Raw genomic sequence first — 208,894 nt, forward strand, 5'->3', positions numbered from 1 at the left:
AGACCGCACACAAAGGTGTTAAGCCATCTTCAAAGGAAGATATATCTACACCTAAGTGCCTTGACCCATCTCCTGAAGGAGAGCAATACTTCGCTACCGCATTAGAGAATGAATTAAGGGAATGCAACCAGCTAAGGTTGGAACATTTAAATGACGAAGAAAAGGAGAAACTAAAGAAAGTTCTCTATGAATTTAAGGACGTGCAGTATAAAGAAGGTGACATTTTGACCTTCACTAGTACTATAAAGCACGAAATAAAAACCCATCACGAAGATCCTGTATATCGTCGACCATATAAATATGCTCAAATACACGATCAAGAAGTGACACAACAAATCAAAGATATGATTAGACAGGGAATCATTCGTAAGTCGAACTCTCCCTATTGTGCACCCATCGCTATGATACCAAAGAAAATAGATGCTACAGGAAAGCAGAAATATCGTATGGTAGTAGATTATAGAAGTCTAAACGAGGTGACAATAAAGGATAAATTTCCTACACCCAGAATGGACGAAATACTAGATAAACTAGGTAGGTGCCAATATTTCACAACAATCGATTTAGCTAAGGGATTCCATCAAATTCCTATGGAACCTAGCTCAATCCCAAAAACAGCTTTCTCCACGAAGCATGGTCATTACGAGTTCACTCGTATGCCCTTTGGGCTAACCACTGCCCCCGCTACCTTCCAAAGATGTATGAACAATCTGCTAGAAGAGTTAATCTTCAAAGATTGCCTCGTATACTTAGCCGACATCATTATATTTTCCACTTCATTGGAAGAACACCTGTTGTCACTAAGGAGAGTATTTGGAAAGTTGAGGGACGCCAACTTAAAGCTACAAATGGATAAGTGTGAATTCCTGAAGAAAGAAACGGAATTCCTAGGCCATGTAGTAACAACTAACGGCATAGTTCCTAATCCAAAGAAAATATCTGCCATAATAAACTTCCCAATACCCAATACAACCACAAAAATAAAATCATTCATAGGTTTATGTGGATTCTATAGGAAATTCATTCCCAACTTCGCTAATATAGCAAAACCTATGACACTCAAATTAAAGAAACGAGCAGTCATAGACCCAACAGAGGAAAAATACGTCGAGGCCTTCGAAAAATTGAAAGTACTTATCACCTCAGACCCCATCCTCGCATTCCCAGATTTCAACAAAATGTTCACGGTAACAGCCGATGCAAGTAACATTGCATTAGGAGCAGTGTTGTCGCAAGACCACAAACCAATCTGCTATGCAATAAAACCTTAAACGAACACGAAATCAATTATTCAGCAATAGAAAAGGAATTACTAGCTATAGTTTGGGCAACTAAGTATTTCAGATCATACCTGTTTGGTAGAACGTTTGAGATATTAAGTGATCACAAACCCTTGATTTGGTTGAATAACCTCAAGGAACCAAATATGAAGCTACAACGATGGAAGATCAAATTAAATGAATTTGACTTCAAAATAAAATATTTACCCGGAAAGCCGATGCGCTATCAAGAGTAAAGATTAACGAAAACCTACTCGGGGAAACCATTTTTTTTTTTTTTTTTTTTTTTTAAATTTTATTTTATTAGAAATCAGCTTTACTTAAACTATGATCTAATATTAGTGATATTTACATTGGCTTACTACATATTATAAGAGTTTAATGATTAGGTTTATATATACATTTTAATGATGTGTTATTCAGCAAATTTTTCTATTTTTTATGTTCAATGGGTGGAGACGTTTGAGTCTGCGTGGGATTTGGGGGTGCAGTAATCCTCTAGCTGTTTCATTTGGATGGTTAATGAGCCTATCGTTGTATCGACTGCTATGATGGTTTATTTGATCTCCAATTTTTGGGATGAGGAGATCTCTTTCCAGCATTGTGGTCCGAACAAACCACGGGGCACCTGTCATCGCCCTTAGAGCCTTCGCTTGCATGACTCTGATTTTATTCAGATGCGTCTTCGCTGCACATCCCCAGACTTGAATGGCATATGTCCATATAGGGGTTATAGTTGCCTTGTACAATATGACTTTATTGCGTAGGGGAAGCTTACTTTTTGAGTTCATGAGCCAGTGCAACTTTTTGAGTTTGTTTTGACATTTGATGACTGTAGCTCTGATATGCGGTCCCCAAGTTAGGCTTTTATCGAAGTGGACACCGAGGTAGCAGTGACTGCTCTTGCGCGGAATTATATTTCCGTTGAAGGTTAGGTCTGGTGGGTGCTTGCTTCTTAGAGTAAAACTTACGTTAACTGACTTTGTTTCGTTAATTGTGATGTTCCATTTTTTTGCCCATTTTTCCACGGATTCAAGGTAGATTTGAAGTTGTACAGCAACGGCTCTGTAGCAGGTGGATGACGAAAGAATAGCAGTATCGTCAGCGTAAGTGGCGACCAGGAAGTTGCTTGGGTTGACGTGCGGTAGCGCCATGTCGCGTGTAAACAATGTGTCCAGGATTGGCCCAAGGATGCTGCCTTGTGGAACTCCAGCTCTGATAATTTTTATGTCTGAAATAGCGTCCTTGATTGTGACAATAAACGGGTAGAATCTTTAATTTATATAAAAGTCCCTTGTGCCAGACTTTGTCGAAAGCTTGTTTCACGTCGAGAAACACCCCTGAGCAGTATTGCTTAGTTTCATAAGCGTTGAGGATGTGTTGAGCCACTCTGTGTACTTGTTCCGGAGTCCCGTGCTGTCTTCTGAAACCGAGTTGGTGCTGTGGAATAGCTTCCTTGACGCAGCTTTCAGCCAACATTCTGCTCAAGAATATTCTTTCGAATATCTTGGAGAAAACTGGCAGTAGGCTTATTGGTCTGTATGACTCTAGGGCTGACGTTGGTTTACCTGGCTTTAGTATCATCACAATCATTGCACACTTCCATTGGGTGGGGAAGTGGCCGATGCGAAGGATGGCGTTGTAGAGTGCAACTAGAAACATAACTCCCTTGCGTGGAAGCAGTTTTGCGATGCGGGCATCTATTAAATCGTGCCCAGGAGCTTTGTTGTTCACAAGAGCTTTTATTTCCGCTTGGACTTCAGAAGGTGAAACTGGCTTGGTTGGTATCGACATCTGTAGGGGCGCTTCTAAGTACCAGGAGAGTGCTCGCGTGTGATCTTGAGGTGCTACATCGGCTGGAGTGAATCTGGTCTCTAAATTTCTAGCGAACGCTTCTGCTTTTTCTAAGTCAGACTTCACCCAGGTACCGTTGTCGTTTCTTAATGGAAAGCTGCACAGTGGCTGCCTCTTGATGCCACGGGTGAGTTTCCAGAGATTGACCTGGCTACTTTCGGTTGTATCGGCTCTTTTTAGCATTTCGTCGAAGTGTTTGCTGCTTTTCTCAGCGAGGGCCTTTTTTAAGTTTCTGCCCGCTCTGTGCATCTGAGCTTTAGTGTCTGGATCGTGAGTTCTTATGAAAGCTTTCCTTAGTCTTCTCTTGATACGCACAAGGTTTTCGATGTGAGGGTCAGGTGATGCAGCAGGTCGGGTCGAGCGCTCCTCGGACGTGGGTGGTTCTGCGGAGAGAGCTGCTTCCTGGATGAGGCTATTAAGCGAGCGTACAGCCGCGTCAATGTCTTCTGGAGACTCGAATCTCTCGTTAAGTCGGATGTGATCTTCCAAATGGGTTTGAAAAATCTCGATGTTTGCTCGACTGTGCAGGAGCTTCTGTTTAGTGGGGTAGTTGACAGGGGATAAGTGCATTTCTATGAGAAGCGGTAGGTGATCGGAGGGAAGGTCGAAGTTCGCTTGTATGTGCAGGAATCTATGGGGAACGCCTTTGTAGATAGCGAAATCCAAGGCACTAGGCGATCTGTTGGAGTCGTATGGGTAGTGGGTTGCAGAGCCAGTGGCAAGAATGTTGGCTCCACTTGAGACTATATAGTCGTGGATTTCGCGACCTCTAGGGCAGGAGCGAGGGTTTCCCCACCATTGGTGCTTCGCATTCCAGTCCCCAGCTGCAATGTATTTTGGCCCAAAACTAGATAATAAAGAGCGGAACTGAGAACTTGTCCATAAGGTAGCAGGAGGACAGTAGATAGCCGAGATAGTTGTTTCTCCTAGAGAGGTGCTTAGCACCATGTTAGCGGCTTGAATTTGGACATCTGTAATGGGGTTGATTGGGAAGTGCTTGAGGCTGCTGCGGATGAGGATAGCAGATCCTCCTCTGAAACTATCGGAGGGATGATTTGCAGTGTAGAGATCGTATCCTATTAGTTTGAATGTTGTTCTGCTGCAGAAGTGCGTTTCCGAGAGAAGCATTATGTCGATTTGATTCGATGCAATGAAGTTTTTGAGTTCTAGGCTTTTGTTGGCTATGCCCGACGCATTCCAAATACCTATACGGTAAGGCATTTTGAGAGGCTAGTGGCTGAGAGAATGTTGAGGATCTGCTCTTGCATTTTCATAAGCCTGTTTTGCATTAGCATGAATTGGTCTAGCTTATCTGCAAGATTCATTAGCTTGTTCTCAAGAGGCGTGTTGTGAGGTGATTCTGGTTGGGTACGAGTACGGGATGGGTTCCGGTTTCCTGGTTCTCTTGCTATACTCCTTGATCGGTGCTGGGCTCCTCTAGCGACTTCAGCATAGGATATATGTTTTTCCTGACTTTTTGGCTGGGAAATGGACATATCGTTGCGTGGCATGTCCCTCTGTCTGCTGCTTCTCGAGAGCGAGCGAGAGTTTTTCTGGGTGCGCCCGGAAGTATTCTTTCCCCTAGGTTGCGCCTGATGAGTGTTTTCCCAATTTACCTGTGGTGGTTGTGGGTACAATTTCAATAGAAGCTGTTGGTAGACCCTACAACCTCTATAATTGGCAGTGTGGGAGCCAAGACAGTTGGCACACTTGGGCTCGACGTCTTGTGGCTTTGAGCATTTAACACAAACAAATTTTTTGTTGCAATATCTTTTGGTGTGTTCGTATTCTTGAAAACGGTGACACTGTGATATCTCCTGTTTGCGTTGTGGCTGCTCAACAGGTATCTTTTGTCTGCAGAGGTCTGATACTTTGAAAATCTCTTTATTATTTTCATTTGGCTCTAAGTCCACGAAAAATAAGCTGAGCTGCTTCTTGGTCGCTCTGTTAAGAGGATTGTGGATGAATCGGGCTAGATGCCCCTTGGCCATGAGATCTTGCTTAATATAATCAGTTGGGGTGGAGTGGTGAAGATTTTTGATTACTACTCTATATGACCGTTCTTCTTTCAACTGGTAGCTATGACAGAGAACGCCTTTAGCCATCAACGCGGAGGCGATTTTGCGGTAAGTGGTTGAGTCGTTGCATAGGAGTCTAATTTGTCCTCCAGTGCTTGTTTTTATACGGTAATTTTCGGGGCTTGCCAACGTATCCAGCATTGACCAGAACATTGCGATGTCGTTTACCCCGGGTATGATGATTGGAGGAGGCAGAGGGTTGCGTTTGGTTATAGGGGATTCATTACACTCCTTGTGAGGGCTGAGGTCAATATCTTCGGTACCGTCGGCAGTTGGGTCGTCAGTGTCCGCGAGTGGCGCATAGTAGTTTGCGAAAGAAGGGTTTCGACTACTTGGGAGACTGCTTTCAGTTGAGTGAAGTTTCCTTTTTGGAGGAGGGAGAGCTCCTCTGTCCTGCCAAGAAACATGAGGGTCGTCAGTTGGCTGTGTGGCATGGTAGTGGGGAATGTTATTGGGACCATCCGTAGCACGTTGGTCGTTAACTTGCTTTTGCGTAGAATTAAGTATTGTCAGTTCTGAAGTGAGCTGGGCTTTAAGAGCTGAGGCAGTAGCAGAACTCATTGGATCAGCAGTTGACGGTTTGTTAATGCTACGAGAGACTTTAGTAAGGGACTTAGATGAACGTAGTTCCATTTTTAAGTCAGGTAGATTTGGGCGTTTAACCCAGACGAAGTTGAGGTCTAGTCTGTAGGCGCGTGCACTGACCGTAGGTCGCGCCCGCTTTGGGGGCCCACGAGCGACGGGGCCCACACGAGTACCGCGCGCTAAGGAACCCGAGCGGCGCTTAGTCCCACTGGTACCGCGCGCTTAGATTCACGAGCGGCACTTAGTTTCACGAGTACCGCGCGCTTAAACGTTTTCACACAAGTAAGTTGTTTGTTGTTGCCACTGTAGTGGGCTTGTCCGTTTTTATTGCTTTTGCAAAGTCTTTCACAGCGATGTTGGAACGCGTCCGTATTCAACGAGAGCATGATCGAGACTCGGGGAAACCATTAATAGTGATTGTGCAACGGTCCATAGCGCGCAAGAAGATAATACAAATTATATTCCACTTACAGAGAGACCAATCAATTACTATAATAGGCAAACAGAACTGATTAAAGGAAATGAAGATAAGGTAGAAACATCCCACTATTTCCACAAGATACTGATAAAAATCGCATATACCGAAATGACAGAATCATTAGCAAAAGATATAATAAAGGAATATGTGTGTACCAAAAAGAGTGCACTATATTTCCATAACGAAGTAGACTTCCCACTGTTCCAAAGGGCATTCCTGGAGATAATCAGTCCAAATCACTTCACTAAACTGATTAAATCCAGTACCAAACTCATAAATATTCCCAACTACTCCGAATTCAAAGAACAAATATTGAATAATCATAAAGAGCTACTTCACCCAGGTATCGAAAAGACCACTAATTGGTTTAAAGGAAATTTCTACTACCCCGATTATCAAAAGTTAATCCAAAATATTATCAATGAATGTCCTACGTGCAACGTTGCTAAAACTGAGCATCGTAACACCAATCTAACCTTCGAAATCACCCCTGAAATACAAAATATCAGAGAAAAGTATGTCATGGATTTCTATTTGGTAGGCAATCAACAATTCCTATCATGCATTGATGTATATTCTAAATTCGCTACCCTTGTAGAAGTTAAGAGTCGCGACTGGTTAGAAACCAAGAGAGCCATCATAAAAGTCTTTAACGAAATGGGCAAGCCACAGGGAATTAAAGCCGACAAAGATTCAGCCTTTATGTGCGCAGCATTGCAAGCATGGTTGAATGCGGAAAATGTGAAAATCGTAATCACCACCAGTAAAAACGGAGTTTCTGATGTAGAACGACTACATAAAACGATCAATGAAAAATTAAGAATCATTTCAAGTGAGGATAACATAGAAAACAAGCTCACAAAATTCGAGTTAATTCTATACACTTATAACCATAAAACGGTTCATAATACTACAAAAAGATCCCCAGCTGATATCTTCCTGTACGCCTGACTACCAGATTATAACACTCAACTGAATAAAGTTAGGAAGATCAATCATTTGAATAACGATAGAATCGACTTTGAAGTAGACACACGCTTCAAGAATGCACCCCTAGTTAAAACAAAAACAACCAACCCGTTCAAAAGAACAGGGGAAATTAGGCAGGTAGACGAAAAGCACTTTGAAGAGAAAAATAGAGGGAGGAAAATCACCCACTATAAAACGAAATTCAAAAGAAAGAAAAAATCTAATAAAAGTAAATACGATAATTGCAGAGTACCCGAAGAGAGTACTGGGAATCCGGAGCTACAACATGATTAAGATTATAATCTTTCTAATGTTCACCGTCCTACAGTCTTCCGGACAAAATATAGAGATAGATCCCATCAACTCAAGGAATGGATATCTCATATTCAAAACAAATACCATTAACATACCCATTAATTATGAATACCATTATCTAACAATTAATATAACAAGAACAGATGAAACATATCAGAGTTTACTAGAACAGGCAACCCAATTTAATAACGAAATCCAAGTTCAATATTTAGTCGAGAAATTGCAACGTGAATTCAACGGCATCAAAATAGCCAAAAGAAACAAAAGAGGCCTTATAAATGCAGTAGGCACAGTATATAAATATCTATTTGCAACATTAGATCAAGATGATAAAGTCGAATTAGAAGGGAAAATAAACAATCTGACTAGCCACAGTGTTCAAGCTAACGAATTAAACTTAGTAATCCAAGCAGTAAATTCTGGCATAGAAGTTGTCAATAAATTAAGCAAGGATAATGATAGAAATAAGCAACTAGAGATATTAATATTTAACCTTCAACATTTTACAGAGTACATAGAGGATATTGAATTAGGCATGCAGCTAACAAGATTAGGGATCTTTAATCCAAAATTATTGAGGCAGGATTACCTGAAACACATCGATTCAGAGAAATTATTAAATATCAAAACATCTACCTGGTTGAAAACAGACACTAACGAAATACTAATAATTTCCAACATCCCACGAGAGATCAGAAATATTCCTATACTTAAAATTGTCCCATATCCAGATGAAGATAATAACATCCTCACTGACCTAACGCAAAACAATTATTACGTTCTAGAAAACGAGGTATATGAAAAAGAATCAAAACGAAAAATAAATGACGAATGTATTTCAGGAATAGTCAAACAAGTAGAAACAAAATGTCCATACACCAAAGCACACCAAAACTTTCAAATAAGTTTCATAGAACCCAACATATTGTTAACTTGGAAATTACCAAAAACCATATTAAACCAAGATTGCCTAAACCAAGAAATAAAGTAGAAGGTAACGCATTAATAAAAATTGCAGTGTACAGTTAAACGAATTCTTAATATCCAACTCCATACCAGAATTTGCACAAAGCATCTACATCAACAATAACGTAACAAAAATTAAACCATTGTCTTATTTGCAAACCAAAGAAATCGTAATAGAAAATACGCGATTAAATAATGTATTACATGTAAGCTTAATACTACTATTTGTCATAATCATAATAGGATTAAGCTACAAATTGTTTAATCTAAGTAAAAGCAATAAGCCTAAAACCGACCCGCACATAGAAACACCTTCAGACGAAGACGAGGAATCCCCAGCAGGCACAGTTTTAGACGCACCCGAACTATATCCAAGGATAATCGCCTGAGGACAGGCTTAAATCTAACAATGGGGGAGTGACATATCTATAGTCCATGCTCCGCATACCCTTGTCTATGTCTATTACCCTGCACCCACAATACTATAAACAATACGACACCCTCAGCTTCGAACCCTCATAAACAATCTCACGCTCGAAATGGACCACGCGCAGCCGATTGCAGGCAATGTAAACAAACACCCTAAACTGGAAGTTGAACATAAAACAAAAGATGCCGCCCTAGAATCCAGCCGCACTAGAATCCAGCCGCACCAGAATCACGCCACTCTTCAGAGATCAATTACGAATCGATTCTCAAGAATCACACCATCCTAGCTGACCAATCAGAGGCCCTATTCTCAGCCACCCCCAAGTAATGCAACACCGATCATACGCAGCGGAAGCCTTTCATCAAAAGCCGCCTTTCCCACATATCGATCGAGTCACGTACTCCATCTCCGAAGCCGAAGTCGAAGCCAACGCCTCCGAATCCAAATCCGAATCCCAAACCGAGCATCATAATATAAATAGTCTGCATCTAAGAAGCCAACTCAGTTCTGTTCAAGACAAACGTCAATCGCGACACCGTCGGGGAATTCAACCAAAGTTATTTCCGTTCAAGACTTCAGACCTCAGTCATCGTCGGGGAAATAACTAATCAATGTACGCTAAAGTTTAAGTGAAGAATAAAACCTTTTTTAAAACGTAAACTGAAGTGTCGCATATTTAATTATATATATAAAAAAAAGAAAAAAAAGAAATAATCAACATACAAGATATCAAAAAACAAAAGGATTAAAAAAAAAAAAAAAAAAAATAGATAACATAATTATATTACGTTATTTCTCTAAAAAGGGAGGTGTAGTATGTTGTATGCCAAATAAGCATATGCTCACCGTATTGTAGTGTATACAATATGTTAAGTGGTCATATGCCCAAAGTTAATGTAGAGTATCACGCTCATAAACATAAAGACATTTTGTCGCAATGTTTACGTAACATAGCCACACTCAAGAGCCGTAATACGATCAGTCCCTTATATGTGGACTGGCCTGCAGCGTGAGAACTGCAGTGTCGGCAATATATTCCAAGTGGACAAATGATCATTCCAATGTATGTATATGCCTTGTGCATATATGTACATACATTCTTACAAACATAAATATACACATACATATGGCATGCTACATGATCCCGTTCTGCCGCTGCCCTTAGCGACAGAACTCAACCAAGAACATTATGTACTTTAGGCTAAATAAGTTTATGAAGAATAAATTGAATTCATTCCGAATACAACCCAAAGAAAGAACAGAAGTGTTTTCGCTGTTTCTATTCGATTACGATTCCATTTCTACACTAGCGGCCAGCAATACTAAACACACACACGCAAAGTACGTGAGAATGCATGTGCACCCATACACTAAAACATGCTGGTGGCAAAACAGAACCAGACCTGAGAGAGTTCAAAAAATCTGAAAAAGCATACAATCACATATTTTTGTCGAAACATATTGCGTGTGTAATAACACATGCAAAGATGTTCTCTCTGCGCTCTCTCTCTCATGATGACGTCACTCTGGGGTACTGAACGCGCTAGCCAGTGTGTGACGCTTTCGTTGTATGAACTGGCACATCTATATACTGTATGGTTAGTGGCCATACCGTGTAAAATATACCGTCTTAACGCCACAAATATACCGTAGTCACACTAATGCAGTATACAAAATAGTGGTTTAGAACACTCCCCCACCGAATAAACTGTTTCCAGTCATTCTGACATTTTCAAAGCGCTAAAATGGCAAACGTGCGCTGTTTGCAGAAACTATTTCGTTTACAGAAGCTCCTGCTGCCCCTTCGTAAGTAATCCGTTCCTAGCCGCACGCCTGTTATCACATCCAAAGCAACATTTCGCGCCATTCAATTCGCAGTTCTCGGCCATTACGAAAGAGAAGCGGTGAACAGCTGTTTACGATCGAGTAGTGTGAGGGGGCGAATGTCGAATGCCAATGCCGCCGGGTCATAGTTTTTTAGAGATTTGTGTAGTAAAATTTGTCAATATTCCTCTAAAAAAATCGTGTGAACTTTGTGAAAATTAAACGTGGACATGGAGCCGGCTATCGAGGCAAATGCCGCGGCAGCTAACCTGCTGAGGCTTATCAAGCAGCTTCTGCTGGAGAAGGCATACGACGGCGTCAGAATGCTCTTCCAGAGCCCGAACGAGGCGTCCAGGAACATACAGCACATGCCGCTCATTGCCATGGACATATACAACGATATTTGCGTGGTCAACCTGGTGGACGAGGTTAATGGTCGGGAGCCGGAACTCTTCGATTGCGCCAACGAGCTGCTGAAACTGCTCGCCGAGCACGCGCCGGTGCAGGAGATTATGATGGATCTAATGGAGAAGATCGAGGAGAGCAGAAGCCACGCGGTCTTCGCGGCATACATGCGCGCTTTGCAGGTAATCCTTGTGCGCCAGGGCCAGGACAAGCCTCAGGCGGTGATGTGGTGTCTGCAGAGCGTGTTCACGCGCCTGAAGGATCTGCCGCTGCCGGAATATCTGAGCGAGGGCTACAACGAGGCTGCGGGCCGCCTCGTGGAGCAGGAAAAGCAGGTGGAGGATCTACTGGCCCACTACATCACCGTCGGCCTGTTCGAGGCTCCGGGCGGCGACCCCTTCTATCTGCTGGCCCTGGTGGAGAAGCGCGCCCGCTGGGAGCGCAAACTGAACGCCGCAAAAGATGACTGGCCAGAACGTGTTCCTCATCGAGGATATGATGCCCCTGCATGCCCTGGCCATGTACTACCACGCACTCTTCATGCGCGACTTGTTGCCGTTAACAACACCCAAGATTTATTCGCCGCTCTTCCTGTTCGAGTCGAGCCTCTATCTGGTGATTGAGCTGCTCCGGCAGCCGGAGCCACCGCTGCAGCACTGCGGCCTGCGCCTCTTCGAGCACATGCTGATCAACCGCGGCGGCGCATCGGTGCCCCATTCCTCGCTACAGCTGGACGTCCATAAGCGATTCTGCGATGAGCTCTGCAAGATTGTCGGCTACTCGCCGCAGTTGGGATTGCGTCAGCTGGGACTGCACGTGCTCCGGCATTACATACTAGCGTTCGATGACCAGAGAAAGTGCCTGATCCTTAAGAACCTGCTGGAGACGCTACAGCACGACGGCCTGATGGGCTACCTAAGTGCCATGTTCAAGGACCTAGTGGACAAGGCCCTGATGGCCCACATAAGGAGCGGCGTCGCGATGCCATCCGAATTCCGCGGCAAGCATTTCAGGGAAATGCTGATGCTGTGCGTCTGCGTGCTGCCTAACGACGTTAAGTCGGATTTGCTGCTGCACGCCGATCGGATCTGCAACGCCATCAACATCTTGCGGTACTTTGCCTTGAGCGACAGGGGCAACGTCACCGGATTCTGTGACATTCTGCCAGAGATCGAAAAGCGTCTGCTGGTGCCCCTGGGCACGGCCCTGGACTTCTCGATGGCCCACTACAAGGCGTACAAGGAGCGCGTGGAGAACGGCCAAAGTGCCTCGGACGACGCCCTCATGAAGAAGCAGCTGCAAATGCTGGCCGTAAACATCACCAACAGCGGCATTGCCGACGAAGGACAGCTCGACGTGCTAACAAGCTCCATCACCAGCCTGGAATGGCTCCTGTCGATTTATGTGCGCGCCAACGAGGTAATCGAGCAGACCGCCCACCAGCGCAAACTCCTCCGCCGACCCCGGCCCCAGCCCCAGAACCCGTTTAGGCTCTTAGCTTTATACATTTGTGTCCATAACGAAAGCGAAATGATAGCGTAAAGTAATTGTATGTGTAAACAGATTAGAAACCGAAACTGAAACGAACAAGCGAACTGTGTGGTGTGTTGGGGGATCTCCGGGGCGATAATTGGCCGGCAAATGGCAAATGGAGCTACTGAGTGTGCTAATCAATTGGCCACAGAGGCTGGCTCTGTCTCTGCCCGTCCTGTCCATGACTTTAATTCGGGGCTCATGCCTGCCTGTGTGTGGCTTCTTCTATTTTCAGATGCACAAACCTGTCACCTGGCCTCCCTGCACAGACAGCTGCCCCTGGCGCCTGCATCTCTGGCGCGCGGCTATGCCAAAGATGCCACGGACAAGACTACCGCCAGCACCAGCTTGGCGCAGCAAAAGCCACACAAAATGAGGCCGGTAGTGGGGGAGCAGGAGGAGCAGGGGGCAAGCACCATGAGTCTGCCGAGCAGACCGCTAAGCAGGCCAAGGTGGATGCCATACGCGACAAGATACTCGATGCGGCCCTGGAGCATGTGCCACAGCACGGCTGGAAAAGGCAGGCCATTGTCCTCGGGGCCGAGCAGTGCGGCTACCCCAGCGTGGTCCATGGCATGTTCCCGGAAGGTGGCTTTGCCCTCGTCTCCCACTTCAACGGCAGGTGCAACGCGCAGCTGGTGCAGAGCTTGAAGGAGAAGACGAGCAAGGGCCAGCAGGAGGTCGAGAATCCGCTCGACTTCCTGGTGCAGGCGGTGCGTCAGCGTATGGAGAAGATTGCCCCGTACAAGGCTCAATGGCCGCAGGCGATGTCACTGATAGCACAACCGCAGCACGCGTCGACAGCGCTGGCCCAGGTGCTCACCCTGGTGGACGACATCTGCTACTACTCGGGCGATCGATCCGTGGACGTGAGTTGGCGCGAGTAATCGTGATCCCAAGAGATTTGATTGACTGATTATCCTTGCAGTTTGGCTGGTACACGCGGAGCATTGGCTTGGCGACCATCATGAAGATGACCGAACTGTACTTGCTGCAGGACACCTCCGCTGGCAACGTCCAGACGTGGGAGTTCCTCAAGAACCGCATGGACGAGGCCGTTCAGCTGCAAATGGCACTCTCCCAGACCGAGGGCATGACGCACACGTTTCAACGTTCCTTCAACTCGGCCTTCATAACGGTGACGAACCCGCCGACCTCCGCGATCTCCGACGCTCACTCACTCTTCAACTTCATTCTCCTCCACACAGGCACGGAATATACTCGGCCTGGGATTTAAGCGAAATTAGGCCCGAGACCTGTTGCCTCACGCAGTCCAAATAAGGAATGGGAATCCTTTGGCAGCCATGGATCCTCTCCCATTCAACGATCTACACTTATATTATACCTTAACTCTACATGTTTATAAGTACATATACGTACGTCTTTCTTTCTACAATCCTGATGTTTAGCTGGAGTCGGAGGTCCTCTGTGGGTTCTTTCTGGTGTGATGATTATATAGATATTAAATGAATTATGAGAATTTTGTTGGGGCGTATGGGTGGGGAAAACTATAGAACTAGATATCTAGTTGCTTGCTTCACTATAGCATTGTCTTTGTACACCTTTTTGTGCATTAAAAACGACTGTTCCCAGAATGTCACGAGAATTTTCAAAGGGGTATGTAATATTTGATCTAGGACTATACATCTGCTTTATGTTAAGCTCGTTTCAAAGGCAGATCAACGTTCGACCACAAGTTTATTTCAAATTTGAGCTAAATTATGATGGGACAACCACAAAACTGTACAAACTGCATTTCTACAGGAGGCAGCCGATGGCAACAGCAGCTACCACAAAACGTAGCAAAAGTTTGGGGCAGCCGCCATCGCCAGCAGGCGCCTCTCTTGATTACTCTACGCTTCTTCGGTGGGTGGTCTTGTTGCTGCGACTTTCGTGAACTTGGGTCAGACGAGCTTTGCCGAACGGCAGAATAAAGTCTTCCGACGGAGCCTTCATGGTTTCCAAATATTCGTTGAAGATCTTAAGGAGCTCGTTGTGGCTTGGGTTTTACTACCATGGTCCTGGTCTCCGGGTCTGCTGTTTTATATGCCGAGCAAATTGGGGGATTTGCCATCTTTTCTGCAGTAACTTTCAATGGAGAACGAGTCGGGTTCTGGGCTTTTGAGCCCGCTACGCCAGCGTACAGGTCTGAGATACCCCTTATCATGTTGGAGCGCTTTCTATCCACCGTCCACTTGCCGAAAACAACGAACAGATCCAGATAGAGCAGCGTCGTGAGCATATCCTTTATGAACGTCGAGTCGCTGTCTCTAAACATGACACGAAGCAGCTTCAGAAGCTCGTCCTGCTTCCCCAGCAGGCCCACCAGGTCGCCCTTGTCCTGGCCGTTTCTGAACCACTTATACTGGCGGTTCAGCAGCTGCATTTGGGACACATAGTCCTGCATCATCCGCATCAGCTTCCCGACAGCCTCCGGAGCCATTGGAATGGAGATATACCCCAGATCGTTGAACAGAGAGAAGTTGGAGAAAAGGGCGTCCGGGTAGCCACTTATCGGAACCTTGTACGCCCGACGCCTTCGAACGATCTGCAAGACACCGGCGTAGTTGGCGTGAAGCAGGCGCAGCAGCATGTAGTGGATGGCCTGCGTTGAGCGATGCATCTTCTCGGCCATCGTGGCGATCAGCTTGCGGTTCAGCTCCAGCCATTTCTCGGGCATCGTATCCCACTGGTTTGGGTATGGCCTGTTCTTGTCCGGCAGTAGATGGTCACGGCAGATGATCCTCCGCTGCAGCGAACAACTCCTGGTGATTTCCCGTACCGGACAGTTCGGACAGGCGTAGGGAATCGACGGACAGGGGCTCTCTTGCTGGCTGCAGAAGTTGCACATCGTGAAGGATCTTGATATTAGAATTAAGCAGAGGTCTGAAGGGGTTTTTGTACTGATATTTTTAAAATTTTGATAGCATTCACGAGCTGAACGAGCAATGTCCAAAGTGGCCCAAACAATTATATCTACACACCATTGAAGAATCGAATCAAAAGTTTTGGGAATGATTAGAATTGATTTAGCTGCGAGGAGCACTTGCCCGCAAAGCTGATGACAGAAATGGCACAGCAATGATTGGAGCCTCAGGTTCTCTTGAATCTGATTTCAATGTTTATTTCAAATAAGAGGTAATCTACTCGTAGCTGCTTCTCAGCGTTGCCTGCATTTGATTCATATCATATCATATTGCACATTAAATTTTCGTACTTAATGAACTTCATTTCGTCTGATGTTATCCCACTAGTTCAAAGGCTCCAAGTAAGTCTCTTCATCCTTGGGCAGCTCCTGCTCCTGCACCCCTTTGCTACTGTGCAGGATGCCACATGCCTCTGGCTCGGGCTGTGTTTCTGCCTTTGACTTGGACTTGGCTTCTGCTTGCTTCTGCAGGCGAAGCGGCATTTCGTTGGTGGCCAGAATCATCCCGCCCAGACGCTCTTTGAGACCAGTGAATGTGGGTCTGTGGGAGGGTATCGAGCTCCAGCAGCTCTTCATCAGACCGAACCTAGAGAAGTGGACAAAAGCCAGTTGGCAGTGGAGATTCAATAGAGTTTAGTCAGACATACATTTCGTGTGTGCAGCCCTCCGGCCGCTTCATGCGGTGGCCCTGGCGCAGCATCTGGAGCAGGTCGCCGGGCGATACAGATGGATAGGGCATTCCGCCGAGGGTCATAATCTCATAGAGCATCACACCAAAGGACCAACTGAAAGAAGTAAGGAATCAGCGGAAAAGTAAACGATCTGCTGTTAAAGGCTGCTTACACATCGCTCTGACTGGTGTACACCTGATGGGTGAGTGACTCCAGGGCCAGCCACTTGATGGGCAACTTTCCGCTGACTCCGCTCTTGCGATAGACGTTCTCGTGGTAAACATCGCGACTGAGCCTGCAAGAGAGAGGGCCTAGGACTTCGAGAAGGGAACACTACGCCTCAAGGACACTCACCCAAAGTCGGCTATCTTGATGCTACGGTCAACACAACACAGGGAGATCAACACATTGCGTGCTGCCAGGTCGCGGTGGACCACTTTGTTCTGCGCCAGGAACTCCTGAAATGCAAGAGATAGGATATTTTGAGCGCCACTTGATCACCAATAGAAATCTGTTCTAATCCCTCACCATGCCGACGGCGACCTGCTGGGCGATATCCAACAAATCCGCGTACTTGAGTGGCGCTCGTTGGGGACTTAGCTTAGGGTCTGCTCGCGAATCAAAGTATTCCTTGTTTTCGAAGGTTCGCTTAGTCTCTGTCCCTTCCCCTTTCTCTGGATCGACTTGCTGGATCTTCGACTCTTCCGAAAGTGGTGGCAGGGTCATGCTACTTCCAATGTTTTCAATGTCATCGAGTCCGTAGGACTTGTTGTCTGCTGCATTGGTGAATCTTGCGAGAGAGTAGGTCTCCACGCGGTTGCTGGTGCGCGTCTGATCTGCGTCGGACTCCTCCTCCACTGTTGACAGCATGGAACAGTTGAGCCCACGATGCCCACGATGTTGGGATGCTTGCCCACCGCCTTAAGCATCTGGATCTCACACTTGAACGCATACACATCCTCCTCGTTGGGCTCATCTGTCAGGAAGATAGGCACATCATTTCTCGGCTGGAAAGGAGCTCAGGGCAGCACCCTTTCTCACCTTTCAGCAGCTTGACGGCCACCTGTCGCTTCTTGTACACGCCGCGACGCACCAGGCCAAAGGCACCCTCGCCCAGCACATCCAGCAGGAGCACGGTATGCGGCTCCACCTCCAGGTCATCAACAAAGTCAAAGCTCTCGTTGGCCGAGAGAGTGACCAACAGTCCGATACTGTCTATCAGTGAGAGATGGAAGTTGTTCTGATTGGCCTTCTCCTTCGACTCCATGTCCATGGCCTGGGCGTCCTGACGATTGCGCTTGCAGAACGTCAGTGAGCACAGAATGATGATGCAGAAGACGGGGACAATGACAAATACCATGAGCTTGATCAGATTTCCCTCTATCAAAATGAAGTTATCCCATCAGTTATACGATTGCGACTTGACCTGAATACTCCTCACCCTTCAGCCACTCGTCGCGAGGCGCCTTGTCCAGCAACACTCCAGAGGCATTCCTGCCGCCCGCCGTATGGGCCACCAAGTGCACCTCAAAGCTGGATCCCAGCACCTTAATCATGGGAATGAAGCAGTAGCTCGCATTCCCGTCCAAAGTGAAGTTCGCCTCTTGGCTTTCCAGGTGCAGGTCGAGGATGTGAAGTGTGTAGTAATCGGGCAGGTGGCTGGGCCGCTGCCAGCTGACTTTCAGTGCCAGTGTGTTATCTAAATACTGCTCCTGTGTCACGGATAGATTTGACGGTTGGTTGGTGCTGTCGGAGGATAGGATAAGTGGGATATAATAACCGACTTCTTAGGATTGGTATGCTTACCGCAGAGCGTGTAGTTGAAGTGATGCCAGTCCAGACAATTTGGAGCCTGCACCACCAACCACTTCAGGTCGCTCTCCAGCATGTTTAAGTAGTTCACTGTCCGCACGCCCACCATGTACTGCTCCCCGAACTTCAGGCTGTCGATGGTGTGTCTGTACAGTCGACGCGGCTGTGGATGGCAGGTTATGGTGATTATGGGGCCATAGGCATATGATTCGCCTACAATCCTGCTACTTGCATCGCGAAACTCCAATTGCATAGGGTGATCCATTGTCACGCTTTCTGTTGAATAATACACCAGATCGAAGAAACAGTTGCGGTCTGGAGAAGCAAACAATTGTGACGCGGCGGATGAGACAATAAAAAGCACCCACCTGCAGAGGGCTGCCACTCTATCTCGGCGGCAATATGTTTCCCATCTTCCTGGGGCTGTACAAATCCAAGCAGCTTCACGGCACCCATCTTGCTGGGCTGATAGCCACGCCTCAGGGTGCCAAATGTTTTTTCGTTGGCTATCACGGAGTAGCTGCCATCGCTGTGCACAGCCAGAGCGGTAATGTTGTGCTCAGTGTAGGCTTCCAGTGAGTGCAGGACCAGGAAGTTGTCATCTGAGCATTCGTTGAGCAAAGAACGCTAATACGTCTTCCACTCACCAGAAAGAGCTTTGACTCCACAATGTCCTCACTGACAGCATTCACTTTGATGGTGTACGTGGCGTTTGGTGTCTGGCCCAGCTCCAACCTGCTGTGCTGCACTCAATCTATGCGGAAGGCCAGCATCGACTCTGTGCGACATACCATCTTCAGCTGGTAGTTCTCCTGGATTCTGCGCACCGTTGCGGGTGCATAGTCGCTGGCCTCGTTCTCCCTGCAGATCTTGAAGCACTCAAGAAAGTTCTGCAAAAAGACATCCAGGTCGTTGAATAGATTAGCGTTTCAGTAATCCCCTGGGGCAGCTCACTTTTGTTTCTTCCAGACAGCGCTGGGTGCAGGCGGACACCGTGAGGAGCGTCTTGTCCTCTGAGATCTGGCTCATCAGCAGCAGTTCTCCTCGGTTGCTGCCAATCGTCAGCCAAAAGAGAAACACGTATTTGACATAGAAAATCATCATTTTGTTATTCCTGTTCGATTTCTTCAGTTCTTTTTGTACAATGTATACGTATATGTATGCAAAATATACAATTTTTTTCTTCGAGCTGCTTAATGGGCTTTCTTTCCGTGCAGTTCACGCAACGGTTATTGCACTTTTTATTATGCACTTTGGCACATCAATCCATTGCCGTGCGGCCCTTCAGTTAATGCTGGATTACTCTGCCCAATCTATAATTGATAAAGGAATTAATTATTGGCGAAATCTCAACCGCCGCACACCGATTATCCAGCTAGAGTGAAGTCGCGAGAGTGAGACGGCAGTGAAGCAGCGGGAGCAGCGAAAACGAATGATAAAGGCGGTGGATAGCAGAATGGAATACATTTTATTCTATTTTGTTTTGTGCTGCTTCGATGTCTGTCCCATGCATTTAAAATGAAATGCAAAATTCGAACGTTTCTCTTCGATGACGGGGGATTGGGCAACTGATCGACGCCATAGAGCAACGGAATATGTACACCCGCACACCCAAATCAGCGGAGAAGCAGATAGATGGAATGTGCCAGGAATCTCTGCTCTTGATTGCATACATTACCTTTTACTATTTCATGTTATGTTATTTTTTCGTTCCGGCAGTGTTTCTATGGCCTATGACCAGTATATCAGACTTCAATTATAGAACAGTGGGATTTCAGAGGAACCTCTTTTATGTTTTATTTATAAAATTACAGTTCTTTGGGACGGCGAATATCTGTTAATTCGAACTGTTTTCGAAAAAGTCGATAAATGATTTTTCGAACTACATTTTTATGATATCGATTCCTAGGCAAATGCAGCTCAGTGAACGCAGGAGTGCCGCCTAAATTTAAAATACCTACATCCATTAAAAAACACACTTTGCCTGAAAATGTATCTGCAGGCATTGGATATTTGAATTGGCAAATAGGAATAGCAAAATGTTTTACATACATTCACTGGTGTTTCGCTCTTTATTAATATATTTTAGTTATAAAAGTATATCAAATTACGTTCCCTAATCCACTTGTAGCATCTTAACTATGTATATTAAAGTAGTTCCCATCAAAATCTATCCTGAACATGATTCAATAATCTCAATCGACGCCACATAATTTGATTTCAACAAACCCAAGTGCCCAATAAATGGGCTCCTCTCAAAGTTCCGCCGGTCCGGCGTTTGCAGACCATGATCACGGCACTCTTCACCATGTCGTTCTTCGTGCTCTTGTTTTCTACTTACTTGTTTGTTGTCGGTTCACTGGTGAGATAATCCTTCATATACATAGCTCTCTTTGGGTCAGTATTGTATATATGTAGATCTATCCTCTAGATCTATGCTGGACTCATTCTGCGCAGCTTGATACTGATCTACTTGGTCTATATGTATTTGGACCACAAGAGAACCCACTCCATCATTGACAGCAATGGGCAAGTCCATAATCCTAACGGATAAACAGTACATATTCCTAATACTAATACTCCATAGATGGATGCTAAACCGAACCAATACCCTGTATCGGAGCTATCGCAACTACTTTCCCGTGGAACTAGTGAAGACAGCAGAGCCAGCTGCCTCACGGCATACTGGGGTAAGAGCGCTTGACAGGGACAATCTTATCTATAAATATTTTAAAATCGATTCGCTACTGATTTCCCGCAATAGAACTGGAATCGGGATCAACATGGGAGTGGAAATCTCCAAGTGGCTGGAACTGTTCCCCCAGATTTGGCCCAAGGTTGGCACTTTAGATCAGCACTTCCTTGTGCCATTTATGCGGGAGGTGCTGCGCGCCTGGGGGCTCGTGTCGGTGTCGAAAGAGGCCCTGATCCATATGTTAACTAAGTCGAATGACCCAAAGCATGCGGACAATCGCGATGGCTTCACATCCAATGCGTTGGCCATACTTGTGGGTGGCGCTCTAGAGGCCATGGACTCGCATCCTGGCCAATATATACTGACCCTGAAGAGCCGCAAGGGAATCGTCAAAATGGCCATAAGAACAGGGTAAGTGTATAAAGGAAGTAGCACATTGTTTAAATACGACAGTAACCTTGTTCCTGATGCAGTTCATCGATTGTGACCTCATTTTCCTTTGGGGAGGTGGACATATTCGATCAGTTGGCTAATCCGACGGACTCCCTACTCCGTCGCGTACAGTCTGTGGTGAAGAAACTGACGGGCGTTGCCCCGCTGATTCCAGTCGGTCGCGGTTTCTTCAATTATACCTTCGGCTTCCTTCCCCAGCGCCGTCACATCGTTCAAGTCGGTGAGTATCTGTAAAATGTATACAAGAATAAGATTTTTAAGGCCTAAACCATGATCTGAATCCTCCAGTCGGCGCCCCCATCGATGTGGTAAAGAGTGATCAACCGGATGCCGCCTATGTGGACAAGGTGCATGGCCAGGTCATGGAGGCTCTGGAAAAGATATTCGATCAGTACATTAAACTGGAAACATCAATAGATTTTTATACCCGATACTCAAAATGAGTATTGGGGTATATTAGATTTGTGGTAAAAGTGGATGTGGGTAACGTCCAGAAGGAATCGTTTCCGACCCCATAAAGTATATATATTCTTGATCAGCATCAATAGCCGAGTCGATTGAGCCCTGTCTGTGTGTCCGTCCGTCCGTCTGTCCGTCTGTCCGTCCCCTTCAGCGCCTAGTGCTCAAAGACTATAAGAGCTAGAGCAACGATGTTTTGGATCCAGACTTCTGTGATATGTCACTGCTACAAAAATATTTCAAAACTTCGCCCCGCCCACTTACGCCCCCACAAAGGACGAAAATCTGTGGCATCCACAATTTTAAAGATATGAGAAAACCAAAAACGTAGAATTGTAGAGAATGACCATATCTTTAAGACTGCGGAATCTGAATTGTATTATTATTATAGCCAGCATCAAGAAAACAATTTCAAGTTTTCTCGCCCTGTCTCTCTCTAACACACACGTAGCATAGGCGGCTTTGCTTAGAGTAAAACATTAGCGCCTAGATCTCAGAGACTACAAAAGCTAGAGCAACCAAATTTGGTATCCACACTCCTAATATATCGGACCGAGACGAGTTTGTTTCAAAATTTCGCCACACCCCCCTTCCGCCCCCGCAAAGGACGAAAATCTGGGGATATTCAAAAATCTCAGAGACTTTTAAGGCTAGAGTAACAAAATTTGGTATCCGCACTCCTGTTAGATCTTACTATAAAACGTGTATCTCAAAATTTCGCCCCACCCCCTTCCGCCCACACAAAGGACGAAAATCTGTTGCATCCACAATATTGCACATTCGAGAAAACTAAAAACGCAGAATCATAGATAATGACCATATCTATCAGATTGCTGTATCTGGATCAGATCAGATCATTTTTATAGCCAATAGGAACAAATCAATTTGCAGTGGCTACGCAGCGCCCGACGTCACGCTCAGACTGATTTTCTGTCTCTCTCTCACGCACTCTTTGTCGTGTCGTTTAATATTAGCGGCGTCTGCCGGAGGAGAGCCATACTGACTTAGTATCGGGTATAACCGTAGAGTTGCGGTCTCCGCAGCAACTCACAACGTTCCCCCTCGTTATACCCGATACTCAAAATGAGTATTGGGGTATATTAGATTTGTGGTAAAAGTGGATGTGTGTAACGTCCAAAAGGAATCGTTTCCGACCCCATAAAGTATATATATTCTTGATCAGCATCAACAGCCGAGTCGATTGAGCCATGTCTGTCTGTCCGTCTGTCCGTCCGTCCGTCTGTCCGTCTGTCCGTCCCTTCAGCGCCTAGTGCTCAAAGACTATAAGAGCGAGAGCAACGATGTTTTGGATCCAGACCTCTGTGATATGTCACTGCTACAAAAATATTTCAAAACTTCGCCCCGCCCACTTCCGCCCCCACAAAGGACGAAAATCTGTGGCATCCACAATTTCGACGATACGAGAAAACTAAAAACGCAGAATCGTAGAAGATGACTATATCTTTTAGAGTGCAAAATCTCAACCAGATCGTATTATTATTATAGCCAGAATCAAGAAAACAATTTAATTTTTTCTCGCCCTGTCTCTCTCTAACACACACGTAGCATAGCCGGCTTTGCTTAGAGTAAAACATTAGCGCCTAGATCTCAGAGACTATAAAAGCTAGAGCAACCAAATTTGGTATCCACACTCCTAATATATCGGACCGAGACGAGTTTGTTTCAAAATTTCGCCACACCCCCTTCCGCCCCCGCAAAGGATGAAAATCTGGGGATATTCACAAATCTCAGAGACTATTAAGGGTAGAGTAACCAAATTTGGTATCCGCACTCCTGTTAGATCTCACTATAAAACGTATATCTCAAAATTTCGCCCCACCCCCTTCCGCCTCCACAAAAGACGAAAATCTGTTGCATCCACAATATTGAGGATACGAGAAAACTAAAAACGCAGAATCATAGATAATGATCATATATATCAGATTGCTGAATCTGGATCAGATCAGATCATTTTTATAGCCAAAAGGAACAAATCAATTTGCACTGGCTACGCAGCGCCCGACGTCAGGCTCAGACTGATTTTCTGTCTCTCTCGCACGCACTCCTTGTCGTGTCGTTTAATATTAGCGGCGGCTGCCGGAGGAGAGCCATACTGACTTAGTATCGGGTATAACTGTAGAGTTGCGGTCTCCGCAGCAACTCACAACGTTCCCCCTCGTTTTCTTTGAAATAATGTGATCTTCAATCTACTTTAAAAGCATTTATTACGAGTATAAATACATACCTACCTACATATGTATATATATTTACTTATTCTTGAACTAACTATACCTATCGAAAGTCAACAATTATTATGTTAGCTATATCTCGGCTGGATTTTGACATGGCTCTGGCATACCTACATGTGTTTTGTAGCCTATAGCGCAAATTCTGTATAGTATACTAGTATAGTATACAGTATATAAATGACTCGCATATCGTGCACTACATTCAGCATTTGGCAGTTGTGCGCCAGCGTTTTCGGTTCTGTTTGTTCGTCGAATGCGAGAAAATTCTTGGCACGAGGTCAATAAATGAGCGAATCGTTGGCATAATTAACGTAGAACATGAATGACCGTGATTGAATTATACAAACTTTTCCACGTGCCAAACTCTCAGTCAATTTTCTTTTATGTGGCGCCCCCGTGAAATTGCAAACTGGAAAACAGGTTGTAATTACAGCACCACTTTTATATAAAGCGTGAGTACATATGTTACATGTGTATATCCAAAACTCGTAACATACATTTGACAGAATGCATGAAACTGAAGACGTGGAGTGGGATGAATACTAATCTAAAGGTCGAGAGGGGGAGAATGATAAAGACGAAAACGGACATGCCCATATCGAACCCATATCGAAATCGCAATCGCCCCGTACTCTTATCGGGGGGCCACTTTGAACCCCAAACATATAATTTGCCAGACGATGATTAAAATGCAGCCACTTCGAAACGACGCCTTTCACGTTAATAGATCGTATGCATTGATTGGTATACCAAATGGTAGGGAAGGGGTTCTTTAAAGGGTTGGATACACCAATGATGGCAAAAATCTTAGCTTAGTTAATGGGATTTAGAAAGAAGGACAGACCGAGACGAGTACCCGAGTAAGTGCTAACAAGTTTTTAATCTATTATTAACTTGTTAACAGCTGGGGGCGCCGAATTCGACCGCCCCCTGATAAGGATAAGTTCGAGTGTGTACATATTGTCCAATTGAAATCGTTTGTCGCCACTGAACTCTCATTCAGTCGCTGGAGTGCCGTTGAAAAGGCTTATTGTGTTGATTGTGGTCGGTCCGATCCGTAGCGAAAAATATGAAAATTGAATGGGCTCCTCTCAAAGTCCCGCCGCGCAGGCGTCTGCAGACCCTAGTCACGCTTCTGATCACGTTTACGTGCTTCATTCTGTCAATAACTGCCATTCCGATTATTGTGGCTTCGCTGGTAAGGCAAAAGATGTTTTTTTTCTTTGTCATAGCTATCATTGTCACTCCATTCAGATCTATGGTGGTCTGATTCTGCGCAGCTTGATACTCGTCTACTTGGTCTACATACTCTATGATCACAAGCGAAACAACTCCGTAATAGATGGAAATGGGTAAGTGTCGTCCACAACAGCCGTTTAAGATACAATAATCCCATTGAAAATCTCCCTTAGCTGGCTGTTGAACCGCTCTAATCGCCTGTATCGGCACTATCGCAACTACTTTCCCGTGGAACTGGTGAAAACAGCCGAGCTGCCACCAAACAAAAACTATATCTTGGCTAGCTTTCCGCACGGCATACTCGGGTAAGAATGTCGACAGATTGCCGCCCAAGAGGCCATGGACTCACATCCAGGGCAATACATTGTGACCCTAAAGAACCGCAAGGGATTCGTCAAAATGGCTATACGAACGGGGTGAGTAAATGTAGGAAGTGCATGCTTAAATATGGAACTATGTTACCTCCATTTTAATGCAGATCACCGATCGTTCCGACGTTTTCCTTTGGGGAGGTGGACATATTCGATCAGGTGCCCAATCCCCCGAATTCCCTGGTCCGTCGAGTGCAGACTGCGGTGAAACAGCTTACGGGCATATCACCTCTGATTCCAGTGGGTCGTGGAATCTTCAACTATTCCTTTGGCTTCCTGCCAAATAGATGTCGCATTGTACAAGTTGGTGAGTATCATGTGGGAGTATATTGTAGGGGAATGCTTGAACTAATGTATTGAATTTACGCAGTGGGCGCCCCCATCAATGTGGTGAAAAGTGATCAGCCTGATGCCGCCTATGTGGACAAGGTGCATGGCCAGGTCATGGAGGCTCTGGAAAAGATGTTCGAAAAGTACAAGAAGAAATATATTCTGAACTCAAAGAACACCAGGCTGGTCATCAATTAAACGGGAAAATGTTCTATAAGTATGTCGACGAAATGTGATCTTAGTTCCACTTGCATTTAATATAAACCTAAATTCGTTATTGTTCTTTAATTCGAAATGAAAGGTGGGCGCGAAGTAAATCGAAGAGCTGCCATTCCTGGGTGATAGGGAGAACTTAACTGGCGGTGAAGGATAGATTTTATGATGGCAGGTTGATTCGGTAGTTTAATGAGGGTTAATTTGGAAAAAACACCGGCAGTTTAAGTAAAACGGAGGGCAAAGCAAAAACACGTCTGGTCACTGCAAAAGGTCAAAATAAGCTACGAATAAGTTCCTCTAATCGCACAAAAATATCACCGACAAATATATTATCAGCACATCGCAGCATATATCGATGTATTGTATCAATTCATCCCATCCCTAATTGGTGGTTGCATTATTTACGGTATACTGTTCCATATATTTTGACATCGAAATTGAGTTGAAAGTATACTTATTTATCATTAATCTTTTACATTTGCATTCATATCTTGGTCACTCATTCACTTTCAAACAATTTCTCTTTGCCGCGCCCTACTCGTATTCAGTTGATAGTATCGATGGCCGAACTTGAATCGTTTACGGTTCTCTTTGAACCGGTAGGCAACAATTCCAATTCCATGCACAATGTTGCGGGCAACATTAATTTTTAAACAGTGTTTTAGTCAAAATACAATACATGCGAGTACTTAAAAGTAGTTAATCTTGTAGGAAATTTATTAATCTATAGGATAAAATTATGTGGGCAGGGCTGAAGGTTTTAGTTAGCCAGCATTACTCAACAGAATATCAAAATTGAGCAATTTCCCTTACGTGTTATTTGTTTCACCTATTTCGCTAAAACCTTTTTTTTTAGACAAAACCCATTAAAAGCAAGTATTTAAAATAAACCAGTCAAGTAGAAAATTGATTCATTAATCGTATAAAATTATGTGAGCATGGCTGAGAGATTTATCTAGCTCGTAATATTTGTCGGAATATCAAAAACGAGGATTATGTAAAATAGAACTTGAATTCGCCACTAGATAGTTTTGAATAGAATGATTCAAAAAATCGATGGTTTGAAATCCGAAATCCTTATTTTGTACATCGGGGATGGTGGCAAGGCTGAGCGATCTTAAAATATCAAAAGCCCTATTTTTATTTCTCTTGCGAAAAAAAACAGACCTGCCTGCCAACATGTGAACATTGATCTACTTATGCGATCGTGCTACTTTCAAAAGCCCTAACTTCAAATCATTCTTGGCTCAAGCAGTCTTGCACCGCTAAATTTAAGCAGTGGGCATAGGTGTAGGTGTCGTTGAAGAATGTGACATGCCTTAACCATTGTCGAACTCGCATTGTCAGTTACAATAACACCCAGAACCTTTCGCAATGAGTTGGCTATGTTTTCGAATGAATAAAGGGATCTTCAAGTTTTTCGGTTGACACCACTGCACTTTTCAAAACCAAAGTAGAGATGGGGAAGCGACCGATAAGAACTCAATAGTATGAATAGTAGCAAAACCATCGATAGTAGCAACTAGCACCAAAACATCGATACTATCGATAGTGCCATCGATAGTTTGACACCTATAATTTGTTGCTGGCAAATTGAATGTGCTTATAAAAAAAATAGTAATATTTAACAGAATTGTGTGTGTGTCGGACAATCGGCGAATAGCACTTGTGCCCCCTAGCGCAGTTGACAAAATAGCTGTCACCCAATTCCCAATATCAAGTTACCCATCACATCATCTTGGATATGTACATATGTACATAGCCTACGAAGGGCAGAGCAGAAGAAAATTCGTGGCCAACAAGAGTGGTGTCAATCGCTGTAATTTTGTGAAAATTCGGAGACCGTCTCGGTGATATCGTAATAACAAAAGGCAATAAATAGAAAGAAAAATCTGATTGAAAACCAGAGCCAGCGCTACTGCTGCTGCGAGCGAGCGAGTGAGTGTGTGAGCGAGTGAGAAAGATATGTATTGCATTTGCATTTCGTTGTGTGTGTCCGTTGTCGTCTCTTTCGACTCTGTTCGGTAAAAGCCGGCCTTTCCACCGAAACCACTTTGTGCGTGAAAATCGGAAAGGAAAAGAAAGGAGAAAAATTAAATAATAATACATAACATCGATGGAAAGAGTCTGCGCTGATAAAGCACTGTGCCTGACTCCCCGAAACCCCAAAAGAGAGCAGAAGCAGCAAACGCCTAAACACTTCTTTGCCTCGGTCCGATCGGAAATTTAATTTTATTGGTAAGTATAAGAAGAGAGCGCCTCACCGCTCAGCGCCGCGCCGCTCTGCTCCGCGCAGTCGGACGGATGGGATGGCGAGTCGGAGCAGCCAGCGCCAGCAAATCAATACTTTAAGGGGCTGCCATTCCGTTTCATTAGTTTTTCTTTCCCATTCGTTGGCAGTACTAGCCCCCGCCTTGTCCGCCAGCAACACCGCCCCCGCTTCCGCCCAGCTATAAAAGCGCTGCTGAGTGTTTGTGAGTGTATGTGTGTGTGTGCTCTGTAACAACGAGTACAATTTTCTGCACATACGAAAAAAAGAAAGACCGAATAAAGAAAGAAATTCACATTAATTTATGTACAAGTGTCTCCCTCCGTGTCCATCTCTGTGTACGTGTACGTGTGCGTGAGTGTGAGCGGTGCGAGTGTTTTGCGTTAATTTTTAAAAAACAGTTGTTTGGCAGAAAGGGAATTTTCGGTGCTTGTATTTTTAGACCACAAGCTCCCGTACTTAAATTATTTATAACCCACTCGAACGTTTCCACGCAATGATTTACGCGATAAACGCTTACGAAGCATAAGTGTTCCCAAAACGAAACCCATTGGGGAAATGTAAGTTTACATATGCACATATCTACTATATCTACAGACGTTTCTATATACTTGCTTACGTATGTACGTCAGATATATATATACATGTATGTACCAATTTACAGCTGCGCCGAAAAAAATAGCACCAGGGGACTAATGTTTCTATATTGACGGATTTAGCTTAAACAATGGTTCTAATGAACGTTGTTAAGACTAATATGTAAACTTTAAGGTATAATTTATCGTATCCCAGAGCACTGGTATAATTTGCAAACTCCAAATGAAAATATTTGAAAAGAGAAGAATTTTATCAGAAATTTTGGCACCAACAAAAATAGCACCAATTTAAAAAGAAATCAAAAAACTATAAAATACAAGGAAACTTTCAAAATTTTTTTGTAAAATATGGTTCTTTAGTTGTATTTAAAGGTTGGCGTTTTGTTGTAAAGCCTTTGGCAGCAACAACAGCAGCTCAACATATTGGCATTAAAGCTCACCTAATTTTCGCATCTTTTCCTTGGGATATTGATCCACGAATCATGCAGGATACCCCAAAGATCTTTATTGCTCTTTGGTTCCGCACTAGCAACATATTTTTTAATCTGACCCAAAATATTAGCAATGGGGCTCAAGTCTGGAGACTGAACAGGCCAATCCATTGCACTAAGAGAATTGTGCTCGAACCACTTTCGAGCTCTCTTTCTAGATCGTTTTGCGTCATTTTCCTGCTGGAAAATATTGACATAGACAAGTTGATCCATAATGGGGTTGTGCCATGTATTGGGTCACCTGCCTAGTACGAAAATCATGCCCATACGATTTTTCTTGCTTTTCTATGTCAAATTAATTTACATGTGAGTCAGGGGGTTGTATTCTGCATTCGGTAGTCGTTTCACACAAGAACAAGACCCTTTTACACCAAAAAATAAATTTTGCCTTTAGTCGGACCACAGGATGTTTCTCCATTTTCTTTGGCCCAAATTTAGAGCTCTTTTGCATACCAAAATTTTTTTGCCCTATGCCTTCCCGTGAGAAGTGGAATTTTCCTCGGACTACGAGTACCAATTTTACATTCTTGTAAACAAGATCTAACTTTCCTGGTACTTGCCGATTTTGTAAGATCCTTGCTTTAGCTCTGTGGCCGACTTAAATGGGTCCACCTTGCTCTCACGAACCAGTAGTTTTACCAGAAATGGGAATATCGCGGCCTTTCTTCCACGTGTTTCTTGTTGGAAACATATTTCAAAGCATTGCTAATCATTTCTTTTGAACAACCGACAATTTGCCCCACCTTAGCACAGGTCCTGCCTTCTGAAATGAAAGTTATGATCCTTTGGCTTTTTTCTTCACTTTAGTGCTTTCCAAGACCCATAACTACTTAAATTTTGTAACTTTCTTGTCACAATCACCTAAAGCCACCGATTTTTAATTCAGTCAAGAACTTAAAATATCAAGAAGCTCAGAAAAGTATAAGCTTTTACATAAAACAGTTACTGGTGCTATTTTTGTTGGTGCTCCATTTCGCTCCTCTTTCGCAAAATTGCCTAATGTGATAAGAACCGTTAGAATTGAGAGAGTAAGTACACTTCTCTCAGAGAAGAGACACATAAAGCTACATGATATTATAGTAAAGTCCAGTAAATGTTGGACAGTAGTCTTGTTTTGAAGGAATAAAGACGGTCGTCCCTACTGGTGCTATTTTTTTCGGCGCCACTGTATATAGGGTGGGCGTGTGACGACCCGACCCGACCCGACCCCGTCCTGCTTATCCCACAACCATTGTTCCGGCTATTGAAAAAAACCCGAATTGATGGGATAAATAATTGATTGACCCTTAAATTCTCCGTATTCAGATACGGGGGCGTGGCCAGGAAAAAAAACACAGCTGTTGCGATTGTAAATCCATTTACTTATCCAAAAAAAAAACAAGTACCATTTCCAAAAAGAAGAGACGAAAAGTCTGCAAAGAACAAGGAAAACCAGTTTTGAGCCAAGTTTATCAAAGTTAACATATGAATACAAGTGTAAACCATCGAAAAAAGTTATTAATATTAAGATTAAACAATAGTTTAATGTAAATAAGGAAAGTAATTGAGTGCCATCTTTGAAACAATTTTGTGTAAGTTCCTTAGATTTTAATTCATCTTTAAGCGAGGTAACAAGCAAGGTAACAAGATAATATCTAAGATTAAAGATCCACCATTGAGGATAAGTTCATTGAAAGCAGGAAATGAGCGGCGATGTTGAGGGGATTGTGGTGCGACTTTTGGCCAGCCTGGTGCTCCACGGTGATGCCACGTTCATGGTACCCCGAATGGGTCCGGTATCGAGAGATTCTGGGAACGGAAACGGATATCGCCGAGTGTCGTAAACCAATCGACGGAGTCGCCATCGCTTCTGTCTGGTGGTGTACATCCTGGCCAAGATTCACCGGCAGCAGGTGAACGGCGGCCCCCGTTCGGGGGCTCTACTACTGCGATCCCCAGCTGATACGGACGCAGCGGCACATTGCCGCAGCCAGACTGGACGTCTGTCATATGCTGAACACGTCGCCTACTCGCTTGGGGGTGCTCTCCGCCTCCAAGTGTCTAATGGCAGGTGAGTCGTGGTAGCTAGGCGATACGCTCTGCTCATGCTGATCTTTTCTTGATCTCTTGCAGGCGACATACGTATGCTCATGACCAACGGAGATGTCTTGGACTGCAGCGTATATAGCGGGGCTACCACAGACACCGAGAAGGTGGAACGCATTGTCACCCAGGCGGACTTTGCGCTGGTCGTCGAAAAGGAGTCTGTCTTCGAGAGCCTGCTGGCACGCGATCTGTTCGGCACCTTCGGTCGCCGCTGCATCCTGGTGACCGGCAAGGGCTACCCGGACTGCAGCACGCGGCGCATCGTTCACCGGCTATCCACAGAGTGCCACTTGCCGGCCTACATACTCGTCGACGCCGATCAGTTCGGCATTGAGATAATGCTCGTCTATCGCCTCGGGTCGCAGTCCATGAGCTTCACATCGGGAGACCTCGCCACGCCTACGCTACGGTGGATTGGCCTCCACCCCTCCGAGATAACGGCCCTATCCAGCGGTGCGGCTGCCCTTGGCAGTGGGGATAACAAGAAAATCGATGACATACTCGCCCGCGACTACATTGGCCCTGGAGTGCGACAGGAGCTGCGTTCGCTGCAGCAGATTCAGCAGAAGGCCGAAATCGAGAGTGTCATTGACTACCTGTCCACCGACTACATTCCGAACAAAATAAATCGGAATTTATTTCTATAGACTCCTCGAGAGACCTCTCTGGAAAACTCAAAATCCAAAATGAACAGTGTTTCAGTAAAATGCATTGAAAATGTATACCAATATTCTTTAAAATTGTTAGAGGTCTGAAAGGCAATGAATAACTACATTCAAACCATACGATTATGAATATTGTTATTAATTTCTTCATATATCTATGACTTCAATTACTGAACTTGTAGCTGTATGTACTACTGATTTATTAGTTCAATTCAATATTAATTTTTGTAAAAACAAATCTGGCTGACTTCCAAAGCATAAATTCAAAATTGGCACAAACTTAAACGAAAACTCAATGGTAACTCTGTAAATATCAATAACCAACAGAAATTTCCAATACTTAGTAAATGAATAATTCATTTTCAATAACAAAAACACTGTAAAATAGTTTTAAAGAGTAATTTCTTTATAAAGATAATCATAACGAGGGGGAACGTTGTGAGTTGCTGCGGAGACCGCAACTCTACATTTATACCCGATACTTAGTCAGTATGGCTCTCCTCCGGCAGACGCCGCTAATATTAAACGACACGACAAAGAGTGCGTGCGAGAGAGACAGAAAATCAGTCTGAGCGTGACGTCGCCGCTGCGTGGCCACTGCAAATTGATTTCCTGCTTTTGCGGAGACCGCAAATCTACATTTATACCCGATACTTAGTCAGTATGGCTCTCCTCCGGCAGACGCCGCTAATATTAAACGACACGACAAAGAGTGCGTGCGAGAGAGACAGAAAATCAGTCTGAGCGTGACGTCGACACTGCGTGGCCACTGCAAATTGATTTCCTGCTTTTGGCTACAAAAATGATCCGATCTCTTCCAGATTCAGCAATCTGATAGATATGGTCATTATCTATGATTCTGCGTTTTTAGTTTTCTCGAAAGTGCAATATTGTGGATGCAACAGATTTTTGTCCTTTGGGGTGGCGGAAGGGGGTGGGGCGAAATTTTGACATATACGTTTTATAGTGAGATCTAACAAAAGTGCGGATACCAAATTTGGTTACTCTAGCCTTAATAGTCTCTGAGATTTGTGGATGCCCCAGATTTTCGTCCTTTGCGGGGGCGGAAGGGGGGGTGGCGAAATTTGGACACGAAACGGTCAAGGTCCGATATCACAGGAGTGTGGATACCAAATTTGGTTGCTCTGGCTCTTATTGGTTCTGAGATCCTTGAACTCATATTTTGCAATTGGCAAAACCGACCATGAAACCTGTGTGTTAGAGAGAGACAGAGCGAGAAAGAATGAAATTGTTTTCTTGATTCTGGCTATAATAATTATACGATCTGGTTGAGATTTTACATTCTAGAACATATAGTCATCCTCTACGATTCTGCGATACTCATTTTGAGTATCGGGTATAAAAATGGCATTACTGAACGAGAAGTGGATTTTGATGTTGATTATTGAATGCAAAATTGGCAAAACTGTAACAAGAGAATATCTATATTTCGGTAGACATATAATTTTTAGTTGGCTATTTTTTATACCCGATACTCAAAATGAGTATTGGGGTATATTAGAGTTGTGGTAAAAGTGGATGTGTGTAACGTCCAGAAGGAATCGTTTCCATAAAGTATATATATTCTTGATCAGCATCAATAGCCGAGTCGATTGAGCCCTGTCTGTCTGTCCGTCCGTCCGTCTGTCCGTCTGTCCGTCTGTCCGTCCCCTTCAGCGCCTAGTGCTCAAAGACTATAAGAGCTAGAGCAACGATGTTTTGGATCCAGACTTCTGTGATATGTCACTGCTTCAAAAATATTTCAAAACTTCGCCCCGCCCACTTCCGCCCCCACAAAGGACGAAAATCTGTGGCATCCACAATTTTAAAGATATGAGAAAACCAAAAACGTAGAATTGTAGAGAATGACCATATCTTTAAGACTGCGGAATCTGAATTGTATCGTATTATTATTATAGCCAGCATCAAGAAAACAATTTAATTTTTTCTCGCCCTGTCTCTCTCTAACACACACGTAGAATAGGCGGCTTTGCTTAGAGTAAAACATTAGCGCCTAGATCTCAGAGACTACAAAAGCTAGAGCAACCAAATTTGGTATCCACACTCCTAATATATCGGACCGAGACGAGTTTGTTTCAAAATTTCGCCACACCCCCTTCCGCCCCCGCAAAGGACGAAAATCTGGGGATATTCAAAAATCTCAGAGACTATTAAGGCTAGAGTAACCAAATTTGGTATCCGCACTCCTGTTAGATCTTACTATAAAACGTGTATCTCAAAGTTTCGCCCCACCCCTTCCGCCCACACAAAGGACGAAAGTCTGTTGCATCCACAATATTGCACTTTCGAGAAAACTAAAAACGCAGAATCATAGATAATGACCATATCTATCAGATTGCTGAATCTGGATCAGTTCAGATCATTTTTATAGCCAATAGGAACAAATCAATTTGCAGTGGCTACGCAGCGCCCGACGTCACGCTCAGACTGATTTTCTGTCTCTCTCGCACGCACTCTTTGTCGTGTCGTTTAATATTAGCGGCGTCTGCCAGAGGAGAGCCATACTGACTTAGTATCGGGTATAACCGTAGAGTTGCAGTGTCCGCAGCAACTCACAACGTTCCCCCTCGTTGATTAATGAAATACAGACGAAATCTTATTTAATGAATACCATAATTTTCATATTTAAAAAACTAATTACTACATTTTGTTATAATTAAGTATCTAAACATAACAACGATTGTTGAAATACAATATCGAGTGTCCTAAATGGACTATTCCGACTGATGCACTTGCTCGATAAATACATTGAATGGCACGTTAAAATGTCTCCTAATTCCACAGTGGCCAAGGAAAACGTAAATTGTGTGTAGAATTAGGCTAAATATAATATGTAAGGGATTCAAGTGCATATAAATGTATAGTCCGAGATAAAATTGGTTAATAGGTATTCATTTCGATAGAGATAGAATAGAACATGGATTGTTATTCACTTCATTTGCTTCTAGCTCTTGCTTAAGCCGGTTGTGTTTTTCTTGCTCCCGCATTCTCCGCCCTTTGCCTTAATATCATCATCTCTTTAATTTGATTCTACTTTGTGTTAACCACCAGTGTTTTGTTTGTAAACAAGTGTTTAATATAAATTCAATATTGCAACGTAACGCATCGGACTCGTGCAGGCAATTTGTTATTGTTTTTTTGCCCAGTCTGCTTTTCGTTATCGCTTCTTTGGTGTGCACTGTTCTCGCGCATTAGCGTTTGCATCGCCCACACTCTCTCGTGAGCATAAGCGGGCTGTTCGCATTGTTGCTCTCACTCTCTCTGGATTGCCCATACTCTCCCTCTCTGTGGACTTTTCTTTTGTGTCTCTGCTTTGGTGAGTTTACTTCTCGTTTTCTGCACTTCGTTGGATCATCTGCTTTGAATTATTGCCGCTGCAGCTGATTGTCTGGCTCGCTCTGCTGTCTGCTCTCCTACTTTACCTGCGATCTCACTCCGTTCTTTTTTTATTCGTGCACAGTGATTCTACTACTGTCTATAATGGCAATTGTTTGCAGTGCAAAAAAATGTGAATTCGGTGGTGTTATCATTGGTGATTCATTTCTTAGCTGCTGGCTGTGCGACAATTTTGCCCACATAAAATGTGCTGGTGGTGGAAATTTTGGCCGGCTGAATGATCTGATCTCGAAACGCATGGGCCTGTCTTGGTCATGTCTGGCTTGTCGGGAGATTGAGGCCGAAATGCGCACATTTATGAGACAGACTCGAACTGGGTTTCTGGATGTCCGGAAACAATTTGTGGCTCTCAACGAGAAATTTCTTGCCCTTGAATCACAGTTTCTTGGGCTCAAACTCTTGAGCGAATCGCCTAGACGGAAAATTCCGCATAATGATACCAATCTCTTGCAACCTAATCCGATTGGTACGCCTGCCTCCCACCTTCATCCATCGGAAGCATTTCCGTGTAGTCATGCCACGCCGTTGTCCGTAAATCCGCCAACGGTGGCTCCGGAGTTCTTTACACCGAGCAATGTGCTTCCTTCGAGCACCCAACTTCCCAACAGCATCAATCCCATCCCTGCAGTTTCTGTGGCCGTCACTTCTGACGCGGTGAGTGCTCCTATTGCGGGTGTGCGGTTGCTGACGACGTCTTGCCAATTCCTGCTCCAATTCCTGCTCCAATTCCTGCTCCAATTCCTACTCCAATTCCCACTCCAATTCCTGCTACAGCCATTGCTGCCAATTCCTCTGCCCTTGGACCGAGATCTCTTTTAGGAGTGGCTCCACCATCTCGATCTCGCTCGGGACTTCAACTTAGAGCAGTGGTCCCTCGGAAAGCAATATTTGTTTCTCGTCTTATTCCTGAGGATACAACGGAGGATGTTAAACAACATCTTTCCTCTAAACTTAACACTTCGCCTGTTGATATAGTTGTGACTAAATTTACATTTAAAAATAAGCGCAACATATCATCCTTTAAAATTCTTCTCCCTGATTCTTTACTATCCAGTTCTCTAGAACCGTCAATTTGGCCTGAGCATACAATTGTGCATGAGTTCCTTCTCAAAGATTCGAACTCGAATCCAAGAATTACCGAACATGCTCCGAAAAACTGATGTACTATTTTTCCATGCACTATCAGAACGTTCGCAGTTTGCTGGGAAAATTGCGTCAAATTCATACTAATAGCGCTTCCTTTGATTTCGATGCCATCGCGTTTACCGAAACCTGGCTTAACTCCTCTGTCAATGATCATGAAATTTTCATTGATAGTTACACTATTTATAGAATGGACCGCCCATCTTTTGCAGGCGGGGTTCTGATTGCAGTTAAATCTGTTTTCTCATCTGAGTTATTCCCATTCAATAACATTCATGGAATTGAATTTGTTGCAGTCAAAGTTCGTGTTGGCTCCGAATTTTTCTATTTAACCTGCTCTTACATTCCTCCCAGGTCTGATGCTGAGCTTTACTTACACCACCTCTCAGCAATTAATACTGTTGTTTCAGCATTAGGGTGCAATGATCGAATTAATGTCATGGGGGACTTTAACCTCCCATTTCTTTCTTGGCTGCCTTGTGATGACGCTAACCTGTTGTTTCCCAATTGCCATAATGACTTTATCAATGGGCTAACGGATATTTCCCTTGTCCAAATTAATGCCGTTAAAAACATTAGGGACAGACTTCTTGACCTCGTTTTTGTTAACGATGGTTCTCTTGCTACGGTATCTAGAGCAAGCCCAATATCTCTCCCTGAAGATCCTTACCATCCAACTTTGTTGATATCACTGGAGTGTTCACAATCTGGAGGTGCTGACAGTTCCATGGCTCCTTGTCACATAAAGTGTTTTCGCAAAACAAACTTGATCGATTTAGATCTACATCTCTCGCGTGTTGATTGGTCGTTTCTTTATTCATTACCGAACATAGATGCAACTGTTAACTCGTTTTATAGTTCTATTTACTCCGCCCTTAATACGTTTGTGCCAGATATCACTGTACCTGTATCGTCCAAGCCTCCCTGGTTCTCCAAGTATTTGACATACTTAAAAAATAATAAATCCCGGCTCTATAAAAAGTACCAGAAGTCCGGCTCCACGTTGGCCTTAGCTCTATACTCCTCCGCTCGCTCTCTGTTCCTTTCCGTCAATAGTCAGTGTTATAATCATTACCTTTCACAATGTAGTAGTAACTTTCGTAGTGATCCTAAAAAATTCGATTCGTTCGTTAACTCTAAGCGCAAGTCAAACGTTTTTCCTCCATCCCTTCATTACCAGAACAAAACAGAAGCTTCTGCTGTTGGTATTGCAAATTTATTCGCTAACTTTTTCCAAACAACGTACTCGTCTCATATTTACAACGCATCCACCCGTATCTGTACCAGCTACCTCAAGCTAACAGCATTTTTCTGCCCTTTTTCGAGGAAAGCGTTGTTCTGGAAGGTTTGTCATCTATGGACATATCGTTTTCTGCGGGTCCAGATAAGGTACCAAGTTGCATCTTAAAACACTGTGCCCAGTCCCTTTGCAAACCCTTGACCTTTCTCTTCAACCTCTCCTTGGAACAGTCTTGTCTCCCAGTAATTTGGAATGAGTCCTACATCATTCCGCTTCACAAAAAAGGTTCAAGATCAAACATTGAAAACTATCGTGGTATCGCAAAGCTTTCCGCCATCCCGAAGCTTCTTGAGTTCCTGGTCACCCGGCAACTGCAACATCTTTGTTGCAGCTTGATATCTCCGTCGCAACACGGTTTTTTCAGACATCGTTCAACATCGACTAACCTTCTTGAGTTTTCTAACCTAATCCACCGTGGTTTTCAAATTGGTTTGCAGACGGATGTAGTTTTTACGGACTTCAGCAAGGCATTCGATTCTGTGAACCATGCTCTGCTTATTAACAAGCTCTCTTTATTAGGGTTCCCAACGAATCTTCTAGATTGGATTTTGTCCTATCTCTCTAACCGTACTCAACGTGTTTTGTTTTCTAACGTGTTGTCAAATACTGTTAATGTTACTTCAGGTGTGCCACAGGGAAGTCATCTGGGCCCGCTTCTGTTTATTTTATTTGTGAATGACCTTCCTCAAGTTATAACATACTCTACTACACTAATGTATGCTGATGATGTCAAAATCTGTCTTTCTTACTCTGATTGGTATTTGCACACACGCCTTCAACTTGATCTAAGTGAACTACTATTGTGGTGTTCAACTAATCTTCTTTTTCTGAACCTTTATCGGGTATAAAAATGGCATTACTGAACGAGAAGTGGATTTTGATGTTGATTATTGAATGCAAAATTGGCAAAGCTGTAACAAGAGAATATCTATATTTCGGTAGACATATAATTTTTAGTTGGCTATTTTTTATACCCGATACTCAAAATGAGTATTGGGTATATTAGATTTGTGGTAAAAGTGGATGTGTGTAACGTCCAGAAGGAATCGTTTCCGACCCCATAAAGTATATATATTCTTGATCAGCATCAATAGCCGAGTCGATTGAGCCCTGTCTGTCTGTCCGTCCGTCCGTCTGTCCGTCTGTCCGTCCCCTTCAGCGCCTAGTGCTCAAAGAGTATAAGTGCTAGAGCAACGATGTTTTGGATCCAGACTTCTGTGATATGTCACTGCTACAAAAATATTTCATAACTTCGCCCCGCCCACTTCCGCCCCCACAAAGGACGAAAATCTGTGGCATCCACAATTTTAAAGATATGAGAAAACCAAAAACGTAGAATTGTAGAGAATGACCATATCTTTAAGACTGCGGAATCTGAATTGGATCGTATTATTATTATAGCCAGCATCAAGAAAACAATTTAATTTTTTCTCGCCCTGTCTCTCTCTAACACACACGTAGAATAGGCGGCTTTGCTTAGAGTAAAACATTAGCGCCTAGATCTCAGAGACTACAAAAGCTAGAGCAACCAAATTTGGTATCCACACTCCTAATATATCGGACCGAGACGAGTTTGTTTCAAAATTTCGCCACACCCCCTTCCGCCCCTGCAAAGGACGAAAATCTGGGGATATTTAAAAATCTCAGAGACTATTAAGGCTAGAGTAACCAAATTTGGTATCCGCACTCCTGTTAGATCTTACTATAAAACGTGTATCTCAAAGTTTCGCCCCACCCCCTTCCGCCCACACAAAGGACGAAAGTCTGTTGCATCCACAATATTGCACTTTCGAGAAAACTAAAAACGCAGAATCATAGATAATGACCATATCTATCAGATTGCTGAATCTGGATCAGTTCAGATCATTTTTATAGCCAATAGGAACAAATCAATTTGCAGTGGCTACGCAGCGCCCGACGTCACGCTCAGACTGATTTTCTGTCTCTCTCGCACGCACTCTTTGTCGTGTCGTTTAATATTAGCGGCGTCTGCCAGAGGAGATCCATACTGACTTAGTATCGGGTATAACCGTAGAGTTGCAGTGTCCGCAGCAACTCACAACGTTCCCCCTCGTTGATTAATGAAATACAGACGAAATCTTATTTAATGAATACCATAATTTTCATATTTAAAAAACTAATTACTACATTTTGTTATAATTAAGTATCTAAACATAATAACGATTGTTGAAATACAATATCGAGTGTCCTAAATGGACTATTCCGACTGATGCACTTGCTCGATAAATACATTGAATGGCACGTTAAAATGTCTCCTATTTCCACAGTGGCCAAGGAAAACGTAAATTGTGTGTAGAATTAGGCTAAATATAATATGTAAGGGATTCAAGTGCATATAAATGTATAGTCCGAGATAAAATTGGTTAATGGGTATTCATTTCGATAGAGATAGAATAGAACATGGATTGTTATTCACTTCATTTGCTTCTAGCTCTTGCTTAAGCCGGTTGTGTTTTTCTTGCTCCCACATTCTCCGCCCTTTGCCTTAATATCATACAACCTTGTTGTGACTTTGTTTTGATATAATATCGCATCTCTGTAATTTGATTCTACTTTGTGTTAACCACCAGTGTTTTGTTTGTAAACAAGTGTTTAATATAAATTCAATATTGCAACGTAACGCATCGGACTCGTGCAGGCAATTTGTTATTGTTTTTTTGCCCAGTCTGCTTTTCGTTATCGCTTCTTCGGTGTGCACTGTTCTCGCGCATTAGCGTTTGCATCGCCCACACTCTCTCGTGAGCATAAGCGGGCTGTTCGCATTGTTGCTCTCACTCTCTCTGGATTGCCTATACTCTCCCTCTCTGTGGACTTTTCTTTTGTGTCTCTGCTTTGGTGAGTTTACTTCTCGTTTTCTGCACTTCGTTGGATCATCTGCTTTGAATTATTGCCGCTGCAGCTGATTGTCTGGCTCGCTCTGCTGTCTGCTCTCCTACTTTACCTGCGATCTCACTCCGTTCTTTTTTTATTCGTGCACAGTGATTCTACTACTGTCTATAATGGCAATTGTTTGCAGTGCAAAAAAATGTGAATTCGGTGGTGTTATCATTGGTGATTCATTTCTTAGCTGCTGGCTGTGCGACAATTTTGCCCACATAAAATGTGCTGGTGGTGGAAATTTTGGCCGGCTGAATGATCTGATCTCGAAACGCATGGGCCTGTCTTGGTCATGTCTGGCTTGTCGGGAGATTGAGGCCGAAATGCGCACATTTATGAGACAGACTCGAACTGGGTTTCTGGATGTCCGGAAACAATTTGTGGCTCTCAACGAGAAATTTCTTGCCCTTGAATCACAGTTTCTTGGGCTCAAACTCTTGAGCGAATCGCCTAGACGGAAAATTCCGCATAATGATACCAATCTCTTGCAACCTAATCCGATTGGTACGCCTGCCTCCCACCTTCATCCATCGGAAGCATTTCCGTGTAGTCATGCCACGCCGTTGTCCGTAAATCCGCCAACGGTGGCTCCGGAGTTCTTTACACCGAGCAATGTGCTTCCTTCGAGCACCCAACTTCCCAACAGCATCAATCCCATCCCTGCAGTTTCTGTGGCCGTCACTTCTGACGCGGTGAGTGCTCCTATTGCGGGTGTGCTGGTTGCTGACGACGTCTTGCCAATTCCTGCTCCAATTCCTGCTCCAATTCCTGCTCCAATTCCTGCTCCAATTCCTACTCCAATTCCCACTCCAATTCCTGCTACAGCCATTGCTGCCAATTCCTCTGCCCTTGGACCGAGATCTCTTTTAGGAGTGGCTCCACCATCTCGATCTCGCTCGGGACTTCAACTTAGAGCAGTGGTCCCTCGGAAAGCAATATTTGTTTCTCGTCTTATTCCTGAGTCTACAACGGAGGATGTTAAACAACATCTTTCCTCTAAACTTAATACTTCGCCTGTTGATATAGTTGTGACTAAATTTACATTTAAAAATAAGCGCAACATATCATCCTTTAAAATTCTTCTCCCTGATTCTTTACTATCCAGTTCTCTAGAACCGTCAATATGGCCTGAGCATACAATTGTGCATGAGTTCCTTCTCAAAGATTCGAACTCGAATCCAAGAATTACCGAACATGCTCCGAAAAACTGATGTACTATTTTTCCATGCACTATCAGAACGTTCGCAGTTTGCTGGGAAAATTGCGTCAAATTCATACTAATAGCGCTTCCTTTGATTTCGATGCCATCGCGTTTACCGAAACCTGGCTTAACTCCTCTGTCAATGATCATGAAATTTTCATTGATAGTTACACTATTTATAGAATGGACCGCCCATCTTTTGCAGGTGGGGTTCTGATTGCAGTTAAATCTGTTTTCTCATCTGAGTTATTCCCATTCAATAACATTCATGGAATTGAATTTGTTGCAGTCAAAGTTCGTGTTGGCTCCGCATTTTTCTATTTAACCTGCTCTTACATTCCTCCCAGGTCTGATGCTGAGCTTTACTTACACCACCTCTCAGCAATTAATACTGTTGTTTCAGCATTAGGGTGCAATGATCGAATTAATGTCATGGGGGACTTTAACCTCCCATTTCTTTCTTGGCTGCCTTGTGATGACGCTAACCTGTTGTTTCCCAATTGCCATAATGACTTTATCAATGGGCTAACGGATATTTCCCCAAATTAATGCCGTTAAAAACATTAGGGACAGACTTCTTGACCTCGTTTTTGTTAACGATGGTTCTCTTGCTACGGTATCTAGAGCAAGCCCAATATCTCTCCCTGAAGATCCTTACCATCCAACTTTGTTGATATCACTGGAGTGTTCACAATCTGGAGGTGCTGACAGTTCCATGGCTCCTTGTCACATAAAGTGTTTTCGCAAAACAAACTTGATCGATTTAGATCTACATCTCTCGCGTGTTGATTGGTCGTTTCTTTATTCATTACCGAACATAGATGCAACTGTTAACTCGTTTTATAGTTCTATTTACTCCGCCCTTAATACGTTTGTTCCAGATATCACTGTACCTGTATCGTCCAAGCCTCCCTGGTTCTCCAAGTATTTGTCATACTTAAAAAATAATAAATCCCGGCTCTATAAAAAGTACCAGAAGTCGGGCTCCACGTTGGCCTTAGCTCTATACTCCTCCGCTCGCTCTCTGTTCCTTTCCGTCAATAGTCAGTGTTATAATCATTACCTTTCACAATGTAGTAGTAACTTTCGTAGTGATCCTAAAAAATTCGATTCGTTCGTTAACTCTAAGCGCAAGTCAAACGTTTTTCCTCCATCCCTTCATTACCAGAACAAAACAGAAGCTTCTGCTGTTGGTATTGCACATTTATTCGCTAACTTTTTCCAAACAACGTACTCGTCTCATATTTACAACGCATCCACTCCGTATCTGTACCAGCTACCTCAAGCTAACAGCATTTTTCTGCCCTTTTTCGAGGAAAGCGTTGTTCTGGAAGGTTTGTCATCTATGGACATATCGTTTTCTGCGGGTCCAGATAAGGTACCAAGTTGCATCTTAAAACACTGTGCCCAGTCCCTTTGCAAACCCTTGACCTTTCTCTTCAACCTCTCCTTGGAACAGACTTGTCTCCCAGTAATTTGGAATGAGTCCTACATCATTCCGCTTCACAAAAAAGGTTCAAGATCAAACATTGAAAACTATCGTGGTATCGCAAAGCTTTCCGCCATCCCGAAGCTTCTTGAGTTCCTGGTCACCCGGCAACTGCAACATCTTTGTTGCAGCTTGATATCTCCGTCGCAACACGGTTTTTTCAGACATCGTTCAACATCGACTAACCTTCTTGAGTTTTCTAACCTAATCCACCGTGGTTTTCAAATTGGTTTGCAGACGGATGTAGTTTTTACGGACTTCAGCAAGGCATTCGATTCTGTGAACCATGCTCTGCTTATTAACAAGCTCTCTTTATTAGGGTTCCCAACGAATCTTCTAGATTGGATTTTGTCCTATCTCTCTAACCGTACTCAACGTGTTTTGTTTTCTAACGTGTTGTCAAATACTGTTAATGTTACTTCAGGTGTGCCACAGGGAAGTCATCTGGGCCCGCTTCTGTTTATTTTATTTGTGAATGACCTTCCTCAAGTTATAACATACTCTACTACACTAATGTATGCTGATGATGTCAAAATCTGTCTTTCTTACTCTGATTGGTATTTGCACACACGCCTTCAACTTGATCTAAGTGAACTACTATTGTGGTGTTCAACTAATCTTCTTTTTCTGAACCTTTATCGGGTATAAAAATGGCATTACTGAACGAGAAGTGGATTTTGATGTTGATTATTGAATGCAAAATTGGCAAAACTGTAACAAGAGAATATCTATATTTCGGTAGACATATAATTTTTAGTTGGCTATTTTTTATACCCGATACTCAAAATGAGTATTGGGGTATATTAGATTTGTGGTAAAAGTGGATGTGTGTAACGTCCAGAAGGAATCGTTTCCGACCCCATAAAGTATATATATTCTTGATCAGCATCAATAGCCGAGTCGATTGAGCCCTGTCTGTCTGTCCGTCCGTCCGTCTGTCCGTCTGTCCGTCCCCTTCAGCGCCTAGTGCTCAAAGAGTATAAGAGCTAGAGCAACGATGTTTTGGATCCAGACTTCTGTGATATGTCACTGCTACAAAAATATTTCAAAACTTCGCCCCGCCCACTTCCGCCCCACAAAGGACGAAAATCTGTGGCATCCACAATTTTAAAGATATGAGAAAACCAAAAACGTAGAATTGTAGAGAATGACCATATCTTTAAGACTGCGGAATCTGAATTGGATCGTATTATTATTATAGCCAGCATCAAGAAAACAATTTAATTTTTTCTCGCCCTGTCTCTCTCTAACACACACGTAGAATAGGCGGCTTTGCTTAGAGTAAAACATTAGCGCCTAGATCTCAGAGACTACAAAAGCTAGAGCAACCAAATTTGGTATCCACACTCCTAATATATCGGACCGAGACGAGTTTGTTTCAAAATTTCGCCACACCCCCTTCCGCCCCGCAAAGGACGAAAATCTGGGGATATTCAAAAATCTCAGAGACTATTAAGGCTAGAGTAACCAAATTTGGTATCCGCACTCCTGTTAGATCTTACTATAAAACGTGTATCTCAAAGTTTCGCCCCACCCCCTTCCGCCCACACAAAAGACGAAAGTCTGTTGCATCCACAATATTGCACTTTCGAGAAAATTAAAAACGCAGAATCATAGATAATGACCATATCTATCAGATTGCTGAATCTGGATCAGTTCAGATCATTTTTATAGCCAATAGGAACAAATCAATTTGCAGTGGCTACGCAGCGCCCGACGTCACGCTCAGACTGATTTTCTGTCTCTCTCGCACGCACTCTTTGTCGTGTCGTTTAATATTAGCGGCGTCTGCCAGAGGAGAGCCATACTGACTTAGTATCGGGTATAACCGTAGAGTTGCAGTGTCCGCAGCAACTCACAACGTTCCCCCTCGTTGATTAATGAAATACAGACGAAATCTTATTTAATGAATACCATAATTTTCATATTTAAAAAACTAATTACTACATTTTGTTATAATTAAGTATCTAAACATAATAACGATTGTTGAAATACAATATCGAGTGTCCTAAATGGACTATTCCGACTGATGCACTTGCTCGATAAATACATTGAATGGCACGTTAAAATGTCTCCTATTTCCACAGTGGCCAAGGAAAACGTAAATTGTGTGTAGAATTAGGCTAAATATAATATGTAAGGGATTCAAGTGCATATAAATGTATAGTCCGAGATAAAATTGGTTAATGGGTATTCATTTAGATAGAGATAGAATAGAACATGGATTTTTATTCACTTCATTTGCTTCTAGCTCTTGCTTAAGCCGGTTGTGTTTTTCTTGCTCCCGCATTCTCCGCCCTTTGCCTTAATATCATACAACCTTGTCACAGTCACAGACTTTGTTTTGATATAATATCGCATCTCTTTAATTTGATTCTACTTTGTGTTAACCACCAGTGTTTTGTTTGTAAACAAGTGTTTAATATAAATTCAATATTGCAACGTAACGCATCGGACTCGTGCAGGCAATTTGTTATTGTTTTTTTGCCCAGTCTGCTTTTCGTTATCGCTTCTTCGGTGTGCACTGTTCTCGCGCATTAGCGTTTGCATCGCCCACACTCTCTCGTGAGCATAAGCGGGCTGTTCGCATTGTTGCTCTCACTCTCTCTGGATTGCCTATACTCTCCCTCTCTGTGGACTTTTCTTTTGTGTCTCTGCTTTGGTGAGTTTACTTCTCGTTTTCTGCACTTCGTTGGATCATCTGCTTTGAATTATTGCCGCTGCAGCTGATTGTCTGGCTCGCTCTGCTGTCTGCTCTCCTACTTTACCTGCGATCTCACTCCGTTCTTTTTTTATTCGTGCACAGTGATTCTACTACTGTCTATAATGGCAATTGTTTGCAGTGCAAAAAAATGTGAATTCGGTGGTGTTATCATTGGTGATTCATTTCTTAGCTGCTGGCTGTGCGACAATTTTGCCCACATAAAATGTGCTGGTGGTGGAAATTTTGGCCGGCTGAATGATCTGATCTCGAAACGCATGGGCCTGTCTTGGTCATGTCTGGCTTGTCGGGAGATTGAGGCCGAAATGCGCACATTTATGAGACAGACTCGAACTGGGTTTCTGGATGTCCGGAAACAATTTGTGGCTCTCAACGAGAAATTTCTTGCCCTTGAATCACAGTTTCTTGGGCTCAAACTCTTGAGCGAATCGCCTAGACGGAAAATTCCGCATAATGATACCAATCTTTTGCAACCTAATCCGATTGGTACGCCTGCCTCCCACCTTCATCCATCGGAAGCATTTCCGTGTAGTCATGCCACGCCGTTGTCCGTAAATCCGCCAACGGTGGCTCCGGAGTTCTTTACACCGAGCAATGTGCTTCCTTCGAGCACCCAACTTCCCAACAGCATCAATCCCATCCCTGCAGTTTCTGTGGCCGTCACTTCTGACGCGGTGAGTGCTCCTATTGCGGGTGTGCTGGTTGCTGACGACGTCTTGCCAATTCCTGCTCCAATTCCTGCTCCAATTCCTGCTCCAATTCCTGCTCCAATTCCTACTCCAATTCCCACTCCAATTCCTGCTACAGCCATTGCTGCCAATTCCTCTGCCCTTGGACCGAGATCTCTTTTAGGAGTGCCTCCACCATCTCGATCTCGCTCGGGACTTCAACTTAGAGCAGTGGTCCCTCGGAAAGCAATATTTGTTTCTCGTCTTATTCCTAAGTCTTCAACGGAGGATGTTAAACAACATCTTTCCTCTAAACTTAACACTTCGCCTGTTGATATAGTTGTGACTAAATTTACATTTAAAAATAAGCGCAACATATCATCCTTTAAAATTCTTCTCCCTGATTCTTTACTATCCAGTTCTCTAGAACCGTCAATATGGCCTGAGCATACAATTGTGCATGAGTTCCTTCTCAAAGATTCGAGCTCGAATCCAAGAATTACCGAACATGCTCCAAAAAACTGATGTACTATTTTTCCATGCACTATCAGAACGTTCGCAGTTTGCTGGGAAAATTGCGTCAAATTCATACTAATAGCGCTTCCTTTGATTTCGATGCCATCGCGTTTACCGAAACCTGGCTTAACTCCTCTGTCAATGATCATGAAATTTTCATTGATAGTTACACTATTTATAGAATGGACCGCCCATCTTTTGCAGGTGGGGTTCTGATTGCAGTTAAATCTGTTTTCTCATCTGAGTTATTCCCATTCAATAACATTCATGGAATTGAATTTGTTGCAGTCAAAGTTCGTGTTGGCTCCGCATTTTTCTATTTAACCTGCTTTTACATTCCTCCCAGGTCTGATGCTAAGCTTTACTTACACCACCTCTCAGCAATTAATACTGTTGTTTCAGCATTAGGGTGCAATGATCGAATTATTGTCATGGGGGACTTTAACCTCCCATTTCTTTCTTGGCTGCCTTGTGATGACGCTAACCTGTTGTTTCCCAATTGCCATAATGACTTTATCAATGGGCTAACGGATATTTCCCTTGTCCAAACTAATGCCGTTAAAAACATTAGGGACAGACTTCTTGACCTCGTTTTTGTTAACGATGGTTCTCTTGCTACGGTATCTAGAGCAAGCCCAATATCTCTCCCTGAAGATCCTTACCATCCAACTTTGTTGATATCACTGGAGTGTTCACAATCTGGAGGTGCTGACAGTTCCATGGCTCCTTGTCACATAAAGTGTTTTCGCAAAACAAACTTGATCGATTTAGATCTACATCTCTCGCGTGTTGATTGGTCGTTTCTTTATTCATTACCGAACATAGATGCAACTGTTAACTCGTTTTATAGTTCTATTTACTCCGCCCTTAATACGTTTGTTCCAGATATCACTGTACCTGTATCGTCCAAGCCTCCCGGGTTCTCCAAGTATTTGTCATACTTAAAAAATAATAAATCCCGGCTCTATAAAAAGTACCAGAAGTCGGGCTCCACGTTGGCCTTAGCTCTATACTCCTCCGCTCGCTCTCTGTTCCTTTCCGTCAATAGTCAGTGTTATAATCATTACCTTTCACAATGTAGTAGTAACTTTCGTAGTGATCCTAAAAAATTCGATTCGTTCGTTAACTCTAAGCGCAAGTCAAACGTTTTTCCTCCATCCCTTCATTACCAGAACAAAACAGAAGCTTCTGCTGTTGGTATTGCAAATTTATTCGCTAACTTTTTCCAAACAACGTACTCGTCTCATATTTACAACGCATCCACTCCGTATCTGTACCAGCTACCTCAAGCTAACAGCATTTTTCTGCCCTTTTTCGAGGAAAGCGTTGTTCTGGAAGGTTTGTCATCTATGGACATATCGTTTTCTGCGGGTCCAGATAAGGTACCAAGTTGCATCTTAAAACACTGTGCCCAGTCCCTTTGCAAACCCTTGACCTTTCTTTTCAACCTCTCCTTGGAACAGTCTTGTCTCCCAGTAATTTGGAATGAGTCCTACATCATTCCGCTTCACAAAAAAGGTTCAAGATCAAACATTGAAAACTATCGTGGTATCGCAAAGCTTTCCGCCATCCCGAAGCTTCTTGAGTTCCTGGTCACCCGGCAACTGCAACATCTTTGTTGCAGCTTGATATCTCCGTCGCAACACGGTTTTTTCAGACATCGTTCAACATCGACTAACCTTCTTGAGTTTTCTAACCTAATCCACCGTGGTTTTCAAATTGGTTTGCAGACGGATGTAGTTTTTACGGACTTCAGCAAGGCATTCGATTCTGTGAACCATGCTCTGCTTATTAACAAGCTCTCTTTATTAGGGTTCCCAACGAATCTTCTAGATTGGATTTTGTCCTATCTCTCTAACCGTACTCAACGTGTTTTGTTTTCTAACGTGTTGTCAAATACTGTTAATGTTACTTCAGGTGTGCCACAGGGAAGTCATCTGGGCCCGCTTCTGTTTATTTTATTTGTGAATGACCTTCCTCAAGTTATAACATACTCTACTACACTAATGTATGCTGATGATGTCAAAATCTGTCTTTCTTACTCTGATTGGTATTTGCACACACGCCTTCAACTTGATCTAAGTGAACTACTATTGTGGTGTTCAACTAATCTTCTTTTTCTGAACCTTTATCGGGTATAAAAATGGCATTACTGAACGAGAAGTGGATTTTGATGTTGATTATTGAATGCAAAATTGGCAAAACTGTAACAAGAGAATATCTATATTTCGGTAGACATATAATTTTTAGTTGGCTATTTTTTATACCCGATACTCAAAATGAGTATTGGGGTATATTAGATTTGTGGTAAAAGAGGATGTGGGTAAAGTCCAAAAGGAATCGTTTCCGACCCCATAAAGTATATATATTCTTGATCAGCATCAATAGCCGAGTCGATTGAGCCCTGTCTGTCTGTCCGTCCGTCCGTCTGTCCGTCTGTCCGTCCCCTTCAGCGCCTAGTGCTCAAAGAGTATAAGAGCTAGAGCAACGATGTTTTGGATCCAGACTTCTGTGATATGTCACTGCTACAAAAATATTTCAAAACTTCGCCCCGCCCACTTCCGCCCCCACAAAGGACGAAAATCTGTGGCATCCACAATTTTAAAGATATGAGAAAACCAAAAACGTAGAATTGTAGAGAATGACCATATCTTTAAGACTGCGGAATCTGAATTGGATCGTATTATTATTATAGCCAGCATCAAGAAAACAATTTAATTTTGTTCGCCCTGTCTCTCTCTAACACACACGTAGAATAGGCGGCTTTGCTTAGAGTAAAACATTAGCGCCTAGATCTCAGAGACTACAAAAGCTAGAGCAACCAAATTTGGTATCCACACTCCTAATATATCGGACCGAGACGAGTTTGTTTCAAAATTTCGCCACACCCCCTTCCGCCCCCGCAAAGGACGAAAATCTGGGGATATTCAAAAATCTCAGAGACTATTAAGGCTAGAGTAACCAAATTTGGTATCCGCACTCCTGTTAGATCTTACTATAAAACGTGTATCTCAAAGTTTCGCCCCACAATATTGCACTTTCGTGAAAACTAAAAACGCAGAATCATAGATAATGACCATATCTATCAGATTGCTGAATCTGGATCAGTTCAGATCATTTTTATAGCCAATAGGAACAAATCAATTTGCAGTGGCTACGCAGCGCCCGACGTCACGCTCAGACTGATTTTCTGTCTCTCTCGCACGCACTCTTTGTCGTGTCGTTTAATATTAGCGGCGTCTGCCAGAGGAGAGCCATACTGACTTAGTATCGGGTATAACCGTAGAGTTGCAGTGTCCGCAGCAACTCACAACGTTCCCCCTCGTTGATTAATGAAATACAGACGAAATCTTATTTAATAAATACCATAATTATCATATTTAAAAAACTAATTACTACATTTTGTTATAATTAAGTATCTAAACATAATAACGATTGTTGAAATACAATATCGAGTGTCCTAAATGGACTATTCCGACTGATGCACTTGCTCGATAAATACATTGAATGGCACGTTAAAATGTCTCCTATTTCCACAGTGGCCAAGGAAAACGTAAATTGTGTGTAGAATTAGGCTAAATATAATATGTAAGGGATTCAAGTGCATATAAATGTATAGTCCGAGATAAAATTGGTTAATGGGTATTCATTTAGATAGAGATAGAATAGAACATGGATTTTTATTCACTTCATTTGCTTCTAGCTCTTGCTTAAGCCGGTTGTGTTTTTCTTGCTCCCGCATTCTCCGCCCTTTGCCTTAATATCATACAACCTTGTCACAGTCACAGACTTTGTTTTGATATAATATCGCATCTCTTTAATTTGATTCTACTTTGTGTTAACCACCAGCGTTTTGTTTGTAAACAAGTGTTTAATATAAATTCAATATTGCAACGTAACGCATCGGACTCGTGCAGGCAATTTGTTATTGTTTTTTTGCCCAGTCTGCTTTTCGTTATCGCTTCTTCGGTGTGCACTGTTCTCGCGCATTAGCGTTTGCATCGCCCACACTCTCTCGTGAGCATAAGCGGGCTGTTCGCATTGTTGCTCTCACTCTCTCTGGATTGCCTATACTCTCCCTCTCTGTGGACTTTTCTTTTGTGTCTCTGCTTTGGTGAGTTTACTTCTCGTTTTCTGCACTTCGTTGGATCATCTGCTTTGAATTATTGCCGCTGCAGCTGATTGTCTGGCTCGCTCTGCTGTCTGCTCTCCTACTTTACCTGCGATCTCACTCCGTTCTTTTTTTATTCGTGCACAGTGATTCTACTACTGTCTATAATGGCAATTGTTTGCAGTGCAAAAAAATGTGAATTCGGTGGTGTTATCATTGGTGATTCATTTCTTAGCTGCTGGCTGTGCGACAATTTTGCCCACATAAAATGTGCTGGTGGTGGAAATTTTGGCCGGCTGAATGATCTGATCTCGAAACGCATGGGCCTGTCTTGGTCATGTCTGGCTTGTCGGGAGATTGAGGCCGAAATGCGCACTTTTATGAGACAGACTCGAACTGGGTTTCTGGATGTCCGGAAACAATTTGTGGCTCTCAACGAGAAATTTCTTGCCCTTGAATCACAGTTTCTTGGGCTCAAACTCTTGAGCGAATCGCCTAGACGGAAAATTCCGCATAATGATACCAATCTTTTGCAACCTAATCCGATTGGTACGCCTGCCTCCCACCTTCATCCATCGGAAGCATTTCCGTGTAGTCATGCCACGCCGTTGTCCGTAAATCCGCCAACGGTGGCTCCGGAGTTCTTTACACCGAGCAATGTGCTTCCTTCGAGCACCCAACTTCCCAACAGCATCAATCCCATCCCTGCAGTTTCTGTGGCCGTCACTTCTGACGCGGTGAGTGCTCCTATTGCGGGTGTGCTGGTTGCTGACGACGTCTTGCCAATTCCTGCTCCAATTCCTGCTCCAATTCCTGCTCCAATTCCTGCTCCAATTCCTGCTCCAATTCCTACTCCAATTCCCACTCCAATTCCTGCTACAGCCATTGCTGCCAATTCCTCTGCCCTTGGACCGAGATCTCTTTTAGGAGTGCCTCCACCATCTCGATCTCGCTCGGGACTTCAACTTAGAGCAGTGGTCCCTCGGAAAGCAATATTTGTTTCTCGTCTTATTCCTGAGGCTACAACGGAGGATGTTAAACAACTTCTTTCCTCTAAACTTAACACTTCGCCTGTTGATATAGTTGTGACTAAATTTACATTTAAAAATAAGCGCAACATATCATCCTTTAAAATTCTTCTCCCTGATTCTTTACTATCCAGTTCTCTAGAACCGTCAATATGGCCTGAGCATACAATTGTGCATGAGTTCCTTCTCAAAGATTCGAACTCGAATCCAAGAATTACCGAACATGCTCCAAAAAACTGATGTACTAATTTTCCATGCACTATCAGAACGTTCGCAGTTTGCTGGGAAAATTGCGTCAAATTCATACTAATAGCGCTTCCTTTGATTTCGATGCCATCGCGTTTACCGAAACCTGGCTTAACTCCTCTGTCAATGATCATGAAATTTTCATTGATAGTTACACTATTTATAGAATGGACCGCCCATCTTTTGCAGGTGGGGTTCTGATTGCAGTTAAATCTGTTTTCCCATCTGAGTTATTCCCATTCAATAACATTCATGGAATTGAATTTGTTGCAGTCAAAGTTCGTGTTGGCTCCGCATTTTTCTATTTAACCTGCTCTTTTATTCCTCCCAGGTCTGATGCTGAGCTTTACTTACACCACCTCTCAGCAATTAATACTGTTGTTTCAGCATTAGGATGCAATGATCGAATTATTGTCATGGGGGACTTTAACCTCCCATTTCTTTCTTGGCTGCGTTGTGATGACGCTAACCTGTTGTTTCCCAATTGCCATAATGACTTTATCAATGGGCTAACGGATATTTCCCTTGTCCAAATTAATGCCGTTAAAAACATTAGGGACAGACTTCTTGACCTCGTTTTTGTTAACGATGGTTCTCTTGCTACGGTATCTAGAGCAAGCCCAATATCTCTCCCTGAAGATCCTTACCATCCAACTTTGTTGATATCACTGGAGTGTTCACAATCTGGAGGTGCTGACAGTTCCATGGCTCCTTGTCACATAAAGTGTTTTCGCAAAACAAACTTGATCGATTTAGATCTACATCTCTCGCGTGTTGATTGGTCGTTTCTTTATTCATTACCGAACATAGATGCAACTGTTAACTCGTTTTATAGTTCTATTTACTCCGCCCTTAATACGTTTGTTCCAGATATCACTGTACCTGTATCGTCCAAGCCTCCCTGGTTCTCCAAGTATTTGTCATACTTAAAAAATAATAAAACCCGGCTCTATAAAAAGTACCAGAAGTCGGGCTCCACGTTGGCCTTAGCTCTATACTCCTCCGCTCGCTCTCTGTTCCTTTCCGTCAATAGTCAGTGTTATAATCATTACCTTTCACAATGTAGTAGTAACTTTCGTAGTGATCCTAAAAAATTCGATTCGTTCGTTAACTCTAAGCGCAAGTCAAACGTTTTTCCTCCATCCCTTCATTACCAGAACAAAACAGAAGCTTCTGCTGTTGGTATTGCACATTTATTCGCTAACTTTTTCCAAACAACGTACTCGTCTCATATTTACAACGCATCCACTCCGTATCTGTACCAGCTACCTCAAGCTAACAGCATTTTTCTGCCCTTTTTCGAGGAAAGCGTTGTTCTGGAAGGTTTGTCATCTATGGACATATCGTTTTCTGCGGGTCCAGATAAGGTACCAAGTTGCATCTTAAAACACTGTGCCCAGTCCCTTTGCAAACCCTTGACCTTTCTCTTCAACCTCTCCTTGGAACAGTCTTGTCTCCCAGTAATTTGGAATGAGTCCTACATCATTCCGCTTCACAAAAAAGGTTCAAGATCAAACATTGAAAACTATCGTGGTATCGCAAAGCTTTCCGCCATCCCGAAGCTTCTTGAGTTCCTGGTCACCCGGCAACTGCAACATCTTTGTTGCAGCTTGATATCTCCGTCGCAACACGGTTTTTTCAGACATCGTTCAACATCGACTAACCTTCTTGAGTTTTCTAACCTAATCCACCGTGGTTTTCAAATTGGTTTGCAGACGGATGTAGTTTTTACGGACTTCAGCAAGGCATTCGATTCTGTGAACCATGCTCTGCTTATTAACAAGCTCTCTTTATTAGGGTTCCCAACGAATCTTCTAGATTGGATTTTGCCCTATCTCTCTAACCGTACTCAACGTGTTTTGTTTTCTAACGTGTTGTCAAATACTGTTAATGTTACTTCAGGTGTGCCACAGGGAAGTCATCTGGGCCCGCTTCTGTTTATTTTATTTGTGAATGACCTTCCTCAAGTTATAACATACTCTACTACACTAATGTATGCTGATGATGTCAAAATCTGTCTTTCTTACTCTGATTGGTATTTGCACACACGCCTTCAACTTGATCTAAGTGAACTACTATTGTGGTGTTCAACTAATCTTCTTTTTCTGAACCTTTCCAAATCCAAACTTATGACATTTTACCGTCGCGCTCCTCATTTTGTCCCATATGTTCTAGGAAATCATGTCCTTGAGCGAATTTCGAGTTCAAATGACCTCGGAGTCCTTTTTGATCATAAGATGTGTTTTAACACCCATATAGCTCCAACTGTAAATAAAGCTAAGGGTGTTTTAGCGTTCATCAAGCGTTGGTCCAAGGAGTTTGACGACCCGTACGTTACGAAACAACTGTACATCTCGTTAGTACGTCCTATATTGGAGTATTGTTCTTGTGTGTGGAGCCCGCAGTATAAAGAGCAGCAGGCTGTTATTGAATCCGTGCAAAAGCAATTTTTATACCCGATACTCAAAATGAGTATTGGGGTATATTAGATTTGTGGTAAAAGTGGATGTGTGTAACGTCCAGAAGGAATCGTTTCCGACCCCATAAAGTATATATATTCTTGATCAGCGTCAATAGTCGAGTGGGCCCTGTCTGTCTGTCTGTCTGTCCGTCTGTCCGTCTGTCCGTCCGTACGTCTGTCCGTCCCCTTCAGCGCCTAGTGCTCAAAGACTATAAGAGCTAGAGCAACGATGTTTTGGATCCAGACTTCTGTGATATGTCACTGCTACAAAAATATTTCAAAACTTCGCCCCGCCCACTTCCGCTCCCACAAAGGACGAAAATCTGTGGCATTCACAATTTTAAAGATATGAGAAAACCAAAACCGTAGAATTGTAGAGAATGACCATATCTTTAAGACTGCGGAATCTGAATTGGATCGTATTATTATTAAAGCCAGCATCAAGAAAACAATTTCATTTTTTCTCGCCCTGTCTAACACACAAGTAGCATAGGCGGCTTTGCTTAGAGTAAAACATTAGCGCCTAGATCTCAGAGACTACAAAAGCTAGAGCAACCAAATTTGGTATCCACACTCCTAATATATCGGACCGAGACGAGTTTGTTTCAAAATTTCGCCACACCCGCCACCGCCACCGCAAAGGACGAAAACCTGGGGATATTCAAAAATTTCAGAGACTATTAAGGCTAGAGTAACCAAATTTGGTATCCGCACTTCTGTTAGATCTTACTATAAAACGTGTATCTCAAAATTTCGCCCCACCCCCTTCCGCCCACACAAAGAACGAAAAGCTGTTGCATCCACAATATTGCACATTCGAGAAAACTAAAAACGCAGAATCATAGATAATGACCATATCTATCAGATTGCTGAATCTGGATCAGATCAGATCATTTTTATAGCCAATAGGAACAAATCAATTTGCAGTGGCTACGCAGCGCCCGACGTCACGCTCAGACTGATTTTCTGTCTCTCTCGCACGCACTCTTTGTCGTGTCGTTTAATATTAGCGGCGTCTGCCGGAGGAGAGCCATACTGACTTAGTATCGGGTATAACCGTAGAGTTGCGGTGTCCGCAGCAACTCACAACGTTCCCCCACGTTAATTTTTGCCCTTCGGAACTTTAACTGGGACTCGGGTAGAATCTTGCCACCCTACCGGTCTAGGCTAAATCTTATTGACCTGCCGTCGTTGCACCATCGCAGAATATGCAATGGCGTAATGTTCGTGCACAAGCTCCTTCTTGGGACTGCTGACTCCCAAACTCTCTTGGGTCAGATTGACTTGGCCGTTCCATCTAGACCTACCCGTACTTTTAGGCCTATCCGTCTACCCATATGTAGGTCTAATTATGCTGATAATGAACCTTTTAGGGTTTTATGCCATAATTATAACTCCCTCTGTCAAACCCTATCCCCTGAACTATCTCTTAAACTAATTGCATGCAATATTTATAATTATTTAAATTTAGCTAACTTTTAACTTATCTTTTTCCGCCTTTAGTAACTAAGTACCATTATTAACAGATAATTTGTTAATTTAATAAATAAATAATTAAATGTTATAAGCCTAACTTTGATTTGCAACGAAATTAATGTATTTCGTATCCCCATTGTATTTGCAGATGTTAAGTAGCTCCACAGATTACAGGAACCGCCTGGCATTAGGATAACTTTAGGAGGAGAAACAATATAGACTCACCGGCAAGTACTCAAGTGCAGTTCCGAGTTTGGGGCAGGAGAGACGAGACGAGACGCCCGATTGAATCTCACGATCGTTGTGGACGTACCAAACCCAGCAGGACCTGCACGGACCTCAAGATTACTCATTACTGAGCCATAGGCAATTTGGATTTGGTAGAAATATGTCTAGAGCAATGCGAACCACACTGCAGCCAGTTCCTGAAGCCCTGCCAGCCGAGAGCGTTTCAAATGGAACCGCAAGCACCGTTGCCGCGCCATCGACCACCACGTCGAGTGCCACTGCGACGCCTCCCCTGGCGGCCGTCTCAAGCGCAACCACCTACGCCACCAACTCGATCAGCACATCCTCGCATTCTGTCAAGGATCAGCAGCAACAGCAACAGCATGATTCCGCCAATGCCAACATTGTTTCACTGCCACCAACGACAACCTCTGTAGCCAGCACGACGGTGATGCCTATCGTAACGTCCTCGAATGCGGCAAGCAGCAACAGTCCTGCGGCTGCGCCCACGCCCACAGTCCCGGCCAGCCCCGCACCAGGCTCGGTGACATCCACGCCAGCTCCCGTGCCTGTGTCGGTGTCCGCTGTATCGACCACGGCAAATACAAACCACTCGCACCAGCACAGCCATCAGCACCACCATCACGTGGCCAACAACATGACTACGGACGGTGCCAGACTCTCAAGCAATAACGCCACTGTGGCGGCCTCCGCGATCAACCACCACCACCACCACAACTCAGGCACCGGCGTGGGTTCGGCCGTGCCTTCCTCCGTCAACAAGAACTTTCTCAGCACACACTCTGCTCACGCCTCTGCCATCAAGCAGCGAACCGCATCCGCCAAGGTGAGTCCCTTCCCCAAATGATCTGCGTATCTTTCTGTGGCTTTAGCTGTATCTGTTACCCGTCCAGAACTACACATGTTCACTAGCATCCAGAATCCATCTACTCGTTCGACCTTCTCCCTGTTACTCAGAGTATCATTGGCTTGGGTCATTCCCTGTAGTGTCTAATTGATTTATTACAAGTCAAATGTCCTGTACTCTCGTTGGGAGGCGGAATATATCTTACCTACTTATATGAGTAGAACAATCTATTGGGTTTGTCGGATTTAATCATTTGTGAATGTATCATGGAACATTCGGCACAGATTATGAAAAACTGTCTGCTGTACGGGTCCATTGAGGCGAGGCCCTTGTGAACTCATTACCAAATAGTACTCGTATATGTTCTCTGGTGTCCTATAATCATATTTCAGCTGCATTAACAAGCTCTTCAAAATTAAAATACTGGGAAATGGGAATTGAAATGCACTGGGATTACTTTCACTGTTTCTTGACAACAATATAGAGAATTTACTACCAATCTCACTGACAATGCTGGGAAGGATTACAAATTAAGCAGAAAAGTGTTTGGAATAATTAAATGTTAACAGACATAAAAAAACCAGCTTCAAATAAAAAAAATGAAGACCAGTGTTGGTTAATATCCAATAGTGTTGAGCAACTGCAGTAGAACCTCTTCAAGTTTCAAATTGAAAGTTTGAAAAGATTAAAATTTTTTACGAAGGTGTAGGGTGTACGTATGTATATTATCGGTTCCCTAGCTGCTAATGGAAAGGCAACTGTGAGATCAATAGCCAGCTGGGGCCGCAGCTGTAAATAGACATGTATGTACATAAGTTAATAAATATCCACAAAAGATTGTTTGTACAATATGTAGACTTGCTAATTGCAAATAAATCGCAGACCAAACAATCTTTAAACCACTTTGAGTTAGATTCGCCATGGCATACTCGGAAAATATAACAAGTGAGTCAACAAAAAAATGCACACCTCGTCCATTCAAGAACCACATTTATTGTATTCAAATCATCAGCTGTATCGCAGGCAAAGCTACGGCTAGCTAGGCGATCTACGGCACTCTCAGAGAGCAGCAAAAACTTGTAACTGTTTTGATATCCATTTGGTGTGCTTTATCCAACACGACCACACACAAAACACACAACACATATGTACATACATAAGTATATAAATGCGAATAAATAAGCTTAACAAGCTGACTTTTTCGATGACGATACGCGATAGGTGGTGTGGGTTCGGTTCGTGAAAAACTAGAATCTATCCGTTTCTTTGGCATTCACATTGTTCGATTGCAACAAAGCTTTCGCAAGTTCGAATATCTTATACTCGCATAATAGCAGTGTATGCGTGAGCATGCGACACACACGTTTGCGTTGTGAATCACCTGCAGCTTACCTGCGTCCGTCTCCGAAGACTGTGCGTGTGTGTATGTGTAGGGTGTGTCGTGACTGTCTTTGCACATTGGACGAACGAACAGCCGCTCTGAGTAAGCCCCGCTGCAGAACTTTTTGCGAAACACAAACAAGCCCGAAGCTCGCCACAATAACAACAGTACGAGCAACAGACAGTCGAGTCGACTCCACAACCACAGGCCAGGCCACAGATACAAGCGATGGTCGAAAGCTTGTTTTAGTATTAAGTTCCACTTCAATCGTGTGGTCACTATTGTCGCGCCGCGCCGCGTCGTCGTTGTTGTTATTATCCGTCGCGTATCGTCGCTGCCTTCCCCGACGAAGATCCGACGATATCGTAGTGGTTATCGCCCAGCGATGATTTGACTGGAACTTTTTTGCATTATTCGCCTCTACGCGTTTGCCATTGTGACCGTTATCGCGCCAAGCACAAGGGTAACGGCGGGCGTTACGTCAAAAAAATATTGCAAAGAAAATAAAAATACAAAACGAAACGCAGCAGCCTGCGCTCTCCGGTTAGTGGCTGCGCAGTTAGTCAGATCTCCCCCAAGTGGCAAGAGTAATCCGACAGCATCCGCGGTAGAGCTACATGCATATATATGTACATAACTACAATAGGTATTACGACTGTGTCGGACAGGGGCTTGAGATGACATCAAATCAAGGGCAACAGGACAGTGGCCAGGAGAGGGTGGGATTGAGGGTGGGCCGTCACAAAAACAAACACGCACGTGCGGACTTGTTTAAAAATAAATTCGGTTAAATAGTGTTTAATTTATACATTTTAAATGTATGCCAGTGTGTGTGTGCGTGTGTGTGCGAGAGAGAAAGAGATTAGAGCAGAGCAAAAAAAAACCAACAGGGCAATAACAAGCAACAATTCCAGTGGAATGAGTATATTCAGCTGGAAAGTAGCTTTACAGCCACTTCATCGCCGCAGATTCAATAAGAAAAGCCAATTGGGATGATAAGTTAATTTAATTATAAAGTATAAAAAAGTGGCATGGTGCAACAAGCAAGAGAGAGAGCAAGAGCAAAAGCAAGAGTCAGAGAGCAAGCTAAAAGAACGAAAGCGGAATGAAAATGAAATATGAACAAATTCCTACACACAGAAACACATACAGTGCTGCGACAGAGAGAGAGAGCGAGAGAGAGATAGATACAGACAACAGCGGAAAGCTAGTGTGTGTTCGTGTATGTGTGTGTGGGAACAAGTAACGCTTTAAAAACAACGTAAACGAGGTAACTATCAGAAGCAACAGCAGCAGCAAGATACAGTGATAGATAGAGAAGGGTACGGAGGGGGGGAACAACAAAAATAGCTTTTGCCCCCAACGTGTGGGGCTTCATCGTTGTCTCGCTGTCTCTCTCCCTCTCTGTGTCTGTGTCTCCGCGTTCGCCAGTATGACAGTAGTTTGTTGTTGTTGGTCATCTACTCTCTGCATCTACGTTTTCGCCTTCGGTTCGGGCGTGCCGAGGCTTACGATCCACACTAGACATTGAAGCTGCTTCTGCTACCGTGTGGATCGCATTTAGGAGACAGTGGAAATGATCAAGAATGCGTCTTGTACACACAGATACGGATATGTACGTGGGATAACTGATAAGAGCAAGCAGCTCACCCTCCTGCTCTATCTTTTACGCGTTGCCCTCTCTCTCTCTCTCTCTGCTCTGGTATACAGGAAGGTAATCTAGATACATATGTAAATAGAATGTGACTATAGCTGTTACTGGTTACTGTGACTGTGAATGGGAATGAGACTACGACTGGAACTGAGACTCGCTTCAATTCTCATTTATTTGTGCTGTTAATCCTCTAATAGAATTTAAACAAGATGAACTTTTGAAAAGTCGCAGCGACAAAGCTACGACCGCCTCGTGATTGTGTCATACCGACGAACAACTTTATCATACAATAAAATACAACACAATACTCGTGCATATGTATATCCACTTCGTGTATATGTACAATACCCCAACTATAGTATAAATATAAAAAAAAGAAAAGGGCTCTCAATGCTGACACACGGAATACTATTACTGTTTGGGGGACATTGCATCTCCGGGAAGAGGAATATGTGTCACTGTTTCATTGGAATTGGGACAAAAACTGCAACAAACGACAGCGATCATCCGTAAGCCGTAAACATCCATTCAGCAGACCGGACCATACCTTCGAGAATCAGTCGGCTAACAAAGAAACCAAGCTCCCATCATGGGCCAGACCTCGAGTCACCGCCAGACCCACTCGAGCAGCCACAATAACAACAATAAAGAGGAGCTCCCCGCCACCGGCACTGGCACTGGCGACGCAACATCACAATTTGGCAACCGCCGAACATCGGGCCGCAAGTCCACATCGTCGAAACATTACTCAACACTGGTGCAGCCGTTACGCAAGGACGAGCTCTCCCTCTTGCGCGACTCCCTGCTGCGCAATGGCAGCATTATGCGCAAGAACATGGGCGATCCCCAGCGCCGGCCAGTGACGATCAGCGAGCTGAAGCCCCTCCAGCCGGCTGCCTCGTCGAGTGCCGCCCAAGGAGGAGTGGAGGATATCAACGGGTCAGTAGTGCCGAAACCTGGAGATGCGGCCAGCAGCAGCACCAACCTGATGGCCTTCCCGGTGCCGGTGGACCGTAGTGCCAAGACTGACGACCTGGCCGCGGAGTCGGTGGCTGCTCCCAAAGAGAACCGCAACGAGTTCTACATTGTAGGCGACGGATACCACCGGACGGACCACTGTTACTTCCGCGGCCCCAACGGAGAGTTCCACAAACTGCCCTCGGACTCATTCCACAAAATGTCCGAGGGCTGCTTTGTGCGCATGGCGGATGGGGTGTTCCGCCGCCTCGAGGTTCCCACCAAGGCGCAGATCTCGCGTCGCTCCTCCCGGGCCGAGGACATGGGCGGCCCCGATGCCACCAGTGCCAGCGCAGCCACCAATGTGAAGAGTCAGCTGATGAAGTTTCTCAAGCGCTCCAAGAGCCACACTCCGGCCACCATTGCCAAGCTGCAAAAGGACAATGATGAGGCTCGCCTGGACCGGAAGCAGCGACTCTCGAACGCCATGCGCCAGAAGAACCTTGCGGCGACCACGGCAGCGGGTGCAAGCTCTAAGCAGGGCAAAGCCTGGTACGGCACCTCCTCCGGCGGGGGACCGTTGGGGAGCCGGAACAACAAGATTGTGGTGACAATGATTGAGAACGGTGGACTGCCCATTGTGGCCACCAGCAAGGCGGAGCGCCGAAAGGCCAAGGATACCACATCTTCCAGTGACAAGGCACGCGCCTCGATGGTATGTATACGCATAGTCTGGGTTTCCCGAGGGATGGGGATAATCTGATTGGGGTTTAATTAGTTTTAAGTTTCTGATTGATGGGCGCGTTCTTCTTTTTCCGGAATTACATTTGTTGTGATCTTGTCCCCAATGAGCAATCCATCCATTCTGCCCTACCCCTACCCCTGCCCTGTCGTTACATTCATTCAATCTAATCGTAATCGCCAGTTTTTTGTCGCTGTTTTCGTCCACATATGAACAATTTTCTGTGACTTTATCGGTTTTGGTTGGTGTGTGTTCGTGCAACAAATTGAAATGATATTTTTTCGATTTGGTTTACTAACATTTCCATTATTTTGATTATGGCTTTTGTTTTATTTCAGATATTTTGTTTTCCTCCCCACCTTAGATTCCTCCTTACCCAATAATCCGAGCGGAAATTACCTTTTGTTTTTGCTAATTGCACACTTGACCGGGCTTTCAATGGAGCTGATATTGGAGACTAAATTATATTGATTAGAGTGGTGGCTGGGTAGCAGCTTTTAGTGGGCTCAATAAATTATCGTAGGTCATACGATCACAAATTCTAGATATGATCCCATGTCTGACATTAATCGAATCGACTATCCTCTAGGATCTCCTTAGATCTGCATAGATTATAGGGTTTAAGCTCCTCCCTAGGGTCGAATGTTGTTTTCCTAGTTTAATGTGGACTAAGAGACAAGTTATTCAATTGCCTTAATTAATATAAACATGTGTGCGATACAAGTACTACATAGATACGAGTAGACTAAAGCATACCAAGCTGCACTTGTGGGTTGTTAATTAACAGAAATTCCCGTAACGACGAAACTGTAAAGAAACAATTTTCTGCTATCCAATTTCTTTCAAATGAAATGTCCGCACATATGTATGTACACACGACTGTTGAAAGTATTCTTGAGGAATTTGAACTATGGAGTTTTACTGCATTTGTAGAACTCATTTCTCGGTTCTCTGGCTCTCTTATGTTTACCTTTTCCATTCCATATATCATTTTACGGAAGGTATTATGGTTATTTCCAAAATTGTGCAAGCCAGAGATGGTAGCACCTGCAGTGTTCCTTCAGATCTTATCGATAAGATCAAAACAATATCGACTTACAAGAGTATCTCAAGTTTCGGTGAGCTTTTCGCGGGCGTTTTTTCCTTGTTTGATACGAACTAATTTAGAAGTAAACAAGATAGTCAAAGCAGGAATTTATTGGATGATCCGAACCGGAGTGGTCTTTCCTATCTGATGCCAAAACTTTAATTTCGAGCTTTTATACGACATATTTCTTAACTGGGTCATTTGACCCAATCGGTTTCAGTCCACAATCTGGGCTGGTAGGCAGTAGTGTTGGGTCGTTCATGAACGAACGAACAAAAATTAACTATTCATGGAAGTGAACGAACTGAATAAGTTCGTCTTATTCGTTCTTTTTCGTTCATCGTTCTTTTCCGTTCGTTCTTTTTTGTTCATCGTTCTTTTTTGTTCATCTGTCGTTCTTTTTTGTTCATAGTTCGTTTACGTTCGTTTTTGTTCCTCATGTTCGCTATGTTTGAGTTGGTATGGCAGCTCTTTTTGTTTTGCTCATTTCGTTTTGTTCGCTATTTTTGAGTTGGTATGGCAGCTCTTTTCACATTTTGTTGTGGCGGACTCTGGCAAGAAAGTTGAAAAGAAATTTAAACTGTTTTGAAATGTCGCTTAAACGTAAATTTAGTGCTTTATGGAATCACTTCGATGCCATAGATGACAAAAAGGCAAAGTGCAAGTACTGCAAGTCGGATTTGAGTATAGCCGGAGGTTCACAGAGCAATTTAACACGGCATTTGAAGTTGAAACACCCAGTCTCTCGATGAAATTGAACGACAAGGAAGTACTGAAGCCAGTTATTCTGCCGCCACAACATCGCAGCAAAAAATAACTGAATTTGTTCAGAAGCCACCGACAGCGCGTAAAAGTGAGCAATTAGACAAACAGTTAGTGCGAATGATTTCCAAAGGCAATCATGCTCTCCGGATCGTGGAGGAGCCGGATTTTAAGAAGCTGATAGAGGACGTTTCAAATTGCCCTGGATATAAGTTGCCCACACGTAAAACGCTGTCTAATGTGCTACTTCCAAATATACACAGTGAGTTAATTGCCAATGTGAAAGAGAAGATAGCATCTGCATCTGGAGTTTGTCTCACAACTGATGGATGGACATCGCTCACCAATGAGAGTTACATAGCTGTAACCGCACACTTCATAGACAAGACGAATATGGAACTATCTTCGCATATGCTAGCTTGTGAAGCGTTCGGTGAGAGGCACACAAGCCTCAATCTTTGCTCTTTTCTTCAGAGTGTTGCAGCTGATTGGAAAATTGAAGATAAAATTACTGCAATTGCATCAGACAATGCTGCCCATATCGTATCAGCGATAAAATTGGGAAATTGGCGCCATATTCCATGCTTTGCCCACACTTTGAGCATCATTGTACAGAAAGCACTGGGACCAATTGACAGTGTAAGGGTCAAAGCAAAGCCAATTGTAGAATTTTTCAATCTCAGCTCATCCGGATTCAAGAAACTCAAAGAAATTAATAGCCAATTAAATCTTCCCGACTGTGGAGATAATTTTTTTTATCCCCAATCGGCCGACTAATTATTTCGAATTAAACAAAACTCGGCGCAGAAATAACATTACGATATGTTCTTTAATGCGTGACATCCAAATTGCAAGTGTGGCTTGCCTGCCCTTTACATTGCCGCTCCGATCGCTAAGCGCAGCTTCGCTCGGCCGACGTCGGTAGGCAGACGCAAAGCGGAGATAGCGAAGAGCGAGCTGGCAGAGAGCGTTTAGCAGGGCAAGCAAGCGCAAAGCTTTAACAAACAAATGAGTGACATAGACATAAGAAACAAACAAAATAAGCGGCTGAGGGCCAAGAATTAGGTGCTATTTGGCAAGCAGCTAATCGGCTGGGTTCTGCTCCGAACATTCACCCCCCGTTGGAAGGCAAAGGCTTTCAACAGATCCATCCTGAAGGGGCAGAACCGCTATTTTTCCAACGGCCCTCTTGAAGATGCTTGCTTGGGCGCAGCTGGCGGCTACGCTGGGATGATCGTCGAACGCAGCAATCGGCGCTTCTTTACGAAGGCGGCTTGTCGTGATTACGTCTTGATCATCGGGAACCTCTGTAATTGTATAGAATGGCAGGAAATTTGGCAATGTAGAAATTGTTGAAAGTTGAATTTCATTTAGCGTGGATATGTAGGTTTTTAATATATGGAAAAGTTTGCGCTGCAGTTCCTGATTCTCCGATCGCAGTTTTTCCACTTGCACCTGGCACTCGAGCAGCTGCTTCCTGCATTGCTGCTCTAAGTTTTGGTACTCCAGCGTTGTGGGTCGAAAATCGTCAATAGAGATGCACGAGGAATTTTCAAAAGCGGCTAAAGCTGCACGCTTATTCTCCGAGCTATCAATGCTTCCTGATACTATCCAACCAAGTTTTGTCTCCTGCAATGTTGGCAATTGGGCTGATAGTCGAATCTGTCCGACGCACATTAAATCGAAGAACAAACCAGAACCTATCAACAGATCGATACGTTGGGGCTTGGAGAAATTAGGAGCAGCTAGTTTTAGATTATTCGGCATTGGCCAATCCTTTGCGTCTACGCCGAAGCTAGGCTGCATTTCCGTAATTGAGTTGGTGACAATTGCAGCGAAGGAAGCTCGATAGCTTGCGTCCTGGGATTGTACAACTATATGTACAGACTTGCTCGAAGGTAGAATGGAATCTCCGATTCCAGAGATGTGAACATAAGACGAGCGATGATCCAACTGCAACTGATCAGCAAGTCTAGATGTTACAAAGTTTGCCTGTGATGCAGAATCCAAAATGGCACGACATGGGATAAGTGCTCCATAACGATCTGTTACATGGACGAGGGCAGTAGGTAGCAACACGTTCTGGCTAGGCTGAGATTTCTGGATCGAGGGGGGAGGGCTGGAACACCCGCTTGCTAGAAGCACAGTCGCGGCCTCTTGCTGGATCGATTCCTCGGCCGGTGAAGAGGAAGATGAAGCACCAGTTCCCGATGGAATGTGGAGTAGCGTGTGATGTTTGGCCTGGCAATGCCTGCAAGGTCCTGACCTGCACCGCTGCAATTCATGGCCTTTGTTGAGGCAGTTCAAACACAAGCGGCTCTTCTTTGCTTCTTTGTATCGTTCAAACGCAGAGAGATTCAGGAATGCCTGACATCTAGATATGTAATGCTCGGAGGAATTGCAATGGTTACATATGGGGTTAGGATGGTCGTTACTGGAGGTGATAAGGGTGACAGGTTTGTCTTCTCCCACCTGATGACTAGGACTTGTTGCCATGGCTGATCCCAAATTCTCCAGCATCCGATATCTCGCTTCCAGAAATGAGGCCATGCTTGACCACCGAGGCAATCCTGACGTCGGCAAGTTCTCTTCCCATTTCTCCTTTGTTTTGTGGTCCAGTTTCGTGCCTATGATGAAGATCAGCAACCCATCGGATATCTCCTGCGGGGTCGCCAAGGTCTGAAGTGCACGCAAGTGCGAATTGATTTTGTCGCTGAGCGCGCGCAAGCCGATAGCCGAGCCCTTCTCCACCCCTTGCAGCCCGAAAATAGCCTTGACGTGTGCCTGAAAATGTAACAGTTTATTATCGAATCGCAACATTAGTAAATTCAACGCCTTGTCGTAATTCTCCTCAGAAAGTTCCAAGGAACGAATCGTATCCAGCGCAGCACCATCTAGACATCCACGAAGATATTGGAATTTTTCGATGATTGGTATACGATGGTCTTTGTGCACCATTGTCGAGAACATCGAGTGGAATTCTGGCAAATCCATGTAGTTCCCACCGAATCGCGGAAGCTGCAACTCGGGCATTCGAGAACGGCCTATACTATTATAGGCGAACAACGACGAATTCCCCTCGAGAGTATGCCGAGCCGTTGAATTGGCAACATTTACCGTGCGAGCAGCCATCAACTCCCGCGACAGCCTGGACCTAACCTTGACATAAACATTCGAAAAGTCCAGCCGGGCATCATGGGCTAACTGCAGGAAATCCAGCCTTTCAAGGCTCGTTTGAGCGGCATCGAAATCCGCATTCATTCGCTCGATTTGCTCTAAGCGAGCTTGAAGTTCTGCCTCATCTAACTCGGCAAGCTCTTCCTTGGTAAGAAAGCGATCCATGGCCTTTAGTTGGCGCGCGATGGACTCGGCCTTGTGCTTGTAGAAATCTACATCACTCGGCATTGCTGCGTTCGCGACATTGGTAGGCTCAGGTGCTGCCATGTTGAGGTTTTAAAAGAGTCTCTCAGCACGACCGAAAAAGACACCCTGTATACGTATAAACGTGGGAACCGAAAGCAAAGGGATTACAGCTAATGCCTTTAGCTGTGCGGCTGTGCGAGCTGTCCGATTCCGCTTTGTACTCCGCTTGTGTGTATTAGTGAGTTCGCTGCACTGCCTACCGCACTGCACTGACCGAATTGTCGCGACAGAGAAATTAATAGCCAGCAATGCGTGTATGTAGGTGTATGTAAGTGTGTTTTAGCACCGAATTGTGCTTAACCGCCGAAAATTTGCTAGGGCTAACGAATGTCGATCGCGAATGATTATTAATTGACACTGCAACTCAGAGATCACGTCGGGGTCAAAAAATTTTATGTGGAGAGAATGTTTTTTATCCCCAATCGGCCGACTAATTATTTCGAATTAAACAAAACTCGGCGCAGAAATAAAATTACGATATGTTCTTTAATGAGTGACATCCAAATTGCAAGTGTGGCTTGCCTGCCCTTTACATTGCCGCTCCGATCGCTAAGCGCAGCTTCGCTCGGCCGACGTCGGTAGGCAGACGCAAAGCGGAGATAGCGAAGAGCGAGCTGGCAGAGAGCGTTTAGCAGGGCAAGCAAGCGCAAAGCTTTAACAAACAAATGAGTGACATAGACATAAGTAACAAACAAAATAAGCGGCTGAGGGCCAAGAATTAGGTGCTATTTGGCAAGCAGCTAATCGGCTGGGTTCTGCTCCGAACACCGACCTTAAGCTGACACAAGATGTGCCTACACGTTGGAACTCAACATACAAAATGTTTCAGCGCTTGTCTATTTTAAAAGATGGAGTTATGGTGGTCATTTCCCTTCTACGCCCTGAACTAGTACTGACCCAGGCAGAATGGGAAATTATTGATGGTGTATTGCCAGTGCTGAAGCCATTTTCTGAAATAACAACTGAAATTTCAGCAGGGAAAAATGTCACCTTATCAAAGGTTATTATAATGGCCACATTGCTGCATCAATCTATAGCCAAAGCTATTCCAAAAGATGATTTTCTACGGGCAGTCGTAGAAAAACTCAAAGAGCAGTTGACCGTACGTTTTGGGGATTTGGAAAATAATATTTTGTATGCAGAGAGCACCATACTAGACCCAAGATTTAAAAAACGGGGTTTTAGGTCCGATGAATGCTATGAAAAAACAGTTAGCTCTACAATGTAAGATCGCTCGAACGGGATTGATTGATAATGTTGCTGATGATCTGTCTTCACAAATCGAAACCGTCAAAACGTCGCCAACCAAAAGTGGCAGAAGAGAACATCAATAGAAAGCAGGACCCTTTGATCTGGTGGACGCAGCGAAAAAATGTATATCCACGACTATACGAATATGCGTTGAAACGTCTTTGTTTGGTGGCCACGTCGGTGCCATGTGAGCGCCTATTTTCTGCAGCAGGAGAAATAGTCCGCAAAAGACGAACGCTTTTGACCCCCAATAAGGTTGAAAGCCTTATGTTTTTACATAATAATATGTGAAATACTTAAAAATGGTGTGTATTTTATAGGTTTTAAAATTATAATGGACAACATAAGTAAAATTGATTATTGTTTTTCAGCCCCGACTTCTAAAACATAAAAAATGGAAAACGAGATACTTAATTGAAACTGTTGGTTGTGTCCTAACGATATCAAGTACTAAGTACGAATTAAAATAAATTTAAGAAGTTAAAACGTCAATGAATTGTAGTACATTATTTACATATGTATAAGCTTAAAACTAGATATGAGACTTTAAAATTGAACTAAGAACAAAAAGACCGATAAACGAAACAGGCCAAAGAACAAAAAAGAACGAACTAAAGGGACAATGAAAAAAAAGAACGATGAACAAAAAAGAACGATGAACAAAAAAGAACGAACGGAAAAGAACGATGAACAAAAAAGAACGATGAACGAAAAAGAACGAATAAGATGAACAAAAAGGAACGGACTAAAAGAACGACTTAGTTCACTGCATAAAAATGAACGAACGAACTTATTCAGTAAATTGAACGATGTTTACCCAACACTAGTAGGCAGTCATGTGGTTGGGATCATGATCATCCATCCCTATAGACATTGAACAGCAGGTTGCATGAGCGTGTTAGATCAGATCAGGCTGAGCAGCAACCATTTGCATAACACGAAGATTTGCGTCAATCATTGGAGGAGCTCCAGACCAAGACCGAGACTCGAATTCGTTGAAAACAGCTCTCAGCAATCGCTCTCTCTCTCTCTTCCTCTGCTAGCAAACGGTTTCTGCTCTGCGCTACGCTCAGGTGATATCAGCTGCACACACATACACATAACCACATGCATGCAAGTTAACGTACCCAATTCTATTGAGCTCTTATACGAGTTGTAAACAATCTTTGGCTTTCCAAAACGAAAACAATTTCAATCTTGGGCCTCCGCCTAATTGATTTCTAAGATGTACAATCCCAAGGGCTCCCGCCGCAATCCCAATCTTTGACACTCGCCTAAATGGAAAACCAATGTTTGCCCACACCCGGCTTCTCATAAACAATCTCACTCCCGGCTTTCTGCAGATCCTGTACTTTAGGCATTTTACAGTTCTCTCTTTGGATGACGAAATCCAATACTCGGGATGGCGAAATCAATTGAATTGTTTATAGAAAAACTATTCCCGAAAGGGATCAACGATGCAAAGATCAGAAAGTTCAAGTCAGTCTTGATCCAGAAGCGACACCGCAAAGTCGAGCTAAAAATTAAGATCGCGCAAACCCTTTGCCCGGAATCCTTTGTGACCCTCTACTTAAATCTATATCAGTGAAGTTAGAAGTAAAATAAAAACGTTTTAAAAACACAATCCGCTACCGCAGTTATTTAATTGGCGCCCAACGTGGGGCGACGTTGTATAAAAAGCACCGAATAATAAAAGTGTTGCGTCGTGCCGAAACCCGAAGGACAATTAATTAATGGAATAAATCCTTCAGATATAAAAACGCGGAGTGACTGTGAGATATAAGATAAGAAAAAGTGAGATAAAAAGGAAACAAACCGGAGCTTAGGGTGTGCAAAAATAAATACAATATACAATACAAATACAAATACAAATACAATACAAAATACAAATAAATACAAAAGCTAATCAAGACAATTCAAAAATACAAAAAAACCAAAAAACCAAAGTTTTTAAACAAAACCAACCAAACCAAAACACAAAGAAAGTGAAACTATCAGCTAAACCAAAGAAGGAAGACCCCAGAAGACCCAGTTAAACAAAGAAATTTAAGAAGGAAGACCCGTTCGAAGACCTGTCAGCCAAATCATGAAGGAAGACCCGTTCGAAGATCTGTCAGCCAAACTAAGAAGGACGACCCCTACCGGATAGTTCAAAATGTATGCGAATATACTAATACTGACTTTTGTTATATTGACGACTTCGGAAGTAATTGACTATACGCATAGTGACTATCTATTGCTCAAAGACGGCAGAGACGTTTACAATTATGAAACATACACTGAACTTTTCCATATTACTAATTTGAGTTTTTATAGAGAGATAATTGATAAAGAATCCAAATATGTCAACAAATCAATTAATTCAGACGATGAGTGGGAAATATCAATGGACTTAAGTCTATTAAAATAAATGATTTCAGAATTAGTTCCAAAACGGAATGAAAGGGGAATAAATGAATTAAGTACCATTTGGAAATGGATAGCAGGCAGCCCTGATCATGACGACTTTTTGAAAATACAAAATAAAGTAAATGAATTAACTGAAAATAATAATAAACAATTTGTAATAAATTCCAAATTTTTCAAAGAAATTGAATTGCTATCAAATTCATTAAAAAATGTCATCTTCAATGAAGAAACGATACTGAGAAAGCATCTTTTAAAATTAATAACTTTTGACCTACTAAATTTAGTTGATACCATAACCCTCTTAAAAGTAAACATTTTCAATACAAAAATTTTAAATAAAAACGAAATAGAGGACATTTATAAGCATAAAAAACATCCTGTTGAACTGTCTGATCTGCTGGACATTGCAACGGTTAAAATAATTCGAAATGCTGATTTAATAATCATTTACATAAAATATCCTCAAATTAAAGATATTTGCAAGTTTTACCATGCAAGAGCCATCTCACAAAATGATGGAATGTTAGTTATAAGTGAAAAAGTTTGTGAATGTAAGGAGAAATACTATTTAATGAATAATTTTAAAAGTGAAACTTTTAACAATTACGCACAAATAAATTTAAAGAAGACCTGTTTCACCAATTTACTTAATGGCTTTAAAGCCAACTGCACTAAAAAAAGGGAAAAAACAAAGAAATAGACATCATTTAGGATGGTGCCATATTAGTTTCAGGCAAAAATATCGTAGACAATACTACTTTGTTAGGATCGTATCTCCTTATATTCAACAACACAATTGTAATAAATAATATAACCCACATAAATGATAAGGGTAAAATTCTAAGATTTATATCGCATCATAGATATAGCGATTTTGAATTAGTTGATTATATACAATCGAATGATAAGCAATTTTCTTTTGATAATGTTAATATTTTAAATCCCCTTATAACATTAGGTAATACGGCCTTACCATTAACAACATTATTCTTAATCATTTTGATATTGATAATGTTATTTTACTTCGGCTATAAATTAACCAAATTTGTACTTATTAAATCAATAAGAATACCGTCAGAAGAAATAGTGGAAAGCAAAATTCAAATACTGTCAGAAGAAATTAGAGCTCTATCAGAACTTCAAAATGTATCGGGACGAAATATTTAAGAATGGGGGAGTTAACGTACCCAATTCTATTGAGCTCTTATACGAGTTGTAAACAATCTTTGGCTTTCCAAAACGAAAACAATTTCAATCTTGGGCCTCCGCCTAATTGATTTCTAAGATGTACAATCTCAAGGGCTCCCGCCGCAATCCCAATCTTTGACAGTCGCCTAAATGGAAAACCAATGTTTGCCCACACCCGGCTTCTCATAAACAATCTCACTCCCGGCTTTCTGCAGATCCTGCACTTTAGGCATTTTACAGTTCTCTCTTTGGATGACGAAATCCAATACTCGGGATGGCGAAATCAATTGAAATGTTTATAGAAAAACTATTCCCGAAAGGGATCAACGATGCAAAGATCAGAAAGTTCAAGTCAGTCTTGATCCAGAAGCGACACCGCAAAGTCGAGCTAAAAATTAAGATCGCGCAAACCCTTTGCCCGGAATCCTTTGTGACCCTCTCTTAAATCTATATCAGTGAAGTTAGAAGTAAAATAAAAACTTTTTAAAAACACAATCCGCTACCGCAGTTATTTAATTTGCATGCATTCACGCTCGCTCATAACCAAACACATTCATAAATCAGCGCTCTAAAACGGGGCTCTCTGTCGAGATACTTTTTTGGGGGAATGATGGGGGCCTGTTATAAGTCTGTGTGTATGCGTGTGTGGTTTCGTAGAGAGAGAGAGAAAGAGAGAAACGATTCCATTCGTTTGAGTGTGTATTAAGGCCGACGTCTCTGCCTCGGCACGGCCGCCATTCTACGATACCTCTGCCTTTGCTTTGGAGTACTTACACTCGCTCGCTCACTCGCACTCCAGTTGCTGCTGTTGGTTCGTGTGGCTAAAGTGGCTATTGCTCTTGGCTCTTGGCTGCTGAGCTGTCGTTGTCGGTTGTCGGTTGTCGGTTGTCGTTGATGTGTTCTGCTCCTCTGCTGTCTGCTGTCCGCCGCCGCCTGTTGATTGTACGAGTAGATGGCTCTGTGGCTGGCGGCGCGTTTACGTCATAGTTACACTCGAACGGACGGATGGCCGTTAATAAAGACAAATAAATCTAAAATATAGCATTACTGCTACCCCTCTCCGCTGGGTAAATGCCAATTCGAAAGAACTTTCGAAAGCCCCGCGTGTGTGACTGATAAGATAACTGCGCGAATAAAGAACGAAATCGGTATTTGTGCGAAAAAGTGATACTCTCCTCCCAAATAAGAGGAGAAATATAAAGAGATATCTAAATATAAAATCTAACTGTTATAAAGCAGTGAAAAAAGTCGACTTAATTGTTTAAAAAGTAGTTCATTTGCTTTCGACTCTTTGCCTGTGTGTTGGTGTTGGTGTAAAAGCTGCATTGGTGTTGGTTGTGTGTGTGTGTGTGTGTGTGTGTGTGTGTGTGTGTGTATGTGTGAAGCTTTTCAGCTGCTCACTGAACCAAAAAGAAGCTAACGAACAAACGTTTTTTTAGATACTTGTACATTGTTACATAGAAATGTAGATAGATAGATACCAGGCATTGCAACTATTTGGACAGTAATTAAAGCAACAACGAACCAAATAGAAAGAATAGCGTTCAGGCAAATGAATCATAAAGCGAAAAAGAGAGCTTGGAACGAAACAGCAGTGGCATAGGGAGAGATGGTGACGGGGAAGGGGAGGGTGACACACACATTGGAGCTGAGAGCATCTCAGCTGGGCTCCCACAGAAAGAGAGAGAGAGAGAGAGAGAGTGAGTGAGAGCAACGAAAAGCCAACATACACACACACACACACTCGCACAGGTAACAGCTTACGGCGCAGGTGTGTGCGTTGGCTGTAGCGTCTATGTAGGTGTTTCTCTCTCTATCCCTCTCTCTAGCTCCTTCTTGCTCTCTCCACTAATACAACTATAGCCATTTCTTTCTGGCACGTACAATGTGGCTTGTGTTTATTTCAGTGTCACCGGGTAGACAGATTAGCTCTTGTCCGCCTTTTGTCGTAAATATTACGCTTGCAGCAGATTTTTTTTTTTTGTGCACATTAGATATATATGTACATATGTACATACATACATATGTATGTACGGATGGATTCATTTTCGAGGTTTAAATGCGCCTCAACTGCGACACGTTTGTGTTTATGTGTTTTTTTTTGTTTTGTTTTTGTTTTTTTTTTTGTATTCAATTACTTTTATTCTGCTTTAATACTAGTACTTATATGGTTAGCAACTAGTATTGAGGGTCTGGGACTGTGGTTTGTTGGTGGGGTAATGGGGCGTAGCTATGCGGTACGGCCGCAAAGCATTGCTTCGCACAGCCGTTCCTCCTTACTCCTCCGACACTTTCCTTTCCCTCTCTGCTCTCCGTAGTTCCCGCATTATAGTGGCGGCGAACCTAGTGGGGGCATCCCACGCCTTGGGATTCGCTACCATGAGCGGCACGATCCCTCCGACGCTAATGCTGGTGGCTAGCTCATCCTCTAGCTGGCGCCTCTCGTACTCGAAACGGTGGCATTCAAAGAAGACGTGGTGAGCGTCCTCCACGATACCTCGACCACATGATGGGCACCAGTCCTCCGTTTCGTGTCCAAACCGCTTCAGGTACGATCTGAAGCATCCGTGGCCGCTCAGCATCTGAGTGAGGTGGAAGTCCACCTGTCCGTGCTTCATCTCCAACCACAGCTTGATTTCCGGAATCAGCTGGTGGGTCCAGCGTCCTTTAGTCGAGGAATCCCACTTCATCTGCCACCTCCTGACGGTGTGTGTGTGTGTGTGTTTTTTTTTTTTTTTTCCATGGATACGCCACGGCGGGTGAGAATCTCTAAGAGACGTGACCGGCCCTTAACAGTCAACGAACTGGACTACCCCTTCTGGGCTTCCCAGCTAAACTCACCACCACGCACAGCTGCACACCTCATTCCCCGCGGGATCACCGCAAAGTATTACTTCGCGGGATGGGTTGCCTACGTTAGGCACTCTCCTCTACGCGTCGCTCCCTTTCGCATCTTCTCAGATCGCTCTGGATGGCTTTTAGGGTGTTGCTAACGCGCTGCCAGTTCTCGTCGGACTCCGTCATGAACGCCATTAGCTCCTCTGGTCGTGGGAAATACTCTGCACTTGAGCGGTACCTCGTGCAGTGGTAGATCACATGCTCCGGATCCTCGCTCTCATTCGAACACTCAGGACACTCGGGAGTATCCTCGTGTTTGAACCTATGTAGATACTTCCTGTATCCTCCGTGACCCGTCAGGAATTGGGTGAGGTGGTAGTTCATCTCTCCGCTTCTCCGCCCTATCCATGACTCAATGTCCGGGATTAGTCTATGGGTCCACCGTCCATTTGTGGCCGTGTCCCATCTTGCCTGCCATTTTTCTATCGACGCCCGCCTTTCCGACGCACGGATGGTCTCTAGCGATGCATTAGTTCGCATCCCTGCGCGCGCTTCATATACATGCGTCATCTCGAGCGCTAGTATATCCACCGGTATCATGGCCGCGAGGACCAGGGCTGCGTTATCCGACACCGTCCTATATCCAGACACTACTCGAAGAGCGCAGAGCCGATATGGCACTGACATCTTTCTTCTTAGACTCATGTTGCCGGATAGGGTTGAAGACCACACCGGCGCAGCGTACAGTAGGATCGAGGCCACTACTCTCGCCAGGAGTATGCGACGACCTGCCTTGGGTCCACCAATATTGGGGAGCATCCTTGCGAGTGCTGCCTGCATCCGGGAGGCTTTTTGACTCGCGTACTCGATGTGGGCCCGGTAGTTCAATCGGTTATCCAGCATCACGCCTAGGTACCGGATTGACTCCTGCGACTTAATAGTCGCATTACCCACGCGAAACGTCGCGTACTCCACCTTCTTCCGACTCGTGATGAGTACAGCCTCCGTTTTGTGGCCAGCCAGGTCCAATCCCACGTTTTCCATCCAGTTGGATACGATCCGGATTGCCTCGTTGGCCGTCGCCTCGACATCTCGGAGCTCTTTGGCTACCACGACCAGGGCGAGAGCGTCAGCGAAACCGACAAGCGTGCATCCCTGCGGGAGCTGGAGTCTCAGGACGTCGTCGTACATTATGTTCCACAGTAGAGGTCCTAAGACTGATCCCTGTGGAACTCCGGCTGTCACCCTGTAGAGCTTTGGTCCCTCCTCCGTCTCGTACCTCAGTACCCTACCCGACAGGTAGGCTGAACGTGTCAACAAATACTTCTGGTCTGGTGGGTGCTCCAAGCTTCAATGCCTTGTTTGGGATACCGTCCGGTCCTGGTGCCTTTTTATCCCCATTTCTCCTGGTAGCCGCTATCACCTCCTCAACAGAAATCTGTTGCCACAGCTCGGAGTCTTGGCTCGAGACGCTCTCCTCCCTATACGGGTGCTGTGGGAATAGGGCCTCCACGATGCTACGAAGCAGGATCGGGCAGGTCACTTCCGGTGTTGACTGGCTCCTTATCCTCTTGGTGACGACCTTATATGCCGTCCCCCAAGGGTTGACGTCCGCCTCCTCGCATATCTGCCTGAAGCAGGCTGACTTGCTCTCCTTTATGGCACGTTTAAGGGCTCTTTTCGCTGATCGGAGTTCCTCTCCCCTGGTTGATAACGCAGGCCGCCCTCGTGCTCTCTGGTAGCACCGTCTTGCTCGTAGGCAGGCTTTCCTTAGCTGGTTAACCTCCGCATTCCACCAGTAGCAGGGCGCTCCTCTTTTGCAAGGCTTCCTTCTTGGCATTGCCACATCACATACCTCCTCCATGAGCTTCGCCAGTTTCTGAGCCAGGCCCTCTGCCGTTTCTCGCGCAGGGCTCCAGCTGGCGTTGCGCAGATATTCCGTGAAGGTTTCCACATCCAGGTGGTCGCCCTTCCATTTAGGTCCGGTAATTTTGGCTAGCTGTCTTTTCGTTGCTGCTCCGCATTCGAAGTGGATCGCCTGGTGGTCGCTGAACGTAAACTCCTCGCTTACTCTCCACGTAGATCCCCTATGGAGTGAGACGCTCATGAAGGTTAGGTCGATAATGGACCCTCGACCCGCCTTGAAGTAGGTTAGCTTCCTGCCATCGTTTGCGAGTATTACGTCCAAGGACGCAAATTCCTCGAGCAGACACGTGCCTCTGGCGTTGGTTTCCTTACTGCCCCACTCTACGGACCACGCATTAAAGTCTCCCGCTATTATTACGGGGGCTCTTCCGCGCGCGTCTTCCGCTATATGCGCTAGCATACTTTGGAAGCGCGCTAGGTCCCAGCTCGGCGGGGCATAGCAGCTATAGAAGGTTACCTCTCTAAGCCTCGCTCTAACAAATCCTTCGTTGGCTGCGCATATCTCCTGGGGGTGGATTTGTACGGCCCAGATGGCCGCCTTGCCGCAACTGCTGCTGGTCCAACCGCTTCCTGGTATCGCCCTGAATGGCTCGCAGATGAGCACGACTTCGGTCTTCCTCTCCCTGACTGCTTGTCTCAGGAGAGACTGAGCAGCTTCGCAATGGTTTAAGTTCAGCTGAGTACACCTCATGCTGATCTTTTAGTCAGGGCGTTCCTAAACTGGGGGCATCTACCGCTGCCGGCCACGTGCTTACAGTCTGCGCTCGTTCCCTTGCAGAGCATGCACTGTGGTTCCACTGTTGGTGACGTCTGAGAGGACTGGTGGGTCCTGATCACCGCCTTAGCTCCTTCGTCGTGCTACTGGATAGCAACCAGCTCATACAGCACCCTTATGCTCTCGATCGAGTCCCGCATGGGTTGGTGTATGGATCGCCTCTTGCCATCCTCGAGCATCTCCACTAGCTGCGTGATCTCTCGTCCTAGATCGCGCAGCGCTGTGCTGCCCTGAGCTTTTTGGTGCTGCTCCGGGCCAGGGAGGGCCGGCAGCGGGGCGTCGGTCCGCTCACCAGTTGGCGTTCTCGCCATTTTTTTGCTTTTATTGAAGCCTTCTGAGTCGTTCGTCGTTATGGGTGTGATACTTTTACTCATTTTGTTGGGTCCCAACTCGTAAGCCGTTGTCCTTGTCTGTTGTACAGTCGCGTTATGATCCCATGGTTGTCTATGCAAGCAGGGAGGCCATGCGAGGGTTGACTCCCGCCCTTATGGGGTCGGGAGTTCAGAGCCGGATCCGCGCTAGTCAGGAGTGACTCAACTGAGCCTGTACGTCCAATTTAATGGCTACGGAACAAAGAGCGTGCTTAGAGATTTGCCAATTTTTCACGGGACGGGGGCAGAAGCAGCATTAACCTAGCAGCCATTTCGGCGGGGTTTCATTCCGCGTACTAAAGTGCTAGAATGCTGGCTTCCGTCAGCCCTGGGGTCATCAATCCAAAAAAGGGGGGTCCAGTTCCTATCCTAAGACTTTACTGGTCTCCGTCTTAGTCGCCTTCTCGTATTAGCTAGGTGCTTCACAAGTGTGTTATACCTATCCGGGGGATACCTGGCATGTGCCGGCGGTTACGAGTTGCTTTAGTGCTCTTTAGAGGGAGCAGAACATCCCCGTGTCTTCTTAGTCGCCTCATACGACAAGCTGTGACATGCTGTGGTGGTATTCTACTGCCCGCTCACCACACGGGTGTGTGTGTGTGTATGTGTGTGTGTGTGTGTGTGTGGCCAGGCGACAAAACAAACAAAGACGACTCTAAATTTCTTCCCATTTGCCGATCAGCATTTAGAAAGCAACTGTAAAGAAGCCAATGTTCTCAAGCGATAAACTCTTTAAAATGTCAGCCACACACACATCCAAACAAAGAAGACAGCCACACAGGTGCAGCAGCGTGCCGAAAGCAAAGAATATAATCTCACCCAACCCCACCCCCAAAAACCATCTAAACTTTCAGTGTAACAAAAGCAAGTGTGGCCAGCCGACGTTAAAGAACAATAGCTACAAAAGAGAAAAAGTCGCGATCTCTCCGACAAGTACTTACATACATGTGTGGAGTGCACCGCACACTTGCATAAAAGACGACAAAAACATAAAGCAGCTAAGCAGCAGGTAAAGCTACAAGTGGAGCTACCTTTGGAGAATAGAAAAACAGCAGCACCAGCGGCAAAAGCATAATGGAAACACCTGACCTAAACCGCGGCGATAACACCCGGAAGAGTGTCCGCCTCTATGCAGCACGCAAGGGGGCGGCACCGGCGCCGCCCAAGTTGACCGTACCCCTCCCTGATAGCACCACCACCTCCAACAACAATAATAACAACAACCAAAGCAACGAAATCTTGCCGGAACGCGAGAGAACACTACTTGCCAGCTCGCTGAGGACTACCGCTGGTCCCAGCCACAAGGATCTCGAACCCGATCTCGATGGCAGCGCCCAGGTGCTGCACGACGACAACAACGGGAACGGGGGTTCGGTTGAGCTGCGGCGCCGTGAGGCGAAGCTGCCTCTGCCACGTGTGGCCGTCTCTGCCATGCCGACCCTACACCCACAGCCCAAGGAGCGACAGAAGCCGCCGCGCACACTGATGACTGCCGAGGACGACGTGGGAGTTACCTTCGCCCTGGGCTCCATAGAGAAGCACATCCACAACGTCGAGGAGAGCTTCAGGCAGCAGCAGCACCAGCAGCACTCGCAGTCCTCGATGGACGTGATGAAGATGGAGATCATGCTCAAGCAGAGCAAGCGGTACGGCGAGACCGAGAACCTCCTACGGCCGGGCATTAGTGAAATGTCCTCGGAGAACATCTTCCAGTACCTTGGTGGACGGCGTGCCGAGCTTGATGACAGCAATGAGCTGATGCTCTCCGAGTTTCAGCGGGGCAGCGACGGCCGAAACTCCATTGGAGCCTATTCTAAGAACACGGCGGTCGCCTCTGGCGGCGCGGGTGCCGTCAAGAATAAGCTGGCGCGCACTGCTTCGGACACCAAGAACACGGACACAGTGCTGGCAATGCGAGCCACGCTCAAACAGAAGCACCAGCACCCGGACGCAAAGCAACCGGCTCCGGCCTGGAGACCAGCTGGGACGGCACCCACGCCGGCCGTTAGGACCACGACAAGTCGTGGAGGCAGCAGCAACAGCGTTGTGGATGGTATCACTTCGTCCAAGCTGACTGCCACCACGATATCGTCGTCCAAGCGGCGGGAGGAGAACTTGCGCCAGTTCGAAGCGCTCCTGGCACAAAAGTCGCATCGTCATGCGGCATCAGGCGGGGCTGCTGGGTCTGGGAGCAGTGCCAGTTCCAGCTCCAAGCGGCGCTCGGAACGGCCCATTGTTGCGCCGATTCCGCCGTACAACTCGATCCGAACCGAAGCTGTAACCAGCTCTCACACGGGCCGATCAAGCGTGGATCCGCGCTCCACGTCTGGCTCAAGCTCGTGGTCTGCATCTGTGGCGACTGCCCCAGCTGTGGGACACCATCGCACAACTCCTCCGGCACCTAATGCGGTGGTGAACCGCAGCAACGTGTACAGCAACCATGTTGCACAGGTAAAACCCTCTCTCTATAAGCCAAGCCTCCCGACCGACCACCCGAAACCACTGAAGCCATCTTGCAAGCCCCTTCCTTCGTACCAACCCAAGCCTCATTCACTGAGACGCTAGCGGGGGTAACAGATCTTTAAATATTTCTCCCCCGTATAGAGAAAGAGAGAGAGAGAGAGTTGAACTAATCCATCCCTGCCTTACTCTTCCAGGGTTCCCCGAACATGCAGATGCGGAGCAGTGCTCCGATGCGATGGCGCGCCACCGAGGAGCACATCGGCAAATACAAACTGATCAAGACGATCGGCAAGGGCAACTTTGCCAAGGTGAAGCTGGCCAAGCATTTGCCCACCGGCAAGGAGGTGGCCATTAAGATAATTGACAAGACTCAACTCAATCCTGGGTCACTTCAGAAACTCTTCAGAGAGGTTTGTTGTCCTTGATGTAACGTCCTCAATCAAGGGGCTAATTGATTTCTCTGGCACACAGGTTAGGATAATGAAGATGCTCGACCACCCCAACATTGTTAAACTGTTTCAAGTGATCGAAACGGAGAAGACCCTGTATCTGATCATGGAGTACGCGTCGGGGGGCGAGGTGTTTGACTATCTGGTACTACACGGACGCATGAAGGAGAAGGAGGCGCGCGTTAAGTTTCGGCAAATCGTCTCAGCTGTGCAGTACTGTCATCAAAAGAGAATTATACACAGGTATGCGTCATCGGGGCCATTAGAATGCATTTGAATTGTATTGTATGCAACATTCTCATATTTAACAGGGACTTAAAAGCAGAGAACCTCTTGCTGGACAGCGAGTTGAACATAAAGATAGCTGACTTTGGGTTCTCTAACGAGTTCACGCCCGGCTCAAAACTGGACACGTTCTGCGGCAGTCCACCGTATGCGGCCCCAGAGCTATTCCAGGGCAAGAAGTACGATGGCCCCGAGGTGGACGTGTGGTCGCTGGGCGTCATCTTGTATACGTTGGTGAGCGGTTCCCTCCCCTTCGACGGCTCTACATTAAGGGAGCTGCGCGAGCGTGTACTCAGAGGCAAATATAGGTACTTGATGGGATACGAAATTTAGGTGTATCAGTTTTTATATAGCTATGCTTGGATCTTTGCAGAATCCCCTTCTATATGTCGACGGATTGTGAGAATTTGCTACGCAAATTTTTAGTACTGAACCCCGCAAAGCGTGCTAGTCTGGAGACAATCATGGGCGACAAGTGGATGAATATGGGGTTTGAGGACGACGAGCTCAAACCGTATATTGAGCCGAAAGCCGATTTAGCCGATCCCAAGAGGATAGGTAAGACGGGTACTGTATACGAAATTCATTACTAATACTATTAACGATTTTTGTATATGTGGAGTCGAGTTTTGCCTTTTGCCTGCCAATTTATCTTCTGTTATACTATCAGTTCTCTTATCAATGTATCTGCAATGTAACATTACTAATATCTTTACCCAACTGTTGTTGTGTTTCGGTTTTATAATTTGGTAGTTTGTAATCGATTCACGGATGTGAATCCCCCCATTGCGGCACCAGAGCCCCTGAGGAGTGTTGGCTCTGGCCAAGCGATGGGAGGATGCCAAGTGACGCCTCCTCGATCTTGATTTTCGTTTTGTAAATTCTCACTCACAAAGCTGCGGGACCACAAACCGGTGTCAAAGGTTCGCTCTCGATTCGCCGTAGTGCCTACAACTTGATGTTGATGGTGAATTTTGTGATCGACGAACGGAAACCACCCCCAAAATGTATGCAATCTTGTTTGGAGAAACACATAGCGTGGCTATCTACGCCACAGCAGACAGCCCCACGCATTAATCCCAATTCATCTCTGTTCTATTTCCCACTTGTTCTTGCCTCTGCCTCTGCTCCAACAGACCGACCGGGAGGAGGCGAATGCCAAACGAGCTCAAGAGAACGGAAAGTGTTGAATGTTGACACGAAATTGGTTTTATCCTTTTCTTTGGTTTTTATACCCGATACTCAAAATGAGTATTGGGGTATATTAGATTTGTGGTAAAAGTGGATATGTGTAACGTCCAGAAGGAATCGTTTCCGACCCCATAAAGTATATATATTCTTGATCAGCATGAATAGCCGAGTCGATTGGGCCCTGTCTGTCTGTCTGTCTGTCCGTCTGTCCGTCTGTCCGTCCCCTTCAGCGCCTAGTGCTCAAAGACTATAAGAGCTAGAGCAACGATGTTTTAGACTTCTGTGATATGTCACTGCTACAAAAATATTTCAAAACTTCGCCCCGCCCACTTCCGCCCCCACAAAGGACGAAAATCTGTGGCATCCACAATTTTAAAGATATGAGAAAACCAAAACCGTAGAGTTGTAGAGAATGACCATATCTTTAAGACTGCAGAATCTGAAGTGGATCGTATTATTATTATAGCCAGCATCAAGAAAACAATTTCATTTTTTCTCGCCCTGTCTCTCTCTAACACACACGTAGCATAGGCATAACTAAAAACGCAGAATCATAGATAATGACCATATCTATCAGATTGCTGAATCTGGATCAGATCAGATCATTTTTATAGCCAATAGGAACAAATCAATTTGCAGTGGCTACGCAGCGCCCGACGTCACGCTCAGACTGATTTTCTGTCTCTCTCGCACGCACTCTTTGTCGTGTCGTTTAATATTAGCGGCGTCTGCCGGAGGAGAGCCATACTGACTTAGTATCGGGTATAACAGTAGAGTTGCGGTGTCCGCAGCAACTCTCAACGTTCCCCCTCGTTTTTCGTTTTCTTTTAACGCATCTTCTGTACAATCTGTAGTAAATGTTTTTCGGTGTATAAATATGGGAAATAAATTGATTTATCCGAGAAGTGAGAACTGACGTGGTCTTCTTTCAATGCGAGTCGAGGCGTTCCACACCAAGTGCAAAGCTCTGAATATTGAGTCCGGTTTGGGGTCTGCTGCAAGCCGAATATCAATCTGATCTGGTGATGATCCATAGCTAAATACCGTTTGTTTTGCTCGCTGCATGGCTACACTTACATACATACAATCTATGGCTGGTGCGCCCCATGCTACACGCTTCCCAAATGCTCTCCACTCTCGGCATGAGAGTTCAGATCAGATCGTGGCTGTGGTATGGGAGCTCCTAGCCCCCAAATATAATGTAAACGTAATGATATTTTGCATGCGATATCTGAATGTACTTCATTATTCCACAATAATCCACTGATCATCAAACCCTACTCACACCTTCTCCTGTTTGTCCTTTCGCGCGATGCACAGAAGCTCTTGTCGCGATGGGCTACAACCGACTAGAGATCGAAAACTCGCTCTCGCAGGTGCGCTACGATGATGTTTTTGCAACGTATTTGCTGCTGGGACGCAAGAGCACAGACGTAAGTGTGGCGGCATTCCCTTGCCTTTTCATCTCGCCTCATTCTTTCTCATTCCTTGTCTCCCAATGGCCCCCAATGCAGCCGGAAAGTGACGGATCGCGGTCGGGCTCCTCACTCTCACTGCGCAACATCTCTGGCAATGATGCGGGCGGCAACGCGGGCAGCGCGGGCGTGCAGAGTCCAACACATAGAGGGGTCCACAGGAGCATATCAGCGTCTAGCAGTAAGCCTAGTCGTCGGGCCTCGTCTGGTGCGGAAACATTGCGTAAGTCCCGTAAAGGGACTAACCATTTATCGTATATAAAGCGACCCATGCTAATCAGAACATCCGATCTTTCTCATCGCAGGCACCGGACCGGCAAATGCAGCCGTAACTGTGGCGGACGCGGCGGGGGCTGTGGGTGCGGTCAACCCAAGCAACAACTACAACGCTGCAGGAACAGCGGCGGATCGAGCATCAGTGTAAGTGGCATATGCAAATGATGGCCTCGCCAATTGCTTGAAATTTTATCATTTCCCATTGCAGTGGCAGCAATTTCAAGCGCCAGAATACCATCGACTCGGCCACGATTAAGGAGAACACGGCGCGCTTGGCAGCACAGAGCCAGAGACCAGCTTCGGCCACACAAAAGATGCTCACCACGACAGACACAAGTATGAGGATTATTATGCCTAAAGCATAATCCATCTAACTATCCATCTTTGATCTGCTTGCAGCTCTGAACAGTCCCGCCAAGCCGCGTACGGCAACGAAGTATGATCCGACGAACGGCAATCGCACGGTAAGCGGCACCATTGGCATCATTCCACGCCGCTCCACCACGCTCTACGAGAAGACCTCGTCGACGGAGAAGACTAACGTTATCCCTGCAGAGACAAAGTACGTGAGACCGGAACTTGCCAACTATACCACCCGTTGCCCGTTGCCCTGGGCGGCAGTAGTGTCTAGTTTTCTTATGCTGCATTAGTTTTCCTTACTGCTGTTTCGGATCCCGGTTATTGTTTGCATTGTCATATATATATATATATATACCCTCGTTTTGGCAGGCACATTTAGTTGTTCAGTTCGTCGTTAGATCGTGGTTAGTGCACGGTTTCCGTTCACGGAACGTCTCGGCCTAGAAAGCATTTAGTCTGAATTGGCCAGAGGAGTGCAGAGCCGTAGAGGAGGTCATACAGTGGCGTAGAATTGGCGACTCCACAAAAAAAAAAAAAAACAAAAACAAAAAACTCAATAGAAATTGTATACCGTCACGCACAGTTCAGTTCTGTTCTCTTTAGTTGCCGTGCAGATAGCACACTTCAAAAGCTATTCCGTTTTAATTTTGATTTCCCGTTCGTTTCATTTGGTTCCATTTAAACCGAAAATCGAAAAACCCTAACCCATCGTAAGAATACCAAATCAAAACCCCAAGCAGTACATACCGATACCTACAACCTATTTACGATTACGATTCTACCACCACTATGCACGTAACCAGCAGCGGATCGGCAGCTCCCGCTGGAAAAGGTCATACAAAAAGCGCGTCTGTATCGAGCCCTCGCCCGTCCACAGACGGATGCGTCTCAGTCTCGAATGACCCGCTCGGAACGAGGTATACACTTGTCTAATTAACAAACAAAAAACCGCAAAAACTGTATACAACATTTTGTTACTTTGATTATCGGATTATTTGAAACTTAATTACTTCTTATCATTTCAAAGATTGGCTGCCATTTGATTTCTTTGGGAGAATTATTGTGCATTTGGACATTCATTTCGACGTCTCATCTCCATATATCATAGTTTCCATATCAGTCGCGAAGCGCTCTATAGATGTAGTTTTCAGTATATTAAAACTATACCGAAAGCACCCACATACACCTTCATCTACATCCATACATATGTACAGCCGATGTAATCCAATTATTCCACAATAATTAGAAAATTAATAGAAAATCCACCCAGATACCCAGAGTTAAAGTACCTTAGCGGGTTGATAGACAGATCGATTGATAGGCAATCGTTTTTCTATAAAACAGCGGTAGGCTTGTTCTTGCTCGTAACCGCTCCCACATGATGCGGCACATTGTTGCTGAACTCGACATGTACACCTGAACAAACAACCTACATTACATGTCGTGTGCATGACGAGCTTCGCTGATAATTGTTGCTTTACCCTTTGTTATTGGACTGCTGCCCACCCATCATAATCAATAATTTAGTCTGATTTAGATGTGACTTTCATCATTTCCCTTTTCCTCTGTCGGCAAATTAATACCCATTAGCAAGTCAATTAGAGCGAACCGGATCCCAGAGGCTGACAATAATTCTCACCACTCAATATTTAAACCGAAAATCAAAATTGAATTAAATAATTTGTGCTGTGCGTGTTGTCTGAGACTCGGCTGTCGCAATTAGTACACATGGTCTGTCACATGGTTCCTTATAGATATTTCAGACTAGGATTGGAACGATACCTACCTACAGTGTGGTTTAACCTATTTTTGTTTAAGCGCGCCCTGGGGTCTTTGATCATGTGGCTCTAGCCTCCATATATATATATATATATATATATATATATATATATATATATATAGTTAAATATCCGCAACTCGAAATTTAGTTTTTAAAAAAGATTTTATTTTTAGTACTTAATTTCTTTATGTCACAAGATTGGTTGAATTCCCCGACTTAACTTTACGTCTGCTTGTCTCAAACGGAACTGATCTCTCTGCTGCTGTCTAGTTTCCATGAGCCCCTCTCTTGGAACTCCCGACTCTGGCTTCGGGCGTTGCTTTCCTCGGCTGCATCTTCGTGTCGGTGGCGTACGTGCCTGGATCGATATTTGGGGATGCGTCGGCTTTGATGAAAGGCATCCACTGCTGGCGATCGGTGTTGCATTACATGACGGAGCTAGGAATGTGATACTCCTTGGTTTTATGTCTAGCTTTGATTGGTCCTCATGAGTGGCGTGATTCTAAAGAATCGATTTCTCGAGAGTGGCGTGATTCTAATGTTGATGAAACATTATAAACATTGTTTATATTATGAGCGGCCCTAGCTTGGAGTATGGGAAGAAACAGTTATTGATTCTTGAGTGGGGTCCTGTTACTTGTGTGGATGGGGTGGATGAATTGTACATAAACATAATGTGTATGGGATGTGGGGAATTATGGATATGTCACTCCCCCTGTCCCTAGGCGATTACCCTCGGGTATAGTGATGGGGTGTCAAGTGCGGTGGCTGAGGTTGGTTCCTCTTCTGCTTCTATTATAGGGTTAATACATTTAACCGTGACTCTTTTAGAAGTTTTCTTAAATTTAACAGCTACATAACTTAGTAGTACTAATATAATTATGACAAATGAAATTAGTAGACTTATTTGTAATAGGTTACTATATTTGGTGTATTGCATAATTATTTCATTAGTTTGGACATACGACAGTGGTTTTATTTTAGTTATGTTGTTGTTGACATAAACAATTCATTTAATTGGATTGAACAGTTGTAGATTTTTATAATGGTATTTCCTTCCGCTATGATTTCTTGGTTTACACAATTCTGGTTTAGCGTTGTTTTTGGAAGATTCCATGTGATTAGTATATTGGGTTCAATAAAGTTTATTTCAAAGCTTTGAAAAGTTTTGGAATATGGACATTTAGTGGGAATTTGCATTAAAATTCCTTTTATACAATTGTCATTGGTTTTCAATCTAGTTTCTTTAACAAATACTTCTTCATTTTTTATGTAGTACTTGTCGTATGTCATATCTGTTAACATGTTATTTAATTCGTCTGGATACGTAACGATTTTATAGATTGGTACTTTTGTAATGTCTTTGGGAATGTTGGAAATTATTAGAATTTCGTTGGTATCGGATTTTAGCCATGTGGAGGTTTTTATATTTAGTATTTTCTCAGAATTTATTTGTTCCAGGTAGTCTTGTTTTAATAATTTTGGATTAAATATACCGAGCCTAGTTAATTGCATACCTAGTTCTATATCTTCGATATATTCTGTGAAATGTTGTAGATTGAATATCAAAATTTCTATTTGTTGATTCCTGTCTTTTTCTTCATTTAGTTTGTTTATAACGTTTATTCCGCTATTAACTGCATCTATTACCAAATTTAGTTCGTTCATTTGAATGCTATGGCTGGCTAAATTTTATATTTTTTGTTCCAAATCGACTTTATCTTCCTGATCTAGTGTTCCAAAGAGATATTTGTAGGCTGTTCCTACTATATTGATTAGGCCTCTTTTATTTCTTTTGGTTATTTTTAGCCCGTTCATTTCTCTTTGCAATTTGTCTACTAGATATTTTATTTGGATTATGTCCTGGAATTTAGTGGCTTGCATTAATAAATTTTGGTATAGTTCTTCGGTTTTAGTTACATTAACAGTTAGGTAATGGTATTCGTAATTGATAGGTATGTTAATCGATCCAGTTTTGAATATCATATATCCGTTTTGGGATTTTATAGGATTTATTTCTATGTTTTGGCCCTGTGCCATTACGATGGTAATTATGAGGAAGATGAGGATTTTAATTGTGTTGAAGTTCGCCGATTCCATTAACTTTCTCGGTTTCTCTGGAATTATTATATTTGCTTCTATTAGATTTCTTCTTTTTCTTGAATTTTGATTTATAATGAGTTATTTTCCTACCCCTATTCTTTTCTTCATAATGTTTTTCGTCTACCTGTCTAATTTCGCCCGTCCTTTTGAAAGGATTTGTTACCTTAGACTTAACTAGAGGTGATAGTTTATAGCGGGTATCTACTTCATACTCTATGCGGTTTTTATTTAATTGAGTGATTTTATTCACTTTATTTAGTTGGGTGTCATAATCAGGTGAGCCTGCATAAATGAATATATCAGCTGGTGTCCTATTTGTGGTATTATGTTTGGTTTTATGATTATAAGTATAAAGAATTAATTCAAACTTCGTGAATCTATCTTCTGGGTTATCCTCGCTAGATATTATTCTTAATTTTTCATTTACTGTTTTATGAAATCTTTCTACGTCAGATATTCCATTTTTGCTGGAAGTGATCTCTATTTTGACGTTTTCCGCATTCAGCCATGCTTGCAATGCTGTGCACATAAAAGCTGAATCTTTATCGGCTTTGATTTCAATTGGTTTGCCCATCTCGTTAAAAACTTTCATGATGGCTCTTTTTGCTTCTAACCAGTCACGACTTTTTACTTCTACAAGAGTGGCAAACTTCGAGTATACGTCAATACATGATAGGAACTGTTGGTTACCAACCATATAGAAATATATGACGTATTTCTCTCTGATGTTCAGTATTTCCGGTGTAGTTTCGAATGCCAACTTCGTATTTCTATGCTCTGTTTTGGCAATATTACAAGTAGGACATTCGTTTATGATGTTTTGGATTAGTTTTTGATAATCCGGGTAATAGTATTTTCCCCTAAACCAATTGACGGTTTTCTCTATCGCTGGATGGAGTAAGCCTTTATGATTCTTTAATATGGTTTCTTTAAATTCAGCGTAATTCTGAATATCTAGGAGTTTCGTGCTTGATTTAATAGCTTTGGTTATGTTGTTAGAATTAATGATTTCTAAATAGACTTTTTGGAATGGAGGAAAATCTATTTCGTTATGGAAATATAATGCGCTCTTTTTGGTGCATAGATATTCCTTTATTATATCCTTCGCTAAGGTGTTAGTCATTTCCTTATACGTGATCTTGATGATTAGCTTGTGAAAATAACGAATTGTTTCTACCTTATCTTCATTGCCTTTTATTAGCTCAATTGTATGCCGATTGTAATAGTTAATTGGTCTTTCCGTGATAGCAATGTGATTTAGATTGTCTTCCTGTGCGCTATGTACAGTTGCACCAACGCTATTGGAAGCTTCTCCAAGGAGATTTTCATTAATCTTTACCCTTGATAAGGCATCACTTACATGATTTTCTTTGCCTGGTAGATATTTTATTTTAAAATCAAACTCATTCAGTTTTATTTTCCACCTTTGTAATTTCATATTTGGCTCCTTGAGGTTGTTCAACCAAATCAAGGGTTTATGATCGCTTTGTATCTCGAATGTTCTACCGAACAGGTATGAACGGAAATACTTGGTTGCCCATACGATCGCTAATAATTCCTTTTCGATGGCTGAATAGTTTATTTCATGTTCATTTAGGGTTCTGCTAGCGTAGCAGATCGGCTTGTGTTCTTGTGACAAAACCGCTCCCAATGCTATGTTACTAGCTTCGGTTGTTACCGTGAACATTTTGGCAAAGTCTGGGAACGCAAGGATAGGGTCTGAGGTGATGAGTACTTTTAGTCTCTCAAATGCCTCGACGTACTTTTCTTCCTTGGGGTCTATGACAGCTCCTTTCTTTAGTTTGAGTGTCATGGGTTTTGCTATGTTTGCAAAATTAGGAATGAATTTCCTGTAGAACCCGCACAGACCTAAGAATGACCTTATTTGTTTAGTCGTTTCTGGTATTGGAAATTTGACAATGGCAGAGATTTTGCCTGGATTTGGTACTATTCCTTCAGTAGTGACTACATGACCTAGGAATTCAGTTTCCTTTTTCATGAATTCACATTTATCCATTTGTAGCTTCAAGTTGGCGTCTCTCAACTTTCCAAATACTCTCCTTAGTGACAACAAGTGTTCTTCCAATGAAGTGGAAAATATAATGATGTCATCTAAGTATACAAAGCAATCTTTGAAGATTAACTCTTCTAGCAGATTGTTCATACATCTGGGGCAGTGGTTAGCCCAAAGGGCATACGAGTGAACTCGTAATGTCCATGCTTAGTGGAGAACGCAGTTTTGGGGATTCAGCTAGGTTCCATGGGTATTTGATGGAAACCTTTTGCTAAATCGATTGTCGTAAAATACTGACATTTACCTAGTTTGTCTAGGATTTCATCCATTCGTGGAGTTGGTAATTTGTCCTTAACTGTTATTTCATTTAGACTTCTATAGTCTACTACCATTCGATATTTTTGCTTTCCTGAAGCATCTATCTTCTTCGGAATCATAGATATGGGCGAGCAGTAAGGAGAATTCGACTTTCGAATTATTCCCTGCCTGATCATATCTTTGATTTGCTGGTTTACCTCCTGATCATGTATCTGGGCATATTTGTATGGTCGTCTGTAGACCGGGTCTTCATGTTGAGTTTTGATCTCGTGCTTGATTGTACTTGTGAAAGTCAAATTGTCACCTTCTCTGTACTGCACATCCTTAAACTCATATAAGACCTTCTTTAACTCTTCCCTCTCTTCGTCGTTTAAGTGTTCCAATCTTAATTGATTACATTCCCTTAATTCACTGTCTAGAGCGGAAGCGAAGTATTGATATCCCTCTGGAGATGGGTCAAGGCACTTAGGTGCGATCTTCTCTTCTTTTGTAGAGGGATCAGTGCACTTCTGTGCGGTCTTGCCGGCTTCAATAGCTTCTCCACTCTGAATGATTGGGTACGACCTAGCTCCTAGTGTTACAGTGTCATTTCTGTAATCGATGACGGCTTTACTTGCCATCAAGTATTCTCTTCCTAATAAAATATCATAATTTTCGGAAAAGTTATGTATGTAGAACTTTTGTTCGGACGGACATGTTTTGTTCGCATTCCTCATTATACTCTTAGTTAAACGGACAGGTCCATTGATGGTATGGACCGTAAGGTTATCGTCTTTTATCTCGGAATCTGTATAATTTTCTTTCATGATGTTGATCGATGATCCCGAGTCAGCGATACACCTTAATATTCTTTTATTAATGGTAATGTTTATATAGGGTCCTCCTCGGTTTCTTCCGAGGCGGCTTGATGAAAATTTACGTCCATCTTCGTTTGGCCACTCTGGCTCTCCCTCCCTCTTTTAGTAGGTTGGTTGGGTCCACTCCCACTAGCTTGGTTTTGAGATATTTGCTGATTGAATGGATTCTGAGCCCTACCTTGATTCAAGGAATTTTTGAACTCATTGTATAATCCAGGATTTTGGGAATTTTGATTTTGATTTGTTCGATTAGTCTGACCTGTTCCAGATGAACTCTGAGTTTGATTGTGATAGTTAGTAGTATTATAATTTGGATAATAGTTTCCAACATTCTTTCGATTTGATTGAGACGATTTCTATTGATCTTTATTTGTACCTGAATCTGTTGTACTAGCTTCGTACAATCCTTCTTCTTGTGCTGCCTTCTTAAGATTAGACAATGTGGTAATATCTTTTCTTGCTAAGGTCATGAACATTCTGTCAGGAAGTTTTCGAGTAATGACATCTTTAATTGTGTTGTTCAAAGCGTTTTTATAAATGACATTATTTTCTGGTATGTTTTCTAAGTTTAGCTTATTGTTTATTAATAATGCTTTTATCTCTAATTCTTCTATAAACTTACGAAGACTGCCGTTGAATCTGGTGGTGTATAGTTGTCGTAAGAGTTCTTCATATGGTGTGTGATTTTTGAACTCGTTGATCAGCGCCGTCTTCAGTTCGAGCCACGTGTTGGGTTGTATCATTTGCGATATGCGTTGTGCCTCTCCTGACAGTTGGATCTCGGTCGCTCCAAATAGGATCCTTTGTTGGCGAAGATCTTCAGTTGGATATGATCCGCATACATATTCGATTCGTTTGAAAAATGAGCTTAGCTGTCCAGATGAACCGTCATAGGCAGGTATTTGTCTGATCGACAGCAGTGCCTGGTTCAAGTGGATTTCGCTCAATGATAGTGGTGGTAACGCCATGTTGTTGGTGTTGATTGGGTTTTGTTTTGTTTTCAGTAGTTTTTAACTTTATTTTGGTTCACTTGTAAGTTTTTTGATTTTGTATTTAGTGTTTCACTGTTCTTGGTGGATCCTTACTTCTTACTTACGCTTACTTCAGTTCACTTAATTTTAGTTTTGCAAATCGTATGTGCTCGTAACACATAGGTTATTTGGCGGATTTCACAATTTTATTAACGATTCCGGGATTACGTGATCACAGTAATTAGAAATTACACAAGCTGACCATTACCGAAATATAGGAGTTAATTTTAAACGAAATCCTACCGACTGCGCCAGTTAAATATCCGCAACTCGAAATTTAGTTTTTAAGAAAGATTTTATTTTTAGTACTTAATTTCTTTATGTCACAAGATTGGTTGAATTCCCCGACTTAACTTTACGTCTGCTTGTCTCAAACGGAACTGATCTCTCTGCTGCTGTCTAGTTTCCATGAGCCCTTCTCTTGGAACTCCCGACTCTGGCTTCGGGCGTTGCTTTCCTCGGCTGCATCTTCGTGTCGGTGGCGTACGTGCCTGGATCGATATTTGGGGATGCGTCGGCTTTGATGAAAGGCATCCACTGCTGGCGATCGGTGTTGCATTACATGACGGAGCTAGGAATGTGATACTCCTTGGTTTTATGTCTAGCTTTGATTGGTCCTCATGAGTGGCGTGATTCTTTAGAATCGATTTCTCGAGAGTGGCGTGATTCTAATGTTGATGAAACAATGTGGTCCATTGTTTATATTATGGGGGGCCCTAGCTTGGAGTATGGGAAGAAACAGTTATTGATTCTTGAGTGGGGTCCTGTTACTTGTGTGGATGGGGTGGATGAATTGTACATAAACATAATGTGTATGGGATGTGGGGAATTATGGATATGTCACTATATATATCTGTTTGTATATCTATATATAATTTCAAAGTATTCCGTTTGAATATTATTACTGTTGATTGACTCTCCTATTATTAGTATTGTAGTATTGGCCCTTTCTCGTTTGGTTCTCTATTCGTTTTGTATCCTTTTTTAGATGTATTTTTTATCGAATAATGTAAATCTCTTATCTTTTCATGTTTTTTACAATTTTAAACATTGTCTGTTTACCAACAAAATGTCTAATTTGATAACTACTACACTACCACATATGTACATCCATTCTCTGTGGCGTTCTATATCCGCAACTACAAATAACACCACCAACCACCTGAACCACCTACGAATCTGAATCTGAATCTGCAACAACCTTCTTCGTCTTCCTATCGACGCTCGCCCAATTATTGTATTACTCTACTACTACTACTACTACCTTTTCGTTCGTAATCGTTGTGCAAATTGAAAACCTGAACAATAACAAACAAAAATTCAACAATTCAATTCAACAACAACTAAATTCATCAATGAATGAATAATGCATTTTGGGTTTGAATTGAATTCAATTTGGATTCGAATCGAATCGAAATAAATCGAACAAATTTGGTGAGTGAATATCCAATCTTACGTTAAGAGATTTTTTATTGTGCCTCACTTAACCAAGGGTCGTGAGCGTCTCCACATACACACTGCAAGTAATCCTAGAGAACACGAGTATAAGATGATATGCTATGTAGATTGTATTGTAATATTCAATAGCTACGAATGATCATTTGTATTTTTGAAGTTGTTTGGGTGTACAGTAAGCGATCGCGACCCTTCTTTCCATATAAAGATATGCAGATACAGATGCTATGTATTATTAAGTGTATACAACTAGCGTAGGACTTGGCTTTATTTTTCCAATTTATGTTCGCATAATTTGTCATTCATCTGAACGAGATTCAATTCGCGGCGATGTCAAGGCATACATACGACTACTTCTATAAACCTTAATTGGAATTGCACTTGCCCGACACTTGCCCAGTAATTGGAGGTCCTACCGAGTAGAATATCGATCTGTTTTGCGAGCCTTAAGAGACTGATCAGATCAAGTGAATAGTTTTTTATTTCGTATTCGCATTGGGAGTGTCCAAACACTGAGCCAGATCAACACTCAGCAAAAGCGGAATATCCGAATATCCGTATACGTTTCTATAAATTCATAATTTCTGTTGTTTCCGTTTCCTCATGCATGTCTGTCTTCGTCAGTCTATCTCGAATGACTCTACCATCGCCCGTAAATTGAATTTTCTCCATTATTGTGTGTGTGTTTTCGTTTTCATTTACTGTTACTGTTAAATGCTTATATCCCAGATTTATACTCGATTTGAAATAGTTTGTTATTGTGCTGCTGTTGTAACCTTGTCTACCTGACTGATCATACTAACTATATGCTCTCCAATGTACGATCTACAATGTTCGATGTATCTATTTCATGCGTAGTTTCTTCAACTGTAACTCTTACTGTTAGCTGAAATAATCGAATATCAGAGATGGGATGCAGAGAGTCCCGTATAAATACTGTCGAATGTACTGTCTGTTTCATCTGAAGCACTCAATTTTCGTAAGCATGAGTCATCAAACGCTTTCATGTAGATCAGAAACTGGAACAATCGGTTCCCTGCCACCTCCTCGTACGTACATAAATTGTACCTGCTCTCTCAGCTTTCCAACGTACTGCATTATGGCATACTACTACTATATTCATGTTCATTCAGGATTTCTTGTATCCAGTATAATTGATAAGAATCGTATCTTTAAGTGCTTATCTTCTTGAAAAATTTACATGATCTATTTTTATTTTTTCTTTTCATTTTGTTTATGTCTACGACGTGATTGATAATACAATATATACAAAAAATACAAAAACCATCAACTTTTGGTTATCGCCATCTATTTATCACATAAACCAAACAAACTGCTTGATTCGCGCTGTTCCGCCATCCTACATACATGTCGCCATTGCCAAATACCCAAATCGAACTGAACCGAATCGATATTAAATACAAATCCAACCCTATTAATCGATAAATGATGTCAAATCGATGACACAATCGCCACTGGATGGGAACGAAACTCCAAAAACCCAACCGAACCGAATCGACGATGATGTGCGCCGCCTTCCTTATTCATCACCCGAAACACTCATCCAACCATCATTACTCATCCCATACGTTCAAACACTCACCCTCGAACGGTTCTTGTACAAACGATTACACAAACAAATATTTTATGGAAAACAAAAACAAAAACAAACAAAAAAATGAAACAAACCAAACCAACATTTGTATACTGATAAAAACATATTCGTTCCCTGAAATGCGATTCATTGGATTTGAATGTACTCCGACGAACCGATTCGAAACTGATTTGATTTCCATTCATACCTATGTGTGCATACATATGTATTGTACTTGTACATATATATAGTCTGTTCGATCGACTTAGAATGGCATCGGCTGTTAAATCAAGCAGACACTTTCCAAGGAATGTTCCATCACGTTCAACCTTTCACTCTGGTGAGTTTTCTGTTCACTTATTTTTATTAGTTTTAATGATAATAATTTAATTTTATCCACAACTACTAAGCCCAACCCAACCCAAGCCACCGAAAACTAGGCTACTTAAAACCCGCATAGCTATCTATCGACTAATCGTAAGATTATCGATAACTGAAACGATAACTGTTCCCATTATGCATCCGATTCCGATTGAATCCCGCACTGCACATCCACATCCACATCCACACCCACAGCCATATCCATATCCATATCAATATCCACACCCAAACGCGCATCGATTTTTGTTTCAGTTTTCAGTCGATTATCTTGTTTCCTATCGACTATCGATCCATTTAGCTAAAGTGTTAATTTGTGTTATCGTACCGTATAGTACCGCACCACATCGCCTATGATTTGCGTGTTCTGTTGCACACACACCTTCTTCCATGCACGTTTGTTTGTACCACGTATGCCTTCTGTACTGGAACCTGTCCCGAATGACCACTGCCTAACCCATACCGCCTCCCCTGTACATATCTTTGTGTGTTTGAAAATACGAATGGAAAACTATTCATAGCAACACAAAATGTTCAACGGTAGATAGAAACAGAGACATTTGTTTGTCCACATTCAGCCATCGCGAAACCCAAAAAACCACTAAAAAACGAGGGGGAACGTTGTGAGTTGCTGCGGACACTGCAACTCTACAGTTATACCCGATACTTAGTCAGTATGGCTCTCCTCCGGCAGACGCCGCTAATATTAAACGACACGACAAAGAGTGCGTGCGAGAGAGACAGAAAATCAGTCTGAGCGTGACGTCGGGCGCTGCGTAGCCAGTGCAAATTGATTTGTTCCTTTTGGCTATAAAAATTATCTGATCTGGTCCAGATTCAGCAATCTGATAGATATGGTCGTTATTTATGATTCTGCGGATTGTGGATATTGTGGATGCAACAGATTTTCGTCCTTTGTGGGGGCGAAAGGGGGTGGGGCTAAATTCGGAGATATACGTTTTATAGTGAGATCTAACAGAAGTGCGGATACCAAATTTGGTTACTCTAGCCTTAATAGTCTCTGAGATTTGTGGATGATTTTCGTCCTTTGCGGGGACGGAAGGGGGTGTGGCGAAATTTGGACACGAAACGGTCAAGGTCCGATATCACAGGAGTGTGGATACCAAATTTGGTTGCTCTGGCTCTTATAGGTTCTGAGATCCTTGAACTCATATTTTGCAATTAGCAAAACCGACCATGAAACCTGTGTGTTAGAGAGAAACAGAGCGAGAAAGAATTAAATTGTTTTCTTGATTCTGGCTATAATAATTATACGATCTGGTTGAGATCTTACATTCTAAAACATATAGTCATCCTCTACGATTCTGCGTTTTTGGTTTTATCGTATCTTTAAAAATGTGGATGCCACAGATTTTCGTCCTTTGTGGGGGCGGAAGTCGGCGGGGCGAAGTTTTGAAATATTTTTGTAGCAGTGACATATCACAGAAGTCTGGATACAAAACATCGTTGCTCTAGCTCTTATAGTCTTTGAGCACTAGGCGCTGAAGGGGACGGACAGACGGACGGACGGACAGACGGACAGACAGACAGGGCCCAATCGACTCGGCTATTGATGCTGATCAAGAATATATACTTTATGGGGTCGGAAACGATTCCTTCTGGACGTTACACACATCCACTTTTACCACAAATCTAATATACCCCAATACTCATTTTGAGTATCGGGTATAAAAAAAACAAAACACTGAACACAAAACAGAAATAAAGAAATAAAGAAATAGTTGACATTCTACCATCTGGCGGACATCCCATGGTGCAAAGTGCACTGGGAGAACTGTTGCCCAGGGCACTTTGTGTCGACAAATGGGGCATATTTATTATGTACATACATACATATAAACATCGTAACGATCTTGTCTTATAATGTACAATATGTACATCAGTATGAATAAGGAATTATCAAGCTCGTAGATTGTGTTTGTGTGCCGTGTGATGTGTGCTGCACAAGTATGTTCGCTGTTAACCGATATGATCGTTGCTATCCACAGGTCAAACCAGAGCTCGAAACAACACGGCGCTGGAATACTCGGGCACAAGTGGCCCCTCCGGCGACTCCGCCCATCCGGGGCGTATGAGCTTCTTTTCGAAACTCTCCTCACGTTTTAGCAAACGGTAAGTACGACCCAAACCAAAATATATGTCACTCGAAATGCCAATTTGATTTCTTCAGTTAATGGAATATAAGAAGAAAAGCAAATGCAAACTGAAAATTTAAATTTTTGTTTACTTTTATCGTTTTTAATTTCCTTCCTTTTATAAATACATAATTTATTATTTTTCGTTTACGTGTTTATTTACTCTGTTTTCGTTTGTTTAATTTTTCCTTGTTTTTCATTTTATGTTTCATGTATTTTTGTATCATTTAATTGCATATCTGCAGCGCACACACCCGTGGGTATACACTATTCAAATATGTTTATGATCCTGGGTGTGTGTGTTTATGTTCTGTGCTGTACCAAGTCCATTCTGCATATCAATTCTGTCCAGAACAGTTTTTGCTCACCCAAGCCAGCTCCAAATTATCGCTAAAAAAAAAAAAAAAAAAAACGCATTAAGCGCAGACTACAAATAAATATTTGTTGGATATGTGGATCTTGAAAACAATTCAAACGTTCTTCCGACTTAACGATAGGATACATAGTACTTTTATGAAAGAAGGACATGCTTTGGAGTCAATGATACAGACAGCCGGACAGGGAGACGGAGAAAGACAGAGGACAGAGCCCGTGTGATAAATTGGTTTGAAATCGGCTTAAAATGATCTGGTACCGGTACTGGTACTGGGAAATTCGATTTTACATGGGAGACGCCATGAAATCATATCATATCAATTAATATATGATAATCATCTAATTCTCTTAGATAACAGGATCATCTTTCTGGTGATTCGAAGGCTTATTTCAAGATATTATTATTACCAGATAATCGTCTAAAACGCACTGTATTTGGCTCTCCACGAGTCTTAAGTATTCATTCTACAAATGCACTAACATTTCTGTGTACCATTTCTGTTTTGTTTAGTGTCAATCACGTGATATTTATGCAAGTTAGTTTGTTTGTCGGTTCACCCACTCACCAATCAAGTATCACCACTGTTAAGGTCCACCCTACTGCACTATAGAAAAAACGAGAAAAGATAGCGAGAGAGAAAGAGCCAGAGCCAGAGACTGTGACTGGGTCTGGGTCTGGGACTGAGGGGAATCCGAGAACCCAATGAAGCTATAGATAAAGTCTTGCGGCGATCACGGAAAACTATCCTATTGCGCGCCTATCAACCTAACCGACATTACCCAATTTCTGACCGTAGGATATAATAGCGTTACTGACAAACATACCGTTGCGATGGGTGGTTCGTTCAGAGAAGCAAGCGGAAGAGCACTGCAATGCACTCCACTCCACTCCACTCCCATTTGGTTGCATGAAAAGATTTGCGGTCGTGATGTCATTTGATTAACTTTGATTTGACGCGAAAGAGGAGTTTTTAATAATTATGAATTGGTTATTTATTTTCCACTAATGATATGCACATGTTTTGTATATGGAATTTTTTTTTCTTTCTGTTTTTGTTTCTTTTTTTTCATTCTTTTTTGAACTGAAAGCCTTTCAGAATGAAAGTATGTATGTATTATGTACTATGTACATGTGTACGAGTATGTACCCGAACATCTAACACACCTAACGTACACACAGGACATTTGCTTAAGAACAGACCCCTCGAATTCGCATATGCACCGACACGGACCAGAGGCACGCACTCACTGATTTTGTGGTGGGTCCACCATTGGTGGGTCCATTGGGTTCCGTGGATCTGCGTATCTGTGGGTGCAAATGCCAGCTCGGGGCTGGAACGACGCATGCATTTTGCCAAATACATTTGTATTCCTACTCATATTTAGTTAGCTTACGTACGTACCATATATATACGTACACGTATTTACTCTGTGATCTCCAAATGATTGTGTGTGTGTGTGCGTGTGCGTGGCCCAGCTGTAGTAACAATGAATGGAAAAATAACTGGCAATCATGGATGGGATGATATGCCGATTTGTCAGTGCGGGCATGGGTGCGGGCGTGGGTGCGGGCGTGGGTGCGGGCGTGGGTGCGGGCGCGGGCACGTGCCCTGCCTGCCCGCCCGGTAACCAATTGCTCCACCATAAAACGAAATAATACGATATGTTAACTGCCGAATCGGTTGCAAGACTCTGTATCTAAACCTACCTCTGAAATACAAATACAAATACAAACCATACATGTGACCAAATACACGTGACTACTGTGAGGGAGCGTACGCTCCACCCACATTTTTTCCGCCCATCAGTTCGCCGTCATTTTCCCATTGGACGGGTCCCTCCTTATTTTATTAGAATTAAGATTTTTGACTTTTCCTTATTTTCTAGTTTTAAGCATTGACTTTTCAGTTTTAGGTTAAGGGGGAGGGGGGAAGGCCACGAAGGCTACATGACATTAATTGTATATATTATACGGCCCGAGGGGTCTCTAAGCCCCACGTAGCTTATTATCTTCTTTAAAGGGTGGGGAAAGTCGCGATCACGGCGGACGCCACTGGCTTTTCATAACCAAAGCCCAACAACAACGACGCAGCAGCAGCCAAAACGAGAGAGGAATACACCGAGGACCGAAAACCAACGGCATCGACGCAGCAACGGCGTGAATACACCGAGAGAGCAGAAACCCAACGACAACGACGCAGCAGCAGCCAAAGAGGGAGAGGGATACACCAAGAATCGAAATCCAACGGCACCGACACAGCAACGGCGAGGAATACACCAAGAACCGAAACCTAACGGCACCGACACCAAAACGGGGAGGAGTACACCGAGAAACAAAACCCGACAACAACAACGCAGCGGAAGCCAAAGAGAGAGAGAAATACACCAAGAGCCGAAACGGTAGCCAACAGCATCAATTCAGCGACGGCCGAAGACGAGAAGCGCCGAAAAGATAAGCCGCCAGCGTCGACGCAGCAACGAAGCGCTGGAACAGTAAGCCCACAGCAGCAACGGCAGAAGAGAGACGCGGAAAACTAAAGCGAAGTAACGACGCGCCAGCAGCGAGACAGAGAGACGAAAGTCACCGGCGCAGCGTAGACGCCGAACGACGGCGCCGGCCCTCTGCCGCCGCGGAGGATGACGACGCTAGCCGCCCACGCTGACGCTGGATCGGAGAGCCAGCGGACGCCGGCTCTGAGCTGGGAAAACGTGGAAGGAAAAGAAAGTCGTTTGGAAGCAGTCGTAGGAGTCGGACGTGTTTGCGGATAAAATTCGAGTGGCGTACGAAAAGTAAGACACGTGGCGGCCCGGATCCACGCCAACGCTATCAGTGACACGGGGAAGATCCGGCATCGACGCTGCGCTTACGGGGAGAAGACCCTGCATCGATACCACACTTACGGAGAGGAGATCCTGCATCTACGCTGCACCCACGGGGAAGAGGAGGCTTTCCGCCAGAACCATCAACAAAGATTCGACGGAGACGACTGCGACACCGCTGGACGCACCCAGGGCCAGTCCGTCCGCCTCGAAGAACACCCAGAGCAACGTAGATTCGACGGAGACGACCCGTCACTTGTACGACGAAGTGACCCCAGGATTAGGAAATGAACCAGAGCCGGCCCACGAGAAGGCGACACGACTGCAGGAAGTGTTCAAGGTCGTACAGGAGAACACCCAACGGGCATCCCAAGAGCAGAAGAGAACATATGACCTCCGACGGCGCGAGTGGCGACCCGAACTAGGAACCCTAGTCCTCCTTCGGCAGCATCACTTATCCAAAGCCGCCGACGGTTTCGCGTCAAAATTGGCCCCTAAGTACGACGGGCCGTACAAGGTAACCCGATTCTTATCTCCCAACGTAGTTCGACTACAGATTCAACAAGGCAAACGAAGGAAAACAGCGAGTTTAGCTGACTTAAAGGCGTTCCACGGAGTGGACCACCCCGAGGAGAACCCGACGACGCTGGAGAGACCCGAATGACCTGCCGACTTCGCAAGGGCCACTTGCGGTAGCACGCTACCGTAACGTCCTCGCCCCGTAAGGGACGCGACCCACGAAACCGTAAGCTACGTATACATCCCCTTATGGGATTAGATAAGTACTACACCCAATGTAAACATCTTCGTACTCGCACCACTCAAGCAGGATAGGGGGAGGGTATTAATACTTCTAGTTAAGACAGGCAGGTTCTAACCGACAAGCATTTTCTCCCTAGAATCGACTGAAGACATGAAGCGTCTAAGAGGCGGAAGGCAAGCTCGGCCCCTAGGGGCAAATGGTGATACGACGGGACACCCTAGCGGAGACCAGCTGCCTGAAGTCCCGGCATCTGCCGACGAACCAACAACAAACCGGGCTCGCGGCTGGATCGTCGACCCCAATGGGCCATCCGCCTCCCGTCAAGCCCAGCTGAGGCGGGTCGGAGAGGCGACACTTCGACAACCGGACAGGATGCCATGGGGCCAGCGTGCGGCAGCCATCCAAGGGTGGATCGACCGACAAACCCAGGACCCGGGGACCGACGCCGAAGAGGAAGTAGAGCCCGATGGCCGTTTCGCAACCGCAGGTGTCCGCTCGGCGCCTAATCGCGACGTCGCCGCCATGAATCGCCGTTGGTTCGGGAGTTATGGGGCTATCGACGACAACGGACACCGACGAGCACGAGACAATAATACGCGACGCTCATAGCCTGGCGTCCACGCTGCAGGACGAAGGGAACAGACACCCACTGGCTCGCGGGAACGAATGGGACTCGCCCCTTTGGGCCGAGTGGAACCTGGCCGGTCAAGGTCGGGCAGCCACCCCTCCAGCAGCACACCACGAGGACGAATCCGGGGACGGTGCTGGACCACACTACTCCGACGTGTCCCACGCAAGCGATACAGGGGGGGAAGTAGGACCCCAACGCGACGACGGAGGGTCCGATTCCGGGTCCCTCATGAGCCTGAGCTTCGCGCCCCAGGCGAACCAGCAGTGGGCACCAGCCAACCCGTCAGGGTCAGATGACGTCCCGCCTCCCCTCGTAGCCGCCCACGCCGGACTACCCCCACAACGTCCCGATGAGGGAGTCGTTGAGTCGCGATCGCGGCGGACGCCACTGGCTTTTCAGAACCAAAACCCAACAACAACGACGCAGCAGCAGCCAAAACGAGAGAGGAATACACCGAGGACCGAAAACCAACGGCATCGACGCAGCAACGGCGTGAATACACCGAGAGAGCAGAAACCCAACGACAACGACGCAGCAGCAGCCAAAGAGGGAGAGGGATACACCAAGAATCGAAATCCAACGGCACCGACACAGCAACGGCGAGGAATACACCAAGAACCGAAACCTAACGGCACCGACACCAAAACGGGGAGGAGTACACCAAGAAACAAAACCCGACAACAACAACGCAGCGGAAGCCAAAGAGAGAGAGAAATACACCAAGAGCCGAAACGGTAGCCAACAGTCTCAATTCAGCGACGGCCGAAGACGAGAAGCGCCGAAAAGATAAGCCGCCAGCGTCGACGCAGCAACGAAGCGCTGGAACAGTAAGCCCACAGCAGCAACGGCAGAAGAGAGACGCGGAAAACTAAAGCGAAGTAACGACGCGCCAGCAGCGAGACAGAGAGACGAAAGTCACCGGCGCAGCGTAGACGCCGAACGACGGCGCCGGCCCTCTGCCGCCGCGGAGGATGACGCTGACGCTGGATCGGAGAGCCAGCGGACGCCGGCTCTGAGCTGGGAAAACGTGGAAGGAAAAGAAAGTCGTTTGGAAGCAGTCGTAGGAGTCGGACGTGTTTGCGGATAAAATTCGAGTGGCGTACGAAAAGTAAGACACGTGGCGGCCCGGATCCACGCCAACGCTATCAGTGACACGGGGAAGATCCGGCATCGACGCTGCGCTTACGGGGAGAAGACCCTGCATCGATACTACACTTACGGAGAGGAGATCCTGCATCTACGCTGCACCCACGGGGAAGAGGAGGCTTTCGACGAGTACAAGCGTGGGAGTTCAGGGTTAAGCTAGTCTCTAGACGTGTGTACGGGCTGCTGAGCGGTGCGATAGGTAGGGAACCAAGAAAGAATAAAGTGAAATGTAACGAATATAACAGAAACATAGCACGACCTCCAACAATCTATACACTAGGGAACCTGGAGGCCCGGGGCTTCATCTTCTCTGCCTTTCCTCCCGCCTCTTGCCCGAGTCTGTGTGATTCCATCCAGTAGTTCGTAGCCCGACCGGATCCTGAGGCCGCTGTCCGGCGATTGCCTAGGCGTTCCCGGTGATACCTGTCGGCGTTCCCTCCGCATGATCCCATCCCGTAGTTTGTGACCCCGCAGGGTCCCGAGGCCGCTATCCGACGATCGTCTAAGCGCCCCCGGTGACACCTGTTGGTGTCTCGCCTGATCCCCGTAGTTCCCTGGGTCCCGAAGGGGCTGTCCGGCGATTGCCTAAACCCTCTCGGCGATACCTGCCCTGTATGATAAAGACTTTCGCAGTAATGTTTAGCCCGATAGTGTCCCGTGAGTGCTATCCGGCGATTGCCTAAGCACTCTCGGCGATGCCTGTCCATATCCCTGACCCCCGTAGTAATTCTTAGTTCGACAGTGTCCCGTAAGTGCTATCCGGCGATTGCCTAGGCACTCTCGGTGATGCTCGTCGATATCCCTGACCCTCGTAGTAATTCTTAGGCCGACAGTACAGTTCCCTTTTCCGCGTCGTAGTAATTCTTAGGCCGACAGGGTCCCGTGAGTACCGTCCGGCGATAGCCTAGGTACTCTCGGCGATACTTGCCGGTATTTCCGCATAGCAAAGTCCCCTTTCCGCGTCGTAGTAATTCTTAGGCCGACAGGGTCCCGTAAGTACCGTCCTGCGATAGCCTAGGTACTCTCGGCGATACTTGTCGGTATTCCCGCATAGCATAGTCCCCCTTTCCGCTTCGTAGTAACTCTCAGGCCGGCGGGGTCCCGTAAGTACTGTCCGGCGATAGCCTAGGTACTTTCGGCGACACCTGTCGGTTTTATCGCATAGTAAAGACCTCCGTATTGATTCTGAGTTCGGTGGGGTGGGGTGGGGTAAGGCCCTAAAGGCGCTATTCGGCGATAACCGGAGTGTTCTCGGTGAAACCAACTGCCCCGTCCCACGCTACGATCGCTCCCGTCCGCGGGACTGCGGCCCCGTCCCCCATCGTCGGTCCGAAATACGGAGTCCCGGCAAATTATAAATATTGCTGTAATTTCGACCCTGGAGTAGATTGAGATATGTACCCCAGCCCAGGATCGCTTCCTTACACTACGTGCAATAGGTGCAATACGTCTAATACGTGTATACGGAACTGAATCCAAATCTCTGAATGACAAGAGCCGAAATGGCCACTCCTGTCGTCTGTCGCTTCCTCTCTACGCTCTCGAAATCTCCGTCACATCTATAATTTGTTTATTCTTAGTTGAATTTATTCTTTCAATATACATATGCATATACGATCTACATATATGCATATAGATATTTTGTAGTTTTTCCAACCATGTATATCCCACGTCACACCGCTAGGAAGGCTCCTTTGTACTGTACTCGTCTCTTTTCCTTCATTTGTTAAATACATGATCAGTTTAATTACGATTACGATTACGATTACGAATACGATAATGCTGTTGATTAGAAAGAAAAAGACAATGTGAAATGTACAATGAACTTATCAGCTGAAGAGATATTGCGTTTACTTTTCTTTTTCTAATATGAAGAAACATAAAAAACAAAACAACAAACAAACAAAACTTTTACCATTATTCCGTTTTATTCTTATCTGTCTTCTTTGGTTTCATTTCTGGTATTTGTTTTACCCATTAAAAATATTTTTTCCACCGTGAATAATTTGTTTAAAATTTTTTCTTTAATTTTAGGCCAAACCAGTAATTAACAAAACAAGCATTAACTACTTCTTGTTAATAGTTCTAAAACTGAAACTGAGACAAACGATTCCCCTAGAGTAAACGCGCGTGACGGAGAGTTACAGAGAGATATGATATGATATGATATGATATGAACAGACAGAGTACAGAGATAAGGTCGATTCAGATTGGATCAGATCGGATCGGATCGGGTTCTTTTGCTTCGCGTCGTTTCGATACTGATCCGATACGAATACCGATACCGATACAGAATATCGATTACGATTACTGCTTTCGATTTAAATTCCGATTCCGACTCCGAACCCAGTTCAGCTTTGAGCCAGCCGCCCCTCAAATGAACACCGACAACGTTGAGTTCCGTTGCATTAATTGTGTTGCAAATTTCACAAATGCGACTATGTTTTATTGCAATTATTAACTAATTATACATATACATTTATATAAATTAAACGTACATATACATATATATATTTAAAGTAAAGCAACAACAAACACAAATTACGAACCCTTTGTTTTCATTGTTCGCAAAACGATGCGTGGAGCGACCAGCGCATGGAAGAACACAACAAATGAATGAAATGAAATTAAACGAAATTGCAATAAGGAACACAAGCTAAACGCGAGCACTCGTAATAATGCAATAATAATCAGAGAGAATCCTGACTACAGTTGCTGTCTGTCACGGTCACGATTATGGATCACACCAACTACTAAATATTACACCTACGATTATGGATCACACCAACTACTAAATATTACACCTACGGGTACTACCTAAACTACACATAAATAAAATATATATATATTACGGATATAACGGACTCGCGGATGTGACCGAAGTGAGAGAAAACGTGCAGAGTTCCAGTAGTATAGTACACTGAATGCTAGCCTTAACTGAACTCAACTAAACTGAAACTGAAACCCAAATCTAAACCGATCTAAGCTGAACTAAAAGTAAAATCAAACACAACACCAAAAGAAGTTGCTAATTGTGTAACTACTGTATGATCTTAACTTTTATTTAGCGATACCTGTAGTTGTATGTATGTATGTTTGTATTGTACGTATGTATGGACTGTATTTGTATTCCGATTTGAGCTTGCACTAAATTGTATCCGTGGATCATACAATCAGACTTCAGACAGCCAGACAGCCAGACAGCCAGCCCAGCCAGCCAGCCAACCAACTAATGAACTTGCAATTCATAAAGCACCCCCCCCCCCCCCCCCCCCCCCCCCCCCCCCCCCCCCCCCCCCCCCCCCCCCCCTCCACACAACTGCGCCAGAGCCGAGCAACTCTGTGTGCAGGGCCCCAGAGCAGAGGTGCAGCAATTTAAGCATACCACGTAGCCACTAAAGCCACTAAAAATAAAACGGCAGAAATTAAACAAATAAGCTTAAATTCAAGGAATAACAATGTATTACCACTAGTGCATGCGACCATTTTATTTGTACAGATGATTATCTATAGATCGTGTTATCGTCGGACACCTTCAGTGGTTCGACCAGTAGTTATCTTTAAACATTAAGTTTCAAAGAAATAACGCATAATTAAAACAATTGATAATTTAATAAATCCATAATAAATGATGTGAAACATTTGTGAGCAAAGAAACCTCTACACGCCTTTCAATTTTATTTAATTCCCGCCTTTGCATTTGCTGAAAAACCCCTCCCATCTTTCCACAGAAGGCATCTCAAGCTCCTCCCGCCCTAAACCCTAGGAGAGTTTGCGTAATTAGGGTGGGACATAAACGGGAACTTGTCCGGCTGTCCGTAAGGAATGCTTTCAGTAACCAAAAATAATATCATAGGGAGAACTCTTGGTTAAATTTCTCATTTCTCGAATGGAGCGGGCTAGTAGTGACCTAATTGGCCATCTCCGACACACTGACAACAGAAACTGCTGATCCGAGCATTTGCCACGATTTGATGACGGAAAATAGTGATTAGGAAAGCTTTCTTTTGGCATTCTCTTGAATGCAGCCTTCTAGCTGCTTATTTTTAGAACTTTCCTCTTCCTAAAATCAGTTGGAATTAACTAAATAGCTCAGATCCAAAGGTCAGTTAAAAAACTCGCCATTTGAAAGGTCATATACGCTTAATTCTTGTCTCAGAAAATATAATAAAAACGTCATTCTTTATTGTGGTTCGCGAGACTTTTGGCTATTCTAAACCGGTTATATAATTTCAGTCAATCAACCACGGAAGAGCCAGCGAAACCTCGTGTTTTGCGCTTTACATGGTCCATGAAGACAACATCGCCCCTGATGCCCGATCAGATAATGCAAAAGATACGCGAAGTACTGGATCAGAACAACTGTGACTATGAGCAGCGAGAGAGGTGAGTAGCCGGACATTGATTAGTAGGATCATTCCATAAATGAATTCTATTTTTTAAACTTTTTATTAGGTTTGTTCTTTGGTGCGTGCATGGCGATCCCAACACTGACTCCCTGGTGCAGTGGGAGATTGAGGTGTGCAAGCTACCGCGCCTCTCCTTGAATGGGGTGCGCTTTAAGCGGATCTCTGGTAAGTTTGGAGTGATTTTCTCGAAACAAAATAGAGCACTTTCAACACCTTCTTCTCCCCGTGTTTCCCCAGGTACCAGCATCGGTTTCAAGAACATTGCGTCTCGCATTGCTTTTGATCTACGTCTGTGACTTAACCAAAATAACCATGAGGGGATCGCCGCCGCAGCCCGCGATATTGAGGCCGACACTATCTCCACGGACTACCGTCACACGGCCAGCAATGACGGTAGCAGCAAGATGTCAGATCTCTCGCTTATGTGCCGATCCCTGACCAGTCAGCATGGCTCTCAGCGGCGCAAAAAGAGCAGGCTGTCTAGCGCGGGAAACGAGGACTCCAAAAAATCTGGATCCTTGCATTCGGCTTTTCAAATGTACTCGCCCTTTAGCTCCAAGGAGAATTTGGAGTCAGGCGATGACATGCAGGCAGTTCGCCTCGGCATAGTGCGTGATCAGGACTCGATGGGTACTGATGCGCAGCGCAGCGATTCAATTATCATGCCCCTCTGCGGTGAATTAAATACAATAAACGCCATTTTGGAAGAGGAAGGCGAGAGCGTAGAAAATAAAACGAGTGAATATATTAAAGAGACAACCAAAGGTCCAACGACCACATCGGTGGATAGTGGAAGGCATGAAGATGATGTCATTGGCCAAAAGGACAGAGGTGATGACAGCAGTGGCAGCGGCAGGGGCGGAAGCAATCGAATAAAAAGGAACCTCAAACACACGGGCAGCCTCATTGTGCGCAAACTAACAGCCTTCAGGCACGGCGGTACAGACAAAAAGGATGCGTCTAGGACAAGCACAATATCAAAGGAGCCACAGGTCCCACCCGAACATGGACAGCATCCAGTGGCCAAGGAAGAGGAAAAACCAAACACCAAATCGCATGTGGCAATGCTACGCACCACAACTCTCTAAATATAATAGAACCGGGTCGTAGCATGCGAAATTACTTTAATTGTGGGGGGGGTATGTAGTCTGTACGTATCTATTGTATGTATGTTTGCTAAATATTTGGGTCAATGCGTACTAAAGGTCCACACAGGTCTACATTGGTCTAAAGTATCGAATCGAGCAGATGAGCTCTGCTCTGATATATATATATCTACTTTGAAAATGCATTAGAATCCACATAGATACGGACATATTTACATAGAATACAGTAATTGATAAAAACCTAGAGAAGGCCTGCGGACGATAGGCTCGAATCGACAAAATTAAAGTAAATATAATCATGACAGATCACACAATTCAATAAAAGAATAATAATAAATATTAACAAGAAGAAATCAACGCTCTATAAACTGCATTTATGTGTCGATATCCAGTAAAATTAATTGCTTGGCAAGAAAACGATCAAAGAACACAATATACATACACTGATATCCAAGTTCGGGTTGTTTCATTTTTAAGAAATAATTTAAACAACGTTGATTGACAAACTTTAGGGCAGCATCAGGTATCAATGCTTGGATTGCAGTTCGAAAAACATAAGTTCTTCTTCTACAGCATGAAAAATGCCCAACGGCATCTATTGTAAATGTTAAGACGTGCTCGAATACGGTAGTTGGTATAAATTGGTACTTATAACTAAAGATTTGGTTAATTTCATTCAATTTGAACAGTTCATAGAACACAGACGAGAATTGTACGTATATTATTGTTAAGGCTACAAGTTTACTCAACCTATTCGAAACGAAATATTTAAAACTCAGAAGCAATTACGACCGATTGTTAGCTAGTTTCCACTAAGCTCAACTTTACTTGCATAGCCCGAAGAGATAGGAATAGAGGCTCGGGCTCTATGCGATTGTTGAATGTTTCAGAATCAGACTTTTATGTGTTATGGAAAACTAAATGGGTTTTATTAATGCAGAACCGATCTCAAGTGAGACGTAGAAAAAGACGACCATTTATCTTAGTTGATTCGACAAGTATGTGGAGGCTCATAATCAATCTATTGATACCAAAACATAGTTACACTTAAAGGTTGCAGCTACCATGATTGTGAGGCATTTCTAAAACATTTCTAGGCCTTCGAGTAAACGCATGCAACGTTTTATATATTTGTTGTTAAGCGACAGCTGATTGCAATTTATTAATAAATATTAGAATTAAGCAAGAAAATACATACATGCATACACACACACACATAAGCATAAATAATAGTGTTCTGTTGCTCATGAGTGAGTTAACAAAAAAGAGTTGTTCACTTAAGTGAGCAACTGAACATGTTCCTTCCAAGCTGTTCTTCTTTGTTGTTCACTTGTTCTTTGTTGTTCACTTGTTCTTTTTTGCTCACTTGTTCTTTGTTGTTCACTTGTTCATTTTTGTTCACTTGTTCTCTACTCACTTTTTGCGCAATTTTGCTCCTCAAAGGGCATTTTGCGATCTGGCAGCTGTTGCTCATATTTGCGTTTACTTCACACTTTTTGTATTACCGGCAAAGCTGTTTACTCTTTCAAATATTCAGTATGTCGCTAATTCGAAAGTATAGTGAAATTTGGAACCATCTGTGCATGAATAGTGAACAACTGAGTGAGCAAGTCAGCAACTGAGCAAGTGAGCAACTGAGCAACTGAACAAGTGAGTAACTGAGCAATCTAAGAGAGCAAGTGAGCAATATGAGTGAGTTGACTTACTAAAAAAGAACAAGTGAACATGTTCACCAAAATGAGCAATGTTTACCCAACACTAATTAATATACATATAAAGCAAGCAGCTTAATGCTTAATATCCTCACGTAGAAAGCTCCCCTACATGGAAGATATGCATACATAAATCTTTAACAATTGGCAGATATTCAAATATGTTGTCAACAATCAGCGGCCAATGCATTTCGTTGGACTCCTTATTGCAGCCTTATTGCACAATATTTTAGAATGTATTCTTCTGGTATTTATTTTGTCTACAAGTGGTTGAGTTACGATTAATTGAAACAGATGTGAAATGATTGAGAACACCATTAAATCAGAAAAATGATAAAGCCGATTATAGAATTTACAAATAATCATGTTGTACGATTATCTGATAAACATACATAGATGTTTTAATTAATAAATACAAAATGGCATAACTAAAATTAGCTTTGTTGATTCTTTCTGTTAAAGTGGTATGTGCGATGTGAGTTTTAATAGGTAGATTGAAAAATGCTCAGAGTTCCTCATCAAGGTTGAAGTCTTCTGGTGGAAAATTACCCACAGTCACGGATAACGGGGAGACGAAGCCGCCATAATTTGGAGGACATACAAAGTATACTTTTCCATTGACACTGGAATGGGAAAGACATAAGTTGGCATTCTAGAATTGTGTGCTATGATGAGCAGGTACCTTCCGATATTCTTTCCCAGTGGTTCATCATACTGTATTCCAATGAAAATACCACTTTTCCCTTCAAGTGGTCCATTGTACTTAATCGTAACGCGATGTCATTACCCTGCACAGTCACCTGATGAGCATTAAAGAGCAGTGCAGTCAATATATTGTTCCTCAGGAAGCTATATTCAACTCGATTACCTCGCATCGCTTATCAACGACACATAGCTCGGCCTGCCTCTGCACCTCTTCCGCTTGTCGTCGCTTCTTTTCCTTAATCTGCTGCATTTCCTCCTCGTTGTACTTTCCCAGACGATTTTGTTTCAGGTAATGCCGCACTGAGTCAGACCTTTTGTCGTACTGGTCTTTGCTCAGCTCGAATTTCTCAACGGGAGCGTCGAAGCAGAAGCTAGCGAATGCATCGATGACATGGAGGCGAAGACCATCGCAACTGGCATAGTATCCCAGCTGGGCATCGTTGTTATCCAGGGTGCCCAAGCACTTGTCGCCTTTGTACAGTTCCACTTTCATGGTGCCAGCACTCCCGCCAGTCAATATTTCCAGCTTGCTCTGAAGAAAGAAACCAGAATGTGAATATATATTTACCAAAATGTTCAATCATCTGGAAATGTGTCTCCATATGCATAGCGGCTACGTACCTTCAGGGCCGAGATCGTTAAGTCTTTGGCAAGCTTTACCTTAAATGCGACGGCATCATTATGCGAGTTGGATACATTAGCTTTGATATATGTAATCCGATTTACCCAATTTAATTAGATCACCCATTTCTTAGATCCTTGACAAGGTTTTGCTGGGACGTTGACTGATATCACAAATCACAAGGCTTTTAATTGGAGCTTGAAGCTTATTTGTTGCCTGATTTTACAGCGAACGCGATTTTCACCTGAATAATTGTCGTTGCCGTTAATGGCAACTACACGGTTACTACACATTTGCTACATAATGGGAGAAAAGAGAGGTATGGACACCAGGCAACGCGACTAAGAAAAGCCAACACAGGCAAGGTAAAATCCACCCCTCTTGCTTAACGTACCTTTCATACCATTCAAGGTATATAGTTCATTCACGCGAGGTAAGGTTCGAACGAACCTTGCAATTTACATTAGCCGTTTTGCCTGTTGTCCATACCCTATACAAATTGGCCATTTGTAAGATATGAATATTAGTTTATAAGATTTGAATATTAGTTTAAGATTTACTCATCGATAGTATTATAAGAAATACCAATGTACTCGATATATCGATACTTGTCCTCGACAAGTATCGATATGCCAACACACATTCATTCGAATACGATGAACTATGCAGACATAAGAGCGAAAACCAAAAGTGAACTTAGCGACATATTGCGTAGGCAAAACGTATATTTTGATCAAGATGCCAACATACACCAATTACGTACAGCAGTAAAAAATCATGGAAGACACGCATGAGCTAGGAAATACGGCGCCAAGCGCAGACGAGACTATGCAGGCAGACATTTTTGCAGTCCCGGTTGAGCGCGAGATAGATAGAGACAACCGTAGTGCACAACACGCAGTAAAAGCGGCGCCAGAAGAATATGGTGAAAATGTGCAGAAGGCTCGAGAAGCATTCATGCCGCGACAAGACAACGCTTGTTCGAAATTGACCATGCGATCAGATGAATACGAAGAAGAATCGCGCCGTTTGCAGCAGTTGGAACAATTGTACGTTTCTCGCAAGCGCTTAGCTGATCTCAAATTAAGCATATTGAAAACGGAGAAAGAGCAATTCGTAGCGAAGGTATGACAAAGGGAAAACTAAATGTGAGTATGGCAGTTGGGCAGCAGCAAGGTGGTGGCGCAATGCGTTGCTACAACTGTCGGCAATTTGGGCACGTTATGAAGGAATGCAGTCAGCCAAAGAGACCGGATTAGGCATGTTTTAACTGTTGGAGTACCAGCCACCTATATTCGCAGTGCCCGAAACGAAAGATGGCCACTAGGGTAGCTGCAGTTCAAGATGAGGAGCGATCAGGAGAAAAAAACAACGACGATTTAGCGGCTATCCAGTTAATCACTTTATGACTTCCGTTTGGTGATCAAAGAGGCGTCAGTATTTTTAGTCTATTTGATACAGGTAGCCCTGTAAGTTTTATTCATATGTCTTTGATACCGAAGTCGGCTATAGTTGAAGCCTATAATGAAGTTAGGAAATACTATGGACTAGGAGGACAACAAATTCCCATATGGGGAAAATTTAAGTGCCAGAAACAACACCATTTCATTGTACTCCGCGTCGTTTATCCTACCATGAGAGAGAGAAAGTAGCTGAAATAGTAGATGATCTGTTAGAAAAGAAAGTAATCCGTCATAGTGAGTCTCCTTATACTTCCCCGTTGGTCCTAGTAAACAAAAAATCAGGAGAACTTCGAATGTGTGTCGATTACCGTGGTCTGAACAAACGAATTGTTAAAGATAATTTCCCATTGCCCCTTATTGAGGACTGTCTTGAGTTTTTAGAAAACAAGTGCTGTTTTTCCATTATAGATTTGAAAAGTGGGTATCATCAAATAGGCGTAGAAGAAAAATCAGTTCCGTATACATCGTTTGTGACACCGCAAGGACAGTATGAGTACTTGAGAATGCCCTTTGGGTTAAAAAATGGATCCGCTATTTTTCAGAGATTTATTTCGGAGCTCTTGAGAGACTTTATTTGGAACAAAAGCATTGTAGTGTACATGGATGATATATTAGTAGCGACTAAAACAGTTAAAGAACACATGGATATATTAAAAAGACTATGCATTCGGTTTAGCGAGCAAAATTTAGAGATAAATCTAAAAAAGTGTAGGTTTGTCAATCGAAACATCGATTTCCTGGGGTATAAAGTTAATCAAAACGGAATAGTTCCTAGTGATTCCCATATTGAGGCCTTGACAAAATACCCAGTCCCTCAAAATGTAAAAGCACTGCACTCATGCTTGGGATTCTTTTCGTATTTTCGACGTTTCATGTTGTCATTTGCGACGACAGCTAAGCCCTTGGTGCAGTTGTTAAAAGAAGGTGGTCCGTTTCCCATGAATAGAGAACAGGTGAAGGCGTTTGAAACTCTTAAGAATGCGTTGGCAAATCCTCCGGTATTAGCCATTTTTAGCCCAAATAGAGAAACGGAATTACATACAGACGCAAGTTCATACGGTTATGGCGCAATACTGATGCAAAGACAAGATGATGGGAAGATGCACCCTGTGTCCTATTATTCCGGCAAAACAACAGAAAGAGAATCACGTTATCATAGTTTCGAACTAGAGACATTGGCTATAATTTATGCATTGAGGCGTTTTAGAGCATATTTCAGCATAGAGCATAGGTCCTTCAAAATAATCACGGATTGTAATTCGTTAGTACAGACGTTAACCAGAAAGTCAATTAGTCCTAAGATAGCACGGTGGTCCCTAGAGTTAGAGAACTATGATTACTCCATTATGCACAGACCTGGAGCCAGTATGGCGCACGTTGATGCGCTGAGCAGACAAGATCAAGTGACGAATATGTTAGAGGATGGTTATAGAGTCAAATACGGCTTAGAAAAGTCTAATTTAGAAAAAGATGAGAGTAGAAAGCAATATACAAGGAATAGTGTAAGTAGAGACAACCCTGGTAGTGAGCATAGAGGTACCGTAGAGAACCCTGTGATTAAGTGTAGAGAATTAAATATCAGTAGAGAGCGTAGTAGTACCGTACAGAACCCTGCGATTGAGTGTGGAGAATCAAGTGCAGTAGGAAGTAGATTGGGAAATAGGTGGAAGTCTGATGATAGAGAGAACCTTGGTAGTGATTGTAGAGATAACATAGGGAAGAGGATGGATCGAAGATTGAAATTAGAGATTTGAGCCAATGTAGAAGAAGCGTTAACGATGTGGTGGGGGGAGTAAAGTACATTAGTAATAGGAATTCAGATAAAGAGAAAAAATGTGTTGAGGATACAGTAGAGAGGGACAAGTTAGAGTTTCAGGAGGAAAGATTACTAAAATCATTGATAGTTGGGGTAGTAGGTGCAACGCCAGAAGATGTTGATTTGATATTGCAAACAGAACAGATGCGAGACAAGGAAGTAGTTAGGATTCGAAAAATGCTAGAGGATGGAATTGAAGTAGATTTTGAAATGATAGATGGTATTGTTTACAAGAGGAGTTGTGAAAACAAACTATGTTTCTATGTACCAATGTGTATGGAAGAGCAGTTGATAAGGCGGTCACACGAAAAACTAGGACATCTGGCCGCAGAGAAGTGCGTGAGTGACCTTTTGAGGACCTACTGGTTTCCGTCAATGAGAAGTAAAGTGGGAAGGTTCATCAGAAACTGTCTACCGTGTATACTACACTCGATGCCTAAAACAATCCATAACAGAACGCTCCATAGTATCCCAAAGTCGTGTGTTCCTTTTCATACCCTAAATGTTGATCACTTGGGTCCGTTGCCGAGTATTAGATCTAAGCGAAAACACCTCCTTGTGGTAATAGATGCATTCACTAAGTTTGTCAAATTGTTCCCGGTTAATAGTACCAGCATGCGGGAAGCGAAGGATGCCTTAAGTAAATATTTTGATTTCTATAGTCGCCCTACTAGGATAATATCAGATCGTGGGACCTGTTTCACCTCGTTAGAGTTCTCTAGTTTTCTGCAGGAGAGAGGGATAGAGCACATTAAGGTAGCTACAGCTGCACCGCAGGCGAATGGCCAAGTGGAGCGGGTGAATCGTGTTCTTACTCCTATGTTAGGAAAACTGTCAGAGCCCCTTGAGCAAGCCGATTGGTATAGGTTGATGAGCACTTGTCCTCGACAAGTATCGATATGCCAACACACATTCATTCGAATACGACGATCAAGAAAGAAGAACATATAATAAAACCGTGCTATTAAAAGTTTACACATTCAAAATGATGAGTCATTTGTTCGGTGCAGGAGAGCTGCAGTGTAACCGTCTGACCCTCAGAAATATACCAAAATTTACCGTCTGATTTTCAAAATATTGATTGACGTTGATTGATATCACAAGCTTTTAATGAATCAAATTAGTCATCGGAAAAGAAATAGTAGAAATACCATACCTCTTTTTCCTCCCATTATGTAGCAAATGTGTAGAACCCGTGTAGTTGCCATGTAACATGTAATAAATTGATGACAATATTCAGTTGAAAATCGCGTTCGCTAAAAAATCGGGAACTAAATAAGTATCTCCAAGCTATAATTAAAAGTCTCACTTCCTTTTCATCAGCGAGCGAGACCGGTCGTGTTTTTTCTTAACAGTCTGAAAAGTGCCTTTTTCCAAGCAACAAAGGCTTAATTAAAAGTGATTGTAAAAATTGGATCATTGTCTATTTCATACAAATCTTCATCAATATATAAATTTTTCCTCGTTTCATTTCCCAAAGGAGAGGTTAGGTTAGGTTAGGTTGAGGCGGCTGCCGGGCTCGCTCGGAACCTGTCACACTTAGGCCGGTTTCGGCCCGTTGTGATACCGCATAGGATCATTTCCTTCCTGCGTTGTGAGACTTCCTGTCAGCAATTATCCCATCCAGATGCTCTCACAAAGTTCTTCACAAAGCTGGGCAGGAGCAGAACAGATGTTCCACTGTCTCGCTCTTAAGTCCGAACGCCCACGCAAACATGCAAGCGACGGACAGTGGGAAGCATAGACGGCAATCGTACGATTGCACAGTTAAGCTATGCTGTTCTAGATCGATCATACGATTGCACAGTTAGTAAAAAGCTCAAAAGCTCTGCTGCACAGGCTACTCAGTCCATCGTCTATTACTGCTTTGAACAAAAGAAGAAAGTTTATCGATCTGTAAAGACGTGATAATTCCCGAGTGCGAGCAACATACACAGTGCACACATATATATATAGTGCTGTCCGGAAAATATATATATTTCCACATATATATGCTGGAAGCATATAATTACAAGTGCCGTACAGTCCAGTGGTCAGTGAATAAGAAGAATTTAGTGCAGATATAATTGGGGAAAAAACGTATGTTTTCATATTAATGCCGTGCACGTGCTGACATAACCTATGTTGCAGGGAAGTGTACCTAAGCTGCCCCATCGCGGTATAGTCTCGAGAAGACTACCCTGGGAGCTGGCTTAGGCGTACAGTTGTCGATGTCTCTCCAACTCCAACCATAATTCATCTTTTCTGGATCTTATATTACCACCGAGTTCGGAATCTCCAAAGATCCAAGTGAACCAGATCAGCCTCAATCGCCAAGAATATTTAGTGCTGCTCAGTCATAAATAACTAAATATAGGCTTGGCGGAAGATTCGTCAGTACGGCCAGGAACCATATACATCGCACCTGTTGACCTCTAACCAACGAAGGGCAAGAGTCTACAAAGCAGCCGCACGGGATCGAGTTTTGTCCAATTTACATTTACGGTTTACGGTCGCATTTACATGCGACGGTGTTTGTAGCGTAATTGTATTGTATGCATTATATATTTATGATTTTCCATATTTTAAACAGCTGCGGTCAACATCTACGACATCATTGGGCCCAACGATCAGCGTAAGACAATAACGCCGGAGTGAGTAATTATGTACAGCGAAAAGTAGTTTGGTCAAAAGAGCCATTGGCTTGAAAGTGTAGATATGCATACAACGTAAAATGATTCAAACCCGTCAGCTCAGTGTGTATAATGCACCCCAGTCTGATCTAGCTTTTGTTTACGAGTTCGATTCTTATTCTCTCGTTTATATATATATAGTGACATATCTATAGTCCATGCTCCGCATACCCTTGTCTATGTCTATTACCCTGCACCCACAATACTATAAACAATACGACACCCTCAGCTTCGAACCCTCATAAACAATCTCACGCTCGAAATGGACCACGCGTAGCCGATTGCAGGCAATGTAAACAAACACCCTAAACTGGAAGTTGAACATAAAACAATAGATGCCGCACTAGAATCCAGCCGCACTAGAATCCAGTCGCACCAGAATCACGCCACTCTTCAGAGATCAATTACTAATAGATTCTCAAGAATCACACCATCCTAGCTGATCAATCAGAGGCCCTATTCTCAGCCACCCCCAAGTAATGCAACACCGATCATACGCAGCGGAAGCCTTTCATCAAAAGCCGCCTTTCCCACATATCGATCGAGTCACGTACTCCCTCTCCGAAGCCGAAGTCGAAGCCAACGCCTCCGAATCCAAATCCGAATCCCAAACCGAGCATCATAATATAAATAGTCTGCATCTAAGAAGCCAACTCAGTTCTGTTCAAGACAAACGTCAATCGCGACACCGTCGGAGAATTCAAACAAAGTTAATTCCGTTCAAGACATCAGACCTCAGTCATCGTCGGGGAAATAACTAACCAATGTACGCTAAGTTTAAGTGAAAGAATAAAACCTTTTTTAAAACTTAAACTGAAGTGTCGCATATTTAACTGGCGCAGTCGGTAGGATCTCAGTTAAAAGTGAATCCTTTTTTTAAGACGATCAATTGGCGTAGTGACAGTTACAGTGCGTAATAACCTACAGTGATCAGAGAAAAAGTAACGCTAATACTAAAGAGATCCGCCAAAGAATCTACACACGATTGAAACTCAATTAATATTAGAAAAAAATAAATAAATAAAAAGAAATCAACATGCCGCTAACAGAAATACACCTGAACCAATCCTTGAAGTCAATCAGGCAAATCCCACCATACGACGGAGGCCAAGAACGCCTTAGCTCGTTCATAAGCAGGATTGAGTACATCTCCGAATTGTACCCAACAGAAGACATCCGGCAACAAAGCATCATGTACGGAGCCACTGAGGGTCAACTGTGCGGACGAGCACAACTTTTATCACAAAGCCTTCAACCCAACACCTGGACCGATCTAAAAGTAGCCCTAATCAGCAACAACCACACTCCACGCGAAACGCTGCTACAACAATTACACGACACCAAATTCAATGGGAATATTCGTAAGTTCGTAGAGGAACTAGAAATTAAGTCAAATGTTATAGTAAGTAAACTAAATCTGGAGACTAGCCCAGAAAATAAGATAATCTTTAAAAACGCTCTGGCAAATGCCACCAGACATACCATAGAAGATGCTCTACCCAATAAACTGTTCATCATTTTAGCAAAGAAAGACATTTCTACTATGGCTAATCTAGAAAAATCAGCTCAAGAGTTAGGAATCTACGAAAATTTCGTAACCGATAACAAGAATCACGAACACTCAAGAAACGGAAATAACAATCGTAGGAATGTTGGAACTTATTACCCTCGCTATTGTAGTAACGATTATAACAATCAAAACCCAAGTACTTCCAGAAATAATCATGGATCGAATCGAAATTATTCAGGAAATAATGCCGTAAATAATAAAGGATTATTTAACGAATTTAGAAATTCCTTAAACCAGGGCAGAGTACAGAATCCCACTAACTATCAAATCAATCAGACTCAGGCAGGTAGCAGTGCACCAAATCAGCCAGTCAAACGATGTAGGGAAAGCCAAAGCGGAGAAATGAAAATGGATGTAAATTTTCAGCAGAGTGCCTCGGAAGAAATCGAGGAAGACCATATATAGAAATAATCGTAAATAATAAAAAATTAAGAGGTATCGCGGACTCGGGATCGTCAATAAATATAATAAAAGAAAACTATGCAGATTCCAAAGTCGATAGCGACAACCTCACCGTCCATACCATCAATGGACCCGTCTGTCTGACTCAGAGCATTACACGTAATGCAACCAAAAACTGTCCGACAAAACAAAAATTTTATATTCATAATTTTTCTGAAAATTATGACATACTCTTAGGCAGAGAATATTTGATGGCCAGCAAAGCCGTCATCGATTACCGAAATGAAACGGTAACGTTAGGAGAAAGGTCATACCCAATCATCCAAAGTGGAGAAGCAATTGCCGTCGGCAAGACCGCACACAAAGGAAGCCATCTTCAAAGGAAGATATAACTACACCTAAGTGCCTTGACCCATCTCCTGAAGGAGAGCAATACTTCGCTTCCGCATTAGAGAATGAATTAAGGGAATTCAACCAGCTAAGGTTGGAACATTTAAATGACGAAGAAAAGGAGAAACTAAAGAAAGTTCTCTATGAATTTAAGGACGTGCAGTATAAAGAAGGTGACATTTTGACCTTCACTAGTACTATAAAGCACGAAATTAAAACCCATCACGAAGATCCTGTATATCGTCGACCATATAAATATGCTCAAATACACGATCAAGAAGTGACTCAACAAATCAAAGATATGATTAGACAGGGAATCATTCGTAAGTCGAACTCTCCCTATTGTGCATCCATCGCTATGATACCAAAGAAAATAGATGCTTCAGGAAAGCAGAAATATCGTATGGTAGTAGATTATAGAAGTCTAAACGAGGTGACAATAAAGGATAAATTTCCTACACCCAGAATGGACGAAATACTAGATAAACTAGGTAGGTGCCAATATTTCACAACAATCGATTTAGCTAAGGGATTTCATCAAATTCCTATGGAACCTAGCTCAATCCCAAAAACAGCTTTCTCCACGAAGCATGGTCATTACGAGTTCACTCGTATGCCCTTTGGGCTAACCACTGCCCCCGCTACCTTCCAAAGATGTATGAACAATCTGCTAGAAGAGTTAATCTTCAAAGATTGCCTCGTATACTTAGACGACATCATTATATTTTCCACTTCATTGGAAGAACACCTGTTGTCACTAAGGAGAGTATTTGGAAAGTTGAGGGACGCCAACTTAAAGCTACAAATGGATAAGTGTGAATTCCTGAAGAAAGAAACGGAATTCCTAGGCCATGTAGTAACAACTAACGGCATAGTTCCTAATCCAAAGAAAATATCTGCCATAATAAACTTCTCAATACCCAATACAACCACAAAAATAAAACCATTCATAGGTTTATGTGGATTCTATAGGAAATTCATTCCCAACTTCGCTAATATAGCAAAACCTATGACACTCAAATTAAAGAAACGAGCAGTCATAGACCCAACAGAGGAAAAATACGTCGAGGCCTTCGAAAAATTGAAAGTACTTATCACCTCAGACCCCATCCTCGCATTCCCAGATTTCAACAGAATGTTCACGGTAACAACCGATGAAAGTAACATTGCATTAGGAGCAGTGTTGTCGCAAGACCACAAACCAATCTGCTATGCAAGTAGAACCTTAAACGAACACGAAATCAATTATTCAGCAATAGAAAAGGAATTACTAGCTATAGTTTGGGCAACTAAGTATTTCAGATCATACCTGTTTGGTAGAACGTTTGAGATATTAAGTGATCACAAACCCTTGATTTGGTTGAATAACCTCAAGGAACCAAATATGAAGCTACAACGATGGAAGATCAAAAGATGGAAGAAAAAATATTTACCCGGAAAGGAGAACCATGTAGCCGATGCGGTATCAAGAGTAAAGATTAACGAAAACCTACTCGGGGAAACCATTAATAGTGATTGTGCAACGATCCATAGCGCGCAAGAAGATAATACAAATTATATTCCACTTACAGAGAGACCAATCAATTACTATAATAGGCAAATAGAACTGATTAAAGGTAATGAGGATAAGGTAGAAACATCCCACTATTTCCACAAGATACTGATAAAAATCACATATACCGAAATGACAGAATCATTAGCAAAATATATAATAAAGGAATATGTGTGTACCAAAAAGAGTGCACTATATTTCCATAACGAAGCGGACTTCCCACTGTTCCAAAGGGCATTCCTAGAGATAATCAGTCCAAATCACTTCACTAAACTGATTAAATCCAGTACCAAACTCATAAATATTCCGAACTACTCCGAATTCAAAGAACAAATATTGAAGAATCATAAAGAGCTACTTCACCCAGGTATCGAAAAGACCACTAATTGGTTTAAAGGAAAATTCTACTACCCCGATTATCAAAAGTTAATCCAAAATATTATCAATGAATGTCCTACGTGCAACGTTGCTAAAACAGAGCATCGTAGCACCAATCTAACTTTCGAAATCACCCCTGAAATACAAAATATCAGAGAAAAGTATGTCATGGATTTTTATTTGGTAGGCAATCAACAATTCCTATCATGCATTGATGTATATTCTAAATTCGCTACCCTTGTAGAAGTTAAGAGTCGTGACTGGTTAGAAACCAAGAGAGCCATCATAAAAGTCTTTAACGAAATGTGCAAGCCACAGGGAATTAAAGCCGACAAAGATTCAGCCTTTATGTGCGCAGCATTGCAAGCATGGTTGAATGCGGAAAATGTGAAAATCGAAATCACTACCAGTAAAAACGGAGTTTCTGATGTAGAACGACTACATAAAACGATCAATGAAAAATAAAGAATCATTTCAAGTGAGGACAACATAGAAAACAAGCTCACAAAATTCGAGTTAATTCTATACACTTATAACCATAAAACGGTTAAATACGATAATTGCAGAGTACCCGAAGAGAGTACTGGGAATCCGGAGCTACAACATGATTAAGATTATAATCTTACTAATGTTCACCGTCCTACAGTCTTCCGGACAGAATATAGAGATAGATCCCATCAACTCAAGGAATGGATATCTCATATTCAAAACAAATACCATTAACATACCCATTAATTATGAATACCATTATCTAACCATTAATATAACAAGAACAGATGAAACATATCAGAGTTTACTAGAACAGGCAACCCAATTTAATAACGAAATCCAAGTTCAATATTTAGTCGAGAAATTGCAACGTGAATTCAACGGCTTCAAAATAGACAAAAGAAACATTACATTCAGGATTACCTGAAACACATCGATTCAGAGAAATTATTAAATATCAAAACATCTACCTGGTTGAAAACAGACACTAACGAAATACTAATAATTTCCAACATCCCACGAGAGATCAGAAATATTCCTATACTTAAAATTGTCCCATATCCAGATGAAGATAATAACATCCTCACTTACCTAACGCAAAACAATTATTACGTTCTAGAAAACGAGGTATACGAAAAAGAATCAAAACGAAAAATAAATGACGAATGTATTTCAGGAATAGTCAAACAAGTAGAAACAAAATGTCCATACACCAAAGCACACCAAAACTTTCAAATAAGTTTCATAGAACCCAATATATTGTTAACTTGGAAATTACCAAAAACCATATTAAACCAAGATTGCCTAAACCAAGAAATAAAAGTAGAAGGTAACGCATTAATAAAAATACATAATTGCAGTGTACAGTTAAATGAATTCTTAATATCCAACTCCATACCAGAATTTGCACAAAGCATCTACATCAACAATAACGTAACAAAAATTAAACCATTGTCTTATTTGCAAACCAAAGAAATCGTAATAGAAAATACGCGATTAAATAATGTATTACATGTAAGCTTAATACTACTATTTGTCATAATCATAATAGGATTAAGCTACAAATTGTTTAATCTAAGTAAAAGCAATAAGCCTAAAACCGACCCGCACATAGAAACACCCTTAGACGAAGACGAGGAATCCCCAGCAGGCACAGTTTTAGACGCACCTGAACTATATCCAAGGATAATCGCCTGAGGACAGGCTTAAATCTAACAATGGGGGAGTGACATATCTATAGTCCATGCTCCGCATACCCTTTTCTATGTCTATTACCCTGCACCCACCATAATATAAACAATACGACACCCTCAGCTTCGAACCCTCATAAACAATCTCACGCTCGAAATGGACCACGCGTAGCCGATTGCAGGCAATGTAAACAAACACCCTAAGCTGGAAGTTGAACATAAAACAATAGATGCCGCACTAGAATCCAGCCGCACTAGAACCCAGCCGCACCAGAATCACGCCACTCTTCAGAGATCAATTACTTATCGATTCTCAAGAATCACACCATCCCAGCTGACCAATCAGAGGCCCTATTCTCAGCCACCCCCAAGTAATGCAACACCGATCATACGCAGCGGAAGCCTTTCATCAAAAGCCGCCTTTCCCACATACCGAAGCCGAAGTCGAAGCCAACGCCTCCGAATCAAAATCCGAATCCCAAACCGAGCATCATAATATAAATAGTCTGCAACTAAGAAGCCAACTCAGTTCTGTTCAAGACAAACGTCAATCGCGACACCGTCGGAGAATTCAACCAAAGTTAATTCCGTTCAAGACATCAGACCTCAGTCATCGTCGGGGAAATAACTAACCAATGTACGCTAAGTTTAAGTGAAAGAATAAAACCTTTTTTAAAACTTAAACTGAAGTGTCGCATATTTAACTGGCGCAGTCGGTATGATCTCAGTTAAAAGTGAATCCTTTTTTTAAGTCGATCAATTGGCGTAGTGACAGTTACAGTGCGTAATAACCTACAGTGATCAGAGAAAAAGTAACTCTAATACTAAAGAGATCCGCCAAAGAATCTACACACGATTGAAACTCAATTAATATTAGAAAAAAATAAATAAATAAAAAGAAATCAACATGCCGCTAACAGAAATACACCTGAACCAATCCTTAAAGTCAATCAGGCAAATCCCACCATACGACGGATGCCAAGAACGCCTTAGCTCCTTCATAAGCAGGATTGAGTACATCTCCGAATTGTACCCAACAGAAGACATCCGGCAACAAAGCATCATGTACGGAGCCACTGAGGGTCAACTGTGCGGACGAGCACAACTTTTATCACAAAGCCTTCAACCCAACACCTGGACTGATCTAAAAGTAGCCCTAATCAGCAACAACCACACTCCACGCGAAACGCTGCTACAACAATTACACGACACCAAATTCAATGGGAATATTCGTAAGTTCGTAGAGGAACTAGAAATTAAGTCAAATGTTATAGTAAGTAAACTAAATCTGGAGACTAGCCCAGAAAATAAGATAATCTTTAAAAACGCTCTGGCAAATGCCACCAGACATACCATAGAAGATGCTCTACCCAATAAACTGTTCATCATTTTAGCAAGGAAAGACATTTCTACTATGGCTAATCTAGAAAAATCAGCTCAAGAGTTAGGAATCTACGAAAATTTCGTAACCGATAACAAGAACCACGAACACTCAAGAAACGGAAATAACAATCGTAGGAATGTTGGAACTTATTACCCTCGCTATAGTAGTAACGATTATAACAATCAAAACCCAAGTACTTCCAGAAATAATCATGGATCGAATCGAAATTATTCAGGAAATAATGCCGTAAATAATAAAGGATTATTTAACGAATTTAGAAATTCCTTAAACCAGGGCAGAGTACAGAATCCCACTAACTATCAAATCAATCAGACTCAGGCAGGTAGCAGTGCACCAAATCAGCCAGTCAAACGATGTAGGGAAAGCCAAAGCGGACAAATGAAAATGGATGTAAATTTTCAGCAGAGTGCCTCGGAAGAAATCGAGGAAGACCATATATAGAAATAATCGTAAATAATAAAAAATTAAGAGGTATCGCGGACTCGGGATCGTCAATAAATATAATAAAAGAAAACTATAAAGATTCCAAAGTCGATAGCGACAACCTTACCGTCCATACCATCAATGGACCCGTCCGTCTGACTCAGAGCATTACACGTAATGCAACCAAAAACTGTCCGACAAAACAAAAATTTTATATTCATAATTTTTCTGAAAATTATGACATACTCTTAGGCAGAGAATATTTGATGGCCAGCAAAGCCGTCATCGATTACCGAAATGAAACGGTAACGTTAGGAGAAAGGTCATACCCAATCATCCAAAGTGGAGAAGCAATTGCCGTCGGCAAGACCGCACACAAAGGTGTTAAGCCATCTTCAAAGGAAGATATAACTACACCTAAGTGCCTTGACCCATCTCCTGAAGGAGAGCAATACTTCGCTTCCGCATTAGAGAATGAATTAAGGGAATTCAACCAGCTAAGGTTGGAACATTTAAATGACAAAGAAAAGGAGAAACTAAAGAAAGTTCTCTATGAATTTAAGGACGTGCAGTATAAAGAAGGTGACATTTTGATCTTCACTAGTACTATAAAGCACGAAATTAAAACCCATCACGAAGATCCTGTATATCGTCGACCATATTAATATGCTCAAATACACGATCAAGAAGTGACTCAACAAATCAAAGATATGATTAGACAGGGAATCATTCGTAAGTCGAACTCTCCCTATTGTGCACCCATCGCTATGATACCAAAGAAAATAGATGCTTCAGGAAAGCAGAAATATCGTATGGTAGTAGATTATAGAAGTCTAAACGAGGTGACAATAAAGGATAAATTTCCTACACCCAGAATGGACGAAATACTAGATAAACTAGGTAGGTGCCAATATTTCACAACAATCGATTTAGCTAAGGGATTCCATCAAATTCCTATGGAACCTAGCTCAATCCCAAAAACAGCTTTCTCCACGAAGCATGGTCATTACGAGTTCACTCGTATGCCCTTTGGGCTAACCACTGCCCCCGCTACCTTCCAAAGATGTATGAACAATCTGCTAGAAGAGTTAATCTTCAAAGATTGCCTCGTATACTTAGACGACATCATTATATTTTCCACTTCATTGGAAGAACATCTGTTGTCACTAAGGAGAGTATTTGGAAAGTTGAGAGACGCCAACTTAAAGCTACAAATGGATAAGTGTGAATTCCTGAAGAAAGAAACGGAATTCCTAGGCCATGTAGTAACAACTAACGGCATAGTTCCTAATCCAAAGAAAATATCTGCCATAATAAACTTCCCAATACCCAATACAACCACAAAAATAAAATCATTCATAGGTTTATGTGGATTCTATAGGAAATTCATTCCCAACTTCGCTAATATAGCGAAACCTATGACACTCAAATTAAAGAAACGAGCAGTCATAGACCCAACAGAGGAAAAATACGTCGAGGCCTTCGAAAAATTGAAAGTACTTATCACCTCAGACCCCATCCTCGCATTCCCAGATTTCAACAGAATGTTCACGGTAACAACCGATGCAAGTAACATTGCATTAGGAGCAGTGTTGTCGCAAGACCACAAACCAATCTGCTATGCAAGTAGAACCTTAAACGAACACGAAATCAATTATTCAGCAATAGAAAAGGAATTACTAGCTATAGTTTGGGCAACTAAGTATTTCAGATCATACCTGTTTGGTAGAACGTTTGAGATATTAAGTGATCACAAACCCTTGATTTGGTTGAATAACCTCAAGGAACCAAATATGAAGCTACAACGATGGAAGATCAAAAGATGGAAGAAAAAATATTTACCCGGAAAGGAGAACCATGTAGCCGATGCGGTATCAAGAGTAAAGATTAACGAAAACCTACTTGGGGAAACCATTAATAGTGATTGTGCAACGATCCATAGCGCGCAAGAAGATAATACAAATTATATTCCACTTACAGAGAGACCAATCAATTACTATAATAGGCAAATAGAACTGATTAAAGGTAATGAGGATAAGGTAGAAACATCCCACTATTTCCACAAGATACTGATAAAAATCACATATACCGAAATGACAGAATCATTAGCAAAATATATAATAAGGGAATATGTGTGTACCAAAAAGAGTGCACTATATTTCCATAACGAAGCGGACTTCCCACTGTTCCAAAGGGCATTCCTAGAGATAATCAGTCCAAATCACTTCACTAAACTGATTAAATCCAGTACCAAACTCATAAATATTCCGAACTACTCCGAATTCAAAGAACAAATATTGAAGAATCATAAAGAGCTACTTCACCCAGGTATCGAAAAGACCACTAATTGGTTTAAAGGAAAATTCTACTACCCCGATTATCAAAAGTTAATCCAAAATATTATCAATGAATGTCCTACGTGCAACGTTGCTAAAACAGAGCATCGTAGCACCAATCTAACTTTCGAAATCACCCCTGAAATACAAAATATCAGAGAAAAGTATGTCATGGATTTCTATTTGGTAGGCAATCAACAATTCCTATCATGCATTGATGTATATTCTAAATTCGCTACCCTTGTAGAAGTTAAGAGTCGTGACTGGTTAGAAACCAAGAGAGCCATCATAAAAGTCTTTAACGAAATGTGCAAGCCACAGGGAATTAAAGCCGACAAAGATTCAGCCTTTATGTGCGCAGCATAGCAAGCATGGTTGAATGCGGAAAATGTGAAAATCGAAATCACTACCAGTAAAAACGGAGTTTCTGATGTAGAACGACTACATAAAACGATCTATGAAAAATAAAGAATCATTTCAAGTGAGGACAACATAGAAAACAAGCTCACAAAATTCGAGTTAATTCTATACACTTATAACCATAAAACGGTTCATAATACTACAAAAAGATCCCCAGCCGAGATCTTCCTGTACGCCGGACTACCAGATCATAACACCCAACTGAATAAAGTTAGGAAGATCAATCATTTGAATAACGATAGAATCGACTTTGAAGTAGACACACGCTACAAGAATGCACCCCTAGTTAAAACAAAAACAACCAACCCGTTCAAAAGAACAGGGGAAATTAGGCAGGGAGACGAAAAGAACTTTGAAGAGAAAAATAGAGGGAGGAAAATCACCCACTATAAAACGAAATTCAAAAGAAAGAAAAAATCTAATAAAAGTAAATACGATAATTGCAGAGTACCCGAAGAGAGTACTGGGAATCCGGAGCTACAACATGATTAAGATTATAATCTTACTAATGTTCACCGTCCTACAGTCTTCCGGACAGAATATAGAGATAGATCCCATCAACTCAAGGAATGGATATCTCATATTCAAAACAAATACCATTAACATACCCATTAATTATGAATACCATTATCTAACCATTAATATAACAAGAACAGATGAAACATATCAGAGTTTACTAGAACAGGCAACCCAATTTAATAACGAAATCCAAGTTCAATATTTAGTCGAGAAATTGCAACGTGAATTCAACGGCATCAAAATAGCCAAAAGAAACAAAAGAGGCCTTATAAATGCAGTAGGCACAGTATATAAATATCTATTTGGAACATTAGATCAAGATGATAAAGTCGAATTAGAAGGGAAAATAAACAATCTGGCTAGCCACAGTGTTCAAGCTATCGAATTAAACTTAGTAATTCAAGCAGTAAATTCTGGCATAGAAGTTGTCAATAAATTAAACAAGGATAATGATAGAAATAAGCAACTAGAGATATTAATATTTAACCTTCAACATTTTACAGAGTACATAGAGGATATTGAATTAGGCATGCAGCTAACAAGATTAGGGATCTTTAATCCAAAATTATTGAGGCAGGATTACCTGAAACACATCGATTCAGAGAAATTATTAAATATCAAAACATCTACCTGGTTGAAAACAGACACTAACGAAATACTAATAATTTCCAACATCCCACGAGAGATCAGAAATATTCCTATACTTAAAATTGTCCCATATCCAGATAAAGATAATAACATCCTAACTTACCTAACGCAAAACAATTATTACGTTCAAGAAAACGAGGTATACGAAAAAGAATCAAAACGAAAAATAAATGACGAATGTATTTCAGGAATAGTCAAACAAGTAGAAACAAAATGTCCATACACCCAAGCACACCAAAACTTTCAAATAAGTTTCATAGAACCAATATATTGTTAACTTGGAAATTACCAAAAACCATATTAAACCAAGATTGCCTAAACCAAGAAATAAAAGTAGAAGGTAACGCATTAATAAAAATACATAATTGCAGTGTACAGTTAAATGAATTCTTAATATCCAACTCCATACCAGAATTTGCACAAAGCATCTACATCAACAATAACGTAACAAAAATTAAACCATTGTCTTATTTGCAAACCAAAGAAATCGTAATAGAAAATACGCGATTAAATAATGTATTACATGTAAGCTTAATATTACTATTTGTCATAATCATAATAGAATTAAGCTACAAATTGTTTAATCTAAGTAAAAGCAATAAGCCTAAAACCGACCCGCACATAGAAACACCCTTAGACGAAGACGAGGAATCCCCAGCAGGCACAGTTTTAGACGCACCTGAACTATATCCAAGGATAATCGCCTGAGGACAGGCTTAAATCTAACAATGGGGGAGTGACATATCTATAGTCCATGCTCCGCATACCCTTTTCTATGTCTATTACCCTGCACCCACAATACTATAAACAATACGACACCCTCAGCTTCGAACCCTCATAAACAATCTCACGCTCGAAATGGACCACGCGTAGCCGATTGCAGGCAATGTAAACAAACACCCTAAACTGGAAGTTGAACATAAAACAATAGATGCCGCACTAGAATCCAGCCGCACCAGAATCACGCCACTCTTCAGAGATCAATTACTAATCGATTCTCAAGAATCACACCATCCTAGCTGACCAATCAGAGGCCCTATTCTCAGCCACCCCCAAGTAATGCAACACCGATCATACGCAGCGGAAGCCTTTCATCAAAAGCCGCCTTTCCCACATACCGAAGCCGAAGTCGAAGCCAACGCCTCCGAATCCAAATCCGAATCCCAAACCGAGCATCATAATATAAATAGTCTGCATCTAAGAAGCCAACTCAGTTCTGTTCAAGACAAACGTCAATCGCGACACCGTCGGAGAATTCAACCAAAGTTAATTCCGTTCAAGACATCAGACCTCAGTCATCGTCGGGGAAATAACTAACCAATGTACGCTAAGTTTAAGTGAAAGAATAAAACCTTTTTTAAAACTTAAACTGAAGTGTCGCATATTTAACTATATATATATCTATACCCTAATAATTTTCATGCTTTAAATAATGAATTTATAACTAAACTTATATGATAATTAGGATTAAGGAAATATTACCCACAAATTAGAACCTAAGTCAATTGTTGTGTTTCTACAACTGCAACGTAATGAATATTGAAATTGAAGTCTCCCATTATATTAAAATATGAATCGTTTTGAATTGAAATGAATCTTTAAAATCATAAAAATGGTCTGTCGAGTATCCGTGCCAGGATCTTATAAAATGTGGTAAATCTTAGTAAAGGATTCATCAAGGGACAATGCAAGAACTCGAACGCATTGTCATGGTAGGGTGGGTACAGAAGAGAGGGGCAATCAACACCTAGGTTCTCTCTAAATAGAAATGGTTCAGTAGGGCTTTTATTTGGCGTGTCGGCGCTATCAGTATTTCAGTTTACTTTGTTTTTGTATAATCACTTATAGTTTCCCGTAAAGTGCACTATTTAAATGTAGTGGAGTACGATAGTACAATTAGGTGAGGAAGAACCCCGACCATCCGGCGAGCTAGACCCGAGCCCAGCAAGAGTGCACACGACCAACCCTATTTGTACGCCGTCCTTAAGTTCAGTCATAGTCATCTGCTGATATCAAGGGCCTATATATCTGTTTATAAATTTAAACTCTGGTACACTACACATTTATGGCGCCCAACGTGGGGCCAGGCAACTTGCCTTAGAATCTAAAACCAACTAAGAGCCGATATTAAAATTTGGATTTATAGTGTCTTACTATATAGGCCGTTTATTTTAATAAGACAAGCAAATCTTGCCTTGGTTCTACAAGCTCAACCGGTAATACATTAAAATTTCAGCGACACATTTTCTTTTGCAAAATATTGCATAAAGGTTAAAGATTTCAAAATTTATACTTAGACTCGGTTTTCGGATTTAGCAACTGCAATTCAATTGATTCGGATTGGTTGACCAAAACAGACCTATAGTATCGAATTGTGAGTATCAGAGACAGTTATACAATACCATACAGTGATCAGAATAAACAGGAATTGTTTTAGGATTTTGCGGTTCCAGTTCATTTCATTTTGGATTGACCGACCAAAGCAAACCTGCTTTTTCACTTTAGGCATCTTGAGTTATTCGGATTTACAATTTTATATTGCCAAATAGTTGTCCAATGATTCAGTGCACGAGCTCATTAACCTATAAATAGTCCATATTAACGAAAATAGAAAAGCCTACTGAAACCAAATAGATATTTTGTAAGTATTCTGGCATGTGGGAAAGACAGACCTTATTATTACAATTAATACCTTCTTATATAATTTTTTTTTATTAGTTTTTCTTTAATTCCTTTAATATTGTCTGATATACAATGGCTGTAAGGCGAAGTACAGATGATATAACAACTGCTTTGCAGGAAGCAGAACCATTTTGTGGAATTTGCAACGAAGTATTGGGAACTAGTGAGATTATAGCCAACACCCCGTGTAGACACAAATTCCATAAACTTTGTATTTTGGAACAGATTAGGACAAACCCAAAATGTCCCACCTGTTCATTAGATTGTTCTGCTCTGGCACTAACATTCTCTAACAACACGTTGTTAGCCGAGCTTAACGCCGAAGGAACACGTCCAACTAGTGCTAACGAATCTTTTAGCACAATAGACGGAACGTCTAATCGACCTAAAAAGGGCCAAAAGTTTATTAGAAGGGGTATGAATACAAGATCAACTCAACGATCCCGGTTAGATCGCTCACCAACAGAAACTGAAACCAACAACACAACCCTTCCAATAACCACTCAAGTGGAAATCGCTAACTACGTCCAGTCTGCTGTAAGCATTCAACAGGCTCAGTTAATGGAACAACTAACTTCATTTTTAAGCAAAACAATTGAATCTTCGATTCAAAATCAATTAGCGTCACTCCAGTTGACACAACCAGAACATATCACACCCGATGTTCCGGTGACAATAACATTAACCAAACAAATAACGTGGGTATCGGTCAAGCACGAGATAGTCACGCAGAAGTTCTTTTAGATTTTTCAAGAGCGAGTGCAAATCAAAGTAATTCGAGCTCACACGTAGCACCAGCAAAACTTTCCAGTATAATGCAGAATTGGCGCATTAAATTCGATGGTTCAAAAACATGCATGAGGATGGATGAGTTCATTTATCGAGTACGTTCTCTAACGCAACAAAATCTTTATAACAATTATCAATTGCTTTGTGATCACTTGTATCTTTTATTCGCGGGAAAAGCTAGTGATTGGTACTGGAAATTCCATCGAACTTACCCAAACTTTAGTTGGGATACGTTTTGTATAGAGTTTAGACGAAGATTTGAAGATGTTGAGACCGACTATGATATCTGGGAAACGATTAGGAAACGTCGTCAGGGCGAAAACGAATCCTTCGATGACTTTCAATATGCTATCGAAGATCTCGTGGATAGGCTTCAAAATTCGGTTACAGAAGAAGATGTTGTGAATCTACTTATTAGAAATTCCAAGCCCACTCTTCACCACGAGCTTCTTCACTTAAAGATTGCCAACAGATCGCTATTACGACGAGAGGTACGTAGGCACGAGCAGTTTTATAACGATATAAAATCGGTCAAGCAAAGGACTCTTCGCTCATACGTATTGGAATTGTCAGGTCCAGACGATAGCGAGCAGCTATTCGATGACTTGGTCGAGCATAATGAAGTGTGTCAAATACAACGTCGTACTTCACACACAGTTCCAACTTGCTGGAACTGTGACAACAAAGGTCATAAATTTGACGATTGTGTAGGTCCTCGTAAGATCTTTTGCTACGGGTGTGGAACAAAAGATACTTACAAGCCGGTATGTCCCAGATGTAACCCTCCGGGAAACCTGCAGAAGGATGTGTTAAACAACAACAAGCAGACACATCCTTAGAAAAAAGTTTGCAAGAATCACCTACTAGTTTAACGAACGAGCAAAGTTTAAGGAAGCCTAAGATCAGCTCACAAACAGTAGAGGAAACCCTGCCTACGGCATATCATTATTCATTTATTCCTTTACCTGAAAGGGAAGCAAATTATATTACAACGCGTAAGAAATTTTTTGATAAGATAGATAGTTTTAAATTTGTAAGAAAGCCCAAACGTTCAACTAAACGTTTAAGACAATTTTGGAAGATGGTTCGCAAGAATAAGAACAAGTTTGTTTCAGCTATATTTCTTAGTTCGGATAACAGGCTGTATACCAATGTCACCATTGAAGGCAGTGATTACGTAGTTTTGTTAGATTCGGGGGCCACAATTAGTTGTATTGGAGGCTCAGCCGCGAAAGAAATGTTGGCGCATTGCAAGGTTAAAAAGTGTTCAGGAGCAATACGAACGGCTAACGATACTGAAAGCAAGGTTATAGGAAAGCTGGTAACACAAATTAATTACCGTGGATGCACGGCAGACCTAGAAATGTTTCTTATTCCTGAACTCAAGCAAGACGTCTATTTGGGGATAGACTTCTGGCAAAAATTTGGACTTTTAGATAAAATCACACACACTGCAGACGTATCTGAATTAGATGTTGGAGGTACGGATGACGGCGAAGAACCACCGAACCTACATAAATTGACAGCAGACGAGAGAATTCCCTTAGATAAAGTGATAGGTTGTTTTCCATCTTTCGATACTGAAGGATTAGGCCTTACCAGTTTAGTCACACACTCTATAGATGTTGGAGCAGCTATTCCCGTAAAGCAACGACATTGGCCGGTATTACCAGCCATTGAGAAATTGATGTTTGCCGAGGTGGACAATATGCTTGCGCTCGATGTTATAGAGGAGTCGACTAGTCCCTGGAGCAGTAATTGCGTTTTGGTAAAGAAAGGCGAAAAATATAGACTGTCTCGATTCAAGAGAGGTAAACAAGGTTACAAGACGGGATGCATATCCGTTACCACATATTGATGGTATTCTAAGTCGGTTACCACCCGCTCGTTACATCACTGGATTAGACATGAAACACGCATTTTGGCAAGTCCCGTTGGATGAACAATCGCGACAGTACACTGCATTTACAGTGCCTAACCGACCGTTATATCAATATAAAATGATGCCTTTTGGTCTTTGCAATGCCGCTCAAACTCTCTGTAGACTAATGGATCGAGTTATTCCAGCTCATCTTCGTACACGTGTGTTTGTATTTTTAGATGATCTACTTGTTTTATCAGAGGATTTCGAGTCGCATTTACTGTTGTTACAGGAGATAGCGTTGTGTCTACGCAAAGTAAATCTAACCATTAACATAGGGAAATCGAACTTTTGCATAAAAGAAATCACGTATTTGGGTTTTATTATTGGTAATGGTCAGATAAAGACAAATCCAGACAAAATCAAGGCCATCTCGAAGTTCCCTGTGCCAGTTACCGTTACAGTTAAGCAACTGCGTCGATTTTTGGGGTTATCCGGTTGGTACCGACGTTTCGTTGAAAATTATGCTACCGTAAGTTTTCCCCTAACCGAGTTGCTTAAGCAGAAAAAAGATTTACAGTGGAATGAGGATGCTCAACAGTCGTTTGAGACCTTAAAGTCCTGTTTAACCGCATCACCCATTTTGATAACTCCTGACTTCTCAAAACCTTTTATTTTGCTCTGTGATGCTAGCACTTACGGAATCGGCTGTGTTTTAGCGCAAGAACGCGACGGCGTTGAATTGCCAATTGCTTACATGTCAGAAAAATTATCCAAGGCACAACGTAATTATTCGGTTACCGAACTAGAGTGCTTAGCAGTCATAAAGGGGATACAAAAATTCCGCTCTTATATTGAGGGACAGGACTTCGTAGTCATAACCGATCACGCAGCACTTAAATGGTTAATGCAACAAAAAGATTTATCGGGTAGATTAGCCAGATGGTCTATGAAATTGCGTAGTTTCACATTTAATATCCTACATAGAAAGGGGACACTGAATGTTGTCGCTGACACTCTATCGCGTCAGGATGAACCGGCTATAGAGGAGCTCACGCAAATAAACCCCATGGTTGATCTAGACTCAGATCAATTCAAATCAGCTGAGTATCTGAGTTTAATAGAAAGCATTCAACAGAATCAGAGTAAGTTCCCAGACTTGAAAGTGATATACGGTCAAGTTTTCAAAAGGACAGTATTCCCTTCGGGAGATGAGTCTCAAGAGAACGCATCATGGAAACTTTGGGTTCCGTCAGGGTTAATTACGAACGTATTATATCAAGCTCATGACGCCCTTAGCTCCGCACATTGTGGGATGAGTAAAACCATAGAGAAGCTTAAAAGATATTTATTCTGGCCTCGCATGGTTAGCCAGACGCGCAAGTACATATCTGAATGCACCGTTTGTCGCACCACCAAGAGTCCGAATATGATTCTTAGACCTCCTATGGGTAAACCATTCACTTCGGATAGGCCGTTTCAGAAATTATACATAGATCTCTTAGGAACACATAGGTGTTCGGAGCCGATTAGCTGCTTGCCAAATAGCACATAATTCTTGGCCCTCAGCCGCTTATTTTGTTTGTTACTTATGTCTATGTCACTCATTTGTTTGTTAAAGCTCTGCGCTTGCTTGCCCTGCTAAACGCTCTCTGCCAGCTCGCTCTTCGCTATCTCCGCTTTGCGTCTGCCTACCGACGTCGGCCGAGCGAAGCTGCGCTTAGCGATCGGAGCGGCAATGTAAAGGGCAGGCAAGCCACACTTGCAATTTGGATGTCACGCATTAAAGAACATATCGTAATTTTATTTCTGCGCCGAGTTTTATTTAATTCGAAATAATTAGTCGGCCGATTGGGGATAAAAAACATTATCTCCACATAAAATTTGGTGACCCCGACGTGATCTCTGAGTTGCAGTGTCAATTAATAATCATTCGCGATAGACATTCGTTAGCCCAGCAAATTTTCGGCGGTTAAGCACAATTCGGTGCTAAAACACACTTACATACACCTACATACACGCATTGCTGGCTATTAATTTCTCTGTCGCGACAATTCGGTCAGTGCAGTGCGGTATGCACTGCAGCGACCTCACTAATACACACAAGCGGAGTACAAAGCGGAGTCGGACAGCTCGCACAGCCGCACAGCTAAAGGCATTAGCTGTAATCCCTTTGCTTTCGGTTCCCACGTTTATACGTATACAGGGTGTCTTTTTCGGTCGTGCTGAGTGACTCTTTTAAAACCTCAACATGGCAGCACCTGAGCCTACCAATGTCGCGAACGCAGCAATGCCGAGTGATGTAGATTTCTACAAGCACAAGGCCGAGTCCATCGCGCGCCAACTAAAGGCCATGGATCGCTTTCTCACCAAGGAAGAGCTTGCCGAGTTAGATGAGGCAGAACTTCAAGCTCGCTTAGAGCAGATCGAGCGAATGAATGCGGATTTCGATGCCGCTCAAGCGAGCCTTGAAAGGCTGGATTTCCTGCAGTTAGCCCATGATGCCCGGCTGGACTTTTCGAATGTTTATGTCAAGGTTAGGTCCAGGCTGTCGCGGGAGTTGATGGTTGCTCGCACGGTAAATGTTGCCAATTCAACGGCTCGGCATACTCTCGAGGGGAATTCGTCGTTGTTCGCCTATAATAGTATAGGCCGTTCTCGAATGCCCGAGTTGCAGCTTCCGCGATTCGGTGGGAGCTACATGGATTGGCCAGAATTCCACGCGATGTTTTCGACAATGGTGCACAAAGACCATCGTATACCAATCATCGAAAAATTCCAATATCTTCGTGGATGTCTAGATGGTGCTGCGCTGGATACGATTCGTTCCTTGGAACTTTCTGAGGAGGATTACGACAAGGCGTTGAATTTACTAATGTTGCGATTCGATAATAAACTGTTACATTTTCAGGCACACGTCAAGGCTATTTTCGGGCTGCAAGGGGTGGAGAAGGGCTCGGCTATCGGCTTGCGCGCGCTCAGCGATAAAATCAATTCGCACTTGCGTGCACTTCAGACCTTGGCGACCCCGCAGGAGATTTCCGATGGGTTGCTGATCTTCATCATAGGCACGAAATTGGACCACAAGACCAAGGAGAAATGGGAAGAGAACTTGCCGACGTCAGGATTGCCTCGGTGGTCAAGCATGGCCTCATTCTTGGAAGCAAGATGTCGGATGCTGGAAAATTTGGGATCGGCTATGGTAACAATTCCTAGCCAGCAGGTGGGAGAAAGTAAACCTAGCAGCCTAATCACCTCCATTAACGATCATAATAGCTCAACATGCAAGTATTGCAAATCCTCCGATCACTACATATCCCGATGCCAGGCATTTATAGATCTCCCTGTTTTTTCTCGATACAAGGAGGTGAAGAAGCGCCATTTATGTCTAAACTGCCTCAACAAAGGCCATTCATTGCAACGCTGCAAGTCAGGGGCATGTAGAAATTGCCAAGCCAAGCATCACACACTGCTCCACATGCAGTCGGGCGCTGACGCTGAGTTGCCGTCGCCGAGCACGGAATCGACCCAGCATGATCCTGCAAGTGCCCTAGTAGCAAGCAAATATATTAGCCCTCCCCCCTCGAGTCAAAAATCTCTGCCTAGCCAAAACGTGCTGCTAGCTACTGCAATCGTATATGTCAGGGGCCGTTTTGGATCGCTTATTCCATGTCGTGCCATTTTAGATTCCGCTTCTCAGGTTAACTTTATAACATCGAGACTCGCCAATCAGCTGCAGTTAGATCCTCACCCGTCTCACGTTCAAATCGCCGGTATTGGAGAGTCAATTCTACCATCCAGCAAGGCTGTGGACATCGTCCTGCAATCTCAAGACGAAAGCTATCGCGGTTTCCTCTCTGCAATTATCACTGCCTCAATCACAGAAATGCAGCCTAACTTCGGCCTAGACGCAAAGGATTGGCCAATGCCAAATAATCTAAAACTGGCTGATCCTAATTTCGCCAAGCCCCAGCGTGTCGATCTGTTGATAGGTGCTGGTTTGTTCTTCGAATTAATGTGCGTTGGACAGATTCGACTGTCAGACCAATTGCCAACATTGCAGAAGACGAAACTTGGCTGGATAGTGTCAGGAAGTATTAAAAACTCTGAGAAAGCCCGTGCGGCGCTAGCAGCCGTTGAAGATCCCCCTGTCATCTCCGCTTGCGAGACTAATTTGTGCGATATTGTAAGGCGGTTTTGGGAAGTCGATGGAGATTATTCGCCCTCATCAATTTCGGAGGAAGATGTTCATTGCGAACAGCATTTCGTCACAAACTGCATTCGCCTAGAGTCCGGAGCTTACTCCGTGCGTTTGCCAACCAAATTCAGTCTAGAGGAATTAGGAGAATCGTATCAGCAGGCGCTACGTAGATTTCTCAATTTGGAGAGGAAGCTAGCAAAAAATGCACAGCTTAAGGCAAAATATATGGAGTTTCTCCAGGAGTATCGTGATTTAGGACACATGTTGCCAGCTTCGCGGCAGTCAGACCTCCCGCAGTACTTCTTGCCTCACCATTGCGTCCACAAGCAGGATAGTACAACCACCAAATTACGCGTAGTGTTCGATGGATCTGCCAAAACAGCGTCTGGAGTATCACTGAATGATGCGCTAATGGCTGGACCCACCATCCAACCTAAAATTCTGATAACTCTGCTTCGTTTCCGCTTTTTTAAAGTCGCCTTGTGTGGCGATATCTGCAAAATGTACCGCTGTGTATGCGTTTCCCATCCCGATACGCACGTGCAGTGCATCCTATGGCGCAATGACCCGAAGGAGGAGATTCAGGTGTTCAAGTTGGAGACTGTTACTTACGGAACCAAACCTGCCGCTTTCTTAGCAATTCGTGCTATGCATCAATTGGCAAATGATGAAGAGTTGCGTTTTCCGCTTGGCGCTGATGTTGTTCGAAGAGATTTCTATGTCGATGATCTCATATCTGGAGGGGACAGCATTGATTCTGTCATCAAGATTCGTTAGCAGGTAAAGGAGCTACTTTCGAAAGGATGTTTTCCCATACGTAAATGGTGTTCCAATGAACCCGCTGCTTTGGAAGGCGTATCGGAGGCGGATCATGACGGATCATGACCTTTCATGACGGGACTGAAGTAACCAAGGCGCTTGGTCTAGTTTGGGATCCCACCACGGACAATCTTCTGTTTAGCTTCGCTCACGTCGTAACCGCTGCAGGCCCAATATCGAAGCGTTCGGTCCTGTCTACACTAGCTAGGTTCTACGATCCTCTAGGGCTCATCTCTCCCATCATCACAAAATCTAAAATATTTATGCAGTCGCTATGGAACGAAAGCCTAAAGTTGAATTGGGACGAAAGCCTGCCCCAGGATCTACATACGACTTGGATTGAGCTGACTTCGCAGTTGTCGATGGTTAAAAACTTTAAGTTTCCACGTTACGTGCTTCGGCAGCAGGCCAGATTAGAAATGCACGCGTTTTGTGATGCGAGCCAAGCAGCATATGGCGCCTGTGTATACATGCGTTCGGAAGCTCTTGGCATTGTGCAAAGTCATCTCTTATGCTCTAAGTCCAGAGTCGCGCCCTTGAAAAGTATGACTATCCCCAAGCTTGAGCTGTCCGCTGCCCTCGTATTAGCCGAACTAGTGTCCACCATAGTTAAGGGATTATCAGCTCCATGCCAAATACATTGCTGGTCGGATTCGTCCATAGCCCTTGCCTGGATTCGAGAATCACCATTGAATTTTAATATATTTGTTTCTAATCGAGTTCAGCGGATTCAGGAGCTCACCGCTGGAATGACTTGGCATCACGTGCCCACAAAGTTGAAGCATTGGTTGTTTCAAACGAAAGGGATGTATCGTACGATTGCAAATTTCAAAACTCATTCGGATCCATGCAGCGCGTCTTTGCTTACATATATCGATTCTACATTCTCAAGGACAAAGGCATAGCGCGGTCGAAGGGTCAACTTACCGTAATCGACATCAAAAATGGTACGCATTTGCTCATAAGGGCAATACAGCAGCAACAATTTTCGGAAGAGATAAGGGCCCTCGCCAGCAAACAGGCCCTACCCCCAAAAAGCACGATGGCCTCACTGAATGAATCCATTTCTGGATAGCTTTGGATTGCTGCGTGTTGGAGGCCGCCTCCAAAATGCCGAATTGGACTACGACGCGAAGCACCCGATCCTGCTTCCTAAGGGACATCCTGTCACTGTCTCTATTATTATCTTCTTTCACGAAAGGTTTCTCCACGCAGGAGCTCAAGGATTGCTCGGACTGCTTCGGCAAAAATTCTGGCCTATTGGTGGACGCAAATATGTTGCGGGAATCATTCGCAAATGTGTTAGATGCTTTCGTTTGAAGCCAGTGCTGAGGGAACATATCATGGGAAACTTGCCTGCGGATCGCGTAAGGACTAATCCAGCATTCCACACAACGGGCGTTGATTTTTGCGGACCCTTTTATCACAAGTCGGAAGTCAGAAGCAGGCCTCCTATCAAATGTTACATCGCTGTCTTCGTATGGTTTAGCACCAAAGCAACTCATTTGGAAGTCGTTCGGGATCTATCTACAGAATCCTTTCTGGCAGCATTAAGGCGTTTTATAAGTCTACGTCCCAAGCCTCGAATCATCTGGTCAGACAACGCTACAAATTTTGTAGGAGCAAAAAATGAGCTTTTGGAGCTTCGGCAAATGTTCCTCAGTGATCCTCATACGTCGGCTGTGTCACATCTCTGCGTTTCTAGTGGAATCGACTGGAAATTCATCCCCCCTCGCTCACCTCATTTTGGGGGTTTGTGGGAGGCGGCTGTTAAAGCAGCTAAATATCATTTTCATCGCATCGTCGGGACCTACATTTTTACTCTTGATGAAATTCAGACCTTGGCTTGTGAAATCTCTGCTTTGTTAAATTCCCGTCCGCTTTATGCAATTACAGAAAGTCCCGATGATCTAGATGTGCTCACGCCAAACCACTTTCTCAATGGAGCCCCGAAAGCTGCATTCGACGAGCCAGATGTGGCGCATCTCCGGGTCAACCTACTTAGTCGATCTCAGCGGCTGTGTCAAATGAAGCAGGCGTTTTGGAGAAAATGGAGCACGGCGTATCTTTCAATTCTTCAGGAGCGGAGCAAGTGGCGGTCATCGTCTCCAAACATCAAGCTAGGAGCGCTCGTCATGATCAAGGAGGAAACGCTGCCACCATTAAGGTGGCCGCTTGGCCGCATTGAGAGCGTCATACCAGGAAAAGATGGAACCATCAGAGTAGCCGTCATCCGCACTCAAAAAGGCCTTTTCAAGAGGGCCGTTGGAAAAATAGCGGTTCTGCCCCTTCAGGATGGATCTGTTGAAAGCCTTTGCCTTCCAACGGGGGGTGAATGTTCGGAGCAGCACCCAGTGGATAAGCTGCTTGCCAAATAGCACATAATTCTTGGCCCTCAGCCGCTTATTTTGTTTGTTACTTATGTCTATGTCACTCATTTGTTTGTTAAAGCTCTGCGCTTGCTTGCCCTGCTAAACGCTCTCTGCCAGCTCGCTCTTCGCTATCTCCGCTTTGCGTCTGCCTACCGACGTCGGCCGAGCGAAGCTGCGCTTAGCGATCGGAGCGGCAATGTAAAGGGCAGGCAAGCCACACTTGCAATTTGGATGTCACGCATTAAAGAACATATCGTAATTTTATTTCTGCGCCGAGTTTTATTTAATTCGAAATAATTAGTCGGCCGATTGGGGATAAAAAACATTACCTCCACAATAGGATTGCTCATAGTTGTCGATCACAATACCAAGTTCCATTTTCTGTGTCCCCTGATGAAATTTACAGCCCCAAAGATCTGTGAATATCAGGAAGGGTCTCTCTTTTATACATTTGGGGTGCCAGAAGTCATCTTGTCAGACAATGGATCCCAATTTAAATCTAGCTACTTTCAGGCATTTTTAAATAGCTTCGGTATAACACAAAAATGCACAGCTATTTATTCACCGCAAGCGAATGCCAGCGAGCGACTGAACAGATCCGTTATAGCTGCGATACGAGCTTATATCGGTAACGAACATTCCAATTGGGACTGTAACCTGAATGCCATTAGTGGTTCATTGAGATCTACCTTACATAGGAGTACAGGGTATTCTCCATATTTTCTAGCATTTGGTCAAAACATGATGTTGAATGGGAAGGATTTTGAACGACGATACTAGAATAGAGAACCCAGATTCCTTGCAGCTAATCCGGCAACAGGCTAAAGCGAATGTCAAAAAGGCACACGAAGAAAATTCGCGTAGATACAATTTACGCTGCCGTGATACACAATTAAAGATTGGAGATTTGGTATATGCTAGAAATTTCACACAAAGTAGTGCTGTAAAAAAGTTTAGTTCTAAACTAGCCCCTGTGTTCATTCCCGCTCAGGTAATTAAAAAGCGAAGTCCGTACTATTACGAATTGGTCGATGAGAACAAGAAATATCTCGGCGTGTATCATCTGAAAGACATTCAGATCAGGAAATAATCTCTCCTAATCAGGTTCTTCAGATAATTATTCGTCGAGCAGGTCTTGTATAAATATCTGTGGTGTAGTAGCCAGCACAAAAATATAGTGAATTGGTTATCTTCTTTCGTCTCGTGAGACCCCTAGTGATCTTTCAAATGATCAAGCTTTAGCCGCTCTTAAGGTTGGATCACAGCTTTAGCCGCTCTTAAGTCCGAACGCCCACGCACACATGCAAGCGACAGACAGTGGGAACATAGACGGCAATCGTACGATTGCACAGTTAAGCTATGCTGTGCATTAGACGATCGTCTAATGCTGCTCGAATGTTCTGGATCATACGATTGCACAGTTAGTAAAAAGCTCAAAAGCTCTGCTGCACAGGCTACTCAGTCCATCGTCTATTACTGCTTTGAACAAAAGAAGAAAGTTGATCGATCTGTAAAGACGTGATAATTCCCGAGTGCGAGCAACATACACAGTGCACACATATATATATAGTGCCGTCCGGAAAATATATATATTTCCACATATATATGCTGGAAGCATATAATTACAAGTGCCGTACAGTCCAGTGGTCAGTAAATAAGAAGAATTTAGTGCAGATATAATTGGGGAAAAAAGGTATGTTTTCATATTAATGCCGTGCACGTGCTGACATAACCTATGTTGCAGGGAAGTGTACCTAAGCTGCCCCATCGCGGTATAGTCTCGAGAAGACTACCCTGGGAGCTGGCTTATGCTTACAGTTGTCGAGTTCTCTCCAACTCCAACCATAATTCATCTTTTCTGGATCTTATATTACCACCGATTTCGAAATCTCCAAAGATCCAAGTGAACCAGATCAGCCTCAATCGCCAAGAATATTTAGTGCTGCTCAGTCATAAATAACTAAATATAGGCTTGGCGGAAGATTCGTCAGTACGGCCAGGAACCATATACATCGCACCTGTTGACCTCTAACCAACTTCAGGCGGGCTAGAGTCTACAAAGCAGCCGCACGGGATCGAGTTTTGTCCGATTTACATTTAATTCATTATCAAGTTCCAACGCATAACACCAGCAGTTTAACGTAATGTAACTGAAACTTTATTAACACCCCTCTTTGATGTTACGCGCGTACATATATACTTACATATGTGCATATGCACACTAAATTGTCATTCGTTTGTTACTTTTTGGTTCAATTTTCGCGATAGAGCATAACAATTAAATTTCTGTCTGTATTATGAAAACCAAAACAACTGGCTGATGACTATGCGACGGTGTTTGTAGCGTAATTGAATTGAATGCATTATATATTTATGATTTTCCATATTTTAAACAGCTGCGGTCAACATCTACGACATCATTGGGCCCAACGATCAGCGTAAGACAATAACGCCGGAGTGAGTAATTATGTACAGCGAAAAGTAGTTTGGTCAAAAGAGCCATTGGCTTGAAAGTGTAGATATGCATACAACGTATAATGATTCAAACCCGTCAGCTCAGTGTGTATAATGCACCCCAGTCTGATCTAGCTTTTGTTTACGAGTTCGATTCTTATTCTCTCGTTTTTATATATATATATATCTATACCCTAATAATTTTCATGCTTTAAATAATGAATTTATAAATAAACTTATATGATAATTAGGATTAAGGAAATATTACCCACAAATTAGAACCTAAGTCAATTGTTGTGTTTCTACAACTGCAACGTAATGAATATTGAAATTGAAGTCTCCCATTATATTAAAATATGAATCGTTTTGAATTGAAATGAATCTTTAAAATCATAAAAATGGTCTGTCGAGTATCCGTGCCAGGATCTTATAAAATGTGGTAAATCTTAGTAAAGGATTCATCAAGGGACAATGCAAGAACTCGAACGCATTGTCATGGTAGGGTGGGTACAGAAGAGAGGGGCAATCAACACCTAGGTTCTCTCTAAATAGAAATGGTTCAGTAGTGCTTTTATTTGGCGTGTCGGCGCTATCAGTATTTCAGTTTACTTTGTTTTTGTATAATCACTTATAGTTTCCCGTAAAGTGCACCATTTAAATGTAGTGGAGTACGATAATACAATTAGGTGAGGAAGAACCCCGACCATCCGGCGAGCTAGACCCGAGCCTAGCAAGAGTGCACACGACCAACCCTATTTGTACGCCGTCCTGAAGTTCAGTCATAGTCATCTGCTGATATCAAGGGCCTATATATGTGTTTACATATAAATATATTTAAACTCTGGTACACTACAGGGGCCCCCAGCCTGTTAGCGTGGGTGCCTATTAGCCAGTGTCCCGTGAGGGAACGTGTGACTACGCTGCACCTTTTCCTGCTTAACTTGAGGAGCTCGGAGGTGCGCTTCATGTCCATGGTCGGCCGTGTTTGCCGAGTTGTGCGATATCGTGGCACTGTTTGCCACATATCGTTTTTTAGTCGCTTGTATTGCTCCCTTATAATGAGCTTACAGGTGGCCATTGGCATACAGATATTCTCCTTGTCTTGGAGAAGGGGGATTGTAGTGCCAGATCTGGCCAGCTCGTCCGCTATACAGTTGCCCTCGATGTCCCGGTGGCCCGGGACCCAAATCAGGCTAATAGCAAATTGCTGAGCCATCTCGTGCAGAGATTTGCGGCAGTCTGCCACTGTGGCCGAGTTCGAGGAAATCGCGCTTAGCGATTTGATCGCAGCCTGGCTGTCGCTATAAATGTTTAGCTTGGTTGCCGTGACGGCAGCCGCTTGTAGGCAGTCTAGAGCCTCCCTGATTGCTATGACTTCCGCTTGAAAGACACTGCAATGATCTGGGAGTCTGAAGGAATGCCTTATGTTTAGCTGTTCAGAGTAGATTCCCCCTCCGACTCTGTCGTCCAGCTTTGATTGTGATTGTGTCGAAGGGAGTGTCTGTGTACTCTCTTGGAACTTGGTAGTCTGTTTTTGAGAGGACGGTACTGCTATTATTTAATATGGCTGAGTGACCTATGCACTGTGTCACCCATTGATCTGAGTCTCTTAGACGTATTGCTGCTGCTTCTGTCCGCTCCTTTCCTGCGAGGTCAAGGCTCTGTAGGCGTAGGATGGCATTTAGCGCATCATTTGGGGTGGTGCGAAGAGCTCCGCTTATGCATAGGGCGGCAGTCCGTTGGACTTTGCCCAGTTGCTTGGTGATCGCCCTTTTTGATAGGGCCGGCCACCACACCGTAACTCCGTAGAGTAGTATTGGTCTAACTATAGCTTGATATATCCATTGGACTATGCTTGGGATCATACCCCATCTTAGCCCAATAGCTTTTTTGCATGTGTAGAGTGCAGTCATTGCCTTCTTCACTCTGTCTTTGACATTCAGGTTCCAGCTAAGCTTCTTGTCAATTACCAACCCTAAGTAACTGGCACTGTCGCTGAAGGAGAGCCTGCATCCTTGTAGTATTGGAGGGTTGAGGGGCGGGACCTTGTATTTATTTGTGAATAGTACGAGATCCGTTTTTGAGGGATTTACTCCCAGACCGCGCGATTCTGTCCAATCCGACAGTTGCGCTAGCTTTGTGGACATTAAGTCGCACAGTGTTTGGGGGTATTTCCCCGAGAAGATAATCGCAACGTCGTCCGCATAGGCCACGACTTTGCAGCCCCCCCTTCTAGGTCACATAGAATCTTGTTGACTGCTATGTTCCACAGAAGAGGAGACAGGACACCACCTTGCGAGGTGCCTCTGTTAAATACCTTGACTGGGCGGACGATCCCATCGATGATGTCACCGTCCTGCATGTGAGCAATTGATCAATGAGCATCACCAAGTGACGGTCCACCCCCAGGTCAGTCAGGGCTTTTGTAATGGCGCCCGGTACAACGTTGTTGAAAGCTGACTCAATATCGAGAAAGGCTATGAGTGAGTACTCTTTGTGATGCAGAGATTTCTCTACCGCTGAGATCACTTCATGAAGAGCCGTTTCCGTGGATTTTCCTTTCCGGTAGGCATGATGTGCGCCTGACAGCAACTGAGGGTGTATAGTTGTCCTCAGTTGCAGCCCAACGAGTCTCTCAAAGGTTTTGAGGAGAAAGGACGATAGGCTGATTGGTCTAAAGTCTTTTGCAGCTGAGTGCGAGGCTTTCCCAGCTTTGGGAATGAAGACTATCTTTGCCTTAAGCCATGTTCGCGGGATTGTACCCACAGCCAGTATCTTCCTGAAGATACCTTGTAGCCAGTTGATGGCCAAATCCCCGGCCTTCTGAAGTTGGGCCGGGATTACCTGGTCTGGGCCTGGCGATTTGAACGGGTTGAAGCTGTTTATTGCCCAGCTTATGTTACGTTTTGTGATGATGTGATCCATCGAGGTTACCGGTCCCTCTCCTGGAAGATGTACCGTCTCGATGGTTGTGCACCCTGGAAAATGTGTGTCTAGTAGAATGTGCAGGGACTCCTCACTGGAGTTAGTCCACGTGCCGTCATTCCTTTTAAGATACCCTACCGAGGGGTTAGTTTTTGAGAGAATCTTGCGAAGCCTTGCGGCCTCTGACGTTTCCTCAATTTCCGAGCAAAATGTTTGCCAAGAGGCCCTTTTTGCTTTCCTTGTTTCCTTTTTATATAGTGACAGACTGATTTTGTAGTCTTCCCAGTGGCTCTCCTCGTTCGCGCTTTTGGCCCTGTTGAAGAGGGTCCTGCAGCTTTTACGTAGGATGTCTATTTGTTTTGACCACCAGGGGGGTTTCGTTTTCCCCCTAGGTTTGCTAGAGGGGCATGCTGCCGCGAAGGCTTTGTTGCATGCTTCTGTGAACCTGTTCACTAGGCGATCTAGGTCGTCTTTTGTGTCAGGGCATGATGGTGCTTTGGAGGGGAGTAATTCCTCCAGGGCTGAGCTATATTTTTCCCAGTTGGCTTTCCTGGGATTAATATAGTCCTTAGGTTTCGGACACTCGAGGGATAGTGTGGTCTCGATGTATCTGTGGTCAGAGAAAGAGTGGTCATCAAGGACTTGCCAACTCTTGACTAAGTCTAACAGGTTGGAAGACACTAGGGTGATGTCAATAACCTCCTGTCGATTTTTAATTATAAAAGTGGGGTCGTTGCCCCGATTACAAATAAATAGATTTGAGTTAAGGATGAAGCTGAAAAGTGACTCACCCCTTACATTTGTGTTCGAGCTCCCCCATTGAGTGTGGTGAGCGTTGGCATCGCAACCTATTAATAGGTCTATGTCCGACCTCTCGCTGTCGCTGGCTAGTTTGCGAACAAGGTCGTTGGGAGGATCGTTTCCCTCATGGGCCATGTAGGACGACATCAGCCTTAGATGTGTCCCTTTCAGCTCTAGGCTTGCCGCCGTGTTGTCGCTATCGCTATAATTATGGAGCAGAAAGATATTAAGGTGCTTTCTGGCGAGAATGCAGGTGCGGGTTTTACCTTCATGTTGAGCTACAACATGGTGGGGGGGGTCGAGGCTGCTTTTCCAGCAGCTCGAAGCGGTCGGCCAGTGCCGCTTCCACCCACTTCCACTGGTTTCTAGGTATCCGGGAGTCCGCGCTGCCTTTGTCCAGGACGCCAATCAGCGTCCTTTCTCTGGCAATCAGTGCGAATGATGTGTTAGGCAGCACTCTGGAGCGCTTCGGTGTCGGCCCCGGATTCTCTTGCGAGCGCTGCCTTTTTGGCTGAGGGGCTTCCTTCTTCGGTGCTTCCTTGCCAGAGTTCGGCAGCACCTTCGAGGCCCACTCAACCTTCTTTATCCATTTGTCCGTCGGGCTGGACATCTGGCTTGCGTTCTGCCGACGGAGTATATTGCCAGCACTCCTTCTATCGGCATATGTAAAAGATTTGGCTTGGACACTAGTAGATGGTGACTCATCACCCGCCACTTTACCAGCAGGCAGAGCAGCCGCAGGATTGCATAGCCACTCTGCCAAGGTATCGGTTTTGGGAGCCAATTCACCACCCACCCCGACACCGGGATGGGACCCCTTTGGGCTCTCCCTAGCATCTTCCGCCGCGCAGGTTTTCCCTGCTGATTTGCGGGTCGGGCCAGGCCTTTGGGCCGCTGCCTTCCCCTGTTTGGGTTTGCTCCCTGTTGGCATTTGGGGAGTGCCAGACTCATTTTGTTTGGGCTAGTTTTATATACCGGGCCCCCAGCCAGGCTGACTCTCGGCACGGGTCGAATAACACTCTTAGTCCGGCCGGTGTGAGCTGAACACCCGCTGGCTGTCCGGGGCTGCTTATTTTCGGTAACCTCCCTAGGGATGTCCGATTATTCGCAGCTGACCTACCTATATGACCTGTATATAGGTAGGTCGTTCGCTATCCGCAACCTGCGACCCGTCCGGTGGCCTCAGCTAGGCCCCCTTTGAGCCACCTCACGAGCTCATCAGACCAGACTGATAAGGTAAGAGAGGTAAGTATTTGGCAATCTGGTTAAACCAGCAAGTATGTATGGCGGACGCCGGTCACTCGGTGTCTGCCAAATTGAAACCCCCTGATTAGGTGGCAAAAAGCAGCAAAATTCAAACCCAAAAAACAATAGCAAAAAACTTCAGTGCTTTGTTTTCAAGTGTGAAAGAGGACATATTCGACAGCTTGACTAACGAAAAGTACCCAGACAAAAGATGCGCAAGGAACAAAAAAGCGACAACACCAGTACAGACATATATAACAAAATGCTGATAGACGATGACAGTAACAAAATGGTGGAGGCTTCTGACGGTGTGACCGTTCACAATTCTCACACAAATGCCATAAATGGTTTTACTGGAAATACTGAAATGACTAAAACACTGAATAAAAATACTAATCCGATTATAAACCCATCAAATGTAGGTATCGAAAGAGAAACAGTGTTGTATAGTGAGTGCCACATCGGTGATGCGGCTGTACTAGTATCGACTAAGAACAGTACCATCTTCGAAAACAAAAACACCAAAAATGGCTTATTCTTTCTTGAAAAAATAAGACACCTTAAAATCAAAGGAATTAAAGAAATCGTAGCTCTTGCGCCTACACTATACAAGATTTATTTTAAGGTTTTCAGCGAAGCAAATGATTTAGTTTTAAATGAGGAGTTAAAAAAAATGAATTTAGTGGTATTTATACCAAAAGACTATGTGGAATCCTATGGAGTAATTAAAGGGGTGCCCCTCGGTTTTTCTGAGAATGAAATTATGGATAATATTACTTCTAACATAAAAATTAAGTCAATTGAAAGATTAGCAAGAAGGCAGAAAATTACAACCGATGACAACAACGAAACATTCAAGCTCATACCATTAGAAACAGTCAAAATTGGTTTTGAGGGTTCAGACATCCCAGAAAAGGTATCTCTTTTTGGGATATGTGGGATGAAAGTAAGCATATATGTTCCCAGAGTAAGGCAATGTTATAATTGTGGCAGACTTGGTCACACTTCGAACAGATGCAAATCAGCTAGGAGGTGCTATAAATGCGGAGTCGAGGAGTGCAATGGGTCGTGCACTGGTCTCAAGTGTATCCTTTGGAATGGGAAAAATCACTCAGCTAGGGACGGACTGATGTGCCCAGTATGGGAAAAGGAGATGGACATTAACAAAATAATGACAATCAAAAAAATCGCGCGGAAGGAAGTGCTTAGCACTTACTCAATCCATCAAAACTTTTCGCTGTTAGATAATTATGAAAAAAACTATCCAAAACTAGACATAAATGAGGAAAATGTTCAAAACAAAAACGTTAAAGCAAATGAAGTTTTAAAAAAACACAGTTATGCGAGCAGGTTAGTGCAGAGACCTTTGGTTCCTGCCAAAAACCCCACTATCACTTAGAATCATATACCAGCGATTCTAGTAATCACGTACCATTTTTTGAAAACAAAGAACTAAAAGAAAACAAATTAACCATTCAACAGATGGTTGATATGTTGTCTCGTTTAGTCGACTCAAATGATGTGTCCCATCCATCAAAAAAAGTGACCAGTACAAATGATTACAATATGGAACATAATGCAGACAGAAAAATGAACAAACAGAGAGAAACGAACCTTTTTAAAACATCTAAATAAATATGAAATTTTTACAACATAACATTCAATCTATTAAAGCCAATAAAAACGACCTAGTATTCTACTTAAACAATAAAAACTTCGACTTTGCCATTCTGGCTGAAGTTTTCTCTCACGATCTCCGTTTTAGGAAACTAGCCAACTTCAATATGTTAGAAAAACATAGAGAGGGCGGTTATGGAGAAGTGGCGATTGCCTACAAAAAAGACTTAAGAGTTAAAAGACTTGTAAGGAAGCGATCCTGGGCTGGGGTACATATCTCAGTCTACTCCAGGGTCGAAATTACAGCAATATTTATAATTTGCTGGGATTCCGTATTTCGGACCGACGATGGGGGACGGGAGCGATCGTAGCGTGGGACGGGGCAGTTGGTTTCACCGAGAACACTCCGGTTATCGCCGAATGGCGCCTTCAGGGCCCCACCGAACTCAGAATCAATACGGAGGTCTTTACTATGCGATAATACCGACAGGTGTCGCCGAGAGTACCTAGGCTATCGCCGGACAGTACTTACGGGACCCCGCCGGCCTGAGAGATACTACGAAGCGGAAAGGGAGACTATGCTATGCGGGAATACCGACAAGTATCGCCGAGAGTACCTAGGCTATCGCAGGACGGTACTTACGGGACCCTGTCGGCCTAAGAATTACTACGACGCGGAAAGGGGAACTTTGCTATGCGGGAATACCGACAAGTATCGCCGAGAGTACCTAGGCAATCGCCGGATAGCACTTACGGGACACTGTCGAACTAAGAATTACTACGGGGGTCAGGGATATCGACAGGCATCGCCGAGAATGCCTAGGCAATCGCCGGATAGCACTTACGGGACACCGCCGAACTAAGAATTACTACGGGGGTCGGGGATATCGACGCGTATCGCCGAGAGCGCTTAGGCAATCGCCGGATAGCACTCACGGGACACTATCGGGCTAAACATTACTGCGAAAGTCTTTATCATACAGGGCAGGTATCGCCGAGAGGGTTTAGGCAATCGCCGGACAGCCCCTTCGGGACCCAGGGAACTACGGGGATCAGGCGAGACACCAACAGGAGTCACCGGGGGCGCTTAGACGATCGTCGGATAGCGGCCTCGGGACCCTGCGGGGTCACAAACTACGGGATGGGATCATGCGGAGGGAACGCCGACAGGTATCATCGGTAACGCCTAGGCAATCGCCGGACAGCGGCCTCAGGATCCTGTCGGGCTACGAACTACTGGATGGAATCACACAGACTCTGCAAGAGGCGGGAGGAAGGGCAGAGAAGATGAAGCCTCGGGCCTCCAGGTTCCCTAGTGTATAGATTGTTGGTGGTCGTGCTATGTTTTTGTTATATTACATTTCACTTTATTCTTTCTGTGTTCCCTACCTATCGCACCGCTCAGCAGCCCGTATGCACGTCCAGAGACTCGCTTACCCCTGAACTCCCACGCTTGTATTCGTCGAAAGCCTCCTCTTCCCCGTGGGTACGGCGTAGATTCAGGATCTCTTCTGTGTCACTGATCGCGTTGGCGTGGATCTGGTCCGCCACGTGTCTTACCTTTCGTACGCCACTCGAATTTTATCCGCAAACACGTCTGACTCCTACGACTGCTTCCAAACGACTTTTTTCTCCCCGTTTTCCCAGCTCAGAGCCGGCGTTCTGCTGGCTCTCTGATCCAGCGTCAGCGTGGGCGGCTAGCGTCGTCATCTTCCGCGGCGGCAGAGGGCCGGCGCCGTCGTTCGGCGTCTATAGCTGCGCCGGTGACTTTCGCCTCTCTTTTCCGCTGCTGGCGCGTCGTTGCTGGATTTGATTGCTGTTCTCAGCGGTCCTCTTCTGCCGTTGCTGCGTTGATGCTGTTATCTTATCTTTTCAGCGCTTCTCCTCTGCCGTTGCTGCGTCGATGCCGGCGGCTCGCTGGATCCCGGTGTTTTCCTCGTCTCTCTTTGGCCGCTGCTGCGTCTTTTTGTTGGGTTTGGTTCTCGGCGTATTCCTCGTCTCTCTTTGGCCGCTGCTGCGTCGTTGTTTTCGGGTTTTGTTTCTTGGTGTATTCCTCCCCGTTTTGGCGTCGGTGCCGTTAGGTTTTGGTTCTTGGTGTATTCCTCGCCGTTGCTGTGTCGGTGCCGTTGGATTTCGATTCTTGGTGTATCCCTCTCCCTCTTTGGCTGCTGCTGCGTCGTTGTCATTGGGTTTCTGCTTTCTCGGTGTATTCACGCCGTTTCTGCGTCGATGCCGTTGGTTTCCGGTCCTCGGTGTATTCCTTCCTCGTTTTGGCTGCTGCTGCGTCGTTGTTGTTGGGTTTTGGTTCTGAAAAGCCAGTGGCGTCCGTGATCGCGACTTGCCCCCCCTTTAAAAAGATAATAAGCTACGTGGGGCTTAGAGACCCCTCGGGCCGTATAATATATACAATTAATGTCATGTAGCCTTCGTGGCCTTCCCCCCTCCCCCTTAACCTAAAACTGAAAAGTCAATGCTTAAAACTAGAAAATAAGGAAAAGTCAAAAATCTTAATTCTAATAAAATAAGGAGGGACCCGTCCAATGGGAAAATGCCGGCGAGTTGATGGGCGGAAAAATGTGGGTGGAGCGTACGCTCCCTCACACCCCCTCCATACTTCGGGGGTGCCGAAGAGCGACGGTGACGGCCCGGCTGCGGGTAATCATTATGCGGAAGCAAGTGCCGTCATGGACCTCCAGTCGCCGGACTCCCAGTCGGTAGGCGCGATCGCGTAAGAATACAGTGATGTTGGATATGAGGTCCCGGGGCAATTGTCGACCTGGCGCGTTGGTCCGCCATTCGGGGGGAGCCTCCGCCCATTCCGGGTCGTCCTGCACCGCGGCTACCGTAGGGTGGAGTCGGAGGATCTGCAGCAGGTCGGCCATCTCGCCATACTCCAGCGGGAGGCTCTCTTCGGAGTCGAAGTCAACGACTCCCTCATCGGGACGTTGTGGGGGTAGTCCGGCGTGGGCGGCTACGAGGGGAGGCGGGAGTCCTACTCCTTCCCCTGCATCGCTTGCGTGGGACACGTCGGAGTAGTGTGGTCCAGCCCCGTCCCCGGATTCGTCCTCGTCGTGTACTGCTAGAGGGGTGGCTGCCCGACCTTGACCGGCCAGGTTCCTCTCGGCCTAAAGGGGCGAGTCCCATTCGTTCCCGCGAGCCAGTGGGTGTCTGTTCCCTTCGTCCTGCAGCGTGGACGCCAGGCTTTGAGCGTCGCGTATTATCGTCTCGTGCTCGTCGGTGTCCGTGGTCGCGTTGTCTTCGTCGATGGCAGCCCCATAACTCCCGAACCAACGGCGATTCAGGGCGGCGACGTCGTGATTGGGCGCCGAGCGGACACCTGCGGTTGCGAACCGCCCTTGGGGTCTACTTCCTCTTCGGCGTCGGTCCCCGGGCCCTGGGTTTGTTGGTCGATCCACCCTTGGATGGCTGCCGCGCGCCGGCACCATGGCATCCTGTCCTGTTGTCGAAGTGTCGCCTCTCCGACCCGCCTCAGCTGGGCTTGACGGGAAGCGGATGGCCCATTGGGGTCGACGATCCAGCCGCGAGTCCGGTGTGTCGTTGGTTCGTCGGCAGGTGCCGGGACTTCAGGCTGCTGGTCTCCGCTAGGGTGTCCCGTCGTATCACCATTTGCCCCTAGGGGCCGAGCTTGCCTTCCGTTTCTTAGACGCTTCATGTCTTCAGTCGATTCTAGGGAGAAAATGCCTGTCGGTTAGAACCTGCCTGTCTTAACTAGAAGTATTAATACCCTCCCCCTATCCTGCTTGAGTGGTGCGAGTAAGAAGATGTTTACATTGGGTGTAGTACTTATCTAATCCCATAAGGGGATGTATACGTAGCTTACGGTTTCGTGGGTCGCGTCCCTTACGGGGCGAGGACGTTACGGTAGCGTGCTACCGCAAGTGGCCCTTGCGAAGTCGGCAGGTCATTCGGGTCTCTCCAGCGTCGTCGGGTTCTCCTCGGGGTGGTCCACTCCGTGGAACGCCTTTAAGTCAGCTAAACTCGCTGTTTTCCTTCGTTTGCCTTGTTGAATCTGTAGTCGAACTACGTTGGGAGATAAGAATCGGGTTACCTTGTACGGCCCGTCGTACTTAGGGGCCAATTTTGCCGCGAAACCGTCGGCGGCTTTGGATAAGTGATGCTGCCGAAGGAGGAATAGGGTTCCTAGTTCGGGTCGGCACTCGCGCCGTCGGAGGTCGTATGTTCTCTTCTGCTCTTGGGATGCCCGTTGGGTGTTCTCTTGTACGACCTTGAACACTTCCTGCAGTCGTGTCGCCTTCTCGTGGGCCGGCTCTGGTTCATTTCCTAATCCTGGGGTCACTTCGTCGTACAAGGTTCCTGGTAGCCTTGGTTCTCGTCCGAGTACCAAAAAGGCCGGGCTGAAGCCCGTGGTGTCCGACGTGCTGCTGTTTATGGCCAAGCTTAACTCGGGGAGGAGATCGTCTCAGGTCCGTTGGTCCCCGTCGACGTATTGTGCAATCATTGTCTTGATGGTCCGGTTTGCCCTCTCCGTCAGATTTTGCTGAGGGGTATACGGCGCGGTGTGCTCGAGTTCCATTCCCGCCACCTCGCAAAATTTCCGGAAGGACCGACTGGTGAATTGTGTTTCGTTGTCGCACACAAACTTCCACGGGACCCCGAATCGGCAGAGTATCCTCTCTCGGAACGCCTTCTCCAAGTGGGCGGTTGTGGCTTTCCGGAGTGGCACAAGTTCTACCCATTTGCTGAATGAGTCGAAGAACACGAGGAGCATCGTGTTGCCGTGCGTTGAGCGGGGTAGTGGGCCTACGAAGTCCGCGCAAAGGATGTCGAACGGGCCCTTCGCCTGTCGCGTATACATGTGACCTGCGGGTTTGTTCTGGCTCACCATAAATTTTTGGCAGCTTTCGCAATGTTTCACGTATCGGGCCACGTCTCTGTAGAGTCCTGGCCAGTAATATCGTTGGGTTACCCGAGTGGTAGTCTTCCGTATTCCTAGGTGTCCGGCGGTCGGGTGATCGTGGCATTCTTCTAACACTCGTCTACGATGGCCACTGGTGACGCATAACTTCCACTGGTGAGATTCTTCCTCGATTGGTCGGTGTCCAGGCTGCCGGTAGATCTGTCCGTTCTCGATTATAAATTCTCTGCATTGCTCAGGTCGTGACTGGATACGTTTGAGCAACCTCTGTATCCAGGGGCAGGTGGGCAGGTCTTCTAGGGTTCGCTGTATGGTGTCGATAGGTTGCCGGGAAAGAGCGTCTGCTACGATGTTTTGGCTTCCGCGTCGGTAAAGCACGTCAAAGCGAAACTGTTGGAGAGAGCCAGAGCCCAACGGGCGATGCGACCGGTTGGATTATTGTTTGAGTTTAACCACTTCAAGGCGAGATGGTCGGTGATGACGTCGAAGTTATAGCCCTCCAGGTAGCATCGTAATTTCCTGATGGCCCAGACGAAGGCTAAGCACTCCTTTTCCGTGGCTGAGTAGTTCTCTTCTGCTTTCAAGAGCCTTCGACTGGCGTAGGCTATGACCCTCTCCTCTCCGCTGATCTGTTGCGTCAGGACCGCCCCTAGACCGTAGTCGCTTGCGTCAGTTTGTAGAGCGAACCTCTCCGCGAAATCCGGGCAGGCTAAGACGGGTGCTTGGGTTAACTTCTCCTTCAACTCCTCGAAAGCGGCCTGCTGTTCGTCACTCCAGATCCACCTTTTCTCCTTCTTTAGGAGGCTAGTCATTGGTTGTACAATCGTCGCGAAGTTTGGGACAAACCTCCGGTACCACGATGCCATTCTTTGGCAGCGTCGAAGCTCCTTTATTGAGCTGGGTGGGGCCAACTTCCGGACGGCGACGATCTTATCTGGGTCGGTGTGTATACCCTGCTCACTAATGACATGTCCCAGGTATACGATGCTTTTCTGGAAGATGCTGCATTTCTTTTGGTTCAATCTTAGATTTGCTTCCCGTAGTCTCCGGAACACCTCTCGCAGATGGTCGACGTGTTCCTCCAACGCCGCTCCGATGACAATAATGTCATCAAGGTAAGCGAATGCGTTGGGTTCCATCTGTGGTCCGATGACGCTGTCCAAGGCTCGCTGGAACGTGGCCGATGCTGAGTGCAGTCCGAACGGCATCACCAATGGAAGAGTCCTCTGCCCGGAACGGTGAAGGCGGTACATTCTCGGCTCCCCTCGGCCATAGGGATCTGCCAATACCCGTTCTTGAGGTCCAAAGTCGAGATGTAACGTGCGTTACGGAGCCTCTCGATGATGTGGTTGACCCGGGCAGTGGGTAGGCGTCGGGTATTGATTGCGCGTTGAGTTGTCGATAGTCTACGCACATCCGCATCTCGCCTGTCTTCTTTCCCACCAGTACGATGGGAGCGCTGTGTGGGCTTTTTGAAGCTTCGATTCGCCCGTCTTGCAGCAACTCGTCGACCTGAGCATTGATGATTTTCTGCATGGCCGGATTTTTGGGGAAGTACCTCTGCTTTATCGGCTTGTCGTCCTTCAGAGTGATGGTATGCTCAGCTATGTTAGACACGCCCTCCAATCCCTCGAACTTGGCATATTCTTGTTTCAAAAACTCGGCTACCCACGGCGGAAGGGGCGGTTCGGTGATGGGGGCTGTCGGTGGCGAGGCAGGGCACATGTTATGATGGCGAGGCTCACGGTGATAGGGTCAGTCGAGTCTGATCTTCGAAAAGGGTTGCGTTGTCGACCGGCCGCGGCATCGGCTAACGGGGCGAGTTGATAATTCGTTGGGGGGTGAGGTGCGAGTTGGTCTACCTTGACCCGCTCATGTCCTTCGGGGCCGTGGTCTTCCAGGCGTAGCGGGTCGTAGTGTAGAGCGATGCTGGTTTCCCGTGGGGTCGTTCGCTCTGATTGAGCCGCACTGCTGGGCATTTATGATTTGGCTCGCGTCGATCGTGTTATATTTTTAGCGCCGCCGGGTCCGTCTCGGTCGGGGCTTAGATGCGTTGTCCTTGTATCACAGCTGGGTCTGGCGTGGTCGAGGCTTCGATGCGTTGTCCTTGTATTGCGGCTGGGTCTGGCGTGGTCGGGGCTTAGAAGCGTTTTCCTGATGTTACTGCTGGTTCTGGCGTGGTCGTGGCTTAGCTCCGTTGTCTTGGTAGGGATACTCTGGGTGGTTTTCGAGGCAGACGGCCTGGCCCTGGGTGTGTCCAGCGGTGTCGCAGTCGTCTCCGTCGAATCTTCGTTGCTTTGGGTGTTCTTCGAGGCGGACGGACTGGCCCTGGGTGTGTCCAGCGGTGTCGCAGTCGTCTCCGTCGAATCTTCGTTGAGCGGTCGTATCGAATCGTGGGTTGGGTTCGGGTGGCGTTGCTGGGTCTGGCGTGTTCGAGATCCTGATGCGTTGTCGTGGGTCCATTGCTGGGTCTGGCGTGGTTGGGATTCGGGTGCGTTGTCACTGGTACATTGCTGGGTCTGGCGTGGTTGGGATTCTGGTGCGTTGTCACTGGTACGTTGATGGGTCTGGTGTGTTCGAGACTCCGCAGCGTTGTCATGGTTACGTTGCTGGGTCTGGCGTGGTCGAGATTCTGGTGCGTTGTCATGGTTACGTTGATGGGTCTGGCGTGGTTGGGATTCTGGTGCGTCGGCTTCGTCCGGGGGGTCGCTGTTGGATTGCTGTTGCATCCGCTGCGGATGCAGTCGCGGGACTTTCGTCACTAAAAGTAACCATGCGGGGCCGATTCGAGGATGATGTGGGGATCGGGTTGGTTTCCCGGATCGCCCGCTGGGTCAACTGCAAGTACGCTCGTCCGCATTGTATTATGGCCTGGACGCCGCAAAGGAAATCGAGCCCCAGTATGATGTCGTCCACTACCATGGGTAGGACTAATAGAATCACCCGCGTTTCCTGTTGATCCAGACGCACCTTGACCGAAACTGCTTGAGTCACCTCCTTTGCTGTACCGTCCGCCAGGCGGACGGTAGTCCTTATATTCCGTGCGTTCCCTCCGGTACTTACTTCTTGAACGATGCGTTGACTGACGAACGACCGCGTTGCTCCCGTGTCGAGGGTAGTTGTGAGCGGTACTCCTTCGATGGTTACTAGCGCGGCGATCCTGCCGCCTTCCAAACTTAAGGGATGAGTTACTCCTGGGGGGCCTGGAGGTATGTCTCCGATCGGTTCCCTGACGAGCGGAGACTCGGCCCGTTTCCCGACTCGGATAGCCTACAGCAGTCGATCGTCCGGATGCCGCGGCGGCCACACTCCCAACAGAATAGCACTCGCCGATTCCTGCATGAACTGCTGAAATGACCTTCCTCCCCGCAATTCCGGCAGGCCCGGCGTGTGTTCACCGGCCGGTCTCCATCCTGGGTCACTACGCGGCTTGCCGTCTCGGCGCTCCGGGAGGGCCCAGTGTCGTCTGGAGGGGCATGCTGTGGGGTGGATAATCCGGGTCCTTGGTATGATGGCGTTCTGGCCTTCGTATTTGGGCGGTCGTTAGCTGGGTGGGTTTGTTCGCGGTCCCGCGTTGTCTCGTACGCTACTATCAATTGGGTCAGTTCTCGCAACGTCTCGAACTCATGTCTACGGGTGAACAGTTGGTATTCCGGCCGAAGGTTCTCGTAAATCCTGTCCAGCTCCCTGTCTGGAGTATACTGAGCTCGTTGCATCATGAGTCGGAGGTCGATCAAGTAGTCCTGAAAGGCTTCTCGGGGTCGTTGGCGACGTGATTGGATCGTATCTTCCAAGCGCTGAAAGTATCGCGGGGGTAGGAAGACCTCCAAGAACTCCTTCCGGAACTCGGTCCATGGCTTACCTTGCATCTGGAACGTCCTAAACCATCCTTCTGCCTTGCCAGTTAGTAGCCCGGAGGTGGCTCGCGGCAGTTGCGCTGGGTTTCCGCCATATGAGTCGACCCTTTCTCCAACCGTTCGATGAAAGCCAGCGCATCCGAGTGTCCGTCGAACTTCAGACCCCAATTGCGCAGCTTATCGGCCAGGGCGGCGAAGGAAATTTCTTCCCTTCCGGGTCGCGAAGTTCCGGCTTCCTCGGGGAAGCGGTGCTGGTGGTGATTGTCACCATGTCGCCGGTCAGTCGTGGTTTCAAGCCGGCCAGAGTCGCCGTGAGCTGCACGTGGGAACTCGGGAATTATGATAGATAGAGGCTGCTCCGCACAGATCCCTTCCTTCCGCTCTCGCTGACTCGGTCCCGGCGACGGGGACGTGTTCCTCGGGTTTCTCGGGCTGGGCGCACTGTCGAAGACCATTCCGAGCTCTTTGATCCGTTTTTCGATGGCAGTCGGATGCTCACCGCGCGAAATAAAGGCCGAGATCCGGCTGCGCAGTTCGTCCACTGTCCCGGTTTCACCGAGGCCGAATTCGGCGGCGATGGCCTGCAATTCGTCCTTGCGCCGATACGAAATCCACTGTACCCCATGTCGAAGCACGGTGGTCGAACTGGAACTTCGAGGTCTTTCGCGTTTCCGACGGTAGTATCACGTATTGACCCTCCGGTAGAATCTTTTCAAGGTAACGCACTGACTACCGGAGTCCTTGGGGAAGCGGAAGCGCGGCGTATGCACGGTTAACACGGTTGTCCAGTGGAGGCGTCCTTGGCGTCCTTGCTGCTTGGGGTCCTGGTCGATAGTCCTTGCTATCGATGTCCTTGGAATTGTCCTTGTGGTCATGGTCGTGCTGGGTTCGTTGATTTAAGCGTTGAATCTCGTCCCGTGTTGATGGCTGAACGCTGACTGCTCACTTTGAAGGCCGGGCGTTTACTCTCCGCTATCGTTTTGTAGGCCGGGCCTTGTATGATCACGCTGAAGACCGGGCGTTGACTGCTCGCGCTGAGGGCCGGGCGTTGACTATCGGCTATTGTTTTGTAGGCCGGGCATTGAATGATCGCGCTGAAGACCGGGCATCGAATGACTGCTCTGAAGACCGGGCGTTGACTATTCTCGCTGAGAATATTTCGTACGAAATATATAGCCGGGCTGGTTGGTCTTCGGGAGGATTCCGACGCTCGCTCGGCCTCTACCGCTCACGACTCGCTGCTCGCCGCGTACGTGTCGCTCTCTCTCTAGCGATTTCTGCCCAGCTTCGGCTCGGTTCTCTTTCTCTGCCGCCTCGCCGCGGCGCTCTCGTCCTCATGTGGGCGCAGCGGCCACGTGCTGACGCTATTGCTAGGGAGGTTAGGGAAGCCAGCCTCGGCTGTACGTGAATAATGGGCGACCTCACGTGCGGTTTTTTTTTTACAGAGATATACAGCTATTCTTGTCCTAATGATTCCGACTGGCCGTGCTTGCGCATGGTACAGTCCCGATTCCCCCTGCTACTCTTTCTTCTGATCGACTGTTCCACTTAGCGCCCCAAAACATAACGGAATCCCGGAGTCCCTGCTCGGGCGCCATCTGTAAGGAAGCGATCCTGGGCTGGGGTACATATCTCAGTCTACTCCAGGGTCGAAATGACAGCAATATTTATAATTTGCCGGGACTCCGTATTTCGGACCGACGATGGGGGACGGGGCCGCAGTCCTGCGGACGGGAGCGATCGTAGCGTGGGACGGGGCAGTTGGTTTCACCGAGAACACTCCGGTTATCGCCGAATAGCGCATTCAGGGCCCCACCGAACTCAGAATCAATACGGAGGCCTTTACTATGCGATAATACCGACAGGTGTCGCCGAAAGTACCTAGACTATCGCCGGACAGTACTTACGGGACCCCGCCGGCCTGAGAGTTACTACGAAGCGGAAAGGGGGACTATGCTATGCGGGAATACCGACAAGTATCGCCGAGAGTACGTAGGCTATCGCTGGACGGTACTTACGGGACCCTGTCGGCCTAAGAATTACTACGACGCGGAAAGGGGACTTTGCTATGCGGAAATACCGGCAAGTATCGCCGAGAGTACCTAGGCTATCGCCGGACGGTACTCACGGGACCCTGTCGGCCTAAGAATTACTACGACGCGGAAAGGGGAACTTTGCTATGCGGGAATACCGACAAGTATCGCCGAGAGTACCTAGGCTATCGCCGGACGGTACTTACGAGACCATGTCGGCCTAAGAATTACTACGACGCGGAAAGGGGAACTTTGCTATGCGGGAATACCGACAAGTATCGCCGAGAGTACCTAGGCTATCGCCGGACGGTACTTACGGGACCCTGTCGGCCTAAGAATTACTACGACGCGGAAAGGGGAACTTTGGTATGCGGAAATACCGACAAGTATCGCCGAGAGTACCTAGGCTATCGCCGGACGGTACTTACGGGACCCTGTCGGCCTAAGAATTACTACGAGGGTCAGGGATATCGACGAGCATCACCGAGAGTGCCTAGGCAATCGCCGGATAGCACTGACGGGACACTGTCGAACTAAGAATAACTACGGGGGTCAGGGATATGGACAGGCATCGCCGAGAGTGCTTAGGCAATCGCCGGATAGCACTCACGGGACACTATCGGGCTAAACATTACTGCGAAAGTCTTTATCATACAGGGCAGGTATCGCCGAGAGGGTTTAGGCAATCGCCGGACAGCCCCTTCGGGACCCAGACGATCGTCGGATAGCGGCCTCGGGACCCTGCGGGGTCACAAACTACGGGATGGGATCATGCGGAGGGAACGCCGACAGGTATCACCGGGAACGCCTAGGCAATCGCCGGACAGCGGCCTCAGGATCCGGTCGGGCTACGAGCTACTGGATGGAATCACACAGACTCTGCAAGAGGCGGGAGGAAAGGCAGAGAAGATGAAGCCCCGGGCCTCCAGGTTCCCTAGTGTATAGATTGTTGGAGGTCGTGCTATGTTTCTGTTATATTCGTTACATTTCACTTTATTCTTTCTTGGTTCCCTACCTATCGCACCGCTCAGCAGCCCGTACACACGTCTAGAGACTAGCTTACCCCTGAACTCCCACGCTTGTACTCGTCGAAAGCCTCCTCTTCCCCGTGGGTGCAGCGTAGATGCAGGATCTCCTCTCCGTAAGTGTAGTATCGATGCAGGGTCTTCTCCCCGTAAGCGCAGCGTCGATGCCGGATCTTCCCCGTGTCACTGATAGCGTTGGCGTGGATCCGGGCCGCCACGTGTCTTACTTTTCGTACGCCACTCGAATTTTATCCGCAAACACGTCCGACTCCTACGACTGCTTCCAAACGACTTTCTTTTTCTTCCACGTTTTCCCAGCTCAGAGCCGGCGTCCGCTGGCTCTCCGATCCAGCGTCAGCGTGGGCGGCAGAGGGCCGGCGCCGTCGTTCGGCGTCTACGCTGCGCCGGTGACTTTCGTCTCTCTGTCTCGCTGCTGGCGCGTCGTTACTTCGCTTTAGTTTTCCGCGTCTCTCTTCTGCCGTTGCTGCTGTGGGCTTATTGTTCCAGCGCTTCGTTGCTGCGTCGACGCTGGCGGCTTATCTTTTCGGCGCTTCTCGTCTTCGGCCGTCGCTGAATTGATGCTGTTGGCTACCGTTTCAGCTCTTGGTGTATTTCTCTCTCTCTTTGGCTTCCGCTGCGTTGTTGTTGTCGGGTTTTGTTTCTTGGTGTACTCCTCCCCGTTTTGGTGTCGGTGCCGTTAGGTTTCGGTTCTTGGTGTATTCCTCGCCATTGCTGTGTCGGTGCCGTTGGATTTCGATTCTTGGTGTATCCCTCTCCCTCTTTGGCTGCTGCTGCGTCGTTGTCGTTGGGTTTCTGCTCTCTCGGTGTATTCACGCCGTTGCTGCGTCGATGCCGTTGGTTTTCGGTCCTCGGTGTATTCCTCTCTCGTTTTGGCTGCTGCTGCGTCGTTGTTGTTGGGTTTTGGTTCTGAAAAGCCAGTGGCGTCCGCCGCGATCGCGACTCAACGACTCCCTCATCGGGACGTTGTGGGGGTAGTCCGGCGTGGGCGGCTACGAGGGGAGGCGGGACGTCATCTGACCCTGACGGGTTGGCTGGTGCCCACTGCTGGTTCGCCTGGGGCGCGAAGCTCAGGCTCATGAGGGACCCGGAATCGGACCCTCCGTCGTCGCGTTGGGGTCCTACTTCCCCCCCTGTATCGCTTGCGTGGGACACGTCGGAGTAGTGTGGTCCAGCACCGTCCCCGGATTCGTCCTCGTGGTGTGCTGCTGGAGGGGTGGCTGCCCGACCTTGACCGGCCAGGTTCCACTCGGCCCAAAGGGGCGAGTCCCATTCGTTCCCGCGAGCCAGTGGGTGTCTGTTCCCTTCGTCCTGCAGCGTGGACGCCAGGCTATGAGCGTCGCGTATTATTGTCTCGTGCTCGTCGGTGTCCGTTGTCGCGTTGTCGTCGTCGATAGCCCCATAACTCCCGAACCAACGGCGATTCATGGCGGCGACGTCGCGATTAGGCGCCGAGCGGACACCTGCGGTTGCGAAACGGCCATCGGGCTCTACTTCCTCTTCGGCGTCGGTCCCCGGGTCCTGGGTTTGTCGGTCGATCCACCCTTGGATGGCTGCCGCACGCTGGCCCCATGGCATCCTGTCCGGTTGTCGAAGTGTCGCCTCTCCGACCCGCCTCAGCTGGGCTTGACGGGAGGCGGATGGGCCATTGGGGTCGACGATCCAGCCGCGAGCCCGGTTTGTTGTTGGTTCGTCGGCAGATGCCGGGACTTCAGGCAGCTGGTCTCCGCTAGGGTGTCCCGTCATATCACCATTTGCCCCTAGGGGCCGAGCTTGCCTTCCGTCTCTTAGACGCTTCATGTCTTCAGTCGATTCTAGGGAGAAAATGCTTGTCGGTTAGAACCTGCCTGTCTTAACTAGAAGTATTAATACCCTCCCCTATCCTGCTTGAGTGGTGCGAGTAAGAAGATGTTTACATTGGGTGTAGTACTTATCTAATCCCATAAGGGGATGTATACGTAGCTTACGGTTTCGTGGGTCGCGTCCCTTACGGGGCGAGGACGTTACGGTAGCGTGCTACCGCAAGTGGCCCTTGCGAAGTCGGCAGGTCATTCGGGTCTCTCCAGCGTCGTCGGGTTCTCCTCGGGGTGGTCCACTCCGTGGAACGCCTTTAAGTCAGCTAAACTCGCTGTTTTCCTTCGTTTGCCTTGTTGAATCTGTAGTCGAACTACGTTGGGAGATAAGAATCGGGTTACCTTGTACGGCCCGTCGTACTTAGGGGCCAATTTTGACGCGAAACTGTCGGCGGCTTTGGATAAGTGATGCTGCCGAAGGAGGACTAGGGTTCCTAGTTCGGGTCGCCACTCGCGCCGTCGGAGGTCATATGTTCTCTTCTGCTCTTGGGATGCCCGTTGGGTGTTCTCCTGTACGACCTTGAACACTTCCTGCAGTCGTGTCGCCTTCTCGTGGGCCGGCTCTGGTTCATTTCCTAATCCTGGGGTCACTTCGTCGTACAAGGTTCCTGGTAGCCTTGGTTCTCGTCCGAGTACCAAAAAGGCCGGGCTGAAGCCCGTGGTGTCCGACGTGCTGCTGTTTATGGCCAAGCTTAACTCGGGGAGGAGATCGTCTCAGGTCCGTTGGTCCCCGTCGACGTATTGTGCAATCATTGTCTTGATGGTCCGGTTTGCCCTCTCCGTCAGATTTTGCTGAGGGGTATACGGCGCGGTGTGCTCGAGTTCCATTCCCGCCACCTCGCAAAATTTCCGGAAGGACCGACTGGTGAATTGTGTTTCGTTGTCGCACACAAACTTCCACGGGACCCCGAATCGGCAGAGTATCCTCTCTCGGAACGCCTTCTCCAAGTGGGCGGTTGTGGCTTTCCGGAGTGGCACAAGTTCTACCCATTTGCTGAATGAGTCGAAGAACACGAGGAGCATCGTGTTGTCGTGCGTTGAGCGGGGTAGTGGGCCTACGAAGTCCGCGCAAAGGATGTCGAACGGGCCCTTCGCCTGTCGCGTATACATGTGACCTGCGGGTTTGTTCTGGCTCACCTTAAATTTTTGGCAGCTTTCGCAATGTTTCACGTATCGGGCCACGTCTCTGTAGAGACCTGGCCAGTAATATCGTTGGGTTACCCGAGTGGTAGTCTTCCGTATTCCTAGGTGTCCGGCGGTCGGGTGATCGTGGCATTCTTCTAACACTCGTCTACGATGGCCACTGGTGACGGATAGCTTCCACTGGTGAGATTCTTCCTCGATTGGTCGGTGTCCAGGCTGCCGGTAGATCTGTCCGTTCTAGATTATAAATTCTCTGCATTGCTCAGGTCGTGACTGGATACGTTTGAGCAACCTCTGTATCCAGGGGCAGGTGGGCAGGTCTTCTAGGGTTCGCTGTATGGTGTCGATAGGTTGCCGGGAAAGAGCGTCTGCTACGATGTTTTGGCTTCCGCGTCGGTAAAGCACGTCAAAGCGAAACTGTTGGAGAGATTATTATTTGAGTTTAACCACTTCAAGGCGAGATGGTCGGTGATGACGTCGAAGTTATAGCCCTCCAGGTAGCATCGTAATTTCCTGATGGCCCAGACGATGGCTAAGCACTCCTTTTCCGTGGCTGAGTAGTTCTCTTCTGCTTTCAAGAGCCTTCGACTGGCGTAGGCTATGACCCTCTCCTCTCCGCTGATCTGTTGCGTCAGGACCGCCCCTAGACCGTAGTCGCTTGCGTCAGTTTGTAGAGCGAACCTCTCCGCGAAATCCGGGCAGGCTAAGACGGGTGCTTGGGTTAACTTCTCCTTCAACTCCTCGAAAGCGGCCTGCTGTTCATCACTCCAGATCCACCTTTTTTTCTTCTTCAGGAGGCTAGTCATTGGTTGTACAATCGTCGCGAAGTTTGGGACAAACCTCCGGTACCACGATGCCATTCCTAGGCAGCGTCGAAGCTCCTTTATTGAGCTGGGTGGGGCCAACTTCCGGACGGCGACGATCTTATCTGGGTCGGTGTGTATACCCTGCTCACTAATGACATGTCCCAGGTATAGGATGCTTTTCTGGAAGAAGCTGCATTTCTTTTGGTTCAATCTTAGATTTGCTTCCCGTAGTCTCCGGAACACCTCTCGCAGATGGTCGACGTGTTCCTCCAACGCCGCTCCGATGACAATAATGTCATCAAAGTAAGCGAATGCGTTGGGTTCCATCTGTGGTCCGATGACGCTGTCCAAGGCTCGCTGGAACGTGGCCGATGCTGAGTGCAGTCCGAACGGCATCACCAATGGAAGAGTCCTCTGCCCGGAACGGTGAAGGCGGTACATTCTCGGCTCCCCTCGGCCATAGGGATCTGCCAATACCCGTTCTTGAGGTCCAAAGTCGAGATGTAACGTGCGTTACGGAGCCTCTCGATGATGTGGTTGACCCGGGCAGTGGGTAGGCGTCGGGTATTGATTGCGCGTTGAGTTGTCGATAGTCTACGCACATCCGCATCTCGCCTGTCTTCTTTCCCACCAGTACGATGGGAGCGCTGTGTGGGCTTTTTGAAGCTTCGATTCGCCCGTCTTGCAGCAACTCGTCGACCTGAGCATTGATGATTTTCTGCATGGCCGGATTTTTGGGGAAGTACCTCTGCTTTATCGGCTTGTCATCCTTCAGAGTGATGGTATGCTCAGCTATGTGAGACACGCCCTCCAATCCCTCGAACTTGGCCAATTCTTGTTTCAAAAACTCGGCTACCCACGGCGGGAGGGGTGGTTCGGTGATGGGGGCTGTCGGTGGCGAGATTTCTTCGAGCAGGGCACATGTTATGATGGCGAGGTTCACGGTGATAGGGTCAGTCGAGTCTGATCTTCGAAAAGGGTTGCGTTGTCGAACGGCCGCGGCATCGGCTAACGGGGCGAGTTGATAATTCGTTGGGGGTGAGGTGCGAGTTGGTATACCTTGACCCGCTCATGTCCTTCGGGGCCGTGGTCTTCCTGGCGTAGCGGGTCGTGGTGTAGAACGACGCTGGTTTCCCGTGGGGTCGTTCGCTCTGATTGAGCCGCACTGCTGGGCACTTCTGATTTGGCTCACGTCGATCGTGTTGTATTCTTAGCGCCGCCGGGTCCGTCTCGGTCGGGGCTTAGATGCGTTGTCCTTGTATTACTGCTGGGTCTGGCGTGGTCGAAGCTTCGATGCGTTGTCCTTGTATTGCGGCTGGGTCTGGCGTGGTCGGGGCTTAGAAGCGTTTTCCTGATATTACTGCTGAGTCTGGCGTGGTCGAAACTTAGAAACGTCGTCCTGATGTTACTGCTGGTTCTGGCGTGTTCGTGGCTTAGCTCCGTTGTCTTGGTAGGGATACTCTGGGTGGTTTTCGAGGCAGACGGACTGGCCCTGGGTGGGTCCAGCGGGGTCGCAGGCGTCTCCGTCGAATCTTCGTTGCTCTGGGTGTTCTTCGAGGCGGACGGACTGGCCCTGGGTGCGTCCAGCGGTGTCGCAGTCGTCTCCGTCGAATCTACGTTGCTCTGGGTGTTCTTCGAGGCGGACGGACTGGCCCTGGGTGCGTCCAGCGGTGTCGCAGTCGTCTCCGTCGAATCTTTGTTGATGGTTCTGGCATGGTCGTATCGAATTGTGGGTCGGGTTCGGGTCTGGCGTGTTCGATGCACTAATAGAATCACCCGCGTTTCCTGTTGATCCAGAAGTACCTTGGCCGAAACTGCTTGCGTCACCTCCTTTGCTGTACCGTCCGCCAGGCGGACGGTAGTCCTTATATTCCGTGCGTTCCGTCCGGTACTTACTTCATGAGCGATGCGTTGACTGACGAACGACCGCGTTGCTCCCGTGTCGAGGGTAGCTGTGAGCGGTACTCCTTCGATGGTTACTAGCGCGGCGATCCTGCCTCCTTCCAAACTTAAGGGATGAGTTACTCCTGGGGGGCCTGGGTCAATTGGGTCAGTTCTCGCAACGTCTCGAACTCATGTCTACGGGTGAACAGTTGGTATTCCGGCCGAAGGTTCTCGTAGATCCTGTCCAGCTCCCTGTCTGGAGTATACTGAGCTCGTTGCATCATGAGTCGGAGGTCGATCAAGTAGTCCTGAAAGGCTTCTCGGGGTCGTTGGCGACGGGAGCGGATCGTATCTTCCAAGCGCTGAAAGTATCGCGGGGGTATGAAGAACTCCAAGAACTCCTTCCGGAACTCGGTCCATGGCTTGCCTTGCATCTGGAGCGTCCTAAACCATCCTTCTGCCTTGCCAGTTAGTAGCCCGGAGGTGGCTCGCGGCAGTTGCGCTGGGTTTCCGCCATATGAGTCGACACTTTCTTCCAACCGTTCGATGAAAGCCAGCGCATCCGAGTGTCCGTCGAACTTCAGACCCCAATTGCGCAGCTTATCGGCCAGGGCGGCGAAGGAAATTTCTTCCCTTCCGGGTCGCGAAGTTCCGGCTTCCTCGGGGAAGCGGTGCTGGTGGTGATTGTCACCATGTCGCCGGTCAGTCGTGGTTTCAAGCCGGCCAGAGTCGCCGTGAGCTGCACGTGGGAACTCGGGAATTATGATAGATAGAGGCTGCTCCGCACAGATCCCTTCCTTCCGCTCTCGCTGACTCGGTCCCGGCGACGGGGACGTGTTCCTCGGGCTTCTCGGGCTGGGCGCGCTGTCGAAGACCATTCCGAGCTCTTTGATCCGTTTTTCGATGGCAGTCGGATGCTCACCGCGCGAAATAAAGGCCGAGATCCGGCTGCGCAGTTCGTCCACTGTCCCGGTTTCACCGAGGCCGAATTCGGCGGGGATGGCCTGCAATTCGTCCTTGCGCCGATACGAAATCCACTGTACCCCCATGTCGAAGCACGGTGGTCGAACTGGCACTTCGAGGTCTTTCGCGTTTCCGACGGTAGTATCACGTATTGACCCTCCGGTATAATCTTTTCTTAGGTAACGCACTGACTACCGGAGTCCTTGGGGAAGCGGAAGCGCGGCGTATGCACGGTTAACACGGTTGTCCAGTGGAGGCGTCCTTGGCGTCCTTGCTTCTTGGGGTCCTGGTCGATAGTCCAGGTCCTTGCTTGGGGTCCTTGCTATCGATGTCCTTGGAATTGTCCTTGTGGTCATGGTCGTGCTGGGTTCGTTGATTTAAGCGTTGGATCTCGTCCCGTGTTGATGGCTGAACGCTGACTGCTCACTTTGAAGGCCGGGCGTTTACTCTCCGCTATCGTTTTGTAGGCCGGGCCTTGTATGATCACGCTGAAGACCGGGCGTTGACTGCTCGCGCTGAGGGCCGGGCGTTGACTATCGGCTATTGTTTTGTAGGCCGGGCATTGAATGATCGCGCTGAAGACCGGGCATCGAATGACTGCTCTGAAGACCGGGCGTTGACTATGCTCGCTGAGAATATTTCGTACGAAATATATAGCCGGGCTGGTTGGTCTTCGGGAGGATTCCGACGCTCGCTCGGCCTCTACCGCTCACGACTCGCTGCTCGCCGCGTACGTGTCGCTCTCTCTCTAGCGATTTCTGCCCAGCTTCGGCTCGGTTCTCTTTCTCTGCCGCCTCGCCGCGGCGCTCTCGTCCTCATGTGGGCGCAGCGGCCACGTGCTGACGCTATTGCTAGGGAGGTTAGGGAAGCCAGCCTCGGCTGTACGTGAATAATGGACGACCTCACGTGCGGTTTTTTTTTTTACAGAGATATACAGCTATTCTTGTCCTAATGATTCCGACTGGCCGTGCTTGCGCATGGTACAGTCCCGATTCCCCCTGCTACTCTTTCTTCTGATCGACTGTTCCACTTAGCGCCCCAAAACATAACGGAATCCCGGAGTCCCTGCTCGGGCGACATCTGTAAGGAAGCGATCCTGGGCTGGGGTACATATCTCAGTCTACTCCAGGGTCGAAATTACAGCAATATTTATAATTTGCCGGGACTCCGTATTTCGGACCGACGATGGGGGACGGGGCCGCAGTCCCGCGGACGGGAGCGATCGTAGCGTGGGACGGGGCAGTTGGTTTCACCGAGAACACTCCGGTTATCGCCGAATAGCGCCTTCAGGGCCCCACCGAACTCAGAATCAATACGGAGGTCTTTACTATGCGATAATACCGACAGGTGTCGCCGAAAGTACCTAGGCTATCGCCGGACAGTACTTACGGGACCCCGCCGGCCTGAGAGTTACTACGAAGCGGAAAGGGGGACTATGCTATGCGGGAATACCGACAAGTATCGCCGAGAGTACGTAGGCTATCGCAGGACGGTACTTACGGGACCCTGTCGGCCTAAGAATTACTACGACGCGGAAAGGGGAACTTTGCTATGCGGAAATACCGACAAGTATCGCGTCTCAGTCTCGAATGACCCGCTCGGAATGAGGTATACACTTGTCTAATTAACAAACAAAAAACCGCAAAAACTGTATACAACATTTTGTTACTTTGATTATCGGATTATTTGAAACTCAATTACTTCTTATCATTTCAGAGATTGGCTGCCATTTGATTTCTTTGGGAGAATTATTGTGCATTTGGACATTCATTTCGACGTCTCATCTCCATATATCATAGTTTCCATATCAGTCGCGAAGCGCTCTATAGATGTAGTTTTCAGTATATTAAAACTATACCGAAAGCACCCACATACACCTTCATCTACATCCATACATATGTACATGTAATCCAATTCTTCCACAATAATTAGAAAATTAATAGAAAATCCACCCAGATACCCAGAGTTAAAGTACCTTAGCGGGTTGATAGACAGATCGATTGATAGGCAAACGTTTTTCTATAAAACAGCGGTGGGCTTGTTCTTGCTCGTAACCGCTCCCACATGATGCGGCACATTGATGCTGAACTCGACATGTACACCTGAACAAACAACCTACATTACATGTCGTGTGCATGACGAGCTTCGCTGATAATTGTTGTTTTACCCTTTGTTATTGGACTGCTGCCCACCGCTGCTATATACAATCTCTCAAAAAGATTCTCGAATCATAATCAATAATTTAGTCTGATTTAGATGTGACTTTCATCGTTTCCCTTTTCCTCTGTCGGCAAATTAATACCCATTAGCAAGTCAATTAGAGCGAACCGGATCCCAGAGGCTGACAATAATTCTCACCACTCAATATTTAAACCGAAAATCAAAATTGAATTAAATAATTTGTGCTGTGCGTGTTGTCTGAGACTCGGCTGTCGCAATTAGTACACATGGTCTGTCACATGGTTCCTTATAGATATTTCAGACTAGGATTGGAACGATACCTACCTACAGTGTGGTTTAACCTATTTTTGTTTAAGCGCGCCCTGGGGTCTTTGATCATGTGGCTCTAGCCTCCATATATATATATGTATATATATATATATATATAGTTAAATATCCGCAACTCGAAATTTAGTTTTTAAAAAAGATTTTATTTTTAGTACTTAATTTCTTTATGTCACAAGATTGGTTGAATTCCCCGACTTAACTTTACGTCTGCTTGTCTCAAACGGAACTGATCTCTCTGCTGCTGTCTAGTTTCCATGAGCCCTTCTCTTGGAACTCCCGACTCTGGCTTCGGGCGTTGCTTTCCTCGGCTGCATCTTCGTGTCGGTGGCGTACGTGCCTGGATCGATATTTGGGGATGCGTAGGCTTTGATGAAAGGCATCCACTGCTGGCGATCGGTGTTGCATTACATGACGGAGCTAGGAATGTGATACTCCTTGGTTTTATGTCTAGCTTTGATTGGTCCTCATGAGTGCCGTGATTCTAAAGAATCGATTTCTCGAGAGTGGCGTGATTCTAATGTTGATGAAACAATGTGGTCCATTGTTTATATTATGAGGGGCCCTAGCTTGGAGTATGGGAAGAAAGTTATTGATTCTTGAGTGGGGTCCTGTTACTTGTGTGGATGGTGTGGATGAATTGTACATAAACATAATGTGTATGGGATGTGGGGAATTATGGATATGTCACTCCCCCAACGTTTATTATTAGCCTGTCCCTAGGCGATTACCCTCGGGTATAGTGCCGGGGTGTCAAGTGCGGTGGCTGAGGTTGGTTCCTCTTCTGCTTCTATTATAGGGTTAATACATTTAACCGTGACTCTTTTAGAAGTTTTCTTAAATTTAACAGCTACATAACTTAGTAGTACTAATATAATTATGACAAATGAAATTAGTAGACTTATTTGTAATAGGTTACTATATTTGGTGTATTGCATTATTATTTCATTAGTTTGGACATACGACAGTGGTTTTATTTTAGTTATGTTGTTGTTGACATAAACATTCTGGGCAAAATCTAACATTGTGTTTGATATTGTAAATTCATTTAATTGGATTGAACAGTTGTAGATTTTTATAATGGTATTTCCTTCCGCTATGATTTCTTGGTTTACACAATTCTGGTTTAGCGTTGTTTTTGGAAGATTCCATGTGATTAGTATATTGGGTTCAATAAAGTTTATTTCAAAGTTTTGAAAAGTTTTGGAATATGGACATTTAGTGGGAATTTGCATTAAAATTCCTTTTATACAATTGTCATTGGTTTTCAATCTAGTTTCTTTAACAAATACTTCTTCATTTTTTATGTAGTACTTGTCATATGTCATATCTGTTAACATGTTATTTAATTCGTCTGGATACGGAACGATTTTATAGATTGGTACTTTTGTAATGTCTTTGGGAATGTTGGAAATTATTAGAATTTCGTTGGTATTGGATTTTAGCCATGTGGAGGTTTTTATATTTAGTATTTTCTCAGAATTTATTTGTTCCAGGTAGTCTTGTTTTAATAATTTTGGATTAAATATACCGAGCCTAGTTAATTGCATACCTAGTTCTATATCTTCGATATATTCTGTGAAATGTTGTAGATTGAATATCAAAATTTCTATTTGTTGATTCCTGTCTTTTTCTTCATTTAGTTTGTTTATAACGTTTATTCCGCTATTAACTGCATCTATTACCAAATTTAGTTCGTTCATTTGAATGCTATGGCTGGCTAAATTTTCTATTTTTTGTTCCAAATCGACTTTATCCTCCTGATCTAGTGTTCCAAAGAGATATTTGTAGGCTGTTCCTACTATATTGATTAGGCCTGTTTTATTTCTTTTGGTTATTTTTAGCCCGTTCATTTCTCTTTGCAATTTGTCTACTAGATATTTTATTTGGATTATGTCCTGGAATTTAGTGGCTTGCATTAATAAATTTTGGTATAGTTCTTCGGTTTTAGTTACATTAACAGTTAGATAATGGTATTCGTAATTGATAGGTATGTTAATCGATCCAGTTTTGAATATCATATATCCGTTTTGGGATTTTATAGGATTTATTTCTATGTTTTGGCCCTGTGCCATTACGATGGTAATTATGAGGAAGATGAGGATTTTAATTGTGTTGAAGTTCGCCGATTCCATTAACTTCCTCGGTTTCTCTGGAATTATTATATTTGCTTCTATTAGATTTCTTCTTTTTCTTGAATTTTGATTTATAATGAGTTATTTTCCTACCCCTATTCTTTTCTTCATAATGTTTTTCGTCTACCTGTCTAATTTCGCCCGTCCTTTTGAAAGGATTTATTACCTTAGACTTAACTAGAGGTGATAGTTTATAGCGGGTATCTACTTCATACTCTATGCGGTTTTTATTTAATTGAGTGATTTTATTCACTTTATTTAGTTGGGTGTCATAATCAGGTGAGCCTGCATAAATGAATATATCAGCTGGTGTCCTATTTGTGGTATTATGTTTGGTTTTATGATTATAAGTATAAAGAATTAATTCAAACTTCGTGAATCTATCTTCTGGGTTATCCTCGCTAGATATTATTCTTAATTTTTCATTTACTGTTTTATGAAATCTTTCTACGTCAGATATTCCATTTTTGCTGGAAGTGATCTCTATTTTGACGTTTTCCGCATTCAGCCATGCTTGCAATGCTGTGCACATAAAAGCTGAATCTTTATCGGCTTTGATTTCAATTGGTTTGCCCATCTCGTTAAAAACTTTCATGATGGCTCTTTTTGCTTCTAACCAGTCACGACTTTTTACTTCTACAAGAGTGGCAAACTTCGAGTATACGTCAATACATGATAGGAACTGTTGGTTACCAACCATATAGAAATCTATGACGTATTTCTCTCTGATGTTCAGTATTTCCGGTGTAGTTTCGAATGCCAACTTCGTATTTCTATGCTCTGTTTTGGCAATATTACAAGTAGGACATTCGTTTATGATGTTTTGGATTAGTTTTTGATAATCCGGGTAATAGTATTTTCCCCTAAACCAATTGACGGTTTTCTCTATCGCTGGATGGAGTAAGCCTTTATGATTCTTTAATATGGTTTCTTTAAATTCAGCGTAATTCTGAATATCTAGGAGTTTCGTGCTTGATTTAATAGCTTTGGTTATGTTGTTAGAATTAATGATTTCTAAATAGACTTTTTGTAATGGAGGAAAATCTATTTCGTTATGGAAATATAATGCGCTCTTTTTGGTGCATAGATATTCCTTTATTATATCCTTCGCTAAGGTGTTAGTCATTTCCTTATACGTGATCTTGATGATTAGCTTGTGAAAATAACGAATTGTTTCTACCTTATCTTCATTGCCTTTTATTAGCTCAATTTGCCGATTGTAATAGTTAATTGGTCCTTCCGTGATAGCAATGTGATTTAGATTGTCTTCTGTAGGGGCCGAATTAAGGGAACGAGTGTAGAACATCACGGATAAGCATAGTTTTCTTTTGGTAATGCTTAAAAGTGCAGAGACATAGTAACTCCGAAAGTGGATCGTAAGCTGCAAGCTTTCCGAAAAGCTTTCTAAAGAGAGTCGGCGCGCAGCGCACGCATTTAAGCGAAAGACGTCACGTTTTCCTTGACCCAAGAGAGTAGCGTAGCGTAGGGAGAGCATAGATTAAAAGCTTGCCCAAAAGTTCGCTCAAATGGGCGAAAGATCATCCGATTATGCAGTTTAAATTCCCAACATCATCCGATTATGCAGTTAAAGTTCCTAAGATCATCCGATTATGCAGTTAAAATTCCCCAAATATCATCCGATCTTCGAGCTTTTGGTTCGGTACCGCTTGGCTGAACTTGCAGAAGTTGGGCTGGAGTATTGACAAAGAATCGATTGATTAAAGCGGACGTGTTTGTGCTATACTCGGGAATAAATAAATATATATATATATATATTTAGCCAACGAACAGTTCTGGCAACTACGCCATACCTCGTGAACCGAGTTCAATAAAGACCCAGAATCAGGAGTAATTAACCAGGAAAGCAGTGTAAAGAAAAGAAAACATAGCTGGTATGTCCGTGATTAATTTGGAAAGTGTTCGTGGTAAAATATATATATATGAATTTGTGTTATAGGACGGCGGCCCGTAGCCACGGTACCGCTCGTGCGATCATCAGTCGCATAGGAGTGCATATACGGTGTGGTCTATGAGAGGAGTGTTGCCGGTGGATTGATAAGACAAGTAGTAAACCCGCGGGAGGCACCGAGCAGCGAAACCTGCAGCTTGACGTTGTCCGTCGAAAGCCTCAACAACCGTGTGGATGCCCGGCGAAAACCAAGAGGCGCCTCCGGACCCTTATTTTTGGCGCCGTTGACGCCACCCGTTTATCGAGCCTCCAATGAGAGTGTAGTCCGCAGACCGACGTCAAATTTGATCGGCAACCTGAAGCCCAGCTAAGGAGTTAATTTACCCCATCTTCAAGTGATTTAGCTGCGCCAGCGACACCCAATAATGAACTCGAATTGATTGCATTATTGTTGGATTCTTCCGGAGGCGCAGTCCTACTCAGCCTGGCTGACATGTCTCTCGATCACGGCAATAGAGGACCATAGTTACTCGTGGATGTAACACAAGCCCCTTTTTCCTCTAGATTTCATGTGCCAGGCTAAAAACCATTCTCTTTCGTCACACGATGTATACAGTTTTATAGTTAGTTATGTAACACAGCCAACATAATGGTTTTTGGAAACTAATGGGTATGAGAGCAACATTAATTTTCCTTGAGATTACAAAGCAGTACACTCTAGTACGCTCATGTGCACATATACTCGTATTAAATATCTTTTCCTTTCCTTAGAATTATGCACCAACGTCATCATTGAGCTCAACGATCACGAATGGAAAAAGCGGTACTAGCCTACCAAAAGCGCTGTGAGTTTGTAAATAAGAACAAGTACATATATGCACTGAGCTGGGAAGTAACCTGCGTGTTACATGTAATTTTCTATTGATATTCCCTTTATAAATCCGTAACCATAATGTATTGGTACCTCTCACCCCTTTAGAATCTGTTACCCATATATGATGGTCATTTTTAAATCTTTATTTTTCTTAATATTTCTTCGCAATTCCTTACTAATATATTAAGCTATCGAGACACAACAAAAATGGATTTAATTATAAGTTAAGAAAACCCCCCCCCAAGAATTTAGTTATATGATTAGGGATTTATTGAAATATATATATATAATGATATTGATTTTGAAGTACAACCCTAATATGTTCTAAATTCAGTACTCCGCCCTCAGAGAGGCATGATCGAAGTGGTGGGATGATAACTGTTTAACGTTATTCAAGGGTCTATACGGTCAGGTTACCTGTATAGCATAGGTCGGGAGGGTAGAGAAGATAGAGATACTCACTAACACCGGAGTTTCTCATCATTTGAGTAGAGTAATTGATAAGTATGTCCACACTTTCCACAACCAACTTGTTAGTCCCATAACCAATTCCTGGCTCCGGTTAAACCTGGATTCTGTTGTTAGTTTTATGTTTGGTTCTTCTTTTTTTTTATTATTATTTTATTATTTTTAAATGTGCACCTAAAACATTATGCGAGTGTGTGTCAGTATGTGATAGGAGAGAGTAGAACGAACCCCGACAATCCAGCGAGCTTAGTCAGAGCATAGCTAGAGGTGCACACGAAATCTCTTCATACTAGTATGGGTAAACGACAGCTATCCCACACCTGCACGCTACATAATTGGCGCCCAACGTGGGGCCCGAAGGGACATGATCTCTCGTAAAGTTGGTACTTAACTTTAGTACCCATGGCATGTCATTCTGGGGCTAGGCTCCACCATAGCTCTATATTCCATCCAAAACAATAATTCTCTGGTAATACTATACTGATAGATCTCTTCGGGTGGGAGTACGACAGCTGTTGCATACGGAACCTACGACTATTTTTCATGGTTGGAAAAGTCGACCTGTGTATAATCTGTTGTCTCTTCCTCCGGATGGACTAGCTTATATAGGTAGTTACAATATACTGATATCACGATATAGGACTCCACCAACGAGATAGCTAAAGATGTTGATTTAGGGAACTGCGGGAGTTATTCAAAAGACGGATACCCCGACTCAAAGTTATATTCATTAAATTATCTTGAGCTTGGCTGTAGAGATTCCTTTATCAAATTCTAGTTGGGTTAGGAAAAAGTCGCAGATTTTAGGAATCACGATCTTCTACTTATGATAAGTAGAGACTGTCCATTATCCGGACTTATACCTTCAAAACTGGTAATAGAACTGGCCAACATACACAACTTAATTACTCAACTATTCAAATCGAAACGTACAGTTAGTGGTAGACCACCTAGATCATGCCTGGAGAGGGCGAACATATTAAGTAAATTCCATATTCGTTAACTCATATTTGCATATTAGTTTCATAATTTTATTTTCATTATTATTTTTTTTTTATTAAGAAATTCATACAAATCATGGCGGTCCACCGAAGTAATGAAAATTTAGCTTCGGCATTGATCAATCCAGACTCGCTTTGCATTATTTGCCAGGGAAATTTGCGGCAAGATCAGTTAATAGCTACCACGCCTTGTCACCACCGATTTCATAATACGTGCGTATGCGAACATTTGAAAAGCGAAAAGTCTTGTCCAGTGTGCAAGTCGGAATGCGAACCTGGTAGACTGCGTTACGAAAATAATACTCTAGCAGCAGAATTACACCTAAGCTCTGGCTCCATACCACCTAATGTTCGGGGAAACGAAGACAATGGGACGGTACAACTAGATCCAACCTTATTACGTAGAAAAGGGAGAACAAACAGCCGAGGTCGAGGGCGAGGAGCAACCCCTAAACGAGGAATGCAAACAAGGTATCAAGCTAGTTTAGATCAATATTTATCCGAGAGTCGACAGTCGATTAGTAGCAACGGAAATAGGTCACTTAGTAACGCTCAACCTGAAAACCTTACGAATTACATCCATTCGGTCATGCAAAATCAGGAGAAATCTATGATGGAAAACCTTAGTTCGTTCATAAAAACTTCCATCGAACAAACTATACAGGCCCAGTTTTCCAATATGAATTTAGCCGCAGCGGCTGCTACGGGTAACGGAGGTCCCTCAGAGTCACACAGTAATGTTAGACGAGACGTAGACAATGATAGTTACATGGTTAGAGGCGATTCCCAAGGAAGAACTCCTAGGAGTAGTCAAACAGCCGGAAATGTAGCACCGGCAAAAGCAGCAAATATCCTACTAAGCTGGCGTCTTAAATTTGATGGTTCTCGAGACGCAATGCACGTAGAAGAATTTCTATATCGCGTTCGTGCTCTTACAGGACAGACTCTGGGGAATGATGACCAGTTACTTTGCGACAATCTGCATCTGCTTTTCACAGGTAAAGCCAGCGATTGGTTCTGGGATTTTCATCGAAGAAACCACCAATACTCCTGGTCATCGTTCTGTACAGCGTTTAGGCAAAGATTCGACGATCAGAAAGATGATTTTGACCTTTGGGAAATGATACGGAAACGTCAACAGAAGGACAACGAATCCTTCGAAGATTTTCAGTCAGACATTGAGAAGTTAGTGGCACGACTTTCACACGAGATAAGCGAACTCAAGCTGATCGATATTCTTAAGCGGAATGCGAAAAGTGCTCTGCGATATGAGCTTTTGCATTTAAAAATACAGAATAGAAGTGAGTTGAGGGAGGAAGTTAAAAAGCATGAACACTTCTGTAAAGATGCTGGCAACTTTTTACAGAGAAACAGGGTAACTAGACCTCACGTATCAGAAATTCAGAGTGAGGAAGAAGAACTCGAAGAAGAGAGTATCTCCGAGCTACGCCGCAAGCGGTTTGTTTGCTGGAATTGCGACAAAACAGGTCATCGGTTTGAAGATTGCGTAGCAGAACGCCGAGTCTTCTGTTATGGCTGCGGGGCGAAAAATACTTTTAAGCCAAAGTGCGAAAAATGTAACCCATCGGAAAACCGCAAGCGGGATGCGCAATCCAACACCATTCTGACGCATCCGGCAATGATGACAGAATGAAAGAGCAAACTTTCCAAGAAAACACCTCCAACCCGGATTGTCCAAAAATTCGATCTAATAGGTCCCTTGTAGAGGCACAAACCCAGACGGAGGAGATAGATATAGATGGTGAAAGTTCCCGTTCAGATAAGCTAGAATTAAAGTATCAACCAAAACGTTCGACCATACGATTAAGGCAATTCTGGACCAAGGTAAAGAAGGTGCGAAAAAGATTTGTCTCGTCGGTCCTTTTGAGCTCCGATAACAGATTATTTATAGAACTAAGCATAGAAGAACAAAACTTCATGGCCTTGCTAGATTCGGGGGCGACGATAAGCTGTCTTGGAAGTGAAGCCGCTAAGTCGTTCGCGCAACACGCCAAGGCAAAGAAATGCTCCGGAAATATTCGAACGGCCAATAATGAATCTTGTAAGGTAGTAGCGAAAATTACAGTTCCCATAACTTTTCGCGATCATACTAAGGAGATAGAATTTTTCATAATACCCGCCTTGAAACAAAATGTGTATTTAGGGATTGATTTCTGGATAGAATTCGGTCTTGTAGCAAGACTTTTAACGGATAGATCGGTGGTACAAGAATTAGACGTAGGAAATGAAACCAGGGCTTCGGAATCCCCGCCAGTACACGATCTAAGCAAAGACCAAAAGGTTAGACTAGAATCCGTGATCCATTCGTTTCCTTCGTTTGAAAGGGAAGGATTAGGACGTACGAAAGCTATCCAACACACGATCGAAATGGTACCCGATAGACCAGTCAAACAACGCCATTGGCCGATTTCACCCGCGAAGGAAAAGTTAATGTTTGACGAAGTGGAGAAAATGCTGGCATTAGACGTGATCGAGGAATCGAATAGCTCCTGGAGTAGCAATTGCGTTTTAGTTAAGAAAGGTACGAAAAATCGATTATGTTTAGATTCTCGAGAAATTAATAAGAACACTCGCAAAGATGCCTACCCTTTACCACATATTGATGGCATTCTTAGTAGATTACCACCAGCCAAATACATAACGGGACTTGACATGAAACACGCATACTGGCAGATTCCTTTGGAAGAAAAATCTCGGCACTATACAGCTTTTACCATTCCCAATAGGCCGCTTTACCAGTATAAGGTAATGCCGTTTGGCTTAACTAATGCCGCTCAAACGTTGTGCCGACTTATGGATCAGGTGATACCTGCACACCTCAGGAATCGGGTTTTTGTCTATTTGGACGATTTACTGGTGCTCTCAGATGACTTTGATTCACACTTGGTGCTGTTACAAGAGGTAGCGATGCATTTGCGTAAGGCAAATCTCACGATTAATATAGCCAAGTCAAACTTTTGTATACGGGAGATTAAATATCTGGGGTTCATAATAGGTTATGGTCAGTTAAAGACAGATCCGGGGAAAATAAAATCCATAATGGAGTTCCCGATCCCAAAAACGGTGAAACAGATAAGGAGATTTCTAGGACTTGCTGGATGGTACAGACGCTTTGTCGATAACTATGCCACCGTCAGCTACCCCTTAACGGAACTACTAAAAAAGCATCAACCACTTAAGTGGAACGCATCAGCTGAAGAAGCTTTCAATAAACTCAAATCCTGCTTAACATCTGCTCCAATCCTAGCCACCCCCGATTTTAAGAAACCCTTTTTGTTAATATGTGACGCAAGCACCTTTGGTTTGGGCTGCGTACTAGCTCAATTAAACGAGGAAGGGATAGAATTACCTATAGCGTTTATGTCCGAGAAACTTTCCAAGGCGCAACGAAACTATTCGATCACTGAACTCGAGTGCTTGGCAGTGATTAAAAGAAAAATGAAGTTTAGAGCTTACGTAGAAGGACAGGATTTCCAAGTTATAACGGACCATGCGTCCCTACAATGGCTTATGAGGCAAAAAGATTTGTCAGGTCGCTTGGCCGCTGGGCTATAAGATTACAGGGATTTAATTTTCAAATATCACATCGAAAAGGGTCCGAAAACGTAGTGGCCGACGCGTTGTCACGCCAAGATGAACCCGAGGTAAGAGAGCTGAACGGCAACGGACCCATAGTCGACCTTACTTCTACAGAGTTTAAATCGAACGAATACATGGATCTAATAGAACACATAAGGCTTAATCAACTTAAGTTACCCGATTTGAAAATTGACGATAATTTGGTGTATAAAAGAACCGAACCATCTTCAGGGGACGTGATAGCAGATAAACAAACTTGGAAGCTTTGGATTCCATCAGGCCTTACCAGCGATATAATTTCCAGGGCTCATGACCCCCCAGACGCTTCCCACAGTGGTATTGGGAAAACCGTTGAAAAGGTGAAAAGGTACTTGTTTTGGCCAAAAATGGTTACACAAATACGAGCCTATGTATCAAAATGCGACGTTTGTCGCCAGACCAAAAGTGCTAATGTCGTGCTAAGACCACCAATGGGTAAGCCAATGATTTCAGAAAGACCTTTTCAAAAGCTTTATCTAGATTTGTTGGGCCCGTATCCGCGTTCCAAGCAAGGGAATATTGGTATCTTAATAATTGTAGATCACAACACCAAATTTCATTTCTTATGTCCGCTCAAAAAGTTTACCTCAAGTAAAGTGTGGGACTTCCTAGAAAATATGTTATTTAGTACTTTTGGGGTCCCTGAGACTATACTTGCCGATAATGGTTCGCAGTTTGTCTCTGGGAATTTCAAGTCATTTCTTACCAGATTCGGGGTAACTCACCGCTGCACTGCCATATATTCACCGCAAGCCAATGCCAGTGAACGGTTAAACCGATCCGTGTTAGCGGCTATAAGAGCGTACGTCGGCAAAGATCATACTAATTGGGACAACAAGTTACCTGAAATTAGTGCAGCGTTACGAGCCAATATCCATAGAAGCACAGGGTATTCGCCATATTTTCTTGCTTTTGGGCAGAATATGATTCTTAACGGAAAGGATTATGAACTACTTAGACGACTAAATCTCCTATCGGATGACACCAGAGTCGAATATCCAAATGTAGTACAAGTATGTCGACAAGCCGCCCAACAAAAGGTAGCTGAATCACACGAGCAGAATGCGAGGACATACAACTTACGTAGCCGGGTCCGTCAACTTAAAGTCGGAGACGTCGTGTATGCCCGGAATTTTTGTCAGAGCAACGCTTTAAAAAAGTTCAGCGCTAAGCTGGCGCCTGTGTTTATATCAGCCAAGGTTATTCGCCGAGTGGGGACAATGTATTACCAATTAGCTAGCGAAGATAAGAAAAACTTAGGAGTCTATCGCTTGAAAGATATTCAGCTTAAACCTTAGTAAATGGCCTTCTTCAGTTTAAGTCTCATTGTGAGAACAATTACGTCTTCAACTGTGGTGTAGGGGCAGAATTAAGGGAACGAGTGTAGAACATCACGGATAAGCATAGTTTTCTTTTGGTAATGCTTAAAAGTGCAGAGACATAGTAACTCCGAAAGTGGATCGTAAGCTGCAAGCTTTCCGAAAAGCTTTCTAAAGAGAGTCGGCGCGCAGCGCACGCATTTAAGCGAAAGACGTCACGTTTACCTTGACCCAAGAGAGTAGCGTAGCGTAGGGAGAGCATAGATTAAAAGCTTGCCCAAAAGTTCGCTCAAATGGGCGAAAGATCATCCGATTATGCAGTTTAAATTCCCAACATCATCCGATTATGCAGTTAAAGTTCCTAAGATCATCCGATTATGCAGTTAAAATTCCCCAAATATCATCCGATCTTCGAGCTTTTGGTTCGGTACCGCTTGGCTGAACTTGCAGAAGTTGGGCTGGAGTATTGACAAAGAATCGATTGATTAAAGCGGACGTGTTTGTGCTATACTCGGGAATAAATAAATATATATATATATATATATTTAGCCAACGAACAGTTCTGGCAACTACGCCATACCTCGTGAACCGAGTTCAATAAAGACCCAGAATCAGGAGTAATTAACCAGGAAAGCAGTGTAAAGAAAAGAAAACATAGCTGGTATGTCCGTGATTAATTTGGAAAGTGTTCGTGGTAAAATATATATATATGAATTTGTGTTATAGGACGGCGGCCCGTAGCCACGGTACCGCTCGTGCGATCATCAGTCGCATAGGAGTGCATATACGGTGTGGTCTATGAGAGGAGTGTTGCCGGTGGATTGATAAGACAAGTAGTAAACCCGCGGGAGGCACCGAGCAGCGAAACCTGCAGCTTGACGTTGTCCGTCGAAAGCCTCAACAACCGTGTGGATGCACGGCGAAAACCAAGAGGCGCCTCCGGACCCTTATTTTTGGCGCCGTTGACGCCACCCGTTTATCGAGCCTCCAATGAGAGTGTAGTCCGCAGACCGACGTCAAATTTGATCGGCAACCTGAAGCCCAGCTAAGGAGTTAATTTACCCCATCTTCAAGTGATTTAGCTGCGCCAGCGACACCCAATAATGAACTCGAATTGATTGCATTATTGTTGGATTCTTCCGGAGGCGCAGTCCTACTCAGCCTGGCTGACATGTCTCTCGATCACGGCAATAGAGGACCATAGTTACTCGTGGATGTAACACAAGCCCCTTTTTCCTCTAGATTTCATGTGCCAGGCTAAAAACCATTCTCTTTCGTCACACGATGTATACAGTTTTATAGTTAGTTATAGTTAACACAGCCAACATAATGGTTTTTGGAAACTAATGGGTATGAGAGCAACATTAATTTTCCTTGAGATTACAAAGCAGTACACTCTAGTACGCTCATGTGCACATATACTCGTATTAAATATCTTTTCCTTTCCTTAGAATTATGCACCAACGTCATCATTGAGCTCAACGATCACGAATGGAAAAAGCGGTACTAGCCTACCAAAAGCGCTGTGAGTTTTTAAATAAGAACAAGTACATATATGCACTGAGCTGGGAAGTAACCTGCGTGTTACATGTAATTTTCTATTGATATTCCCTTTATAAATCCGTAACCATAATGTATTGGTACCTCTCACCCCTTTAGAATCTGTTACCCATATATGATGGTCATTTTTAAATCTTTATTTTTCTTAATATTTCTTCGAAATTCCTTACTAATATATTAAGCTATCGAGACACAACAAAAATGGATTTAATTATAAGTTAAGAAAACCCCCCCCAAGAATTTAGTTATATGATTAGGGATTTATTGAAATATATATATATAATGATATTGATTTTGAAGTACAACCCTAATATGTTCTAAATTCAGTACTCCGCCCTCAGAGAGGCATGATCGAAGTGGTGGGATGATAACTGTTTAACGTTATTCAAGGGTCTATACGGTCAGGTTACCTGTATAGCATAGGTCGGGAGGGTAGAGAAGATAGAGATACTCACTAACACCGGAGTTTCTCATCATTTGAGTAGAGTAATTGATAAGTATGTCCACACTTTCCACAACCAACTTGTTAGTCCCATAACCAATTCCTGGCTCCGGTTAAACCTGGATTCTGTTGTTAGTTTTATGTTTGGTTCTTCTTTTTTTTTATTATTATTTTATTATTTTTAAATGTGCACCTAAAACATTATGCGAGTGTGTGTCAGTATGTGATAGGAGAGAGTAGAACGAACCCCGACAATCCGGCGAGCTTAGTCAGAGCATAGCTAGAGGTGCACACGAAATCTCTTCATACTAGTATGGGTAAACGACAGCTATCCCACACCTGCACGCTACACTTCCTGTGCGCTATGTACAGTTGCACCAACGCTATTGGAAGCTTCTCCAAGGAGATTTTCATTAATCTTTACCCTTGATAAGGCATCACTTACATGATTTTCTTTGCCTGGTAGATATTTCATTTTAAAATCAAACTCATTCAGTTTTATTTTCCACCTTTGTAATTTCATATTTGGCTCCTTGAGGTTGTTCAACCAAATCAAGGGTTTATGATCGCTTTGTATCTCGAATGTTCTACCGAACAGGTATGAACGGAAATACTTGGTTGCCCATACAATCGCTAATAATTCCTTTTCGATGGCTGAATAGTTTATTTCATGTTCATTTAGGGTTCTGCTAGCGTAGCAGATCGGTTTGTGTTCTTGTGACAAAACCGCTCCCAATGCTATGTTACTAGCGTCCGTTGTTACCGTGAACATTTTGTCAAAGTCTGGGAACGCAAGGATAGGGTGAGGTGATGAGTACCTTTAGTCTCTCAAATGCCTCGACGTACTTTTCTTCCTTGGGGTCTATGACAGCTCCTTTCTTTAGTTTGAGTGTCATGGGTTTTGCTATGTTTGCAAAATTAGGAATGAATTTCCTGTAGAACCCGCACAGACCTAAGAATGACCTTATTTGTTTAGTCGTTTCTGGTATTGGAAATTTGACAATGGCAGAGATTTTGCCTGGATTTGGTACTATTCCTTCAGTAGTGACTACATGATCTAGGAATTCAGTTTCCTTTTTCATGAATTCACATTTATCCATTTGTAGCTTCAAGTTGGCGTCTCTCAACTTTTCAAATACTCTCCTTAGTGACAACAAGTGTTCTTCCAATGAAGTGGAAAATATAATGATGTCATCTAAGTATACAAAGCAATCTTTGAAGATTAACTCTTCTAGCAGATTGTTCATACATCTTTGGAAGGTAGCTGGGGCAGTGGTTAGCCCAAAGGGCATACGAGTGAACTCGTAATGTCCATGCTTAGTGGAGAACGCAGTTTTGGGGATTCAGCTAGGTTCCATGGGTATTTGATGGAAACCTTTTGCTAAATCGATTGTCGTAAAATACTGACATTTACCTAGTTTGTCTAGGATTTCATCCATTCGTGGAGTTGGTAATTTGTCCTTAACTGTTATTTCATTTAGACTTCTATAGTCTACTACCATTCGATATTTTTGCTTTCCTGAAGCATCTATCTTCTTCGGAATCATAGATATGGGCGAGCAGTAAGGAGAATTCGACTTTCGAATTATTCCCTGCCTGATCATATCTTTGATTTGCTGGTTTACCTCCTGATCATGTATCTGGGCATATTTGTATGGTCGTCTGTAGACCGGGTCTTCATGTTGAGTTTTGATCTCGTGCTTGATTGTACTTGTGAAAGTCAAATTGTCACCTTCTCTGTACTGCACATCCTTAAACTCATATAAGACCTTCTTTAACTCTTCCCTCTCTTCGTCGTTTAAGTGTTCCAATCTTAATTGATTACATTCCCTTAATTCACTGTCTAGAGCGGAAGCGAAGTATTGATATCCCTCTGGAGATGGGTCAAGGCACTTAGGTGCGATCTTCTCTTCTTTTGTAGAGGGATCAGTGCACTTCTGTGCGGTCTTGCCGGCTTCAATAGCTTCTCCACTCTGAATGATTGGGTACGACCTAGCTCCTAGTGTTACAGTGTCATTTCTGTAATCGATGACGGCTTTACTTGCCATCAAGTATTCTCTTCCTAATAAAATATCATAATTTTCGGAAAAGTTATGTATGTAGAACTTTTGTTCGGACGGACATGTTTTGTTCGCATTCCTCATTATACTCTTAGTTAAACGGACAGGTCCATTGATGGTATGGACCGTAAGGTTATCGTCTTTTATCTCGGAATCTGTATAATTTTCTTTCATGATGTTGATCGATGATCCCGAGTCAGCGATACACCTTAATATTCTTTTATATTAATGGTAATGTTTATATAGGGTCCTCCTCGGTTTCTTCCGAGGCGGCTTGATGAAAATTTACGTCCATCTTCGTTTGGCCACTCTGGCTCTCCCTCCCTCTTTTAGTAGGTTGGTTGGGTCCACTCCCACTAGCTTGGTTTTGAGATATTTGCTGATTGAATGGATTCTGAGCCCTACCTTGATTCAAGGAATTTTTGAACTCATTGTATAATCCAGGATTTTGGGAATTTTGATTTTGATTTGTTCGATTAGTCTGACCTGTTCCAGATTAACTCTGAGTTTGATTAGTTAGTAGTATTATAATTTGGATAATAGTTTCCAACATTCTTTCGATTTGATTGAGACGATTTCGATTGATCTTTATTTGTACCTGAATCTGTTGTACTAGCTTCGTACAATCCTTCTTCTTGTGCTGCCTTCTTAAGATTAGACAATGTGGTAATATCTTTTCTTGCTAAGGTCATGAACATTCTGTCAGGAAGTTTTCGAGTAATGACATCTTTAATTGTGTTGTTCAAAGCGTTTTTATAAATGACATTATTTTCTGGTATGTTTTCTAAGTTTAGCTTATTGTTTATTAATAATGCTTTTATCTCTAATTCTTCTATAAACTTACGAAGACTGCCGTTGAATCTGGTGGTGTATAGTTGTCGTAAGAGTTCTTCATATGGTGTGTGATTTTTGAACTCGTTGATCAGCGCCGTCTTCAGTTCGAGCCACGTGTTGGGTTGTATCATTTGCGATATGCGTTGTGCCTCTCCTGACAGTTGGATCTCGGTCGCTCCAAATAGGATCCTTTGTTGGCGAAGATCTTCAGTTGGATATGATCCGCATACATATTCGATTCGTTTGAAAAATGAGCTTAGCTGTCCAGATGAACTGTCATAGGCAGGTATTTGTCTGATCGACAGCAGTGCCTGGTTCAAGTGGATTTCGCTCAATGATAGTGGTGGTAACGCCATGTTGTTGGTGTTGATTGGGTTTTGTTTTGTTTTCAGTAGTTTTTAACTTTATTTTGGTTCACTTGTAAGTTTTTTGATTTTGTATTTAGTGTTTCACTGTTCTTGGTGGATCACTATCTCCGCTTACTTCAGTTCACTTAATTTTAGTTTTGCAAATCGTATGTGCTCGTAACACATAGGTTCTTTGGCGGATTTCACAATTTTATTAACGATTCCGGGATTACGTGATCACAGTAATTAGAAATTACACAAGCTGACCATTACCGAAATATAGGAGTTAATTTTAAACGAAATCCTACCGACTGCGCCAGTTAAATATCCGCAACTCGAAATTTAGTTTTTAAGAAAGATTTTATTTTTAGTACTTAATTTCTTTATGTCACAAGATTGGTTGAATTCCCCGACTTAACTTTACGTCTGCTTGTCTCAAACGGAACTGATCTCTCTGCTGCTGTCTAGTTTCCATGAGCCCTTCTCTTGGAACTCCCGACTCTGGCTTCGGGCGTTGCTTTCCTCGGCTGCATCTTCGTGTCGGTGGCGTACGTGCCTGGATCGATATTTGGGGATGCGTCGGCTTTGATGAAAGGCATCCACTGCTGGCGATCGGTGTTGCATTACATGACGGAGCTAGGAATGTGATACTCCTTGGTTTTATGTCTAGCTTTGATTGGTCCTCATGAGTGGCGTGATTCTAAAGAATCGATTTCTCGAGAGTGGCGTGATTCTAATGTTGATGAAACAATGTGGTCCATTGTTTATATTATGGGGGGCCCTAGCTTGGAGTATGGGAAGAAACAGTTATTGATTCTTGAGTGGGGTCCTTTTACTTGTGTGGATGGGGTGGATGAATTGTACATAAACATAATGTGTATGGTATGTGGGGAATTATGGATATGTCACTATATATATCTGTTTGTATATCTATATATAATTTCAAAGTATTCCGTTTGAATATTATTACTGTTGATTGACTCTCCTATTATTAGTATTGTAGTATTGGCCCTTTCTCGTTTGGTTCTCTATTCGTTTTGTATCCTTTTTTAGATGTATTTTTTATCGAATAATGTAAATCTCTTATCTTTTCATGTTTTTTACAATTTTAAACATTGTCTGTTTACCAACAAAATGTCTAATTTGATAACTACTACACTACCACATATGTACATCCATTCTCTGTGGCGTTCTATATCCGCAACTACAAATAACACCACCAACCACCTGAACCACCTACGAATCTGAATCTGAATCTGCAACAACCTTCTTCGTCTTCCTATCGATACAAAATTCCTATGCAAATTGAAAACCTGAACAAAAACAAACAAAAATTCAACAATTCAATTCAACAACAACTAAATTCATCAATGAATGAATAATGCATTTTGGGTTTGAATTGAATTCAATTTGGATTCGAATCGAATCGAAATAAATCGAACAAATTTGGTGAGTGAATATCCAATCTTACGTTAAGAGATTTTTTATTGTGCCTCATTTAACCAAGGGTCGTGAGCGTCTCCACATACACACTGCAAGTAATCCTAGAGAACACGAGTATAAGATGATATGCTATGTAGATTGTATTGTAATATTCAATAGCTACGAATGATCATTTGTATTTTTGAAGTTGTTTGGGTGTACAGTAAGCGATCGCGACCCTTCTTTCCATATAAAGATATGCAGATACAGATGCTATGTATTATTAAGTGTATACAACTAGCGTAGGACTTGGCTTTATTTTTCCAATATATGTTCGCATAATTTGTCATTCATCTGAACGAGATTCAATTCGCGGCGATGTCAAGGCATACATACGACTACTTCTATAAACCTTAATTGGAATTGCACTTGCCCGACACTTGCCCAGTAATTGGAGGTCCTTCCGAGTAGAATATCGATCTGTTTTGCGAGCCTTAAGAGACTGATCAGATCAAGTGAATAGTTTTTTATTTCGTATTCGCATTGGGAGTGTCCAAACACTGAGCCAGATCAACACTCAGCAAAAGCGGAATATCCGAATATCCGTATACGTTTCTATAAATTCATAATTTCTGTTGTTTCCGTTTCCTCATGCATGTCTGTCTTCGTCAGTCTATCTCGAATGACTCTACCATCGCCCGTAAATTGAATTTTCTCCATTATTGTGTGTGTGTTTTCGTTTTCATTTACTGTTACTGTTAAATGCTTATATCCCAGATTTATACTCGATTTGAAATAGTTTGTTATTGTGCTGCTGTTGTAACCTTGTCTACCTGACTGATCATACTAACTATATGCTCTCCAATGTACGATCTACAATGTTCGATGTATCTATTACATGCGTAGTTTCTTCAACTGTAACTCTTACTGTTAGCTGAAATAATCGAATATCAGAGATGGGATGCAGAGAGTCCCCTATAAATACTGTCGAATGTACTGTCTGTTTCATCTGAAGCACTCAATTTTCGTAAGCATGAGTCATCAAACGCTTTCATGTAGATCAGAAACTGGAACAATCGGTTCCCTGCCACCTCCTCGTACGTACATACATTGTACCTGCTCTCTCAGCTTTCCAACGTACTGCATTATGGCATACTACTACTATATTCATGTTCATTCAGGATTTCTTGTATCCAGTATAATTGATAAGAATCGTATCTTTAAGTGCTTATCTTCTTGAAAAATTTACATGATCTATTTTTATTTTTTCTTTTCATTTTGTTTATGTCTACGACGTGATTGATAATACAATATATACAAAAAATACAAAAACCATCAACTTTTGGTTATCGCCATCTATTTATCACATAAACCAAACAAACTGCTTGATTCGCGCTGTTCCGCCATCCTACATACATGTCGCCATTGCCAAATACCCAAATCGAACTGAACCGAATCGATATTAAATACAAATCCAACCCCATTAATCGATAAATGATGTCAAATCGATGACACAATCGCCACTGGATGGGAACGAAATTCCAAAAACCCAACCGAACCGAATCGACGATGATGTGCGCCGCCTTCCTTATTCATCACCCGAAACACTCATCCAACCATCATTACTCATCCCATACGTTCAAACACTCACCCTCGAACGGTTCTTGTACAAACGATTACACAAACAAATATTTTATGGAAAACAAAAACAAAAACAAACAAAAAAATGAAACAAACCAAACCAACATTTGTATACTGATAAAAACATATTCGTTCCCTGAAATGCGATTCATTGGATTTGAATGTACTACGACGAAACATATTCGTTCCCTGAAATGCGATTCATTGGATTTGAATGTACTACGACGAACCGATTCGAAACTGATTTGATTTCCATTCATACCTATGTGTGCATACATATGTATTGTACTTGTACATATATATAGTCTGTTCGATCGACTTAGAATGGCATCGGCTGTTAAATCAAGCAGACACTTTCCAAGGAATGTTCCATCACGTTCAACCTTTCACTCTGGTGAGTTTTCTGTTCACTTATTTTTATTAGTTTTAATGATAATAATTTAATTTTATCCACAACTACTAAGCCCAACCCAACCCAAGCCACCGAAAACTAGGCTACTTAAAACCCGCATAGCTATCTATCGACTAATCGTAAGATTATCGATAACTGAAACGATAACTGTTCTCATTATGCATCCGATTCCGATTGAATCCCGCACTGCACATCCACATCCACACGCACAGCCATATCCATATCAATATCCACACCCAAACGCGCATCGATTTTTGTTTCAGTTTTCAGTCGATTATCTTGTTTCCTATCGACTATCGATCCATTTAGCTAAAGTGTTAATTTGTGTTATCGTACCGTATAGTACCGCACCACATCGCCTATGATTTGCGTGTTCTGTTGCACACACACCTTCTTCCATGCACGTTTGTTTGTACCACGTATGCCTTCTGTACTGGAACCTATCCCGAATGACCACTGCCTAACCCATACCGCCTCCCCTGTACATATCTTTGTGTGTTTGAAAATAAGAATGGAAAACTATTCATAGCAACACAAAATGTTCAACGGTCGATAGAAACAGAGACATTTGTTTGTCCACATTCAGCCATCGCGAAACCCAAACAACCACTAAAAAACGAGGGGGAACGTTGTGAGTTGCTGCGGACACCGCAACTGTACAGTTATACCCGATACTTAGTCAGTATGGCTCTCCTCCGGCAGACGCCGCTAATATTAAACGACACGACAAAGAGTGCGTGCGAGAGAGACAGAAAATCAGTCTGAGCGTGACGTCGGGCGCTGCGTAGCCAGTGCAAATTGATTTGTTCCTTTTGGCTATAAAAATTATCTGATCTGGTCCAGATTCAACAATCTGATAGATATGGTCGTTATCTATGATTCTGCGTTTTTAGTTTTCTCGAATGTGCAATATTGTGGATGCAACAGATTTTCGTTCTTTGTGGGGGCGAAAGGGGGTATGGCAAAATTCTGAGATATACGTTTTATAGTGAGATCCAACAGAAGTGCGGATACCAAATTTGGTTACTCTAGCCTTAATAGTCTCTGAGATTTGTGGATGCCCCAGATTTTCGTCCTTTGCGGGGGCGGAAGGGGGTGTGGCGAAATTTGGACACGAAACGGTCAAGGTCCGATCTCACAGGAGTGTGGATACCAAATTTGGTTGCTCTGGCTCTTATAGGTTCCGAGATCCTTGAACTCATATTCTGCAATTGGCAAAGCCGTCCATGAAACCTGTGTGTTAGAGAGAGACAGAGCGAGAAAGAATGAAATTGTTTTCTTGATTCTGGCTATAATAATTATACGATCTGGTTGAGATCTTACATTCTAAAACATATAGTCATCCTCTACGATTCTGCGTTTTTAGTTTTATACTATCTTTAAAAATGTAGATGCCACAGATTTTCGTCCTTTGTGGGGGCGGAAGTGGGCGGGGCGAAGTTTTGAAATATTTTTGTAGCAGTGACATATCACAGAAGTCTGGATACAAAACATCGTTGCTCTAGCTCTTATAGTCTTTGAGCACTAGGCGCTGAAGGAGACGGACGGACGGACGGACGGACGGACGGACGGACGGACAGACGGACAGACAGACAGGGCTCAATCGACTCGGCTATTGATGCTGATCAAGAATATACATACTTTATGGGGTCGGAAACGATTCCTTCTGGACGTTACACACATCCACTTTTACCACAATCTAATATTTATTTTTTATTTATTTATTTATTTATTAAATTAACAAATTATCTGTTAATAATGGTACTTAGTTACTAAAGGCAGAAAAAGATAAGTTAAAAGTTAGCTAAATTTAAATGATTATAAATATTGCATGCAATTAGTTTAAGAGACAGTTCAGGGGATAGGGTTAGACAGAGGGAGTTATAATTATGGCATAAAACCCTAAAAGGTTCATGATCAGCATAATTAGACCTACATATGGGTAGACGGATAGGCCTAAAAGTACGGGTAGGTCTGGATGGAACGGCCAAGTCAATCTGACCCAAGAGAGTTTGGGAGTCAACAGTCCCAAGAAGGAGCTTGTGCACGAACATTACGCCATTGCATATTCTGCGATGGTGCAACGACGGCAGGTCAATAAGATTTAGCCTAGACCGGTAGGGTGGCAAGATTCTACCCGAGTCCCAGTTAAAGTTCCGAAGGGCAAAAATTAAAAATTGCTTTTGCACGGATTCAATAACAGCCTGCTGCTCTTTATACTGCGGGCTCCACACACAAGAACAATACTCCAATATAGGACGTACTAACGAGATGTACAGTTGTTTCGTAACGTACGGGTCGTCAAACTCCTTGGACCAACGCTAGATGAACGCTAAAACTCCCTTAGCTTTATTTACAGTTGCAGCTATATGGGTGTTGAAACACAACTTATGATCAAAAAGGACTCCGAGGTCATTTGAACTCGAAATTCGGTCAAGGACATGATTTCCTAGAACATATGAGACAAAATGAGGAGCGCGACGGTAAAATGTCATAAGTTTGCATTTGGAAAGGTTCAGAAAAAGAAGATTAGTTGAACACCACAATAGTAGTTCACTTAGATCAAGTTGAAGGCGTATGTGCAAATACCAATCAGAGTAAGAAAGACAGATTTTGACATCATCAGCATACATTAGTGTAGTAGAGTATGTTATAACTTGAGGAAGGTCGTTCACAAATAAAACGAGGTGGAACGTTGTGAGTTGGTGCGGACACCGCAACTCTACAGTTATACCCGATACTAAGTCAGTATGGCTCTCCTCCGGCAGACGCCGCTAATATTAAACGACACGACAAAGAGTGCGTGCGAGAGAGACAGAAAATCAGTCTGAGCGTGACGTCGGGCGCTGCGTAGCCACTGCAAATTGATTTGTTCCTATTGGCTATAAAAATGATCTGATCTGATCCAGATTCAGCAATCTGATAGATATGGTCATTATCTATGATTCTGCGTTTTTAGTTTTCTCGAATGTGCAATATTGTGGATGCAACAGATTTTCGTCCTTTGTGTGGTCGGAAGGGGGGGGGGGGGGGCGCGAAATTCTGAGATATACGTTTTATAGTGAGATCAAACAGAAGTGCAGATACCAAATTTGGTTACTCTAGCCTTAATAGTCTCTGAGATTTGTGGATGTCCCAGATTTTCGTCCTTTGGGGGGCGGAAGGGGGTGTGGCGAAATTTGGACACGAAACGGTCGACGTCCGATATCACAGGAGTGTGGATACCAAATTTGGTTGCTCTGGCTCTTATAGGTTCTGAGATCCTTGAACTCATATTTTGCAATTGGCAAAACCGATCATGAAACCTGTGTGTTAGAGAGAGACAGAGCGAGAAAGAATGAAATTGTTTTCTTGATTCTGGCTATAATAATTATACGATTGAGATTTTACGATCTAGAACATATAGTCATACTCTACGATTCTGCGTTTTTGGTTTTATCGTATCTTTAAAAATGTGGATGCCACAGATTTTCGTTCTTTGTGGGGGCGGAAGTGGGCGGGGCGAAGTTTTGAAATATTTTTGTAGCAGTGACATATCACAGAAGTCTGGATCCAAAACATCGTTGCTCTAGCTCTTATAGTCTTTGAGCACTAGGCGCTGAAGGGGACGGACAGACGGACGGACGGACAGACGGACAGACGGACAGACGTACGGACGGACAGACGGACAGACAGACATGGCTCAATCGACTCGGCTATTGATGCTGATCAAGAATATATATACTTTATGGGGTCGGAAACGATTCCTTTTGGACGTTACACAAATCCACTTTTACCACTAATCTAATATACCCCAATACTCATTTTGAATATCGGGTATAAAAAAAAAGAATAATTAAAAGTCTTGTGATTTGTGATATCAATCAGCGTCCCATCAGAGTCACAGAATCCCTTGTCAAGGATTCAAGAAATTGCAATTGTAGATGAAGTCACACTGGTTGTCCTCATTAGCTGGAAAAATGTATAACAAAAACGAGGTGGAACGTTGTGAGTTGCTGCGGACACCGCAACTCTACAGTTATACCCGATACTAAGTTAGTATGGCTCTCCTGCGGCAGACGCCGCTTATATTAAACGACACGACAAAGAGTGCGTGCGAGAGAGACAGAAAATCAGTCTGAGCGTGACGTCGGGCGCTGCGTAGCCACTGCAAATTGATTTGTTCCTATTGGCTATAAAAATAATCTGATCTGATCCAGATTCAGCAATCTGATAGATATGGTCATTATCTATGATTCTGCGTTTTTAGTTTTCTCGAATGTGCAATATTGTGGATGCAACAGATTTTCGTCCTTTGTGTGAGCGGAAGGGGGTGGGGCGAAATTTTGAGATATACGTTTTATAGTAAGATCTAACAGGAGTGCGGATACCAAATTTGGTTACTCTAGCCTTAATAGTCTCTGAGATTTGTGGATGTCCTTTGCGGGGGCGGAAGGGAGTGTGGCGAAATTTTGAAACAAACTCGTCTCGGTCCGATATATTAGGAGTGTGGATACCAAATTTGGTTGCTCTAGCTTTTGTAGTCTCTGAGATCTAGGCGCTAATGTTTTACTCTAAGCAAAGCCGCCTATGCTACGTGTGTGTTAGAGAGAGACAGGGCGAGAAAAAATGAAATTGTTTTCTTGATGCTGGCTATAATAATAATACGGTCCAATTCAGATTCCGCAGTCTTAAAGATATGGTCATTCTCTACAACTCTACGTTTTTGGTTTTCTCATATCTTTAAAATTGTGGATGCCACAGATTTTCGTCCTTTGTGGGGGCGGAAGTGGGCGGGGCGAAGTTTTAAAATATTTTTGTAGCAGTGACATATCACAGAAGTCTGGATCCAAAACATCGTTGCTCTAGCTCTTATAGTCTTTGAGCACTAGGCGCTGAAGGGGACGGACAGACGGACGGACGGACAGACGGACAGACGGACAGACGGACAGACGGACGGACGGACAGACGGACAGACAGACATGGCTCAATCGACTCCGCTGTTGATGCTGATCAAGAATATATATACTTTATGGGGTCGGAAACGATTCCTTCTGGACGTTACACACATCCACTTGTACCACAAATCTAATATACCCCAATACTCATTTTGAGTATCGGGTATAACGAGGGGGAACGTTGTGAGTTGCTGCGGACACCGCAACTCTACGGTTATACCCGATACTTAGTCAGTATGTCTCTCCTCCGGCAGACGCCGCTAATATTAAACGACACGACAAAGAGTGCGTGCGAGAGAGACAGAAAATCAGTCTGAGCGTGACGTCGGGCGCTGCGTAGCCAGTGCAAATTGATTTGTTCCTTTTGGGTATAAAAATGATCCGATCTGATCCAGATTCAGAAGTCTGATAGATATGGTCATTATCTATGATTCTGCGTTTTTAGTTTTCTCGAATCTGCAATATTGTGGATGCAACAGATTTTCGTCCTTTGTGGGGGCGGAAGGGGGTGGGGTGAAATTCTGAGATATACGTCTTATAGTGAGATCTAACAGAAGTGCGGATACCAAATTTGGTTACTCTAGCCTTAATGGTCTCTGAGACTTGTGGATGCCCCAGATTTTCGTCCTTTGCGGGGGCGGAAGGGGGTGTGGCGAAATTTGGACACGAAACGGTCAAGGTCCGATATCACAGGAGTGTGGATACCAAATTTGGTTGCTCTGGCTCATTTAGGTTCTGAGATCCTTGAACTCATATTTTGCAATTGGCAAAGCCGACCATGAAACCTGTGTGTTAGAGAGAGACAGAGCGAGAAAGAATGAAATTGTTTTCTTGATTCTGGCTATAATAATTATACGATCTGGTTGAGATTTTACACATTAGAACATATAGTCATCCTCTACGATTCTGCGTTTTTGGTTTTATCGTATCTTTAAAAATGTGGATGCCACAGATTTTCGTCCTTTGTGGTGGCGGAAGTGGGCGGGGCGAAGTTTTGAAATATTTTTGTAGCAGTGACATATCACAGAAGTCTGGATCCAAAACATCGTTGCTCTAGCTCTTACAGTCTTTGAGCACTAGGCGCTGAAGGGGACGGACAGACGGACGGACGGACAGACGGACAGACGGACGGACGGACGGACAGACGGACAGACAGACATGGCTCAATCGACTCGGCTATTAATGCTGATCAAGAATATATATACTTTATGGGGTCGGAAACGATTCCTTCTGGACGTTACACACATCCACTTTTACCACAAATCTAATATACCCCAATACTCATTTTGAGTATCGGGTATAAAAAGAATACTTAAAAGTCTTGTGATTTGTGATATCAATCAGCGTCCCATCAGAGTCACAGAATCCCTTGTCAAGGATTCAAGAAATTGCAATTGTGGATGAAGTCACACTGGTAGTCCTCATTCGCTGGAAAAATGTATAACAAAAACGAGGGGGAACGTTGTGAGTTGCTGCGGACTCCGCACTCTACGGTTATACCCGATACTAAGTCAGTATGGCTCTCCTCCGGCAGACGCCGCTAATATTAAGCGACACGACAAAGAGTGCGTGCGAGAGAGACAGAAAATCAGTCTGAGCGTGACGTCGGGCGCTGCGTAGCCACTGCAAATTGATTTGTTCCTATTGGCTATAAAAATGATCTGATCTGATCCAGATTCAGCAATCTGATAGATATGGTCATTATCTATGATTCTGCGCTTTTAGTTTTCTCGAAAGTGCAATATTGTGGATGCAACAGATTTTCGTCCTTTGTGTGGGCGGAAGGGGGTGGGGCGCAATTTTGAGATACACGTTTTATAGTAAGATCTAACAGGAGTGCGGATACCAAATTTGGTTACTCTAGCCTTAAAAGTCTCTGAGATTTTTGAATATCCCCAGATTTTCGTCCTTTGCGGGGGCGGAAGGGGGTGTGGCGAAATTTTGAACCAAACTCGTCTCGGTCCGATATATTAGGAGTGTGGATACCAAATTTGGTTGCTCTAGCTTTTATAGTCTCTGAGATCTAGGCGCTAATGTTTTACTCTAAGCAAAGCCGCCTATGCTACGTGTGTGTTAGAGAGAGACAGGGCGAGAAAAAATGAAATTGTTTTCTTGATGCTGGCTATAATAATAATACGATCCGATTCAGATTCCGCAGTCTTAAAGATATGGTCATTCTCTACAACTCTACGGTTTTGGTTTTCTCATATCTTTAAAATTGTGGATGCCACAGATTTTCGTCCTTTGTGGGGGCGGAAGTGGGCGGGGCGAAGTTTTGAAATATTTTTGTAGCAGTGACATATCACAGAAGTCTGGGTCCAAAACATCGTTGCTCTAGCTCTTATAGTCTTTGAGCACTAGGCTTTGAAGGGGACGGACAGACGGACAGACGGACAGACGGACGGACGGACAGACAGACAGGGCTCAATCGACTCGGCTATTGATGCTGATCAAGAATATATATACTTTATGGGGTCGGAAACGATTCCTTTTGGACGTTACACACATCCACTTTTACCACAAATCTAATATACCCCAATACTCATTTTGAGTATCGGGTATAACGAGGGGGAATGTTGTGAGTTGCTGCGGAGACCGCAACTCTACAGTTATACCCGATACTAAGTCAGTATGGCTCTCCTCCGGCAGACGCCGCTAATATTAAACGACACGACAAGGAGAGCGTGCGAGAGAGACAGAAAATCAGTCTGAGCGTGACGTCGGGTGCTGCGTAGCCAGTGCAAATTGATTTGTTCCTTTTGGCTATAAAAATGATCTGATCTGATCCAGATTCAGCAATCTGATATATATGATCATTATCTATGATTCTGCGTTTTTAGTTTTCTCGTATCCTCAATATTGTGGATGCAACAGATTTTCGTCTTTTGTGTGGGCGGAAGGGGGTGGGGCGAAATTTTGAGATATACGTTTTATAGTGAGATCTAACAGGAGTGCGGATACCAAATTTGGTTACTCTAGCCTTAATAGTCTCTGAGATTTGTGAATATCCGCAGATTTTCATCCTTTGCGGGGTCGGAAGGGGGTGTGGCGAAATTTTGAAACAAACTCGTCTCGGGCCGATATATTAGGAGTGTGGACACCAAATTTGGTTGCTCTAGCTTTTATAGTCTCTGAGATCTAGGCGCTAATGTTTTACTCTAAGCAAAGCCTGCTATGCTACGTGTGTGTTAGAGAGAGACAGGGCGAGAACAAATGAAATTATTTTCTTGATTCTGGCTATAATAATTATACGATCTGGTTCAGATTTTGCACTCTAGAAGATATAGTCATCTTCTACGATTCTGCGTTTTTAGTTTTCTCGTATCGTCGAAATTGTGGATGCCACAGATTTTCGCTCTTTGTGGGGGCGGAAGTGGGCGGGGCAAAGTTTTGAAATATTTTTGTAGCAGTGACATATCACAGAAGTCTGGATCCAAAACATCGTTGCTCTCGCTCTTATAGTCCTTGAGCACTAGGCGCTGAAGGGGACGGACAGACGGACGGACGGACAGACGGACAGACGGACGGACGGACGGACGGACAGACAGACAGACAGACATGGCTTAATCGACTCGGCTATTGATGCTGATCAAGAATATATATATACTTTATGGGGTCGGAAACGATTCCTTCTGGACGTTACACACATCCACTTTTACCACAAATCTAATATACCCCAATACTCATTTTGAGTATCGGGTATAACGAGGGGGAACGTTGTGAGTTGCTGCGGACACCGCAACTCTACAGTTATACCCGATACTTAGTCAGTATGTCTCTCCTCCGGCAGACGCCGCTAATATTAAACGACACGACAAAGAGTGCGTGCGAGAGAGACAGAAAATCAGTCTGAGCGTGACGTCGGGCGCTGCGTAGCCAGTGCAAATTGATTTGTTCCTTTTGGGTATAAAAATGATCCGATCTGATCCAGATTCAGCAGTCTGATAGATATGGTCATTATCTATGATTCTGAGATCCTTGAACTCATATTTTGCAATTGGCAAAGCCGACCATGAAACCTGTGTGTTAGAGAGAGACAGAGCGAGAAAGAATGAAATTGTTTTCTTGATTCTGGCTATAATAATTATACGATCTGGTTGAGATTTTACACTCTAGAACATATAGTCATCCTCTACGATTCTGCGTTTTTGGTTTTATCGTATCTTTAAAAATGTGGATGCCACAGATTTTAGTCCTTTGTGGGGGCGAAAGTGGGCGGGGCGAAGTTTTGAAATATTTTTGTAGCAGTGACATATCACAGAAGTCTGGATCCAAAACATCGTTGCTCTAGCTCTTATAGTCTTTGAGCACAAGGCGCTGAAGGGGACGGACAGACGGACGGACGGACAGACGGACAGACGGACGGACGGACGGACGGACAGACGGACAGACAGACATGGCTTAATCGACTCGGCTATTGATGCTGATCAAGAATATAAATATACTTTATGGGGTCGGAAACGATTCCTTTTGGACGTTACACACATCCACTTTTACCACTAATCTAATATACCCCATACTCATTTTGAGTATCGGGTATAAAAAAACGAGGGGGAACGTTGTGAGTTGCTGCGGACACCGCAACTCTACGGTTATACCCGATACTAAGTCAGTATGGCTCTCCTCCGGCAGACGCCGCTAATATTAAACGACACGACAAAGAGTGCGTGCGAGAGAGACAGAAAATCAGTCTGAGCGTGACGTCGGGCGCTGCGTAGCCACTGCAAATTGATTTGTTCCTATTGGCTATAAAAATGATCTGATCTGATCCAGATTCAGCAATCTGATAGATATGGTCATTATCTATGATTCTGCGTTTTTAGTTTTCTCGAAAGTGCAATATTGTGGATGCAACAGATTTTCGTTCTTTGTGTGAGCGGAAGGGGGTTGGGCGTAATTTTGAGATACACGTTTTATAGTAAGATCTAACAGGAGTGCGGATACCAAATTTTGTTACTCTAGCCTTAAAAGTCTCTGAGATTTTTGAATATCCCCAGATTTTCGTCCTTTGCGAGGGCGGAAGGGGGTGTGGCGAAATTTTGAAACAAACTCGTCTCGGTCCGATATATTAGGAGTGTGGATACCAAATTTGGTTGCTCTAGCTTTTGTAGTCTCTGAGATCTAGGCGCTAATGTTTTACTCTAAGCAAAGCCGGCTATGCTACGTGTGTGTTAGAGAGAGACAGGGCGAGAACAGATGAAATTATTTTCTTGATTCTGGCTATAATAATTATACGACCTGGTTCAGATTTTGCACTCTAGAAGATATAGTCATCTTCTACGATTCTGCGTTTTTAGTTTTCTCGTATCGTCGAAATTGTGGATGCCACAGATTTTCGCTCTTTGTGGGGGCGGAAGTGGGCGGGGCAAAGTTTTGAAATATTCTTGTAGCAGTGACATATCACAGAAGTCTGGATCCAAAACATCGTTGCTCTCGCTCTTATAGTCTTTGAGCACTAGGCGCTGAAGGGGACGGACAGACGGACAGACGGACGGACGGACAGACGGACAGACAGACATGGCTTAATCGACTCGGCTATTGATGCTGATCAAGATTTTATATATACTTTATGGGGTCGGAAACGATTCCTTTTGGACGTTACACACATCCACTTTTACCACTAATCTAATATACCCCAATACTCATTTTGAGTATGGGGTATAAAAAAACGAGGGGGAACGTTGTGAGTTGCTGCGGACACCGCAACTCTACAGTTATACCCGATACTTAGTCAGTATGGCTCTCCTCCGGCAGACGCCGGTTATATTAAACGACACGACAAAGAGTGCGTGCGAGAGAGACAGAAAATCAGTCTGAGCGTGACGTCGGGCGCTGCGTAGCCAGTGCAAATTGATTTGTTCCTTTTGGGTATAAAAATGATCCGATCTGATCCAGATTCAGCAGTCTGATAGATAAGGTCATTATCTATGATTCTGCGTTTTTAGTTTTCTCGAATCTGCAATATTGTGGATGCAACAGATTTTCGTCCTTTGTGTGGGCGGAAGGGGGTGGGGCGAAATTCTGAGATATACGTTTTATAGTGAGATCTAACAGAAGTGCGGATACCAAATTTGGTTACTCTAGCCTTAATAGTCTCTGAGACTTGTGGATGCCCCAGATTTTCGTCCTTTGCGGGGGCGGAAGGGGGTGTGGCGAAATTTATCACGAAACGGTCAAGGTCCGATATCACAGAGCGAGAAAGAATGAAATTGTTTTCTTGATTCTGGCTATAATAATTATACGATCTGGTTGAGATTTTACACTTTAGAACATATAGTCATCCTCTACGATTCTGCGTTTTTGGTTTTATCGTATCTTTAAAAATGTGGATGCCACAGATTTTCGTCCTTTGTGGGGGCGGAAGTGGGCGGGGCGAAGTTTTGAAATATTTTTGTAGCAGTGACATATCACAGAAGTCTAGATCCAAAACATCGTTGCTCTAGCTCTTATAGTCTTTGAGCACTAGGCGCTGAAGGGGACGGACAGACGGACGGACGGACAGACGGACAGACGGACGGACGGACAGACGGACAGACAGACATGGCTCAATCGACTCGGCTGTTGATGCTGATCAAGAATATATATACTTTATGGGGTCGGAAACGATTCCTTCTGGACGTTACACACATCCACTTTTACCACAAATCTAATATACCCCAATACTCATTTTGAGTATCGGGTATAACGAGGGGGAACGTTGTGAGTTGCTGCGGACACCGCAACTCTACAGTTATACCCGATACTTAGTCAGTATGTCTCTCCTCCGGCAGACGCCGCTAATATTAAACGACACGACAAAGAGTGCGTGCGAGAGAGACAGAAAATCAGTCTGAGCGTGACGTCGGGCGCTGCGTAGCCAGTGCAAATTGATTTGTTCCTTTTGGGTTTAAAAATGATCCGATCTGATCCAGATTCAGCAGTCTGATAGATATGGTCATTATCTATGATTCTGAGATCCTTGAACTCATATTTTGCAATTGGCAAAGCCGACCATGAAACCTGTGTGTTAGAGAGAGACAGAGCGAGAAAGAATGAAATTGTTTTCTTGATTCTGGCTATAATAATTATACGATCTGGTTGAGATTTTACACTCTAGAACATATAGTCATCCTCTACGATTCTGCGTTTTTGGTTTTATCGTATCTTTAAAAATGTGGATGCCACAGATTTTAGTCCTTTGTGGGGGCGAAAGTGGGCGGGGCGAAGTTTTGAAATATTTTTGTAGCAGTGACATATCACAGAAGTCTGGATCCAAAACATCGTTGCTCTAGCTCTTATAGTCTTTGAGCACTAGGCGCTGAAGGGGACGGACAGACGGACGGACGGACAGACGGACAGACGGACAGACAGACATGGCTCAATCGACTCGGCTATTGATGCTGATCAAGAATATATATACTTTATGGGGTCGGAAACGATTCCTTCTGGACGTTACACACATCCACTTTTACCACAAATCTAATATACCCCAATACTCATTTTGAGTATCGGGTATAAAAAGAATAATTAAAAGTCTTGTGATTTGTGATATCAATCAGCGTCCCATCAGAGTCACAGAATCCCTTGTCAAGGATTCAAGAAATTGCAATTGTGGATGAAGTCACACTGGTTGTCCTCATTCGCTGGAAAAATGTATAACAAAAACGAGGGGGAACGTTGTAAGTTGCTGCGGACACCGCAACTCTACGGTTATACCCGATACTAAGTCAGTATGGCTCTCCTCCGGCAGACGCCGCTAATATTAAACGACACGACAAAGAGTGCGTGCGAGAGAGACAGAAAATCAGTCTGAGCGTGACGTCGGGCGCTGCGTAGCCACTGCAAATTGATTTGTTCCTATTGGCTATAAAAATGATCTGATCTGATCCAGATTCAGCAATCTGATAGATATGGTCATTATCTATGATTCTGCGTTTTTAGTTTTCTCGAAAGTGCAATATTGTGGATGCAACAGATTTTCGTCCAGAGCGGAAAGGGGTGGGGCGTAATTTTGAGATACACGTTTTATAGTAAGATCTAACAGGAGTGCGGATACCAAATTTTGTTACTCTAGGCTTAAAAGTCTCTGAGATTTTTGAATATCCCCAGATTTTCGTCCTTTGCGGGGGCGGAAGGGGGTGTGGCGAAATTTTGAAACAAACTCGTCTCGGTCCGATATATTAGGAGTGTGGATACCAAATTTGGTTGCTCTAGCTTTTGTAGTCTCTGAGATCTAGGCGCTAATGTTTTACTCTAAGCAAAGCCGCCTATGCTACGTGTGTGTTAGAGAGAGACAGGGCGAGAAAAAATGAAATTGTTTTCTTGATGCTGGCTATAATAATAATACGATCCGATTCAGATTCCGCAGTCTTAAAGATATGGTCATTCTCTACAACTCTACGGTTTTGGTTTTCTCATATCTTTAAAATTGTGGATGCCACAGATTTTCGTCCTTTGTGGGGGCGGAAGTGGGCGGGGCGAAGTTTTGAAATATTTTTGTAGCAGTGACATATCACAGAAGTCTGGGTCCAAAACATCGTTGCTCTAGCTCTTATAGTCTTTGAGCACTAGGCGCTGAAGGGGACGGACAGACGGACAGACGGACGGACGGACAGACGGACAGACAGACATGGCTTAATCGACTCGGCTATTGATGCTGATCAAGAATATATATATACTTTATGGGGTCGGAAACGATTCCTTTTGGACGTTACACACATCCACTTTTACCACTAATCTAATATACCCCAATACTCATTTTGAGTATCGGGTATAAAAAAACGAGGGGGAACGTTGTGAGTTGCTGCGGACACCGCAACTCTACAGTTATACCCGATACTTAGTCAGTATGGCTCTCCTCCGGCAGACGCCGGTAATATTAAACGACACGACAAAGAGTGCGTGCGAGAGAGACAGAAAATCAGTCTGAGCGTGACGTCGGGCGCTGCGTAGCCAGTGCAAATTGGTTTGTTCCTTTTGGGTATAAAAATGATCCGATCTGATCCAGATTCAGCAGTCTGATAGATATGGTCATTATCTATGATTCTGCGTTTTTAGTTTTCTCGAATCTGCAATATTGTGGATGCAACAGATTTTCGTCCTTTGTGGGGGCGGAAGGGGGTGGGTCGAAATTCTGAGATATACGTTTTATAGTGAGATCTAACAGAAGTGCGGATACCAAATTTGGTTACTCTAGCCTTAATAGTCTCTGAGACTTGTGGATGCCCCAGATTTTCGTCCTTTGCGGGGGCGGAAGGGGGTGTGGCGAAATTTGGACACGAAACGGTCAAGGTCCGATATCACAGAGCGAGAAAGAATGAAATTGTTTTCTTGATTCTGGCTATAATAATTATACGATCTGGTTGAGATTTTACACTTTAGAACATATAGTCATCCTCTACGATTCTGCGTTTTTGGTTTTATCGTATCTTTAAAAATGTGGATGCCACAGATTTTCGTCCTTTGTGGGGGCGGAAGTGGGCGGGGCGAAGTTTTGAAATATTTTTGTAGCAGTGACATATCACAGAAGTCTAGATCCAAAACATCGTTGCTCTAGCTCTTATAGTCTTTGAGCACTAGGCGCTGAAGGGGACGGACAGACGGACGGACGGACAGACGGACGGACGGACAGACGGACAGACAGACATGGCTCAATCGACTCGGCTGTTGATGCTGATCAAGAATATATATACTTTATGGGGTCGGAAACGATTCCTTCTGGACGTTACACACATCCACTTTTACCACAAATCTAATATACCCCAATACTCATTTTGAGTATCGGGTATAACGAGGGAGAACGTTGTGAGTTGCTGCGGACACCGCAACTCTACAGTTATACCCGATACTTAGTCAGTATGTCTCTCCTCCGGCAGACGCCGCTAATATTAAACGACACGACAAAGAGTGCGTGCGAGAGAGACAGAAAATCAGTCTGAGCGTGACGTCGGGCGCTGCGTAGCCAGTGCAAATTGATTTGTTCCTTTTGGGTATAAAAATGATCCGATTTGATCCAGATTCAGCAGTCTGATAGATATGGTCATTATCTATGATTCTGAGATCCTTGAACTCATATTTTGCAATTGGCAAAGCCGACCATGAAACCTGTGTGTTAGAGAGAGACAGAGCGAGAAAGAATGAAATTGTTTTCTTGATTCTGGCTATAATAATTATACGATCTGGTTGAGATTTTACACTCTAGAACATATAGTCATCCTCTACGATTCTGCGTTTTTGGT

At 44.1% G+C, this 208,894-nt stretch overlaps 7 protein-coding genes and 2 pseudogenes across 24 annotated transcripts; 6 read left to right on the forward strand and 3 right to left on the reverse strand.

Annotated features, from left to right (window-relative positions):
• The first annotated feature begins 10,644 nt into the window (after positions 1–10,644).
• Positions 10,645–12,771, forward strand: LOC108160002. Its single transcript, XM_017293726.2, is given in 3 exon segments — positions 10,645–10,761; positions 10,834–11,644; positions 11,646–12,771. Coding segments are annotated over 2 exon segments (1,716 nt in total). The 5' UTR covers positions 10,645–10,761; positions 10,834–11,009; the 3' UTR covers positions 12,727–12,771.
• Positions 12,772–12,909: 138 nt separating this feature from the next.
• LOC117191067 (ubiquinone biosynthesis protein COQ9, mitochondrial-like) lies at positions 12,910–14,113 on the forward strand. Its single transcript, XM_033396033.1, has 3 exons — positions 12,910–13,586; positions 13,646–13,855; positions 13,926–14,113. The coding sequence occupies exons 1-3, from the start codon at positions 13,293–13,295 to the stop codon at positions 13,962–13,964; spliced, it is 543 nt and encodes a 180-aa protein (XP_033251924.1). The 5' UTR covers positions 12,910–13,292; the 3' UTR covers positions 13,965–14,113.
• Positions 14,114–14,698: 585 nt separating this feature from the next.
• Positions 14,699–15,568, reverse strand: LOC117191417. Its single transcript, XM_033396290.1, has one exon. It carries the CDS (start codon positions 15,566–15,568, stop codon positions 14,699–14,701), a length of 870 nt encoding a protein of 289 aa, XP_033252181.1.
• Positions 15,569–15,802: 234 nt separating this feature from the next.
• On the reverse strand, positions 15,803–19,291 carry LOC117190966 (annotated as a pseudogene).
• A 1,604-nt stretch (positions 19,292–20,895) lies between these two features.
• LOC117191418 (diacylglycerol O-acyltransferase 2-like) lies at positions 20,896–24,528 on the forward strand. The gene is made up of 4 exons (XM_033396291.1): positions 20,896–21,232; positions 21,295–21,494; positions 21,563–21,665; positions 24,489–24,528. Exons 1-4 carry the CDS (start codon positions 20,910–20,912, stop codon positions 24,526–24,528), a joined length of 666 nt encoding a protein of 221 aa, XP_033252182.1. The 5' UTR covers positions 20,896–20,909.
• LOC117190967 (diacylglycerol O-acyltransferase 2-like) lies at positions 24,212–26,197 on the forward strand. Its single transcript, XM_033395955.1, is given in 6 exon segments — positions 24,212–24,434; positions 24,887–25,180; positions 25,237–25,334; positions 25,395–25,637; positions 25,700–25,899; positions 25,963–26,197. Coding segments are annotated over 5 exon segments (828 nt in total). The 5' UTR covers positions 24,212–24,434; positions 24,887–25,051; the 3' UTR covers positions 26,121–26,197.
• Positions 26,198–27,755: 1,558 nt separating this feature from the next.
• On the forward strand, positions 27,756–111,707 carry LOC108158650 (MAP/microtubule affinity-regulating kinase 3). Of its 18 annotated transcripts, none has more exons than XM_033394531.1 (17): positions 27,756–28,376; positions 57,069–57,995; positions 81,438–81,653; positions 81,715–81,935; positions 82,004–82,285; positions 82,351–82,544; positions 84,489–84,601; positions 84,683–84,866; positions 84,949–85,063; positions 85,128–85,255; positions 85,319–85,481; positions 86,083–86,196; positions 96,701–96,771; positions 98,819–98,942; positions 108,937–109,086; positions 109,156–109,274; positions 109,347–111,707. In XM_033394531.1, exons 2-17 carry the CDS (start codon positions 57,309–57,311, stop codon positions 109,403–109,405), a joined length of 2,940 nt encoding a protein of 979 aa, XP_033250422.1. In that variant the 5' UTR covers positions 27,756–28,376; positions 57,069–57,308; the 3' UTR covers positions 109,406–111,707. The 18 variants fall into 18 exon arrangements, with proteins under 18 accessions (XP_033250422.1, XP_033250424.1, XP_033250423.1 ...); XM_033394527.1 differs by lacking the exons at positions 27,756–28,376; positions 57,069–57,995 and adding exons at positions 59,615–60,043; positions 61,249–62,723; XM_033394519.1 differs by lacking the exons at positions 27,756–28,376; positions 57,069–57,995 and adding exons at positions 73,596–73,812; positions 79,635–81,231.
• Positions 28,974–32,661, forward strand: LOC108158659 (meiotic recombination protein W68). The gene is given in 3 exon segments (XM_017291156.2): positions 28,974–31,397; positions 31,399–31,544; positions 31,607–32,661. Coding segments are annotated over 3 exon segments (987 nt in total). The 5' UTR covers positions 28,974–31,176; the 3' UTR covers positions 32,227–32,661.
• A 566-nt stretch (positions 111,708–112,273) lies between the features above and the next one.
• Positions 112,274–113,519, reverse strand: LOC117189399 (annotated as a pseudogene).
• Between the last annotated feature and the right edge of the window lie 95,375 nt (positions 113,520–208,894).

This window comes from Drosophila miranda (genome assembly GCF_003369915.1).
Source record: "Drosophila miranda strain MSH22 chromosome Y unlocalized genomic scaffold, D.miranda_PacBio2.1 Contig_Y1_pilon, whole genome shotgun sequence".
Lineage (NCBI taxonomy): Eukaryota > Metazoa > Arthropoda > Insecta > Diptera > Drosophilidae > Drosophila > Drosophila miranda.

What these genes read in the sequence shown, in the direction of transcription:
- LOC117191067 (XM_033396033.1), top strand. Translation starts at nt 13,293, where the DNA reads ATGTTCCCGGAAGGTGGCTTTGCCCTCGTCTCCCACTTCAACGGCAGG. An exon ending in CGGGCGATCGATCCGTGGAC is followed by an intron (nt 13,587 to 13,645) that starts GTGAGTTGGCGC and finishes TTATCCTTGCAG; the next exon opens with TTTGGCTGGTACACGCGGAG. An exon ending in TCAACTCGGCCTTCATAACG is followed by an intron (nt 13,856 to 13,925) that starts GTGACGAACCCG and finishes TCCTCCACACAG; the next exon opens with GCACGGAATATACTCGGCCT.
- LOC108158650 (XM_033394519.1), top strand. Translation starts at nt 79,855, where the DNA reads ATGGAAACACCTGACCTAAACCGCGGCGATAACACCCGGAAGAGTGTC. An exon ending in CAAGAGGATAGGTAAGACGG is followed by an intron (nt 82,545 to 84,488) that starts GTACTGTATACG and finishes CGCGATGCACAG; the next exon opens with AAGCTCTTGTCGCGATGGGC. An exon ending in GCGGCGGATCGAGCATCAGT is followed by an intron (nt 85,064 to 85,127) that starts GTAAGTGGCATA and finishes TTCCCATTGCAG; the next exon opens with TGGCAGCAATTTCAAGCGCC.
- LOC117191417 (XM_033396290.1), bottom strand. Translation starts at nt 15,568, where the DNA reads ATGTGCAACTTCTGCAGCCAGCAAGAGAGCCCCTGTCCGTCGATTCCC.
- LOC117191418 (XM_033396291.1), top strand. Translation starts at nt 20,910, where the DNA reads ATGGGAGTGGAAATCTCCAAGTGGCTGGAACTGTTCCCCCAGATTTGG. An exon ending in AAAATGGCCATAAGAACAGG is followed by an intron (nt 21,233 to 21,294) that starts GTAAGTGTATAA and finishes TTCCTGATGCAG; the next exon opens with TTCATCGATTGTGACCTCAT. An exon ending in CCGTCACATCGTTCAAGTCG is followed by an intron (nt 21,495 to 21,562) that starts GTGAGTATCTGT and finishes TGAATCCTCCAG; the next exon opens with TCGGCGCCCCCATCGATGTG.